Source organism: Bos javanicus, chromosome 7, assembly GCF_032452875.1.
Source record: "Bos javanicus breed banteng chromosome 7, ARS-OSU_banteng_1.0, whole genome shotgun sequence".
Lineage (NCBI taxonomy): Eukaryota > Metazoa > Chordata > Mammalia > Artiodactyla > Bovidae > Bos > Bos javanicus.
The window spans coordinates 19,683,637-19,930,183 of NC_083874.1; the positions used below are offsets into that span (position 1 = coordinate 19,683,637).

General features: G+C 52.1%; 11 protein-coding genes, 2 long non-coding RNA genes and 1 other non-coding gene across 30 annotated transcripts; 8 read left to right on the top strand and 6 right to left on the bottom strand.

Annotated features, from left to right (window-relative positions):
- Positions 1-2,979: 2,979 nt before the first annotated feature.
- On the bottom strand, positions 2,980-3,814 carry LOC133250877 (histone H3.3A-like). The gene has a single exon (XM_061422652.1). The coding sequence runs from the start codon at positions 3,692-3,694 to the stop codon at positions 3,284-3,286; it is 411 nt and encodes a 136-aa protein (XP_061278636.1). The 5' UTR covers positions 3,695-3,814; the 3' UTR covers positions 2,980-3,283.
- Positions 3,815-8,461: 4,647 nt separating this feature from the next.
- Positions 8,462-17,374, top strand: EEF2 (eukaryotic translation elongation factor 2). Its single transcript, XM_061422643.1, has 15 exons — positions 8,462-8,568; positions 9,595-9,809; positions 10,651-10,832; positions 10,924-11,135; positions 11,586-11,764; positions 11,878-11,983; positions 12,494-12,607; positions 12,713-12,851; positions 12,971-13,166; positions 13,782-14,040; positions 14,406-14,513; positions 15,262-15,615; positions 15,762-15,944; positions 16,032-16,164; positions 16,649-17,374. The coding sequence occupies exons 1-15, from the start codon at positions 8,566-8,568 to the stop codon at positions 16,840-16,842; spliced, it is 2,577 nt and encodes an 858-aa protein (XP_061278627.1). The 5' UTR covers positions 8,462-8,565; the 3' UTR covers positions 16,843-17,374.
- On the top strand, positions 11,445-11,509 carry LOC133252217 (small nucleolar RNA SNORD37). The gene has a single exon (XR_009737841.1). It is a non-coding gene; the product is annotated as a small nucleolar RNA SNORD37 (small nucleolar RNA).
- A 3,639-nt stretch (positions 17,375-21,013) lies between the features above and the next one.
- Positions 21,014-34,260, top strand: DAPK3 (death associated protein kinase 3). 2 transcript variants are annotated; one of them, XM_061422645.1, is made up of 9 exons: positions 21,014-21,118; positions 22,140-22,294; positions 28,105-28,465; positions 28,730-28,859; positions 29,113-29,161; positions 29,801-29,827; positions 30,922-31,074; positions 31,792-31,837; positions 32,299-34,260. In XM_061422645.1, the coding sequence occupies exons 2-9, from the start codon at positions 22,233-22,235 to the stop codon at positions 32,833-32,835; spliced, it is 1,365 nt and encodes a 454-aa protein (XP_061278629.1). In that variant the 5' UTR covers positions 21,014-21,118; positions 22,140-22,232; the 3' UTR covers positions 32,836-34,260. The 2 variants fall into 2 exon arrangements, with proteins under 2 accessions (XP_061278629.1, XP_061278628.1); XM_061422644.1 differs by having other exon boundaries at positions 21,040-21,171.
- A 2,284-nt stretch (positions 34,261-36,544) lies between these two features.
- On the top strand, positions 36,545-52,746 carry LOC133250878 (uncharacterized). The gene is made up of 2 exons (XR_009737443.1): positions 36,545-39,503; positions 52,431-52,746. It is a non-coding gene; the product is annotated as an uncharacterized LOC133250878 (long non-coding RNA).
- Positions 45,483-49,891, bottom strand: NMRK2 (nicotinamide riboside kinase 2). Of its 3 annotated transcripts, none has more exons than XM_061422648.1 (7): positions 49,762-49,891; positions 47,924-48,014; positions 47,367-47,415; positions 47,123-47,279; positions 46,537-46,680; positions 46,069-46,175; positions 45,483-45,801 (listed from the first exon to the last, which is right to left on the bottom strand). In XM_061422648.1, exons 1-7 carry the CDS (start codon positions 49,785-49,787, stop codon positions 45,716-45,718), a joined length of 660 nt encoding a protein of 219 aa, XP_061278632.1. In that variant the 5' UTR covers positions 49,788-49,891; the 3' UTR covers positions 45,483-45,715. The 3 variants fall into 3 exon arrangements, with proteins under 3 accessions (XP_061278632.1, XP_061278633.1, XP_061278635.1); XM_061422649.1 differs by having other exon boundaries at positions 46,537-46,608; positions 49,762-49,889; XM_061422651.1 differs by lacking the exons at positions 47,367-47,415; positions 49,762-49,891 and having other exon boundaries at positions 47,924-48,013.
- A 5,571-nt stretch (positions 52,747-58,317) lies between the features above and the next one.
- Positions 58,318-100,405, bottom strand: ATCAY (ATCAY kinesin light chain interacting caytaxin). 2 transcript variants are annotated; one of them, XM_061422646.1, is made up of 13 exons: positions 99,697-100,405; positions 97,251-97,379; positions 82,945-83,003; positions 76,290-76,511; positions 74,589-74,774; positions 74,086-74,188; positions 72,044-72,175; positions 71,018-71,104; positions 69,080-69,178; positions 68,339-68,374; positions 64,710-64,781; positions 63,400-63,432; positions 58,318-61,277 (listed from the first exon to the last, which is right to left on the bottom strand). In XM_061422646.1, exons 2-13 carry the CDS (start codon positions 97,325-97,327, stop codon positions 61,268-61,270), a joined length of 1,116 nt encoding a protein of 371 aa, XP_061278630.1. In that variant the 5' UTR covers positions 97,328-97,379; positions 99,697-100,405; the 3' UTR covers positions 58,318-61,267. The 2 variants fall into 2 exon arrangements, with proteins under 2 accessions (XP_061278630.1, XP_061278631.1); XM_061422647.1 differs by lacking the exons at positions 82,945-83,003; positions 99,697-100,405 and having other exon boundaries at positions 97,251-97,365.
- Positions 100,406-118,315: 17,910 nt separating this feature from the next.
- ZFR2 (zinc finger RNA binding protein 2) lies at positions 118,316-164,167 on the top strand. Of its 6 annotated transcripts, none has more exons than XM_061422655.1 (19): positions 118,325-118,559; positions 140,513-140,732; positions 141,683-141,794; positions 142,214-142,417; positions 142,513-142,799; positions 145,399-145,581; positions 147,284-147,524; positions 148,938-149,098; positions 149,834-149,953; positions 151,127-151,266; positions 151,384-151,516; positions 152,341-152,531; positions 155,855-156,029; positions 158,717-158,855; positions 160,253-160,350; positions 160,752-160,847; positions 162,229-162,340; positions 163,078-163,175; positions 163,881-164,167. In XM_061422655.1, exons 1-19 carry the CDS (start codon positions 118,507-118,509, stop codon positions 164,058-164,060), a joined length of 2,943 nt encoding a protein of 980 aa, XP_061278639.1. In that variant the 5' UTR covers positions 118,325-118,506; the 3' UTR covers positions 164,061-164,167. The 6 variants fall into 6 exon arrangements, with proteins under 6 accessions (XP_061278641.1, XP_061278637.1, XP_061278639.1 ...); XM_061422656.1 differs by having other exon boundaries at positions 118,327-118,559; positions 155,858-156,029; XM_061422653.1 differs by having other exon boundaries at positions 118,324-118,559; positions 151,127-151,516.
- A 4,453-nt stretch (positions 164,168-168,620) lies between these two features.
- Positions 168,621-180,362, bottom strand: LOC133250885 (uncharacterized). The gene is made up of 3 exons (XR_009737444.1): positions 180,254-180,362; positions 178,216-178,389; positions 168,621-177,174 (listed from the first exon to the last, which is right to left on the bottom strand). It is a non-coding gene; the product is annotated as an uncharacterized LOC133250885 (long non-coding RNA).
- A 230-nt stretch (positions 180,363-180,592) lies between these two features.
- Positions 180,593-188,542, top strand: MATK (megakaryocyte-associated tyrosine kinase). 2 transcript variants are annotated; one of them, XM_061422669.1, is made up of 13 exons: positions 180,593-180,680; positions 181,944-182,003; positions 182,381-182,494; positions 182,581-182,696; positions 182,785-183,004; positions 183,393-183,486; positions 185,368-185,433; positions 186,676-186,775; positions 186,857-186,941; positions 187,131-187,204; positions 187,319-187,514; positions 187,890-187,976; positions 188,082-188,542. In XM_061422669.1, exons 2-13 carry the CDS (start codon positions 181,995-181,997, stop codon positions 188,319-188,321), a joined length of 1,401 nt encoding a protein of 466 aa, XP_061278653.1. In that variant the 5' UTR covers positions 180,593-180,680; positions 181,944-181,994; the 3' UTR covers positions 188,322-188,542. The 2 variants fall into 2 exon arrangements, with proteins under 2 accessions (XP_061278653.1, XP_061278651.1); XM_061422667.1 differs by lacking the exon at positions 180,593-180,680 and adding an exon at positions 181,150-181,233.
- Positions 188,543-188,620: 78 nt separating this feature from the next.
- Positions 188,621-194,666, top strand: RAX2 (retina and anterior neural fold homeobox 2). Its single transcript, XM_061422670.1, has 2 exons — positions 188,621-192,490; positions 193,104-194,666. The coding sequence occupies exons 1-2, from the start codon at positions 192,101-192,103 to the stop codon at positions 193,440-193,442; spliced, it is 729 nt and encodes a 242-aa protein (XP_061278654.1). The 5' UTR covers positions 188,621-192,100; the 3' UTR covers positions 193,443-194,666.
- A 1,150-nt stretch (positions 194,667-195,816) lies between these two features.
- MRPL54 (mitochondrial ribosomal protein L54) lies at positions 195,817-197,867 on the bottom strand. 2 transcript variants are annotated; one of them, XM_061422671.1, is made up of 3 exons: positions 197,710-197,867; positions 196,841-197,006; positions 195,817-196,204 (listed from the first exon to the last, which is right to left on the bottom strand). In XM_061422671.1, exons 1-3 carry the CDS (start codon positions 197,825-197,827, stop codon positions 196,072-196,074), a joined length of 417 nt encoding a protein of 138 aa, XP_061278655.1. In that variant the 5' UTR covers positions 197,828-197,867; the 3' UTR covers positions 195,817-196,071. The 2 variants fall into 2 exon arrangements, with proteins under 2 accessions (XP_061278655.1, XP_061278656.1); XM_061422672.1 differs by having other exon boundaries at positions 197,676-197,764.
- Positions 197,868-199,660: 1,793 nt separating this feature from the next.
- On the top strand, positions 199,661-207,141 carry APBA3 (amyloid beta precursor protein binding family A member 3). Of its 3 annotated transcripts, none has more exons than XM_061422664.1 (11): positions 199,661-199,807; positions 200,774-201,376; positions 201,462-201,501; positions 204,435-204,580; positions 204,701-204,787; positions 204,892-205,053; positions 205,410-205,589; positions 205,711-205,923; positions 206,479-206,598; positions 206,687-206,827; positions 206,917-207,141. In XM_061422664.1, exons 2-11 carry the CDS (start codon positions 200,801-200,803, stop codon positions 206,986-206,988), a joined length of 1,737 nt encoding a protein of 578 aa, XP_061278648.1. In that variant the 5' UTR covers positions 199,661-199,807; positions 200,774-200,800; the 3' UTR covers positions 206,989-207,141. The 3 variants fall into 3 exon arrangements, with proteins under 3 accessions (XP_061278648.1, XP_061278649.1, XP_061278650.1); XM_061422665.1 differs by having other exon boundaries at positions 200,835-201,376; XM_061422666.1 differs by lacking the exon at positions 206,687-206,827.
- A 79-nt stretch (positions 207,142-207,220) lies between these two features.
- TJP3 (tight junction protein 3) lies at positions 207,221-237,749 on the bottom strand. Of its 4 annotated transcripts, XM_061422662.1 has the most exons (22): positions 237,531-237,749; positions 236,102-236,170; positions 221,961-222,017; positions 221,736-221,845; positions 220,961-221,063; positions 220,367-220,715; positions 218,953-219,056; positions 217,711-217,870; positions 217,328-217,436; positions 216,750-216,808; positions 216,259-216,325; positions 215,883-216,039; positions 214,841-214,949; positions 214,464-214,701; positions 213,342-213,553; positions 212,050-212,145; positions 210,336-210,406; positions 209,697-209,907; positions 209,514-209,614; positions 208,842-209,129; positions 207,817-207,863; positions 207,221-207,449 (listed from the first exon to the last, which is right to left on the bottom strand). In XM_061422662.1, exons 3-22 carry the CDS (start codon positions 222,006-222,008, stop codon positions 207,347-207,349), a joined length of 2,742 nt encoding a protein of 913 aa, XP_061278646.1. In that variant the 5' UTR covers positions 222,009-222,017; positions 236,102-236,170; positions 237,531-237,749; the 3' UTR covers positions 207,221-207,346. The 4 variants fall into 4 exon arrangements, with proteins under 4 accessions (XP_061278646.1, XP_061278645.1, XP_061278644.1 ...); XM_061422661.1 differs by lacking the exon at positions 236,102-236,170; XM_061422660.1 differs by lacking the exons at positions 236,102-236,170; positions 237,531-237,749 and adding an exon at positions 226,870-227,074.
- Between the last annotated feature and the right edge of the window lie 8,798 nt (positions 237,750-246,547).

Sequence of the window (246,547 nt, forward strand, 5' to 3'; positions counted from 1 at the left end):
CATCCAATTAGTTGAAGGCTAGACTTTGGCCACCTGTTGGGAAGAACTGACTCATTGGCAAAGACCTGATTCTGGGAAAGGTTGAGGGCAGGAGGAGAAGGGGGTGACAGAGGATAAGATGGTTGGATGGCATCATCGACACAATGAACATGAGTTTGAGCAAACTCTGGGAGATAGTGAAGGACAGGGAAGCCTGATGTGCTATAGTCCATGGCATCACAAAGAGAAGGACACAACTTAGCAACTCAACAACAATCCCAGATCTGTGTGACTGGAAGACATGATGGTGGGAATCTTTGGACAGCAGTGACCGGAAGAGACACAAGGGAATTTCTGGGGTTTCTGAGGGCTGGTCATTGTGTTCTTGATTTTCATATTGGGCTACTAGTGTGTGTTTTACTTTGTGAAAGGCATCAGATTTCATATATTTGACTTATGCTATTTCTGTATATTGGTTAAACTTCAATCATAACTTCAGACAGAAAACAAATTTATGGGGACTTCTCTGGTGGTCCACTGGCTAAGGCTCCGTGCTCCCGATGCAGAGGGCCCGGTTTCCATCCCTGGTCAGGGAACTGGATCCCACATGAAGCAACTAAGGATCCCTCGTGCCAGTGCAGCCAAATAAATAAATAAAAAGAAAGCAAACTTACGGTTATGAAAGGGGGGGGGAGGGATAAATTGGGAGTTTGGCATTAACAGATCCACACTAGTATGTACAAAATAGATGAACAACAAGGACCTACTGTAGAGCACAGGGAACTATATTCAGTATTTTTAATAACCTGTAGTGGAAAACAATCTTTAAAAGAACACATATATACAACATACATACATACATATATAAAACATATGTATACTATGTATAGGGCTTCCCTAGGAGCTCAGCGGTCAAGCATTCACCTGCCAATTCAGGAGACAAGAGTTCGATCCCTGGGTCTGGAAGATCCTCTGGAGAAGGAAATGGCAACCCACTCCAGTATTCTTGCCTGGGAATTCCAATGGACAGAGGAGCCTGGTGGGCTACAGTCCATGGGGTCACAAAGAGTCAGACACAACTAAGTGACTAACCCGCCTCTATACTATTTTTCTTTTCTTTTTTTTTTTTTTAAGTCTTATTTTTGTTCACTCTATTTTTTAAGGTTTTTTTTTTTTTTTTTTTTTAGCCACTCTGGGAAGCATGCAGATCTTAGTCCCCACCCCCATCAAACCTTGCCACCCTTCCCGGTCCTTCCCCCTCCTCTCCCTCTGAGTCTTAACCCCTAGACCACCAGAGCCCTGCCCTCTCCACTTTAGTTCAGTAGTTTTCTCATCTTTCAGGAATCACCTCCTCCAGGCAGCCCTCTGAGATTCCTCCAGGCTAGATCACCAACCTCTCTGTTCGATCCCCATTTCTCATTCTCCCTCCTTCCTGGCACAATTTGAAAGTTCCATTTGTGCAAATATCTAATTGACTATTTCCTTCTCCAGTGGGTCAGCTCCCCAGAGGGCAGGGACTTTTTTTCCCCCCAACCACAGGCTCCCAGGGCTTCCCTGGTGGCTCAGTTGGTAAGGAATCCACCCACAATGTGTGAGGCCTGGGTTCAGATCCCTGGGTTGGGAAGATCCCCTGGAGAAGGTAAAGGTCACCCACTCCAGTATTCTGGCCTGGAGAATTTCATGGACTGTATAGTCCATGGGGTCGCAAAGAGTGGGACACCACTGAGCGACTTTCACTTTACTTCACTTCTTTGCAGGCTCCCAGGAAAACATTTGCTTAGACCCAACAGCGGTGAGCCCGGAGGGATGTCAGGGATTCCCTGCAAAAAGGTTGAGCCTGGCTTCGGAGCTGATGGGTGTGTTTGCAGGCGGGGAAGGGCGGGGCGGGTGGAAAGTCCCACAGCCCGGAGGTCCCAGGGGGCAGTTTAGGAACAAAGAAATGCAAAACAGTTTGAGCAGGTCTCTAATAGAGTCCCTAAGGGGCCACTGGAGCCCTCAGAAAAGCAGAGTCCAGAACAGACCCACCTTCGTTTACCCTCTAGGAGTCTCAGTTTTAACCTCTGTAAACTGGATCTGAACAGAACCTCCGGAAGGGGCCAAGCTCCTCCCTGAGACCTAGACACAGTTCTGTGATCTTAGGCACCAGCGCTGGCCCGCCCATTCCCACCATGCAACCTGCCAGACCTCCCTATACTCAGCTGTCCAATCATTCAGAGAAGCGATACCCCTTCCTAAAGCTGTTCCAGAAAATTCCATGCAACAATATCCCTGCTGCGTGTAGCTGGACTACCTAACCCTGAGCTGTTTGCAGTAATCCTGGATCCTGAGACAAAAGGAGAAATCGACAATAACTGGTCCTATCTTTAAAAAATCGGATGCTGGGACTTCTCTGGTGGTGCAATGGCTAAGACTGCTGCTACTGCTAAGTCGCTTCAGTCGTGTCCGACTCTGTGCGACCCCATAGACGGCAGCCCACCAGGCTTCCCCGTCCCTGGGATTCTCCAGGCAAGAACACTGGAGTGGGTTGCCATTTCCTTTTCCAATGCATGAAAGTGAAAAGTGAAAGTGAAGTCGCTCAGTCGTGTCCGACTCTTCACGACCCCATGGACTGCAGCCTACCAGGCTCCTCTGTCCATGGATTTTCCAGGCAAGAGTACTGGAGTGGGGTGCCATTGCCTTCTCCGATGGCTAAGACTACATACTCCCAATGCAGGGTGGTCAGGGAATTAGATCCCACATGCCCCAACTAAGAGTTTGTGTGTGCAACTAAAGAACCTTCATACCACAACTAAAAAGATCCTACATACTGCACAAAGATTAAAGATCCTATGTGTGGCAACTCAGACCTGGTGCAGTCAAATAAATAAATATTAAAAAAAAAAAAAAAAGTCGGGTGCTTTCCTCATCGTCATGGACTGTTTTTGCATTTATTTGAATTTTTTTTTTTTTTTTGCAGTCAATAAGAAATTTACTTGTTTTAAAAAAATCCAAATGCTGGCATTGTCCAGAAAAATTTAACAGGTTTATTTATAATTGTTATAAAGTTGAACTGCTGAAACTTGTTCACTGAAACATGTTGACTTTCACTAATGCTTTATGTCCCCGCATTTATATTAAAAATTCACACACAAATGAAAATGGAAAAACTGCCAATACCTGATTTCTGTCCCCTATTTTCCACTTGCAATCATATACTTAGGTACCTTTTGACCCCATGGGAAAAAAATATCTAACGTTCAGAACTACCAATAACAGGAAGAAGAGAATTTTTTTTTTTTAAAGAATGAAATGTTTCCCATCATTCTTAAGCACGTTCTCCACGTATGCGGCGTGCTAGCTGGATGTCTTTTGGTATAATTGTTACACGTTTGGCATGGACAGCACACAGGTTGGTGTCTTCAAAAAGGCCAACCAGATAGGCCTCCCTTGCCTCCTGCAAAGCACCAATAGCTGCACTCTGGAAGCGCAGATCTGTTTTGAAGTCCTGAGCAATTTCCCGCACCAGACGCTGGAAGGGAAGTTTGCGAATCAGAAGTTCAGTGGACTTCTGATAACGTCTAATTTCACGGAGTGCCACAGTACCAGGCCTGTAACGATGAGGTTTCTTCACCCCTCCAGTAGAGGGCGCACTCTTGCGAGCGGCTTTTGTAGCGAGTTGCTTCATCGGTGCTTTACCACCGGTCGATTTGCTGGCAGTCTGCTTTGTACGAGCCATGGTATAGAGACCTCCTTACTTACCCACCTTCTCCTTCGGCTGGAGCTCGGCGAGCTAGAGGCGGCGCTGGCGTTGGAGAGCGACGGCGGCGCGGCGGCGGCTACCTATTTGAATTTTAAAAAGTGATATTAAAATATAATCATCAGAGGGCTTCCCTGATGGTCCTGTGATTAAGACTCCATGCTTCTAATGCAGGGGACATGGGTTCGATCCTTGGTTGGGGAAATGAGATCCCACATGCTGCACAGTATGGCCAAAAAAATTTTTTTTAATGTAATCATCAGGGGCATTTCCTGGTGGCCCAGTAGTAAAGAATCCACCTGCCAATGCAGGAGACGTCCATTCGATCCCTGGGTCAGGAAGATCCCCTGGAGGAGGAAATGGTTACCCACTCCAGTATTCTTATCTGGAGAATCTCACGGATAGGGGAGCCTGGTGGGCTACAGTCCATGGTGTCGTAATGAGTTGGACACGACTTAGAGACTAAACAACAATAACATCATCAGGGAGATTGCGTGGCAGGCCAGTTGGTTAAGACTCTGTACTTCTAATGCGAGGGAGCATGGGTTCAATTCCTGGTTGGGGAACAATAAGACCCTCACATGCAACATGGTGCAGTCAAAAATAATAATGACCATTGGGACTGAGTTTTTTGGAGCACCCAACACCCGGTTTAAATTTTGTGCCTCAAAATATAAGAGAGTTCCTCCCTCTCTTCAGTACAGCATGTAGTAAGTGTTAATAAATGCTCCTAGAAGGAATGGTTGCAATATATAAAATCTAGTGTTTATTCCACAATGACAGCTGTTTCAGTTTGCTGGGGCAGTCACAACAAAACGCCACAGACTGGGTGGCTCACACAGCAGAACTTTATCGTCTCACAGTTGTGGAGGTCAGAAGTCGCACATGGAGGTATGTTGGCAAGGCTGGTTTCTGCCGAGGCCTCTGTCCGTAGCTAGCAGACGGCTGCCTTCTCTCTGTGTCTTCACAGTTTCCCTCTGGGCCTGTCTTTCCACAATCTCACCAGTATGACTGGTGTCACATTAAGTTAGGACCTAAAGACCTCATTTTAACTTAATTGGCTCTTTCAAACCCTGTCTCCAAATAAACTCACATTCTGAGGTCCTGGGGTGTTAAGTCTTTAATATGTGAGTTGAGGAGCAGGCATAGTTTAGCCCATAAGAGGAGCAAACTCTTCAATGGGGCTTAATGTGCTAGGTGCTTTTTTAAAAAATTTATTTATTTGGCTGTGTCCCGTCTTAGCTGTAGCATGTGGGATCTTTAGTTGTGGCACGTGAAATCTAGTTCCCTGACCAGCGGTGGAACCCATGTCCCTGCATTGGAAGCACAGAGTCTTAGCCATTGGACCACCAGGGAAGTCCCTAGGTGCTTTATTTATATTAACTTATTTAAGTTTCACAAGATCCCCATAATTTAACAGATTCTGTTATTATTCAACATTTTACATGAAGAATTTGAGGCTCAGAGAAGTTATGTAACTTGCCCAAGTTCACACAGACAGTGAGGGCTGAATCTACATTCACAATATCTGTCTTAATGTCAGCCAAATCTGAAATCCATCTAGGAAGTAGTAGTGGGGCAGGGTTGCTTCCTGACTAAACCATTCCTTTTTTATTGTGGCAAAATAGACATGACGTAAAATTGACCTTTTTAATCATTTTTGAGCGTGCAGTTTAGTGTGTTCCGTACATTCACATTGTTGTGCAGCCACCCGCATCATCCATCTCCATGACTTTTCAATTTTTCCAAACTGAAACTCTGTCCCCTTCAAACACTGACTCCCATTCCCCTTCCCTCAGCTCCTGGCACCCACTACTTTGCTTGTCTTTTTCATTTGACTCCTTTAAGGAGTACAGGTACAATTAAGATTTCACAGGTAGCACAGTGGTTAAGAATCCGCCTGGCAAGCAGGCAGATACGGGTTTGAACCCTGGGTGGGGAAGATCCCTGGAGAAGGAAATGGCAACACACTCCAGTATTCTTGCCTGGAAAATGGCATAGCCAGAGGAGCCTGGTGGGCTACAGCTCATGGGGTCGTGGACATGACTTAGTGACTAAACAATGACAATAGGTAGAATTATGCAATATTTGCTTCCAGCTTATTTCACTGAACATAATGTCGTCTTATCCATGTTGTAGCCCGGGTCAGAATTTCCTTCCTTTTTAAGGTTGAGTAATATTCCAACCGTACAATTTAAAGTCACTTGGTTCCACCCTTATTAGCTGTGTGACCTTGGGGAAATTAATTCTCTGAGCCTCACTTTGCTCCTGCGTAAAATAGGCCACACAAAACCCGGGGTGTGGGGAAGATTACATGAACGAATAAATTTAAAAGGTGGTGATAAGCCTTCAACAGCATCAAAGGCAGATGCAAGGGGCATGCAGTGGCGGCCTTTGGTCAGCAGGGGCCGCTGCCAGAGCCTCCGGGGTCCTTCCTGTCCTCCCTGCGCCGCAGCATGCGCATGCGCAGCAGAGCCTCCCTGCAGAGGTTACTTTTTTCTCTTGGTTCCTCCCCGCCCTTTACCCCCGCAGGTATTTATTACTGCAGACCCAGAGCCTGGCTGTGGCTGCTTTTTCTCTGTGCTGAAGCTCTGCTTCTCCCCCAGGTTTCTGGGTCTGGTGGGCAGTTGTCCTCTGCCAACATCTGGCCCGACCCCTACAGCTTCAGGGTGGAACTCCTCCCCATGGGGGTTAGAGTGTAGAAAGAGAGGTCGCTCAGTCGTGTCCGACTCTTTGCAACCCCGTGGATTGTAGCCTACCAGGCTGCTCTGTCCATGGGATTCTCCAGACAAGAATACTGGAGTGGGTTGCCATTTCCTTTGCTAGGGAATCTTCCTGATCCAGGGATTGAACCCAGATCTCCCACACTGCAGGCAGGCTCTTTACCATCTGAGCCACCAGGGAAGCCCTGTATGGGGAAGGATGTCTTAAATTTCGCCATCCTCCTCTCCCCAGCTTCTTTAACTTAGACTAAGTTAGAATTTCCCAATAAACAATCTATTCACTTGCGAGCAAATTCAACCCTATTAATGAAAACCTTTGCTTTTCTTCTCTGAAATGTTCTATTTTGCAAGGAGGTGCTGTCGAGTGCCTCAGACGGAGCCTAGCACACGTTGTATGCTGAGTGCACTTTAAACATTAAAAAAGGTTAAGATAAAACATTTATTAAGAATGAGAAGCTGGATACCCATCTGCTGAAAAGGCGTCCCCCGAAGGGTGCATGCGCTTGCCTGGTAAAACTAATATAAAACGTTCCTGACACGAACACAGGCGCACGTGTTTGAATACCCGGAATTGAGCTAGGGCATTGACTTTGGCTGCCTGCAGCTCTGCGTCTCGGTCGTTCAATAGATATTTAGGGAGCAGCGCTTTACTGCCTCAGTTTCCCCCTGGGTTAAACGTGGGATCGTGATAGTAATCTTTGATTAAATGAAATCAGGGCTGTGACCGCGCTTTACAAAACAAAATGCGTAAAGCCCTTTGTAGGGATAAGAGAAGACAGTCTTATTTTAGAGTCTATTCGAACTTGCATAGCTTTGTACAGAGGCACAACTGTTTCTTCTTCCAGCGCAGGGATATCACTGCAGGCTCCCTTCTTTTGACAGAGTGAATTTAGGGGAAGATTTATTGAAGGGGATTTATTTACACTAATGAGAATATGATTACCTGATGCAAGATATACTTACTTGCGCCTACTGTGTTCCAGGCATTGGGCTGGGCTCTTTATAAAGAATAAAGATCCTAAATTAAATGCCAATTCTTTTCCTGGAGTCGAAGATCTGATATACAACGGTTTCTTAGGGTCATATCAGGACAGGAATACAAAATAGTGTTCCTGCGCCTCCCCCTGGAGAGAAAATGAAATAGAAAATGAGATTGCGCATGTGGAAAAGCGCCTAGCTCCCACGCTTGTGATGCAGCAAACCAGTCCCTGAAATGTGTTCTATAATTGTAACGATAACTAATTAGAAATAACTGAGGTGTATTGAGAACTGTGTCAGACTCGGTGCTAATCCCTCTACATCTATTTAGTGAATTTTACTCTCCCTCAAACAAAGAAGTAGTATTGATCATCCCATTGCGCAGATAAAGAAACTGAAGCATAGAAAAACCTGCATATCTAGTGTAAGAACACTTAGAGTGATGGAGCTGATAAGGTGTTTTATTTACTGTTTTATCCACAAAGCCTATAGCAATGCCTAGCGTAGTAGACGCTGAATTTGTCTTTATGGGAAAAGTGGGTGATTAATATCTGCTTTCGAAAGGTTTTTTGTTTTAAGAAATAATTAAAGACAGCTGACTGCAGAACTAGTCCAGAGGTCCCAAGTACGCTTCTCCCTGTCCCGGACCTAGTACTGTCAGTCATCATATCAAACTTTAATCTTAGTACAATCCACAGACTCTATTCACATCGTAATATCTTTTTCATAGAAGTGGTTGGCCCTTTGCAAAATGACATAGTTGTTAAGATATGGATAATAGTCTCAGCTAAAATGCCACTCATCGCTTTTTGCACCTAAGTATTGCATCGCGCGCACCCAGCTCGAGGCAACCACGCCCCCGGGAAAATCCAAGCATGGAATGCAGATCCTTGGTATTAGAGCAGCCGCGCCGCCGCCTAAGGGGTTACCCGGGTTGGGTGGTGGAGGTGGGGAGGGTGTTCCTGCGCTTGCGCGCGGCGTCGCTTCGCTCCGCCCTCGAAGCGAGGTCAGATGACCCGCCCAACCGGCGTCGGCCTATAAAGTCTCGGGTGTTGACGTCAGCGTTCTCTTCCGCCGTCGTCGCCGCCATCCTCGGCGCGACCTAGCTTGCTCGGATTTGCCTGGGAGAATCCACCGCCATCCGCCACCATGGTGAGCAACGCTGTTCAACCAGGGGCCTGAAACGGCAGCGGGGCCTCGGCAGGGCTAGCGCTGCCAAGCCTGGAGACCTGTGGCCTCCCTGACTGGGAGGAGACATGGCGGCGGCCGGGGCCGGTGGAGCCGGGACAGGTGAAGCGGCTACCGCCATGTCTGCACGCCGCACTGCTCGCCGACCTCCGCTTCCGGGGGCGCCGCCGCCTCGCGGGGTCTCGGGCCTGGCTGAAGCTGGGGCGGAGGCGGGGCGGGGGGGGTATGATGATGTGGCAGACGCTGTAATGGCGGGCGCCGCAGCGCGAGCCGGGAGAGGGGAGCCGCCTTATGTAACTCGGCGGGCCGGGAGTTTCAGTCTGATTTTCTGCTGGGAGCCGTGGGCGTCTTGGAAATGGCTAAAGGAGAGAAGAGTAAGACCTTTAGAAGCGCCCGATCTTCTCCCGCTGTGTAATCTTGGCCTGGTGTCTTGTCTTTCGTGAACCTCCCAGTTGTGAACACCTGATCTAAAGCCACGAGGTGGAGGTTCGCGCCTGGTAGGGCTGCGCAACCCCCCTCCCCAAACCGGGGGTGGCATATTTATGAATCAAAGGTGGGGTGGGTGGCTCTAACTGACCCCCACAACCCCAGAGAGGGGTGACCTTGGAGTTCGGAGAGCTCCTTTGGTTGGGAAGCCTCGGGGTATACCAGTGCCCACACAGTGGGACACCTGAGGTTCAGCTGGACCCCACGAGACCCCAGTATCTACCTAGTATAAAGGGAATCTGTTGTCACTCTTTGGGACTTAGTCCCCAGTTTCCGTTCTGAGTTTTCACTTTGTGTGTGACAGCCAAGATCAGGCTTTTCAGGGACAGGGTGAATTGGACATCTTTAAAGGGGTGTTAACAAAGAAAGGTCGGAGTTGGCAGCACGGGGGACCAGCCTCTTTTGGCTAGGGCCCAGCAGCCTCTATTGATCAAAGTCTCTGTGCCAAGGATCCTTCTTGGAGTGCTGGCCTGTCATGACCCTCCCCTCCTCCACCCTGCCCAGGTGAACTTCACAGTAGACCAGATCCGGGCCATCATGGACAAGAAGGCCAACATCCGGAACATGTCTGTCATTGCCCACGTGGACCATGGCAAATCCACTCTGACGGACTCCCTTGTGTGCAAGGCGGGTATCATCGCCTCTGCCCGGGCTGGGGAGACCCGCTTCACTGACACCCGGAAGGATGAGCAGGAGCGTTGCATCACCATCAAGTCAACGTGAGCAAGTCCCTTGGTGTCGACTCCACAGGGACAGGGGGCTGCTGCTTGCTCTGAGTCCTTGGTAGTGGGCAGGAAGGATAGACATAGGCCTTTTCCCACAGGCTTCTGGGGAGAGGAGCACTTTGGAACTGGGCTTCTGAACTGGGAGGGATGATGGAGCTTCATCTGCTGGGATGGGCACTTTTGCCTCCAGGGGAAGAGGCACAGTGATGGGTGGTAGAGTTAAGGAGGTTGGAGGGGAAGGGAGCTGGGGGCTCTTGGCAACGTCTGGAGGATGCTGTTGGCATCTGGGGTCAATGCCAAAGTCCTGCTGTGTTGCACGGCAGCCCCCTGTGAGTTTTCTGACCCCAGATGTCAGGGTGAGAACCTCCCCCACCCCAAAGAAAAAGCAGTGATGGCAGGTGTCTTCATTTAGTCATTTGTCCTTGGTCATTGCTCTGAGGCTCACTTCCCTGCAGGGCAGGGAAGGGTGAAAAGTCACCTTTGGGATTTCTAGCTCCTATGTAGTAGCTGCCTTTTGACAACAGGTGTGTTGAGCCTGGGAGCACCCAGGTGGATTCTGGTGCCAGGGAAGTGGCTGTCCCTGGCAGAGGGTGCTGCGAAGATAAATGTCCCCAGATGCGGTGGCTCTTGTGTTGGGAGTCTCAAGTTCATCTTTAAGGATGAGTAATGCAGGGGGAGGGGACAGGTTGCGGCATCTGCCTGGCTTTTTATTGGATCCCAGCCTCACTTAAGAATGAAGAGTGTCCACCTGACTCCCCCTCGGTGGGAACCTGATTGACCACAGGCCAGGCTAAGGTGTGGCTTTCGCCTGGCTCACCTGTCCCCATCTTTTCAGGGCCATCTCCCTTTTCTACGAGCTTTCAGAGAACGACTTGAATTTCATCAAGCAGAGCAAGGATGGCTCTGGCTTCCTCATCAACCTCATCGACTCCCCTGGGCACGTCGACTTTTCCTCAGAGGTGACAGCTGCACTCCGTGTCACTGACGGTGCCTTGGTGGTGGTGGACTGCGTGTCGGGTAAGTAGTGGGCACCCCCTAGGACGGCTTGGAACCTGGGGCTGTCCCCTCTCTGGCTGCAAGAGCCGCCTCATCCCCTGCTGGTCTGCAGGTGTGTGTGTGCAGACAGAGACGGTGCTGCGCCAGGCCATCGCTGAGCGCATCAAGCCAGTGCTGATGATGAACAAGATGGACCGGGCCCTGCTTGAGCTGCAGCTGGAGCCTGAGGAGCTCTACCAAACCTTCCAGCGCATCGTGGAGAACGTCAACGTCATCATCTCCACTTACGGCGAGGGCGAGAGCGGCCCCATGGGCAACATCATGGTAGGACAGCCTGACTGCTGGGTTTAGGGTACCTCTCTCTGCTGTGTTCCTAGTAGCCCCTTCCACTGCTCCCGTGGGGCAGACTGGAAGGGCTGTGGTCTTGGGCTGCCCCTGGGGAACTGCTTCTCAATCAGTGACTTCCTGGGGATTCTTTGGAGGTGGAAACTGGGGTTCAAGGAACCTTAGAGTGACAGGAAAGCTGGACTTCTGGGGGGATGAGGTAGTGGCTCCCGCTGCTTGCTGACAGGTGCATGGGGCAGTCCCTGTGGGATCTTTGCACACATTCCCCACCCAGGGGTTGGGCACCTTGTACATGATGACTAAAATTTCTTCACTTTGACCTGATGGCTATTGAAGAAATCTAAGGTCTGAGGTGTGGAGTGCCTAGGGATTTTGTAGCTGTGGTTTTCGTCCAACTGTTCCAGCTAAACTTGTCTCCTGTTCTCGCAGATCGACCCCGTCCTTGGTACTGTTGGCTTCGGGTCTGGTCTCCATGGTTGGGCCTTTACCCTGAAGCAGTTTGCCGAGATGTATGTGGCCAAGTTTGCTGCCAAGGGCGAGGGACAGCTAGGGCCTGCTGAGCGGGCCAAGAAGGTGGAGGACATGATGAAAAAGCTGTGGGGAGACCGGTAAGTGTTCAAGACACTGCTCGAGTGTCCGTAGGGTTTTTTTTTTCCACCCAGATTACCACCCCCCTCGCCGCTGATTTCTCTAACTCTTGGGTTGGGTGTTCTCTGAACAGGTACTTTGATCCAGCCACCGGCAAGTTCAGCAAGTCAGCCAACAGCCCTGATGGCAAGAAGCTGCCACGGACGTTCTGCCAGCTCATCCTGGACCCAATCTTCAAGGTGAGCCAGTGTAAGCTTGGTAGATACCCATTCCCAGGGCTGTCCTTGGGCTCCCCAGACAGTCTGGTACCCAACCTGCTGCAACCGATGGCAAGATGCCACAAGGCAAGGCAGGGCCAGGCTGCATGTCAGCTCGTGGAACAAGGATGAGACAGCAGGAGGTCAGAAGGCCCTCAGTTCAACCCTGGCTAACAGCTCTCCCACATTCTTGGGCTGCATCTTGGGGTCAGTCAGCCTTCTTGACTGGGCAGCAGGCGAGATGTGGCAGAAGGGGCTGACTATTGTAAGCCAGTGAGTTTTCAGTGAGAATGCCCATTTACTTAGGTTGAGTTTTTTTAAGTCTGTTGAGAGATTGCACTATTATTTGCTAGATTAAGTCAGGCGTTTGATGGTAAGTGAGGATTTTTGCAGCTTTGGCCCTGCTCCATCCATGCCCTTCAGGCTCTAGCACGTAACTGCAGACTTCAAGTATGTTCTCAAGCCCACTTTGCCATCTTTCCTGCATGTTAGGTGTTTGATGCAATCATGAACTTCAAGAAAGAGGAGACTGCAAAACTAATTGAAAAACTGGACATCAAGTTGGACAGTGAAGATAAGGACAAGGAGGGCAAACCGCTTCTGAAGGTAAGTGGAGAGGCTCTGCCTGGAGTCCCACCTTCTTGGAGCTGCTTTTGTTGATTTTCTTTCTGGTCTCTTGCTGACGTTTCCCCCTCACATCCTCTACTCTAGGCTGTGATGCGCCGCTGGCTGCCTGCTGGGGATGCCCTGCTGCAGATGATCACCATCCACCTGCCTTCCCCTGTGACGGCCCAGAAGTACCGCTGTGAGCTCCTGTACGAGGGGCCCCCAGACGATGAGGCAGCCATGGGTATGTGGGGCCTGCCTGCACCCCGGGGGCCTGATGCTGGACAGAGCCTCAGGAGTTTGGAAAGCTGAGCTGCCATGGAATTACGTTTTCCCCTTTGGGGGTTTCATTTGTCTTCTCAGGCATTAAAAGCTGTGATCCCAAAGGCCCTCTCATGATGTACATTTCCAAAATGGTGCCGACCTCTGACAAAGGTCGGTTCTATGCTTTCGGCCGGGTCTTCTCAGGGCTGGTGTCTACTGGCCTGAAGGTCCGCATCATGGGACCCAACTATACTCCTGGGAAGAAGGAGGACCTGTACCTGAAGCCAATCCAGAGGTGAGGTACTCAGGGAGTTAGAGGGGGCCGAACAGCCTCCTGCTCCTCCTCCTCCATCCAGTGAGGGGGGAACGGTGGGGTCATCTGAATGAAAGAGACCTGCCCGGGGGAGGGGAGCACCAGGAAATAGTACCCTTCCTCCAGCTAAGGGTTCTCAGTGTGATGCAGTCCTGAGCTGGGAAGCAGGTAGGAAATTAGAGTGATCCCAAAGATCGCAGTTGAGATTGGCGCCCCACCCCCCCCAACGTCATTGCTGCAGGTGTGGGACTCTCTGAGGCCTTGACTGCACTAGGGTGCAGAGACTTGCATAGGCACAGCAGCACGTTGCCTGGTCTTGGGGTGATAAGAGCCAGAACCAGCACTGAGATGTCACTGGGTTACTGGCCCCTAGTGAGCTGGCTCTGCCCCTCTAGACATGAAGACAGCCACAGGTTCAAAGGAGGGGAACTTTGTGCTTCCACTGCAGGAGGCTTGGGTTCATTCGCTGGTCTAGAAATTAATACGTGTGCAGTGTGGTACTACCAAAAAAACAAGGGAGGCTTGTCTGGTGACTTGGGGATCTGCCCCACAAGTGCTTGTGTGTTGACATCTTTTGTGTCGTTCCCCCCTCCCCAGGACAATCCTGATGATGGGCCGTTACGTGGAGCCCATCGAGGATGTGCCTTGTGGCAACATTGTGGGCCTGGTGGGCGTGGACCAGTTCCTGGTGAAGACTGGCACCATCACCACCTTTGAGCATGCCCACAACATGCGGGTGATGAAGTTCAGTGTGAGCCCTGTTGTCAGGGTTGCTGTGGAGGCCAAGAACCCGGCCGACCTGCCCAAGCTGGTGGAAGGTCTGAAGCGGCTGGCCAAGTCGGACCCCATGGTGCAGGTGGGTGGCCCTTGGCCAGAGGTGACACCTGCCGTGGTGGGTTGTTGACTTGTTGATGTGATGTGGCTGGGCTGACCTGGCAGAACTCCTGCCCATTTAAATGGTGGTTTTCCACCCAGGAATCCAACTTTGATACACTACTTTGATACAGTTTTTTCAGACTGGTTGGACCCTGAGGCTCTTTTTAGAAGGTTAATGTTGAAAACTAGTAAAACGGGCCCTGATACCTTCCCCCTAAACCCTGTGTTGGGAGTCCACCTTGTCCAGCTGGAGCTGGCTTTCCACTTGCCCCCTGGAATCCCTTGGGTTACCGCATGGTCCTGGGTCCTGGGGTCGGTGTTGGGCTGACGCTTGGCCTTCTGCAGTGCATCATCGAGGAGTCCGGGGAGCACATTATCGCGGGGGCTGGGGAGCTGCACTTGGAGATCTGCCTCAAGGACCTGGAGGAGGATCACGCTTGCATCCCCATCAAGGTGAGGCTGGTGCTGCCACGCAGTGACAGCTGGAGGCCTGCATCCCCTATACCAAGAGGGCTGATGGAGAGCACGACCTGGGTGGGCTCTGAGAGGCCCGCTGGTGGGGGTCACTTGATTCTCATTCCTTTTGCCCCTTTTTGCCAGATAATATGTGGTGTTGTGACATCAGCTGTTTAGATGCGCAGGCAGGGTTGGAGTGTGAGGGGTCTGCTAACTTCTGCTAACAAGTTTACCAAAAAAAAAAAAGAAAAACTTGTGAAAAGGGCAGACACTGAGGTTCTGTAGGCGGCCCCACCACCGCCAGCTGGTGCACTCTGTTTTCCATTTTCTGCTTTTTCATAAAAATGAGCTCAGATCTGTGTCTGCTTGGCCAAGGTTTTGGGTTTCTTTACATGCTGTTTTTCCTTGTTAAGCCTTTTTAGTTACGGGAATGAAAGTTTCTGCTCTTGAGGGAATTGACAGGTTTTTCATGTTTTTTTCTAAATAAGGAAACTATTCTGAAATGGGATCTTGCACTTGTATGTTTGCAATCACTTTTCAATTAATACTGCACATACAGTTTTACCATAAGTGTATTTAGCCAGCCCTGTTAGCAGTGGGCATTTAGCGAGCAGCTAGCTGCACACTTGTTTACACGAAGTCAGGTGGAGCCTGCCCTGCTCTCTATCCTCTGCCAGTGTGAAGTGGGTATCATTAGGAAGATGCTTTTCTGGGGCAGACCTGACCCTGCACGTTCCTCTTCCAGAAATCTGACCCAGTTGTCTCGTACCGGGAGACTGTCAGCGAGGAGTCAAACGTGCTCTGCCTATCCAAGTCCCCCAACAAGCACAATAGGCTTTATATGAAGGCGCGGCCCTTCCCTGACGGCCTGGCTGAGGACATCGACAAGGGCGAGGTGTCCGCCCGCCAGGAGCTCAAGCAGCGGGCCCGCTACCTGGCTGAGAAGTACGAGTGGGATGTGGCCGAGGCCCGTAAGATCTGGTGCTTCGGCCCTGATGGCACGGGCCCCAACATCCTCACGGACATCACCAAGGGTGTGCAATACCTCAATGAAATCAAGGACAGTGTGGTAGCTGGCTTCCAGTGGGCCACCAAAGAGGTGAGGGGGTGCTCAGGCACAGCACTGCAGGGCCAGTCAGCGGCCGAGGTGGGATTGTGTGTGGTCTTGAGGACAGCTGTGGCCAGCCTCTCCCTCAGAGTTGCTGTGAAGGTGGGTTCTTGATGGTGGTCCTCCTTCCTCCATAGGGGGCACTGTGCGAGGAGAACATGCGGGGCGTGCGCTTTGACGTCCATGATGTGACGCTGCACGCTGATGCCATCCACCGTGGGGGTGGCCAGATCATCCCCACGGCTCGGCGCTGCCTGTATGCCAGTGTGCTGACTGCCCAGCCCCGGCTCATGGAGCCCATCTATCTTGTGGAGATCCAGGTAAGGGGGCTGGGCTGGGAACCCCCAGCTGCTGTTTTGGGTTCCGTCCTGCCCAGCAGCTGCTCAGAGCCCTTTTTTGCCCGACAGTGTCCAGAACAAGTGGTTGGTGGCATCTACGGTGTCCTGAACAGGAAGCGGGGCCACGTCTTTGAGGAGACCCAGGTGGCCGGCACCCCCATGTTTGTTGTGAAGGCCTACCTTCCTGTCAATGAGTCCTTTGGTGAGTACCAGTCTGGTGTAGTCCTCAGATGCCCACTGCCTTTAGGGTGGAGCCCAGCAGACATAGAGCCCTGGCCCATCCTTTCTCATCATGAGGGGAGTTGCCTACTGCAGTTTTCTGCAGCACACTTGTGAAGGAGGGGATGACCTATTTCTCTCTCACGTGGGTCTCAGGACTGTTGATTTAGTGTAGAGGCCTCGGCCTGTGGATCTAAGCACGGCCACAGAGCAGCTGTGCTGGAGATCTGGCTCATCCTCAGAAGGTGCAGATGGAGGCCTGGGGCCCAGGAAGGGCCAGCCCTGCCTCAATCTTTAATCAGTAGCCCTTGTCGGGGGGAACCTTTGGGTGAAGTGTAGGGTAACGGGGTTAACCTCTAACATGACTTCCGGGATCCTCTGGTGTGAGTCTGTGTTTCTGGTCTTGGCCAGGGGACCGTGAGGCACATACTGGGTTTCCCATTGAGCACTGTTTGCCCCTTCTGCAGGCTTCACTGCTGACCTGAGGTCCAACACGGGCGGCCAGGCCTTCCCCCAGTGTGTGTTCGACCACTGGCAGATCCTGCCCGGTGACCCCTTTGACAACACCAGCCGCCCCAGTCAGGTAGTGGCGGAGACACGCAAGCGCAAAGGCCTGAAGGAAGGCATCCCAGCCCTGGACAACTTCCTGGACAAGTTGTAGGCGGCCTCCGCTTAGCCCGCCACCGGGTGGGACTCGGCGCGGCCCCCGCGCCCAGGGACAAGTGACCACAGCAACAAGCCCCCACATTCTCCACAACACCTCGAGGCTGTCCAGACCCAGTAATGCTCTGCCTGACAGGTTTCTGGGGCCCACTTCGTGCCATCGCTCAACATGAACACTTGATGCCGTTTCTTTCGATATTTATTTCCAGATTTCAGGGGCAACAAGTGCCCTCGCAGCAGGGACTTATCTGGCCGGTGGGGATGGGGGAGGGGATGGGACAACCAATACTTTTTTGTTGAGAGGGAAACTTAATGTCCAAAAAAAAGTTTAAAATAAACGCATTAAGAGGTTTATTTGGGTAAATGGACCCTAGTGGATTTTCCTCCAGAAGGGGGCAAGAAACAAGCGGGTAGATGTTCTCTTTGGACAGAAGCTAGAAGGCAGGAAACCCCGCCCGCACAGTGTCACTGAGCACCTCCAGCTGTATTAGTGCCATTGGAATAATAAACTTGACATGGTGGAGACTGTGTGTGTGTATGTGGTCTTTCTCCGTCTGCTCAGGCTCAAATGGGCTCCCTGGGCCAGTGAGTAAGGCCATCGGTGGTATTGCAGTACAGTGTTGAGTATCCAAATGACAGTCCAGGAGTCCATCTGTCACAAGGCCAGCCAGACATCTGTGCTGTCCACAGGGCAGCCACTTTGCCCACGTGACCCCTCAGCGTTAGAAATGGGAGCAGTGTGCCCCAGGGACTGAGTGTTGGGTTCGTAAAATAGCTTGTTTGCATTTTTCTGTAACATGTCAGGGAAATAAACTGAAGGGACCTTTTGGCAAACCCAGTATTTACATAATTGACACTGGTGGTGCTGTAGCAGTCAGTGCAGGCTTGGAAGATTGCCTCTGTCCTCACTGTGGACCCATCCTCCCTGGGGTGGCTCAGAGGTGAAAGCGTCTGCCTCCAATGCGGGAGACCCAGGTTCGATCGTTGAGTCTGGAAGATCCCCTGGAGAAGGAAATGGTAACCCACTCCAGTATTTTTGCCTGGAGGATCCCATGGACAAGAGAAGCCCGGTAGGGTACAGTCCACAGGGTTGCAAAGAGTCGGACACGACTGAGCGACTTTAAACTTCCCTTGTGGCTACTTCTATGCTGTTTGTTGCTAAGTTGTGTCTGACTCTTGCAACCCCATGGACTGAAGCCCCCCAGGCTCTTCTGTCTGTGGGATTACCCAGGCAAGAATACTAGAGTGGGCAGCCATTTCCTTCTCCAGGGAATCTTTTCGACACAGGGATGGAACTTCAGTCTCCTGTGTAGCAGGCAGATTCCTTACCATTGAGCCACCTAGTGTTGTGTGAAGAGGGAGGCAGAGTAGAAACCTGGTGAATATTGCCTAGGGCCAGGTGACCAAGGTCGACATCAGTGTTAAGTCCCCATGATGGTATGGCACCACATGGTCTTCCCAAAACTCATCTCTTCAGTTTTAACTGTGAGAAAAACATCAAGACAAACCCACATTGAGGAAACAGACCAGTATTCAAGTCATCAAAACCCCTGTAAATGAGACTCAAAAAGCACAGAGGAACCTAAGAAGACATGTGACATGATCCTGGGATAAGAAAAGACAGGAGAAAGTCGAGTAAGGACTGGTTAATAATGTATCACTGTTGGTTCTTTAGTGGGGACAAATGTACCAGATTAATGAGGAAACAATAGGGAAAAGCGAATGTGAGAGAGTGCTGCTTTAGCTGTGAAGTGTGCTTTGGGTTTAGTGGAGGAAGGTGGTCCCCAGGCTGGAAGAAGAGCTTTTGTGTCAACGCTTAAGTGAGGATGAGGTGTGAGGCGAAGAAGGCAAGTCATGGTGAAGTGAAGTGGAATTGCATGAGGTTGGGACTATCATAACCAGATGGCCTGTGTCAGATGGTATCTGAAGTGGTTCAGTGTGGGCTTTGGGTTCAGGCCTCTGGGGACGAATCTCAGTTAATGCATTTACTGGCTGTGTGACTCTGGGTGGGTTACTTAAAACCTCTCTGGGTCTGTTTCCCCAAGTATAGAACGAGTAAAATTTTTTACTTCACGTTGTTGACTGGTATGCAGTAAGGCTCAGTCAATGCTGCTGCTGCTGCTGCTAAGTCGCTTCAGTTGTGTCCGACTCTATGCGACTCCATAGACGGCAGCCCACCAGGCTCCCCCGTCCCTGGGATTCTCCAGGCAGGAACACTGGAGTGGGTTGCCATTTCCTTCTCCAATGCATGAAAGTGAGAATGAAGTCGCTCAGTCGTGTCCGACTCCTAGCGACCCCATGGACTGCAGCCCACCAGGCTCCTCTGTCCATGGGATTTTCCAGGCAAGAGTACTGGAGTGGGGTGCCATTGCCTTCTCGTCAATGCTAGTTCTTATGTATCTTGAGCCTAAAAGGAGTCATAAATCCTCAAGCATTTAATGGCAATACCTATCCTAGTTTGCATCTTTATGTATTTGCAGTATGGCTAACAGCTTCCCAGGTAGTGCTAGTGGTAACCCACCTGTGAATGCAAAGTGACTTGAGAAGTAGGTTTGATCCTTGGGTCAGGAAGGTCCCCTGGAGAAGAAAATGGCAACCCACTCCAGTATTCTTGCCTGGAGTATCATGGACAGTGGGGACTGGCTAGCTATGCAGAATTGAACACAACTGAAATGACTTAGCAACCCTGCTTATTTAACTTATATGCAGAGTAAAGAACTGAAGTGAAGTGAAGTCACTCAGTCGTGTCTGATTCTTTGCGATTCCATGGACTGGAGCCTGGAGCCTAATAGGCTACAGTCCATGGAATTCTTCAGGCAAGAATACTGGAGTGGGTTGCCATTTCCTGCTCCAGGGGATCTTCCCGACCCAGGGATCGAACCCAGGTCTCCTGCATTGCAGGCAGACACTTTACCGTCTAATGCTGGGCTGGAAGAAGCACAAGCTGGAATCAAGGTTGCCGGGAGAAATATCAATAACCTCAGACATGCAGATGACACCACCCTAATGGCAGAAAGTGAAGAGGAACTAAAGAGCCCCTTGATGAAAGTGAAAGAGGAGAGTGAAAAAGTTGGCTTAAAGCTCAACATTCAGAAAACGAAGATCATAGCATCTGGTCCCATCACTTAATGGGAAATAGATGGGGAAACGGCGGAAAGAGTGTCAGACTTTATTTTTGGGGGGCTCCAAAATCACTGCAGACGGTGATTGCAGCCATGAAATTAAAAGACGCTTACTCCTTAGAAGGAAAGTTATGACCAACCTAGATAGCATATTAAATAGCAGAGACATTACTTTGCCAACAAAGATTCGTCTAGTCAGGGCTATGGTTTTTCCTGTGGTCATGTATGGATGTGAGAGTTGGACTGTGAAGAAAGCTGAGCACTGAAGAATTGATGCTTTTGAACTGTGGTGTTGGAGAAGACTCTTGAGAGTCCCTTGGACTGCAAGGAGATCCAACCAGTCCATTCTAAAGGAGACCAGTCCTGGGTGTTCATTGGAAGGACTGATGCTGAAGCTGAAACTCCAATACTTTGGCCACCTCATATGGGAAGAGTTGACTCATTGGAAAAGACTTTGAGGCTGGGAGGGATTGGGGACAGGAAGAGAAGGGGACGACAGAGGATGAGATGGCTGGATGGCATCACCGACTCGATGGACATGAGTTTGAGTAAACTCCGGGAGTTGGTGATGGACAGGGAGGCCTGGCGTGCTGCGATTCATGGGGTTGCAAAGAGTCGGACACGACTGAGCAACTGAACTGAACATTTTACAGAGGAGAAAACTGCCTGGGACTGAAGCAGCCCCAGGGTCCGCCTCAGGAGCTGTCATGAGAGAGCTGGGCATAGGATTCGCGTATTTCACGCCCAAGAAAGGCAGGAATAGGGGTGCAGGACTTCAGCATCCTACTGCCCAGCTTCAGGACCCCGGTCAGAGGAGAAGGGGCGGGGCGGTCCAGGGACCGGAAGTCAGGAGGCCGACTTCCGTAAATTTGACCGACGTTCTTTACAGCCAATCAGCTGTGGGAGGCAAGCCTGTACCAAAGGTGAGGCCTCATTTTGGTGAGGAGGGCCGGACGCCCGTGGGCCGGGGCCTGAAAGGGGGCAGTGGGCGGGGATTCACGAGCGGTGTCTGTGCTGACCAATGGGCGGTGGGATCAACCTCTTGTGGGCGGGCTCTGGCGGGCGCGGAGACGACGCAAGGGTTGGCGCGTCGCGGCGGCCGAGGCGGCGGGGCCTGAGGACGCGTCGCCCGCCAGCGCGGCTGAGGGACAGGTCCGCGGCGTGGGGTCGAGGGTGCGGAGCGGACTTGGTCCGAGGCTGCCGGGGTAGGGGCTCCTGGGCGACTTAGTAGGGGGTACTTTTGGGGATCCGTGAGATGACTGGACGGGAGAAGGATCTGGGCCGGGGCCTGTGAGGGGCGTGGCGGCCTCTGGGACGCTGGAGCCGGGACGTTAAGGGTTGGGGGAATCTTGGCGGCGTCTCTGAAGGAAGCCGTAGGGGTCTGCCTTGGAGCTTGTGAGAAGGTTGGAAGAGAAGGATCATGGAGGAGACTCAGATGTCGCCCTTTGCGGGGTTCTGTTGTGGGTGTGGAGCTTGGGGCGGGGACCTTTGAAACTTGAAAGAGATGTCTTCGAGGAAGGGGGAGGAGGAAGTTAACTTTGCTAGCACGGCGGAGGTCAGAGGGAGCATGAATGGGTTAGGGCCTTGGAGGAGCTTAGAAGCCGTTGTCCAGTTCCTGGTAAATTCAGGAAGGCGGGGGCAAGAGATGGGGTAAGCCCAGCGCCGCAGAGGATCTTAGTGACCACCCGAGAAGGGGAGGGCATGTGGGGGCAGTGGGTAAGGAAGAGGAGGGGTTAAGCTTGCTGAGGGACAGGGAGATGGGAGTGTGTCGTAAATCTGGCAGAGAATCAGGGTGTCCCAGGGTTTGGGGGTGTGAAGAGTGTGGGAGAACTTATAGGAATTTGGGGGCTATGGATGAGATTGGGAGAAGCCTAGAAGGAAGAGGCAGAAAAAGACTGGGGTGTTGTGTGCAGAACCACAGATCTATGGCTCCTGGGAGTTACGGAGGTGTAAGTGGCACAAGCCGGGCTAACACTGACCCCTGGGGCAGTGTGGTATGGAAATGAGATGACACATGAAAGCGCCTCGCCCACCAAATGCAAGTGCCTTCTACAGGGAAGGTGGAATTTCAGCATGGTGGATCTGAAACCTATTTGGGGGATGCTGATCGAGCCTTTGACCCAGAAGTAATGACTGGCATCTCAGTCCTTTTCTGTTTCTCTGTCTCCTCCAGGGTCACAGCGAGAGGACTCCGTGAGGTACTGTTCCCGGACCACTGACCAGGTTTGTACTGGGGTGGAAGACGCTGGAAGGCAGACCGGCCACCATGTCAACATTCAGGCAGGAGGATGTGGAAGACCACTATGAGATGGGAGAGGAGCTGGGAAGGTGAGCAGTCCCCTCTGATGGGGCCCCGAGGAGGGGGGAGACCCGACCTACTGTGGGGTCTTCTGGGGTATATCCTCTCCTCCTGTCCTTTCTCCCGCTCTCCCCAAGCAGGGATGAGTCAGTATCATGTGCTGTGGGATGAATTTGGGCTTTGGAGGGAGCCAGTCTGGGCCTGGAATTCTTGTTCCGACATCCCCTGTGCACTTCCTTTGGGAATAAACATGATCCAGTCCAAACAGCACCTAAGACAGTGCCTGGCCTATGGCATGAGAGCAGTAGATGTTGGTAAAGGTCTGTCTGTGTCTTTAAACCTCTCTTGTGGGAGGCAGTGGAGCCTCCCGGGCCTCCTGTCCGGGCCCACACCCTGGCCCATTGTTAGCATTCTTGTGGGAAAGAGCAGAGGTTTCCCAATCCAGCCGGGCAGCTGATTTCCTGCCAGGCCGGGCCTGGGAGCGTCCCCTGGGAGCTCTCCCGCCTCAGACCTGCCAGCTACCATCCTTTTTTCTGCTGAGCCTCAACCCTTATTTGGTGAGTTTGTTGCTGGCTGGCCTTCCCGGAGCTGCCTTGGCCGGCCCCATGATGTCACCAGAAGGGAATGTAAATAACTGAGCCATTCATCAGGCTTTTGCTGAGAGAGCCTCTGGGGCTCATTTGGGATTCTGAAGTCCCTCCTTTAGGAATTTCCTCTGGTAGAGCGGCAGGAAATGCAGGCCATCTCCCTCACCCCCACGGAAATCTCAGACTCTATTATTGAAAATGTTAGGGCCTTCTGCTGAGAGTAGCAGGCCAATAGTCAGTAAAACTATCATGTATGTTCCCTTTAACCCACCAATTTCACTCCTAGGAGTTAATTCTGTGGGTATAGCATATACGTAGACCTAAGATCTAGGGATGGGGAGAATCACTGTAAGGACTTTATGTGAGCAGAAGATGGGGCCTTTTCGGTGACCATCACAGCATCACTGCTTTGTCAACAGAATATTATGCAGCCATTAAAAAGAGCATGGCAACTTGTATAAAGCAAGCCATGTAGGAATTTTATTGAAATTCTCTAGTAGTTGTCAACTTTAATAATTTTATTATAATGTATTTTATTTAACCTGTTACGTCAAACTGTTACCATTTTGGTTGTCATTCATTATAAAAATTATTATTATTATTTAAAAAATATTTATTTATTTGGCTGCTCCAGGTCTTAGTTGCAGCACTCGGGATTTTTTTAGTTGTGGCATGCAAGATCTAGTTCCCTGAGTAGAGATGGAACCCACGCCCCCCTGGATTGTGAGCGTGGAGTCTTGGCCACCGGACCACCAGGGAAGTTCCTATAAAATTTTTCAATGAAATAGTTTACTACGTGTTTTTGATGTGAAGCCTTTGAATTCTGGTGTGTCTTGTATGCTCACAGCACACCTCAGTTTGAATGGGTTGGACAGCTTCCGTGTGGCCAGTGGCTGTCATTATGGACAGCATTGCCCTATGTAATGATCCAGAACATTCTTAGAGACACACAGGTGAAGGATTAATGCCATGGAACACTGTGCATACTGTGCTGCAACTGTAGAACTTGTAGATATTGTTTGGCCATCTGACTCCTGGGCTGTTTTTTGTTACACTCCTATTCGTCTGTGAAAGGCTCTACCAGGCAGGACCATTATCATCCCCATTTTGTGGATGAAGAAACTGAGGCTCAGAACAGGAAATCAGCTTGCCCAAGGCCATGTAGACTGAAGGTGGCCAGGCAGGACTCAGGCCTTGAGACTAAGCCCTGCTGATTGCAAAGCGCAGGTGTGCTGGAGCCAGAAGTGGGCGTCTGGCTTCTGCTTTGAGTTAAGCCCAGCCGAGTTTTCTTGTCCTGGGAGTCATGGGCTGAATAAAATGGGAGTGAGTATTTTTGTGTGGATGTGTATGGAGGGTTCTCCCAAGTCAAGTCACCTGGGCAATCTTGGGAGATAAATTAGTCTGTGGTTGGTCAGTGTGGACGCCAGCCTGGTTTCTGTGTCACGGAGTGTGTCTGCATTCGTCACCTCAGGCTGCTGGAGGCTAGATGTCAAGGATCAAGGTGCTGCAGGCTTGGCTCGTCTGAGGCTTTCTCATTGGTGTGCGATGCCCCCTTCTCCCCGCGGCTTCATGTGGTCTCCCTCTGCGCGTGTCTGTGTCCTGACCTCCTCCTCTTACAAGGACACTTAACCCTGTTGGGTTAAGATCCACCCCAGTGACCTCGGGCTCCCTGGTGGCTCTGTGGTAAAGAATGCGCCTGCCAATGCTGGAGATGCAGGTTTGATCTGTGGGTTGGGAAGATTCCCTGGAGGAGGAAATGGCAACCCACTCCAGTATTGCCTGGAAAATCTCATGGACAAGAGGAGCCTGGTGGGCTACAGTCCATGGGGTCGCATCGAGTCAGACACAACTGTGCACCAGTGACCTCATTTTTACTAAATTACCTCTTCAAAGGCCCTAAATCACAGTAGTCAGATTTAGGGGTCCTAGGGGTTAGGATTTTGGGGGACACAATTTAGCACTAATAGTGTCTTGGTTTCCCTTCCCATGAACTCTTTTTTTGTGTGTTTTAAAGAAAATATTTATTTGGCTCTGCCAGGTCTTAGTTACAGTTGCAGCACATGGGATCCTTGATCCTCATTGTAGCATGTGGGATCTAGTTCTTAGACCAGGGCTTCCTGCATTGGGAGTGCAGAGTCTTAGCCACTAGACGACCAGGAAAGTTTCACCTCCCCCCTGCCATGAACTCTTTGTTAGTTTTTTGATTCATCTTGGAATAAAACTAGAGGGGAAGAAATCCTTGTATTTGAGAATTAGGCCACACATTCAGGCCTAGAGCGTTCCCAATAGGCAGCAAACACTCGGCATTCAATGAGATTACTGTCGGAGTGTCATTGTGAGGTGGGAGGTGGACCTGGAAGAATTTGCTTGGTTGATGTAGGCAGAGAGGAGAAGGAAAGACATTTCAGGAGTGAGGAGTGTTAGCTAAGATGTTGACAGGGGCAGGAGCACAACGTACCCAGGGGACCATTGTGGTGGATTTAAGGGACTGGGGGGAGGCCTGATCAGGGACACGACATTTCTCATCTGACTGTGCTCTTGGCTTTTAGACTAGTGTATGAGTTTCCTGTTGCTGCTGTAACAAATTACCACAATTTAGTGGCTGAGAAGAATATCCATGTTTTACGTCAAGGTCTGGGAGTCTGGAGTCTAAAACGAATCTGCTAGGTTGGTCCCTCCGGAGGCTCCTGCCTCTTCCAGCTTCTAGAGGCACCGCATCCCTGGCTCGTGGCCCCTCCCTCCATCCTCACAGGCAACAGCACACATCTTCCGTCTCTCTCTGCCTCTGACCCTCCTGCCTCCCTCTTATGAGGACCCTGTGATGACACTGGGACCACTGGGGAGTCCAGGGTCGTCCCCATCTCAGAGGCCTTAATTCTGTCTTCAGAGCCCCTCTGTCCAGTGAGGTGACACGCCCATAGGTCCCGGGGATTCAGACGTGGACCATTATTTAGCTCACCTTGATTGGAGATCATTGCACTTCCCACCTGCCTATGTTGACCTTGCCTGCCCGAGTGGGCATAGAGCATGTCTGCAGCAGCCGCTGTGGCGCCTTTGTGCCTTGATGCTCACGCGCACAGCGGCTTTAGATGCTTGCCAGCTGCAGCTGGTACACAGTGTCCTAGTAAGGTCCGCTTACTGGGTCCCTTGGCTTTTCTGAAGACCCCGCTGGCTGGGCAAAGACACCCTCACTCATCTGTCTCTTGTTCTGCCTGTCCTGTCTGTGCTATCACCAACTGAAGAGATCCCCCTGTCCCCAGGGCCCATCTCTGCCACTCCTTCCTCTACACACTGGGTCCCATTTCTCTGAGTTGTCACATAGTCACCTTGTCCCCTTTCTCTTGACCCCTGGTGGGACCTGGTTGAGGTCTCTTGTGTGCCTTCTGTCTTAGACTTAGTCTCTACTTTCGCATGACCCATAGCCAGTGGGCCACATCCAGCCCTCGCCTAGTGCAGTATGGTCCACTCACGAACGTAGAATGATTTTTTACTTTTTTAAAGGGTTGTAAAAACACATACAAATTGTGACAGAGACCATATGGCCTGTAAAGCTTAAAATAATTATCCTCTGGCCTTTTTCACTCAATTCCTGAGTGAAAGCAAGTTAATGTAGCTAAGTTCCTAGACAGCAAAAGAATTTGGACATTGGACAGCTCCCTGAAGGACAGTAAATAGTTTCTCTCTTTCTCTTCAAATAACAGCTGTCTTGAGATATAATTGGCACACCATACTGTTTATTAAACTGTACAACTTAATGATCTTCCATATATTCACAGTTTTACAGCCATCACTATTAAATAATCTCAGAACATTTTCATCATCCCAAAAGGAGCTCCACCCCCCTAGTCAGTCACCCTCATCACCTCCTCAGCCCCTGACAACCAGAAACCCACTCTCTGGCCTGTTCTAGGTGTTTCCCATCAGTGGATTATACACTGAGTGTCCTTCTGCATCTGTTTCTCTCACTGGGCATCATATTCTCGGGGTCCATCCACATTGTAGCAAGTGTCAGGGCTTCACCCCTTTTCAGGACTGAGTAATGCTCCCGTGTGTGGAGGGACCACATTTTGTGTATGCTGTATCCCTGATCGCCATTTGTCTCTACCTTATGACTGCTGTGAATGATGGTGCTCTGAACATTTGTGTACAAGTTTTTGTAGAGTGGAATTCCTAGGTCTGAAGGTAACTCCATTTTTAAGGTTTTAAGGAACCTCCAGACAGTTTTCGCCACAGCTTCCCCGTCTGGCTTTCCCACTAGCCGTGCACCAGGGTTCTAGTTTCTCCACATCCTCCCTCCTCTCTTGTGGAAACTTGTGTGCTTCTTTCACTCTGAAGCTCTTTTGAACTCAGTGGCTTTTTATATTTTCTTGGATTTTAAACTGTGATAAAATGTGCTCTGAAAAGTTGAATCATATAGAATCATAGCAAATATTAATAAAAAGAAAAAACCCCTCTTCACTGCCCTCAGTCCTGCTCTTCAGAGATATCTGCTGCTCACAGCCAGGCATGTGTCCTTCAGACCTCTTACCTGTGGCAACCTCTTACATGGCAACATACCTTATATGTGGTAAAACATGTACCTTTCTTTTTTTTGATTAACTGGTTTTTGTCTGAGCTGGGTCTTTGTTGCTGTTCAGGGTTTCTTTAGTTGTGGTGAGTTGGGGCTACTCTCTAATTGTGGTGCATAGGCTTCTCATTGCAGTGGCTTCTTTTGTTAAGGAGCACTGGCTCTAGGCCGCCTGGGCTCAGTAGTTGTGGCACTTGGGCTTAGTTGCCCCATGGCATGTGGGATCTTCCTGTACCAGTAATTGAACCTGTGACCCCTGTATTGACAGGCGGATTCTCAACCATTGGACCATCAGGGAAATCCTGTATCTTTCTGTTGTACCCAAAATAACCTCATTCTTTGTGTTCCTCTGCTGCTGTCTTCACTGAGCAGGTCTTCATGGGGGTCTGTCCTCTCAGTGCCTAAAGAATCAGCTTTCAAGACTGCAAAAAATTCCACCTGACTTGCCGTGATAGGGTCCAGCTTCATTTTGGTAAACATGGAACCATGTTGGTTCTTTCACTGCTGCAGACACTCTGGGCAGCCACTGTGTTCAGTGCCAGTTTGCACTCACGTGGAGCACCGCTGCCAGGGGTGCATTCTTGAGGTGGTTGGAACGCACTGTCCTGGGAAGTGGCCCAGGTCCCCAGAGTCCTGCGTCTCTCTCAGCACCTGCTTCCTCCTCCCCTCCCCTCTGTCCCTGCAGCGGACAGTTTGCAATTGTGCGGAAGTGCCGGCAGAAGGGTACTGGGAAGGAGTATGCAGCCAAGTTCATCAAGAAGCGCCGCCTCTCGTCCAGCCGCCGGGGAGTGAGCCGAGAGGAGATCGAGCGGGAGGTGAACATCCTGCGGGAGATCCGGCACCCCAACATCATCACACTGCATGACATCTTTGAGAACAGGACGGACGTGGTGCTTATCCTCGAGCTGGTCTCAGGTGGTGAGCTCTTCGACTTCCTGGCCGAGAAGGAGTCACTGACCGAGGACGAGGCCACCCAGTTCCTCAAGCAGATCCTGGATGGTGTCCACTATCTGCACTCCAAGCGCATCGCCCACTTCGACCTCAAGGTAGTCCACTGGGCCCACAACACAGAGTTGGGGAGGAGCCTGGCCAGCGTGGGTGAGGACAGGGCTGAGAGGGTCCACCTCCCTTCTCCCATGGTGTCCTTGCTGGGGGCATTGAGGAGATGGATGGCTCTGGGCTGGACCTGTGGAGGGGAGTCAGCCCATACATACCCCACACACTGGGCCAGGCCAGTACTGTTCCCTGAGACATGGGGCCAGCAGCCTCAGAGGCCCCTGTCCATCCCCCTGCCTTTCTCCCCAAACCAGCCAGAAAACATCATGCTCCTGGACAAGAATGTGCCCAACCCACGGATCAAGCTCATTGACTTTGGCATCGCCCACAAGATCGAGGCAGGGAACGAGTTCAAGAACATCTTTGGGACCCCGGAGTTCGTGGGTGAGGAACGGGTGGGCCTGGGGGCACTGGAGCATTTCCAGCTGGCTTAGGGGGAGGCAGGCCCCCCAGGCCTCAGGTTTCCCATCGTGCCCTAGTGCTGGGCACCGAGGACTCAAGGCCTGGGGCAATCACCACCTTGGCTTTCCCTGCCAAGAGCCAGCCATGTCTGTGGGCTCTGCTACTCCCCTGGGCCATGTCCAGGGTGCCCCCTTGGGCACATCCGGCACCTGACCCTGTCTCCCTGTCTCTGCAGCTCCTGAAATTGTCAACTATGAGCCCCTGGGTCTGGAGGCAGACATGTGGTGAGTGAGGGTGGTGGGCCCAGGGCTGCCCTTGTTGCTTTTCCTCAGGGGACCCTCCTTTTGTGCCCGGGAGCTGCCGAGTCACAGCCACGGGCTGGGATGCAGCCCCTCCTCCTGGTCTTGGAGCCATGGGGCAGGGGCAACACAGTCTATTGCCTTAGGACAGGGGTTGCTGACCTATCCAGGCCTGTGAGCTAGGAAGAGTTCTCAGGTCTTCGAAGGGTTGTCAAAAACAGATGAGTATGTGACAGAGACTGTTTGTAGCCCGAGCCTGAAACACCCACTGTCTCACCCTTTACATTAATAGAAAGAGTTTGCCAGGTCTGCACTCAGCCACAGAGGCCTCAAGAGGCTCCACATCTGCGTGGCCTGTGGTGCCTTTGTGCTCTGTCTACCCTGCCCGCACCCCGGCCACTTTGAATCTGGACAGGCAGCCATGGCCAGAGGTGCCTCAGTGTTCAGTCCTGACACCCTTGGAGCAGAAGGTGGGACTTGGTGGGGGCTCTTTAGACCCTGGAGGGAGAGGGTCCCTGGGGCTAACAGGCCTGCCCCCCACCTGGCTGGACAGTCTTGGACTCTGGGGGTTGGGGTGCTAAGCCTGCAGCTGAGCTGACCCCATCTCTTCTGTGTGTTCTCCAGGAGCATTGGCGTTATCACCTACATCCTGTGAGTACCTGCCCTCCCGGGGCTTTGCTGGGTCATGAGGAGGGTCGGGAGGCTTCTGTGCAGGGGTCACAAGTGGAATGCAGGACCCTCAGTGAGCTGACCTGTTGCAGTGCTCACGGCCTCTGGATGGATGGACAACTGCGTGAGTGTGTGCAGGATAGAGTATGTTCAGGAGAGTTCCAAAGGCAGGGCCTCACCATGTGAAGTAACCACGCGAGGCTCTGGTCTGGGACTGTTGTCCCCTAGTCCTTGGGCTGTCAACTCCTCAGTGTGGTGGATTCAATCACAGGCCTTTGGAGATGGACTCAGCCTCCGACCCCTCCCCTTCCTGGAGGTTGGAGGCAGAACGAAAGTTCCATCCCTGTGACCCCACTGCTCTCCTCAACTGGCACCCCTCTCCTTAGGGCCTTTCCACAGACACCTCATTGGTACCAATTCAGGTGTGGCTGGAAGGGGCTTGTCATGAGCAAGAAAAGACACTTCTTTTATCTCTATTCTCTGGAGTTGTTTTAGGAAATGAAACAAAGACCAAATTTTATAGCAGTAGATGCTCCTGCCTTGGGTTTTAGGAAGTTTTAGGGTTTTGTGTGCCTGCAGTTGGGAGTGAAAACCAGCTATACATATCTCTCACCTAAAAAGTCATAGCATCACACACCCAGATCCATGCAGCGTGGTGGTGTGGCCTCAGCATAGCACACTGGAAAGACACCTGATGTCTGCGGTGTTGGCCAGGAACCCCCAGCACTGCACCCCCAGCCCCAGTTAACCATTTTGCCTCTAACTACTAAGGGCTTCAGGGAAGGGACTTTGAGACCAAGCCTCTAAGACTAAGTCTATGGGGATACTTTGAGGTTCTGCAGAGATTTTGCTGACTCATTTCAGCACCCCTTACTGGCTGGGCAGTGGATTTTCCCTGCCTCTGGTTGGCGGCTGGGCGTATTTATGCAGGGTGACTGGGGGCCTGGCATCTGCCTCCCTCCCCATCTGCCCCCTCCATGGGCACAGTGGAGCTGGGTGGTGGCCTGGGCAGCAGCCTGGTCGTGGAGTGACCGCACACCTGTCTGGCCCCCCTGAGCCTGGTGTCTGTCTCCTAGGCTGAGTGGCGCGTCCCCGTTCCTGGGTGAAACCAAGCAGGAGACCCTGACCAACATCTCGGCTGTGAATTACGACTTTGACGAGGAGTACTTCAGCAACACCAGCGAGCTGGCGAAGGACTTCATCCGCCGTCTGCTTGTCAAAGACCCCAAGTAGGAGCACTGGGCCAGGCAGGGTGGGCCAGGCAAGTCCCCCAGAATGGGCGCTGTGGCCGAGGACAAGTAACGTGTCCATCTGAGATGCCACTCCCGTACCTGGGAGTTGGCCGTGGCTCCTGTTCTGGGCGGAGATAGCACAGGGAGGCTTAGGCTGGCCCTCTTAAAAAGCTGCTTCTTACAAAGCTTTTCATTTGTTGCCAGTGTTTAGGATAGGAGGTTTCATATAAAATTCTAAATTACTGTTTGGTTTTTTCCCTAGAAAAAGCTAAATATGCTGGCAACACAGAGCTTTCATTCACCCAGAGGTGCTCCCATGGGCTAGTCCTCCCCAGGCTCCTCCTCTGGGTGTCTGAGTTATGAGACCCCAACATTAGGTGTCAATGCTGTTAGCAGACAACATGGAAACCCTGGAGTCCATGTCATCCCCAAGCCCCTTGATGGGCTCCTTGTGGCCAGCCAGGCAGAGTGAGAGACCTTAATTGTGCCTGTACTGGCATGGTTGTTTCAGAAACTTGCTGCTGGGCTGCACAGTGACTTCAGGGACCAGGTTTTAGGGTGGTGACCCAGGGGAGGTGCCCTGAGTCAGCCATAGGTCAGCTCTGAGAACCAGAGCTGCAGCCGGAAGAGCGTGGACCACCCCTTCCTGCTCTGTGTGGGGAGGACGGTGAAGGCGGCACTCACGCAACTAACCAGTTCTGGGGGCTCTTCCAGGAGGAGAATGACCATCGCCCAGAGCCTGGAGCACTCCTGGATCAAGGTGAGGTGGTGGGGCTGCCCCCACATGGGCATGGTAGTTGGGACCAGCCCTCAGCATGGGCGAGGGTCCCCACAGGAGTCGGCCTAGATGCTGTGGGCACAGGGTGTATGTCAGTGTTGTGTCGGAGTTGTCTCATTGAACTGTTGGCTGGAGTCCACGGCCCCTCTGCACACAGCAGGGTGCCCTCCCCAGAACTTCTCATAAAGGGATCACCTCCAGGCCGAGGTCAGGCTTGGCAGCCTCAGTCAAGGGTCAGTGAATACTTCTGGCTCTCTGGTCTCTGGTGTGACCATGTGGTCTGCCATCAAGTCTCAGCTCAACCATCAGAGCGGGAAAGCGCCAGGACCACGTGTACTTAGATGGGCAGGGCCGTGGGCCAATATAACGTGGGCGGAGGGCCCGGGGACTGCCCTGCGGCCCTAGTCCAAGGCGCCCTTTCCTCCCCTCCTCTCCCCATGCAGGCCATCCGGCGGAGGAATGTGCGGCGGGAGGACAGCGGCCGGAAGCCAGAGCGGCGGCGCCTGAAGACGGCACGCCTCAAGGAGTACACCATCAAGTCGCACTCAAGCATGCCCCCCAACAATACCTACATCAACTTCGAGCGCTTCTCCAAAGTGCTGGAGGAGGTGGCAGCGGCCGAGGAGGGCCTGCGCGGGCTGGAGCACAGCCGACGCCTGTTCCATGAGGACCTTGAGGCGCTGACGGCCATCTACGAGGAGAAGGAGGCCTGGTACCGTGAGGAGAACGAGAGCCTAGGCCAGGACCTGCGGCGGCTGCGCCAGGAGCTGCACAAGACGGAGGCGCTGCAGCGGCAGGCACAGGAGGAGGCCAAGGGGGCCCTGCTCGGGGCCAGTGGGCTCAAGCGCCGCTTTAGCCGCCTGGAGAACCGCTACGAGGCGCTGGCCAAGCAGGTGGCCTCCGAGATGCGGTTCGTGCAGGATCTGGTACGCGCCATGGAGCAGGAGAAGCTGCAAGAGGGGGAGTGCAGCCTCCGCTAGGGCCGCCCAGGGTGCGGCATCCTCGGCCGTGGCAGGCCCCATCGCCCTGATGTGGCCCCACAGTGCCCAGGAGCTGGAGGCCGGATGCGGTCCGTAGGGCCCAGGAATCCACGGCCCAGGGAGGGCTTGGCCCGGCTCTGCCCCAGAGGCCTTCTCTGCACCGCCCTAGTGCCCCTAGCCCAGCCCCTCCCTCCCTCCTGCGGCTCCATTCCGGGAGCATCCAGGGCAGCATCACCTCAGGACCTGTGCGAGGGGGTGGCACATCCACGACAGAACTGGCCACAGTGGACACACACGCCTCACACCTGCCCAGGGTTGGGCTGGCAGCCTTGACGTTCAGAGCCTGGCCAGTAGCCTCAGGCTCTCCATTTGGGCCAAGTGTGTGGAATCTTGGTGCAGGGGCATGGGGGCTGTCTGTGAATGTCCTGGGGCTCAGAACTGAGGGGGAGCCTCTGTTCGACACCCTGGCTCCTCCACTCTGGAGAAGAGAAACTGCTCCTCCAGAGTCAGTGGTGGAAGGGCCTCTGATCCACATCCCCCAGCCCCTCTCAGTGCCCCTAGCCCTCGAGGAGGTGTCAGTCTGGGGGTTATATTGCGGGGGGGTGGTGGTGGCAGGGCACAGGGTCCGGGTGCGGTAAAGGAAGTATCTGCAAGGCTGAATCTGTTTTTGCCAAGGCAGGCCTCCTGTGGGGAAGGGGATGAAGAGCCTTGGAACCTCTCCTTCTTTCCAGCTCCCTGAAAATGCTTAGAGCCTTCAGCAGGGTCCCAACCCCGCCTCATCCCCAGCCCGATCCCATTGTACTCCCTTCTCCAGTACTACCCTTGGACCAGCATCTCTCTAGTGGACGCCCTGGAGTAACTGCTAGGGGCCCTTGTTACCAGCGTCCCCTACCTGGAGAGCCCCAGGGTCCCTTACAGCCTGCCCACTTGCTGCGCTCCGTGCAGCTGCTGGAGAAGGCGCCCTAAGTGGTCTCTGTGGCAGTGCTGCTTTGTGCCACTAGGTGCTGCCCTGCAGCGCGGTCCAGAGAATGTGCCCTAAGAACCAGGCTTCAGCAAAACCTGGGTCCCAGCTGTGGCCATGCTGAGCTCCAGCGGCGTTCCCTGCTGCCATTGTGTTAATCCAGGGGCCCTTATGCAGCCCCCCGCCCTTAGTCCGAGAGGAGTCGTCGTAACAGAGGCCAGCCAAGGCCATATGCGGGGAGGAATGGGTGGGCAGGTGGGTGGCGCTCTAGCCGTGGCCCCGGCAGGGCTCAGGCTACAACACCCTGCGGGGCTGAGGAGGGCACTGGAGCCTGGCTGTGGGGCTGGCAAAAAGGGGCAGGGCGGGCCCACTCTATGCCCCTCACAAGCACCATTGTGTGACACACACAGCTCTGAGCATGTGCCTGCTGCCAGCCTTAAGGAAATAAAATACACTTCCCTGGCTCCTGCTCTTCTCTGCTTGGCTGGGATGGGGGTGGCCTGCCTGGCAGTTAGCTGGCACCACAGCCTCTGTGGCCTCTTGTGTCTTCTTTCCTCTGTCGCTGCGGGCCCTCATGGCCCAGGGGGGTCTTGGAGGCTGCCCCTATCTTGGGGCTCAGCTGGGGACGTATCTGAAGAGCTGGAGGCATCCAGGCGACTGGAGTTGGCTTGGAGGGGTTTTCTGTCCCTCTGCTCCTGAGACGCTGTCAGGTCACGTGGGCCCCCTGCCTGCTCTGGGCGTGCCTGGAGGAGGTGTCTTTGCCACTCCTGCCCCCAGTCACCCAGCCTCTGGGTCTGGAATGTGGTTCCGAAGAGGGTCCCTCTGACCCGCTTCCTCCTCCCCAGTGGCCTGGTCAGCATTCTGTTCCCTCGTTCCCTGCATCTCCCTATTCCCCCTGTTTTAAACCAATTTTAGAAAAATTGAGAAGACTGTAAAATTCATTTTTCTTTTTTTATTTGGGGGTGTTCCTTTTTTTGTGGCCGTGAAGCACAGCATGGGAGATCTTAGTTCCCCAGCCAGGGATCGGACCCATGTGCCCTGCAGTGGAAGCATGGGACCCTAACCACTGGACCACCAGGGAATTACCTGTCCTTTTGGTCAACAACTTCCACTTTCAGAGTCTCAGTAGATTTCAGCCTGTGGCGTGGTCAAACCCACTCAGGTTTCTCCAGTCGGTCCGTGATTGTCCTCCACGGCTGGCGCCTGGTGGTGGCCCTTTGAGACAGGACTCTGAACAGCACATCCCCCTGTGATCCATTGCAAAATGCAGTTGGCCTGTGGCAGGAAAGGGGCGCCCAGTGTGGGTGACTGTGAGATCACCAAACCATTGTCCAGGTGCCACCTGGAAAAGAAATGGGCTTCCTTGCAGTGCTGGAGGGCCTCCAGACTCCAAGAGGGGTGAGCCAGAGGCCCCCTGAAGGCTCTGGGGCACCAGTGAATAGCATTCAGCTAGCCAACCTTTATGCAGTTAGGCTGTGTCAGGGAGATAACAGGAGGCAAAGGAGGGGCCTCACTCTCCCAGTCTTTCTGATTAAGGCTTCCGGGTAGAAACCACAGCCCCCTTTGGACTCACACCTGCCCTTTCAGAATCCAGAGCACTTCTGTGCTGAGGGCAAATTCCCCAGTGTCATCAGGGTCCTTGCTCTGAGATGACCTCTGCCCCCGACCCAGGTCATCTCGAGTTGCTTTCTCAATCTGTCTGCTAAGGGCACAGGGAACCACTGTGTGTTCACAAAGCACCTGCCAGTCTCTGTCCCCCACAATCATTTACTAATAGTGTTGACCCTTGGCAGAACCTGCAGGCTAACATGCCGTGATTCACCTTGTCTGGCAGGCAGGCCCCCAAGGAGCCCCTGCTCCTGCTCCCTACTCCCTTAAGAGCAGGCTGGCCTCATGGCAGTTCCTGATGACAGAATGCTGTGGAGGTGCTGGAGGTCACATCGGTGGGTAGTCTGCACAGACTGACTTCCAGCTGACTTCATTGCTGGCTTTGACGTGGTGAGATTTGTCCACATGTTGGACAGGCCTATGTGGCAAGTAACAGCCAGCGGGCAGCCAAGCCCACCAACCATGTGAGGGGTTCTAGCCATGGGTCCATCCCCAGTCCAGCCTTTGAATAAAGCCCAGCTTGGGCTTGCGCCTGAATTGCAACCTCCTGAGGGACCTTCAGCAGAGGACCCAGGTAGGCCAATCAAGACTCCAGGCCCACAACTGTGAGATGACAACACATGTTTTAAGGTGCTGGGTGTGTGGTAGCAGACTTGCACTGATGAAGGTGCACAGCAACGCGCACCCCCCCAGCCCCCGCAACTGGTTCACTGAGCGGCTCAACTCTCACTTCCCCTTTTTCAGAACCCCTTCCCTCTGCCATGCCCTCAGCCCCTTCTCTTTCAGGAGTGTGATTGGAGGGGCGGTGCAAGTTAGTGCTGAGTGCTACAAGGAGCATGGACCTCCCAGTAGGTCTGCAGAACCAGGGCTTCCTGTGCCTGGGTTTGTCTTCTTGCCTGCTTTTTGAGGGGCTTCCCTCGTGGCTCAGTGGTAAAGAATCTGCCTGCAATGCAGGAGAAGAGACATGGGTTCGATCCCTGGGTTGGGAAGATCCCCTGGAGGAGGAATGACAACCCACTCCAGTTTCCTTGCCTGGAGAATCCCATGGATAGAGGAGCATGGTGGACTAGTCCATAGTATTGAACTGAAGAGGCTTAGCACACACCCATGCTGCTTCTTGAGCGGGGTGGGGTGGGGGGGTGGGTAGGGGATGGGGAGTATGAACCATGGGAGCCATGAGTCCCGTCCCTCCAGCTGGTGGTGTCAGGATGGACCTGCCCAGCGGTTGGTTCATATGTGTGAAGCTTGTTGCAAGGAAGCCATTAAAAGCCCATGTTTATCTCAGAGCTAAGCTTGTGCAGAGGATGGTGAATGTGGGAGGCTGGAGTTCTGCTGCTGGCTGCACCCTGAAACTGCAGAGATCCTCCTCACTACCTACCGCACCATGATGGCGACAGCTGCTCCCATCAGAGACACTAGGAGGTGGGGGCGGGAACTCCTAGACCCTGCGGAAATGAATTAAATCAGAGCAACTCAGAGTCCACGAGAACTCAGGCCAGCCAAGTGGTCCCCGGGCAGGTCAAATTCTCCAAGTAGATGTCATGACACCAGCTGCAGAGAGAGATGGTGGCGGGCACAGGGGTCATGATCATGCCTCTAGAGCCACGCCAGGAGAGGGTCTGGGAGGGCTCCAATTTGGGACGTTAGAGACCAAGCTTTATTTGATTGAAGTCACGAAAGTCAGAGAAGGTCAATATCATTGCCCCTTAGGTTCTAGTTGATCTGATGGTTCAGCTCTCAAGAGGGGTTTAAATTTCGCCAAACAGCTCAAGAGGGTGCTTCAGGGGATTTCCCTGGTGGTCCAGTGGTTAGGGTCCTGCACTTCCACTGCAAAGGGCACAGATTCAATCACTGGTCAGAGAACTAAGATCTTGTATGCTGTAAGGTGCTCCCCCCCCCCAAAAAAAAAAGTAAAAATGTGAATAAAAAAGTGCTTCAGGCTAATCTTTACCATTACTATCAGAACTGAGGTGTCTTTACAACTGATCTTTGCCGCTGTTGCTTCTCTTGCCTGATAAACAGTCTTTCATCTCCGCATTCTTTTGTTTGCTAAGTGAAATGTTAGTCACTCAGTCATGTTCGGCTCTTTGCTACCCCATGGACTGTAACCCACTATATTCCTCTGTCCATGAGATTCTCCAGTCAAGAATACTGGAGTGGGTAGCCTTTCCCTTCTTTAGGGGATCTTCTGGACCCAGGGATCAAACCCAGGTCTCTCCCTTTTTGGGTGGATTCTTTACTGTCTGAGCCACCAGGGAAGTCCTTTGTTTCTTTAAGCTCGTTAATTATAGAGACCTGTTCTGGGATGCACACCATGGCCAGGCTTAGATCCCGAAATGACTAAGACCAGAAATGGCTTCTCTCTTGTCAAGAAAGCAGTGCCTGGTTCTGTTTCTTCAGCCCCCCTACCCTATCTGCTTCTGTCAGCTCCCTCAGGCTGGGGCCATGCATCACTGGGGCTATTTCCAGCCCTGGGCTGAGCTTTCTCACTGTTCCCTGAATCTGGGCCATGGCTTCCATCTTTCGGGGGAGGGTTGACAGCTGGCCCTGTAGAGAAGTTCTCCAAAGGTCAGGAAGCCTCCTGGCACTACCAAAGGCCAGCAGAGAAGGGTCAGGAGGGGCTGGAGCTAGGGGAAGACTGGGTAGGGGTAGGGGTCTTGGGGTCCCCTTGAGGGGAGATGATTTCAAGGCCACCCCAGGACAAGGACTTGGCACAGGGGGATCCAGCGACATCCTGTCGTTGCCCACCCCATCCATGTACCTTCCTGCCTACCTGTTGGGCAGGGAGCTGAGGCAATGTGGACTCTTCAGGGTGGTGGGGTGGGCAGGGTTCAGACCCTGGTGTGGACCAGGTGGGGCGTGGACAGAACTGTGGGTTGTGGCTGGGCTGCTCACCTGGGGGCTCCTGGGTGAGTGACTTCTTTTTCTCCTTTCTTTGTTTTGCCATGTGGCTTGTGGGATCTTAGCTCACCAGCCAGGGATTGAAGTTGGGGCCACAGCAATGAGAGTGTGGAGTCCTAACCACTGGACCGCCAGGGAATTCCCAGTGACTTGTGTTTTAATCCCCTCCTTGTAGCCCGCTGGAGAGAGCAAGGGCCCCCCTGAGGGGTCAAGAGTGGCTAGACGCAGGACGTCTGACACAGGCAGAGGAGTGGATGGTTCCTTATTAGTCATGTGGACTCACAGCTCCTGGAAGAAGGATGCCGCAGGCCCCTGGGGTACTTGGGGCGCACTCAGGCAGGGTGAACCCAGGGCTGTGCGGGGCAGGCTTTAGTGATGAGAGGACTAGGTGGGAGGGTGTTGCTGACTTGCTTGAATAATTCTGAGGGCTGGCGGGGCAGTGACAGCAGGAGCCCATCCGGTCTCTTGGTCCCTTGAGAAGGCGGGCGTTGGGCCAGTGGACCTCATCCGGGGTGGCTGGGGCCCTCCTGGTTTTCCTAGTGCATGAGATTGGGCCTTTTTTTTGGCCACATAGCATGTGGGGTCTTAGTTTCCTGACCAGGGATGGAACCCTCGCTCTCTCTGCGTAGAAGCGTGGAGTCTTAACCCCTGGAGCACCAGGGAAGTCCCAGATTGGGCCTTAACTGAGGCCGTCCACCAGCATCTCCATTAACCACGCACCATTTGCAAAATGAGTCAGCTGGACCTGGGTTCACGTGGCCCCTGATCTGGCTCTTGGCAGGCAGGGCTCCTCTGTGTGCGCCAGCTTTGTCCTTGGAGACAGTGGTGCCCAGAGTCGGGGCAAGGTATGGAGGAAGGGGTACGTCGGGGCCCAGCACACCCTGGGCACCCCCTCACTAAGCGGGTGGTGTTAGATTGGGAGGCTTGGCCCAGGTGTCACCAGCCCATGCTGGGTGCTGCCCGCCTCTCGGGGGGCAGAGGGCTGTCCTTCCATGCCATCTGCCCTGGCCCAGTGGCTGCACGCCCACAGCTGCTGTGCTCCTGACCATACTTGGGCAAGAGGCGGCAGCCACTATTAATAACCGACGTGCCTGCCCAGGGCACAGGGTGGCCTATAAAGCCAGCCCCGCCAGCATCAGGAGGCTCCTTCAGCCCCCGAGACCTTTAGCCCCCCCGTTGTACAGAGAGAAAAAGAAAAGTAAGTACTGAAACCATCCCCCTGTCCCTCTGCCCAGCCCCACTCGGTGGCCCAAAAAGTAAGACACAGAACCATGGTGAAAGACATACCCCATGCAAAGGACGTGTGAACACAGCCTCGTCTCGGGGCACTTCACCGCCGGGCTGGAAGAGGGGGCAAGGGAGAGGGAGGGGAGGAGCAGGGGGCTGGGCCTTCTCCTGGACTCTCCTTGTCCTGAGGGGGCAGAGCCGGGGGCCCCTCCCTGGCCAGTTGACCCCAGGATGCCTGCGTCCTGCAGTTATGGCTGAGGTGCTGTCTCCCCTCAGGGAGCCCAGGGCTTCCCCCCACCCACCCCACCCACCCCACCCCTAACTCCCCAGTGTCCTCCACCTCACCCCTGCGCGCGTGTGTTAGTCGTTCAGTCGTGTCTGACTCTTCGCAACCCCATGGACTGTGGCCCACCAGGCCCCCCTGTCCATGGGATTTTCCAGGCAAGAATACTGGAATAGATAGCCATACCCTTCTCCAGGGGATCTTCCCGACCCAGGAATCGAACCTGGGTCTCCTGTGTTGCAGGCACTAGGGAAGCCAGTGGCTGAACCCTACCCCTTGGGGTTTTGTATTTTTGAGGGTCCCCAAACAGGAGGACTTACAGGTGGGCCGTTTATATGATGGCAAGTTGCTTCTGCACCCTCCGCCGCTCCCTCCCCTCCCTGGTTTTTCGAAGGCTGAGAGAAGCTTAAACTGGACGAGATGGCCATGAGGGCATGTCTTGGAGGGAGCACCAGGCTCCCTCCAGAGTGTGCTGGGTGGACTTGGGGGGTGTTCCTGGGCGACCGCGGAGGGCCTGTGACTGCCTGTCTCTCCCAGTCAGCCTGCTCCTCCCTTCGGCACTGGCTGTCCCCCCACCCCACGGTGTGCCCCAAGGACGCCCCTCAGCGTCCTGGCAGACAGGATGCCTGAGGTGGGGGCCACCACCTTCAGAGGCAGCTCTGACCCTGCGGGGACTCAGGTGGGGCGGGCAGAGTTACTGCTGATTAAGAGGGCCGGCTGAGTGCTACTTGATGTGGGTGGCAAGTGCTTGGGGTAGGGGCGTCCTGAAATAGAACGAGGAAGGTGGGGGCCAGGGAGCGGGCTCTGCAGCCTCGCCTCCCCCACCTCCTGGGCCTCTGCTGCTGTCTTCCCCCTCCCAGGGCTGTTAGGATATTCAGGAAGGGTCCCCCCAGGCAGAGCTCTGGTGGGGTGACCGGCCAGAAGCTTGCCTGGGGACGCTCTGCATGGAAGGTCACCCGCCCATCTGTATGTCTGTGGTGGGCTGGGGTGGGACAGGGTATCCCCAGAGGGACTTCCTAATCAGGGTGGCCTCAGAGGAGCCAGATTCCAGTGAGGGGCCCCTGGAATCTCTCCCATCCCCCTCAACCCCCAGCAATCCTGAGGACGCACCTTGTCCCCCCTTGGAGGTGAGCTGCCTGGTGCCTGGGGCCCTGTAGGGATCCAAGAAGTGGGGTGGCGGGCAGGCCAGGCCAAGTTCCTGGGGATGGGGCTGACTTGGCCCAGGAGGGTGTCAGCCACCAGATGAAGGGCTCGTGGGTGTGAGAGTGTCACATGGGTGTGCGTCAGGGTCTGTCCCATCCTGGGTACTTAGCCTGGTCTACACAGTGAGTCCCACTCGGGGCGCCCCAAGTCGGGAGTAGAGTTTTGAGCCAGTTCTCTGCCTTTAGTCCAGCTTGGCTCCCCTTGGCTCTGCTGACATTCAGGCCAGATGGGTCTTGGTTGTGGGGCGTCCTGGGCACTGGGGGGCTTGGAGTAGCCTCCCTGGCCCCACAACCGTGATGCCAGGAGCCTCCAGTGTAACAACCACACAGCCCTAATGTCCAGTGTCACATTGCCCAGTGTCCCCTGGGCAGGGGGCAGCATCGCCCCCAGTTAAGAAACCCCAACCTGAGGTTGTTCTTGGCCTTGGGCATTCCAGGAAGGTGGGGTGCTTATCACTGGGTGCCCCAGGGGTAATTTTAGGGGACACGGGGGCAGGCTTTTTTAGTGTTTTTAGTGATGTGTTTCATTCTAACGCATGTCAGGACATGCAGGCTTTCCCATCCACAGCAAGGTCATAAGGTTTCCTCTTTAAGTGAATTTAGTTAAAACCAATAAAATAAGCGAGATTCGTAAAGAGAACTAATTACATACCGTACTGGTAGGGGAGTCTGCTCCAGCCCCATGATGGGGGCAGGAGGAGAATGAATGGCCACAGAAGGGACCTCAGAGGGAGGCAGTGGGGGCACCAGGAACTGGGAGGGGCTCCTCCGGGCCTGGGGCTGGGGGGCCTGGTGGTGATGGGTCCTGCAGGACTGTGGGTACAGCCATGTCCCAGGCCCATCTGCCTGTCCTGGAACCCTGTCTCCTGGGGCCAAGGGACTCCACCCCTGGGAGCCTCAGTTTCCTCATCTGGAAATCAAGAATAGGTTATTCTGATTGCCAGAGCACAGGAGAGCTCTCTCAGACTCCCCAAGCACCAGACAGGTGTCCCACAGGTGGGTATACCTACTCTATGGCTGGCCAGGCTAGGGGCGGGCCTCGGGCTCCTTGTCATGGAGGGTGGCAAGACCTGCCACAGACCCAGCAGCAGTGGGCTTCCCAAGCCCAGGACAGGAGGTGAGGCCCAGGGGGCACATTACCTGCCCAGGGGCTCTCTCCAGGATGGGCTGAGGCAGCTGGGTTCCAGGGCTGCCCACTCACGTTCCAGGCTGCCTGGTCTTGGGGCCTCCCATCCTAGGGCCTGGCCCTGCCTGGCACTGCCTGGCCTTGCCTGGCACTGCCTAGAGACTGCCTGGCACTGACACAGGGGGTACTTGGTGGACACGGGAGGGGCGTGTTGGGTTATTCTTGGCGTTCTGTCTGGGGAAGGCACAAGTTAGCCTGGCCTGGAGCCTTCCTGTGGTGGGGCTGATCCGCTGGGCCCGTCAGACGGTTGTAGAAGGACTGAGAGATTCTTCCAGGGGTTCTAGTGGGAGGGCCATCTGGGGCAAGTGTGAGCAGCCTGGCATGCTTCCCTGGCTGGAGAAGGCCCTGGGTGGGCATTTCCAGACTGGAGTTCAAATCTGAACTCTGCTGATCGACCATGGGGAGGTCCCTTCCCTCTATGTGCCCTAGGGAAGTGGGTCATAGGATAACCCACCCTCTCCAGGTGGCTGGCCCCCATTAGGGAGCAAACTCTCAGTTTGCCTGGACCTGGGCTTTCCCAGTGTGGGGAACCCTCAGTGCTGAAACATGGAAAGTTCTGTGCATGCTGGGTCAAGATGGTCCCCCGCCCCGCCTCTACTGTTTTCATAATGACCAAGGTGTCTAGTGACCCGGCAGGGCTCAGGCTGCCCCGGAGCCACCTCTCCCGTATCCTGGTCCCATCCTGGGCTATTTTGGGCCTGGTGACCGGTGGATCAGCGTCGCTGTGCTCCGTGCCTGTGGCAAAGGGCAGGACTTGGCAGCCCTACTGAAACTTGCTCCTGGCCCTGCCCCAGCTCCCTCCTGCCCTCCAGGACAAGGTGACCGCTCCCTGGGGCCCTCTACCCCAGCCCTCGCATACACTGTGTGTGTGCAGCCACTGCAGGAGGTAACTGATTCCAGCTGTGCAGACTTGAGGGTCTGCTACAGCCACTCAGCTGGGCCACGTGGCGTGGAAGAAGCCGTAGCTGACGCACACGTGAATAGGCATGACTGAAGGCCAGTGAAGCCTTATTTATAGATGCTGAAATTTGAATACATGTAATATATGTGTGTCACGAAATTTAATTCTTCTCTTAAATTTTTTTTCCCACAACCATTTAAAAATGTGAAGCCATTCTCAGCTTGAAGGATGTGCAAAAACCTACAGTGGGATGGCTTGGACCCAGGGGCCATCCTTTGCTGACCCAAGTACTACATACCCAGTAACTCTAACCCATTACACTGAGCACCTGATTTATTAGCAGGACAGTTATGTGCTGTTAGCGAGTTATGAGTATTAATGCATTTTAAAAAATCTTGTTCAATCACTAAGTCGTGTCCGACTCTCTGCAACTCCATGGACTACAGCATGCCAGGCTTCCCTTCTCCCAGAAGGGAATCCTTCACCATCTCCAAGAGTTTGCTCAAACTCATGTCCATTGGGTCAATGATGCCATTTTTTAAAACAATATTTTTATTTTACTCTTCTTTTTGGTCATGCCAAGCCCTGTGGCATGTGGGTTCCCCAACTAGGGATTAAACCCGCTTCACCTGCACTGGAAGTGTGGAGTCCCAACAACGGGACCATCAGGGAAGTCCGGCATTAATGTATTTTTTTATTAAAGTCACAAATGTCGAAAATTCCACTGAATAAAAGTCACATTGGGAAATTCCCTGATAGTCCATTTGGTAGGACTTGGTACTCTAACTGCAAGGAACCCAAGTTCAATCCTTAGTTGGGAAACTAAGATCTCATACGCAGTGTTGATGTAGCCAAAAAAAAAAGTTACTTTGGGTGATTTTTTTTTCTTATCAAAACCTGATGAATTAAAAAAAAATTATTTATGACATGCAGGATCTTAGTTTCCCGACCAGGAATTGAACCCACACCCCCTGCAGTGGAAGCACAGAGTCTTCACCGCTGGACCACCAGGGAAGTCCCTAGAAGACTTTGTATTTTAATTTGTATTTATGTATATATTTGGCTGTGTTGGGTCTTAGTTGCAGCACTTGGGTTTTATTTCCCTGACCAGGGATCAAACCCAGGCCCCCTGCATTGGGTGCTCAGAGTCTCAGTCACTGGCCCACCAGGGAAGTCCCCCAACTTCTCCTTGTATGGACACCAGTCATACTGGATTAAGACCCACCTTCATCATGACCCAGTCACATTCTGCGGTCCTAAGGGTCAGGGCTTCAACATATGAATGCGAGAGTACACAATTCAGCCCATAACAGTGTCATTTGCTCTTTGGTTTTGTTGATTTGAAGCAAGCAGACACTTAACAGGTTCAACAAATGTCCCAAGACTTGGTGTTCTGAGCCACGAGGTACACGGTTGGACGATGGCCAGGCAGGAAGGGACACCCAGGCCCTCCTGACCTTCAACCTGTAGGTTCCTTCACCTTTGCTCCACGGCCCCTAGACAGACTAAAAATATGGTGACCAATCATCTCGATTCTGAGAGATTTCTGGGGAAACAGGGCTTTCTGTGCTAAAACTAGGAAAGTCCCCAGTACGTGGGGATGGCTGGTCACCTTCCTAGTGGCTGCACTGGGCCTGAGCTGAAGCCCCTGCCCCTGCTGTGCTGCCTTCCATCTGCTCAGCCCTCTCTTCTTTGTGCCTTCCTCTGTGCTGAGTTATGAGGCTGCAGGGGCAAAAGGCAGTGGTGAGCGCTATGCCGGGTGAGTTCTGTTTGCAGGAAGACTGTTGAGAAGGGGCAGCATCCGAGCAGGAGGCTTCCACCTGGGATACAGAAAGCGAGCAATTTCCCAGGAGCCTGGAACCCCAAATGTGGGGCGGGGCAGGACTTACAAGACGGACCCGCTGTGAGCCAGCCCTTTCTGTGGATCTCCACAGGCCCGTCTGTGAAATGGGTGTACACGATAAACTGAACCACTAGCCTTCTAGGGATGGCTCAGGGACACGGAGAGTGTCCTTACGAGCCTCCTGAATCACGAGAAGTAGTATCAGCTCCGATCAAGGGGGAGGTGCCGGGGTGCAGTTAGGGTGGGGCTCAGCCAAGACCTAGGGGCACCCTCAGGCTGGGCTGACTTCCCAGACCCTGCTCTGGGCCGCGCTGCGCCATGTGCTGAAAGCTGGCAGGAAATTTCCCTTTTGAGGAAAATAGGCCCAAAGACCTCAAGCAGCCACCCAGGGCCACGCTGCCGTGGGTCCACCAGGTGGAGACTGCCACTGCCTGGAGCTCTCAGCGTCACCCGCGGAGGTTACCAGTACACCGAGGAGAAGGGCCGGGCGGGGCCCTCTTGGCACCTCAAACACAACAGGCTGGACCCCAACGACTATAAAACAGGATTAGGTTTAATAAGTAAGCCACCGTCGAGGTTATGGATGGATGCCTCGTGGGCCCCAAGCTGCTGGGCTATGAGTGGGGCGTCCACTCTCATATGTACAAGACTTCCCCGACAGGAATGGTCACGCAGTGTCTGGCTGCAGTGCCACCCGCTGGCTGCGCTGTGGCCAGAGCTGTGCGTGGGTCCCTGCGGTGGTGGCTGGGACCTTCCTCTTGGGCCTCGCTAGGAGCGGTTCAGGAGTGAGTTCTGAATGTCTTCCAGGACCTGGTGGAAAAGCTCCTCGCGGGACTTCATGCCGTCCAGGTACACTGCAGTCGGAAAGGCCGTAGTCAGGGGCCCAGGGGGCTCAGCCAAGGGAGGGCCGGGTCCCTGGGGCTGCTGCCAACCAGCTCACAGCAGGGCTGGTGGACTGCTGGGTCAGGAGGAAGCGGACCCGCAGAGTTAGGCAGCTGGGACGGGCTAGCCTCTGGGCCCCAAAGCAAGAGAGACTGCTGGTGAGACACGAGGAAGGCCTTCCAGGTTTCCCACCAAGTCCCAGCGGGGAGGGGCCTGCTTCATCTCACTCAGGGACTTACCCACTTCCACACCGTTGGCCTCCATCTCCCGCTTATACTTCTGGTACATAGGCCACACGTGGCCGTCGAAGAGGCCAGGGGGATCAGGGACCGCGTAGCTTCGCTTACTGGGGAGGGAGATGGGCAAGAATGAGCAACACCCAGGTCACCTGGGGGTGCTGCCAGTGCAGATCCTGGGGTGCGGGAACTAGGTCAGGAACGGGGACCCCACAGAGTCAGGGGCCCCGTGTTGGAGCCTGGGTGCCCCAACTTTCAGCATTTTTCCCAATGGGCCTGGGAGATGCCCATGGCAGGGCAGGGGTGGGTCATGCTATCCTGACCCCAGGCTGTGGGCCTTTGGAACCCAGCACCGGCCACCCAAGTGCCTGCTGCCGAGCAGTCTGCAGCTTCAGAGTGGCCGTGTGTCTGGCAGGCATTACCCATTTCCTGGTCCCCCCTGGGGACGCAGATAGGGCCCCCCAGGCTCACCTTCTCCTCCACTTGCACTCTTCGTAGGGGACGGTCAGGAAGTACCTTCGGCTGTACAAGTCCACCAGGGGCCTGGCAGGGGTGGAGGACACGGTCAGTACTCGTGGGCCAAAGCACACAACCCCAGAGCCTCCAGGCATGTTCCTGGGTGACAAGGATTGGGTGGGGAGAGGGGTCTGGGCTGATTAAGTTAGGGATGAGCGAGGGGACCAGCAGCGGCCAGTCTCCGGCTATGCCCACTGCACCCCCCTACTCTGAAGGTGGAGTGATCCCTCTCTCCCAATTCAGGGGCCCAGAGAGGTACAGTGTCTTTCCCAGGGTTACCCAGCAAGGTTGGGGATCCCACCAAGCCTGCTCTGTCTGAGGAAGCTGAGGTCCTACACGGAAGACTCAGTTCCCCCAAGAGGTGTGGGTTTTTGCCCCAGACCCTTGGGTCCGACTCCGAGGCCTGCCCCCGCCCCTACTCCTGTTGCCCCAGTCCCAAGCCTCCCACACCCCCAGGCCTTGGTGTCCTGTCTGTCGAAATAGAGACTCGGTGACCTAGGAGGGCCCGCATTGCCCAGGGCCCAGATCCGGAGATGCTCACTTGTAGCTGTAGAGCAGGAAGCCTTCCAGAATGAGGATGTGGGTGTCTGAGGCGTCCAGTCGGACACTGACCCCGTGGGCGCGGGCGAACTTCCGGGGGCTGCTCATCCAGGCCTGCACGGTGCTCAGCATGGCCTCCATGTCCAGGGACTCCAGCACTAGGGGGCGGGAGACAGGGCGTTGGTGGGGTGGGGACCAGGGGGTACTGTGGGCAGGGGCGCAGGGCTGCCGCCGTCCATTCTTACCGTCCCACTGTTTGAAGCCGTCCTCCCCAACTGCTATTTGGTCTTGGGGCTGAAACAGAGGAGCCCAAGCCGCGGGCTCAGTGCCCGCCTTCCCACCTCACCCCACCCTGGGGGAACAGCACCCGGAGAGCCCCCTGTGAGGGTCCGGGGGCACCTGCTTGCCCCGTTCCCCTGCAGCTGAGAGTCACAGGCTCTGAGGTCCCAGGCAAGGCACTCAGAACCCCCTCCCCAACTTCATGACTACTGGGACCAGGAGTTGGGACCAGTTACAACCATAGTAAAGTTGCCCCTCACCCTCCACAAAGCAACGAGGGTGGGCTCAGAGCCCATTTTGCAGATGGGACAGTGGAGGTGCAGAGGATAAAGGGCACCGCCCAGGTGACACATCCGCTCTGGGAACTGCACTTTCCCTGTCTGTGCCCTGAGAACGTGCCAGGCACATAGTAGGTGCTCAGTAATTGAGAACGCCGGCCCCAGGGCGCCCCCGAGGGGTCTGCCTGCCCTGAGGCTCCTTCTCAGGGCCACCTCCCTCCCCTGCCCCTGGCCAGGGCAGCCACCTTGAAGAAGTCATCCTGGTGGATCACGCAGCAGTTGGGCAGCACCTTGAGGAGGTTGTTGGTCAGGGTAGTCTTGCCGCCGTTGGTCATGCTGTAGGCAGAGCATACATGTGAGGCTGCCTGGGTCCCTTCTGTGGGCCTGTCTGGGTCTGAGGGGCCCCCAGGATCAGACTGAAACCTAAAACACAAGGCTATGTGCTAAGAGGGTATTTCTATTCATCTAAAGTCAGGGGATGAGATGGTTGGATGGCATCACTGACTCAATGAACATGGGTTTGAGCAAACTCCGGGAGATAGTGAAGGACAAGGAAGGCTGGCACGCTGCAGTCCATGGGGTCAAGAAGAATCGGACACGACTGAGTGCTGAACAACAGCAACAGCAACAGAAAGTCAGGGGAGGGGTTCTGAGTGGCCAACCTGGGCCGCCCGGCATCCTGCTGCCCACTGCCCGCTCAGGCCAGGCACAGGCCCGCACTCGCCGGTGGGGAGAAACAGAGAAAAGAGCAGAAGATGTGAAAACAAGCTGCCAAGTTAACATGCAGTCTCAGGTGGGGTCAGGGAAACACTGCTTTCCGTGTTCAGACTCATTCAGTGTGACCGCAAACCCAGGAGGTGGGGCCGGGAGCCGGTCTTACAGACCAGCAAACTGAGACCCAAATGTGACCGAGCCTCTGCAGGGCTTTTAAAAAAAGCCAGACTATTAAACACGTGCTAAGGAGAAAACTGCAAACCTGGGAAGAGGCAGTCACCTTAGGACAAAGGGTGGGAATTCCCTGCTGGTTAGGACTGAGCTTTCTCTGCTGAGGGTCTTAGTTCGATCCTTGGGTGGAGAACTAAGATCCCACAGTCCATGTGGTATGGCAAAAAATATATAAAATCCTCAAAAAACAATGGGCAAAGCAGGGTGACCTGCTCAATCTCATCTGCCCGGGATATCTCTGGTTTTAGTGCCCAAAGTCCCAAATCCTGGGGATCCTTCAGTCCCAGGAAAAGCAGGACAATGGTCACCCTAAGGACTCTAGACTGGGGCTGTCAAAGGACACAGAAGGGTGATTGTCAGGCCTTCCTGGACGTGAGTGTCCCTTTGACCTGGCTGTCCCTGTCCCAGGAATCAGGAGTGGAAAGCTGAATGTGGAAGGAGGGAGTTGCAGCTTTTAAAAGAGCTGGTGGGAAAGGAGACCTCCATACCTGAAGCGGAGCAGGTTAGAAGTTGTTGCTGACAGGCACACCGCGCCCTCAGGGCCGGCTACAGAAATGGGGGCCCTTGTCTCATTCTGTTAGGAATTTCAAGAGGGTGATGGAGCACTAAACCAAACGCAGGGTGGACCCAGGGTGACCTCCCAGGTTGGAGCTTCAGGCTAGCCCGGCTTCTGCTAAATGCTTCCCAGGCATAGTCCTAAAAGGCCACAACCCCCATGAAAGCAAGGTCCCTGCCTGAGGTCAGCAGAAGGAGCTTCTAAAGGCGGGTGCCACCCAGTGGAGTGCCACTCTGAGGACCCCACCCCACCTGCCCAGCAGCCTCCTGGGGTTGGTGTCTCCCCATCCCCACCCCCCAGCCCTTCAGAAGACCTGCCTAAGCTTTATAAAGTCTTCTGTCCCCAGGGGTCTAGTCTACTCTGGGTTCCGGGTGGGGAAGGGACTTCCAGTGGGGAATTTCCGAACAGACGGCAGAACCCCACTCCCAGCACTCCGACCTTGGGCATCGGGTCCCTGCGACACCAGGCGCCAGGCAGCCCTCCATTCATTCCCCTGGCCTCCTGCCCAGGCCGCCGCCTTGGCCCGCACAGGGGCGCGCCCGGCCGGCCTCTCCCTCCTCTGCGCGCTCCCGGGCCGCTCACCCTCCGATGCCCACGATGTACTTCATCTCGGCGCGGAGGGGCGGCGGGGACCGCGGTTGGCAAGCTGACTCCTGACTCCCGGGTGCCCGGCTGGGCCCGACCCCGCAGTGCGTCCCGGCTTCATTGAGAAAACCCCGCGCCTTTATAGGCTGGGGCAGCCCGGAGGCCGCCCGGAGGGAGGCGGCCCACCGCCTATGGGGAGCGCGGCTGCGTGCTGAAGTGGGCGGGCGGGGTTGGGGGGTGCGCGCTGCACCTGTTCCCACTGGATGGAAATAGCTCCACTCTGCCTTTTGCCTAAATTAGTCACGGGTCGACCAGGCAGAGGGGGTGCGGGTGGATGTCACCCCACTCCCTCTCCCCTCCTCCTACTCCTTCCCTCCTCCCCCTCCTGGCCAGGCTGCCCAGGGGACAGATAACCGGCCACACACCTTCCCTCCCTAAAAATATCCAGGCCGGTGTGTCCCCTCGCCTGACCCTGACATTAAGGCCGATTTTGGTGGCTGAAGAAAGGAACTCACACCTCCCCCCCTGGGCCCGGTCTCCAGCCACAGCAGCCAGCCAGCCCCAGGGGCTCCACACAGCCGGGGACTTCCTTTTCTAAGGGGGTTGCTGCCAAGATGGGCTTAAAGTCCAGAGTGGTGAATCCCAAGATAGCTTCGTTCAGGACCCTGGCCACTGGAAAATCTCAGCGTGGCACCAGGGGCCCCACGTGAGGCCTGGCGTCATTGGGTTTAACCTCTGGCCTCTCAGCAGCTGGGTGGGGTAGGGTGGGGGAGGCATGGGTGTGTGGATCCCCCCCCCACAACACACACACCTTACTGACCAGCTGGGACCATGTCCACCAGAGGAGACCTTTTGCTTTCAGGACCCCCTTTCTCACTCTTGAGAACGACCGAGAATCCCAGGGAGCTTTGGTTTAAATGGATTACTGTTGGGTCTTCCCTGTAGTCCACTGGTTAAAACTCTGTCCTTCCAGTGAAGGGGGCATGAGTTTGATCCCTAGTCGGGGAGCTAGGATCTCGCAAGCTGCTCAAAGTATGGCCTCAGTAAAGAAATAAATAAATGGATTATCGTTGTGGACAATATTTACCACATTATAACTTAAAACTGAGAAAGATTAAAGCCTTTTCAACTTTTAAAATGATAAAACTGCATGGTCACATGAATGTAATATACATATATATTTATAATTTTATTGAGTTTTGGCTGTGCTGGTTCTTTGTTGCTTTGCTTGGACTTTCTCTAGTTGGCGTGAGCAGCGGGGGCTGCTCTTGGTTATGCTGCACAGCCTTCTTACTGCGGTGGCTTCTCTTGTTTCAGAGCACAGGCTCCAGGCTCGCAGGCATCCGTAGTTGCAGCACGTGGGTTCAGTAGTCATGGCCTTTGGGCTCTGGGGTGCCTGGACTTCAGTAACTGTGGCGCACAGGCTCAGTTGCTCCAAGAAATGTGGAATCTTCCCAGACCAGGGATGAGCCTGTGTCCCTTGCACTGGCAGGTGGATTCTTATCCACTGCGTTACCAGGGAAGTCCACAAATATGATATTTTTAATGAAAAATAATAGTTTTTATAAAATTCAGGGAGGGGGCTAGATAAAATTTAAAACTTTTTTTGTATTGAATGACATTATTAAGAAAGTGAAAAGGCAAAGCAGGGGATGGAGGAAAATATTTACAAGTCATATATATGGTAAGGGGTTATTAGAATATATAGAGAACTCTTACAAGTCAGCAACAAAAAGACAAATGACCCAATTTAAAAATGCACAAAGACTCGATAGACCTTTCTTCAAAGAAGATATACTCGTGGCCAACAAGCACATGAAAAGATGCTTGGCATCACTGATTATCAGGGAGATGCAAATGGAAACCACAGTGAGGGAATTCCTGGGTAGTCCAGTGGTCTGGACTCTGTGTTTCACTGCCAAGGGTGCGGGTCAATCGCAGGTCAGGGGACTAAGATCCTGCAAGCTGCAACCCCCAAAATGAATAAATAACCCACAGTGAGATACCACTCACACCCACTAGGATGGCCATGGTCAAAGAGACGGACTGCGTGTATGTCAGTAAGGATGAGAGAGATGGCAGTCCTGTGTGTTGCTGGTGGGCATGGGAAGCGGGGCAGTCTCTGTGGAAAACGGCAGTTTTTTGGACCCAATTTCACTTCAAAGTGTCAACCCAAGAGAAATGAAAACACTTGTCTCCACAGATGATTGTCCATGAATGTTTATAGCAACACGACTCATAGGAGCGAAAAGGTGGAAATAACTAAGTGTCTATTAGCAGATGAATGGATATACACACTGATCCATTCTCCCACGGACTATTATTCTGCGATGAGAAGGGGAGAAGCCCGGACACTCTCTACCATGTGGACGGACCCTGAGGACACAGGGCTCAGTGACAGAAGCAGGCACAGAGGGACACACAGGGCGTGATTCCACTGATGGGAAACGAGCAGAGCAGGCCAATCCACAGAGACAGCGTTTGTGGTTACCAGGGCCTGGGAGAGGGCAAATGAGGGGTGATTACTTGTAGACTGTTCTTCTGAGGTGATGAGAATGTTCTGCAATTAGACAGAGGTGATATTTCAGAGCACTGTGAATGCACTATCGCCTAATGGTATACTTTACAATAATGGTTAGTTGCATATAATGTGACTTTCGCCTCAGTTGACAACAACAAAAAGGCTGAGGACCCTTCCAGCTACGGTCAGAGAGAGAGGACAGACACATTGCTACAGCAGGAGGGTCAGAGAGATAACCTGCTGCCGTTTGTGAAGATGGAGGAGGAACCATGAGCCAGGGATGTGGCGGCTCTAGAAGACGGAAAAGGCAGGAGTCTGTTCTTCCCTGGAGCCTCCGGAGGGACCAGTCCTGCCCCCATCTTGATCTTAGCTCTATGAGACCTGTGTCAGACTTCTCACCTCCAGAACTGTCAGAGAATAAATTTATATTGTTTAAATAAAAAAAATTTTTTTAGGTTAAAGAGTCATATTCTGTGCGTGTGTGTTCAGTTGACAAGTTGTGTCCGACTCTTTGCAACCCCATGAACTTCAGCATGCCAGGCCTCCCTGTCCTTCATTATTTCCTGGAGTTTGCCCAAGTTCATGTCCATTGAATCGGTGATGCCATCCAACCACCTCATCCTCTGTCGCCCCCTTCTCCCCCTGTCTTCAATCTTTCCCAATATCAGTGTCTTTTCCAATGAGTCAGCTCTTTACATCAGGTGGCCAAAGTATTGGAGCTTCAGCTTCAGCATCAGTCCTTCCAATGAGTATTCAGGGTTGCTTTCCTTTAGGATTGACTGGTTTGATCTCCTTGCAGTCCAAGGAACTCTCAAGAGTCTTCTCCAACACCAGAGTTCAAATGCATCAATTCTTCAGTGCTCTACCTTCTTTAAGGTCCAATTCTCACGTCTGTACATGACTACTGGAAAAACCATCACTTTGACTATATGGACCTTTGTCAGCAAAGTGATGTCTTTGCTTTTTGACACACTGCCTAGATTTGCCATAGTTTTCCTGCCAAGAAGCAATCGTCTTCTAGTTTCATGACTGCAGTCACCATCCACAGTGATTTTAGAGCCCAAATCACTTTAATGTCTGGTTTAAAAGGGTTCTCACATCTGCTTGTGGTTCAGCTGGTTTCCATAGTTGTTTTGGTGGATATACAGGAGAAAGGGCTTCCCAGGTGGCACTAGTGGTAAAGAATCTATCTGCCAATGCAGGAGCCATAAGAGACATGGGTTCCATCCCTGGGTTGAGAAGGTCCCCTGGAGGAGGGCATGGCAACCCACTCCAGTATTCTTGCCTGCAGAATCCCATGGACAGAGGAGCCTGGCGGGCTACATCCATCGGGTCACAAAGAGTCAGACATGACGGAAGTGACTTAGCATGTACTCACAGGAAGAAAAATCTAGCTTTACACACAGATAAAGGAGGATTTTTAGCCTGTTTTAGGTCATCATGGGTAGTTTTCTTTGTCCTACAGCTGAACAGGTCGGAAGGAGGTTTATGGAGGTGGATTGTTCTTTTTCACTCTCTGCTCCATTAAAGGCCATTGGTCCATCTTTGAACTTGGTTTCTTTGCTTGTTTTTGTTAAATGATTTTGAAAATAACTTTGTTTATTTATTTTTGGCTGTGCTGGGTTTTCGCTGCTCTGTGGGCTTTTCTCTAATTGTGGCGAGCAGGGGCTACCATCTGGCTGTGGTGCTGAGGCTTCTCATTGCGATGGTTTCTCTTGTTGGGGAGCACGGGCTCTAAGGCACATGGGCTTCAGTAGTTGTGGCTCGTGGGCTCTAGAGCACACGCTTAATAATTGTGGTGCCCCCTGCTGTGGAAATATTGAGTCCTAACCACTGGACCACCAAGGAAAGAAAACGAAAGGGTTAGATGCTCAGTCGTGACCGACTCTTTGTGACCCCATGCACTATAGCCCAGCCAGGCTCCTCTGTCCATGGGATTCTCCAGGCAAAAGTATTGGAGTGGGTAGCCATTTCCTTCTCCAGGGGATCTTTTCAACTGAGGGATGGAACCTAGGTCTTTTGCATTGGCAGGCAGATTCTTACTGTCTAAGCCACCAGGGAAGTCACTTTGAATGGATCTTTTTTCCATATATGATTCTGACCTTGAAGACCCCCTGAAGGGGTCTCAGTGACCGCCACCCTCAGCCACCCTGGCTTACTCTTTAAGAATCCTTGGTTAAGAATTCTGCGTTTGAATCCTGCATTTGATTCCTGGTTCTGCCACTTGTCACATGGGGGAGCTCAGGCGCCACCTTGGCCTCTCTGTGCCTCACTGTTCCCATCTGTATAAAGGGAGGCTGCTGGCCCCAAGCAAGGGAGGGAAGATGTCTATGGCTTTGGGCTCTGGCTCCCAGGAGTATGAAGGGAGGATGCCCTGCCCTGCCCACTCCTGACCCGCCCCTCAGCAGCCAAATTTGCCGCCAAAGGGCCTTTGCACATGCCATTGTCTTTTCTGGGATCCACCCCTCCCCTTACCCAATCCTCCTCCCTCAGGCTAGCTTTGACTAAGCCATCCTGCATCAGCTTGGACCTCCCCTCTTCCAGGAAGACTTTCTGGATCCCCACCGCTTCTCTCCACATCATGAGTTCCCCCCAGGGCAGGCAGGGCCATGCATGTCTTGTTTTCTGATGTATCCCCAGCGCCTACCAAGGTCAGGTCCGCTACTGGTAGCGTCGCGTCCTCCCTAAATAGTAGCAGAAGGAATGAATGAAACTGGAAGGGCCAGGAGATCTTTGAACCCAGCCAATGGCTTCCTAGGTCGTGCTCGTGATAAAGAACCCCCCTACCAATGCAGGAGACCTATGAGGCTCAGGTTTGATCCCTGGGTGAGGAAGATCCCCTGAAACAGGAAATGGAAAACCACTCCAGTATTCTTGCCTGGGAAATCCCATGGACAGAGGAGCCTGGTGGGCTAGATTTCACGGGGTCACAAAGAATTGGACAGGACTAAAACAACTTCGCATGCAAGTATGCACGCTGACTGAAACACAATGGGATTTCAGTAAGAATCCTACTAAGTCAGTGTAGCTAGACTACCCCCTTACCCTTCATGTCCCCTCCTGTGATATTCCGTTCACCTCACCTGCTTGCCTGTGCTATGTCAGGAGTGGAAACTGGCTCTATGCTCTCTCTGCCCTTCTGCAATGACTCCCGAGTACAATCCGCTTTTATGTCTTGAACTGTCAGGCACTGGTTTTTCTTTAAGCCCGCCTGCTCTGTGTGATGGCTAGAGCGAGCTTTGTAAAAACCCAGATGGGGGCTTTCCCGGTGGCTCAGGGGTTGAGAATCTGCCTGCTAATGCAGGGGACGTGGGTTCGATCCCTGATCCAGGAAGATCCCGCATGTCTCAGAGCAACTAAGCCTGTGCCCCGCCACTACTGAGCCTGTGCTCTAGAGCCTGGGAGCCGAAAGTACTGAGCCCACGTGCTGCAGCTTCTGAAGCCCGCATGTCCTAGAACCCATGCTCTGCAACAAGAGAGGCCACCACAGTGAGAAACCTGCACACCACAACTAGCGAGTGCCCCTGCTCTCTGCAGGTAGAGAAGCACCTGGACAGCAATCGACCCAGCACAGCCAAAACTAAATAAATAAAATAATACTGGGAAAAAAAAAACACCCAAAACCCAGATTGGGAGCTGTCTTTCCTGTTTTAACTCTCCTGTGCCAAACATTCCTCCCATTCTTATTTGCATTTAAAATAAGGTCCAGTGGTTAAGACTCAGGCTTCCAATGCAGGGGATGCAGGTTCAGTCCTTGGTCAGGGAACTAAGATCCCACATGCTGTTCGGTGAGACCAAAGAATAAAAGTAACGCGCTGTCCTCACCCCCAGGCCCTGCCCTCTCTGGCCCCCCATGACCTCCCTCCCCTCCTATTTCACTGGGAGGACCAGCAGTGGCTAAGACACCTGCTGGGAGGGTCAGCCAGTGGTGGGGACATAGCGACTGGTCTGGTTAAGAATTGTTTAACGGACTCATCTAGTGGCTTCAGGCAGGACTGACCTGCTTGAAGGTCAGAGGTCAGGAGAGGTCACTGGGGGCAGTGACCCTCCGTTCAAAGGTGGCCGCCAGGGACAGAGTGTCAAATGCCCAAGACAGGGGTCTTGTCCACTGCCCACCCCCCTTTCCTCACCACTCCAGCCCCGCTGGCTCTCGGTTCCCTCTCAGCAGCGTGGCCGGACCCATGACCCTGAGCTCCATCAGCTGTCCCACAGGCGGGGGGAAAGACAGCTCCGTGTGTGACCTCTGGCCCAGTTTCAGTGGCAAGAATTTCCCGGGAGCCTTGTTGTAGGGCATGCGGCCCAACCATGGGTGACACTGACATTCCCTGGCAGGGCCCTGCTGGGAGGCCTCTGGGTCACTCACCCTGGCACATGGGCTCCCAATACAGACCTGCCTGTCCCCAAAGAGCCCAAGGTCATTGAAAGTGACCATCCCATGCCATCCTGTGAGATTCCACTGATGGGAAACATCCAGAACAGGCCAATCCATAGATACAGAGAGTGGGTTCCTAGTTGTCAGGGGCTGGGGAGTGCCTGCTGATGGGGACAGGGTCTCCAGACCCAGACAGAATACTCTGGGTATTCTGTACAACATTGTGAACGTGCTAAATGCCATTAATGATAAATTTTAAAAATAACTCATTACTCCATTTAGCTCTGGCTTTGCAGTAACACCCAGCTGTAGCCAGTCTGGCCCCAGGCCCTCTCTGTCTGCACTCCTCCAGCCAGTCTTCACTTTCCTGCTCCTGTCTCACCCAACTCTGCCCAGCCTCCAAGCCTTAGCCCTTGCCGGATACCTCTTGGCCTGCCCAAAGGCTTGGCTAACTGTTTCTTCTCTCTGTGATCTCCAATCAGAGAAAACTCTTCCTCCAGGGAGCCTTCCTGGATTTTCCTTCTGATCCCTAGTGAGGCCCCGGTTCCCTGTGTCAAACTCCCTCACCGGGCTGGGAACGTGAGAGGTGCCTGGTCCCTGAGGATCCCCAGTACAATACGGTGAATGTGCTAAATGCCATTATTCAGTGAATGAATGAATAAATGAGGTTCATAGGAACCCCCTTAAGATACTCAAAGACTCAGTGGGGTGGTAGAAAGGGGTGGGACCGTCACCTCCAGACACGGCACCCCATGACCCCAGCACCAGTTCAGCATCTTCAGCTCCCCCTCCTCACCACTCCCATGCCAACCAGCCACATCTGCCCAAGGCTCCCTCCCAGTAATAGTGCCCTTCTCTGTGAAGGGTACCTCGCTGGATATCACAGGGGTGGGATGGCAGAGACAGGTGGGGTGGCATCTGTTGACTCCTGCCATCAACCTGATGGAGACTTTGTGTGAACACATGCATCCTGGTATCCCTGCCACCAGCAGGTCTCAAAATTCTGGGTGTGGACAACAGGACTCCTCTTGTGCCTGGCATGGGAGGGCCCACTCTCACCCTTTGAGGGGAAACAGTCTCCTAAGATCCTACAGCCAGCGGAGGATGTGGATCTCCAGTCATGCGATGAGATGGCTGGAGGGACAAAGCACAGGGTCACATCTCAGACCCATCCTTGAGTGTCTGTGTGACCCCAGGTGAGCCACACCCCTCTCTGTGCCTCAGTCTCCCCATCTGTGATGCCCAGAGGGGGCTTGCAAGCTCCACCCCCTTCCCCGTGCCTTGCTTGGGTTGGGAAGATCCCCTGGAGAAGGAATGGCTACCCACACCAGCATTCTTCCCTGGAGAATTCCATGGAGAGAGGAGCCTGGCGGGCTACAGTCTATGGGGTCATAAAGAGCTGGAGACGGCTGAAGTGACTAAACACGCACAAGACTGGGGGCAGAAGGAACTTGAATCACAGAGAGGCAGAGCCAGAAGGAGGCCTCAGGAGGAACCCAGGTGGGCTTCCCATTCTGGCGGCAGGAGCCAGAAGCAAGACAGGCCATGACTTAAGTCACCCAAGTCGCTGTGCCCCATCCTGGCACGTGAAATCTGCTCTCTCTGCACCCTGCCCAAGACCAGAGCCACATCCCATGCACGTGGACAGAAGTCACAAACCTCCCTTCTCACCGGTGCTTTATTTCCCATAAAAATCCCCCAAAGCCCGTGGAACTGATGTCTTTACATCACGACAGTAATCATAATGAATTGTTTGTTTTAAAAACCACAAAGCTGGCTGTCGGAAGCATGGGCGTGTGAACTACGACCTTGGGTCGGGGGTGGACTTAGGGCGCACCCCGTGTGTCACAGAGGAAAACCCGACGTCCCTTCACAAGGAGGGCTCAGTGTCCACTGTTTTAGTCAAACTGCCCTGTGAATAGAAATCTTCCACAAAGCCCATTTCAGAGGGTATGGCTAGGCTCCCGCCTGAATGTGGCGGCCCCATCTGGGTGGAGCTGCACCTCAGAACCTCATGCACCTACGAAGAGGTAGCCGGCCTGGAGACCGCCTCCCTGGGGGGCTCTCTCTCTACTCTGGAGGGGTCTGCGTGGCTGGGTTGGGGTCCTTGGTTCCACTTGCCTGTTGTTTGCGCTGCTGGTGGTCCTGAGGGGTGGCAGGTGGGCCACAGTGAACTGGGAGGCGGGGTGGGGGTCCGTGTTGAAATTTCTTGTTCGGCCGGAAGTTTTAGGCCACAGAATCCTTGAGGGCGGGATGGTCTGCCCCTCTCGTCCCTCTGTGGCCTCTGCACACGTGTTTTTGCACACATGGCCAGTTGTGTTCGACTCTGAGATCCCACAGACTGTAGCCTGCCAGGCTCCTCTGTCCATGGGATTCTCCAGGCAAGAATACTGGAGTGGGTTACCATTTCCTCCTCCAGGGGATCTTCCCAACCCAGGGATCGAACCTGTGTCTCCTGTGTTGGAAGGCAGATTCTTTACCACTTAACCACTTGGGAAGCCCCATTGGCTCTGCAGGCTCTCAGTAACTGTCACATTGGGTGGAATGCATCGGTTCCTATCCCTGGCTCCTTTCTCACTGTCACTGAAGCACTGTTGCTAGAAGTTACTGTGTATACTATACTGTGGATCTGTGGGCCTTGCAGGCCACATGTCCATCTCATCAGCAGAGCAGAACCAGTCACTTGAACCTGGAGTTCAACCGGGCCCTGCAGATGCCGAGGCACCTTTTATAAAAGAAGGCACTCAGGGGTGGGGCACGAGCAGACCCAGGATGGAGGGGGCTTTCAGTGGGGGGGTGGGAGTGGAGGGGAGCAGCCTGCCTTGGGCTCCAGGTAACTCATTGGAGCCGGGAACACGGATCCTGTCCTTTATTTGACATTCAGGAAACAAAGCAGAAATACAAATTAAAAAATCCCACCAGACACCCAAAGGCCCCAGCCTTGCAGGAGCAGTGCTGGGTTCCAGAAGACAGAGGCCCAAGGCCCTGCATTTTCCAAGATGGGAGCCACTGGTGGGACAATTCCTGCCATGCAGAAAGCCTTGTTGTCCCTTTGCCTCAGTGCTGAGTGCCACTGGCTCCCTCCTGTCATCAGGGTAACCCTAGAGGCACCCCCTTGATGCCAAGAATCTCCTACTGGGAGATGATTGGGGTAGGGGGTCAATCAAACCTGGATGACGCCTGCCACAGAGGCCAGACACCACCCGTTTGACTTCTGCACAAATTTGTGGAAACAGAGGGCTTCCCTGGTGACTCAGATGGTAAAGAATCTGCCTGCCATGCAGGAGACCCGGGTTTGATACCAGAGTCGGGAAAATCCCCTGGAGAAGGAAATGGCAACCCACTCCAGTATTCTTGCCTGGAGAATCCCATGGACAGAGAAACCTGGTGGATTATAGTCCATGGGCCAATGGGGTTGCAAAGAATCGGACACAACTGAACTACTCACAATTTTCATGGAAACAGAAACTCTCAGGGTTGTAGGGGACTGCAGGGGACCACTCTGTGCAAGCACTGCTCATCCTTTTCTTGAATGCCTCAAGAGATGGGGAAGTCACTCCCTCTAGAGCCCACCTGACTGGTCTTTGGAGCACATTAGAAAAGTCTTTTTTTCCTTTCCTCCCTAAGGAAATCTGTCTCCTGTTAATGCAGGTGGCCATAGCATCCAGACCACTGCGATTTATTTTTCCCAGTGACATTTGTAACACTCAAAAGTCCAGTACCCTGTATATGCTTTCTTGTCCGTCAGTATTTCTGTGATGAGCTTATCTTGAAAGCTGGTTTCTCAGCTTCTGCTCCTGGTGGGAACCCAAGGGGGCACATCCCAACTCCATGCTAGGGGGAGGGATTGGGGAAGTAAGGAGGCTCAGCTCGGTAGGAGGTATTGGTTTGGATTGCCCTGTGGCATGGCCTCTGCCTTCAAGGGGCTGGAGAATGTTCTAGACTGAGGGAGAGGGTGGTTGCAACTGTAGGGTAAGGATGATTATCAGTGGCCCTCACTGGTGCCATGGCCTCTGATGTTCCTCAAGGAGGTGGGAGTTATGGGAGGCGAGGGGGCTGGTTTAAAGGAAAAGCTGTGAGTTCAAAGGTCAGGCAGTTCCCCCAGGACATGGTGCTGCTGGGGGTGGTGCTGAACTTCCAGGCCCGATGCCCAGGACTACAGGGACTGTTCTGGGAGGAAAGGCACGAGGAAGAATCCAGACCCAGCCAGGGAGTCGGTGGGCATCTGTGGCTCCAACCTGGACCAGGTGACACACAAGAGAAGGATCCTGACCAGGAGTCTGTGCAGTGGGATGGGGTCTCTGAGGCCACCAAGACGCATGGGCCATGCTCGATGTTTCTTGCTCTTCTTAGCCATGAGCTCATAAGTGTGGAAGGGTGGAGAATTGGGTTCTTTTCCAGATGCATTAATACTGCATCATTTTTTTTAAAAAGTGTTTTCAAGCAGCTAGAAAGGATGTTGGGTTTCAGAGATGGATGGGGGAGATGGGCACCCCACTGGAGACTGGGACTTGGGATGAGGTGAGGATGAGATCCAGGGCCGCAGGGCATCCGACAGAGGTTTCTTGGCATCTGAGATCTTTCGTGTTCTCCTCTGTGCTCACGTTACTTCAGGACATGCTGAAGAGGGAGAGACATGGTCAAGTTACCATGATTGGATTTAGAGAAAGTGGAAAATGTTCCATGTGTGTGGAATTGAAAAGAATGATCTAATCTGGCTTTGGCATGTTCTCAACAAGAAGAGTGGCACCTACCTTGCAAAGTCTGCCACCTGCCACCCACCTTCCAGGTGTGGTTCTGAAGGGCACCTCTCTTTGGTGCCCCAGCCAATGAGTAGGCCCCAGGGCGGGTGCCCTCAATCAGACTGGGTCAGTTTTCAATTCACCCATCTATTCACCATCCTTCCATCCACTCATCCAACCAACCATCCATCCATCCACACACTCATCCATTCATCCATCTAACCAACCACCCATCCATCATCTATCCACCCATCCATCCATCCACTTATCCAACTCACCATTCACCTCTCCATCCACTTAGCCAACCAACCATCTATCTATCCACACACCCATCCATCCAACCATCCATTTATCCATCCATCCATCCACCCACACACTCATCCATTTATCCATCCATCCAACCAACCATCCATCCATCCACTTGTCCAACCAACCATCCATCTATCTACACACCCATCCATCCATCCAACCATCCATTTATACATCCAACCATCCATCCACATCCATCCAAGCAACCATCCATCCATCCATCCATCCACACACCCATTCAACCATCCATCCATTGACTTATCCATCACCCATCCACCCATCTGTCCATCTATCCACAGGACCCATCTATCTGTTTATCCACCCACCCATATACCTGTCCAACTACCTATCCATCCATCTATCCACCCATCTGTCCATCTATCCATTGCTCCCAATCATTCTTTCTATTATGTATTTAATCATTTTAAAAGTGCTTGTTTTTTTATTATCTCTGTCTGAGGTTCCCCGGGGGCATCTAATTCTGCTGTTTATCTGACTTTTTTCATGGTGAATGATTTCCTTGTGTGTTGTGTGTTTGTGGACGGGGACTTATTTTCAGAATGCATAGATTGAGATGGTCTTGTCAGAAATATATTGAGAACTTGCCTCTATTCAGTGTCTCCAGGGCAGTACTGGTTTAAGTCCATTTTTGATGTTTATTTCTCAGCTTGAGGCTTCTTGGGTCACATGGATAGTATTAAGACATGTAGCTGGCCCATGTTACAGATTTGTAGCAGAGAATGTGGTCAAGGATTAACCCTGCACATTCCAAAGAAAAGTCTGGCCCTTTCCCAGTCTCTTGGAGGCCACCTCCATGACCTTGGAATGTCCTTCTTGATAAGAGTATCTTTGCCTGGGACCTTGGGTCATGTTGGATAGTCTATGCTGACAGTGTGACTTAAGACAGGAGCTGTGGACCATGTGGTATCAGCTCAACCTCTGGAAGGGTTAGAGACGAAGGTCAGCCATGTGTACAGCCCACCATGCATATGACTGACCCCCAGTAAACACCCTGGATGCCAGGGCTCCTGGCGAGCAGCACAGGTTGGTGACACTTGGTGTGTGCCACCACCCTTGGCTGCTGGGAGAATAAAGAGCTGTCCCCACGAGTGCCCTGGGAGACAACAGCTGGGAACTTGCACCTGTCTCTCTTTGCCCAGCCCCATACAGCTCTTCCTATTGCTGATTTTGATCTGTATCCACCCGTCCACTGTGATAAACCATAACCGTGAGCAGATCTGCTTTGCTGAGTCCTGTGAGTGCTTCTAGCAAACCATGGACCCTGAGGGTGGTCCCCAGGACCCGAGACACACAGGGAGGCTTTTTCTGGCATCTAGAGCCAGGCAGACACACTGAGATCGATAGTGGGCAGGTAGTGCACCCTTCAGCTGAGTTAAATCCCAGGTTTCAGGGGTCCTGGCTATGGGTGAATGTCTCAGCCAGGGTCCTCAGCCTGGGACCTCCCATCATTGCACCCCCTGGAGTTGGGCAGGGACCAGCTTCTCACTCAATCCCAGAGGAGGCCCTGTTGTCACGGTAACCATGATCTCTCTGCCTCCCTGGTGCCTCCTCCCTCCACCACCAAGTCACGGGGACTCATCCAGGCTAGGTTCCACTTAGAATGTTTCCAAAAAAACATGCCAAGAACCACCCCTCCCCCCTCCCCCCTTCCCCCCCGGCTTCCCACACACCTCGTTTCCTGATCTTCTGTGGCCAAAGCAGACCTGTGGGAAAAGGAAGGAATCCCAGCATGAGTTGCCTGTTTGGGAGCCTTGGCATTTGGCTGTGAGCCCTATCAGGCCCAACATGGCTGCATCCTGATCTGGCACAAAGCAAGCGTCAGCATGTGTCTCCTGTGTAACAAATGAGCCGAGGACGGCCAAGCCCCTTGGCTGCCACACAGTGAAGTCACCAGTGTTGCCCCAGGCCCACCCGCCTGGAAGGTGGGACCCACCCACCAGGGCCTGCACAAAGGCCAGCCAGAACCTCCATCTGAGAGCAGATCCTGGTCTCTCAGGCACATCAGTTGCCCCTGGCCCCCGTGCTTGGCCTGTGATAGATGCAAGGTGGGAGGAGGAGGAGGGGACAGTCCCGGGCTATAGCCACTTCCCTCAAAGAGCCCAAGGACAGGAGAAGAAGGGTACAACAAGCAGCAACTGCAGGAGGCAGATGGCACAGAAAGAGACAGGGAAGGACGGGGCCATGCTATCTGTCTGCACATCCCAGGGGGAGGCACTAAAGGACTTTTATAATAATAGAGTCACTGGATTAAAAACAAATTAGGAGGGGATGGGAATGGAAGGGATTGCTTAGTTGGGTACAGGGTCTCCCTCTGGGCGGAAAGAATGTTTGGGAGAGAGGTGCTGTTTGCCCAAAATTGTTGTTCAACTGCTCAGTCATGTCTGACTCTTTGCAGCCCCATGGATTGCAGCACACTAGGCCTCCCTGTCCTTCACTATCTCCAGGAGTTTGGTCAAACTCATGTCCATTGAGTCGGTGATGCCCTCCAACCATTTCCTCCTCTGTTGCCCTCTTTAGCCTTCAATCTTTCCAAGCATCCAGGTCTTTTACAATGAGTCGGCTCTTTCAATCAGGTGGCCAAAATATTGTAGCTTTGGCTTCAGTGTCAGTCCTTTCAATGAATATTCAGGGTTGCTTGCCTTTAGGATGGACTGGTTTGATCTTCTTGCAGTCCAAGGGACTCTAAAGAGATGTACTAAATTCACATTAAAATGGTTTGATGGAGTAGGTCTTGTGGTGGGGCTTTTTTTTTTTTTTGCTTCACTATGAAGCATACAGGATCTTAGTTTCCAGACCAGGGATGGAACCTGCACCCCATGTAGTGGAAGTGTGGAGTCTTAACCACTGGATCACCAGGGAAGTCCCAAGGTGGTCTTATTTCAGCACCATAGTGACCTTAGATCACCTTCATCTGATGTTCTTTGGGCTCGGCAGCCCCTGGCAGGTGTGAGCTCTTGCCCACGGCCACCTGGACACTTACCTGTCTTCTGCCAGTCCCGCCTCTGCCTTCTCTTCAGACCTGGGCAGGACGTACTCCGGCTGCGGCCTCGCGCTGGGAACAGAAAGAGGTGAGCAGGGGTAACCAGCTGGCTGAGTGGGCTGAGGGGCTCTTGGCTCCCACTCCCCTCCATCTGGGCTGCCGTGACCTGACAGCAGTCTGGAAAGGGTTTGCCTGCCCTGGGAAGTGCCGGGGCCCAGAGGGTGGAGCAAGTGATGGGATGGTCAGGAATTCATCAAGATGAAGGCCATGGGGAGAAAGAAAAAAAAAATGAGAAAAAAATAGAGAGAGAGATTAAAAAAAAGCAGAACAATAATGAAGACTAAAAGATAACAACCCCTGAGGGGTAAAACCAGACTCCAACAGCAGAGAGAGAGAAGAAAAAGAAAAAAAAAAAAATATATATATATATATATAATAAGAAAAATATAAATAAGAGGGATCAGAATAATAACAAAGATTAGAAAATAACAGAATAAGAAACCACAATCACAGAAAACTGATCAAACTGATTACATAAACTACAGCCTTGTCTAACTCAATGAAATTATGAGCCATGCCGTGCAGGGCCAAGTAAGATGGACAGGTCATGGTGGAGAGTTCTGACAAAACGTGGTGCACTGGAGAAGGAAACGGCAAACCACTTCAGTATTCTTGCCTTCCCCATGAACAGTATGAAAAGGCAAAAAGATATGGCACTGAAAGATGAACTCCCCAGGTCGGTAGGTGCCCAATATGCTACTGGAGAAGAGTGGAGAAATAACTCCAGAAAGAATGAAGAGACAGAGCCAAAGCGAAGAAAAACCCCAGCTGTGGCTGTGACTGGTGATGGAAATAAAGTCTAATGCTGTAAAGAGCAGTATTGCATAGGAACCTGGACTGTTAGGTCCATGAATCAAGATAAATTGGAAGTGGTCAAATAGGAGATGACCAGAGTGAACATAGACATTTTAGCAATCGGCAAACTAAAATGGACTGGAATGGGTGAATTTAACTCAGATGACCACTATATCTACTACTGTGGGCTAAGAATCCCTTAGAAGAAATGAAGTAGCCCTCATAGTCAGCAAAAGAGGTCCAAATGCAGTTTTTGGGTGCAGTCTCAAAAATGACAGAATGATCTCTGTTCATTTCCAAGGCAAAACTTTCAGTATCACAGTAATCCAAGTCCATGCCCCAACCAGTAATGCTGAAGAAGCTGAAGTTGAACAGGTCTATGAAGACCTACAAGACCTTCTAGAACTAACACCCAAAAGAGATGTCCTTTTCATTACAGGGGACAGGAATGCAAAAGTAGGAAGTTAAGAGATACGTGGAGTGACAGGCAAGTTTGGCCTTGGAGTACAAAATGAAGCAGGGCAAAGGCTAACAGAGTTTTTCCAAGAGAACGCACTGATCATAGTAAACAACCTCTTCCAACAACACAAGAGATGATGCTACATGTGAACATTACCAGATGGTCAATACCGGAATCAGATTGATTATATTCTTTGCAGCCAAAGATGGAGAAGCTCTATACAGTCAGCAAAAACAAGACCTGGAGCGGACTGTGGCTCAGATCATGAACTCCTTGTTGCCAAATTCAGACTTAAATTGAAGAAAGTAGGGGAAACCACTAGACCATTCAGGTATGACCTAAATCAAATCCCTTACAATTATACAGTGGAAGTGACAAATAGACTCAAGGGATTAGATCTGATAGAGTGCCTGAAGAACTATGGATGGAGCTTCGTGACATTGTGTAGGAGGCAGTGATCAAGACCATCCTCAAGAAAAAGAAATGCAAAAAGGCAAAACGGTTGTCTGAGGAGGCCTTACAAATAGCTGAGAAAAGAGAAGCTAAAGGCAAAGGAGAAAAGGAAAGATATACCCATCTGAATGCAGAGTTCCAAAGAATAGCAAGGAGAGGTAAGAAAGCCTTCCTCAGTGATCAATGCAAAGAAATAGAGGAAAACAACAGAATGGGAAAGACTAGAGATCTCTTCAAGAAAATTAGAGATATCAAGGGAATATTTCATGCAAAGATGGGTGCAATAAAGGACAGAAATGGTATGGACCTAACAGAAGCAAAAGATATTAAGAAAAGGTGGCAAGAATACATAGAAGAACAATACAAAAAGGATCTTCATGACCCATGGCTTAACTGTGCAGAGGATAAGGCCCAGGTCCCCAGGAGGATCCCCAGGGCCCTGGGCAGGGGAACAGCAGATGGATTCCCCTCTCTTCCACACCCAGGGGGACTCCTGCTCTGTCTCCTCTCTCACCTGCACCCACAGGACCTACATGGGCAGAGGGTGCCCTTGGAAGTATCCCTGGAGGACAGAAGGGGTCCCAGAGAGTGGAGGGGGCCCGGAGGGAGGTGGGCCCTGGAGGATGGAGGGGGCCCTGGGAAGGAGGAGGGAACTGGAGGATAGCGTGGTTCCCAGATGGTGGAGGGCCCTTGGAAGGGAGAAGGAGGGGGCATGCAGAGTATGGGGACCCTGGATGGTGGAGGGTTTCCTGAATGGTGGAGGGCTTGGCCTGGAGGGAGCAGAGACCCTTGAGGGCAAGAGGGGAACCCTGCAGAGCAGAGGGCCCAGTCCAGAGGACAGATTGGGGTCCCCAGAGGGATGAGGGGTCTCCAGAGGTGTAACAGGAGGGAAAGGGGCAGGGCACAACTTTTGAAAGAATGACATAGCCCAAGGACACAACATAAACCAATAAGAATCAAATAGGTCCAGGAAGGGAGACAAGGGGACTTTGATTAGACCTTGATCCTCGATCTGCAAGCTAAATGACACACCCAGAGGCACCACCACAGTTCCAAGGCACTGTCAAAAGACCAAGGAGTGGGCAGTTGCCCAATTCCTGGAAATCTCCACTCTTTCCCCAAAACAGTTGGAATAATCCTCCCACTCGTTAGCCTATGAAATTACCCACCCTATAAAACTAACCACACCACATTTCATGGCCGCGCTTGCCCTCTGCAATGGCCCACACTCTGTCTGGGGAGTGTACTTCTCTCTGCAACTGTGTAAATCCACCTCTTACCTGTCACTTTGTCTCTCACTAAATTCTGTGGTGAGACATCAAGAACCCGAGTTTCATCAGGTCCTGAAACAAGGCACTGTGGGTTTTGGCTGGGTTCGAGTCCCAATCTGACATAAATGGTCTCAGAGGGAGGAGGAAACTGGAAAGCAGGGAGTGGAGGGGGACCTGGGGGTGAGCCCCAGAGGGTGGACGAGACCAGGAGAGTGGCCTCCTGAAGGGTGGAGGGCTCAACCTGGGGGCCTTAGGAGGCTCCCCAGGGCTGAGCCCTCACTGTCACCAGCATCATTAGAAGGTCTCTACCGAGCCCACTATTTTTGCCCAGTGGGCTACGCTGATCCTAATTCCTCATGATAACCCGCAGGATGAACTTTTCACTTGTCTAATATTATGCTGAGACTGAGCAGGGGAGCCTGGATTCCAGCCTGGGTCTGACTCCAACACCTCTAGAGAAGGCAGGGCTTGGAAACACATGCGTGCGTGACATGGGTCCCAGCTGAGTTGAAGCCGCCGGCTTCCCCCAGCCTTGACCCAGCTCAGCGGCAGCCCCAACCCGGCCAGAATACGGGCTGCTCCGCACATACCTTTCTCTCCTGGCCTTCAGCCGTTCCTCCTCGTACCTGGAAGAGAGAAAAAGGAGAAGGCTTAAGAGGTGGCTTGGGAATCCCCTCAACTCTGGGAACAGGAAAGCAGTCTCACTGTCACATCTGAACACATGCCAGGCTTCAGAGCAAACAGGATAGCCTGCAGCTACCTTACAAAGCCCCACCTCACCCCACCTCAGGGCAGGGATAGCTGTTTTACTGGCATATTCCAGTGTCTGGTGTTGCTGCAACTCAGCAGATATTTCTAGCATCTGCCCTAAACAAAGCCAGGATAAAGCAATTAATTATTAACGTGGCTTTGTCTACAGACACCGCCCCCCCCACCCCCCGCCACAAAGGGCCAGAGAGTCAATATTTTCAGCTTTTCATACCAGTCTCTGTGGCAACCCCTTGATTCTGTTGTAGCTTGAAAGCAGCCATGGATGGTTTGTAAATGGACAAGTATAGCTGTGTGCCAATAAAACTTTATTTATAAAGACAAGCCAGGGGCCAGGACTCACTGGCCCCTCTGCCTACACTAGAGGAGCCAGGTCTGCTGTGTTCTGTCATTTCACAGGTGCCTGTTTCACTCTATTTTCCTCTGTCTTGCTCTCCCACTCAGGTCTGGTTCTCTGGCAGCCTGACTGGGCAGAGCATGGGAGGTTGGGAGATATGCAGCTCTGGGGATGGATGATGTGGATGGAGGTGGGGCGGCGCTCCCACGGCGCAAAAGACACTCACTGTAGCACACAGTCTGGGATCTGCACGTGCTCCATGGGGATGAGCTGCTCCAGATCTTCCAAGCTGTGCACATACTGGATCTTGTTGATGAACTTGACGCTGGTGGGAGGAGAAGGAGGGACACGTCTGAAAGCCAGCCCTTGGGGTGGTGACTCAGGGTCAGAGGGAGCGATGGCAGCCAGGGATGTACATGCAGCCCTATTCCAGGATGCCCCAGCACACTCACCCAAACCTCCCTCTCAGCCCATGCCAGACCTCATCCCCTGCCCCTGGTGCGGGTACAGAGCAGAACCTGGGGTCTCTGCCTGCAAGAAGGGAAGGCTCCTGAGCCATGTGTCTGACACCAGTCTCCGCTGAGCAGAGAGTTGTTCAGTCGCTCAGTTGTGTCTGACGCTTTCAGATCCCATGAACTGCAGCACACAGGCCTCTCTGTCCTTCACTATCTCCCTGAGTTTGCTCAAACTCACGTCCATTGAGTCGGTGACGCCATACAACCATCTCATCCTCTGTCACTCTCTTCTCCTCCTGCCATCAATCTTTCCTGGCATCAGGGTCTTTTCTAATGAGTTGGCTCTGCATCAGGTGGCCAAACTACTGGAGCTACAGCTTCAGCATCGGTTCTTCCAGTGAACATTCAGGGTTGATTTCCTTTAGGATTGACTGGTTTGATCTCCTTGCAGTCCAAGGGATTCTCCAGAGTCTTCTCCAGCACCACAATTTGAAGGCATCAATTCTTCGGTGCTCAGCCTTCTTTTTGGTCCCACTCACATCCGTACATGACTACTGGAAAAACCATAGCTTTGACTATATGGACTTTTGAGCAGAGAGGAAAGGAAGGAAGAAAGCAGAGAGGGATGAGATGCTATTAATATCAGACTCCAGGCTCCATCTTCCCCAGGAGGTGCTCCTCTGTGTCAGTCTTCCCAAGAACACTTTCATGGCACCATCGTCACTGTCTGGTGGCAACAGTAGTCACTTGGGCATGAGACAGGTGCACGTGGGCACTGCTGATTCATCTTCCATTCTTCCAGGGTGAATGGCTTCTTCCTGTCCAAATCCAGCTCTGGCCACTGGCTACTACTGACGTGACTGATCACCAGCTTGGGGCTTTGAACTCGTGATTTTTTTAAAAAAAACATTACCTTAAATCTAATTTTGGTACAATGTCAAATAAACTCCTTTTCAAGGTCAAATCAGTTTTTCTAACAATGAGTTACGTTCTCTAAGGCTAAGAGAATGTAACTGTACAATAAGTCATAAAATAATCAAATAGGGACTTCTCTGGTGGTCCAGTGGATAGGACTCCGAGTTTCCACGGCAGGGGGCCTGGGTTCGATCCCTGGCTGGGGAACTAAGATCCCACATGCTGAGAAGCATGGCCAAAAAGTAAAATAATAAACAATAAAAAAAGGAACTAAAGAGCCTCTTGGTGAAGGTGAAGGAGGAGACTGAAAAAGCTGGCTTGAAGCTCAACATTAAAAAAAAACTAAGATCGTGGCATCTGGTCCCATCGCTTCATGGCAAATAGAAGGCAAAAAAGTGGAAGCAGTGACAGACTTTATTTTCTTGGGCACCAAAATCACTGTGGATGATAACTGCAGCCATGAAATTAAAAGATGCTTGCTCCTCGTAAGGAAAGCTATGACAAAAATCTAGACAGTGTGTTAGAAAACAGAGACGTCACTTGGCCGACAAAGGTCCAGATAGTGGCCGTGTCACACGGTATGAGGGATCTTAGTTCCCCCACCATGGATGGAACCCAAATCCCCCTGCACTGGAAGCACAGAATCTTAACCACCGGACTGCCGGGGAAGTCCACTTTTAAACTGTGTAAAACAACCATATAGACTCCCAAGAGAGGAGCTGGAAAATGCTGATTAAAAAAGAAAAGACACATGACAACCCAGGTGGGTATCGAGACTCAGATCACGATCTCACCTGATGAAAGGGCGGGAGATGGCCAGAACGGTGCGGATGAACCAGGATGGGTGGACGATGATTAAGGACTTCAGGTTTTTCCGAAGTCTGTGTGGGGAGGCAGAGAGAGCAATATGGGCTCCCTGGGGGGAAAGCCCCGGGGAGGGAGCAGCTAAAGGGTGTCACCCACTCTGTGAGCCCAGGCAGTGCTCTGATGATCTCCATTGATGGGGAGGAGACTGAGTCTTGGTTAAGCTAAGCCCACCCCCTCTACCCCTGGAAGAGTCTGCAGGTGGCAGAGCTGATGTCTGGCCCTGGCTCCCTCTTAATTTAGATTCTGAGCATCTGACTGTGTGGCCATGTGTGTATGTGTGTAAGTCACTTCAGTCGTGTCCAACTCTTTGTGACTCCATGGACTGTAGTCCACTAGGCTCCTCTGTGCATGAAATTCTCCAGGCAAGAATACTGGATGGGGCTGCCATGGCCTCCTCTGGGGGATCTTCCCGACCCAGGGATTGAACCCACATCTTTTATGTCTCCTGCACTGGCAGGTAGGTTCTTTACCACTAGCGCCACCTGGGAAGCCCTTGCATGGCCACATCACCTCTCCTTCCTGAAAGATTTTCTAGGGCCCCCAGTTCTAAGCACCTGCTACGGGCGAGTTGAACTGCAGGGGTCTTTGTCTGGTCTCCCTCTTTGTCTGGGAGCAGGATCACTGCAGGGGTCATTAGCTAAGGTGAGATCATATCCCAGCAGGGTCTGCCCCCTAACCCACAGTCACTGGGGTCCTTATAAAAGGGGGCATTTGCACACAGGCGTGCACAGGGCCGGTTCTCCCTCACAGTTCCAGAAGGAACTGACCTTGCAGACAACTTGACCAAAGACTTCTAGCTTCCAGAACTAGGAGACAACACATGTCTGCTGTTTAAGCCGCCCAGTCTGGCGCTTTGTTATGCCCGCCCCAGCTGCGCCCTTTCAGAGTTGGGGGGACTTCAGTGCGCGGGTCCCACCGCACGCTGAGGCCGTCCCCCAGCCGCATGCACTCACCTCCGGTCGATCATCTGGTAGCACTTTTTCAGCCAGCCAATGCCCGGCATCCTCCGCCGGGGCGTGGCGCCATTCAGGTACACGATCATGTAATCTTCTGCCACGAGGAGCTCCAGGCTGCTGATGACGTACCTAGTCACGAGGCACAGAGGACCGGGGACCCGGAAGGACTGGCTCAGAGTCAGGAAGCCCAGTTCCCCGGGACTAGGTCCTGTGGCCCCCGTCCTTTCTGTTTCTACCTGCCCTGGCTGTGTCACACCTGTTCAGGTGTTGTTGGCTGTCCTGGCATGCTCAGCAGGATAGCGGGGGAGGGGAGCAGAGGACTCCCAAACACCCCCAAATCGGGGTCAGTGGGCACAATGATAGTAGTAGTTACTATCTTACTGAGGAGTTTTGTTTGTTTGTTTTTTTTAAACTGAGTCCCTTGGACTGCAAGGAGAGGAAACCAGTCGATCCTAAAAGGAAATCAACCCGGAACATTTCGTTGGAAGGACTGAAGCTGAAGCTCCAGTACTTTGGCCACCTGATGGGAAGAGCCCACTCATTGGAGAAGACCCTGATGCTGGGAAAGATAGAATGCATGAGGAGAAGGGGACCACAGAGGATGAGACGGCTGGAGGGCATACCAACTTGATGGACATGAATTTGAGCAAATTCCAGGAGACAGTGGCGCCCTGCAGTCCACGGGTTGGAAAGAGTCGGATACAACTTAGCAACTAGACAACAATTTTTTTGAGTGTTTACTAGGTGCCAAGTGATTTATACTCTTGAACTCATCTAATGGCTCCATTAATTCTGGAATGTAAGTTTCAACAGCTCCAGATGCCCTTGGGGGACTAAACAACAATTTTTTTGAGTGTTTACTAGGTGCCAACTGATTTATACTCTTGAACTCATCTAATGGCTCCATTAATTCTGGAATGTAAGTTTCAACAGCCCCAGATGCCCTTGGGGGACAAACACCCACAGCCAGTGGTCCACTGCACCTGACTTCAGGGACCTGGGGTCCATCCCAGCCCTGTCTCCCCTTAAGTGATTTCAGAAGAATCTTCTCCTCTTTCAGCCTCCACTTCGCCATCTGTAAATCAGGGAGACTGGGCTCCTTGGTAAGTCAGGCCACTTTCTGATCTGACCTTCCATGGGTACTTCCTCTTCCTCTGACCCACCTGGCACCCTCAACTGCCCCCCCACCCTGCTGCCCCCCGAGGAAGAAGGAAATCTTCATAATAATGAAAATTGGAGTGATAACGATTTGCTGAGCTCTTACTGTCATCTGCCAGGTATTTTTTTTTTTTTTTTTCCCCACACCAGGAGGTATATGGGATCTTAGTTCTCCAACCAGGAATCAGACCCACGGCCCTGCATTAAGAACCCAAGGATGGTGTGGTCTTAACCACTGGACACCAATGAAGTCCCACCAGGTGCTTTATCCTTAATTATCTGTCTCCATCCTAGCAAAACTACCTGTGTGTCCTTGGGCAAGTGACTTAACCTCTCTGTGCCTCAAGCACTGCAGCCACAGAATGGGAGGCAACTGTAACTACCCCACAGAGTCTTGTTGGGGATGGAACATGCTCTCACATACAAAGCCCTTAGCATTGTGGCTACCGCATAGTGTGCATGCGTGCTCAGTCACTTCAGTCGAGTCTGATTCTGTGTGACCCTAAGGACTGTAGCCCGCCAGGCTGCTCTATCCATGGGATTCTCCAGGCAAGAATACTGGAGTGGGTTGCTGTGTCCTCCTCCAGGAGACTTTGCCAACCCAAGGATCGAACCCATGTCTCTTGTGTCTCCTGCATTGGCGGGTGGATTCTTTACCGCTGAGCACCCCGGGTGGGCTTCCGTAAATGCCAGTGATGATGACAACAGCACCAGTGAGGCCCAGCGGGCAAGCAGAGGACTCAGATGCAGGTCTGCCTGTGGTTCAGCCCTTCCCTGGTGCCAGGTAGAACCACCCAGTGTGATCCTTGCTGCCTGTCCTGCCCACCGGCTGGGAACCTCAGAACTGTGGGCAGCTGGGATGGAGTGGCCAGGTCACTTACAGGAAGAGGTTCTCCATGATGTAGTGGTAGTCAGGGGAGCTGCTGTCTGGGAGGAAGCAGGCAGCAAAGACGATAATGGCATTGAGACCTTCTCCGTAGTACCCTGTGGAGAGGCAGCTGGTGAGCAGCGCTGGACAGGGCTGGGCAGAGCCCTCTCCCAGCTCTGAGTTGCCCTGTGCTCTGCCACATGCATGCGTCTCATAGCTGGCCAGCCCCCTCCCACTCACTGCCCATACTCAGAGGACACAGCTCTGGGCCCCAGCACCCTGGCTAAAGAAGCCAGAAAACACCTTCCATGGGGGGTGCCAGCCACCCTCATGGGCACCTCTGGTGTGCCCCCACATGTCTAAGCCTTGCCCCCATGTGAGTTTCATCCCTGCACACCTAGACACTACAGTTTAACATCCCCCTGGCTCAGAAGAAGAGACCGAGGTTCAGAGAGGACCACTGCTGGGCCCTCTAGTTGTTGGAGCCAGGAGGGGGCCCTCAGGGCATGGTCTCACCTCCATGGGTCACCACCCTCATGTAGGGCCGGATCATGTGTAGATCGATCCGGTGTTCCTGTTCCCCAATGATCACCGTCCTCCACAGACGCCCGTTGGCTGCGCTGCCGTCCTCCGCTGAGCCGTCCCCAAACAGATCCGCGCTGTCCCCAGGCATGTTCTTGGCAGCGGCCACGGGGGTGTCATCTTGAGCAGGGCAGCAGGGAGGGTGAGAAAGAGGGACGCCTGAATCTGGACTTCTCGTCCCAGCCTCCCTCTCTGGGCTGCCTTGGCCGCCCGTGGCCACAGAGCCTCTTCCTCTCCTCCCCAGGCCAGAGGAAGACCACTCATCTCACCCTTTTGCTGGGTAGAGCGCATTTCTTGCTGGGTGACCTTGTACACATTTCTTCCCTCTCTGGGCTTCTCGGGGGTTCTTAACCACTCTTGAAATTATCTGTCTCTTGCCCATCTGTCATCCTGCAATCTTCCCACCTCAGAAAATACCCTGGCTGTTTTCCCAGCTGCTCAGGCCCCAAACCCAGCTACCACCTTCGACCTCTTTCCCCTTCATATTTCACATCCACCCAACAAATGCTGTGCTTCTGCTTCCGTCCCCATGGACACCACCATTGCTACCTTTTAAAAAAGTACTTATTTGGTTGCGCCCTCTTTGTTGCAGCATGCAGGATCTTTAGTTGCAGCATGCAGAATCTAGTTTCCTGACCAGGGATCGAACCTGGGCCCCCTGCATTGGGAGCATGGGGTCTTAGCCACTGGACCACCAGGGAAATTCCCTGTTGCCATCTTTCTGACCTGTGTTCTTGCCTTGGAATATCAGCCCCAGTAATACCCATCCAGTAAGGCCAGTCCCACAACCCTGCCGAAGAACCCTCCTCACCCTAGGAATCCTGGTTCAGGGTGTCTTGGGCTGGGCATTGTGGACATTCAGGGCCAGTCACTGCCTGTGGGGGGCGTCCTGGGCACTACAGGGTGTGGAGCAGCATCCCTGATCCCACCCCCTTGATGCCAGGATCCCCCCAGTTGTGACAACCACAGATGCCCCCAAATGTGGTCCAGTGTCCCTTGGGAGGGTTGAATTGCCCGAATGAGCCCCCCTACCCTTTCCCATCACCTATTTCTCCCACAGCACCAGCGACCAGGTGCAATTACCTTGTGTCCATTTGTTCTGTTACCCAGAGCCCTGCTTTCTGACTGCCCTGAGAGCAGGCAGGCACCGTGTTTTCCCGACGGATCCCTGCCCTCTCTACCCTACCTCCACATGGCAATCAAGACTCACTTCACGTACACTTGTGGAATCAGGGGGCGGCCCCTCCTTCTGGTCTTGATCACTTTTGATCAAGTGAATTGGGTGAAAGACAAGTCTCCCAGCAAAGTCCACAAGTCCACGAGAGAATGCACGTGGAGTCCCAGGGCCTGTTTTGGGAGTCTTGGGTTGGAAGCCCTGCCCCAGGCCTTCCCTGGTGAGCCAGTGGTTAAGATTCCATGCTTCCAATGCAGGGGAACAAGTTCCATCCCTGGTCTGGGAACTAAAATGCTACACAGCATGGCCAAAAAAAACCCCAAAAAACAACAAAAGAAGCCCTGCCCACCTTGAACCTCTGGGAAGGTGAGGGGGACTCTGGCAAGATGGCCCCAGAAGCTGAGAGGAGCACTGGGGTCTGATTTGGGGATTGGGTAGGGACGGTAAGCGACCGACCTCACCTTCCCACTCCAGCTCATTGCCGTTCCCCAGGAACTCCAGTGAGTCAGTCTCATCAGGGGTCTCAATGTCATCCACGTTGATGTCCAGGTCATCGGGGGTGTCCAGGAAGTCATCTGACAGCAGGGAGCCCTCACTCTGGTCCAGGGAAATGTTGATCTCAGGGGCCACCAGCGTCTTTCGCTTACGATGAGCCCCGTTGAAGTTCAGCGTGTTGGGAGGGGCTGTGGGGGAAAGGGAAAACGGAAAGTCAAAGCAAAACCAGTCGCTTGTTTTTTCTTCCCCTTCTCCTTTTCCAGACCTTACAGAGATCTGCTCTGCCCTTCCGTGGGGAGTGCTTAGAAATCAGACAACATCCTTTCACAGCAGCAGTTAATGGAACCATCCAGCTCGGAGGTCAAGGGCAGACACTTGGACATTGGACAGTCCTGGGTTCAGAGCCTGACCTTGCTACCCACCAGCTCTGTGACCCTGCAGTGCCACCTTGCTCTGAGCTTGACTCAGTTTTACCATCTGCAAAATGGGACTCACAGGTGAGTTGAGCCAAGGTCAAACAATGACATGGAGATTAGACCCCAGGCAGCCTGGTCTCCAGATTGAGCTCCAGATCTGCCAGTATCTGCGCCTTTTGTTCCTTCTCGCTAAGGCTGATGGAGAATGTCTGAGTTCTGCTTTTTGCCTTTCTGGGATGTATGACTCTAACAATTAACTTTTGGTGATCACATAACACAGGCCAGGCCCTAGCCCACATTTTCATGTTCTGACTTCTCTAGACAGATACATGTGTTCAGTCATGTCTGACTGTTTCCCACCCCATGGACTGTAGCCTGCCAGGCTCCTCTATCCATGGGATTCTCCAGGCAAGAATATTGAAGTGGGTTGCCATGCCCTCCTCCAGGGGATCTTCCCGACCCAGGGATCGAATCCGTGTCTCTTGTGTCTCCTGGATCTCCTGCATTGGCAGGTGGATTCTTTACTGCTGAGTCAGTTGCAACCTTGCTACTGACCCATTGGACAGATGAGTAAACTGAGGCACAGGGAGGCAGGATCTTGCTATGTCACTCTGAAGCCCATGGGGGTGGATATTCCCCATGGTTTGGACCACTTCCTCCTAAAGACTCTTATCCTGGACTCTGGTCTCCTTATAAAAGGTGGTTTCACCTCCTGGGCTGTCCCCAAGGGGTTAAAACCATCTAACAGCCCTTGGAGCAGAGCTAACCCCTCAGGCTTATGGGGTTTACAAGGGGAGGAAAGCCACCCCCTCCCACAAAGGCAGCTCTGGGAAAAGAGGCTGACCTTCCAGAGACCCCAGAAATTCTCCGTTTCATTACATAGCCTTTGAAGACAAAATCAATAAACGAGTCAGAGAGTCCCTCACCAACTCAATGGACATGAGTCTGAGCAAACCCCAGGAGACAGTGAAGGACAGGGAATTCTGGTGTGCTGCAGTCCATGGAGTCGCAGAGAGTTGGACACAACTGAGCGACTGAACAACATCAAGGAGAATCTCGCCCCTCTCTTATATTGGATGACATTCATAGATCCATAATTAAGTGGACCACATTTTTTAAAAGTATTTATTTTTATTTATGTATTTGATTGTGCTTTGATCGGTCTTACTTGCAGCATGTGGGATCTAGTTCCCTGACCAGGGATCAAACCCATGTCCCCTGCATTGGAAGCTTGGAGTCAGCCAATGAACCACCAGGGAAATCCTTGGACTACCTTTGGTTTCATTTTGAATCTCATATTTTTTTTTTTTTTCACTTTGAATCTTTTGATCCATAAGCAACAGGTCAGACTGCTTCGAGAGACACTGCGGTATAGAAATATGCATTTTGGCAAAAAATTATAAAGACGCAAGTTACAGACCTCCCTTGTGGTCTAGTGGTTAGGAATCTGCCTGCTAATTCAGAAGACACAGGCTCAATCCTTGACCTGGGAAGATCCCACATGCCTCAGATCAACTAAGCCGAAGCACCACAATTACTGAGCCTGCACTCTAGAGCCTGTGCTCTGCAATAAGAGAAGCCACCACAGTGAAAAGCCTGCATATTGCAAATAGAGAATAGCCCTCGCTTGCTGCAACTAGAGAAGGCCCTTGCACAGCAATGAAGGCCTCAGATCAGATCAGATCAGATCAGTCGCTCAGTCGTGTCCAACTCTTTGCGACCCCATGAATCGCAGCATGCCAGGCCTCCCTGTCCATCACCAACTCCCGGAGTTCACTCAGACTCACGTCCATTGAGTCAGCAATGCCATCCAGCCATCTCATCCTCTGTCGTCCCCTTCGCCTCCTGCCCCCAATCCCTCCCAGCATTAGAGTCTTTTCCAATGAGTCAACTCTTCATATGAGGTGGCCAAAGTACTGGAGTTTCAGCTTTAGCATCATTCCTTCCAAAGAAATCCCAGGGCTGATCTCCTTCAGAACGGACCGGTTGGATCTCCTTGCAGTCCAAGGGACTCTCAAGAGTCTTCTTCAACACCACAGTTCAAAAGCATCAATTCTTCGGTGCTCAGCCTTCTTCACAGTCCAACTCTCACATCCATATGTGACCACAGGAAAAACCATAGCCTTGACTAGATGAACCTTTGTTGGCAAAGTAATGTCTCTGCTTTTGAATATGCTATCTAGGTTGGTCATAACTTTCCTTCCAAGGAGTAAGCGTCTTTTAATTTCATGGCTGCAGTAACCGTCTGTAGTGATTTTGGAGCCCAGAAAAATAAAGTCTGATACTGTTTCCACTGTTTCCCCATCTATTTCCCATGAAGTGGTGGGACCGGATGCCATGATCTTCGTTTTCTGAATGTTGAGCTTTAAGCCAACTTTTTCACTCTCCACTTTCACTTTCATCAAGAGGCTTTTGAGTTCCTCTTCACTTTCTGCCATAAGGGTGGTGTCATCTGCATATCTGAGGTTATTGGTATTTCTCCCGGCAATCTTGATTCCAGTTTGTGTTTCTTCCAGTCCAGCGTTTCTCATGATGTACTCTGCATATAAGTTAAATAAGCAGGGTGACAATATACAGCCTTGACGAACTCCTTTTCCTATTTGGAACCAGTCTGTTGTTCCATGTCCAGTTCTAACTCTTGCTTCCTGACCTGCATACAGATTTCTCAAGAGGCAGATCAGGTGGTCTGGTATTCCCATCTCTTGAAGAATTTTCCACAGTTTATTGTGATTCACACAGTCAAAGGCCTTGGCATAGTCAATAAAGCAGAAATAGATGTTTTTCTGGAACTCTCTTGCTTTTTCTATGATCCAGTGGATGTTGGCAATTTGATCTCTGGTTCCTCTGCCTTTTCTAAAACCAGCTTGAACATCAGGAAGTTCATGGTCCACATATTGCTGAAGCCTGGCTTGGAGAATTTTGAGCATTACTTTACTAGCATGTGAGATGAGTGCAATTGTGCGGTAGTTTGAGCATTCTTTGGTATTGCCTTTCTTTGGGATTGGAATGAAAACTGACCTTTTCCAGTCCTGTGGCCACTGCTGAGTTTTCCAAATTTGCTGGCATATTGAGTGCAGCACTTTCACAGCATCAGCTTTCAGGATTTGGAATAGTTCAACTGCAATTCCATCACCTCCACTAGCTTTGTTCGTAGTGATGCTTTCTAAGGCCCACTTGACTTCACATTCCAAGATGTCTGGCTCTAGGTCAGTGATCACACCATCGTGATTATCTGGCTCGTGAAGATCTTTTTTGTGCAGTTCTTCTGTGTATTCTTGCCATCTCTTCTTAATATCTTCTGCTTCTGTTAGGTCCATACCATTTCTGTCCTTTATCAAGCTCATCTTTGCATGAAATGTTCCTTTGGTACCTCTGATTTTCTTGAAGAGATCCCTAGTCTTTCCCATTCTGTTGTTTTCCTCTATTTCTTTGCATTGATCGCTGAAGAAGGCTTTCTTATCTCTTCTTGCTATTCTTTGGAACTCTGCATTCAGATACTTATATCTTTCCTTTTCTCCTTTGCTTTTCACTTCTCCTCTTTTCACAGCTATTTGTAAGGCCTCCCCAGACAGCCATTTTGCTTTTTTGCATTTCTTTTCCATGGGGATGGTCTGGATCCCTGTCTCCTGTACAGTGTCACGAACCTCATTCCATAGTTCATCAGGCACTCTATCTACCTAGCACAACCAAAAATAAATAAATAAATAAAATGAAAAACAAACAAACAAACCCATAAGTCATGTTTACCGAGTGTCTGCTATATGTGAGGCACTGGCATAATTTCCTGCTCTCACCATGACTTTGTGTGATGGGAAATATTACCCATTTTACAGATGGGGACATTGAGGCAGGGACCTTCCCAGGGATATGACCCCAGTCCTCTCAACTTACCCTGCCTTTTTCAGGGGAAGTATGTTGGGAGCAGTGAATCAGGCGTGCTTGATTTAAAATACTGCTTAACCTGGTGGTCATTGCTTAAGAATCTGTCTTTCAATGCAGGGAATTTTGTTTGATTCTGGCTTCCCTGGTAGCTCAGATGGTAAAGAACCTACCCACAATGCAGGAGACCCGGGTTCAATCCCTGGGTCAGGAAGATCCCCTGGAGAAGGGCATGGCAACCCACCCCAGCATTCTTGCTTGGAGAATTCCATGGACAGAGGAGCCTGGTGGGCTGCAGTCCATGGGGTTGCAAAGAGTCGGACATGACTGAGTGACTATTTTCATTCATTCATTTTTCCAGGAACTAAGATCCCACGTGCCGTGGAACAAAGAAGCCTGTGCACCACAACTAAGACCCAACCCACCCAAAGAAATAAATATGTTAAAAGAATACTGCTGCTTTTGCTGGTGGGATCAGGTTGTGGATCACAGCATGGTGACTGCAAGATTGAAAGTGCAGGGAACCACAGAGGCAGGAATGTCACCATGTGGACCCGGAGGAAAGGGCATTGAACCAAAGAGGATGATTCTTCAGCCTTAAAACTAATGGAATTTGCCTTTAAAAAAATCTAGTGGAATTTGCCCTGCCAAATTTCAGACTCGCTGGGACTTGTGACCCCTTCATCCTTCCAATTTCTCCCATTTGCAGTGGGAATATCTATTCTGTGCCTGTCTCACCTTTGTATTTTAGAAGCAGAGAAATTGCTTGATTTCATAGGTTCACAGTTGGAGAGGAATTTTGCCCCAGGATGAATCACACCTGAGTTCCCTGCCCCGACGCCCCCACACCTTGAACCCTTCAACTGATTAAATGTGGCCCACCCACACAATGACAGGCAATCTGCTTTATTCAAAGTGCATGAATTTAAATATAAATCTCATTTAGAAAACTCCCTCAATGGAAATATCTAGAATCGTGTTTGACCACGTAGCTGGCTTCTATACAATTAACGTTCACATCCCCCGTCTCAAGTTTCTTAAAAAAAAAAAAATTTATTGCTTATTTATTTTTGCCTGCACTGGGTCTTGTTGCTGCATGCAGTCTTTCTCTAGTTGCAGCGAGCAGGGGCTACTCTAGTTGCGGTGCGCAGGCTTCTCACTGAGGTGGCTTCTCTTGTTGCTGAGCACAGGCTCTAGAGTGTGGGCTGGGTAGTTGTGGTGCATGGATTTAGTTGTTCCACATCATGTGGGATCTTCCCAGATCAGGGATTGAACCCATGTCTCCTGCATTGGCAAGTGGATTCTTTACCACTGAGCCACTAGGGAGGTCCCTCAAGTTCCTTAACTTAATCCTATCTGCAAAATTGCTTTTGCCACCTGAGGGAACATTTGTGGTTTCCTAGAATTAGAATCTGGATACCTTTGGGGGCCATCATTGAGGCAGTCACACCTAGGAAGTGAGGTACTGTTACCACACACCCCTCGTTTTACAGAAGTGGGAAGTGGAGGCCCAGAGGGGAGAAGGGAGTCACCCAAGGTCACCCTGTGGGGATGTGACAACACTGGGCAGAGAATATATGCTCAAGTGGGAAAAATGGCTGGTACTCTAGGGTGACGAACCATTCAGATCCATACAGATTGGCCCCAGAGAACTGGGACAACTTGATGTCCCTACCTGGCTCATGGGCATAGTATGGTACGGGGGTGGGCAGAGTTGGTACTCGCTGCTGTGTGACATCAGGGATGTGGCTGTCCGTCTCTGGGCAATCTTTCCTCTCTAGGGTGGGCTCTGTGATGGGCTGCATGGGGGAGATGCAGGCAGAATGGGAGCTCTCACCAGGACTCTGCCAGGAGATGCCATCGAGGAGAACATGTGTTTGAGGTAGCCCATCTGGCTGCCCTAGACCCCCTGTTTTCAAAGTCTTGGCCTTTGGGTCCTCAGACCCATGAGCCCTCTTGAGTGCTCAGGGCAGGAGAGCCCTCCTGATTTTATGCCTGGCATTCCCCTGGGCACTTTACATAAACCATCTCATTTAATCCTTGTATACCCCTTCTGTGGAAGGCTCACTACCTGCATTTAGTACATAAGGAATTGGAGGCACAGAGAGGCTGAGCCACCAGTTCAAGGACATACAGAAACACCACACACTGACTCCACACACATCTCTGTGTCACCACCACAGTTGCTTTTCCCTACAGGCCTTGGAGCTGAACAACCTCCTTTTGTGACATTCCACCCAGGAGGCATGGCCTCTGACATTTCTACAGTTACAGTCCTGGGCAGAGCCCAGATCATGTGCCCATTTCTGCACACATGGAAACTTACAGGACGTGTCTTCTGTGGGGCTGCCAAGCAAGTCCATCCCCGTCTCTTCTGGGAGTGGCCTGCAGACCCAGCCGGGAGTGGACACCAGCCACCAGGCACCACAAGTCCAGCCGCAGAAGCGTGGAGTTCAGACAGAATGATAGCAACAGAATTTGTTTAGTGTTGGGAAATCATTGGGAGAAAATACACCTGTTCATGAGCACAGAAAATCACAAACCATCAGCGCCAGAGGGCTCTCATCAGATCATCTAACAAATATTAAGCTTTTTTTTAATACTTTTTTTTTTTTGATGTGGACGATTTGTTGGGCTTTCTTGGTGACTCAAATAGTAAAGAATCAGCCTGCAATGCAAGAGACCTGGGTTCGATCCCTGAGTCAGGAAGATCCCATGGAGGAGGGTATGGAAACCCACTCCAGTATTCTTGCCTGGAGAATCTCATGGCTAGAGGAGCCTGGTAGGCTGCAGTCCATGGCAGGGCAAAGAGTCAGACATGACTGAAGCCTCTAACATACACACGTATTGAATGTGTTCCACTATTGCTCCTTTTTAAAAAATGTTTTGATTTTTTTTGCCGCATGTGGGATCTTAGCTCTCCCACTAGGGATGGAACACTTGCCCCCTGCATTGGAAGGCGAACCAGGGAAGTCCCATAAACCTTTTTTTTGGATAGTAAAAGCTGGGGCCCAGAGAAAAGGAAGGTCTCATCTATATTATATTTGGAATATAAGCAGCATTCTTCATGGGCTGACCCCACAGGATTTGGTCTCTGATGAGCCAGAAATTGTCCGACAGACATAGCAGACAACTGAGGGAGCTCTCCATGGCCCATGCTGGACAGGCCTGACCAACAAAATATATCATAAAGTATTGGATGGTGATTCAAAGTACAAAATAAAATGTCCACAAGTCCATATAGAAGTAAGCAAGTGACTGAATAAATAAACATGGGGAGAAGAGACAAATTTTTCTTGCACAGAAGAATTTCAAAAAATGTATGTAAATACTCTAGCCCCAAGAAGATGGAGAGTAACTTCTCTGTCAGCATGAGTTGGGCACGGTGACTTCCTTCCAAAGGGGCAGTATGGGAAAAGGGAGGCGTGACTCTACAGTCGAGACACCTGACCAGCACGACCTCAGCCCGGGGACCCAGGTCAACACCAAAGAAGAGTTATGCTGACGACAGGCACCCCAAGATGATGGATGAGACGGCCCCTCACCTGTGTCCTCCCCCCACACCCAGCGCTCCAGTGTCACCATGAGAAAAACACCAGACAAACTCCCACGGAGGGAAGTTCTACCAAATCTCTGACCCCAGTCCTCCTCAAAGCCGTCAAGGGCATCAACAACAAGGAAAGTCTGTGATGGACTTCCCTGGAGGTCCAATGGTCAAGACTTCGCCTACCAATGCAGGGGGCGAGGGTTCGATCCCTGGTCAGGGGAGCTAAGATCCCACATGCCTCCTGGCCCAGAACTTAAAACAGAAGCAATGTTGTAACAAATTCAATAAAGAATTTTAAAATGGTCTACATCAAAAAATCTTTTTCTTTTTTAAAGTCTGAGAAACTGTCACAGCCCAGAGAAACCTAAGGAGACATGATGACTAAATGTTACGTGGGGTCTTGGGTGGGATCCTAGGAAAGAAAAAGAATATTAGGAGAAAATTGCTATGGATATCTCAATAAATTGTGGACTTTGGTTAATAATTACGTGTCAATACCAGTCTATTAATTGTATCATAAGTATCAGCCTCATGTAAGATGTTAATTACAGGAGGTGTGTGTTTGGAAGTTTTCTGTAATATTCTTGCAACTTTTCTGTAAATCTAAAGCTACTAAAAAGTAAAATTTTAAAAAGAGAAAGGCAGCCAGCTATGCATCTGTGCCCCCTTTAATTGGTGGAGCACGAATTTGCAAAACAGGACCTGCTTTTCCTGGCAATGCTCAGACTGTTTTTTGGACCAGAGCTCACTCTGCCGGATTCTGACCCATGTGCTCCGGCTCCTTTGCTCCCCAGGGAAATACTCAGGCAGAAGGGTTTGCAGAGCACACAGGTCTGTCAGGGGCTCCAGCTGCAGGGCCTGCTGACTCAGGGAGGCACTGCAGCGGTAATTCATCTTTACAACTCAGCAGTGCCAGCTCAGCAAAACGGGGAACTGTTTTGATGGAGAAGGACAGTAGGGCGTTTTTTCTTTTCTTTTCGAATCTTGGTGCTGCAGAAGACTCTTGAGTCCCTTGTAAATCCTAAAGGAAATCAACCCTGGAATTCATTCATTGGAAGGACTGATGCTGAAGCTGAAGCTCCAATACTTCGGCCACCTGACGCAAAGAGCCAGCGCATTGGAAAAGATCCTGATGCTGGGAGAGATTGAGGGCAAGAGGAGGAGGAGGCGACAGAGGAGGAGATGGTTGGATGGCATCCTCAACTCAATGGACATAACCTTGAGCAAACTCTGGGAGATAGTGAAGGACAGCCTGGTGTGCTGCAGTCCATGGGGTTGCAAAGAGTCAGACACAACTTAGTGGCTGAACAACAACATGGACACATTTATTCTATCGCCTCTGTTCTTTGTAGGGCATGAGCTGGCACCCTCTGCAGGATGGAATCTAATCATGCTTCTTCCTCCACACCCTTCCCCCACCCCGCCCACCTTTCTCCCATTCACCATCCTTTGAATATTCTTTGAGTAACCACTATCTTCCAGGAGTATTGGTGGGTCTTGGAGGTAAAGGATGAACTGGGTGATGCCCTGTTCTCATGGAGGTCAAAAGTCAAAACTAAGCAGGGGTGCAAAGGAAATGAAGACACACATCTATACAAAAACTCATACCCAAATGCTTTACAGAAGTGTGATCACACTGGAGACATCCCAAATGCCTATCAAGTGATGAGTGGATAAACAAAACAGGGTCCATCCACAGACTGGAATATTACTCAGCTTCGAAAAGGAGAAAAGCACTATCACTGGCTACCATGTGGAGGGACCCTGAGAACAGGACGCTCGGTGACAGAAGCCAGATGCAGAAGGACACACAGGGTGTGATTCCATTTATATGAGACATAGAAAACAGGCAAATCCACAGACACAGAGAGTGGGTTTGTGGTTGCCAGGGAAATGGGGAGTGGCTGCTGATGGGGATGGTTTCATTTTGGGGTGACGGAATGTTTTAGAACTAAATAAAGTTGATGGTTGCACAACAGATGAGTTGTGCATTTAAGATGGCTATTTTTGTATTATGGAAATTTCACCTCCATTTAAAAAAGCAAAAAACAAGGTTCAGATTAAGTCAGAAGGTTTTAAAGAGGCATCTTCCTTTCAGATTGAGATAAGATAACTCCCATGCCCGTTTCATGTACACATTGCTCTGCACCTCTGGTCTGTAGCTGACACCCATGCTCTGAACATGGGGAGGGCAGCTGGTAATTCACGAGTACGTCCAGGGTTCCAGAGGACAGGTGGCACGCCACCTACTTGCAAGGTTACCCGAAATTGTGCTCCCAAATTGCAGACTGGCAGCTGATGAACCACCGCTAGCTCTGTCCTGCCCACACAGCATTTCACAACATTTTTAACTCGCTGTCAAATCAGAGATGAGACACAAAAAGCCTAGATTTCAGTCTGTTCTTGAATCAGATCTGCCCTCCTTGTATGGTAACCACCACCAGGAGCTGACTGTCCACCACCCCTGCTCACCTGGATGTTGAATTTCCTTCTAGTTCCTTTTTTTCATTGACTCTACCTTCCCTGCCCCCGTCAGTTTGAGGCTGAAGTCCTGTTGTGCTAGAATCAGCTAGAACCGTCATCTACCCCACGGCAGGACACTCCCTGTGTTGAAATGTTGACATCTTGTTGAAATGCATCATCTTATTTGCTCCTCACAGCATCCCTGAGGCAGGGAGAAGACCGTTTCACAGAGGAGGAAACCAAGGTTAAACCAGGGAGAGTAGGGAGGTCTGAACCATTCACACCGGCTGAGCTGAGTCCAGTCACTGCCCACTACTGCCCCCTTGTGCCCAGTCTGCACATGTGCACCAGCCCCTCTGATCCACAGTGCTGCAGCTTTCAAGGCCAAGTGTTGTTCAGTTGCTCAGTTCCATCTGACTCTTTGTGACCCTATGGGCTGCAGCATGCCAGGCTTCCCTATCCTTCACCAACTCCTGGAGCTTGCTCAAATTCATGTCTGTTGAGTCGGTGATGCCATCCAACCACCTCACTTTCTGTCGCCTTCTTCTCTTCCTGCCTTCAATTTTCCCAGCATCAAGGTCTTTTCCAGTAAGTCAGCTCTTCACATCACAAGGCCAAAGTACTGGGGTTTATTCCCCAAGCATCAGAAAGATCTCAGCTTCTGCAGACCTGAAACCTCTTCACAAACTCCAAGTGGATCCAGATGGCTCCATGTAGCATCTGCCTTCTGTGTTGGGAAACCCATGTGAAAAGTGGGGTCCCCCGACTCCACCAGGTGTACAGTGTGGCTTAATCCTTCTGGCGTGGGTTGGCTTGCATCCCCTCAAAACGTAACTCAGGTCTGATCTCCCAGTACCTAGGAATGTGACCTATTTGGAATAGTTGCAGACATCATTAAGTTACGATGAAGTCATACGAGACTCACTGATGGGCTCATAAGAAGAGGGAAGTTTGGACACACACACAGAGGAGAGGGCCATGGGAAGATGGAGGCAGATGCAAAATCAAAACTACAATGAGGTACCACCCCACACTGGTCTGAATGACCATCATCAAAAAGCCTGCAAACAATATATGCTGGAGAAGGTGTGGAGGAAAGGGAACCCTCCTACACTGTTGGTGGGAATGTAAGTTGGTGAGTCACTATGAGAACAGTATGGAAATTCCTTCAAAACCTAAAAATAGAGTCACCCTATGATCCAGCAATCCCACTCCTGGGCGTATATCCAGAGAAAACCAAAATTTGAAAAGATGTATACACCCTTATGTTCATTACGGCAGTATTTACAATGGCTAAGACATGGAAGCAACCTAAATGCCCACTGATGGATGAATGGATAAAGAAGATGTGGGACCTATAGACCATGGAATATTACAGCCATAAAAAAGAACAAAATAATGCCATTAGCAGCAACAAGGATATACCTTGAGATTGTCATACTGAGTAAAGTAAGTCGGACAGAGAAAGACAAATATCATGATATTGCTTATATGTGGAATCTAAAAAAATGGACTTATCTACAAAACAGAAAGAGTTACAGACGTAGGAAATAAACTTATTGTTACCAGAGGGTAAGTGGGGGGATAAATAGGAAGATTAAGATGGACATGTACATACTTTGCTGTTGTTCAGTCACTAAGGCAAGTCTGACTTTTGTGACTCCATAGCCTGCAGCACGCCAGGCCTCCTTGTCCCTCACTATCTCCTGGGGTTTGCCCAAGTTCATGTCCATTGAACCAGTGATGCTATGCCACCATACACACTACTATACATAAAATAGCTAACTAATAAGGACCTATTGTATAGCATAGGGAACTCTACTCAGTACTCTGTAATGACCTATATGGGAACAGAAGCTAAAAAAGAGTGGATACACATATATGCATATAACTGACTCACTTTGCGGTACACCTGAAACGAACACAACGTTGGAAACCAACTACATGCCAAAAAAATTTTTTTAAACTAAAAAATAAAACACAAGCTTAAAAAAAAAAGATGGAGGCAAGGAGTGATGCATCTAGAAGCCAAAGAACATCAAGGATGGCCAATCACCACCCGAAGCAGGAAGAGGCAGTGAGGATCCTTCCCCAGCACCTTCAGAGGGAGCTATGGCCCTGCTGACACCTTGATTTTGGATGTTTAGCCTCCAGAACTGTGAGAGAAAATGTCTCTTGTTTTAAGCCAGTTTGTGGTACTTTGTTAAAGCACTATCCAAATTTCCCTTGTGGGCGTTCCTTCTGGACATGACGTCTGTGAACCCTCCAACCTGACACCTGTGATCTAACCAGGCTCTCTTACATACTGCAGTCCCTACCATGCCAAGGTCCTGTCTGTCCCAATGCCTTTGCACATCCTGCCCGCGCTGACTAGAGGGGCCACTTCCTGCTTTCTTTGCCCAGTGAAATTTGCTTAGCCTTTGAGGCAGGGTCAGTGTCCTCCAGAAGACCCTGTCTGAACCTGACCTCCACCTCACCCCTACATTCTGCCTCTTCCTCTCTTGCTTTGGTGAGTCACAGGCCTGGCCTTGGAAGAAGCAGCCCTCAGCAAGGGTCTGTTGAAGGAAAGGTTGAGTCAGGGCACATTTTGCAAGTGGTGGGGAAAGGCCAAAATCAAGAAATACCTGTCACTCAGAATCAGCTGATATTGCAATAGTTCTGGCTTCAGAGGTGGCCCCTAGACCTAGTTCTACCCTCAGGTCCTAGACTCTATCTTAATGTTATTCATAGTGTGAAAGAAAGGAATTCGGAATAAACTGTGGGCCCCAGGACCTTTGAATATGCCTCCTGCTTCCCAAGTGGCTTCCCAAGTGGCTCAGTGGTGAAAGAACCTCCCTGCCAATGCAGGAGACACAGATTTGATCCCTGGGTTGGGAAGATTGCCGGAAAAGGGAATGGCAACCCACTCCAGTATCGTTGCCTGGGAAATCCCATGGACCGAGGAGCCTGGCAGATTACAGTCCATGGGGTCACAAAGAGTAAGACACGACTGAGCACTGCTTCCCAAACAGTGCTCCAGGGCTTCGATGGCCTTCAGATTGGCCACGCTGCCTCAGTCTCCCCTCCAGGGCTTCCCAGCCTCTACTTCTGCCTGATCCACAGCCACCTCTGGTGCAGGGTAACAGCAAAAATTCTTTCTGAGCATTAAGTAGGCTTTTACGAGGCTCAAAGCTGGACTAGTAGCTCCAGGGCTTATAATAGGACTCTTGCAAACCTATGTCGAGGGAACTGCAGAGAGGTCTTCAAAAATTATAGGCAACTTTGGTGGTTTCAGTCACTCAGATAAATCTACCCTTCTCTGCACTTTCTGACACCTTTTCCCATTCATCTGGTTCTGGTCTCCCCCAGCACCATCACCTCTTGGCTGGATCAGAAAGCCTTGTAGGGGAACTTCCCTGGTGGTCCAGTGGCTAATACTCCACACTCGCAATGCAGGAGGCCTGTGTTCGATCCCTGGTCAGGGAACTAGACCCCACATGCTGCAACTACAGATTTAGCCACAACTAAGACCTGGCAAGGTAAAGAAATATTTTTAAAAAAGAAAGCCTGGGGTTGTGAGCAGAATCACAGACCTCCCAGCCCTCGCTCCCTATCCCTCACTTCACCCCTGGCAGTAACGCTGGCTCAGCAGATGCAAACAGGATGTTCTGGACCTAACTGTGTTCTCCCAACGCCCAGTATGACTGTGTTTGGAGACAGGGTCTTTAGGAGGCAATTGAGATTGAAGGAGGTCAAAAGTGTGTAGCCCTGGGACCTCTCTGGTGGTCCAGTGGTTGGGACCCCACCCTTCCACTGCAGAAAGTGGGGGTTCGACCCCTGATTGGGGAACTAAAATCCCACATAAGCAGTCAAAAAAAAAAAATGTGTGGGGCCCTGATCCCTTAGGACTGTGGCCTTACAAGAGGGAGAGCCACGAGAAAGCTCTCTCTCCACCACTGAGAACAGAGGAAACACCATGTCACAAGAAGCCAAAAAGAGAGCCCTCACCAGAAGCCAGCCCTGCTGGTACCATGATCTCAGACACCCAGCCTCCAGAGCTGTGCGAGAATAAACACCTGCTGTTGAAGCTGCCCCATGTGCCGTATTCTATTGTGACAGCCCAGCGTCGCTAGAGTTCAGGAAAGAGAAATGCTGGAGTGGGTGGGGGACAGGGGATGCTCAGGGCGCCCCATCAATTCCTGCCCTAAACCCACGGCTCCTGCCTGACAGTTTTTAGGACTGCCGAGCTGGACAACATGCAATCACCGCTGTGTGTGCGTTGAACTCGGAGAGGGAGCATGCTTGGCCTACCCTGTGCAGGGATGGGTGCATATAGACAGAGACTGAGCAAAGGTAGATAGACAGATAACAGACAGACAGACACTGAGAGAGACAGAGAGAGGAGGGGAAGGGAGAGCAGTAAAGGAAGTATCAATAAAATCTCAAGAGTAAGCAAATCTGGGTAAAAGTTTACAGATATTCCTTACACCATTCTTATAATTTTTATTTTCTAAGCTTGGGACTATGTCAGAATAAAAAGTTACAAGGGAGAGGGATAAATACAAGGGAGAGGGATAAATCGGGAGATTGGGATTGACATATACATAATGGGTGGGCTTAGTCGCTTCAGTCGTGTCCGATTCTTTGCAACCCCATGGACTGTAGCCCACCAGGCTTCTCTGTCCATGGGATTCTTCAGACAAGAATACTGGATTGGGTTGCCATGCCCTCCTCTGAGGGATCTTCCCTACCCCAGGACTAAATCCGTGTCTCCTGCATTGCAGGCAGAATTTTTTTTTTTTTTTGGCACTGAGCCACTGGGAAAGCCCATATACACTACCATATATAAAATAAATAACTAATAAGGACCTACTGTATAGCACAGGGAACTCTCTTCAATGCTCTGTAATGACCTATATGGGAATAGAACTTATAAAAAGAGTGAATATATGTATACATATAACTGACTCACTTTGCTGCACAGCAGATACTAACACAACATTGTTAACCAACTATTTGTTGTTGTTTAGTTGCTAAGTCATGTTTGACTCTTTGCGATCCCATGAACTGCTGCATGCCAGGCTTCCCTGTCTTTCACTATCCTCCAGAGTTTGCTCAAACTCATGTCCATTGAGTCGATGATGCCATCCAACCATCTCATCCTCTGTTGGTTGGCATCATTGACTATACTCCAATAAAGGAAAGGAAAAAAAATTACAAACACAATGAAGAGCCCAGATGCGGCAAGACCTAGCAAAGCCCCCTGAAAAAGAAAAAAAATTTACAAACAAAACCCACAGGCTGAGACACCTAATCCTGCACCCACCTCCTTAGTTGTAAGATGCTAGCCAAACCCCTCCCCACCTAGGTCCTCAGTTTCCCCATCCAACTTTCCTTCAGTCCCTCAATCTGCTTCCACTGGCCCCAGGGCCTTTGCACATGCTGCTCTCTTTGCTTGGAATGCTTGATTGCTACCCTCAGCCTCTTTTCCCTGTTCCCCCCTCATCACTCAAGGTCAGCTCCTCCTCTAACCTCCCCAACCCAGTCAGACCCCACCCAGGCTTGCTCCAGGTGCCAAGAACCCAGCTTCAGTTTTCCATTGGCTGGTGAGGTTATAAGGGACCACCTGTCTCTGCCCTATTCTTCCAGCACCCCATGAGGGCAGCTCTCCTGTTTGCCAGGTGTCCCCAGAGTCTCACCCACGGCCTGGCACAGTTGGTGCACATCACTAGAATGAATGGATGGGCAAAGGAGGCAGTGAATGGGTCATCTCCAGGCAGCCCTCAGCTATAGTCCATGGGAATCTGCAGAAGTGCAGAAAGACACTGCAGAAAACAGGCACAGTTTGCATGCCCGGACATACCCGGGGGAAGCTGGGAGAGGCCCCAGGAAGGGATCAGTGTGCTGGAAGGAATAGAATCAGGGGTTGTCTTGACTCAGACAGAGGTGCTTATGTTGGGCTGCATCTGGACGCTATATAAAGAGCTTTACTTACTCCTCCCGGAATGAGGACAGTGCCTCAACGAAGGCATGTTCCCGACCCAACCCGGGGTTGCACAGCCAGCCACTTATCCTGTGAACACTGTACCACTGAATGGGGGAGAGGAGCCCTTTGCAGCTGGGGAATCTCACTTGAAATTCACACGTGCAGCTGCAGTCAGCCCCACTTTGTCTCAAGAAGCCTTGGGAGAGGAGGGTCTCTTTTATTGGGGGGTGGGGGATGGGTAAAAGGAACCAGAGTGAAGGAGATACAAGCTGATAACAATGATGCTGGGACTTCCCTGGGGGTCCAGTGATGAGGATCTCACCTCCCAATGCAGGGGCTGAGGGTTCAATCCCTGTGGTTGGGGAGCTAGACTCCCACCGGCCTTATAATCAAAAAACCAAAACATAAAACAGAAGTAATATTGTAACAAATTTAATAAAGACTTTAAAATGGCCCATACCAAAGAAAACTTAGAAAAAAAAAGAATAATGTTGAGACTCCCCTCATGGTCCAGTGGTTACTCTGAGCTTCCACTGCAGGGGGTGCGTGGTTGGGGATCTAAGATCCCGTCTACCTCTGAGGTGCAGCCAAAAGATAAATACGTAAAAAAGAAGGAAAAGAAAAATGATGCTGCAGGCAGCATCAGATTCTCAAACCACTTTGTGAGCCAGGAATGACTGTCCATATTCTACAGGTAGGAAAACTGAGGCACAGAGATGCTCAAAGAGCTGTCTGAGGTGGCCGCACAAGCCCATCAGAGAACTGGAATCGGAACCCACTGGCGTCTGGTTCCACAGCTTGTGCCATCTTGTTTCCGCTGTGTCGCTTGAAATAAAACTAGAGTGAGCAAGGTGAGTTTTGTGCTGTCATCAGAGAATTTTTTTTTTAATGTCCAGGAAGGCTTGGAGTTTGCCACCTGGGGAGGCGGGGTTAAATCAGGTTTTTGAAGTCTGGACCTGGGAACGCTTTGGTCTCAGTGGAGGTCAGAGTTCATGGGACCACAGGGCGAGCGATGCTGAGACTGGTTGGAGATGTTTCTAAACTCCCAGAGTGCTTGGTGCTGGAAGGAACCTGCTGAGGTCACCCCATCTAATTCCGCCTTTTCTGTGGGACAAAACAGACCTTCCACAGATGAGGGGCAGCTCCTTAAGGTGGCCGGCTCTTGCCCACTCTGGGGCATTTCTAGCCATGGGAGGAGCCCCTGCCAAAATTTTTGTATACACTGCTATATTTAAAATGGAAAACCAACAAGGACTTACTGTATAGCACAGGCAACTCTGCTCAATGTTATGTAGCAGCCTGCATGGGAGGGGAGTTGGGGGGAAAACGGATACATGACTATGTACGGCTGAGTCCCTCCACTGTTCACCTGAAACTGTCACAACATTGTTAATCACTATACCGCAATACAAAATAAAAAGTTAGAAAAATGATCTTTAGTTCACCCAAACTGCCAGGTATCATGAGATCCCTTTCCTTTTAAAAACTTTTTTATTTTATTTTTTTGGCCAAACCACACAGCATGTGGGATCTTAGTTCCCCGACCAGGGATCAAACCTGCATTCCCTTCATTGGAAGTGCAGAGTCTTAACCACTGGACCACCAGGAAGTCCCATGAAACCCCTTTCTACACATCCAGGCAACAGTGCTCCTTGTATTGAGTTGAAGAGAAAGACTTTCACAGGGGAATGTAGAACAAAGAACATTCTAACGGTGAATGAAGAGGAGCTTGACTCCAATGAAGTTGCCATCTCCTTCTCAGACTAAGTCTTCCTGAAGACAATGGCACTGGGCAGACAAGAGATTCTTGGTTATTCTGATGTGGGGCATCTATTGCTTTAAGAACCACAAGGGGGACTTCCCTAGTGGTCCAGTGGCTAAGACTCTGAGCTCCCAATGCAGGAGGCCTAGGTTCGCTCCCTGGTCAGGGAACTAGATGCCACGTGATGCAACTAAGAGATTGAATGCCACAACTAAAGATCCTGCATGCCTAAACTAAGACCCAGGGCAGCTAAATACATAAATAAAATAAATATTAAAAAAAAAAAAAGACAAACCACAAGGATTGGGGTGAAAAGGACTAGACTGCCAAGAAGCCCAAGATTCTCAAATGAGGGGGTAATGCCCTCAACATCACGGCTTCTCCTGGGACAGGTTGACAGGAAGCTCTAGACCTCCCCCATCAGCCTGTTCTGCTTTTGAAAGGATGGGCGTATAAACTATGCACATATGGGGCCATTTGAGTCCAAAGAGCCTAGATTAGACGCAAACCTTTCATGCCTGTCCCTCAGCCTAGTTCTGCCCTCAGCACCCTCACCCACTAAGACTTTCTGGAGCTGGAACTCCTACCCAAGTTCTCTTTTCCAGGGTGAATGTGCCCAGTCTCGTTGACCTTCCTTCCCAGATGGTTATGCAACTAACTCTTGGGCATCATTTCCCTGGGATAAACTCCTTGCATTAAAGTGGGAGGGAGGGACTTCTCTGGCAATCCAGCGGTTAAGAATCTGTCCTGCAATGCTGGGGACATGAGTTCGATCCTTGGTCGGGGAACTAAGATCCCACATGCCTTGGGGTAACCAAATCCACGTGCCACAACTAGAGAGTCTGTGTGCCGAAGCTAAGACTCCATGCAGCCAACTAAATAAATAAATATTTTTTAAAGAGTGGGAGGGAGGGACTTCCCTGGTGGTTCAGTGGTTAAGAATCCACATAGCAGCGCAAGGGACATGGGTTCGATCCATAGTTGGGGAACTAAGATCCTGCAAGCTGTGCAGCATGGCCAAGAAAAAAAAAAAAATGGGAAGGAGATGAGCAGTTGAATCAGGGGGAGCCTGTGCTGATGATATTTCCTCTTACTTAATGCCTTGTTGGAGGAGAAAATAGAGACAAGTACCTCAGCCACACACGGCTCCCTTCTTAAGATTTTTCATTCCTACTAATGACTGTCATCCATTCACCCGTATCTACTGAGCACCAACTGTATGCCTGTGATCACACCAAAGGCCCCTGCTCTCATGGGATCCATCATGGAGAACAGATTGTAAACAAGTGTATGGAATAGTCAGCGAATTAGATTGTATGAGTCTCCTGTGGCTGCTGTAACAAATTGTTCCAAATTTAGTGGCTTCAAACAGCACAGATATATTCTCTTATGAATCTAGACACCAGAAGTAAGTCTGAAATCAGTTTCATGAGGCTGGTTTTCCTGGAGAAACCAGCACTGCATCCCTGGCCGGGTGGCCTCTTCCTCCCATGACTCTAAGTTGTTACTGTCATCATCACATCTCCTACACCTGTCGACAAACCTTCTTTTTTTTTTTTTTTTTGACTGTGCCCTGAGGCATGTAGGATCTTATTTCCCCAACCAGGGATTGAACCTGCACTCCCTTCGCTGGAAGCTTGGGGTCTTAACCATTGGACAGCCAGGAAAGTCCCCTGCCATCCTCTTATACTAGGGGTCCTCAAACTCTGGGATCTAATGCCTAACGATCTGAGGTGGAGCTGATGTAATAATAATAGAAATAAAGTGCACAATAAATGTCACGCACTTGAATCATCCCGAAACCATTCCCTTGCCCCCACCCCAAGTCTGTGGAAAAACTGTCTTCCATGAAACTTGTCCCTGGTGCCAAACAGGTTTGGGACCACTATCTTATACAGAATCCTGTGATTACATTGAGGACCTCCCCCTCAACAATCCAGGATTGTCATCTCCCCATTTTGAGATCCTTAACTCAATCATATTTGCAAAGTGCCTTTTGCCACATTAACGAACATTCTCCAGGGAGGGATTAGGACATGGATATTTTGGAGGGCTGTTATATAGGAAGGAAACAATTTAAGAACTAGGGGAGGGGGTAATTAAAGGGCTAGGAGTTCCTCTCTAAGAAGGTGGCCAGTGGGTGGAGATCTGAAGGAGGCAGGGGAGGCAGGTGTCTGGGGAAGAGCACGCCTGGCAGAGGGAACAGCCAGTGCAAAGTCAGAACATCAGAGCCAGCCCAGCACAGAAGGAACAGGAAGGGAGCAGCAGGCGCTGGAGGGCGCGAAGGACAGAGAGTGGCAGGAGCATGTGGAGGCTGAAACCCGGAGTTTTCAAGGAATGAACATCTGACCCAGCAATTTTAAGCGGGGATATGCTGCTGCAGATAAAAACACACTATTACCTGGATTCTTGGGAACCCAGGTAAGAAGACTATCACAGCCCATGAAAGTGTCAGTTGCTCAGTCATGTCCACCTCTTTGCGACCCCATGGACTGTAGCCTACCAGGCTCCTCAGTCCATGGAATTCTCCAGACAAGAATACTGGAGTGGTTAGCCATTTCCTACTCCAGGGGATCTTCCTGATCCAAGAATGGAACCTGGGTCTCCTACACTGCAGGCAGATTCTTTACCATCTGAGCCACCAGGGAAGCCCAATAGTCCATAAGATGGTTTTCTTCATAGAAGAATGTTTCGAATTCTTACAAGAGTGTGGAAATGGGAGCTATTTTAGCATTTTGGCAGAGGTGGGCGGGGGGAAGTGGGAAATCCATCTTAAGTCAGCAAATACCAATTATGAACTTGGCTGGGTCAACTGGGGTATCTGTACCATGCTTGGGAGAAGTGTCAGCCAGGCCACGCCCTCCACAGCTGACACGCAGGCCAGGGGAGCCATACCTGGGCAGAGCTTCGTCATGCCATTCTTCCTTCACATCCATGTTCTCCATCCGGAGTGTGGCTTCGGTGGTTCCCATGAGAGCTGGGAAGAGGTGCCGACTTGAAGCAGGGGTGAATCCTGAAGGAGAGCTGTGGATGGAGGGTTTACTAGACAATCGTCCTAATGACAATTCCCCACCCATGCACAGAACTTCAGAGATCCATCTGCAAAGAGCACTTGTGTCTGTCATCTTACTGAATCACTGCCTGGACCCATGAGGCTTTTCCATGTCACAGGTGAGAAAACAGAGACATAGAGAGCTGAAAATCCATGTGGGTGGGTCAGGAATTGGAACCCAAAGGAGGGGCTGAGCCTCCAGTTATAAACTACCTCCCAGTGAAGCTCTGAAATCCACCTTCCCCATGGCTCACCTGCCCTCGCTTACCTTGGACTTCAACTAGGAAGCCACAAATGCAATTAAAGTCATTTATCCTCCAGTGCTAATGACTGATATAATTAAGTTTCCTTGCCAGGGTTGACATTCAGACAGGACCTAGTTAACCCCAACCACCTCTATCTGCTCTGGCCCACCTCCCCTGCCCCTCTGTCTGCTACTCCCATGCCCCTAAGAAGAATCAAGTCTTGATAACCTGACCCTAGAACTGAAAAAGACAGTGAGAAAGTGCCTGGGGTTGGAAATCAGGATAGTAATTTCTCACTAACCACAAAATGCCAGTTTTGTTTTTAATGTTGTGAGGAACCAGGTGGGGGCAGGCATGGGGTGGGGTTAGTGCTCTAGAGGGTGGCTTAAGTGCTGGGCTGTCTGGGAGTGTGGTCAGAACTGCTGAGTGAGACTGAACTTGGGGCATGAACATGAACATGCCCTGGGGCATGGCAGACCTCCCCTGCCTCAGTTTCCCTGTCTATCAATGAAAGACTGGATCCAGAAATAACCTCTAACATCCCTTTTGGAATTACACCCAAGATCTTATGACCCAATGAATAGCACAGGTTCTGTGCTTTTAAGCCAGTGGTTCTCAGTTGGGGGTGATGCTGCCTCCCGCCTCACCAGTCACTTGGTAATGTTTGGAGGTCTGTTTTTAGTTGTCACATGCAGGGGAGAGGGGCGCTACTGACATCAAGTGGGTGGAGAACAGTGATGCTGCTCAATGCTTTACAGTGTCCAGGATGGTCCTCCCTTAATCAAAAATGATCTGGCCCCAAACGTCCGCAGAGCTGAGATTAAGTTGTCATCTTCACTCTCCAGCACCTAAGGTCCCGCATCCAGCCCTACCCCCTCCCCAACGCCGCAGCTGCCTCTCTAAAGCTGGTGGGTGGCTCTCTATTTGGGTGTGTCTTCCAAAGCCCCGCGCTGGACGGAAATCCCTGTGCATGGTGGGTCTGCCTTTGGGATTGGGGCTCAGGGGGAGGACTCAGAGGGAGCAGGGTGGGGGCCAGGTAGGAGAGAGGGGGTGTCTAAAATGTGACCCTCCCCCATTCAGTGAGTTTCTCACTCGATTTTGTCACTGCCCTGGATGTCGTCACTCATTCATGGAGGAGGGACAGTAAGACGCAGTACGGAAGGGCGGGGGGCGGGGGAAGAAGAGAGATCTCTTCCTGATGCTATGGGCAACCGCCAGCCAGAACCTTACCGCAAGGGAAAGTTCGCGTCAGTAGAAGTTCATTTTCTTTATGAAGGGAGTGGTCTTTGCGTCTGTATCCTTCTCCTGAGCTGAGTGTGGCCTCAGTCCCCCGAAAAGGGCCACCCCCGCTACCCTACCCACAGCCGAGCCTGGAGCCTCACATGTCTGCCCCACGGTCCTCTAAATGCCGGGATGTGGGTGGGTCCCGCTGGGCCCTGGACACTCCCGCCCTCTGGTCCCCACTTCACATTCATGGACCATCGAATAAGGGGGCAGCGAGCGGAAGCTGAGAAGCGGTCCTTTCTGCCGTGGTGCTGAATTATCAGCCCCTCGCATACAAGTTGAGACACAGGAGGAGGCATCTCTTGTTTGTAACCATCTCCCTTCCTCCCCACCCCATAGGCAAGCCTTTACGTGCACTGCTGTCAAATCCTTTTTCCAAATCCGCTCACGGCGTTATAAATAGGAAACGCACAGAGTTGGGACTTGTACATTTTGGTCTCGCAGGAAGCGTCCCAGAGAGGGGCTGAGGGTTTGAGCCGCCTAATCTCCCAACATAGCCTGGAAATGGTGCAATCCTCTGCCTTCCAGGTGAACGGTGGGCACGCGAGGTGAACCTTGTGGGTGTGTATGTGTGTGTGTGCGCGCGCGCGGCGGATGGTTTTCTCCGCGTGGGGAAAAAAATGGAGGTGTTGCCATTCCAAGAATCGCTAAGTACCCTGGCTCTCCGCTCCCACCCGCCCATCTGCCAGAAGCCGGGTTTGCAGCCCCAGAAACATGAGGGACGATCTTCCTCAACAGGGCGGGGAGAAAGTGGACTCACCTCCGTGCGAGTACCGGCTACCTCCGCGGCCTCTCCCGGGTGAGCGCAAACAAAGACGAGCCCCGGGCGCCTGCAGACCTCGGTTCCCGGGCCTTCAGAGCATCCGAGGAAGATGCGCTCAGGGCGAACTCTGCATCCAAGGAAGGTCACCCAGAGCAACGCGGCGGGCGCAGACGGGAGCTTTTTGTCCAGGGATGGTGGGGCGGCGGGCAGGGAAGGCTTGCAGTTAGCGGTCGACTCCCCCTTGCTCGGCCGCGGCTTCGTCTTGGGTCATCGTTGTCTCAGCTTGTGCCTCCCGAGGTATTTTCTTCTCGCCAGCTCGTAGCTGGCAGAGGCTCGGCTTCCTTTAAGACAGTCAATTATGCTGCTTTTGTGTGCAGGGTGGGTGGGTGGGGGCAGGGCTGACCAAAAAGCACAGCCCCCTGGCAGAATCGGTGCTCTCCATTGGCTGAGAGGGGAGCAGTGCTAAGAGCCTCACTGGGGGCAGAAGCGGAAATGATTCCTGATGGCGCATCACAGATTTAAAAACAAAAACAAGGAACAAATAAATAAATAAATGGCAGCGATGGCCTCATTCCTTGGAATATGAGAGAAGGAATAATAACCTCCTGTTCCCACTTCGTGGGTCCCTCAGCTGGCCACTTCCTATGACCCATGTGCCGAGGACCAGGCTGGGTACTGCGGAGGCAGAAAGATTCTTAGACACACGCGCTCGGGGCCACCGAGGGAAAGGCGTCCCCTGCAGGTGTGCGTGCGGTAGCCCCGCCCTGAAAGACGGTAGAACAGAATTAAGAGCGCACTCTCTGAAATCAGACCGTAATCGGTTTGCACTCTGGCTCAGCCACGAGCTGGGGGACTCGATTGGGTAAGTGATTGTACCTGTTGGGCCTTAGTTTCCTCATCTGCGAAAAGGAAACGTTAGGCCTCTGGCGTTTCAGCATTTAATGAGGTGATCCGGGCTGGGTGCTTGGCACATACCACAGCATGAGAAGAGTTCCGTGCGTGTTTTCCTGCTGTTACTGATTTTATGTTTAGACTGGTAGCAGGTTGAGTGGTGCCTTCCGCCCCCCGGTAAAAGATACCTCCAAGTTTTAACCCATGGGACTTGTGAATGTAACCTTATTTGGGGAAAAAAGGGTCTTTGCAGGTAGAATTAAGTTAAAGATCTCCAGATGAGATCATCCTGGATTAAAGATGAGCCCTAAATCCCACGACAAGTAACTTCTTGAGAGAAGAGGAGGGGGGACGCCATGTGAGATGGAGGCAGAGATCAGGGTGAGGCATCTACAAGCCAGGGGACATGAAGGATGGCTGGCGGTCTCTAGAAGCTGGGGGGAGCACCCAGTGGATTCTCCTCCCAGCCCCCAGAAGGCTCCAACCTTGCCACTATATTCAGACTTCTGGCCTCCAAAATTGGGAGAGAAAAAAATTTCTGGGACTCCCCTGGCAGTCCGGTGGTTAAAACTACATGCTTCCATTGCAGGGGGCTCGGATTCAATCCCTGGTCAGGGAACTAAGATCACACATGCCATGCAACACGGTAAAAAAAAACAACAACTATTTTTCTATTGTTTTGGGCCTCCTAGTATGGTACTTTGTTATAGCAGCCACAAGAAAACTTAATACATAACCCCAAGCAGGGTTGGATACCTATTGTTCTCGCCTGTGCCTCTTAATCACTGTGGTGGTTTTTCACTTGTTCTGTGAACATATCATACTCATTCCCACCACAGGGACTTTGCACAAACTGTTCCCTCTGCCAGGAATGCCCTTCTCCCAGATGTTTGCATTATTCAGGTGTCAGCTCAGAGAGGCCTTCCCTGATCATCCCCCACCTTTACCTCTTACTCCATCATCCTTCCTCCCATTACCTAGTCTGTTTTTCAGTATAATTTTTTTTTAATCACTGTGGTAAAATACATGTCAGCTTCCCAGGTGGCTCAGCAGTAAAGAGTCTACCTGAAAATGCAGGAGATGTAAGAAACACTGGTTTGATCCCTGGCTTGGGAAGATCCCCTGGAAAAGGGCATGGCAACCCACTCCAGTATTCTTGTCTGGAAAGTTCCACAGACAGAGGAGACTGGCGGGCTGCAGTCCATCAGGTCACAAAGTTAGGACATGACTGAGCACATGCACGCAAGTACAAAGTATGCATCACATAAAATTTACCACTTTAGCCATTTGAAAGTGTATGGCTCAGTGACATTAAGTACACTCATGGTGTTGTGCCACCATAACCACTATCTAGTTCCAGAAATTTTCATTACCCTTAATCCTGTACACATTAAGCAGTCCTTTAATTCCCCCTTCCCAGCCCCTGGCAACCACTAATCCACTTTCTGTCTCTGTGGATTTGCCTGTTCAGGATATTTCATATCAATGGAATAATCTACTATGCCATCTTCTGTATCTGGCTTCTCTCACTGAGCATCATTTTTCCAGGATCATCTGCATGGTGGTGCGTGTCAGTGCTTCATTCATCTTTTTGGCTGAATCGTATATTTCATTGTATGTATGCATGTGCCATTTTTTTTGTTTATTCATCCACCAGTAGATAAAAAGTATTTCTACATTTTGGCTGTTGTGGGTGTACATGGATTTATTTGAATCCCTGTTTTCAGTGAACTTGGGTGTATACCTGAGAGTGGCATTGCTGAATGATATGCTAATTCTATGTTTAAGACTGATGCGTTTTGTTTTTAAATTTTTGAGTGTGTGGAATGTGGGATCTTAGTTTCCTGGCCAGGGATCAAACTCATATCCACTCATTGCAAGGCAGGTTCTTAACCACTGGACCACAAGGTAAGTCCCCAAAATACAGATGATTTTAAACAGTGGTTTTTTTTGGGGGGGGTGGGAGAACCATGTCACATGGCATGTGGGATCTTAGTTACCCCACCAGGGACTGAACCCATGCCCCCTGAATTGGAAGCACAGAGTCTTAATTAACCACTGGACTGCCAGGAAAGTCCTTTTTTTTTTTTTTTCCCATAACACAATTGTTTGAAATTATTTACTTGTTTCTTTGTTTATTCCCTCCACTTACTGGAATAGAAATTTCAAGAGAAAAGAGACTTGGTTTCTTTTGTACACTGTAATGTACCATGGCAGCTGCTCCGGGAACAAAGGAGATATTGGGAAATGCAGGTAGACACCACAGATGCAGGCTCCCCTTGTGGTCTCAGACAACACTCTATTCATGTGGCCACCCCTCTTACTGGTTCGGTGGCTGTGGCCTTCTGAGCCAAAGGTATAAAGACAACCACCCCACGGCAGCGGAGGAGAGCCCAGAGCCTCTGGAACAAAGTCTGGGTTCTGCACTTCCTGGCTGGAGGCAGTGGAGCTCTGGGGAGAGATACTGAGTCAGGAATCCAGATTAGCTCTAGTGCTGGGCACTGGGGTCCAAAAAATGAATAAGACTTTGCTTTCAGAGAACTCCTACTCGGAGAAGCAAATGGGCAGGGGAGTGTGGACTGACTTAGAGTCCCCAGTGGCACACTGGTAAAGAATCCACCTGCCAAAGAGATGTAGGAAATACAGGAGATGCAGGTTCGATCCCTGGGTCGGGAAGATCCCATGGAGAAGGAAATGGCAACCCATTCCAGAATTCATGCCTGTAAAATTCCATGGATAGAGGAGCCTGGCAGGCTACGGTCCATGGGGTCACGAAAGAGTCAGACACGACTTAGTGACTAAACAACAGCAAAAAGACATCTTTTGAGTAGAGTGGCTTTGTGGGGCATGGGGAGATTTCTCAGAGTTGGGCAGCGGAGGTGATTATGTGAGTTGGGCCCTGAGGAGTAAGTAGGAGTTGCATGGATGAAGGAGAAGAAATTTGTGACAGGACTTCTGTAAAGCAGCGGCCCCTCCTTCCTGAGAGCTTGCCGGGAGCTGTCCGTGGTGCTGCTGCCGCCGCTGCCGCCAAGCCGCTTGTGCGAAACAAATTTGGCTGTTGTCAGGTTTATTTTTAATTGTGGTTAAAATATAGCGAGAGAGCTTCCCTGGTGGCTCAGATGGCAAAGGATCTGCTTGCAATGCAGGAGATTCGGGTTTGATCCCTGGGTCAGGAAGATCCCCTGGAGAAGGGAATGGCAACCCACTTCAGTAGTCTTGCCTGGAGAATCTCATGGACATAAAATCTACCATCTAATAATGTTTAAAGCTAGTGGAGGTGATGGAATTGCAGTTGAGCTATGTCAAATCCTAAAAGATGATGCTGTGAAAGTGCTGCACTCAATATACCAGCAAATTTGGAAAACTCAGCAGTGGCCATAGGACTGGAAAAGGTCAGTTTTCATTCCAATCCCAAAGAAAGGCAATGCCAAAGAATGCTCAAACTACCGCACAATTGCACTCATCTCACATGCTAGTAAAGTAATGCTCAAAATTCTCCAAGCCAGGCTTCAGCAATACGTGAATCGTGAAATTCCAGATGTTCAAGCTGGTTTTAGAAAAGGCAGAGGAACCAGAGATCAAATTGCCAACATCCACTGGATTATCAAAAAAGCAATAGAGTTCCAGAATAACATCTATTTCTGTTTTATTGACTATGTCAAAGCCTTTGTGTGGATCACCACAAACTGGAAAATTCTTAAAGAGATGGCAACACCAGACCACCTTATCTGCCTCTTGAGAAATCTGTATGCAGGTCAGGAAGCAACAGTTAGAACTGGACGTGGACCAATGGACTAGTTCCAAGTTGGGAAAGGAGTACATCAAGCCTGAATGTTGTCACCTTGCTTATTTAACTTATATGCAGAGTACATCATGCGAAATGCTGGGCTGGATGAAGCACAAGCTGGAATCAAGATTGCCGGGAGAAATATCAATAACCTCAGATATGCAGATGACACCCCCTTATGGCAGAAAGCGAAGAACTAAAGAGCCTCTTGATGAAAGTGAAAGAGAAGAGTGAAAAGGCTGGCTTAAAACTCAACATTCAGAAAACTAAGATCATGGCATCCGGTCCCATCATTTCATGACAAATAGATGGGAAAACAATGGAAACAGGGACAGACTATTTTGGGGGGCTCCAAAATCACTGCAGATGGTGACTGCAGCCATGAAATTAAAAGACACTTACTCCTTGGAAGAAAAGCTATGATCAACCTAGACAGCATATTAGAAAGCAGAGACATTACTTTGCCAACAAAGGTCCATCTAGTCCAAAGTATGGTTTTTCCAGTAGTCATGTATGGATGTGAGAGTTGGACCATAAAGAAATCTGAGCACCGAAGAATTGATGCTTTTGAACTGTGGTGTTGGAGAAGACTCTTGAGAGTCCCTTGGACTGCAAGGAGATCAAACCAGTCTGTCCTAAAGGAAATCAGTCCTGAATATTCATTGGAAGGACTGATGCTAAAGCTGAAACTCCAATACTTTGGCCACCTGATGCGAAGAACTGACTCATCTGAAAAGACTCTAATGCTGGGAAAGATTGAAGGCAGGAGGAGAAAGGGACAACAGAGGATGAGATGGTTGGATGGTATCATCGACTCAATGGACATGAGTTTGAGAAATCTCCGGAAGTTAGTGATGGACAAGGAGGCCTGGCGTGCTGCAGTCCATGGGGTCTCAAAGAATTGGACACAACTGAGCAACTGAACTGAATGTTTAACGATTTCAAAAATAATTTAACCCTCTATAGTCACCACCATGTCTTCTTTTTTAAATTTTATTTATTTCTTGTTTACTTTTATTTTTCGGCTGTGCTCGGTCTTCTCTGCTGTGCAGGCTTTTCTCTAGCTGTGGTGAGTGCAGGCTACTCTCTAGTTGGGGTGCATGGGCTTCACACTGAAGTGGCTTTTCTTGCTGCAGTGTGGGCTCCAGGCATGTGGGCTTCAGCAGTTGCAGCAAGCAGGCTTCTGTAGTTGTGGTGCACGGGCCCAGTTGTTCTGTGGCATATAGGATCCTCCTGGACCAGGGATTGAACCTGTGTCCCCTGCATTGGCAGGGGGATTCCTACCCACTGCACCACCAGGGAAGTTCCTAAGGAGTTTTTTGGATGTGGACCTTTTAAAAAGTCTTTATTAGGAGGAGCCAAGATGGCGGAGGAGTAGGACGGGGAGAACACTTTCTCCCCCACAAATTCATCAAAAGAGCATTTAAACGTCGAGTAAATTCCACAAAACAACTTCTGAATGCCGGCAGAGGACATCAGGCACCCAGAAAAGCAATCCAACTCTTCAAAAGGAGGTAGGAAAAAATATAAAAGACAAAAAAAGAGACAAAAGAGGGAGGGACGGAGTTCCGTCCCGGGAAGGGAGTCTTAAAAAGAGAGAAGTTTCCAAACACCAGGAAACCTTCTCACTGCCGAATCTGTGCCAAGCTTTGGAAGCACAGAGGGCAACATAACGGGGAGAAAAAATAAACAAACAATTAAAACTCGAAGATTGCGAGTCCTACGGTAACTCCCCCAGCGGAGAAGCAGCGCAGACGCCTGCATCCGCCATTAGCAAGCGGGGGCTGGGCAGGGAGGCGCAGCGCGGGCTGCATCGCTTAGAGTAAGGACCTGGCCTGAATACCCTGAGCACTATCTGAGCGAAATAATTTGGGCTAGCAAACCAGACTGTGGGATATCTACCATGCGAAAAGCCAGCCCCAACCTAAGACACCGCCAGGCCCGCGCAGGGAACAAAGAACTGAACAGAGATAGCTGGCTGCAGACCTTCCCCCTCCGGTGACAGGCAGCCAGAGCCGGAAGGGGGCAATCGCAGCCCCAGAGAGACATTATCTATAAAACTGTAAGCCGGCTTCTTTGCTAACTAAAACTTCTTGGGGGTCTGGACGGTTAACATCTGCCTGAGAAGGTGCGCCGGTTTTATACCCAGATAACCGAGTGGCTGGGAGGCGATAAGTCGCAGCATTGGCGCTCGCCAAACACCTCATCACTTGAGCTGCTCGGACCTGGGAAGAGCACAAAACTCAGGCCCAACTGAGTCTGCGCCTCTGAGGACTGCCCGAGCGCCTGAACCTGAGCGGCTTGGACGTGGGAGGTACATGCAGCCCAGGGCCAGCCTCGGATTGTTCCCGGCGGAACAACCTAGAGCCCGAGCAGTGTGGGCAGGGAGGCTACACGCGCCATGAGCGGGGGCAGACCCAGTGTGGCTGAGGCACTGCGAGCGCACGCCAGTGTTATTTGTTTGCAGCATCCCTCCCTCCCTCCCCACAGCGCGACTGAACAAAGAGAAGAAATACAGCTCCACCCATCAGAACACCGACACAAGCTTCCCTAACCAGGAAACCTTGACAAGCCACCTGTACAAACCCACACACAGCGAGGAAAAGCCACAATAAAGAGAACTCCACAAACTGCCAGAATACAGAAAGGACACCCCAAACTCAGCAATTTAAACAAAATGAAGAGACAGAGGAATAGCCAGCAGATAAAGGAACAGGATAAATGCCCACCAAACCAAACAAAAGAGGAACAGATAGGGAATCTACCTGATAAATAATTCCGAATAATGATAGTGAAATTGATCCAAAATCTTGAAATTAAAATGGAATCACAGATAAATAGCGTGGAGACAAGGATTGAGAAGATGCAAGAAAGGTTTAACAAGGACCTAGAAGAAATAAAAAAGAGTCAATATATAATGAATAATGCAATAAATGAAATTAAAAACACTCTGGAGGCAACAAATAGTAGAATAACAGAGGCAGAAGATAGGATTAGTGAATTAGAAGATAGAATGGTAGAAATAAATGAATCAGAGAGAATAAAAGAAAAACGAATTAAAAGAAATGAGGACAATCTCAGAGACCTCCAGGACAATATTAAACGCTACAACATTCGAATCATAGGGGTTCCAGAAGAAGAAGACAAAAAGAAAGACAATGAGAAAATACTTGAGGAGATAATAGTTGAAAACTTCCCTAAACTGGGGAAGGAAATAATCACCCAAGTCCAAGAAACCCAGAGAATCCCAAACAGGATAAACCCAAGGTGAAACACCCCAAGACACATATTAATCAAATTAACAAAGATCAAACACAAAGAACAAATATTAAAAGCAGCAAGGGAAAAACAACAAATAACACACAAGGGAATTCCCATAAGGATAACAGCTGATCTTTCAATAGAAACTCTTCAAGCCAGGAGGGAATGGCAAGACATACTTAAAATGATGAAAGAAAATAACCTACAGCCCAGATTATTGTACCCAGCAAGGATTTCATTCAAGTATGAAGGAGAAATCAAAAGCTTCTCAGACAAGCAAAAGCTGAGAGAATTCTGCACCACCAAACCAGCTCTCCAACAAATACTAAAGGATATTCTCTAGACAGGAAACACAAAAATAGTGTATAAATTCGAACCCAAAACAATAAAGTAAATGGCAACGGGATCATACTTATCAGTAATTACCTTAAACATAAATGGGTTGAATGCCCCAACCAAAAGACAAAGACTGGCTGAATGGATACAAAAACAAGACCCCTACATATGTTGTCTACAAGAGACCCACCTCAAAACAGGGGACACATACAGACTGAAAGTGAAGGGCTGGAAAAAGATTTTCCATGCAAATAGGGACCAAAAGAAAGCAGGAGTAGCAATACTCATATCAGATAAAATAGACTTTAAAACAAAGGCTGTGAAAAGAGACAAAGAAGGTCACTACATAATGATCAAAGGATCAATCCAAGAAGAAGATATAACAATTATAAATATATATGCACCCAACACAGGAGCACCGCAGTATGTAAGACAAATGCTAACAAGTATGAAAGGAGAAATTAACAATAACACAATAATAGTGGGAGACTTTAATACCCCACTCACACCTATGGATAGATCAACTAAACAGAAAATTAACAAGGAAACACAAACTTTAAACGATACAATAGACCAGTTAGACCTAATTGATATCTATAGGACATTTCATCCCAAAACAATGAATTTCACCTTTTTCTCAAGCGCACATGGAACCTTCTCCAGGATAGATCACATCCTGGGCCATAAAGCTAGCCTTGGTAAATTCAAAAAAATAGAAATCATTCCAAGCATCTTTTCTGACCATAATGCAGTAAGATTAGATCTCAATTACAGGAGAAAAACTATTAAAAATTCCAACATATGGAGGCTGAACAACACGCTGCTGAATAACCAACAAATCACAGAAGAAATCAAAAAAGAAGTCAAAATTTGCATAGAAACGAATGAAAATGAAAACACAACAACCCAAAACCTGTGGGACACAGTAAAAGCAGTCCTAAGGGGAAAGTTCATAGCAATACAGGCACACCTCAAGAAACAAGAAAAAAGTCAAATAAATAACCTAACTCTACACTAAAGCAACTAGAAAAGGAAGAAATGAAGAACCCCAGGGTTAGTAGAAGGAAAGAAATCTTAAAAATTAGAGCAGAAATAAATGCAAAAGAAACAAAAGAGACCATAGCAAAAATCAACAAAGCCAAAAGCTGGTTCTTTGAAAGGATAAATAAAATTGACAAACCATTAGCCAGACTCATCAAGAAACAAAGGGAGAAAAATCAAATCAATAAAATTAGAAACGAAAATGGAGAGATCACAACAGACAACACAGAAATACAAAGGATCATAAGAGACTATTATCAACAATTATATGCCAATAAAATGGACAACGAGGAAGAAATGGACAAATTCTTAGAAAAGTACAACTTTCCAAAACTCGACCAGGAAGAAATAGAAAACCTTAACAGACCCATCACAAGCACGGAAATTGAAACTGTAATCAAAAATCTTCCAGCAAACAAAAGCCCAGGTCCAGACGGCTTCACAGCTGAATTCTACCAAAAATTTAGAGAAGAGCTAACACCTATCCTGCTCAAACTCTTCCATAAAATTGCAGAGGAAGGTAAACTTCCAAACTCATTCTATGAGGCCACCATCATCCTAATACCAAAACCTGACAAAGATCCCACAAAAAAAGAAAACTACAGGCCAATATCACTGGTGAACATAGATGCAAAAATCCTAAACAAAATTCTAGCAATCAGAGTCCAACAACACATTAAAAAGATCATACACCATGACCAAGTGGGCTTTATCCCAGGGATGCAAGGATTCTTCAATATCCGCAAATCAATCAATGTAATACACCACATTAACAAATTGAAAAATAAAAACCATATGATTATCTCAATAGATGCAGAGAAAGCCTTTGACAAAATTCAACACCCATTTATGATAAAAACTCTCCAGAAAGCAGGAATAGAAGGAACATACCTCAACATAATAAAAGCTATATATGACAAACCCACAGCGAACATTATCCTCAATGGTGAAAAATTGAAAGCATTTCCTCTAAAGTCAGGAACAGAAAAAAAAAAAAAAGAAATTTCCACAGTTTGTTGTGATCCACAGTCAATGGCTTTATTATAGTCAATGAAACAAAAGTAGAAGTTTTTTTTCTGGAATTCTCTTGCTTTTTCTATGATCCAACAGATGTTGGCAATTTGCTCTCCTGTTCATCTGCCTTTTCTAAATCCAGATTAAACTTCTGGAAGTTCTCAGTTCAAGCAGTATTGAAGACTCGCTCATAAAAATTTGAAAAACACTTTGCTAGCACATGAAATGAGTGCAATTGTATGGTAGTTTGAACATGGCAATGTCTTCCTTTGGGATTGATATGGAAACTGACCTTTTCCAGTCCTGTGCTGCTGCTTCAGTTTTTCAAATTTCCCGAAGTGGAAAAATAAGGAATGTGAGAAATAAAATTACCTAGAGACAAAAATAAATAAATAAATAAATAAATAAAAAGTCTTTATTGAATTTGTTTACAATATTGTTTCTATTTTATGTTTTGGTTCTTTGGCCATGTGGGATCTTAGTTCCCTGACCACACCCCTTGCATTGGAAGGCAAAGTCTTAACCACCGGAGAAGTCCCCATTCTAATAATTTTTAAATGTAAAGTTTAGTGTCTTCATATTATTGGACACTCCCCCTACCATCCATCTCTAGAACTTTCTCATCTTACCAAACTGAAACTCTGTCCCTATGGAACACTGATGTCCCATTCCCATTCCCCCAAGTTTCTTGAGGTCAGAGATGTTTCATTTTGTCATTGCTGTATTTTTAATCCTTAGATCAGTGGTTGAGAACCTGTGGGCAATTTTACCCATCATGGGACATTTGATGATGTCAGGGATATTTTTGATTATCATGACTGGAGGGGATGGAGTTGATACTGGCATGGAGCAGGTAAAGACCAACAACACTGCCCAACACTCTACAATGCCCAGGACAGCCCCCCTCCCAAGATAACTGTTGTTGTTGTTCAGTCGTGTCTGACTGCAAACCATGGACTGAAGCACACCAGGTTTCTCTGTCCTTCACCATCTCCTGGAGCTTGCTCAAACTCATGTTCACTGAGTTGGTGATGCCATCCAAACATCTCATCCTCTGTCAACCATCTCTTCCTCTGTTGCCCCCTTCTCCTCCTGCTTTCAATGTTTCCCAGCATCAGGGTCTTTTCCAGTGAGTCAGCCCTTCATATCAGGTGGCCAAAGTATTGGAGCTTCAGCTTCAGCATGAGTCCTTCCAATGAATATTCAGGATTGATTTCTTTTAGGATTGACTGGTTTGATCTCCTTGCAGTCCAAGGGACTCTCAAGAATCTTTTCCAACACCACAGTTCAAAAGCATCAATTCTTTGGCTTGAAACAAAGTTAGTTCTCAATAAAATTTATTGAGGCAATGAAATGGCTAAACCTCCTTGAATCGTCTTCTCTTCATTTGCAAAGGTGATTCATACAAATACATTTGATTCTCATTATTTGCAGTTTCTGTATTTGTAAATTTGCCTGTTGAACTTTATTTGTAACCCCCAAAATCAATACTCATGGTGCTTTCAGGATCATTTGTAGACAACACAGAGAAGTGAAAAAAAAATGAGTACTGGCTGTGCCTGTGTTCCCAGCTGAGGCTGAACCAGGTGATGCTCATTCAAGCCTTGACTGTAAACAACTGTGCTTTTTGGGGCCTATTTAGTGCCATACTTTTAACATTTGGGGGTTTGTTGGTGACTTTGCTATTTATAATGGCCTCCACGCATGGTGCTGAAGTGCTGTCTAGTTTTTGTTAGCACAAGAAGGCTGAGACTGAGAGAGTTAATTTAGGTAGGCTGATAAGGAATCTGGAGCCCTCAAGGAGGAAGGGGTCCAGTTCAGTTCAGTCACTCAGTCATGTCTGATTCTTTGTGACCCCATGGACTGCAGGGTGCCAGACTTCCCTGTCCAACACCAACTCCCGGAGATTGCTCAAACTCATGTCCATTGAGTCAGTGATGCCATCTGACCATTTCATCCTTTGTCGACCCCTTCTCCTCCTGCCTTCAATCCTTCCCAGCATCAAGGTCTTTTCAGATGAGTCAGTTCTTCACATCAGGTGGCCATGGAGCTTCAGCTACAGCATCTGTCCTTCTAAGAAATATTCAGGACTGGTTTCCTTTAGGATAGACTGGTTTGATCTCCTTGCAGTCCAAGGGACTCTCAAGAGTCTTCTCCAACACCACAGTTCAAAAGCATCAGTTCTTCGGTGCTCAGATTTCTTTATGGTCCAACTCTCACATCCATACATGACTACTGGAAAAACCATACCTTGGACTAGATGGACCTTTGTTGGCAAAGTAATGTCTCTGCTTTCTAATATGCTGTCTAGGTTGATCATAGCTTTTCTTCCAAGGAGTAAGTGTCTTTTAATTTCATGGCTGCAGTCACCATCTGCAGTGATTTTAGAGCCCCCCAAAATAGTCTGTCCCTGTTTCCATTGTTTTCCCATCTATTTGTCATGAAGTGATGTGACCAAATGCCATGATCTTAGTTTTCTGAATGCTTAAGCCAGCCTTTTCACTCTCCTCTTTCACTTTCATCAAGAGGCTCTTTAGTTCTTCTTCGCTTTCTGCCATAAGGGGGTGTCATCTGCATATCTGAGGTTATTGATATTTCTCCCGGCAATCTCGATTCCAGCTTGTGCTTCATCCAGCCCAGCATTTCACATGATGTACTCTGCATATAAGTTAAATCAGTAGGTGACAATATACAGCCTTGACATACTCCTTCCCCAATTTGGAACCAATCCGTTGTTCCCTGTCCAGTTCTAACTGTTGCTTCTTGACATGCATACAAATTTCTCAGGAGGCAGATAAGGTGGTCTGGTATTCCCAAATCTTTAAGAATTTTCCACAGTTTATTGTGATCCACACAGTCAAAGATTTTGGCATAGTCAATAAATCAAAAGTAGATATTTTTCTGGAACTCTCTTGCTTTTTCTATGATCCAATGGATGTTGGCCATTAGTTCTCTGGTTCCTCTGCCTTTTCTATCTTCAGTTTTAACATCTGGAAGTTCTCAGTTCATGTACTGTTGAAGAATTTTGAACATTTTGGAGAATTTGAACATTCTTGGAGAATTTTGAACATTACTTTGCTAGTGTGTGAGATGAGTGCAATTGTGCAGTAGTCTGAACATTCTTGGGTGTTGCCTCTCTTAGGGATTGGAATGAAAACTGACCTTTTCCAGTCCTGTGGCCACTGCTGGGTTTTCCATATTTTCTGGCATATTGAGTGCAGCTCTTTCACAGCATCATCTTTTAGGATTTGAAATAGCTCAACTGGAATTTCATCACCTTCACTAACTTTTTTCATAGTGATTCTTCCTAAGGCCCACTTGACTTCACACTCCAGGATGTCTGGCTCTAGGTGAGCAATCACACTATCATGGTTATCTGGGTCATTAAGATTTTTTTGGTATAGTTCTTCTGTATATTCTTGCCTTGTCACCTTTTCTTAATATCTTCTGCTTCTGTTAGGTCCATACTGTTTCTGTCCTTTATTGTGCCCATCTTTGCATGAAATGTTCCTTTGGTATCTCTAATTTTCTTGAAGAGATCTTTAGTCTTTCCCATTCTATTGTTTTCCTCTATTTCTTTGCATTGATCACTGAGGAAGGCTTTCTTATCTCTCCTTGCTATTCTTTGGAACCCTGCATTCAGATGGGTATATCTTTCCTTTTCTCCTTTGCCTTTAGCTTCTCTTCTTTTCTCAACTATTTGTAAGGCATCCTCAGACAACCATTTTGCCTTTTTGCATTTCTTTTTCTTGGGGATGGTCTTGATCACTGCCTCCTGTACAATGTCAGGAACCTCCGTCCATAGTTCTTCAGGCACTCTATCAGATCTAATCCCTTGAGTCTATTTGTAACTTCCACTGTATAATTGTAAGGGATTTGATTTAGGTCATACCTGAATGGTCTAGTGGTTTTCCCTACTTTCTTCAATTTAAGCTGGAATTTTTCAATAAGGAGTTCATGGTCTGAGCCACAGTCAGCTCCTAGTCTTGTTTTTGCTGACAATAGAGCTTCTCCATCTTTGACGGCAAAGAATATGATCAATCTGATTTTAGTACTGACCATCTGGTGATGTCCATGTGTAGAGTCAACTCTTGTGTTGTTGGGAGAGGGTGTTTTCTATGATCAGTGTGTTCTCTTAGCAAAACTCTGTTAGCCTTTGCCCTGCTTCATTTTGTACTTCAAGGCCAAACTTGCCTGTTACTCCAGGTATCTCTTGACTTCCTATTTTTGCATTCCAGTCCCCTATGATAAAAAGGACATCTTTTTTTGGTGTTCGTTCTAGAAGGTCTTGTAGGTCCTAAAAGAAATGTTCAGTTTCTTCAGCGTTACTGGTTGGGGCATAGACTTGGATTACTGTGATGTTGAAAGGTTTGCCCTGGAAATGAAGAGAGATCATTCTGTCATTTTTGAGATTACACTCAAGTACTGCATTTCAGACTCTTTTGTTGACTATGAGGGCTATTCCATTTCTTCTTGCCCACAGTAGTAGATATAATGGTCATTTGAGTTAAATTCACCCATTCCAGTCCATTTCATTTCACAGATTCCTAAAATGTCTATGTTCACTCTTGCCATCTCCTGATTGACCACTTCCAATTTACCTTGATTTGTGGACCCAACATTTCAGGTTCCTATGCAATATTGTTCTTTAGAGCATTGGACTTTACTTCCATCACCAATCACATCCACAACTGGGCGTAGTTTTCGCTTTGGCTCTGTCTCTTTATTATTTCTGGAGTTACTTCTCCACTCTTCTCCAGCAGCATATTGGCCACCTACCTACCTGGGGAGTTCATCTTTCAGTGTCATATCTTTTTGCCTTTTCATACTGTTCATGGGGTTCTCAAGGTAAGAATACTGAAGTGGTTGCCACTTCAATATTCTTGCTTTGGGAAGGGGTCAAGGGCCCTGGAGATGGAGAAAAGGGTCTGTGGTTCTCAAAGAGGAGAAAAGGACAAAACTTTTTTTTTCTACATTGCCTTGTCTTTAAACCCAGAGCTAATGATTACACAACACTCATCTTAAACTCTGTACTAAGGATTATAGAACAGCAATGTATCTTGCTCTAGGACTTGTTTCTCCTTCTTAACAAGAACCTTCTGACTAATCTTGCTATCTTATGTGGGAGTAGAATCTGGTAAGACCTTTCTATTGTTAGTTCTAATCTTGTTAATTTAAGATGTATGCTGTAGGAGTGAGTCTAGTAAAAGTATATAAGGCCTTGAAAAGAATAGCGACAGGGCACTCTCCTTCCCCCTTCTGATGTCTATGTCAGAAGCTTTCTCTGTCCATTTTAAACTTTAATAAAACTCTGCTACACAAAAACTCTTGAGTGATCAAGCCTGGTCCCAAAGCTAAATCTTCTTCGGAAATCACGAATCCGACATTGTTCACCGTAAGCTATCAAGATGTGCCTTATGGAGAAAAAAAGCATGTTAGATAAGCTTCATTCAAGTGTGAATTATAGTGTTGCAGACTGTGAGTTCAATGTAAAGCAATCTACAATATATATTAAACAAGATGCCCTTAAACAAAACAAAACACACACACACATTTAGGTATTGATCGACTAATGAAAATGTGATCTGAGGCTTGCAAGAACCTAAGTCTGTATTTCCCCTGGGAGCAATGGATCAGTATTTGCCATTTCAGTGTTTGCTGCAACATTATAGAGCAGAACTGCTGCCAATAACGAGAATCAACTGTATCTACTTCTGAGGGCTACTGTGTGGACTAGATAACGTTGTGCATGTAAAGCATTTTACACACTTCTCACAGCAAATAGGGGCTTTCCTGGTGGCTCAGATGGTAAAGAATCCACCTACAATGCGGAAGACCTGGGTTAAATCCCTGAGTAAGAAAGATTCCCCTGGAGAAAGGAGTAGCAACCCACTCCAGTATTCTTGCCTGGAGAATTCCACGGGCAGAAGAGCCTGGTGGGTTACAGTCCATTGGGTTGCAAAGAACCAGATACAACTGAGTGACTAACACTTACAGCAAATAATAGGAAAAAAAGATACTATGCATTCCAGAGAAAACAGACCTGCTTTTGTAAAAGGTATGCAGCATGGATTAGCTAGTTAGAGCCTCAGGGAATCAGAATGAGGTCCTGGGTAATTACCACACTGGCCTTCAGCCAGGGCATGGCGGGGGAGCTGCGTTTGCCAGACGCACTGGATTGTTCCTTAATGACCACACATGGCCATTAAGACACAAATGGAAGAATGCCATCCACTAAATCACCCATACGGCTTTCCTTGGCACCCTGGGCTTGCCATGGTTTCTGTCCAAGGGTTGACTAGCCCTGTGCCTGCTTAAAAGGAGGGCAAAAGAACACCACTCCAGCATGATCAATAAATGGACACTTTTGGGGGAGGGCTTAAAATTTTTTTAAAATTAAATATTTATCTTTGATGTCTTAGTTGCAAGACAGTTTAGTGTCTTTGGAATCTTTGACCTTCACTGCAGACTGAAGACTCTTAGCTGCAGCATGTGGGATCTAGTTCCCTGACCAGGGATAGAATCCTGGCCTCCTGCATTGAGAGTGTGGAGTCTTAGCCACTGGACCACCAGGGAAGTTCCAAAAAATTAATTAAAAAAATTTAAATAATTGTAGACTCACACACAGTTGTAAAAAGTAACACAGAAAGATCCCATGTACCCTTTTCCACCATGTTACCCAATGGTATTAATAACATCTTGGAAAATTATAATACAATAGCACTATTGCTAATGATACAGTCAAGATACACAACATTTCAATCACCTTAGGAGCTCTCATGTTGCCCTTTTATAGCTACTCCCACTCCCCGTTCCCCCACCCCCATGCCCTTAACTGGTGGAAATCACAAATACATTCTCCGTTTCTATAATTTTTGATCTTTCAAGAATTTTATGTAAATAGAATCATATGTGACCTCTTGACATCAGCTTTTCCTGCTCAGCATAATTCTCTAGAGCTTTATCCAAGTTGTTGTGTGTATCAAGAGTTTATTCCTCCTTACTGCAGAGTAACATTCCATTTATATGAAATGTCCAGAACTGGCAAATCCATAGAGACAGAATGCAAACTAGTGGTGGCCAGGGGCTGGGGGAGGTGTGGGCAAGTAACTGTGAAGGGGTACAAGGTTTCTTCTTGGAGTGATGAAAATGTTCTGGAATTAATGTTTGTAACTGCCATCCACAACTTTATGGATATGCTAAAAAAAATTGAATTGCACACCTTAGGTGGGTGAATTGTATGGTATGTGAAGTATACCTCAATAAATCTGTTCTTAACCAAAGAGTACAGTTTGGTTATGAACTGCTTCCCTGAATCCAAGTTCTTGAGGACTGGTGTTGGGCAGCTCACTGTTACCCCCCAAGAAGGCCCTGCCTGTAGCAAGTGGGTAAAGAAATATCTCTCAAAATGAATTACCCTTAGAACAGGGTTTCTCCACCTTGGCACTGCCGATATTGGAGACAGGTTCTTCTCTGTTATGGGGCACCTACCTGCACACTGCTGGGTCTTGTGCAGCATCCCTGGTCCCCACCTACTTGATGCCAGGAGCACTCCAGTCATGACAGCCACAGATGTCCCCAGACACTGTCCACTGTCCTCTGGGGGCAAAATACTCCAGTTGAGAACCGCAAATTTAGAGCCACTGAATTTTAGGTACTGGAGCCTTCTAAGGAAAGACTGGCACACAGGGTGCTGATCAGCAGGACTTGGTTGTATCAGCAGGGCCATATTCACCCAGCCAGAAACGGTCAGCGGGGCAACGAAACCCCGCTCAAAAAGGAAAAACCACTGCTGCTGCTGCTGCTAAGTCACTTCAGTCGTGTCCGATTCTCTGTGCGACCCCATAGATGGCAGCCCACCAGGCTCCCCCGTCCCTGGGATTCTCCAGGCAAGAACACTGGAATGGGTTGCCATTTCCTTCTCCAATGTATAAAAGTGAATAGTGAATAGTGAAAGTGAAGTCGCTCAGTCGTGTCCGACTCCTAGCGACCCCATGGACTGCAGCCTACCAGGCTCCTCCATCCATGGGATTTTCCAGGCAAAAGTACTGGAGTGTGTTGCTATTTCCTTCTCCAATGCAGCCTCGAAATCCCCAAGCTGAGAGGTTAAAGGGAAGTCCAATATGGGGCGGGGCTTGCGGCGAGGGGCGGAGCTTGAACCAAATCAAAGAGGGTCGGGTCTGGGACTCCACCGGAAGAGTGTCGAGCCAAAGACCCTGATGCTGAGCAGAGGGAAAGTGGGGACTCCGAATAGGGGGAGGGGCTTGCAGCGAGGGGAGGGGTTCGAGGCAAAGATACGCCCTCGGAAGCAGACTAATAAGCGAGAAGGCACGAGCTTCGCGAGTGGGGGCGGGGCCTGAGGCGCGTGGCGGGGCGCGAGAGGCACGCGGCCCAGGCGCCGGCCAGATGACGTCATGCGCTGACGGCCCCGCCCCTTCGCGCCTCCGGGTCGGCGGGCGCTTAGTGGAGACGCCAAGATGGCGGCGAGTAACTATTATGGCTTTGCGCAAGGCGTCGGCTCGCAGTACAGGTAACGACCCCCGCGCCGCCCGCGCCGCCCGCGCCGTTCGACCCTAACCCCGGCCCCGGGGAGGCCACAGCCCCGAGTTGTTTCTGTCGGGGAGAGCCGGAGGGGCTCCTGACGTGGGAGGGGGGCTCTCGGCCTGTCGCGGGGATGTGCCCGAGGGGGAATTGTACCTCAGCGGGCACCGAGGTCTGACCACGGAAGGGGCTGCCCTAGGAGGATGCAGCACCTGAGGTGGGGGAGAGAAGACCGGCGTGGGACGGTACCTGACTGAGTTAGGGGCGGGGCAAGGGCCAAGGACGGAGGGCGGGGGCAGGGCGAGTAGGGAGAAGACCGAGACCTGTGAGGGCACCTGGCGGGGCAGGGGGTGGAGCAGAGAGACCTTGGCGGGGAGCAGGGGAGTGGAGGTGGAAACTTGACCCCTGATTGGGAGGCCAGACAGCCTCGGAGGGGTTCCTGACCGGGCAGGGGGATTTTAAGTTTGGAGGGATGGACCCTAGCGGGGGCGGGGGTCAGGGGGTGCTACAGAACACAGAGACCCGGGAGGGAGAGACAGAGGCCTGGGGGAGGAGGATAGAGGCCTGACTGGAGGGGCGGGCCGAGACTCAAGGGAGTAGCAGTCTAGACCTGAGGGAAGTCCTGAGATCCAATAGGAGAGCAGGCACCTGGGGCTCCGGGGAACGGGAACCATAAGGAAGGGTAGAGGGACCTGGAATCCTGAAAGTCAGTGGAGGAGGCCATTGGGTATTTGAGTTTTAACAGACTCGGAGAAGGGAATTCTTGCCTGGAGGATCCCATGGACAGAGGAGCCTGGCGGCCACAGTTCATGGGATCGCAAAGAGTTGGACGCGACTGAGTGATTAACACTAACAGACTGGGAGGGCTTGCCTGTGGTAAAGAATCCGCCCGCCAATGCAGGAGACACAGGTTCGATCTCTGGGTCCGGAAAATCCCCTGGAGAAGGAAATGGCAACCTACCCCAGTTTTCTTGCCTGGCGGGCTACAGTCCCTGGGGAAGCTGAGTCAGACACGACTTAGTGAATACAATGCAATGCAGTGCAACAGACAGGGACCCAAGCATTGGGAGGGAAAGAAAGGAGCTGAGAGAAGAGCTGGTGGAAGGTGGGGGGGTGGGGGGCGTGGGGGTGGGCAGGGACAGGAAGCAGCCAGGGGAAGGAAATATCTAGGGGTAGAGACACATGGAGTGCGTATGGACTCCAGATGTACACACACACACCCCTTTCCACGGCTTCTCCTTGGAGCCTCTGTTAGGTCTCAGTTTTTCAGCTGGGCATGCAAGACCAGGTCCCCAGCAGGGATGCAGACAGAGCTGGTGTCCCTGGGGAAAAGTGTCCCCCTCCTTACATCATTTTCATGTGTCACCCTGGGGTCAGTTTCCAGCTGGTAGCCTGGCAGAACCTTCTGGGCCAGTTGCTTACAGACTGGATTCGAACTGCTGCCCCTTAGGTAACTGAGAGACTGGTGTCTGCTTGCAAGATGGGCCTGCACCTCATGTTTATTTCATGCTCTGTTTCAGCACGTTGAACACAGGTCAGGCTAGTGGGAAGTTAGTGCCCACCTGTCTACCCAGTTGTGATGCTGCCATGTTCGCTCCCATGGGGTCAGAAGTAATGAGGTCAGGGCTTGGATCCAAGGCTTGTGCAGCTTGCAGAGTTCTTCCTGTTTCCTGTACCCAGAGTGTTCTCTAGGTGTAGCATTGACTAGACATAGATTTTCTGTCAGGGAAAGGATGTCTAGCCTGCTGTTTCCTGAAACAAGAGTGTTGCATTTTTATGTCCTCTTTCCCTGTTTCCAGCATCCTTGGCGGTATTCTTACGGCCAATGCTTAGTTACAGCAGCAGGACTTGGCTAGGCTGTCAGAGACCAAGGCCTTTTTTGGAAATGCTGTGTCCTTCTGCCTGCTTGCTGCCGCTTCTTTCTTTTCTTTCTCTCTATTTTTCTGTTTCCCTTTCTTTTTCTTTCTCCAGTGCATTCTACACTCAGATGTGGAAAATCACTTGAGTGTTGTGCTTTCTATTAAGATTATCTTCCAAGAGAAATTTGAGAATTGGTAAAATAGGTAATCTGAGGACTTCAGATGGTCTTGTCATTTATTTGAATTAAGGTACTTAAACATTTTGATGCAGCTATTGTCTGGATTCTGATAACTTAAGTCATACAGTAAACATGCATGTAACTAAGGATGTGAAACTGTCATGAACTGAATGTCAGATTTGTCTGTGTCTTTAAAATTGTCCCCAAGAAGGTGTGTTATTCCTTAAGAAGTAGATTTAACTAAAACAGAAGCGTAGGAATTATAGCAAAGTAAATTTCAGTCTCAGAAAACCTTGAAATGAGATAATCTGCATTATCTGAACAGTTTTAAGTTAACAGACATTCCCTTTTGGGGGAAACGACTTTTGCTTGAAACCTTCAGCTGCTTTTAAAGTATATATTTCTTGTGTAATGTGCCATAGAAAAACTGATCAGATAACAGATTTTGTGAGTACCAGCTTTGTGGTAGCATTTGGATAGCAGTATTGACAAAGCCCATTTCATGAACTACCAAAGCAAAGACAGCAGTTTATTTCTTAGAGGAATTTTGTGTAGATTTTCTTGGCTTTTAAAACTGGTAACCACAGGGACTTCTCTGGCAGTCCAGTGATTAATACTACGTGCCTCCAGTGTAGGGGGTGCAGATTCAATCCCTGGTCGGGGAGCTAATAGCCCACATGCTGCGTGATGCAGCCAAAAAGTAAAAACTTAAAAAAAAAAGAAAAGGATCAAATGCACATTCACTTTTGAACTATAAGAAAAGTTTGTAATTCCTTGTTAATAATGGTGATTTTAATTTATTTCACCTTATGTGGTCTTTTAGATCTCTTAAGGCTTTTTTAGAGTTAGCGCCGTAAGTTTTCAGAAGGATTAATCCCACTTGGAAAATTGACAGTGCATTTAATTTGCACTGAATGCAGGTTTCAGTTGTGAGGCTGAGAGCTGCTCAAGAAATCCGACAGGGCCCTGTGTGAGTTAAGTCATGTTGGTAATGAAAACGAGAGCTCAGAGCTGTCCGGTGGATGTTCACACTGGTGGAACATGACAGGCAGGCCAGATCTACTGTGAACATTTCCCTCTTCTTGCAGATTTAAAAAAAAAAGTATTTCTTTGTTTGGCTGCGCCAGGTCTTAGCTGCAGCCCTCAGAATCTTTAGCTGTGGCATGTGGGATCCTCCTCCCTGACCAGGGCTTGAACCCAGGCAGTTTTGTCAAAACACCACCCATCTAGTGTAGTTGGTGGCCTCTACCTTTGCATTCTTGTTAAAGCTAAGATGGCTGCTGGATTTTGGTGTAATAGTTGATTTCCCATCAGGAGCTTGATAAGCTTTTGGCGTTTATGTTAATGGCTGGATTCCTTTACCTGGAGAGTGTCAGAAAGTTGGAAGCCTGAGTGAAACCCCATCAAACTCCATTAGTGGTACTAACACTGAGGAGTGCTGGTTACCGACGCTCTGTGTTGAATAAGTCCCAGGCACTTGACATCTCGTCCAGTCCTCCCAGTTATCCTGTGAGCAAGGTGTTCTGATGCCTGTTCTGATGCCTGTTTTGCTGATAAGGGAATGAGGCTTGGGGTACAGTAACTGGTGTAGGATCCCCAGGGTGACAAGCAGTGGGGTCTGGCTAGGCACGCGGGCTGCCATGCCTCTGCCCCTTGGTGGGGCTTACCTGAGTCTTTGAGGTGCTGGTGGTAGCAGACCAAGCCTGACACAGCCGCTTAGCAGTGGGGCCTGCTGGTGGAGACTGGGTTTCGTCATTCTGTAGGTGTTGCCTGGATCCTGCCCCTTAAGTTTGGGTCCTAGTCAGATTATGGTTTAGGGCCATGTTCTTCCGACCTTGAGCAATGACCTTCTCTGGAGCAGAAAAGCTGAGGAAGCATCTAGTCCAGGGTGGTGGGGATGGTAATGGTAAGCCAAGCCGTATCTCTGTAATCTCTCCCAGTCAAAACAGGTAGCTTGGGAAAGGCACTGGGGCCCATGCCAGCCATAGGGAGCCGCACAGGAAGACCACCCATTAACACACCCAGGTGGGAGCCTTGCCCTGTCAGGGCGGGCGCAGCATCCAAGTTGTACCCTTGCCAGCCTCTGTTGCCTGTACCCACCCCCCAGCATGCCCCCACTCTGGTCTCCAGGCCGTTCCAGAATAAATCTTCCCCTCCAAGGCCTGTCTGTCCCCTGAACTTAGGTCCCAGGAGCACAAGCTGCCAGGGAGAATCTAATGTCATTGCCCCGGGGACTGGGGTGGGGCTGGTGGGAACATGACCTGACTGCTCCTCAGCAGTACCTCCTTTCACTCCTGATGGGATTAGCTGAAGTGGACCCTGGGAACACAGGGCACAGGAGTTCTCCTGTTAGAGTGTGACTCCTGTCGTTTTTTTAAAGGCCCATCTCAATCAGGCTGAGATATGTGCTAGGGGTTGAGTGAGAGGGGCCTTTGGAAGGCAGTTTTGAGTGGCAGCTCTCAACTGCAGACAAAACCTGATTTCAGGATATTTTAAGGAAAACCTTTCAAACGATAGAACTGTGTTATCTGTGTTTCTATCACAAGTACGTGAGGTACATTGAAAGTTTTTGAAGTGTGGATTTTGAATTTTCATTTTCTACATTATAGAACCAAAAGTCAGCTCATCAACCTCAGAGTATAAGTTAATTCCTAATATAGATTTTTTTTTTTCTCAACATATTCTGTTTCTGAATGTTTTTTAGTTTTGTTTTGTCTTTTGTCTGGATCTACCAGTGTATATATGGAGGAGGAAATGGCAGCCCACTCCAGTGTTCTTGCTTGGAGAATCCCATGGACAGAGGAGCCTGGTGGGCTGCCATCCATGGGGTCACACAGAGTCGGACACGACTGAAGCGACTTAGCAGCAGCACCAGTGTATATATTTAGAATGACCAAAACAGCTACATCAAATTTAAAAGCATTTTCAAGTGATCCTTTAAAATTGTTTTTTCACATTGAGTGTAATTGGTGGTGTTCTATGTGGCTGTGGAGGTAAGGATCAAGACCATTGACCTGGATGAATAACCGAAGAGCCCTAAAAAGTAAGGCAGACAGGTAGAAAGATATTCGTAGACTTTGTATTTACTCTTTATTTTATATTAATAGAGTGAAAGTCTGAAACTTCAGATCAGGGATTGCAGACAGCGTTGTGAGGGGCGGACACGTACATGTATGAGTCATCTAAGAGGACAGAGGGTGTACCGGGGGAGGATCACAGCAGGGCCTGCGCACCCCACCCCCGCCAGTCATTGACTCGTGGGACTGAGCCTGGAGTCTTCCTGCTTTCCCAGAGAACCCACAATCCCCGTTCTGTGTGAAATCCCCCAAGTTTTAAATACCAGGACCAAATTCAGACTGTGAGACAGATGACATCTGCTTCCATTCTGTGACCTTCCTTTATGTTCTTGAGGATACAAGAATGTACAGGAAGATAATTAAACTTAATGTTTAATAAGACAGGAGAATAGGAAGACATTATAGTTTACAGTGAATAGTTGAAAGGAACAGTACCTATTTCAGCTAGAAGGAGGAGCCCTCCATTTCAACTGGTTTTAGTTATTTAAGAAAGTTCTGGGTTTATGTGTGTGTCTATGTATTAAAAATTAACATCAGTTTTTGTTTTCATCACGACTCTGAGCTCTTCAGATAGCTTATTCATCTAAGGTGAGGAACACTGTCTAATTCAAAACAGAATTAGGAAGCTTTGACAAAGCACAGAGATTTTTTCTTGTTTCTTTTGTTTTTTGCGTGTCTGTGACACCTTAAATTTGAAGGGTGCTCTTTGGTCAGAGCGTGTGGTAGAATCTTGGTAGGAAAAGCTTTGGTACCACCCAGGGTCTCACTGTTTGACTGGTTGTTTCTTGTTCTGTGCCTTGTACTGAGGCATCTGCCATCAGCCGGGAACTGATCTCTGCCTGTCCTTTCTTTGGATTTTTGTAAGGTTGCTAGACCTTTTTAAATTAGAAACTTCATTTGTAAGTATTTTGAGGAATGGGATTTCTTTTTTTTTTTGGTAGATATTTTGCTGCTTTGGGCAGTTTTATCCCCCCAGAGGTAAGTTGCATTTATGGCACATCACTGTTCACTTGCCTTTTACAATTAAGTGTTGATTAAGAATTGAGAAGGCTTCCATGGTGGCTCAGTGGTAAAGAATCTGCCTGCCAGTGCGGGAGGCGCAGGTTCAATCCCTGGGTTGGGAACATCCCCTGGAGAAGGAAATGGCAACCCACTCCAGTATTCTTGCCTAGGAAATCCCATGGACAGAGGAGCCTGGCAGGGTACAGTCCATGGGATTGCAGAAGAGTCAGACATGACTCAGAGACTAAACAAGATTTGAGAAATCCCTTGCTTTGGTTCTGCAGCACTTTGTAGTTTGGAAAATCAGTTCCATAGACTGAGATTATCTCCTTGATGGGGAGCAGAATGAACTATAACTTCTCAGACTCTTGGAATGAATGTTTTAAAAAGCCAGTGGTTCTTTTAAATTTGAATGTCCTTGGTTGGATCCGGGGTTGATGGTCCAACATATGTTGTATTTGCTCATGAGGAACTCAGATTGGCTGTCTAGTGGCTGCTCCCTGTGTTGACGCAAGAGGCACACGTGCTAGACCAGCACCAACATGGCTGTGGAGGTTCTTCTGCCCCTTGAAACAGCAGGAGAGGGCTGGACCACGAATGAGCCCTCGCTGTGCCCAGAGCAGCCTGTTAAGGGTTTGGTTCATCTCAGTAAAGAGGCGCAGCCACACTGATCCTGGTTGACCTGCACTGCTTTGGTGGGGGGACGGTGTGTGTGTGTACATAACGCTTTCTGTTTAGCTTAACCAGCATGTATCAACAAGACGGCGTTCTTAAGCATCTGACCCACAGCGCTAACCATGCAGCCACCCTCCACGTGAGAACTACATTCCTTTTCAGAAGAACAGAAGAGGATTCTTGGAGTTTCACTGCCAAACAACGTGGCTCACCCTTCAGGCTTAGGAAGCTCCCGTCAGCGGTCTCAAACCCCTGCCTCGGGAATGTCCAGCCATCATGTGACTCTGTGTGGAGGCTCAGGCTGGCCCTGACCGGGGAGCTGGGGTCTCCTGACTACATTCAAAGAAGGTTGCAGACGGGGGCAGAGGAATGAAATTCTCCATCCTCTTCCTAAGAGCCCAAGGATTTAGTGCATCAGATCTAAAGCTTTCCAGGGCATTTTCTGGACATCCCTGGATCTGAAATGGGCATTTCATATGGAGAATGCATATAGCTTTCATGGTAAAAAAAAAAAAAAAAATCCGTTAGAAAAAAAATAAGAATTGTTACGGGTATAAATGTACAGTATGTCATATGTTTGACATAAAACCCTTGTCAACCAAAGTGCCAAACGAGGTCATCTCTCTGGGTGTGTATGTATGCGTGTACACACAAAGTAACAGATGTGATCTCAATGCCAATAAAACATCTGAACACCTCCTCCCTGATGAATGTCTTGAGTGAGCATATTAGCCTTACCCTAACCCTAACCCCTGAATGTTCCTCAGCCATGTAGGAGTCACAGACACACCTGGGGAGCTGATCGAGGTCAGGATGCCAAAGCCAGGGTTTTCTCCCCATAGCCCTGCAGAGTTTGTGATCATCTAGTCTGAGATGTCAGACTGTCCCGCAGTCAGGTTTAACCCCTCCGTCTGGTTTAGTTTAAGCCACGGGGTGGGCAGGGGAAGTGTTAGGAGCAGGGCTAATAAGTGAGTGAGTGAAGAGCTCTGCCCTGGAGGGAAGAGTCCATGATTTTTTTTTTTTTTTGATGTGGACTGTTTTGTAAAGTCTTTATTGAATTTGTTACAATATTGTAACAAATACTGTTATAATAGTTAACTGTTAACTTCTGTTTTATGTTTTGATTTTTTGGGCGTGAGGTTTGCAGGATCTGAGCTCCCTGACCAGAGATCAGACCTGCAGCCCCTGCATTAGAAGGTGGACTCTTAACCATGGCACTGCCAGGGAAGCCCGTGATTTTATTTATTTATTTATTTATTTTAACACCTAAAACATTATGTACTGGAATATAGCTGATTAATGACGTTGTGGTGGTTTAAAGTGAATAGCGAAGGGACTCAGCCATACATATACATGTATATCCTTTCTCCCCCAGCTCCCCTTCCATCCAGGCTGGCACATAACATTGAGCAGAAGTTCAGTGTGCTATACAATAGGTGGGAAGTCCTTGATTTTAAAAGAAATCATTGTGTGAGGTTTCTCACCATTGTGATTCCAGGAAAATCTTTTTTCCACTTGATTTTTTTCTTCCCCAAACTCTGCATGTTTTTGATCCTGTGTGTGTTCTCAATGAGAATGATTCTGTGAAAGAAAGCAGTCTGCAGCGGAGATAGTCGTTATGGCAAACCTAGAATGACCTGTTGCTCCTCCTGACGGTCCCTGGCACATTTCACCACCTGCCTGTAGCTCCCTCAGGTGTGTGCCCTTCTGAAGTGAGGTCTGTGCTCAAGATCCGACATGTCCTTCATGTTTGGCCTTAGAGGAGCAACCAGAGTGTGTCCCATGGGGGAGACCCCCGGGTCGGGAAACATAGCCTCCCCAGATGTATCCCCTCCATGTCCCCATCAGCTCAGTGACTCACTGAACAAAATGACATCCATGGGTCTCTCCATTCTAAAATCTTATGACTCTGCGCTTCCAGTGCAGGGGGCTCCAGTTTGATCCCTGGTCCAGGAATTAAGATCCCCACATGCCGTGTGACACAGACAAAAATTACAAATAAATACAATAAGAATAATAAGTTTTAAAAATCTTATCTAGATGTTTAGTCACCCAAAAAAGCCTGACTCCCTGAAACAGAATTCAGACCAGAAAGCCGTCAGAGGATACTTACCTGGGACCCATAGACGAGGACGCCAGCTAGGACTTTGAGTCTGTGTCACTCAGACGTGCTTCAGCCTTGCTCTTCCTGAGCCCACAGATGCCGGTGCATTCCCCCAGCTTCCTGCCTCAGCTCCCCACTCCCAGGCAGGGCAGGGCAGATGGCAGCCTCTGGGTCCTCGTTACAAGGACTGTGTCCCAAGTGCTGTGTTGCAGTGGCACACCCTTCCTGTGAGCAGCAGATGAGCACACAGCAGCAGCAGCAGCAGCAGCAGCAGCAGCAGCCAGGGCCCCTGGCTTAGGGGAGGCTTCACCTGGGGTCAGTTCATGACTCTTCATTCCTCAACACTCAACTCCCAGCACCCTGCTCTTGCTCAGGAATCTCCTGCAGACCATGCTGGATTCTCACACTTGCTCTCTTAGGCCTGTGCAGTGGGGGTTTTTTGTTTGCTATATTTGAATTGGAATAGAAAATGGCAACCCACTCCAGTATTATTCTTGCCTGGAAAATTCTCTGGACAGAGGAGCCTGGCAGGCTACAGTCTGTGGAGTTGCAAAGAGTCAGACATGACTGAGCACAAACAAAATATTTAAATTTGGAGCCATTACTGTAAAGTTGGGAGACTTTTTCAGAAATTTCTAGGATTGCTTAAAATGGGAAGAGCTGGCCATGCTGGGAGGCCCTGTAGCAAATGAGTTTTTGTTTGTCACATCTCCCAAAAGATAGGCGTTCCATTCTACAGGTGAGTAAACTGATCGCTCAAGGTCCCACGGTGAGCAGAGACAGGGTTGGAAACCAGGCGGTGTGGCTCCTGTCCCAGCCCCTAGGTTGCAGCACTCCCAGTTCCTAAGCTTGAAACCCTGTCAGCTTTTCCCTGGTCCCCGGCCCTCAGTCCTCACGCAGAGCCCTTGGGTCCTCAGCCACTTCCTTCCACCTTATTCTCAGGGCACATCTCATTTGTTCCTGTGCAATTTTCATCTTGAGGTGACTGACAACAGGGGGCGGTCTTGCCCTTGAAAGAAGATTGATTACATTCCTCTCCCCAACCCAACTCCAAGAGAAGGGAATATGCCATGTCACGCAGGGCATGACATGCCTTTTACCCTCTCCCATATGGGAGAGCAATGTCCTGTGAAGCCCCAGGTAATTACAGGCAAAACTGCCATGTCCAGGGCATCTGAGAGGGCAGGAAGTCACAGCTTTCATCTCATTCTTAAAAGGATCCTGAAAAAGGCTATTAGAAACTGACCTCTCAGGACTTCCCTTGTCTGGCCAAGCAGTTAAGACTCCACACATCCACTGCAGGGGGTGTGGGTTTTATCCCTGGTTGGGGAACTCAGATCCTGCATGCCACGTATCATGGCCAAAAAAAATTAGAAATTGACCTCTCACCAAGGGGAGCTAGAGCAGAGGTATGGGGACTACCCCTTCAGACTTGGGGCAGGGAGCTTGGGCAGGAGTGACAGCCTCTGCTGCTGACTTACCTGCCGCTCCCCCACATATGTTAGGCTCTAGTCCCCCACTCCTGGGCACCCTGACCTTGCAGGCCTGAATCTCTTCAGCAGCAGCCCTGCTGATGTCCAGGCCAGATTGTTCCCTGTGGGGCCATCCTGGGCACTGTGGGGTGTTGAGCAGCATCCCTGGCCCCCACTTATCAATGCCAGGAGCCCCCCAAATAACCAGAAATGTCCCCATGATCACCCTGTGTCCCCTGGGGGCAGGATCACCCCAGATGAGAACCCCGATCTGGATTACCTAGGTTTTGACAACCATACGGGCCAAGCCTGTGGAGGCTTTCCTATGAGCTGTCTTTTGGCACTCCCAGCTCCTAAAACCTCCATGTGGTAGATCCGTGGCCAAAACACCCCTGTCATTTATGTCTTTCCTTCTTATGGTATTGGTTTAGTTGCTAAGTCGTGTCTGCCTCTGTGACCCCATGAATGGTAGCCTGCCAATCTCCTCTGTCCATGGGATTTCCCAGGCAAGAATACTGGAGTAGATTGCCATCTCCTTCTCCAGGGGATCTTCCTGACTCAGGGATAAAACTTGAGTCTCCTGCATTGGCAGGTAGATTCTTTACCACTGAGCCACCAGGAAGGAATTCCTTCTTACATCCTTTCAACTGGGACCTTGCACTCTTCCCATTGGGAAAGTACATCTATTTCCCTGGCCCTGGAGCCAGGCTTCCTCATGCCCCTCCTTGGCCCATAGATTGCAGTGGAAGTGATACCACCATATGTGTATATGTGGAAGGTTTATGTCCCCCCTCAAGTTTATATATTGAAACCTAACCCCTAAGTTGATGGTGTTAGGAAGTAGTGCCTTTTGAGGGGTGATAAGGTCATGAGGACAGTGCCTCATGAATGGGATTAGTGCCCTTTTAAAGGGACCCCAGAGAGCCCTCTCACCCCTTGTGAAGTGCCATGTGAAGACACTGCAAGAAGGTAGCCATCTCTGAACCAGGACTCGGGCTCTCAGCAGACACTGGATCTGCTGGTGCCTTGGTCTCAGACTCCCCAGTCTCCAGAACTGAGCAGTTTCTGTTTAGAAGTTCCCACTCTGTGGTGTCATGTTGAAGCATCTGTTTGAGCTGCTAATCTGATTCTAAGCCTAGACCTCCAGAGCCTTTGCCCACATAGCGTCCATTCTCGGGGGTACCCTGCTACCACATGGGGGACCCCAGACTAGCCCACTGGAGGAGGAGATGCCACAGGGAGGAGGGCCTTGGTGCAGGCCCTGCTCTCCAGGAGCAGCGCTGCCTGCCACTGACCTCAGTTGCAGCCCAGCCCAGCGCAGCCCACAGGGTGAAGAACAAAGTAATGGATAGCTGATTTGTTTGTTTGGTTTTGGCTGAGCCACATGGCACGTGAGATCTTAGTTCCCCAACCAGGGATTGAACCCGCACCCCATTCTTTGGAAGCTTGAAGTCTTTTAACCACTGGACCACCAGGGAGGTCCCAATGATGGCTATTTTAAGCCAGGGATCAGCAAACCTTGTCTGTAAAGGGTCAGAGAGTAAATATTTTCCACTCTGTGGGTGTCTTAGTTCAGCCTGCTCTGACCAAACACCACAGACTGGATGACTTGTAAGTAACAGTTTATTCCTCTGAGTTCCCATGGCTGGAGGTCTGCCATCAGGACACAGACAGGGCTGGGCTCTGCTGAGAACCCTCTCTGGGTTGCAGACACTGACTTCTGTTTGTCCTCACATAGAGGAGCGCAGAGGGTGGAGGAAGCCCTCCTGTGACTTTTTAACTTTTTATTTTGTATTGGGGTGTAGCTGATTAACATTGTTGTAATAGTTTCAGTTGAACAGATAAGGGACTCAGCCATACATATACATGCATTCATTCTCCCCCAAACTCCCCTCCCATCCAGGCTGCCATATAACATTGAGCAGAGTTCCCTGTGCTATACATAGGTCCTTGTTGGTTATCCATTTTAAACATAGCAGTGTGTACGTGCCCATCCCAAATTACCTAACTATCCTTTTTCCCCCTCCTTCCCCCCACCACCCATAAATTCCCATAAATTCATTCTCTCAGTCTGTGCGTCTTTTTCTATTTTGTAAGTAAGTTCATTTGTATTATTTCTTTTGAGATTCCACATATAAGGGACGTCATTTGATAGTTCTCCCCTGTCTGATTCACTTCTGTCCTATGACTTTTATAAGGGCACTAATCCCATCTCAGGGGCCCCACCCTCATGACCTCATCTAATGCTAAATTACCTCCCAAAGGCCCCACCTTCTAACATCATATTCAGGGGAAGGGGGTTCAGCATAACAATTTTGCACAGACACGGACATTCAGCCCATAGCAGCAGACTGTACTATACATGTCGCCACTACAGAGCTCTGCCGCCGTAAAGTGGAAGCAGCTGAAGAGATGTAAACAAGTGGATGAGGCTGTGGGCCATCAAAACTTATATATTGACACTGTGAATTTCGTATACTTTTCACATGTCATAAAATCGTACTCTCTTAACCCTCTCCAACCACTCAAAAATGCAAAATCCATTCTCTGTTAATGGGCTGTGCAAAAACAGGCAGTGGGCAGGTGTGGCCACACTGTCCAAGCCCTGCTTTAAATCCCTTCCGTTTCTCTGTTTAATGGTCTAGTTGGGGCTCTACCATGCCACTCCTGAGAAGGGTGTGAGATCATAGGACCTGCACATCCCTCACCACCCCCGCCCCACAGCTCCAGGGCATCGTGCTCTGCTTCCTCACAGAGCTTGCTCTGCTAAATAAATGCCAGGTCACCCATGATCCTCCCAGACCATGGACACCTTTGTGCCGTTGTGAGCAGTGACTCAGCATATGGTAGGCCCAGTGTTCCCTTTGGGGTCACAGCTACTGCTCTGATCATTGTCACCAAACATTTATTTACTTGACTGCTTGGCAAGCCCCCATTTGGGTGTTTGCAAAGCTCTCAACTACCAGCCACCAGCGTGGCCGGACTTTGTGCAGGAGGCCTGAAGTCTCGTGTGTCTTCTCCCCACTTCCACCAGGCTGGTTGAGGCCCATGTGTGTCATGCCCTCTAAGGACCCTCAGCTTCTCCCGTCCTCAGCCCTCACTGCCAGTCTAGTCCGCTCGGGCCATCATAATAGCACCACAGACTGGGCAGCCTAAACAGCGCATCTGTTTCTCACAGTCTGGAAGCTGCATGTTCAAGACCAAGGTGCCAGCAGGGTTGGTTTCTCCCAAGGCCCCTCGGCCCACAGATGGCTGCCTTCTTCCCACGTGCTCGTGTGGTCTTCCCTCTGTGCAGGCATCCCCAGTGTGTCTTCTCATAAGAACCCCAGCCTCGCAGGATGAGGACCCCACCCTTACAGCTTCATTTAATTCTGTAATTACTGTATCTCCAAACAAGTCACATTGGGGTTAGGGCTTCATGTGAACTTAGGGGAGGGCATGATTCAGAGCATAGCACCCCACTAGTGCCCTGAAACAGGACAGAGCTCGTCCTAAGAAACCTCTGACTCCCATATTCTGCCTGGCATCCCCGAACCCACCACCCAGCCTCCTGTCACCCACAGCTCCTCCATGCTGTTCTCCTGCCAACCTCCGTGCTCATCTCCCATCCCCACATGTGTGCCAGGCCCTGCTCTCAGCCTGGGGGCTGCATCTGAACCCCTCTCTGGAACCCCAGAAACCTCCATAATCAGGCCTTTCTGGTCCGAGGTTGGAGGGGGAGGCTCCTACCACCTGTCCGGCTGTCAGCACACCCATCCTTCTCCCAGACAGCATGTTTCCATCTCTCCTGCCCCTCCCCCAGCATCCCAGCTATTCCCTCCGCAGAGGTGCTTCCTCCTGTCATCTGAGCAGATGGGAGAGTGACCTCTGGTAAGGTCAAGGGTGTTTCACCATCCCAAATAAAACTCAGAGCTGGGACTCCGTGGTGGTCCAGTGGCTAAGACTCTTTGCTCCCAATGCAAGGGGCCCAGGTTCGATCCCTGGTTAGGGAACTAGATCCCACATGCTGCAATTGAAGATTCCAAGTGCTGCAACTAAGCCCCAGCACAGCCAAAAAAAAAAACCTCAAAGCTGATGTATACTCAGCCCTGTGCATCTCACAGCCAACTGGCCTTCTCACAGCTGTGACCTTTGCCTGCCTTCATAATAAACCTGATGGGGGCACCCTGCAGGCACAGGAACACCTGAGGTCTCCCAGCACTGAGTTACATCAAGGCCATCTGTGGGCAGACGCTCCTCTTGTCCTTGACTTTGGTTTAGCCTGTGCTAAGTCGTTTCAGTCATGTCCAACTGTTTTGCAAACCCGTGGACTGTAGCCCACCAGTCTTCTCTGTCCATGGGATTCTCCAGGCAACAATACTGCAGTGGGTTGCCATTTCCTTCTCCAAGGGTTCTTCCCGATCCAGGGATCAAACCCATGTCTTTTATGTCTCCTGCATTGGCATGTGAGTTCCTTACCATTAGCACCACCTGGGAAGCAGCCTTCAAACCTCAGGGTGTGTAATCGTCACTACTTGGTGTCATACACAACCAAAACGTGTCTTCAGTTCTCAGTTTATGCCCGCAGACGTGCTGTCTTGGGCCTGATCCCCAGTCAGACAGCAGCCCGCAGCGTCCCAGGGGTCCTTCTGGAGCAGGGTCTGGACCAGGCATAATTGAGCACATAACGCCGCCCATCGTGGCCTGGGTCTCAAAGCTGGTACCCTGGGATTGGGACCAGTAGCTCTCAATCAGTGTTTGGGAGTATCTCTGGTTGTCATGACTGTGGGTGCTCCAGGCACTGAGTGGGTAGAGGCCAGGGATGCTGGGCACTTCAGAGCCTGAAGTGCCCAGGACGGTCCCCTATGAAGAGAGATGGGGTTCACAGTGTCAACAGGACCAGGAGCGATAAACCTTGCCCTAAATGGAACAGGCCATTGAATCTCCTGGCATGAACAAGGTTAACAACCACCCACCTCAGTGGTTCCCTGCATGGGGCCCCCACTGGACAGAGACACAGCTTTTAACTGGGTCACTGCAGCAGCCGGTGAAGAGCACCCCAAAGTTGTCTCGGCTTCCTCACTGGGGCCCTCAGCTAAAGGATGAGACTCACCCTTCCACCCGGGAGACACTTGCCTCTGCCTCCTCAGCTGGCACCACTCTGTGTGCTGGGCTTCAGGGCTGGGAGGAGAGACCCCACTGGATGGAGGTGGGGGCCCTTGGCATGCTGGGAAGCTTGGGACTCCCCTGGCGGTCCAGGGATTGAGAATCAGCCTTTCCATGCAGGGGACATGAGCTCCATCCCTGGTCGGGGAACAAAGATCCCATCTGCCTCAGGGTGACTAAGTCCGCATGCTGTAACTACTGAGCCTGTGTGCTGCAACAAGAGAAAGCCCTTGCGCTACTGCTAAGACCTAGTGCAGCTAAAAAAAATCTTAAGAAGAAGGAAGCATAAGTGTGCAGTGCTGATGGTCTCTTCCCCAGCAGAGGCAGCAGAGCTCAGCCCAGAGAGCTCCAGTTCTGTCCTTGCAGCTTGGACAGCTCAGACCACCTTGGTGAGCCTTCTGGGTGGCTTCAACAGCATAGCCTTTTATCATCCTCCCAAAGTATGCCTTCCATTTTCCTTGCTGGTTTGGGCTGGGACCACCTCTGTCCCGTGGACTGTCCCATGTGACTGAGTCAGGAGAAGGTGGCCCCAGCTCCCCGACAAATCCTGGTGGAGCTGAAGCAGGCGCCCTTGCCCCATTGCCCTCAACCGTGCCCTGGTTGGAGCTGGTGGTATGGGACCCAGGCAGCACAACAAGTCCTAAGGGGAAGCTGGCACAAGAAGACATGCGTAGAACATGCACAGAACACAGGTGACGGTAGAAAATTGCAAATAGCATGTGGTGGTTTAAAAACATAACCATAGGGACTTCCCTGGGGGGTCCAGTGGTTAAACACTCCACTGCAGGGGGTGCAGGGGGAGCAGGATCAATCCCTGGTCGGGTAACTAAGATCCGGCATGTCTCACGATGTGGCCAAAAATTAAAAAATATAATACGGATCTTTAAAAAGATAATAAAAAATTTTCCATAAGTTTTCATATTCAACATATAAATAAGCTCACTCCTTCCTTCACAAGTTGGGGCCTAATCCTCTCCCCTTGAGGGTGGGGTGGATTTGGTGGTTCACTTCTTCTTTTTTTAATTTCTTGGCCATGCCAGCTGGCATGTGGGGTCTAGTTCATTGTGCATATGCATGCTACGTTGCTTCAGTCGTGTCCAGCTCTTTGTGTCCCTATGAACTGTGGCCTTCCGGCTCATCTGTCTGTGGGATTCTCCAGGCAAGAATGCTGGAGTGGGTTGCCATGCCCTCCTCCAGAGGATCTTCCCAACTCAGGGATGAAACCCACATCTTTTGTGTCTCTTGCATTGGCAGGCAGGTTCTTTACCATGAGCGCCACCTGGGAAGCCCCTCTAGTTCTCTGACCAGGGATCAAACCCACGCCTCCTGCATTGGAAGCCCAGAGTCTTAACCTCTGGACCACCAGGGAAGTCCCTCAGTGGTTCACTTCTAACACAGAATGTGGCAGAAGTCATGCCACGTGATGTCTAAAGCTGGGTCATAACAAGGATAGCTTCCACTGGTCCTTCCCCTCTCTCTCTCATTCTGGGGGAAGCAGGTAGCCATGTTGTAAGAACACCCAAGCAGCACTGGGAAATCAGCAACTTGCCCACCACGTAAAGGAGCCATCCTGGAAGCAGATCCCACTACCCCAGTCGAGCCTTCAGACGATGCTGCCCCCGCCGGCTTCTTATTGGCAACTTCATGAACACCCTGAGTCAGAGCCCACCCATGCAACCCCCAAATTCTGACCCACAGAAACTGTAAAGATGGATGATAACTATTGTTTGGAGCCACATCACTGGGGGTAGTTCTCTAAATTGAAGTACAATCACTTATAATAATCTGTTAATTTCAGGTATGTAACATAGAAATTTTATATATTTTTATATGTTACAAAATGGTCACCAGGATAAAGTCTAGTCATCATCTGCCACCATGCAAATTTATCAACTGTATTTATTTATAAATATATCTATATTAATAATTTTAAATATAGTATTGAATATTAATAAATAACATTAAATGTATCTTTATTGCAGTATTATTGACTATATTCCCTATGCTCTATATTACATTCCTGTGGCTTATTTAAGGACTGGTAGTTTCTTCCTCTTCATCTCCCTTGCCTATTTCACTCATTTTCCTGTCCCGCCTCCCTTCTGGCTACCACCAGTTTGTTCTCTGTATCTCTGAGTCTGCTTCTGTTTTGTCATGTTTATTCATCTGTTTTATAGATTCTTCATGTAGGTGGGATCACGTGTTGTTTGTCCTCCTCTAATTTCACTCAGCATAATACTCTGTTGTCAAAAATAGCAAGATTTCATTCTTTTTTATGGCTGAATAATATTCTGTTGTGCACACACATGCCTGTGTGTGTACTTAAGTGTCTGTTGTTAGTGGATAAAGATACATACATCTTCTTTATCTATCTGCTTTATCTATTCATCTATCCATGGACACTTAGGTCAATTCCATATCTTGGTTATTGTAAATAATGCTGCAGTGAACATTGAGGTGTATAACCTTTTCGCTTCAGAAGATTACCCAGGAATGGAATTGTTGGAACATGTCTTAGTTCTATTTTTAGTTTTTTGAGGAGCCTTCAAACTGTTTTCCATAGTGGCTGCACCAATTGACATTTATCAGGGGTAATTTTTAACTCTTCAGAAGCTAACTGATACATAATATAGATACCATCCAATAGTAAAATAGGTGAATGAACTGTGATAGACTCAAACAAATGAATAGCCTTTACGGTTTGAAAGGCCCAGGGCAAAAGTACAAATGGAAGCTGGCATGCCATGTCCCAACATTTCAACATTATAGACCAAGCTGGCAAAAATTAGATATCATATGTCCTGTCCCACCTACCTCAACAAATATACCTTTCTAATGAGCAAGAAAAAAAAAAGTGACATTGGTTTATAGTTGTCAAATCATCATAGGTTACTATTGAGTGTGTCTGGTGATGGGCTGGTGATGTTTGGGTGTCTGAAATAAAAACATACTAATTCGTAAATGATTATATATTCTGTAAACCTTATGTTAGGTGCTTTCTTTTCAGTATGAATGATGTTTGTGTAATCAACATTTTCATATCATTTGAGTTTTGCTACAATAATGACCTGAAGCAGCCGGTGTGGGCTGACTTGTGTCGCATGAAATTTATATTCGGCCGTTAGGTTTGGGGCGTCAGGGCTTCAGTCCTAACTCAAGAATGTGACTGTAGAAGGTAGGGTTTTTGAAGAGATAATTACAGTAAAATGAGGTATTGTGTGTGTGTGTGTGTGGTCGTGTCCAACTCTCTGACCTTATGGACTGTAACCCTGCAGGCTCCTCCGTCCATGGGATTTCCCAGGCAAGAATACTGGAGCGGGTTGCCATTTCCTTCTCCAGGGGATCTTCCCTGATCTTTCGACCCAGGGATCAAACACGTGTCTCCTGCATGAGTAGGTGTGTTCTTTACCACTGAACCACCAGTTCAGTTCAGTTCAGTCACTCAGAACCACCAGGGAAGCTATAAATGAGCTATTAGGATGGCCCTGATCCAATATGCCTGGTATCCTTATAAGGGGAGGAGATTAGGGGACCTCCCTGCTGGTCCAATGGCTAAGCCTCCATGCTCCCAACGCAGGGGGCCCGGATTTGATCCCTGGTCAGGGAACTAGATCCCACATGCTGAGACTAAAAGATAACCTGCATGCCACAGTGAAGGTCGAAGATCCCATGTGCTGCAACTAAGACCTAGCACAGCCAAATAAGTCAAAAGAGAGCGATTAGGACACAGACACATACACATAAAGGGAGACCATATCAGGACGTGGGGAGAAGGAGCCCAGCACCCTGGGAGCCGGGACACTGCCTATCCGGCCGCTTCCATCCACCATTCCCCGTGCTAATATTTGCTGAGTGCCTGCCACGTGCCAGGTGCCCCTGTAGTGCTGGGAAATGGCCTGAGACCCACTGCAGTTCCTGGGGCTTCCCGGAAGTAGAAGTGGTGGAAGGATTGCATCAGGCAATGCTGGGCGGGAAAATGAAGCTGGTGACGGGGGGCAGGGTGGTGAGTTCCAGGATACCGCTGCTCTCCTGCCAGGGCTCTAGGAGTGCTGGAGGAGGAGGCAAGTGAGGGAGTGTGGGCGGGGATGGGGCCGCGGGCCTTGGGAGGCTCTGAGCAGGCGGGTGACCCGATCAGGTCTGTGCTTGAAGAGGACCCCTTTGGCTGCCAGGAGGAATGAGGAGCTGCTGGCCAGGAGCTGGGCACGGTCCTGGCAGGGCAATGCAGTGGGCTCTGCTTGGCCCTCAGCGCCCCCAGCATGGCCGGGATAACACACCCCCAGTGTGGCCCCCACTTCCCCATGGGTCTCCCAGTGGGCAGGGATAGCACTGTGGGTGCCACGTGTGAGTCTGATGTCGGCCCAGAATGTGTGTGAAGGCACTCGTGGGCCGGTGCTGCCAGCCGTCGTCCCTCTGCGCCCTGGGTCTGCCTGGCCCTGGGCTGGGCACACACCTTGCCTCATCCCCTACGGGGTTTGCGGGAACTTCTTCTTTCAAAAACTGAAGCATAGTTGATCTGCAATATTGTGTTAGTTTCAGGTGTACAGCAAAGTGATTCAGTATTTTCAGATTCTCTATCATTATAGATTATAATATAATAAGATGTTGAACATAGTCCCCCATGCTATCTACTTTAATGCATAATAGTATATATCTGTTAACCCCATACTCCCAGTTTATCCCTCACTCCCCTCCCCTTTGGTAAATGTAAAGTTTTCTGTGTCTATGTGTCTGGTTCTGTTTTGTGAATAAATTCATTTATTATTTTTAGATTCCACGTATAAGTGATATCATATGATATTTGTCTTTCTCTGTCTGACTCACTTCACTTAGTATGATAATCTCTAGGTCCATCCATGTTGTTGCAAATGGCAATATTTCATTCTTTTTATGACTGAGTAATATTCCACTGTGTGTGTGTATATATACATATATATACATACCACATCTTTACGTATTAATCTGTGAATGGACGCTTAGGTTGCTCCCATGTCTTGGCAACTGTATCAGTGCTGCTGAGAACACTGAGGTGCATGTATCTTTTTGAATCAGAGTGTTTTGTCTTTTCTGGATATATATCCAGGAGTGGGGTTGCTGGATCATATGGTAGCTCTATTTTTTAAAATTTATTGTTTTTATGTTTGTATTTTGGGGCTGCATCGCACAGATTGTGGGATTTTAGTTCCAACTGAGGATTGAACCCAGGGCTTCCCTGGTGGCTCAGATGGTAAAGAATCTGCCTGCAATGTGCGAGACCTGGGTTCAATCCCTGGGTCAGGAAGATCCCCTGGAGAAGGGAATGGCAACACACTCTGGTATTCTTACCTGGAGAATTCCATGGACAGAGGAGCCTGCTGGGCTATGGCCCAATGAGTTGCAAAGAGTTGGACACGACTGAGTGACTAACACACACACACACAAGGATTGAACCCAGGCCCTTGGCAGTGAGAGTGTGGAGTTCTAGCCACTGAGCTGCCAGGAGATTCCTTCTGTTTTTATTTTTTAGGGAATGTCCACGCTGTTTTCCATAGTGACTGTACCAGTGTACATTCCCACCAACCATGTAGGAGGGTCACGGGAACTTTCTTATATGATTCTTATTGGAATTGGGCTAAAATCTTTGCTGATACCCTTCCCCGATATGTGGGCTTTTAAATTCGAGCGCTCTCTACGGGTTGGCTGATATTTAGCAGAGTAAGGGGTGCGGGGATCAGACCTATCTGGGTCCGAATAGAGTACCTCACTCATCACCTGTCCTCAGAGTTCCTCATCTAGACCGTGGCGACAGACCAACAGGTAGACTGACAGCCAGCCAGCCAGTGTCTTCTCTAAGGGCCAGAAGGTGGGATGAGGTGAGGTAGATAAGAGGCCTAGGTTCTGGGCTTCCGACGGGCTTCCCTGGTGGCTCAGATGGTAAAGAATCTGCCTGCAATGCAGGAGACGTGGGTTCGATCCTTGGGTTGGGAAGATCCCCTGGAGAAGGGAATGGCTATCCACTCCAGTATTATTGCCTGGGAAATCCCATGGACAGAGGAGCCTGGTGGGTTACAGTCCATGGGGTCACAAAGAGTCAGACACAACTAAACGGACACACACACACACACACACACACACACACACACACACGGCTTCCTGCAGAGCAAACCGTGAACAAGAGCTGGTTCTCGAAGGTAAAGAATTCTTAGTTTAGTGTTCATGGACCGTCCATGATTTTCCTGGAAACGGGGACCAGGCTGGCTCCAACTTAGCAGGCTTGCTGTGAGATTGTGTGAACTCGGGAAGAGAGCTTCCAATGGTGCCCGCGCTCCCAGGAAGGTCTTGGACTGGGAGCACCCGGAGAGCAGGTTCCTAGCGTCAATGGCATTTTTTGGCTCAGCGCAGGTCCTTACGGACTGGGCCGGGATCTAACGCTGTGTTCATCTGTGGTTCCAGCGTCCCGCCTCCATCGGCTTTCCCCCTCCCCACTGCTGGAGCCAGCTTGTCCACACAGCCTGCTCCTGGACTGGGTCCGGCCCTGATCCCATTTCCTGAGGCCGCCCCGCCCCCCGGGCCAGGATACAGTGGGTACCAGCCCCATTCCGGTCAGGACCTCGGTTATAGCACCCAGCCCCAGGAGCCTACGCCAGCTGCCACCACAGCACCCTCCTACCAGGTATCAGCCACTTGTCTCTGCCCAGCACGGCCCTTCCTTGAGAACACAGTCGGGGACAGGTCCCCACTCCTAATGCTCCTGTCCCTGCCCATAGAGGGCATGGAGAATGGGCTCCTCCTTGCTGGGCCCTCCGGGTGCTGACCCTGAGCCCCAGGCCTGCAGATCGGGCAGTTGTGCTCCCATGCTCCATGTGGCCCACCGCCCACCCCCCAGCCTCTGTCACCCACAGCTGGTTCCTGACTCGCTCAGCCAAGCTTGTACCCATCTGGCTCCATCTCCTTCCTCCTTATCTCCCCTTTGCTTCCCCCAGAGCCCTGGGACTTTTCCAAACCCACCATCCTGAGCTCCTGCCCTGTTCCTGGGACTTCTCCAAACCCACCATCCTGAGCTCCTGCCCTGTTCCTAGGGCCTCCTACGGCCTTTGTGCTTCTGTCCTCGCCTCCACATCATCCCTGGTCCACCCCGCAGCTGGAATCCCCCTGTGAACCAAAATCCAGCCCTGTTCCCTGCCACCCCAGATCCTTCCCACAGCCCCTGCCCACTTGCCCTGCCCACTTGGCCCTCTTGGGCCTCTGCTCTGACCACCTTCTGGGTCTCCTGCAAGCCTATACACTGACCCCCACCAAGGCCTCTGGACTCTACTGACCTGACTGGGAGCTCTGTCCTGGAGTCTCTGCATACCAGCCTCCTTGTCACCGCCCCTCTGAGGAGCCGTCCCCAGCAGCCCATGTCCTGTGGGACTTTTGCTCTCAGATATGAGGTTCTGAGGGAGCAGGCCACGGCCCTCTCCCTGGTCCCTCATTCCCAGGTCCCAAAACAGAGCTTTGGTACAGGGCTGGAGTTCAGGAATGCTATGGATGCGGGCCTGGGGCGGGGACTGAGGGAGGGTGCCTCACCCTGCCCTGAGCACCATTCTCCCTGCCCTGTGTTCCCTGTGGAAACCCGCTCAGGACAGTTACAGTTATGGACTGTCGACAGCCACCAGTGGCTACGAGAGCAAACAGTACCCTCCGCCTGCTGCTGGCCATCAGCTCCCAGCCACAGCCACACTCTGCCCGCCAGGTGGGTCAGGGTGGGGGCCAGTGTCCTTGTTTATACAGGAGGGACCCTGGGAAAGTCCCATTTCAAACTCCAGATTCATAATGCGGGAGTCGGGTGGGTTGTCTTGATACATCCCCAGGTCTCCACAGGTCAGTGGGCCAGAGGGTGTGAAGGGAGGGTGGGGAGGGGCGGCAGAGAGATGGGGAGAGACTGAAGTGGAGCTGGGAGTGGTTTCCTGGGAGGCTTTCCCAGGATGGAAGAAGGTGGGTTTCATGGAGGACTTGGAGATGGAAGAACCGGGGGCTCTGGCCTCCAGCACCTCTCAGACACCCGGGCTTCACAGCCAGCTAGCCACACTGTTGCCCATGTGGCTCTCACTGTCCACTCACGGGACCCAGGGCCGCAGGGCTGACTCTGCAGAGGCTATGCTTGCTCTCCAGGGACCCAAGGAGCCTACGGGGGCGGTGGGTATGGCCAGGCACAGCCCCTGCCACAGATGCCCACCGCCGAGGCAGGGCCACCAGCCAGCGTCGCCTGCTCCAGCTACACATATGCCCCAACGAGCAGCGCCCAGCCCATGGCTTCCTCCATCCCCACCCTGCCAGCCTCGTCATCCTTCAGCGCAGCCTCCGCCCCGTACACAGGTGAGCCGGCAATGGGCACAGGCCACTCCACTGCTTGCTGCTGCAATACATGTGGTCCTTCTCTCAAAACCAACCACTCTTCTCTTCCTTCTTAGGACCAAGCTACCCAAGCTATGACGCGTCCTCCTACTCCGTGGCGGGTCCTTACTACCCACCGCTGCTCACCCCACAGATGCAACCGCCGCCGCCGCCACCCCCACCCCCAAAGCCTGTGGACTCATCCCAGTGGGGTGGCCCAGTAGGCAATCCCAGTGCCAGCTGCACCAACAGCGTTGCCAAGAAGCTTCCGGTTCCCAGCAAGCTGCCCAGACCCCGTACCGGCCCCCAGCCGCTCCCGCTTCACTACTGTGACATCTGCAAGATCAGCTGTGCCGGCCCCCAGGTCAGGCCCCCACTCTGGCCCCTGTTGGGAGGCCCAGGGGAGCCCCCTGCCCCCATAGTAGGGGAGCCCTTCCTCGTCCTTGCAGCCGGCCAGAGGGCAGGGTTGTTACCTGCCCAGAAGAGGCTTGTTAGTAATTTGCATCATCAAGTGGGCATCAGCAGGGCCTTAAAACTGCCTGATGTTCTTGTGGAAGACATGAAAGCCAGCCCAGCTCTGGGTGTGGGCCGCAGCAGCGTAATCTTGCACTCTGAGGCTGTCTGCAGCAGGGAGGCACTCATGCCCCCTCCTGGACATGAGGCCCAGTGGATGTGGCTGGTCACAGTGGAACTTTGCTGCAGGGCCGGACAGGCAGCATTGTGTAGGAAGGGCCATGGAGACAGGCCTGCGGCCAGGTAGGAGCAGCACGTGTGTGTGCATGTGAGTGGGCCTGTACTTCTCTGTAAGCAAAGGCCCTCCCAAGCCACGATCGCAGGTAACCCAGCTTGCTCCCTGCAGAGGTCATCAGACACTAGGGCTCGTCAAGCTGCCCCTGGAGGCCTGTAGAGACTCCCCATTGTGGACTGCAGAGACTTGGGAGGCACCCATGCCTGTCTTCTCCAGCCCGAGTTCCTGGCTGAGGGTTAAGGGCCAGGTCCCCCACACTCAGGGCCTCGACGCCAAGACCCCCAGCTGTCCATGGTCCTTCCCTCCTCAGATTTCAGGGCATCCCCACTCCTTGTGCTTCTTTCCACTGCATGACTCTCCTTTAGACATTGGCTTTCCCTGTTCCCTTCTTTATTTCTCTGCGTGACTTTAAATTTGCATCGTAAGGATTCTTGGGTATTGTCACCAGTCAAACACAAGGTCTGCTCTGTGATTCTAGACCCTTCACGGCATCACACTGAGCAAGCGTGGGACGCTCCCCACAGATGTGGGATGGGATGGGGTGTGGGCATGTGAGCATCACCCGAGCGGTGTCAAGGTCTCTCTCAGCCTTGTCTCCCATGGGACTGGGTTTGCCCAAGTGCATCGTCACTCGGTATAGCATCTGGCACATAGAAATGTCAGCTCCTGTTATTCCCAGCTTTTTGCTAATGTTAGCAGCGCTTTTGCATTGGCATTTTTATTGAGATAGCGGTGGGTTCACATGTGGTTGTAAGAAAAACTGCAGGGAGGCCCACCAGCCTGCCTCCAGTGCTGACGTTTGTTGGCCTTGAACCTGCCGCCTTAGTCAGGTGGCAGCTTAGTCAGATGCCCCTGGTTTTACTAGTCTCAGTTGCACCCGTGTGTGCCTTTGCATGTGAGTATGTGTGTACATGTGGTTTGCTCTGTGCAAGCTCATCACTTGAGCAGGCTCACGCATCTGCCGCTGTCACCACCGCCACCACCAAGTCGGGCATTGGGATGGCATAAGCTGTGAACACATGCTCTTTCTACGAGGTGTGTTCTGAAGTGGTTTACCATTGGCACCTTGGTGTATCTCTTTCTAGGCTGCTCTCTCTCCATAGGCTCTTATGTCATGTATGTGTTTGTGTGTGCACATATACGCATCTGTGTATGTGTGCCTGTGTTATATGTGTGTGTGTGCATGTGTATGCCTGTGTGCATGTGTATATGTGTGCATGCATGTGTGTGTGTATGCGTGTCCTGTGGCTTAGGTAAAGACAGATGCCTGCGTTCCGAGAGCACTGCCCCAACTCCTGTCCCTGCCTCCTTACCCACCCCCAGAACCAGCCAAGATCACCACTGCCTTTCGTATTTCCCAGAGGCCTTTCTGCTCTGAGGGTTATTGGCTCTTGGTGTGGGTAGAGGACATCGGGTCAGCAGGCCCCCTTCCAGGAGACGAGTCAAGGCTGCCCTGTGAACACTCGGTCACATGTCTGGTATCTCAGGTGCCCTGGGGCAGGAGCCGTGGGTCTGTGACTCACGAAGTCCCCTCCTGCGTGGACTCACGGTTTGGAAGCAGCACCTTAATAAGAAGTGTGTTCCATGTCTTTCTGGTAACACGCGTCCTTGCTTGGCTTCTGAGGTCAGATTCTGAAAAGCTGGAATATTTTTTCAAGCAGCCTCTGAAACTAAATGTGTTGTCTTTTGAGGATGCTTGCTTCAGAAACTCAGTGATTTTTAGAAGAAGGAAACTTTATGTTTTTCAGTCTGAGCTTCTAGGTCTGTTGCCTGGACTTTATTATTTTTTTTTAAGATTTTATTTATTTTGTCTGTGCTGGGTCTTTGTTGCTACGCAGGCTTTTCTCTAGTTGTGGCAAGCGGGGGCTACCCTCTAGTTGCGGTGTGAGGGCTGCTCATTGCAGTGGCTTCTCTTGTTGCAGACCACAGGCTCTAGGACGCATGGACTTCAGTAGTTGTGGCGCACGGGCTTAGTTGCTCTGCCCCGTGTGGGGTCTTCCAGGATCAGCGATTGAACCTGCGACCCCTGCATTGGCAGGCACATTCTTAACCACTGGACCACCAGGGAAGTCCTGACTGGGCTTTAAAAGGTGGTACACAAACCTCTGGGAGGCCCATGAACAGAGGGGTGGGGACACCAGACCCCTGGGAACTGTGGGGAGATGATGCTGGGTGGGCACACCCCCATCAGGCCGCCCTCGCTCTCTGCCAGCAGACGTACCGCGAGCACCTGGAAGGGCAGAAGCACAAGAAGAAAGAGGCAGCCCAGAAGATGGGCGTCCAGCCCAACGGCAGCCCGCGGGGGGTGCAGGCGCAGCTGCGCTGCGACCTCTGTGCCGTGTCCTGCACCGGGGCAGAGGCCTACGCTGCCCACATCCGGGGGGCCAAGCACCAGAAGGTAGGACCCTGCATGGAACCAGGCCCACTCGGGACCCAGAGGGGCGTCTGCTGACATGGGGGGCACGGAGACAGCAATCCACGAAAGGCAGCTCTCCCCTCAGGCCCACGTGTCTTCCTTCCTCAGAAAGCAGCCCCTCCTCCCAGTTACAAGAGTCACACCTGCCCCTGGACAGAGGCATTGAGCCGGACCCCATGCCCGGCCCAAGAGGAGACTGTTCCGGGCCCTCGGGGTGTCTTGTGTGTTTATGCGGACCAGAGTCTGTATGTTGATGAGATCCAATGGTATAGTCCATTTGGGGGTCCTTATTTATTTAAAAATCAAATTAAAGTAGTAAGTTTTCATATTTGAACATCTGAGATTTAACTGACACTGTTTAGTATTAGCACTTGTCATATTTATTACTATTTTAGTAGCAGCGTTTTCTTATGGCCTTAGAAATGCTTGTAGTATGTCATCTTATGGGGAAGTGAACAGGGTCCCCCACCTGAGAAGAGGTAGGTTCCCCCTCCCTGGGCCCTCTTTTTTTGGCCCAGAGGTGGTTTTTGGAAATCAGCAAATCCCCCCAGACAGTGTCATGAACCTGGTAGGTGATGCTCGCCTTCTGGGTGTGCGTTGAGGGCAGGAGGGGGCGATTCCTGGCAGGAGGCCTGCTTGGTGCTGCCCTGTGTGGTTTAGAGTGAGAAGGTTGGGAAGGCCCCTGCCCTGTCCACAGAATCCCCTCCAGCCGCCCCAGCCCACCTATCGGGCTCCCTCCTGCCCCAGGGCCTTTCCTTGAACCACCACCCGCCCCCCCACACCGTGGCCTTGCCAGCCCTTCCCCAGCCCCCTCTGCAGGTCGGGCCACCCCGAGCGCCCGTCCTGTCCTCTGCCCCAGCTCACCACAGGCCTCGTCCCCCAGCCCAGCTGGGACAGGCTCTCAAATACCTGAGTGACCCCACAAACCCCACAGAGGAAGGAACAGGGGAGTGTGGAGAAGGGGCCCTGACCTGATAGTCACAGGTATGCAAGGGGAGAGCTGGAGCCCAGGTGGGGTGGGCTGTGGGTGTCACAGCTCGGTTTGCAGGCTGGGACTTGCTTCTGGGGACAGGAAGCCCTGCAGGAAGCCCTGGGGTATGGGGGTGGGGAGGCAGGTTTGAGCTGTGAGTGTCAGAGACTTCGAGCCCGTGAATGTGTCTGAGACGGTCGTCAGTGCAGATTGTCCTTGCCAAGTGGAGCTTCAGCACTTAAATGCCTTGGAGGAGGTCAGGCCAAGGAGGGGCTATGACTGTGTCCTCGGTGATCTGTATCTCTGGATGTGTGTATGAGTTCCCCCAGAGCGTGGACCTGTGCTGTGGGCGTGCACACGCGTACCTCGGAGCACCCGGCCCCCTCAGCGCATTCACCCACATGTGCTGTGGGGCTGGCCCTGGGCTGGTGCTGGGAGTGCAGAAACCAGCACAGGTGTGGAGTGTGGAGTTTGGGGTTGTGTTGAGGTCCCACCTGTGTATGACTGGTGGGTACCTCCTAGCAGGAGACAGCTTGGGAAGGCCCTCCCTGGGACATTTAAGGGGGGCTGGGGAGGAGGCGGTCTCCCAGGGAGACCAGGATAGACCCCCCTCACTTGCACAGGCTGCCAGCTCCCACCACCGTGAGCTGCTCTGCCCGCCCCTGAGGAGGTTGGTCGGGCGGGAGGGGCCCTGATGGGGCTGGTCTGTTCCAGGTCTTCAAGCTGCACACCAAACTGGGGAAGCCCATCCCCACCATAGACCCTGCGCCGGCCGACCCCGGCTTGGCCCAGGCCCCCAGCACCAGCCAGCCGGCCTCCATCCCCGTCACCGTCACCGCAGAGAGCGCCCCCGCAGCCTCATCCAAGCCCGCGGCCCCCGCCAGCCCCAGCGTGTGTGCCCCGAGCAGGCCACCACCGCCCAGGAGACCGGCCACCTCGAAGGCCTCGCGTGTGGGTACGGCTCTGCGCCTCACAGCCACCCCAGGCGAGCCTGAGCTTCAGAGACTGGCCACCCGGTTCACTGTGTGCCATAGCTTCTGGGGAGGCAGGATCTCTGATGGTTCTCTGCCAGATTCCGGCCGGGCGGTGCCTCCTGGTGCCTTTGGTCCACCTGGGGAAGTGTGGGCAGTGAGATGGCAGCTTCCATTTCCTCTCCTGGAGCTTGGGACCCAGCAAGTGCTGCTCACGCGAGCCCCGCCCTGGGCCTGGAGCAGCCCCTCAATGGCCCTGGTGCTGGATGCAGCCCCCTCCCCCAGGTGCTCTGATCACTTAGGTGGGCACCAGGAGGTTAAGGCGGGCTCCTCGCAACCCCGCCTCCCCTCGGGTGTGCATCCCCCGCATCTGTCGCTGTGACCGAGGCCCTGTGTGGCATGGGTACATAGGCTTCCGTGTCAGGAGCTCCACTGACGGCGTCATGTGCAGGGCCTGACTCTCCCCCTATGATGCTTTAGATTTGTCATCAGTCCCACTTTACAGATGGAAGAACTGAGGTGTGGCAAAGCATTTGGCCCCCGGGCTGCCTGGTGAGCAGTGGAGGTGGGGTTCTACCCCAGTGTGGGACAGTCTTTGCTCTCTACCACCACATTGAGGGATGGGGGGCTATTTTATTTTGAGCCTCAGCAGGACTGAGGTTTGAACAGTCATGTGATAGTGAAGATGTAAAGCAGTTTTGGTGACAAAGAAATGTCTCCCTGGACTTCCCTAGTAGCTCAGTGGTAAATAACCTGCCACTTTACAATGCTGGAGACATGGGTTCAATCCGTGGTCCAGGAAGATCCCACCTGCCACAGGACAGCTAAGCCTGTGAGCCACAACTACTGAGCCAGCGCTCCAGAGCCTGTACTCTGCACAAGAGAGGACACCGCAGTGAAAACCCACGCACCACAGCAGAGTAGCCCCGACTCTCCGCAACTAAAGAAAAGCACTGGCAGCCACAAAGACCCAGTGCAGCCATAAATAAATTAATTGTTTTTAAAAACACATTAAAAAAAAGTCTCTCTTCTGGGGCTCAATGAACCAAGGTCAGTGAACGTGACCCTGGTCCACCTGGTGTCCACTGTTGACTAAGGGCTGCAGACTCCGCAGTTGACGGAGGATGTCCTCAGTGAGAGGCTACAACCCGGGCCTCCCTGTGGACCCGTCCGCCTGGGCACAAAACACCATGAGGCTCCCGCTCTCCAGTTGTGACCCGAGCTGGTGGGTGAGGTTCTCACAGGACCACGGACCCCACAGGCTGACGTCACGAGGGGATGAGAGGGACGGCGGGGGACCCAGTGGCCTTGTGTTGTACGCTTCCAGCTGGTGGGCCAGGAGCTGGCCATGGTTTCTGGCTGGAGCAGGCTACAAGTCATGAAGTTCTTCCCTCCAGGGCCTCCTGCGCTGCCAGCAACTGACTGCAGAGCCCCCCACGGGAAACCAGCGACCCCCAGATCAGAGCGGCCCGGGGAGCCGTCCGCCCGAGGAGGCTCTACAGAAGCTTCTGGAAGCAGCTGTGAGGGGCAGCCAGTGGGCCCAGGCTACGTGGAGGAGGTAAGAGCTGGACGACCATCGCGTGCCTGGCTAGGCCTGGTGGTGCCATGCCTCGAGATTCGCACACATGCCTGGGCAAATAACCCTGCGAGCCAGCATCACTGGGACCTCACTGGGAGCCCTGGGTGTCAGGCTTCAGATCCTGGAAGGAGGTCTGAGACAGGCGGAGACGTCTCCTGCTCCCAGGCAGCCCCAGTTCCTACAGGAAGGAAGGTGGCAGGAGGGATCTGTGCCCTGGAAACCCACAGGCATGTGACCCTTGGGCACTGGAGCCCACGTGCCCCCCAGGCACCTGCCCGGACACCCGGTTCCTTGTGGAGCTTGGGTTCTGAGCCCTCTGCTCCCATGCCCACAGTCCCTGCCTCTAGGCACCTGCATGTTGGCACTTTTTCTGTGCTGGAGTTCAGGCTCTTGTTCAATCCACTCAGCGCTTCAGTTTTGTGCCCTGAAAAACAGCCACACCAGGCAGGCTTCCTGGTGGCAGCCCCAGGAAGGGGTGGGTGGGGGCAGGGAAGGAGGATGGGATGACGGTGGCAGAAGTGGTGGCAAGAAGGGCCAGGCTGGCAGGGTGCGCTGCTGAAGGTCACTCCTCTGAAAGCATTAACCACAGGGCAGACAGGAAGCCAGTGCCTGGCCTGGAAGGTCCTGGGGGAGGAGGCTCCTGTTAGAGCCCAGACCCACAGCGTGGGGGGTGTGGGGGCTGCAGGTGGTGCTCAGCCAAGCCTTGTGTCTCAGGTGTGCAACGAGGAGGGCCGGGTGATCCGCTTCCACTGCAAGCTGTGTGAGTGCAGCTTCAATGACCCCAACGCCAGGGACATGCACGTGCGGGGACGGCGGCACCGGCTGCAGTACAAGGTGCGCCCTGACGGGGGCCGGGGGGCATCTGTGCTCTGGACGCCCTGGCCCACGTCTCAGACCGCACCCTGTGCCTCTGTGAGTCTGAGTCCCTGGGCCCTTCAGCACCACGGGCTCAACCAGAGGGGCCCTCAGTTGCCATGACAAGGCCTCCCTGCCTCTGGTTTGCCGGGGCACGCGTGCACGCAAGTGTGTTTAGACACACGTGACCCTGAGTGCATGTGTGCACAGCACAGGCTATGACCCTCATGAGAGACAGTGGCTTCTGGGCATTTTTCTCTTTTAAGCAGCCTGTTGAGATATCACTCACACACCAAGCAGCTGGCGCATGTGAAGTGGCTTTAACTGCATTCACAAATGTGTACATTCAGCCAGCAGCTCCATCTGATTCCGGAACAGTCCATCAGGAGCCCCGGTCCCTATTGTCAGTCATACCCCCACCCCCTCCCCAGCCCTTGACAACAGGAACCCACTCTCTGTGTCTGTGGATCAGCCTGCTTTGCACGTTTCCCGTCAGTGGAATCACACCCTGTGTGTCTCTCTGTGTTTGCTTCTCTCACTAAGTGTCATGTTCTCAGGGTCTGTCCATGTGGTAGCGAGTGCCAGGGCTTCTCTCCTTTCTGTGGCTGAGCGATGCTCCATGTGTGGAGGGACCACATCGGGTGTGTTTTGCCACTGAAGCACACTTGTGTTGTTTCCACCGGTGATTAATCCTTAGACAACACCACGCTGTCTGAGTGAGGAAATTAAGTGCTAAAAGTGAAGCCCAGCGAGTGAGTTAACAATTCTATTTACAGTACACATTGGATCTCACACAAATGGTATTTTCTGAATTACTCTGTTTGGGACGAGCATGGTCAGTCCTCTGAGAACAGCGTGACCACTGGTGGCAGTTGCCTCAAGGTGTCTTAGCACCTTCCTCCTCTGGCTCCTCCATTAGACATCCGGATGGTTCGCTCAGTGTCACGTCTGCAGCTCTTTGAGTCAGCCATGGTTTTGTCCTCATGGTTTTCTGCCATGGCCTTTGGGGGACGAGGAGTGTTGAGACTTCGGGACTGAAGCTCACTGTTGTCTAAATCCAGTGGAAGGGTGTTGTCAGACGGGTGTCCCCTGGGCCCTGAGCTCCCCCCTTCCCAGCATTCTCATCTGAATGAAGGTCCCTGAACTTTGCAGAAAAAAGTGAACCCCGACCTCCCGATCGCAGACAAGCCCAGCACACGGGTGCGCAAGCTCGTGGAGGAGACACTGCGGAGGCAGCGGCAGCTGACCAAGAGGCGGCTGGGGGAGCTGCGGCGTTGGCACAATGAGACAAGGTGCAGCCTCGGGGCCCTGTGCGGTGGGAGGGCTCCCTACGGGCTCCCCAGGGCTCCAAGGGGACCACCTCACAGTCCAGCCGCCCCTCAGGGCCCCGAGTCCCTCTCGTCCCACAGGCGCTACGACTTGTGCAGGAGGCGGCTGGAAGAGGGGCCGCCCGTCCCGGATGCACACTCAGGACGCCCGCTGCCTGACCAGCACCTGCCTGCCCTCAGGAGTCGGCCAGGGGCGCCCACTGCCAAGCCTCTGGTGGGTGGTGGTCGAATGCCTCGGAGTGGGGGAAGCTGAAGGGACCTGAGGGCCTCACCGCCAACTACAGGGGTCCCTCAGAGCTTCCTGAGGCCCCAGTGGTCACATCCCTTGGAAGCACTGAGGCATCTGACTGTCCATCCATGGGGATTGGGCGGGTTGCGGGGAAACCGTGGAGGGCGCCCTGCCGAGGGAGCGGCCCCAGCTGCCTCCGGAGCCTCTGGCTCTGAAATTCAAGAGCGTTCTCCAGGGAGCCCAGTGGCCTCCCACTCGGCCCAAGTTCCCCACAGCTATGGGGCTGAGGTCCTCCCTGTTCCATATAAGTTAAATGCGTATAAGTTAAATGAGCAGGGTGATAATATACACACTTGTTTTACTCCTTTCCCAATTTTGAACCAGTCAATTGTTTTACATCTTGTAATAACTGTTGCTTGTTGACCTGCATACAGGTTCCTCAGGAGGCAGGTAGGGTAGCCTGGTATTTCCATTGTTTTAAGAATTTTCCAGTTTGTTGTGATCTACACAGTCAAAGGCTTTAGCATAGTCAATGAAGCAGAAATACATGATTTTCTGGAGTCCCCTCACTTTCTCTAGATCCGATGAATGTTGGTAGTTTTGGTTCCTCTGCCTTTTCTGAAGCCATCTCGTACATCTGGAAGTTCCATTTAACTTATTCCTCCCCCTGGGCCCTGTCGCTCCTTTGCCTGGCTCTCCAGCCACCACTTGCCTGTCACACCAGCCAGGCTCCAAGGGCCCCCATGGCTCCCGAGTGACCGGGACCTCTCAGCCTGCCTGTGACAAGACACACGCACCTCTCCCCACAGCCCACAAGGCGGCCGGAGTCCAGCGACGACCGGCATGTCATGTGTAAGCACGCGGCCATCTACCCGACGGAAGAGGAGCTCCTGGCCGTCCAGAAGGCCGTCTCCCATGCGGAGCGTGCTCTCAAGCTGGTGTCTGACACGCTGGCTGAGGAGGACTCTGCCAGCCCGGAGCCCGAGGGCGGGGACCACAGGTGATGGACGGCGCCCTCCTGTCCAGGGGTCCAGAGGCTGCTGATCCCTGGCTGGGTGGGCAGGGGTCAGGGTCCGGACAGGAAGTGGCAGCTCCAGTGCCAGGAGGCTTGGAGTCTTTGGGGCCTGCGCTTTCCAGGCTCCTTCAGACATCTCCCCAGGAGGCTAGGAGCTAGGAGCTAGCCAGGAGGCTGGGAGATCAAAGGGGGTTATAGTACCCCCAGCCAAGGAGAGTGAGTGTTCTCACACCGGAAGTCACTTTCCTGTAGAAGGTGTGTCTAGAAACGTGGTTTGCAGAGGATTAGCACCTCTGTGTCCTCACCTGTGACACAGAGACCGGTGCGAGAGGTGCCGCCAAGCACTAAGCATGTGTGTGAATCATCTTTCCAGCTGCCCGACTCTCAGAAGATGGAAAGTCCCGGCACCTCGTAGTGAATCATTGCACAGTTTAGAGAATCCCAGAGGACTTAGCTTTTCCAGGTCCCTCATCTCTGGGTGGCTTCCTTTTCATTTACCTTTTTTTTTTTTTTTTCTGGTTGTGCCACATGGCTTGCAAAATCTTAGTTTCCCGACCAGGGATTGAACCTGGACCTTCAGCAGTGAGCACACACAGTTCTAACCACTGGACCTCCCTCGTTTACTATTTTAAGGTGTTTTTTTGATGGTAAAATACTCGTAACAGGAAATTGGCCATTGTGGGCACATTCACAAAGTTGTACAGCCATCACCGCTGTCTGTTTCCAGAACTTTTTAATCATCTGAAACAGAATTCCATACCATAAAATTCCCCAGCCTCCGGCACCCACCTTTCCACGCCCCATGTCCATGGCGTGGCCTGTTCTGGATGTTTCCTGTCCATGGAATCGTGCAGCATTTGTGTCAGGCTGATTCCAGTCAGTAGCTTCTTTGTGCCCGAGTGTTTGCTGTCTGAGAAGAAGAACATGAGAGCCATGCATGAGTCACCAGGCGTCATAACCGAATGCACTTGTCCCTCAATGTGAACATGGGCGCCGCCCGCTCCCCCCTCCAACTCCGGTGAGGAAGCTCACTGCCTGGAAGTGGAAGCAGGTGCGGCCCCAGACAGAGCAGCCTTCCCTCAACCTCCACCCCCATGTCTCCTGAAGGAGAAGGGCCCTCACTTAGTGCTTCGTGGCTTCCCTCCCCGTTTTCTCCCCATTCTCAGGTTTTGTTTTTGTTAGTTTAACTTTTCATTTTGAAATGATTATGGACTCAACACAAACATAGTAAGGAGAGGACCCTCCCCCCTCCCCCAGCTTCCACAGCGTGGACCCACAGGTGTCAAGGCTGGGCGTCCACACAGGCACCTCAGGGAGGCCCAGGCCCCGCTCAGGCCTCCCCAGTGCTGGACCACTCGCCCCCTGAGTAGATGCCCCACCGCAGTGAGGACACGGGGCCTCCACCAGCACAGGAGCCCCACTGCCCCCACACTCCCACAACCCCCTCAAACCCAGCTTGAAAGCAAAACCGATTGCACTTTTTTAAAGCCTTCACATAACATTGATGTCATGTTACATGTTCTGTCCTTACATTATTTTTCTTTCTTTGTTGTTGTTTGTTTATTTTTATTTTTTGTCTTTTTCATTTTTTTTTACATTATTTTTCAAAAACATAGAAGTGTTGGTGGCTTTTTGTCCTCACAATTTTTTTTTCCCTTCGTTGCACTGAGCTTTGTGGGATGTTAGTTCCCTGACCAGGGATTGAACCCAGAGCCCTTGGTAGTGAGAGCGTGGAGTCCTAACCACTGGACTGCCAGGGAATTCCCTTTCTCACTCTTGTTTGTGGCCTTTTTCTCTGTGGAAATGTGTGTGTGTGTGTGTGTGTGTGTGTGTGTTTAATAGGAACATGGTAAACTGTCCTGTGGATGTTGCATTATTTACTTAACTGTCGCAAAGAGCTCATTAGTGTTGGTTTTTCTTTTTCACTTTTATTATGGAAATTCTCTAACACACACAAAAGATGACCATACCTAAACCGAGGGTGGCTCACTTGCTTTCTCCCCATCTCCCGCCTTGCCCACAGTGGTTAAAGGAAATCCTGTCTGACACCTTACTGAGCGCCAGCCCACAGCTGGAGTATGTCAGTGCATCAGAGCCCATCTCTAAACAATACTTTTTCATTTAACAAAACCAGAATGCCATGATCATCCTCAAAGAAAAATGAACAATAATTCTTTAGCAACACCAAATATCCAGTCAGTGCTGCAGCGTCCAGTTGTCCCATAGATAACAATAATTCAGTCTTTTAGGAGGTTTTTTTGTTTTGCAGTTCGTGTTGAATCAGGGTCCCAATTAATTGACAAGTTGTAAATCTCTTGATCCACGGGTTCCCACCTTTGTGCTCTGCCTTCCCCCAAAGGGTCTGCTCCTTGTCCTGTAGACATTCCAGGCATGGCTGGGTCCCCCTGGACCATCCCAGGCTCCAGCACTGGTGGTCTGGAGACAGATCACAACGACACCCACATGTATCGTAGAATAAAGTTATCGCATGTCCTGAGACACGACGCAAAGCAAAGTGGTAGTCAGGAAGTGGTCGGAGCGGGTGGCAGCTTCTGAGGAGGTGACCGTGTGTGTGTGTGTGTGTGAGAGAGAGACAGCGTGGAGAGGTCCACCATGGCGTGGGGGCACCCCAGGCAACGGTCCGGGTGGGCGAGCCTCGTGGGGAGGGAGTGGAAGGACAGGGTGGTGGTGCAGCAGCCAGGGGTCAGGGTGGGTGCCCCAGGAAGAAGCTGGGGTGTCCCCAGCCTACAGCGGGGCAGCAGTAGGAGGGTGACTGCCAGGCCAGTGCTGCCATGGGGGTCACCTGCAGAAAGTGGCCAGGACAGTGGTGGGCGGGCGAGGGCAGACTTGGGGGCAGGGGAGGTGGGACTAGATGCGCAGGCTGGAGGGGAGGACAGGCAGGGAGCCGCCGGCCAGGCCTCCTCAAAGGAGTCCAGGTGGGGGTGACGTGGCCACAGAGACAGCTCAGAAGCTGGGGGCCGACGAGGCTGCCTGGGGTCAAGCAACCGTCCCCTCCCCCCGCTCCCCCTGCCCCCCCCCCTCCGGCATGCAGTTTACCAGCAGAGGGTGCCAGCTGCCAGCCCCGCCGAGCAGCATAGATTCTCATCCTCAGGTCCGAGAACTCTCCCTGTTCTCCCAGTTCTCCCGGTGTCTCTCGGATCAGGTGCCCTCTGGGAAGGGCCATGCTCCCACTTCACAGATGAAGACATGGAGGCGCAGGCGCCTGGCAAGGAAACCCATGCCTCTGGGTCGGGAGTGGGGGTCCTTCCTCCGTGCCCCCTGCTCACTGGTCCGTGGGTTTGTCTCAGCAGCCGCCCCAGCCCCTCAGCCCGGATCCTGAAAGGCGTGATGCGGGTCGGCCTCCTGGCGAAGGGGCTACTCCTGCGTGGAGACCGGGCAGTACAGCTGATCCTGCTCTGCTCCCAGAAGCCCACCCGCGCCCTGCAGCGCAGAGTCGCCGAGCAGCTGCCTCTCCAGCTCCCGGTGAGGTGCCTGGCCGCGCTGCGTGGGGTCTGCCTGGGTGAGACACGGTCCGGTCTGCTTTTAGAAACAGGCATAGGGATCCACTGGTGGAACCTGAGGGTTCCCTTATCAGGGGGGTTCACAGTAGGGCTTGAAACAGTCTAAGATCTGGTTCATGAGGACAGTCACTTCTGTCACACCCACACAGAGCCCAGCCAGCTGGCATGAGGACGATCTGCAGGGAAAGCACTAGGGAGGCACAGGACTGGAGGCTTGGCCGGACTTTCTCTTCCAGCACAGTTCCCATTGTTGTCATAGAGCTTTTCTCACCCGAGATAATAACTGGGAGAAGAGGGAGAGCACGTCATGATGTTAATTGATCATCTTGAGTTAAAATGATCACTTGCCAGAGTGCTTTCTCCTTCCTGTCTGCCACCCTCCCCGAGGGGACTCAGCTTCGTCCCTCCTAGGTCCTTCTCTGAGGCTCCCAGTCTGGTACAGAGAAGGCTGAGTTCTGATGTATCTTCTGTAGAGCAATTCAAGCCTGGTGCCAGGTAGGGAGCACTCAGGGAGAGTGGGGTCCACTGCAGACAGGACCATGGGAGGTGTGAGTCTCAACAGAAGACAGAGTAGGTGAGCTGAGAGATGAGGAGAAGCCTTGACAGATGGGGGCGGGCAAAGTTCCCCATAGAGGAACGGGAACCTGCAGAGGCCAAGAGGCAGGAGGCCCACGGAGAGGTGAGCCTGAGTGGATGAGGGCCTAGATCGAGCCAGGCCTGAAGGCCATGTGAGTGCTAAGTCACTAGTTGTCTCTGACTGTGTGCAACCCTATCGACTGTATAGCCCACCAGGCTCCTCTGTCCATGGAATTCTCCAAGCAAGAATACTGGAGTTGGTTGCCACGCCCTCCTCCAGAAGATCTTCCTGACCCAGGGATCAAATCCGTGTCTCCTGTGTCTCCTGCACTGGCAGGCAGATTCTTCACCACTAGTGCTACCTGGGCAGGCCGTGTGGGGAAGTATGACTGCCTCCTCAGGGAAATGTGGAGACTGGAGAACTTTAAGCAGGGGAGTGACATATTCCAACTTCACCAGTTTAATCACTCATTTTTCCTAAACACCCCACGACATAGCAGTTTTTTGCTAAATACAAAGATGGCTCAGATGCAGGCCCTGTCCTCCAGAATCTGGCAACCCAGGGCCATGAAAATGGATGAGGCCGGAGGGAAGACAGCAGAGGCCATGGGAGAGCTGGTGGTGCTCGGCCCCCAGAGATGTAGACAGACCTCTTGGCTGTCACCTGGCCAAGTGACTCGGGAACTCCAGAGCAACATGAGGGACACAGTAAACTGTCTCCAGGCACTGGGTCACTGCACCAAACCCACCTTCGTTGTGCCGTCTACCTGGGGGCAGCAGTCGGAGTTCTAACGGCCATGAACGAGGGTCCCTGCTCCCGAAGCTCCCCCTGTGAGAGACTGACTGGAACGAGGTCTGGAAAGGAGGGGGCCCGCTGAGAGGGCGGGGCTGCCTGGAGCCTCTGCTTGCAGAGGACTGACACTCTGGGCAGCCCCGGGTGAGGGGGCCGGGGCTGGCGGGGCCATAAGGGTGCCTGTGTTGGGGCGAGACTAAACCCTGGGCCCCACGGCAGGTGTAGGGTGGGGACCAGAGCCAAGGGGCCTCAGACCTTGCCTGGAGGCACCCCCTGTCCTGCATTCCGAGAGACCATCGTCTGCCCTCATCCTCCCAAGGGCGGCCTGGTAGGCCAGCTGAAGGACTGTGTGGTTCTCACGGAATAATTGTGGACCTGTCAGGCCGCACCCCACACTCCTGTGTAGGGAGCCTCGCTCTTTCTTGTGGCTGGAGGGCGTGCTGTTGCCACATGTCCGTAGCTGGCTGGGTCCTCCCGTGTAGTTGGACATTTAGGTCTTGTCCAGTGTTCCGGGTCACCAGCGAAGCTGCAGAGAGTGAATAAGCTTGTACACACGCTGCTCCACACGCGTGGGAGCACTTCCTATGGCAGAGTCTCTGGGTCCAAGGCATGAGCCTGGATGCTCCTGGTGAGTGTCGCCAGGTCAGCCTCCACCAGCAGTTTAGAGATGCACGGATCTGCCGGCCGGGGGCTTCCCTGGTGGCTCAGATGGTAAAGAATCTGCCTGCAATGCAGGAGACTCAGGTTTGATCCCTGGGTCCAGAAGATCCCCTGGAGAAGGACATGGCAACCCACTCCAGTATTCTTGCCTGGGGAATCCCATGGACGGTGGAGCCTGGTGAGCTACAGTCCATGGGGTTACAAAGAGTCGGACACGACTGAAGTGACTAAGCATGCACACGCCAGCCCAGCTGCTCCTCAGACTCCTCAAATTTTGCCCTTCTTACAGGGGGCCATGGCATGCCATTCTAGTTTTAATGTGAGTCTTCCTTACGGTGGAGCTCTTTTTTTTCGTCATTGTGTGAAAAGGGTCACTTTGGTCTCTTTCTCTGCAAACATCACCTGCCGGTTTTGTTGTTGGGTTGCTGATCTGGTTGTTATTGAGCTCCAGGTGTTTTTTACATATGAAAGCACCTTGGTATTTCTACATCTGCATTTCTGGAGGGCAAGGCTGTGTCTCGGTCCCTAGGAGGTTCCAGAAGGTGTGGGGCTGGGCACCCAGCCGTGTCCCACCTCTCAGGTGGAGTCCTGAGGCCTCATGTTGTATGTGCACCTTGCAGGTGGTAACAGACGACAAGTACGAGGTCTCTTCTGACCCAGACGCCAGCATTGTCATCTCCTCCTGCGAGGAGCCCCGGATACAGGTCGCTGTGTCCATCACCTCGCCCCTAATGCGGGAGGACCCCTCTGCAGACCGAGGTGCGGCCGGGCCCTTCTGTTCAGCCCCATCTTCCCACATACCTGGCAGCCTAGGGCGGCACCCACTTCTGCTCTGGTTTAGGGGGAGGGGTGCCACCACCACCTTCCCGTGCTTCTGTGAAGCCTGGATGCCCTGGTCAGATAAGGGCCAGGCCTTGGGGTAGCGGAGGAAGGCAGGAGGAGAGCTGGGACAAGTGTCAAGTGGCTCAGAACTGGCTGTGGCAGGTGTGCTCGGGGCCCTTCCCCCTGAGCCTTCAGGCTATTTGGGCACCTGCTCCCCACCCCAAGGAGACCCAGTGCGCCGGGTCCCCCAGCCAAGCAGGGGCCCTGGGGACCTGAGACACACGGGCACTGCTGCCTGGGCAAGTGGGAGGAGTGCAGGCCAAAGCCAGAGGGCAGCCAACACAGAGGGCGTGGGCCAGGCCGTAGGGCACCCCAAGTCTCATGCCCAGGAGTGAGGAACCCCTGGGACAGCCCCTGGGACCCTTTCCCAAACTCCAGCCTTTCTCAGACCCCCTTCCTGATCATTGCCTTGAGTAAGGGCCACGAACCACTGCTGCTTTCTCTGATTCAACTCCTTTTTGGCTCTTCCATTTTTAAGGAAGAGAGCCTTTGAACTGTGAGTGGAAAGCCATTATCAGTTGTCATAAGGGGAGTGCCACATGTCATCTGAAAGTAGATGCAGTGGGAAGAAACAGTGACGCCCGCCCTCCGACCCCAGCTTCAGGCCTGCTCCAGCTCACTCCCCTGCCAACAAGTGGGGACTGGGAATGTTGGGGAGGGGGCGGGCTGGAGGGGTCCAGAGAGCAGGAAGCCCCTCTACAGGCACCCTGGACCCCCAGAGCTGCTCCTCACTGGGGTCCGCACCCTGCCGGCTGCTGCTGGGTGGGAGGGGGTGTTGTTCAGCTGTTTCTGTGCTGGCTCTCAGCCCCCAGAAACTGATCCAGGCCTGGGGGCCGGGGGGAGAGCAGTGCTCCCTCCTGCGACCTGAACACCAGGGCCTCACGGGATGAGGGGAGGAGAATCTCCCTAAAGCAAGCAGAAGGAAGAAATGCACATTTCCCCCGACATGGGGCCCTGGTCATCTGTGATGGCATGTGCTCAAACCTGACCCTAATCACACACGCACATGGAAGTTTCTGGAAATCCAGCTTCATTCCTAGTTTTCCACCTGAACGTGGACTTCTTGGGGGCAGGGGACCACAGAGCCTCGGAGAGGGATGGGATTTCAAGAGGGGAGCTCTGTGTCCCAGTGGCAGTGTCTGGAGGCAGGGCCAGCGAGCTGAGCTGCATGTCTTCCTGATGAACGGATGAATGCAGGGAGGCCCAGGGACCTGAGGGCCCAGGAGGTGGGAGCAGGGGGAGGGGTGGCCGGCCTACCTGCCCTTCTCTTCCAGAAGGAACCGAGGTGCCTCCGCCGGACCCAGGAGACGTGCTGAGCCCAGAGAAGTGCCTGCAGGCACTGGCTGCTCTCCGCCACGCCAAGTGGTTCCAGGTTAGCGGCAGGCGGGCTCCCAGGAGAGGCCAGGAGCTGACATGGGTGGGGTGGCTCTGTGTCCTCACCCCGCGCTCACCATCATGATGGAGGTCATTTCTTGGCCGATTGGGTTGGGAGCTTGAAAGGGGTGACCACCGCTCTGGCCCTGTTGGCTGGCACTAGGGCTTAGACTGGGCCATTTGGGAGTGGAATCTGCTTCTGGTTGCCTCCCACAGCCCAGGAGGCTGGCCTGATCCCACTGGAGTCCCTCAATGCCTCCACTGCCAGCATGGGACCGCCAACCAGGCTCACTGCCCTGACTCAGTCTCGCTCCCTTGGCTCCATGCATAGCTCCCTGTCCCACCCCAGCCATGTGCTCAGAGCTTCCTGGGGCTTCCCATGTGCTTCTTCCCCCAAAGGCAAGAGCCAGCGGCCTGCAGCCCTGTGTGATCGTCATCAGGGTCTTCCGGGACCTCTGCCAGCGCGTGCCCACCTGGGGGGCCCTGCCGGACTGGGTAAGACAGTGCCAAGGGGCCAGCCTTGCTTTAAGAAGCCCCCAAACCCTGCCAGGCTACAGCCCTGTTAGGCTGAGCCTTGTATCCTTGTCCAGTGTCCAGCTTTCTGAGAAAAGGCTGGTGTTGGTCTGAGTCCCAGGGGGAGGCTTGCCACAGGACACGGCCTCATTTGACTGTATTATCTTAAACCCACAACCTTGCAGGCAGAACCAGGAAGCATGTAAATTCAAGGGCACCCCAGCAAAAGCTGGAGTGTTTGCCTAGACCTGCAGGCACTGGTGCAGAGGCCCTGGTGAGGGCAAGAAGCCGGTTCCTGTCTTGGCTCCACTTTGACCTCTAGGCCTGGGGCAGACCTACCTCCTCTGAAGGAGAGAATCCAGTGGCCCTGACACGGCTCTTCAGCCGGCCCTGGACCCCTTCCAGGGGGAGAGGAGAGAGGATGCAAGGGACCCTGGGTACCTCAAACCCCCAAAGTTGCCTCGTGAGACCCCACAGCCCCACCCACTGCAGCCCCCTGCCTCGACTTTCAGGGTCTCATCTCCGAGTGTCCCTCTTCCATCACACGCCCACTGACCTCCCCAGTAACCAACAACTTGTAGGTTTTTAAGGTTTTCACCTTTGACCTTATCCCTGGGAATTTGGCCCTGAACTTGGAGGAACACGTGCCTCTTCTCTGCAGCCATCTATAGCCAGTCCATCAGTTCCCATGCCTGTAGGCGGGCTCCTGGACGTTCCCCACACCCCAACCCAGGCTGCCCTTGGCCTTACTTGTCTCCAAAACCAGGGGCTCTGGTGCCCCCCGGACCTCGGCTTCCTGCCTGTGGTCTGAGGAGACGTCCACTCTCAGCTCCACCCCAGGGGGTGGCACAGTGGCTGCCCCGTGCTGAGTGACCAGAGAGGTTCACTCAGATGTTTGCGGCCGGGGGCGGGGCAGTGCGAGGCGGTCGCGCATTTCTTGGAGCCCATTTCCCTTTAAGTGTAGACACGCCCCCACGACAGCTCACACCCCCAACCCTGTCCCCGGGCCCTCCAGGCAGGTGGCTCTTGGAGGAAGAAAGGTTCCTGAACTAGGCCCTAGGATCCTGTGACCCTCAGGGGCCCTCAGGTCACAAAGAACGAATCTCTGAACCCACGTGACACTACTTTGCCATGTTACCATTGATGAGATTTTGCTAATGAGGAAGCTGAAAAGGGAAGGTGCTGAAACCCGCCCATGGCCACGCCAGGGCAGTAAGGTCCGGTGACCCCCTGGGTGGGTGGCTGGGTGGGCCTGAGGGGGCACTGGGCCGGAGCGTCCGGTCCCGTGTCCCCTGGAGACCCGGCTGCCCGCACAACCACTGTCCCCTCAAAGGCCCGGGTCTCCTTCTCTGTCCCGGCGCAGGCCATGGAGCTGCTGGTGGAGAAGGCCCTGAGCAGCACCAAGGGGCCCCTGAGCCCCGGGGATGCTGTGCGCCGAGTCTTGGAGTGCGTGGCCTCGGGGACGCTCCTCACAGGTCAGTCCCTGTTGGCGAGCAGCTCAGACCCTGGAGCACTTGGCAGACACCAAGGGCCATGGGGGAGCGGGGCAGGTGGACAGAGGAGCCTCTTAGGAACACTCGAGCACCCCATCCAGCCTAGGCAGGACAGCGGACACAGACACACGCATGCGTGTCACTCACCCAAGGGAGCCGTGAGGAGGCGTGGACGGGTGGAAGGAGAGGCGGGTGCAGGCTGGAGGGGGTTCCAGTGGATCCTCTGATGCCACATCCATCCTTCCTGGGGAACCAGGGATAGCCCGGGAGCTGCTTCTGAAGGAAACGACAGGAGGTCCATGGTGGGCCGGGCACGGAGGTGTTCCCGGCGTCCTGAGCGGTAGCGGCAGGAAGAGACCGGGTGGGCAGCCCACGTGACGTGGTAGATGCAGTCGGTGTTCTCCGGTTGTTTCGGTGACTTGGATGATAGCGTGTTTCATGGAAGGAAGAGCGTGATACATGGGTCTGTGGTGTGAGCCTTTTATGTAACCGCACACTCACCCATGCGTGTGCACACGTGCCACACACACACACAGGCTGCGAGGAGCTCTGCTGAATGCTTGTGGGGCCGGAGGGGGACTGGCGGGGAGAGGCCCAGTTGTGGTCCGTGGGCCCCTGGGGGTCCGGGCACAGACTTCCAACATCACAGAGCCGTGGTGGCAGCCTTCACAAGGGTGCATCTGCTTGTCTGCCGCTCCCACCGACCCCGCCTCGTTCAGATGGGCCCGGGCTCCAGGATCCCTGTGAGAGAGACCAGATGGATGCCCTCGGCTCCATGACCCTCCAGGAACGAGAAGACATCACGGCCAGCGCCCAGGTAGGAGGCCAGCCCAACTTGGGCCCACGTGAGCTGGCTGCAGGCAGCCCGGCTCCCAGCCCCTGTGCACATCTCTGCTGCATCCCAGGAAGCGGTCTGGGCCCGCTTCCCGTCCTCTTCCCTGCAGAATCAGGTGGCCTGTGGGTGACAGGACTGCTTCCAGGGGCAGGGCCAGCCCAGCCCAGAACTGAGGCCGTGATGAGGTGCAGACTTGGGGCCTCATCATCCTGGGAGTACCCCAAGGCCCCAGGTCTGCACACACCCAGCCAGGCCTCCTGCTGCGTCTCAACAGCTTCAAGAATCAAAACATTGCCCACCCCCACCCCCACCGCCCCATCTCTGGCTTCCGTTTCATTTGCAAATTCTATTAATGAGCAAGTCTCTTCAGCAGACTTCACATTGGGCATGACATCATGAAGGGTCTTAAGTGGAAAGAGTCAAATTGCTGTTAATCAGAGCCCAACTGGGAGAAGCAGGATCCAGGGTCCCCTTAGCAGATGAGGAGGAGCTGAGGTTCCCGGGCTTCCGGGCAGCGTCCTCGGCACCAGCGGGTGTGAACAGCTCCCAGCACAGTTCCTCATGCCCAGAGGTGCTTTGAGCTCGGCCACTGCTGGGAGGGTGTGAGAATGCCTGAGTTCACACAGGCTGTGTGAGGCGGGCCAGCGGGTGCGGGCAGGCCGGTCCTGACAGCTGGTCTGCCCCCAGCACGCCCTGCGCATGTTGGCGTTCCGGCAGATCCACAAGATCCTGGGCATCGACCCGCTGCCTCCCCCCAGAATCAGGCTGGGGGCACGCTTCCGGAAGAGGCCACGGGAGGCAAGCGAGCTGGAGGCCAAGGGGGGCAACGACCAGAGGAAGCGGCCTCGCCTCCCCAATGGGACCTGACACACTGCCGCTGAGCGGCCACTTCACCCCTGACACCGACAGTCCACGTTTCCCTTTGCAGTAACGTTCTGTAGATTTCTTTAAACACACCTGTGCTTAAACCATTAGTGAACTCTCTTCATCTGGCAATTTGAGCTGTGGGGTTTAGGGGCAGGACCCAAGGCCTGCCTTCACCCTGGGGCGAGAAGGGGCAGCACAACCATAAACCCTGGCATTTTTTGCTAGCTTTAAAGTCACCCTGTGGCCTGCAAAAGGTGTGGGTTTTTAATGACTGTGTGTGGATGCGCCCAGCACACATGGATTTGACATAACATGGGCAAGCCCACTGAGGGCCCCACACCAGGAAGCCTGCCCTGGAAGCAGGTTGGAAGGGGGTGTTGGCCAAGCCTGGGAGTGTGCCCAGGCTGGGGTCCCCTGTCCCCAAGCCCAGCTGGTTCCAAACACACCACCTGTGACAGCTCCCCAGCCTGGAGGCTTGGCCAGAGGTTTGCAGGGTCTGAGCTGGGCTCGCCCTGGCGTGCCATGGAGGGGGCCACAGAGCCCCTGAGTGGTGAGGGTGCAGGCTGGGTGGGCCCCTGACCCTGGGAACATGAGTGACCCCCCTGGTCCGCATGCTGTGCCGCTGCGTGCCTTCTGCACTGTGGGGAGCCGCTCTGTGCGCCTCATTCGGGGCTGGTTTGTCTCTGTCTTTCTCCCGTCCTCCTCGCATAGGTGCAGCCAACATGGGTCCGGGGCCTGCCCCTCGGAGGCAGGGTCTGGGGGCTCTTCCCCGGGGTGGGGCATAGGATCAGGCGCCCCCCGACCCGGGCAGGTGGGCCTGGAAGCACCCCCACCCAGTCCCTGCCCCCATCTGTCCACACTTCCCTCTTTGCTACTTCTCCTCTCTCCTGGCTGCCCAGTGGTGCTGAAGGGGACATGTCCATCTTTGGGCGGACACCATCTCTCCTGCTCACCTGACTGTTTCCGGTTCACCTCTGTGTTTGAGGGACAGCCTGTGTGCAGCTTCACATCTAGTGTCTTCGTAGAACCGCCTGGAAGCTTGGTGGGTGGGGAGTAAACGAGGTGCACTTGTGTCTTGGTGTGGCCCACACAGTCCTTCCTCGGGATGCAGTGACCCTGCTGGGTTCCAGGCAGGACCCTGAGCTGCCAGGACATCTCCCCAAGGCTCTGCAGACCCCCACCCCAACACCAGGGATCCAACACCCACAGCACTCATCTCACACACATCCACAGCCACTCCAGGAAGCCAGCCTGGCCTGGTCCAGGAGATACTCTTATCGGCAGGCTGTCAGCGGGAGGTGGGACCCAGAAGGCTTCCTGCAAGAGGGGGCAACCAAGCTGAGTTGGGGGGGTGGCTCTCCGCCTACAGGCCCCCTACCAAGAGCTCCCCTGCTGTTTCCCCAAGTCCTCATTGCAAACCTCAGGGGGCAGTGGGAGGGGGTCCAGATAAGGAGACCTGTTACAGCTGAGCCCTTGACAGCTTCAAGTCCCCAGGGGCATCCCCAGGCAGTGGTTGGGAGGCCAGAGGGGTAGGAAGTGGGCAAGGTTGCGTGGCCCCTGGTGGCAGTAGCACATGCCCGTCGGCACAGACCCGGGCAGGGAGACGGCCAGTACTTCCTGCTCAGAGCTGGGCCAAGAGAGCATCAGCCCTCTGGTGTGAACAGAGCTGAGTCTGGTTCTAGCTGGAGCGATATCTACTAGAAACAGGAAGTGGCCAGCTGGTGCCTGACCATTTGACCTCCCCAGGAGGGTAGGCTGCTCGCCTCCGCTTCCAGGCCCTTCCTGGGGGAGTGGCATCCCAACAAGGCCAGGAGACAGAGCAGCCCCTCAGCAGGTCTTGGCCATGGTCCCAGATCAGGCACAGAGGACACCATGCATTCACGTAGGGCAGCCTTGCCCACACACCCCTCCCCCTCTGCATCTCCATCCACAGCCCTGCTGTTCACCCAGCTGCCCAGGCTACCACCACCACCACTACCGGGGGACCTCCTGGGTTCCTCTGGGCCAAGCCAATAAGAAGTCCTGTTGGTCCCCTGCCTGCTGCTCCACTCACAGCTTTAGTCCTCCAGCAGCTGGGGCTCTGGGTAAAACTCAGGACTGCACCCAAGATAAAACCCCCGATCCTGACAATGCCCCCAGAGGAACCCCAGGGGCCACCCTCCACCTCAGTGTCTCCACTCCAGACCGACTAGTCTCTGCTGGTCCTCAGTGAACCAGCCCCATGTCCGGCTGCCCCAGGGCCTTTGCACATGCTATTCCCACTGCCTGGTAAGCCCTTCCCCGACCTGTATGTACAGCCACTGCTCTTCTCTTCTGGGTCTCAGAGAGGCCTCCTGGACCCCCTCAGTTGAAAGTGTTAGTCACTCAGTCATATCTGACTCTGCGACCCCATGACTGTAGCCCACCAGGCTCCTCTGTCCATGGAATTCTCCAGGTAGGAATACTGGAGTGGGTTGCCATTCCCTTCTCCAGGGAATATTCCCAAACCAGGGATCAAACCCACGTCTCCTGCATTGCAGGCAGATTCTATACCATCTGAGCCACCAGGGAAGCCCTTGACCCCTTCGGCCTGTCACATAACTCTGTCTACTTCCTTCAGACCCACACAGAGCAGATTAAAATAGTTTGTTATCTGCCTTCCCCGCTGCCCGCTGCCACCCCCAGGACAATGAATTGTCTGTGGACAGAAACTGTGCATCTGTCTTACTCACCACGGTATCCCAGGTCTAGAAGACACCAAGTGTAGCAAGTTTGTTAATACTCGAAGCCATGCCCCTGCCCACAAATATGGGTCTCTGTATTGGAGGAATTCCTTTCCCAGCAGATGAAATGACACCGCCTGTTCTGGTCTCATCCCAGGAGATTACCGTGCCAGTCGGGGTGAGGGCCTTTGGCTAAGGCAGTGAGAGGATGGAGGGAAGGGAGAATGGGTTGGCATTTTGGGGGGTAGTGAACAGTCACAGCTGCAACCCTGTCCCACTACCACGGGCCTCTCTCATCCTGGCCACGGCAGCTCCCAGAATCTCACCAGCCATGGCTCACCGTCCCATCCCTGCCTCCTGGGGAAGACGGGTGGGACCTCCTCCATCAGGTGGTTTAAAACCAGCCCAGCTGACAGAGAGTTAAATCTGCCCCCCTAGCAACTGCGAGACACCGAGTTTAGGCAACACAGCCACAGACTCAGACAGCTGGTGAACGATGTACTCAGTCCAGATGGACGGAACGCCCAGGCGGTGGTGCCTGCTGCAGGCCTGAAGAGCAGTGGCTTCTCAGCTTTGCTTCCCAGTCCTCTTCCCGCAGGGTAGAGGACCCCAGAGCAGGCAGACGGCTGGTAGGGAGACTCAGGACCAGGCACTTGAGAACTGAGACTGCTGTGGGGGGACAGTGGGGAGAGAAGCAGCCAGAGACAGCAGCGAAGCGGGACCTCAGGCTGTGGGATGCTGGAGGCCAGCCCGGTTGCTAGGAGATGGTGTTGCGTGTGGGAGGGATGACGCGGGTGGTGTGGGCAGGGCCAGAGCCAGACCCAGCAGGCAGTCCAGGAGAGACAAACATGAGAGGGCAGACCTGCCAGTAAGCCCACCTGCTAAGTCACCAATAACACGGAATGAAAACCACAAAAATGCGCTGCAGCCCCTGATCTAGATAAGTCACGCTCAGTGGTACAGGAAGCATCTCTGGGCTCGGCCGGTCCAAACTTCTTTGGAGAGATGTTGGCTCCATCCTCTCCCTGGTCACCTGTTAGTTCAGCTCCCAGGGCTGAGAAGATGTTTCAGGTAAGCAGATCAAGGCTCTTTGGAGTGAACAGGCCAGAGGACTCATGGAGAAGGCAGCCCAAAGTAAGCAGCTGGGCCTGGGGAGTGTCACCCTGTATATATCTGCCCAAGTTCTGAAAACTAAAGATACTAGAAAACAGATATATGCTGTTCATGGAACACCCATTTTCACAGCAGCAGGAATCACAGCAGCCAAATGGTGAGAAAAAGCCAAAAGCCAAGTGTCCATTACAGATGATGAATAAACAAGTATGGTCATTCACATGGTGGAATATTACTCAGCCTTAAAAAGGAAAGAGGTTCTGACACCTGCTACAATGTGGATGAACCTTGGGGACATGAAGCTCAGTGAGATAACCCAGACACAGAAGGACACACACTGTCTTATTCCACTCCCAGGAGGTCCTAGAGGAGTCAGATCTGTAGAGACAGGAAGTAGATGGCGGGGGCCAGGGGCTGGGGGAGGGGATGGGGAAGTCAGTGTTTCATGGGGGCAGAGTTTCAGTTTGGGAAGATGAGAACGTTCTGGAGATGATGGAAGGGAATCGCATGAATGACTGCATCATACGATGGTGGGGATTGCGCAACCATATGAATACGCTTAATGCCACTGAGCTGTGCATCTAAAAACGGTTACAATAGTATTTTGTCTATTTTATTTGTCCATGGTACCATGTCTATTTTAACACAATAAAATTTTCTTTTCATGCACTGGGTTTTTCCAATTACAAGAATCTTGGAACTCTCAGAAAAAAATGGAAGAAGGGAAATAAAGTCAACCATCGTTAATACTGTTTCCTTCCAATTTTCTCATTTTGACACTTGGTTACAGGTGCGCTGTTTATACTACTTACATTCCTCCTTCACTTGACATTATAACAACTTTGATTTCTCAGCTGTGTTTTCAAGGTGCTTAGATATAGTTTTTGTAATTGAATTCTTCTGGAGACCTTTGGAGACAAATCTTTTTCATTATTATCAAGATGCTAAAATATGGTCCAACTCTCACATCCATAAATGACTACAGGAAAGAACCACAGCTTTGACTACATGCGTGTGGATGGACCACATTTGATCCATTCACCAGTTGACGGACATTTGGGTCACTTCCACTTTGTGGCTACTATGAAGAGATGTAGCTTTTTGTCTGTTTTTTCCTTTAACTTATTGTGTACTTGGGTAGAGCCAATTAACCGGAGAAGGCAATGGCACCCCACTCCAGTACTTTGCCTGGAAAATCCCATGGATGGAGGAGCCTGGTAGGCTGCAGTCCATGGGGTTGCTAAGAGTCGGACACGACTGAGCGACTTCACTTTCACTTTTCACTTTCATGCATTGGAGAAGGAAATGGCAACCCACTTCAGTGTTCTTGCCTGGAGAATCCCAGGGACGGGGGATCCTGGTGGGCTGCCGTCTAGGGGGTCACACAGAGTCGGACACGACTGAATCGACTTAGCAGCAGCAGCAGCATTCCACTGCATGAACGTACCCTAATTTGCTTAATTGTTCTCTTACTGTTGGATGTTTAGACTATTTGCAGATTACAAATTACACCTCGGCAAACACCTTCCTGAATGTTGAAAGGAATGAGATTTTAAGGCATTTGAAACTTCCATGCGCAAGACCACATTCCATCAGAGCTGTGTGAGTTCCTCCCCCACCCCACCCTCACTTTAAACTAAAGAGACCCACTCCAGTCCCCAAGTCAGGACCACACCCTCTCATTTTCCAAGATACTTTCCTGCACATACGTTTAACAGTTAGGTCTCCCTCTGCCATGTCTTAGATACTCAGCAGCTGTTCTATCATCATCTCATTCACGCAACATGCACACCTTATTATGTGCCATGGGCCATTGCTCATGGGACCTCTCTCTGTCCCCGACTGAGAATGCTGAGGTTGATTCAATGTTCACTCAGCAAATCGACTCAATGAACATGAGTTTGAGCAAACTACAGGAGACAGTGAAGGACAGGGAAGCCTGGCATGCTGCGGTCCACGGGGTCACAGAGAGTCGGACCCGGCTTAGTAACCGAACAACAACAATCTGCAAACATCGCCTTCCTTGGGAGAACCCAAAGCACAGCCAGAGTCACTTCGCTCAAAAAGGGTGACTCCGTGGCCCTTTGACATATTAGCCATGGGGTGTCAGGAGCTCACTTCACTTCCCAGAGCCTCTTATGAAATTGGATTAAAACTCATCAGCACCAACCTTGCAGGGCGGCGGAGAGAACTCAGTAATAAAATCCACTGGGTTTCTGTTGCTTTATGCGTGCGTCTCATTGCAGTGACCTCTCTCGTTTCAGAGCACGGGCTCTGGGGCACGCTGGCTTCAGTATTTGCAGCATGTGGGCTCGGGAGTTTCGGCTCACGGATCCTGGAGCACAGGCTCAGTAGTGGCGGTGTGCCAGCTTTAGCTGCATCACAGCTTTTAAAAAATTTTTATTTATGTTTAATTGAAGGATAATTGCTTTACAATATTGGCTTCATTTCTGCCATACATCAACATGAATTAACCATAGGTGTACATATGTCTCCTCCCTCTTGAACCTCCCTATTATACGGAGTGAAGTAAGTTAGAGAAAAATATCGTATATTAACACATATATATGGAATCTAGAAAGATGGTACTGATGAACCTATATTCAGGGCAGCAAAAATGTCCCTGATGCTGGGAAAGATCAAGGGCAGAAGGAGAAGAGGGTGTCAGAGGATGAGATGGCTGGATGGCATCACCGATGCAATGAACATGAACTTGGGCAAACTCCGGGAGATGGTGAGGGACAGGGAGGCTTGGCGTGCTGCAGTCCACGGGGTGGCAAAGAGTCAGACATGACTGAGCAACTGAAGAACAGCAATAATGGAGACACAGACATAAAATGCATTTTTAAAAAAATGCTGCCCAGAAAGGTTTAGTCCCAGGGATATGGGTACAGTGGAGGGCAGGGCTGAGGGCAAACACTGGTGATTAAAATGGAAGTCATACACAGAGCATGCATGTGAGAAAAACCCTACAGGTCCTGCTGATGTTCGAGGACTCCCCAGTAGTGGCCAGTCCCCCCATAATCACCCCAGAGTGAAGCCACTCCCACAGTGAGGAGCTTTCTGTCAGCTCTGTAGCCCTCTCCTCTTGAATGTTAACCATCAAAGAAGCCGGAAAAAACTGGGAGGGCTTCGCAGGTGGCTCAGTGGTAAAGAACCCGTCTGCCAATGCAGGAGACATAAGAGGCGCGGGTTTGATCCCTGGATCAAGAAGATCACCTGGAGGAAGCAATGGCAGCCCACTCTAGTATTCTTGTCTGGAGAATCGCCATGGACAGAGGAGCCTGGCAAGCTACACCGCATAGGGGTGCAAAGAGTTGGACATGACTGAAGCAAGTGAGCATGTGTGAGCACACAACTTGGAGGAAAGAATAAGAACAAAAGAAAGCAGTTCTAGAAAAAACAAAAAAAAAACCTTATGTATATATACTATCCTCAGAGAGCAAGTAGAAAGTACAAGAGCCAGGAAACAAGCTTAAATTTGCCCTTTGAAGAGGAATGTTCAAAGAACCAGAAAAAAGCCGTTGGAAATAAAAAACCTGATGATCGAAATTCAAATGGCAACAGAAGGGTTGGAAGAGAAAAAAAAACAAGACAAAAAGAAAAAATAATGTAGATAAGAAAATTAGATCAATTCAGGAAGCCCGATATGTGACTAAGAAGAGTTCCAAAGAGAGAGACCAGGGACATCAACAGTGGAAAAAATCACCAGTGACGTCATCCAAAGAGTTGGCCAGGAATGGAAAACATGACAGAGCCCACCAAGTGTACAGCATCACAGGTGAAAATAGATCCACAGCAAACCCACACTGTCAAAGGGCAGGATGTGGAGAGTAAAGAGAAGACAGAGGGACTTCCCTGGTGGTCCAGTGACTAAGCCTCTGCACTCCCAATGCAGGAGGCCCGGGTTTGATCCCCTGGTCAGGGAACTAGATTCCACATGTCACAGTGAAGCTTCTATGTGCTGCAACTAAAACCTGATGCAGCCACGTAAATACGAATTTGGGTGGGGAGGGCAGAGACGTCACTTTGCCAACAAAGGTCTGTATCGTCAAGGCTATGGTTTTTCCAGTAGTCATGTATGGGTGTGAGGGTTGGACCATCAAAAAGGCTGAGGGCCAAAGAACTGATATTTTTGAACCATGATGCTGGAGAAGACTCTTGAGTCCCCGTGGACAGCAAGGAGATCAAACCAGTCAATCCTAAAGGAAATCAACCCTGAATATTCATTGGAAGGACTGATGCTGAAGCTGAAGTTCCAATCCTTTGGCCACATGATGTGAAGAGCCAACTCATTGGAAAAGACCCTGATGCTGAGAAAGATTGAGGGCAGGAGGAGAAGAGGCGATAGAGGACGAGATGGTTGGATGGCATCACCAACTCAGTGGACGGGAGTCTGGGCAAACTCCAGAAACTGCTGAAGGACAGGGAAGCCTGGCATGCTGTAGTCCATGGGGTCACAAAGAGTCAGACACAATTGATTGACTGAACAACAAAAAGAAAAGAAGACAGAGAAGATTCTACAAGCTTCCAGAGAGAAACGAGGAGGGGAAAAAAAAGTGACAAGCAGAAAATGAGGAAGCAGAACAGTTCAGATTGTTTAGCTGTCCGAGACTGGAAGCCGGAAGACCTGAGGCAAGCGACTGTGTACCCAGAGCACTTGTCCTCAGTCAGACCACCGATCACACAGAAGAGTGAAGGAAAACACTTTCTCTGGGAATGCCCGGGGCGTATGAATTCCTAAAACAAAGGCACAAACCAATAAACAGGAGACTTGGACCCAAGAAACTGGAGCTACATCGCAGGAATCCTGGGTGCTAAAGAACGAGGGGTCAGAAGCACAACCAGGCAACAGCTGCTCCTGTTTGGGGTAGTTAGTTCCACTTGAGGAGCTCGGGGAGAGAGAGTCACAGACATACAAAACAAAGGCAATCACTAACTCCAGGAAGAGCAAAGAGCAAGTCCTAGAAAATAAGTGTTCCTTAGTGGACACTGTTCACTGTGAACAAAAGTTTCATATAATATAAGCACTGAATATTCATTTAAACAAAAGTCGTGATACCTTTGTTTGAGAACTTTGGAGAAAGAAATATGCCTCATAGAATTAAGTCTGTTCCTGAAATCAATGGACAACAAATGTTCCAATGATAAATCCAGAGATGTGTAAACCACTGAGGAGAGAGACACACGGTGCTTTGTTTAAAACAGTTTTTCCTAAGCTTTGTACAGTCTTCAGCACAGAGCCAAAGGTTCTACAAATATTGCTACTATTAATTTTGACAAGAAGAAAACACACATACACTTGAGGGGCCCATTGCTGAGTCGAGGAGCTTTATGTGGTTTGGAAAGCACTTGAGAACTTCCTGTGTGCCATGAACAGCAACATATTTCATTTTTTTTCTTTTAAATATTTATTTACTTGGCTGCACTGGGGTATTACGTTACTGGCATATGGGGTCTAGTTCCCCGACCAGGGATGGAACCTGGGCCCCCTGCATTGTGAGCCCCAAGTCTTAGCCAGGAAAGTCTCCACATTCAATTTAATTGATGAGGAGTGCACTTATAAGATCAAATAGAAAAAAAAATAGAAAAAAAAAAAAGATCAAATAGATTAGAAAATGTGCCTACATTATAAGAAAATAAAGACACAGAGAGACCACAGGTCAGCAAACCACAGCCCACTTACCCACCATCTAGCATGCATCGTTTGATTTTGTGCATTCCGGGAGCTAAAAATGGTTCTTTACATTTTTAAATGGCTGGGGAGAAAGCCATATTGCATGATGCGTGAATAGTACATGAAGCTGAAATTTCAGCGTCCATAAGTAACATTTCATTGGAAGGCAGCCATACCTGTTCTCTTTCCCTTGTGTTCTCTCTCTAAGGCGGCTTCCGTGCCACCGCGGCAGAAATGAGTAGTTTAGACTTGCAGCTCTTGGGATTTCCCTGGTGGTCCAGTGGCTAAGACTCAGGGCTCCCAATGCAAAGGGCCCAGGTTTGAACCCTGGTCAGGGAACTAGAGCCCACAGGCTGTAACTAAGACCCAGTGCAACCAAAAAATATACATAGTGAAAAAGAAGAAAAGACACGTGGCTGTTGATGGAGAGTTTGCTGACTCCTGCGTTAGAGCACGAGGGCGTGGGACAGGATGGGGAGGATCAAGGTGGGATCCTGGAGCAGGGGCAAGTCTCCCGGTACCTTGTGGGTCACCTGCTCATCCTCTAAGTTTACCCTCTCGCATGATTCTGTGTTCTTTTGTGCTGGGAGAGCCTACCCCATGCCAGGCTCCAGAGGTAAATGATTGCCCAGGCCACAGCCAGCCTCTGCCCTTGCTCACGGAGCCTACGCTCCATCAAGGAGAGCAAGGCAGATCCCAGGTAACTGACAAGAGCAAGTGAGACAGGGTGACAGGCAGTAATCAGGCTTGGATGGTGGGCGGCCCCTCTGGGTGGTCGGGAAGGGTCTCGGAGGCGTTGCTGGAAGTGCTAAGAAGGAGCCTGCCTTTCGAAGAGCTTGGGGGAGCACATGCTAGGAGGAGAAAGTGGCATGTGCAAAGGCCCTGGGGCTGGACAATGCCGGATCATCTGAGGAACAGGAGAGAGATGCGAGCAGAGGTGACAGCGGCCCCACCAAGCCGTAGCCAGGAGCTGGGTTTTATGAGCACAGCTGGCACCCGGGGAGGTTTTTGGTTTGTTTGGCTGCATTGGTCTTAGCTGTGACACGTGGGATCTTCACTGCGTCATGCAGATATCTTTGTTGTGGTGCATGGACTCTCTAGTTGTGGCGAGCAAGCTCAGTAGTTGCAGTACAAGGGAGGGCTTAGTTGTTCCACGGCATGTGGGCTCTTAGTTCCCCAACCAGGGGTCAAACCTGCATCTCCTCCACTGCAAGGCAGGTTCTTAACCACTGGGCACCAGGGACATCCCCAGGGGAGATGTTAAGCCAGGAAGTGATATGGACCCAGGCTACACATATTGAACCCATAAGCATGGCTGGGAAATGAGGCGCCTGGCTCCACTTCTGGTACCAGGAAGACGGGACACGGGACTGGGGAAGAGCAGGGAGCCTCTCCCATTAAAGGCAGATCTGCCTAAAGCTCACCCTGGCATCCAGAGTACACTGCCTGAGAGGCCCTTCCTTGGACCAGGCAGGAGTGGCCCAGTGGCCTGCACTCCAGTTGCAAAGCATTTTTCCTCGAAAGAAGGGAGCGTTCCCGTGCTGAATCCCCATGTCCCCTGGCAGGGAGAAAAAGCTAAATTTAAAGGTGTGCTAACTGGGGCAGTTTGAGCCGGTGTGTGCTCCAGCTGCAGATCAGTTGGGGATACAGCAACTCAGCCGTCCCGACATCTGGCAGCAGCTGGCCCTCCACATTCAGGGAGCTCTTATAGGTTCATTCTATTTGGGGGATCTACCATGTGCCCCACACCTTGCTGGGCAGTCAGTGTGTGGGTCCTGGAGCTGGATTGGCCTGCGTTCAAAGCTCCTATGTCCCAGGGTGGGCTTCCCAGGTGGCTCAGTGGGTAAAGAATCCACCTGCAATGCAGAATACATAGGAGATGTGGGTGGAGATCTCTTGGAGAAGAGCATGGCAACCCACTCCAGTAGTCTTGCCTAGAGAATCCCATGGACAGAGGAGTCTAGCAGGCTACAGTCCATGGGGTCACAAAAGAGTCTGACATGACTGAGCACCCTCTGAGCCTCAGCTTTCTTGTCTGCAAAATGGGTACGATAAGAGCGCTCACCTCACAAGTAACAGGCACTGCTCACTAGCTCATCTCTCCGCAGTATTTACTGGCTTTAAAAGTACATTTTGGGACTTCCCTGGTGGTCTAGTCATTAAGAATCTGCCTGCCAATGCAGGGGACACAGGTCTGATCCCTGATCTGGGAAGTTCCCACATGGTGTGGAGCAACTAAGCCCGTGCGCCACAACTACTGAAGCCCGGGCACCCTAGAGCCTGTGCTCCACAACAAGAGAAGGCACCTCAGTGAGAAGGCCTCGCACCACCACAAAGAGTAGCCCCACTCGCTGCAACCAGAGAAAGCTCACACACAGCATTAAAGACCCAGCACAGCCAAAAATAATTAAATATTTTTTTAAGTGAGTTCTGAGCACCTCCTCTGAATCAGGTACCGAGGCCACAGCAGTGAAGGACATCATCTAAAAGCTCTGCCCTCAGGGGGCTGATGTTCTAGAGAAGACGCAGCCAGCAAACAAGATGCGGTAGGGTCTATGTTCCTTCTGCCCGTACAGGGCTTCAGGGGAAGCCGGTGTGAAGTGTCAGTGGGCTGAAATATTCCGTGGGGTTCTGGAAGGCGGGGTACACCTGGGGAAGTGTCCCAGGCAGGAGGCCCAGGAATGCAAAGGCCCTGAGGTGGCAGCAAGCCTGGGAGCTTTGAGGAAGAGGAGACCAGTGCCTCACCTTGGTGGAGCTGACCGTAATCCCAACTGGTGTGTAACATGAAGTGCCTGTAAATGACCCACGGTGTTCATTATTGTTGTTGTTCAGTCACTCAGTCATGTCTGACTCTTTGCAACCCCATGGACTGCCTCATGCCAGGCTTTCCTGTCCTTCACCATCTCCTGGAGTTTTTTCAAAGTCATGTCCTTTGAGTCTGTGATATCCAACCATCTCATCCTCTGTCTCCCCTTCTCCTCCTGCCCTCGATCTTTCCCAGCATCAGGGTCTTTCCCAATGAGTCGGCTCTTATCAGGTGGCCAAAGTATTGGAGCTCCAGCATCAGTCCTTCCAATGAATATTCAGGATTGATTTCCTTTAGGATTGACTGGTTTGCTTTCCTTGCAGTCCAAGGGCCTCTCAAGGGTCTTCTCCAGAACCACAATTTGAAAGCATCAAATTTTCAGCGCTCAGCCTTCTTTATGGTCCAACTCTCACATCTATACATGACTACTGGAACAACCATAGTTTTGACCAGATAGACCTTTGTCAGCAAAGTGATGTCTCTGCTTTTTAATACAGGTCTAGGTTTGTCATAGTTTTTCTTCCAAGGAGCAAGCGTCTTTTAGTTTCATGGCTGCAGTCACCATCTGCAGTGATTTTGGAGCCCAAGAAAATAGAGTCTATCACTGTTTCCATTGTTTCCCCATCTATTTGCCATGAAGTGATGGGACCAGATGCCATCATCTTAGTTTTTTGAATGTTGCGTTTTAAGCCAGCTTCTTCACTTTCCTCTTTCACCCTCATCAAGAGGCTCTTTAGTTCCTCCCCACTTTCTGCCATTAGAGTGGTATAATCTGCATATCTGAGGTTGTTGATGGGAGGGGTAGCCAAACTCCAACTGTGAAAATAGAAAGAAGAGAAAGGTGAAGAACAGTTAGATTTGGATGAGGAAAAGAAAAGCCTTCGGAGGGGGACAGGGTGGGTCCATCAGGGCTTCTCTGTGGTGAGCAAGCAAAGTCAGCGCCACCTGACCCGGTGGGTGGAAGGTATATTTAGCAGTTCATGGAAGGGAACACCCAAGAGTTCCTTCTTCTCTAGCTGGGTTTAAGGCAACCCAATCTGACTCACCAGTTCCACATCATAGAATCCATTCATCTCAACACCCAACTTCTGGTTCCATTTTCCATATTTGTTGTTGTTCAGTCGCTCATGCCCGACTCTTTGCAACCCCATGGACTGCAGCCCGTCAGGCTTCCCTGTCCTTCACCATCTCCCAAAGTTTGCTCAAACCATTGAGTCAGTCAGTCTGAAGCCTCCAAAAAGCAAAGACCAGCTTCCAATACGAGGCATAGCATAAACTCCAGGCATGGCTGGATCCAAGCATTTTAATTCTTCCTGAGGGAGTCAGTCTCTCTCTCTGCTTCCCCTGGACTGGTTCCTTTTCAGGCAGGCTGATGGGCTCAGTCACCATGGCCAGGTCCACGCCCATCACAGCGAGAAGAGAGGGCTAGTGCTATGTGCTTTCAGGGCATGGAAGTGGGTTGGGGTCTTGCTCTGAAACAAGTGGGGACATAAGGGGGCATTGTAAAGATGGAGAGAACTGGGGGTGCCAGCCAGACAAAGGCAAGGACATTCCAGGCAGAGAGGACAGTGGAGACAGATGCTTGCAAACTCCTGCGGTTCAGTGCTGCCAAACTGCTAGGTACTTGGTGGGAGAAGGTCAGACCTGGGAGGCCAGCTGGAGGTTGAACACAAGAGCCCTGAATGCAGATTGAGCGCTTTAGGCTCTGCCTTCAGGCAATGGGGAGTTCCAGAAGGGTATGGCGCAAAGGAGGGCCACAGTCACATGTCCATCCCTTGGCTGTGCAGTAGAAGGTGGAGGACTACAAGGAAGAAACCTGGAGGAGCCAAAGGAGCAGAGAGGGGGCTTCTGTGTCACCTGGACCACAGGGCTTGCCTGGGTCGGGGAGGGGGGCCAGAGAATTTCTGGAATCAAGTCGACAGGACTGGAACCTGGAGGGTGAGGACCCCGCGATCCGTGATGTGGCTACCCACTGGCTTCAGGCAGGTAGAAGGCAGGAGGCAGGAGACACTGGTATGGCTACCCTGGGGACTGGAAGAACATCTTTGTGATTCAAAGTGGTCAATTCTTGAATGCCTCCAGGGATAGGGAACTCACCCCTTATGTAGCTCTGACCCACATAAACCATGGACTCATATCTGTCCCCCTAGAGTCAGGCACTGCCCCCTGCCCCATGCCCATGCCATGGGGGCCTCCCCTTCCCAGGCCAGCCTTTGTTGATAAGGGCACTTGATGCTGTTTGCTCAAGACTCTCCTTCTCCAGTCTCAGCAACTCTGGTTTCTCTGGTAGGGCCATCTCACAGAGCATGGGACAAGGACCCTGTCCAGGGGAGGATGGAGATGTTTCTTAGACACAAAGTGTCACGGTTTTGCAGAGGGAGATAGCAAACCCATTCAACCTCCTCCCATCTCTCTGGTGGCATCAAGGAGAAAGGCTCCATGGGGTGCCAGGGCACCGGGGAAGTCGTAAGCACAGGCCGTGCTGAGGAGAGCAGGCAGCCCTCCCTCGTGCTCCTGGGCCTGCCACAGTGGCTGGTGTAACTCTAACAGTGCTGCTGGATTTCCGCTGTGGCCACTTTGACGCTGCGCTATTTTGGGCAAGTGATGATGGTTTGCCATATACGGTTGGCCCCCAGTGACCCTGCTGAATGCTAGCTGTAGGGTTCCCAGCCCCTTGGTCCAGAGCAGTGCCCGTGGCTGGGAAGTTGGGGCTGGGGGGCACCTGGGACAATCCCACAGTCGGATCCACGGAGCCCAGATGAGCCCAGAGAGCCGGATGAGCAGGAAACCTCCTGGCAAACACTGCCAGTATTAGTACATTACACCACCACAGAGAAAGACCCCCCTCTCTCGCTCCCCTCCTGCCTGCTTCCTTCACTGGGAATAACCTTTTGCAGGTTCGGGGGGCCCCTGCTGGACTGTTCCCCTTGGACATGATGCTTCCTGTATGACCTGTATGGGATCACACAGTTTATTTTCTATCACATTCTGGTAAGTGGTGGTTGTTTCTGACAACTGGAGATTTTAGCATTTTCTTATACACAGTTTCCTAGTTTTTGGTGCATAATATTGCATGATATTGAATATCTCCAATTCTTGTCTTGTGCTTAGCTGCTCATCGTATCCAACTCTTTGCCACCCCATGAGCCAGCCCCAGGAGCCCATCAGGCTCCTCTGTCCATGGGATTTTTCAGGCAAGAATACTGGAGGGGGTTGCTATTTCCTCCTCCAGGGAATCTTCCTGACCCAGGTATTGAACCCACTTCTCCTGTGTCTCCTGCTTTGCAGGCAGATTATTTATCCTCTGAGCCACTGGGGAAGCCCCTAATTCTTCTCATTGGGTCTCTATTCCCAGAAATCACATGACATCTTGGTGCACAGACACTTAGACTTTGGGGGTACCAGAAAATTGAATTCTGGGCATCTTGGGGCATCACCCTCCTAAGGTCAGCTTCATCCTTGTCCTCACAGACCCATCCACTCATCCATTAGAAAGTATTCGAAGTGAGCTCACAGAGGAAAGGCGAGGGCTGGGCCCCCAGGCCTTCAGATGCTCAGAGAACTCCCTTCTGAGCCGGAAGCTGGTGCTGCCTGACCCTACAGAGGAGGAAACCGAGGCACGAGCTGGGCTGGCCTTGGGGAGGCCCTGTGTTGCTCTGCCAGGAGGCCTCCAGTTCCAGGTGATGTTTTTCCCTTTACTCTCAATTCTCCCTTAATTTCAAGGATGATGATAAGAATATTCATGGTGGTTGACATTTTGAGGGCTTTCTTTGTGCCGGGCACCAACAGCTCTTTCCTAGGGCCAGGTACTGAAATGAGACTCTTGTTAGAGCTGGCTGAGGGCGTTGGAGTCAGAAGGGTCCACTGTGTTGTCTGGACTCTGAGACTTGCTTACCTGCCCGGACGGGAAGCTCTCTCCTTCCCCTCCCTGTGCCGGCTGTCCTCTCTCCGGGAGGCGTGGATTACCGGAACGCGCGGGTTGCGCGCCCCGCGGCGCCAGGCCGGGAAGTGGCGTGGATCTCGAGAGCGCCGCGCGGGAGGTGCCAGGGGCCCCGGAGGCGGGGCGAGGAGGGGCCGCCGGTGGCGGCGGCGCGCCGAGCAGACCGCAGTGCGGCCGGCGCTAGGACCCGCGGGGGCAGCTCAAACTGCCGCGCCTCCCGCTCCCCCCACCCCGGTTCCAGCCCTCCCCCAACCCAAAATGAGGAAACGCAGCAACTTGCTCCAAGTTGTGCAGCCGGGGCCGCCTCGGGGTGCGCAGCCGGCGCGCGGGGGCCCTCCTGGGGGCAGGCACGGAGTGCAGCCCAGGGGCGACCCCTGAACAGGTGAGGGCGCTGGAGGGGATAGTGGGAAAAGACCGTAGGACAGTGGAGGGGCCCCAAGGGCTAGCGGGTGGGGGGGATGCTGGGCGAGCGCAGGAGGGGCCAGTGTGCGAGCGCGAGCGCGCGCTTCCGGGGCGTGCGGCCGGTACGCGGCTGGGGCGGGTATGGTTGGATGCGCCCAGGAGTCGGGTGGGGTGGTATTTTTGTGGGTGCGGGTATGCGCGTCTGCAACCCCTGGGCGTGTGTATCCGCGCGTCCACGTGGAGGGATGTGCGCGCGTGTCTTGCGCTGCGTGTGCGCGGCCCTGCGTGTAGCCCTGCGTGCCCGGGTGGCCCAGCGTGTGGCGCCCAGGTGTTCAAGTGTGGGTTGGGGGGGGCGGCACACACGTTTCCGAATGTCTGTGCGTGTGTTCACACGTGAGACGTGTGTGCACAACTGTCTCTAGGAGAAACTGCTTTTGCTTGCATACCCGCGTGCCTGTGGGTACCTGTGTCCACCTGTGTCCAAGCCCTGTGTGTTTCTGTGTGTTCTCGTGTGTACATGGATCAGTATGCGTGTGAGTACACAGAGGGCTGGGGATTTCTGGGGTGGAGACTCACTCCTCCCCACCTGTCCCACTGCTCCCGCCACCTGGTGGGATCCATGGGGAAAGCAGGGGACAGAAATGCCCCCGCCCCAGCAGCAGTGCGGGACTTTGTTTCTGTCCTTGGTTGGGAAGTGAGGGCGGGGGCGGTGGGGGGGTGGGGGGCGCGGATCAGAGACCCAGCCGGCAGCCAGAGGAGCCCAGCACGGCGGCACTGCCCCGCCTCACCCCCGCCAGGGTCAGAGATTCTTGGGAATGACCTTGAATCATCCTCTGTTTCCTCATGTACCCCTGCCTACTTTACCAGAAAAGAGGAAGAACCAGGCTCTGTTTAGTGGCTCCAAGCGCCCCACGTTTAGTGGCTCCAAGCACCCCAGTGTGGGCTGCTGGGGCCTGAGCCAGCCCCTGGCCACTTACTCTGAGCCTGCCCTGTGCCTCTGTTTCCCTTTGGGGATGACGGCGCAGCCAGGCTCCATGCTAAGGAGCTCTCCCAGGGAAAGACCACCTCCCCTAAGGGGCTTGGGGAGCCAGCGCCTTGGGCCCCCCACAACCCCTGGGGGTGGGGGGGAGGCCGCCAGACTGTCGCCTCCACCTGGTCCAGGCTGGAAGCAGTAGTCATGGCCCCTGGGCCCCCAGCTTGGCTTGAATCTTGAGCTCTCCAGCTGGTCTCTGCCCCTCCCCAGGGAAGCCCTCGCTTCCTCCACGCCTGGCACCCCTCACCCATCTCAGCCAGGATGCCGACGGTAAGTACTCCCAACTGGATGCCTGGGCCTAGGCCCCTCCTCTCCTCCGTCCACAGGACCTCAGCTCCACGGGGCTGGAGGGGGGGTGGGGGCCATCTGACCCGTGTCCCCTTAGGCAGTGTCCACAGGTCTTTTTCTGTCACTTGGTGTTTTTTCCCACTCTTTCCTCCCATCTTCTGCCCCGGGGGGTCCCTCTGTTTGTGACTCTGTTTCCTCTACTGGGTGCTCTGCGCACCCCCCACCCGCATCTCCTCTCTCCTGTGTTCTGTTCTGGGTCTCTGCCTCAATAGTCTTTCTCTCTCCTTTGGGCCCCACTCCCCACCCCCACCATCTCTCCATCTCATGACCCCTTTCCTCCTCTCGCCACTACCTACCAGAGGCGCTGGGCCCCCGGTACCCAGTGCATCACCAAGTGTGAGCACACGCGCCCCAAACCCGGGGAGCTGGCCTTCTGCAAGGGCGACGTGGTCACCATCCTTGAGGCCTGTGAAGTGAGTAGGGGGGAATGTGCTTGGAGAGAGGGGGTGCTCCTCCAGGAAACATCTCCTCCCACCGACCCCTGGCTCCCTCCCGGCAGAACAAGAGCTGGTACCGTGCCAAGCACCACGCCAGCGGGCAGGAGGGGCTGCTGGCGGCTGGGGCGCTGCGGGAGCGCGAGGCCCTCTCGGCAGACCCCAAGCTCAGCCTCATGCCGTAAGTCGTGGGGAAGCGCCCTCGGGACGCGGGTGGAGTCAGTAGGGCCCGGCCAGTCCCGCCCAGCCCGCCCTTCCACCGGCGGCAGGTGGTTCCACGGGAAGATTTCGGGCCAGGAGGCGGTGCAGCAGCTGCAGCCGCCTGAGGACGGGCTGTTCTTGGTGCGGGAGTCCGCACGGCACCCGGGTGACTACGTGCTGTGCGTGAGCTTCGGCCGCGACGTCATCCACTACCGCGTGCTGCACCGCGACGGCCACCTGACCATCGACGAGGAGGTCTGCTTCTGCAACCTCATGGATATGGTGGAGGTGCGGCTGCCCAGCCCCCCTAGTGCAAAGATGTAGGGAGACCAGGCATGGGACCCCCCACCAGAGGCTCATGCTCCCCAGTGTGGACAAGGAGGCGCTGCTCCCTGGACCACGGACCCTACAGACAGTCTGAGTCCTCCACGTCCCCCCATCTCCAGGGACACCCAGGAACCTCCAATTTGACGCCAGTCCCAAGACACACACCCTCATCCTCCTGTTTCCATGGAAACCAGCCTAGAGAGTCCTGTGGGAACCCACCCCCTCTCCTCCTCCTCAGCGCCGCCCACCCCTCCGGAGAACCCCCTGGGAAGGGGATGGGAGGCAGGGCCTCACCGGATGTGGGGGAGTCACACTCACGGCTGCGTCTGCCCTGCCCTACCCGCTGCAGTATTACAGCAAGGACCAGGGGGCCATCTGCACGAAACTCGTGAGACCGAAGAGAAAGCAAGGCACCAAGTCGGCGGAGGAGGAGCTGGCCAAGGGTAAGGGGCCCCGCCCTTCCCTCCTGAGTCGGCCTGGCCTGGGGACGCAGGGCACACGGCCAAGGCTGCCTCACCTGGGTAGGTCACAGTGCCAGGCTCTGCAGGTGGAAGACCTGGGTGCCCTTGGGCTGGGTGGGGCACGCCTGCACACACCCATCAGCACACTATCCATTTATTTCCCACACCAGCTGCTCCCCTTGTTTCATCATCCTTCACCTGAGTCAGAAACCCTGGGCAGATCCTCGATGCCAGCCCGTCCCCTGGCCCCCCGGCCTCCCACAACCCCTCCATGGCCAAGTTCTATTAACGCTAGTTTAAATCTGGCCCCTCCATGGCCCAGCCTTGGACCTTCCCATCAGACTACCTCCTTCCTGAGGGGGGAGTCCCCCCTCCTCCCAAACCCTGTGGCCTCAGAGGCAACTTTCTACGTGAAAATCCACCCACATCACTCCCGTGTCTAAAGTGGGGAGGCCAGGCAGCTCCACTGCCTTCTAGAACCTTCCCTTGTGGCTGAGCTATCTTTCCTGCTTCATCTACGAGGCCCTTCTTTTCCACATGCCCCTGGGGTTGTGTGACTCTGCACTTACCCTCATGCCTCCGGACTGTTGTGCATTCTGTTCCCCTCACCTGAAATGCTTTTGCCACCCTTGAGTAGTGAGATCTCCCACATTTAGAGCAAGCGCACCCTGCCCTGGCCACCCCTCTTTGAACCTGGTGATCATGGCTGTCTTCTTGGAAATGTCTTGGGGATGACACCCAGGTGGAGGCTGGTGTCACTGTGCCTGATAGTATCCAAGGGCTGGTGATTTTAAGAGGGGATTTGTTGGGGAAGAGGAGGAGACCTACAGAGCCTGTCAGAGGACAATGCAGGGGGCAGGAGAACACAGGTGTGCTTAGCAGAAAGATCAGGGAGGCTAGCACAAAGATGATGACTTAAAATATTTATTTTTATTTATTTGACTGCACTGGGTCTTACCACCTTATAGTGTTATTCACTCACTCGTGTTCAACTCTTTGCAACCACATGGACTACCAGGTAGCCGCCAGGCTCCTCTGTTCACGGGATTCTCCAGGCAAGAATACTGCAGTGGGTTGCCATTCCCTTCTCCAGGAGATCTTCTCGACCCAGGGATCAAACATGGATCTCCCACATTGCGGGCAGATTCTTTACCATCTGAGTGACAGGGAAGCTCTTCACTTACCACTTTTCCTGATGGTAAAGAATCTGCCCACAATGTGGGAGACCCAGGTTCGATCCCTGGGTCGGGAAGATCCCCTGGAGAAGGGAATGGCATCCCACTTCAGTGTTCTTGCCTGGAGAATCCCATGGACAGAGGAACCTGGAAGACTACCATCCATGGGATCGCAGAGAGTCGGATACAGCTGAGTGACTAACACTTTCAGGTCTTACTGTGGCATGTGGGATCTAGTTCCCTGCCCAGGGATCTAACCCAGGCCCCCTGCATTAGGAGCATGGAGTCTTAGCCACTGGACCACCAGGGAAGTCCCAAGATGATGACTTAGAGTGCTGGAATATTCTAAGAATCTTCCAGAACCTTAACCAGAAGTTCTGGAAACTTTCCCAGTATCTGTTGTATATTTTGGTCTGTGTATCCCTGGTGGAGAGAGGAAGGCAGAGGGAAAGCACCGTAAAGGAAGATTCTGCAGGGCCCTTGGAAGGACACAGTCTCCAGGTAGAAGAGAGAAGGGCCCTGACAGGTGGGCCTCATTGCTTTCACCACCACTCCCAGCCCCGTAACTGGTGCCAGGAGTGTGGTGCCTCAGACGCGGCCACGGCCACTGCTATGGGAGACCAGACGGAGCCTGGCCTCCTGTCGAGTGGAGCTGCTGGCCGCCCTCTCACTGGGTCCCCCTCTACAGCCGGCTGGTTACTGAACCTGCAGCATTTGACATTGGGAGCGCAGATCGGAGAGGGAGAGTTTGGAGGTGAGCAGGGGATTTCGTAGGGGCTGAGGGAGGGGGGGCTCCCAGAGATGAATTGACACCCACGTTTGATACCTACTTACCATGCGAGTGAGGCCACAAGGGCTCCTCTCTATGGAAGGAGGTTCATGACAGCCAGGATGAGGAGAGAGGTGGTGAGGTAGCCAGTGGGCGTGAGTGAGTACTTCACACCCCCTGGACCCTTGCACACTTCTGTTTTATTATTATTTGTATTTTGGCCGTGCAGCCGGTAGGATCTTATCTTCCTGATCAGGGATCGAACCTGCATTGGTAGCACGGAGTCTTAACCACTGGACCACCAAGGAAGTCCCAAATGTTTAAAATTTATGTGTTGTTATTATTATTATTTGGCCATTCTGCACAGCTTGTGGGATCTTAGTTCCCCATCCAGGGATTGGACCCTTGCCTTCAGCAGCGAAATCTCAGAGTCCTAACCACTGGACCACCAGGGAAGTCCCAGGACCCTCTATGTCGAGGCCACAGCCTGAGGTTATTATCCTGGGAGGTCCCAGGGCTTGCATCGGGACCTTCTCTGGAAAGGGCTGGCGTGCGCTTGTTCTCTGTCATGTCTGCTCAGCTCTGCCCTTGTTACAGGAAACCAGCCACAGGCCACAGGGAGACAAACAGCCAAGGCCACGTGCCAATAAAACTGTATTTATGGACACTGAAATTGAATTTTGTATCATTTTCATGTCATGAAATAGTCTTCTTCTTTTGATTTTTTTTTTTCCCAACCATTTAAAAATGTAAAAACCCATTCTGAGCTTGCAGGCCTTGCAAAAACCCTTGAGGGGACTAGATTGGGTTCAAGGGCTGCAGTTTGCAGACCCCTGGCTTAGGTGATTATCTTTGCTCTGGGGTCTGGAGCCTGTTGGCTTCCCAGGTGGCTCAGTGGTAAAGAACCCACCTGCCAATGTAAGAGACACGTGTTCGATCCCTGCGTCCAGAAGAACCCCTGGAGGAGGAAATGGCAACCCACTCCAGTATTCTTGCCTGGAGACTCCCATGGACAGAGGAGCATGGTGAGCTACAGTCCATGGGGTCGCACAGAGTCAGACACGACTGAGCAACTGAACGACAACTGGAGCCTACGGGGAGGGGTTTCCAGGCCTGGGGACCTGCCACTGCATTGGCCTCTTCCACGGTTCATGTGAGTGGATATGTGCATGTCTGTCTTGTCTCTGTGGGGTCCTGAGCCCCTTCCCATCCCTGCCTGCCCCCCAGCTGTCCTGCAGGGCGAGTACCTGGGGCAGAAGGTGGCCGTGAAGAATATCAAATGTGACGTAACAGCCCAGGCCTTCCTGGACGAGACAGCGGTCATGACGTGAGCCCTGGGTGTGGCAGGGGAGGGCGCCCTAGGGCCACAGTCCCATCCCACCTTCACCCCACACCCACCTGCCCCCAGGAAGGTGCAGCATAAGAACCTGGTGCGTCTACTGGGTGTGATCCTACATCAGGGCCTCTACATCGTCATGGAGCACGTGAGCAAGGTGGGGCAGGACCCAAGGGTGGTGGGGGGAGGTGGTGGGAGTAGGGCTTGGGGGTTGGGGTGGGGTGGGAGTGGGGCGGGACCTGAGGGTGGGGGTTAGGAGGGGGGCAGGACCGGAGGGTCAGGTAGGGTGCTGGTGGGTGGCTGAGCAGCCTGCAGCGCTCCTAGACCCTGCCCGCGCCCCCCACAGGGTAACTTGGTGAATTTTCTACGGACGCGGGGCCGGGCGCTTGTCAACACCCCGCAGCTCCTGCAGTTTTCCCTGTGAGTGGGGCTCCAGGGGGTGGCAGGGAAGTCGAGGCATGGAGCAGGGAGGAGCCTGGCCTCGGGAGTCTGGCCCAGGCGTCCCAGCCCCTCGCCCGGCGCCCCCTCCCCCAGGCATGTGGCCGAGGGCATGGAATACCTGGAGAGCAAGAAGCTGGTGCACCGCGATCTGGCCGCCCGCAACATCCTCGTCTCGGAGGACCTGGTGGCCAAGGTCAGTGACTTCGGCCTGGCCAAAGCCGAGCGGAAGGGGCTGGACTCCAGCCGGCTGCCCGTCAAGTGGACAGCACCCGAGGCTCTCAAGCATGGGGTGAGCCCCCCTTAGCCCCAGGGCCCTGGGAACCCTAGTTCCACTACGAGCCTTTGGCCATGTCTCTGGCCCCTGAACCTCCAAAAGAATGGCTCCACCTCCCCTGTAAGCCCTTGGCCACTAATTGTTCGTCTTAGCCCTTCTCTGAGCCTTTGTCTCCTCGTTTCTGCAACAGTCTTGGGCTCAGAGAGGGAGAGCAAGAAACACCTTGTTTTTGCACTGAATCTGGGTTGAGGGGTAGGAGGATTCAGGGGCAGGAGTCTATTGGGAGGAGACTACAGAGTGAAGGTCAACCCAGGGGGACTTTCTGGAGGAAGCAGGGGCTGGAGCAGAAGCCCTGAGAGGTCCCTCTCACCCTGATCTCGGGCCCCACAGAAGTTCTCCAGCAAGTCGGATGTCTGGAGCTTTGGGGTGCTGCTATGGGAGGTCTTCTCATACGGCCGGGCTCCATACCCCAAGATGGTGAGCAGGGTCCGGGGGCCGGGCGGGGAGGTGCTGGGTCCCCTGCCAGTCTAGGGGGTCGTGATCCTGAACCCCAGCCCACACTGGAGTGGCCTCTGCCCACAGTCGCTGAAGGAGGTGTCAGAGGCCGTGGAGAAGGGGTACCGCATGGAGCCCCCTGAAGGCTGCCCTGGGTCCATCCATGCCCTCATGGGCAGCTGCTGGGAAGCTGAACCCACTCGCCGGCCACCCTTCCGCAAACTGGCTGAGAAGCTGGCCCGGGAGCTACGCAGCGCGGGTGCTTCAGCCCCCAATGGGGGGCAGGACACGGACGGTCCCGCCCCGCCCCGCAGCCAGGAGCCCTGACCCTGCCTGCGGGGCTTCGGGCCCCAGAGGACTGAGAGAGTGGGGAGCTCAGGGTGGGGATGCGGACCAGGCCTGAAGAGGGGCAGGGCCGGTGAGCTGCCTCCCGGGCTCACACCACAGGGGCGGGCCCATGGGGGGCGGGGGCGGTTCCAGGAAGCCCATGGGCACTTCGACCCCAGGAAGCGAAGGATTAGCGCCTGGATAAAGACTGGTTCCAAGAACTGGGTGTCTGAGTGTCTCTCTGCTGCCCCTTGTGTCCGCCCTGGGGCCCATCACTCAGCCTGGGGGCCATCTGCCTGCCCACTGAGGGGGCCACCTGGCTGGGAGCTTGCTGCCCCTGAGCGCACATGTTTTCCTGGGCATGCCAGCCAGGAGACCCTCCAGGCCAGGGTCACAGCCACCTGAGGGCCACTTGCCATCACCTCCAGGTCCCCCGACTCCTGCTGTAGCCCTTGGGGTCCCGGGTGCAAAGGACCGTGGGAGAGTTCCAGGGGCCGTGGAGGTCTGAGTCCCCTGTCCCGGCACCCTCTCCTATCCCCGCCTTTCCCCTTGAGAGCAAATGGAAGCCCTGAGCAGGGAGGGGGGCTGCGAGGGCAGCAGCGTCCCCTCCTGGGGCGCTCCAGGGTGGTTATGTCCTCCACCTGTCACCCCCCCAACAGCCTCACCCAGTGACTCCGAGGAACACTTGCTGGGAAAAGCCAGCCGCACGACCTGTCCCAGGGCCCTGTCCATTCTCCAGCGGGGGCTGGGGCTCCCGGCTTGCACCCCCAGGTTCGAATCCTGACTCCACCACTCTGTGGCCCGGGCTCGCCGTGAGCCAGCACCTCAAACTGAGGGTGTGTCTGGGATGGGGGTGTTGGTGCTAAACCCGGGGTGTCCCAGGGAAACTGGGGGGTGGTCTCCCTCCCTGCCCCATTCCTGCAGCCTCCTCTGTGATCAGGCGTCTTCTGGGGGAGCCATGAGGACCCCGAGGGCTGAGTGCACACAGCTGGCGCTCAGCTGTTACTGTGACTGGCAACTACCCCCTCTCTGATGAAATTCCCAGATGCTTCAAGGTTGCCTGGAGAGGAGTGTCTGGCCTGTGGGGTGTGCCCCCCACCCCAGGAACCCCTGAGCTGGTGCAGGGATCACAGGCCACGGCACAGCCTCCCACCTCCACTGGCCCACCCCTGCCCGAGTTGAGCTGTTCATACGTCTCAAGGTCACACTGGCCTCCTGCAATTACCGACCCCCCAGAACCCCGCCCACCCTCTGGCCTCAGTTTCCCCACCAGCACCTGAAGTGAGTTAGTGATTCTTCCTGGGGGAGAAATGCAGGGTGGGAGTCCAGAGAGGCTGAGAGTGGCCTGCCCACCCCACCCCCCGACCCAATCCAGCTGGAGAAGGCCGCCTGTCACCGCAGCCCCACGCCACCCTGCCCACCCCTAATCCAGCCCTCTAAGCTGACACAGCGTCTGGGCCTGCAGCTGCTGGCTAAGTCACCAAAGCGCCCCCCCTCGCCCCTGCGCCTAACACCCCGATCCCTCCTGTACCTCTTAACCCACTGGGGCCAATTAGCTAATTGGGGGCTGAGAACAGAGCAGCTCATTAGCGTTTTAAAGTGATGAAGCAATTAGGGGGATTACCTCCCCCCACCCCCACTCACCCTCTCCTGAGGCCCTGCTCCCCCTGCCGCAATGCACCAGCCCATCTCAAAGACGGGGCCACTGAGGCCTGGAGGGGCCTTACTCACCGCCCCTCCAGCCTGGACTCAGAGTTCCTGGAACCTCCCTGTCCGGCTGACCCCTTGGGTGCTAAGCCTCCAGCCCACCCAGACCCCCTCTTCCTCTGAGGTCATTCGCCCCTGCCAGCATTCCAGGGCCTGCACCTCGGTGCTGTGAGTGTCCAACTGGGCACACGTGCACGTGTGAGCACCTGCCTCCCTATCTCTGTGTGTGTCTTCCCCCTACAAAGCCATCCTTCTGGAAGGACTTAGCTCTGCTTCCTCTTGCGCTCACTCTGGTCCATCCACAGGCCTGGGTCTCCAGCCTCATTCCACTGAGACAACCTCCCTCCCTCCATCCCTCCCGTCCTCCTTCTGGGCCTCATTTTGCCCCCTGTCACCCCCAGGGCCCCTCCTGTTTTCAGGGCACCCCCTGCCAAAGCACCCCCAAGCTCCTTGGATTGGGCAGGGGGGTGACCATCCAGTCTCAGGGTATCACCAAGGTCCTACTTGGCTCTCAGGCCACTACTGGAGGGACAGTCCCATCACCCACTTGTCCCCAGACAGGGGCTGGGCTCACCAGTCTTCTTCCCTCCTCAGACTTTCTCTCCCCAGAACTTTTAAAAATATTTTTATTTATTTGGGTGCACCGGGTCTTAGTTGAGACATATGGGATCTAGTTCCCTGACCAGGGAGCCAACCCAGGCCCTCTGCATTGGGAGTGCAGAGTCTTAGCCACTAGACACCAGGGAAGTCCTCCTTCCCCCCAGAATTGCTCTCCTGTCCCCCTCCCCCCAAATCTAGCCCTGACCAGGCCTCTAGCCTCCTCCTGGCCTCCCATCTTGCCCACAATACTCATCCAAAATGCCACCTGTGCCCCTCTCACACTCCACAACCTTCCATGGCTCCTACTGAGGAGTAGGAGGAGTAGGCTCCTACCCCCTTCACACCCAATCGTGTCCAGAATTTACACCCTGCACTCCATCTCCCATTCTGCTTACCTTCCTTAAAAGAACCACCTTTCCTCCCCTGCTTGAGTTTTCCCACCAGGTTTCTGACCACCTGACATGCTGTATTTTACTTACATAGTTATGGATTATCAGTCTCCCCGACCAGGATGCCAGCTCCAAGAAGTGTGTCTGTGTTTTTTTGTTCCCTGCTGTGAACAGTACCTGGTGTACAGTAAGCGCAAATGTTTATTGTGCTTAAACGTTTATTGAGTGACTGAAAAGTGAGCTTCTATTCATACCTCAAAACACAGCTAAAATGCCCCATACTCCTTTGCCCTGGATAGTGCCCAGGGGAACCAACTGGAATTACCTTCACCTCTGGGGACCTCAGCTTCCCCAATTCCCCTTGACATCTGTGAATCTGAGAGGTTCTTTTTCTCACTCCAGATGATAACAAAAGGGGTTAACAGTGGCTAATTTAGTGAGTGCTCACTAAGCACTCACTGTTGGCCAGTCACTGTATATCTCTCCATCAACGTACTCTTTCATCAGCTCATTGAGTCCCTGTGAGAGACCCACGGGGTAGGAAGTCCTGTTGCTGCCATTTTACAGCTGGGGAAACTGAGGCCCCGGGAAGGGGAGGCTCTTGCTTATGTTCTAGAGCAAGGCGTGGCAGACCCAGGCTAACGGTGTCCTGCTGCGCGGCACTCCCTCTGTGGCTCAGAGCAACCAGCGCATGGGCGGGCGGGGCCCCCTCAATTAATCACCTCGCTAATCCTCCTCCCCGCCCGACCCCAACCCCCTTGGGTCTGGCAAGGCCAGGCCAGCAGCAGACAGCGCTGGGCCCACAGGGGCTGTTGGAGGGGCTGCCGGGAGCAGTGAGCACTGGGCAGGTGGGCAGAGGTGGGCCTGGGTGGGAGGTAGGAGCACAGACAGCCCCCCAGGGTGGAGAGCTGAGGGGTGAGGAAACGTTCCTTAGGGCAGTGTCCCAGATCCTGCCTTCCTGGGGGTCACAGACACAGAGACAAAGGAAGAGACAGGGAGCTGCAGAAGGAAAGAGAAATAGAGGCAGAGACAGAAAAAAATAATCAGAGAGAAGGAAGTGGAGACAGAGGGAGGTCGTCTGAGATGCAGAGAGGCAGAGGGAATGCAGGACCCAGTGGAGGGAGAAGCCCCTCCATATCTGACCCCAGATCCAGCAAGGGGTGGGGGACTCCCCCGCCCTCCCCAGCCACCATCCCTCCCCTGTCTCACCGCCATCTGTCCTGCTGCCTTCCGGCCAGGTGGGGGCAAGGAGGAGCCATGTTCCTGAGCCCAGGTGAGGGGCCGGCGGCTGAGGGTGGGGGGCCAGGGCCCGGAGAGGAGGCCCCCAAGAAGAAGCACCGGAGGAACCGCACAACCTTTACCACGTACCAGCTGCACCAGCTGGAGCGGGCGTTCGAGGCCTCCCACTACCCGGACGTTTACAGCCGTGAGGAGCTGGCAGCCAAGGTGCACCTGCCCGAGGTGCGCGTGCAGGTGAGGGTACCCCCTAACCACCCTCTGAGGCAGCCGGTGCCAGAGATGGACCCTCCCAGGGCAAGGCAAGGCTTCCCAGAGGAGGGGATGTGGCACTGGGGCCTAGACATTTGAGTAGGAGTGTGCCAGCTAGAAAGGAGAAAGGGCATTTTTCTAGGCATCCAGAACTATGAGTGCAAAGATGTGCAGGAGTTAAATTGGAGGCATTTCTACTGAGCTAGGTGTTGAGGCGGGTGGAAGGAGAGGCAGAGAAAGCTGGTGAAGCCCCTCAAATGCCAAACTCAGTGGCTGGAACTTCATGCTGAGGGCCAAGGTAGACCAGGGAGGAGGCTGAGGAGCCTGAGGGGGCCTGGGCAAAGGGAAAGGCAAGGAGAACCTGGACTCAGAAGACTTTGGGACTGATCTAATGGGGTACAAGAGGCAAGGATCTTGCTCTCAGAACAGCCATCTCCTCGGGGTAGGTAACAATGCATATTGGCATCGCAAGGGGTAGGAATCAGGTCAGACAGCAGGCAGAACCCTGAGGGGCTGGGAGGCCCAGGGAGGGAGAGCAGCCTTGCCTGGCGCCCACCAGCCGCCTCTGACATGGGAGCACCTCTCTTGCTGCCTCTAGGTGTGGTTCCAGAACCGCCGGGCCAAGTGGCGCCGCCAGGAGCGTCTGGAGTCCGGCTCTGGGGCCGTGGCAGCCCCAAGACTCCCTGAGGTCCCAGCACTGCCCTTTGCCCGCCCTCCCACCATGCCACTGTCCCTGGAGCCCTGGCTGGGCCCAGGGCCCCCAGCTGTGCCAGCCCTCCCACGCCTCCTGGGCTCGGGCCCAGGGTTGCAGGGCTCCTTTGGGCCCCACGCCTTCAGTCCAGCCTTCATGGATGGCTTCACCCTGGAGGAGGGTTCCCTGCGGCTTCTGGCCAAGGAGCACGTGCAGGCTCTGGACAGGGCCTGGCCGTCGGCCTGAGCCTGGTGCCTGCCCAGCCCCTCCTGCTCAGCCTGTCCATGGCCACCCACACCAAGTCCCCCACCCACCACCACCTACCCCTGCCTTGCAGGGTTAACTGGCACTGACTTCAAGATGGCAGCCAGAGGCGCCCAGCCAGGGTGGGGGTCCCTGGCCTGGTCTCCCCAGCTGTCAAATGGGTGTGTGTGGGGTGGGTTCTGAGATTCTTAAGGCTCTACGGCTGTAACCAGGAGCCACAGGGATGTTAATTCTGAGTTGATCATTCTAAATCCTCCTGCCTGCTCCTAATTGTTCAACGGCAGGGCCGCCCTAAGAGATAACAATAGCTGCAGCAGTTCACATTAACTGCCCCCTTTCACTGTGTGCTCCCAGCATGCCTATCAGTGTACCCCAAGGTGGCATGGCCATCAGCCCCACGTTACAGGGGAAGAAACTGAGGCCCAGAGAGGGATAGTCAGTTTACTCAGGCCACAGAGCCAGTAGAGGGTGGAGCTCTTTTTAGGCTCATTGCCTGACTCCATCACCCCTGGCACCTAGGACCCAGGCCGGGCGCTAACAGGGCGCTCCCAGGTAGAACTGACACTGGCTGAACAGTCGATCTTTGCTCCCCCCATTTATCAGAGCGTGGCTTGTCTCATCAACCACAGCCCCCATCACATCTCCCAGCCCACTGAGGCGGGGCTGGGGCCCTGGTAGCAAGACAAGCGTTGGTTCTGTCCAACCACGTGCCCCCAGGGCTCACAAAGGCATGATGGCCGCCCCTGCCGGGGTTCAACTGGGCTCTAGGACAATGAGGCTGGCTGGGCTGGGGGGTGTGGCCCAAGTGCCCACATGTCAAGGCACCTCCCTGTGGGATGGGATGAGTCAGGACCGGAGAGTGTATGGTGGGGTGGGGGGGACATGGCAGCACCCCAGTTACTCCAGGCTCTGGCCAGGAAGTGACCACAGGTGCTAGGAAATTCCAGGAATGTCGCTTCCAGGCCACTCTCAGCTGGCCTGCTCACCTCCCATCTCAGAGGGCACCTCACGTGAACCCCAGCGGCCCCTGTGTGGTTTATGCTGCGGCAGCGAGGCCAACCATCCCCCCAATTATTCATCCACCGGTTCCAACTTACGAGGACACAACAGTGAACAAAGCAGAGAAAATCCCCTGCCCTCCTGGAGCTGCCACTCCAGTGGGAGAGACCAGTGCCCTAACTTTAAAAATAAATAAGTAAAACGTGAGACACCTGCTGGTGGTGAAGTGCTTGGGAGAAAAATAAAGCCAGGAAGGGCAGTCGGGAGCGTGTGGCAGGGCTGCAGTTTAATAGGGTGGTCGGCACCATCAGAGCCAAGGTCTGGAGGTAAAGAGGGAGCCCTGAGGACACGGTGGGGCCAGGGAGAGACCCAGGCAGAGGGCCCAGGGGGCACCATGACTGCAGTGTTGGAGGAGCAGCCAGGAAGCCTGTGGCCATTACAACTTCGGTTTTCACTCTGAGAGCTGTGGGGACCCACGCAGGAGGGTTGGGATGATGCGCCCACCCAGCGCGGGCTGCAGGGAGGGCAGGTGAGCAGTAATCCGCTTGGCTGAGTCCTCCTAAGAGGATGAGGGCTCTCGTTTCCCTGGGACCAGACAGAATTAGCCTCAGGGACCCTGTCCCGCCCCACCTGCCAGCTCTGGAGGAGTCTGGAAGGTGAGAGAGCCCTGGTCCATCCCCCTAAGCAGCATATGCCACCCCAAACCCAGGTACCTACCCAGGAGAGGGCATGGCTGTACCACTGGGAGTGGGCCCTGGCACCGTGTGTGTGTCCTTCAGCCTCCTCTAAGCTGGTGGGCACCAGTGGGGGTGGACAGGATGGTGGGTAGGCTGGCCAACAAAGATAACCCCTGTGACCCTGGCAGAAAGGAAAGAGAAGTCCCTTCCCTCTGGCTGGGTTTGCTGAACTGGGTATGGGGTGCCAGTCAGAAGTCCTGGAGCCACCCCTACCCAAGGGGTAAAAGGACCTACCCACTGGAGTTTAAAGGACCCAGAGATGGAAAGCACCTCATAGCTGAATACTGAAGCACCTGGATCCAGCCATGCCTAGCCTTGGACGTTTCCATTCCTGAACCTCACAAAGACTCTCTTCTGCTCTGGATGATGTGGCTCGGGTATGAGTCCAAGTCCACTGCAATCCAGGGAAGCCTGGCTCAAAAAATCTCCCCCTCGAGGACAGAGGTTGGGCAATGCAAGAATTCCAGGAATCAGGGTGAGAAGCTCAAGCCTGGGAGGTGAACATGGACCTGCAGATGCCCAGCAATCACTGAGGGTGGAAGCTGGGCTATGGAACCACTGGGCCTGAAGTGCCCACCTCCCCAAGTCCCTCCTGACCCCAATATCACAGGACACTCAGCGGCATCCGGGGCCTGCCAACAATTGCCCCCAGAAGGCTTTATTGGCCCCCAGGCCCCTGATTCAGTCTCACTGTGGGGGCAACCCCAGTGAGGGGGGATTCTCCTCGTTCTCAGAAATGTCTGTTTCTCCAGAAAATAAAAAGTCCTGGGGGCAGGCTAGGGGAGGTACCAACTCCCCCCCACCCCAAGTCTGTCCTGTCTCCTCCAGGTCCTTGGAGGGTCAGGGTCCTTTTAGAGAGCTCTGGCCCTCCCCTACTAGAACTTCTGGTTCTTGCTCAGCCGGTTGTGGCGCCAGATGTTGTGTTTCCGGAGCAGCCGCCAGTACTCCCGGGTCTCCGGGTCCAGCTCCTCCAGCTTCTTGGGGGGGCCCACATTCATCTGGAACAGCCTGATGGAAAGTGGGCAGAAGACGGGGTTACAGAGCAGCCCCCATCCCCACGGCTCCCCCACCCCATCCCAGACAGCTTGGGCACAGGCTGCAGCAGTACCGGGTCCCTTGGTGGCCAACTGACCTCAGGGCAGTCCCTCCCCACCAGAAGCCAGCTCCCGGGCTGTGGAACAGGGGGCGCCCCCGTCCCAGTGGCCCTGGGATCTGAAGTAGGCACACGCCAAGCCTTCTGCCTCCTGGCCATCGTCTGGGCTGCGCTGCCCGCCTGTAAGGCTTCCCCACCCCCTCACTGAACCTTTCTAAACCTTACCCAGCTTGAAGGATGGTTATGGTGATGGCTTCCACATCCTCCCCCTGCTCACAGAGCCAAGAGCAAAACTCCCCCTGCAGCCCCCGACAGGCAGGCTTCACCAGGTTCCTGCCTGTCTCCCCCTACCCTCCACCTTGCTCCTTGCTATCCATGTACAAACCAGGTGCAGTTCTGCGCAGGGCCTTTGCACTGGCTGTTCCCACCTGCCTCTGAAGCTCTGGCCATCCACTCAGGTCTTAACTTACCCACCAACTCCCCAGGGAAGCCCTCCTGAAATCTCAGATGAGATCCGCAGGGCCCTGCTCACCCAGTCCTGACCCACTTACCACTCGGGGTACTCAGAATCCGGCTTCAGGACCACATCCTGGCCCTCCTTGTAGATGTTGACACCCATGGCGTGCGTGGTGAGCTGGACTGGGTCTGTACACACCTCGGGGTCCTTCAGGGTCTCTCCTACAGCAGCGCCTTTGGCGCCTTTGCCCCCCTTAAAAACTGCGGTGGGGGAGTCATGTCAGCCCAGCTACACCCTCGAGAGGCCAGCCTTCCCTTTCTGCCCCAGCTGTACCCTGAGTACTGTCCTCAAAATGATTTTAACTGGGACACGGGCACTGCATTAAATGACACTGATATTCACGGGCACTACATTAAATGACACTGCTATTCACGGTAACTAAGTTCATTCCTTTTCAAATCCATTTTCATTCCTTCTATTTATGTCACGAAGAAAATCTCCGCCGGCTGCCGTGTGTCTTTAAAACCTCATGTTTCGTTTGCCAAGTCCCTCCTTTCAACAAGGGGGATCAGGCAAGGCTGCATCGAGAAAAAAATTAAATCTTGTTTTGGCTTTAATACTTAGATGCCCGTATGGTCCGAATTTCTGGTGGTAATTTGCTAAAGAGGTGACTTTTTCGGACGCAGAAACGCGCTAGGAACCCAAGTTCAAGTTCTCCTCCTAACCACTCCCCATCCACCCGCAAACACACACACACACACACACACAAAACCACCTTGTGCCTGAGCACAGAGCCCAACCGCACTCTAGATACCTCACACTGCGCCTGCGCAAATAGCCGAGCTTAGCTGCCTCTACGCTTGCGCGCTCATACTAGGAAGCGCCTCCCGACTAGCACTTGCGCACTACGAACTCCCCAATGTCCCTACCGTTCCCATTTTGGTTTCTCTTAAGCCACCTCACCCGGTCTCTTGGCATAATCGCGTACATGTAGTCTTACAGAACCCGCGGGGTCCGGAAGCTCCCAGGCCCGCCAGCGGGCCCAGCTCCGGGTAGCACCGAAGAGGCGTCTAGCCGCCATGACGTATGCTGGCAACGTGCACGTGCACGTTTCCGGAAGACGTCAGCGGTCGAGGGGTTGGGAGTTGTAGGCCCTTAGAGATTTATGGGAAATGTAGTATTCCAGCTCTAGGCATATCTTTATTGTGATCTCTTTAAATAGCTATCCCTAGTTATGGGAAGAAGAGACTTTCAAAGGATGTTTCATTGACCTCTTGCCGTTCAGTTATATCACTTACTTTGAGTATCACACTTTTATACATTCCTGATTGTATTCAACAAGCAACTGTGTGTGCTCAATCTGGTCCAACTCTGCGGCCCCAGGGACTGTAGTCCACCAGGCTCCTCTGTCTGGGAGGGGGAAAAACTGGGATTTTTCCAAGCACGAATACTGGAGTATTTCCTTCTCTAGGGCACCTTCTTGAACCCAAGGATCAAACCTGGGTCTCTTGAATCTCTTGCATTGGCAAGCAGATTCTCTACTACTAGCGCCACCTGGGAAGCATTGGATAGGGGATTATGTATCCTTTAAATTTATAGCAGGTCTGTTTCAAGTCCCTCGCTCCCAATTTTGTGGACCACAGATTACATATGGCATTTAAAAATTAAAATGAAGGCTTCAGGGATCAAGGAGGAGAAAACTTGTTAGCGTTACATTAAAAGGTCCTACCACCCTATAAGTTACACCCGTGTAGCCAATGGCCCTCAAATTTTCAAAAGTCATCACATGCAACAGGTGATAAATAAGGGTTTGGTTATCCTAAGCCAATTAATTTTCCACAAAGCAGGTCCACACAAGAGAAAAAGAAGTGCGTTTAAATCAACTTTTCAAAGTGAAATATTTCTCTAGGTTCTGACACTGGGTTCTTCTCAGTAGTTAAATTACTGAAAACCTAGAAGTAATGAAAGCTAACACTTATTAGACTCGATATTTTCCAGCCCTACTGCTAAATCTGCAACCAGCTCGATTTCGTTTAATTAGGAGGTAGGTGTGGGCTTGGAGAAGGCAATGGCAACCCACTCCAGCACTCTTGCCTGGAGAATCCCAGGGACCAGGGAGCCTGGTAGGCTGCAGTCCATGGGGTCGCTAGGAGTCGGACACGACTGAGCGACTTCACTCTCACTTTTCACTTTCATGCATTGGAGAAGGAAATGGCAATCCACTCCAGTGGCTGCCATCTATGGGGTCGCATGGAGTCGAACACGACCGAAGCGACTTAGCAGCAGCAGCAGCAGCAGCAGGTGTGGGCTTCCTTGGTGGCTCAGCGGTAAAGAACCGGCCTGCCAACCCAGTAGACGCAGGTTCATCAGGAAGATCCCTAGAGAAGGAAATGGCAACCCATTCCAGTATTCTCGCCTGGGAAATCCCATGGACAGAGGAGCCTGGCCAGCTACAGTCCATAGGGTCGCAGTCAAACACAAGTCAGCAATTGAGCACGCACGCATGCACTATTATCCCCAGTTTACAACTGAGGAGGCCAGAAGCTCAGCGAAATAAAGTTAAGCATAACCGAGCCATTCCGCCGAGCCGAAAGCCTGTGTATAATATGTTCCCCGTGCCGCTTTTGGCACCCCTGCAGTCGGAAAGTCCATCTCTCATGCGCCTTTAGTATTTTTCCAGTCCCATTTCTTCCCATCTGCTATCCCTTAGAATAATGACCAAAGAGGTAGCAGTCAAGCAGTGATTTTTAACCGCACTTTGCAGTTGAGGAAATAGACTCAGAACCCCGTCGGAGCGTTCACGCCGAGTAAACGAAGGCTTGGGATTCGAACTTGTGGTCCACATATCTGGCGCTCCTGCGCGGGCGAGGTTGTCTTCGAGAACTACATTTCCCAGCAAGCCCAGCGGGAATGCGCATGCCCAGTGATCCAGGATCGCTGCGCGGATCTGGCAGGCGGCGGCGGAATTGGCAGGAATTGGCAGGCGGTGGTCACTGGAAACACGGTACCAGCTCACGTTAGGGGTCTCGGCGCCCCCGTGGGTTGAGACTACTTCGGTTTGGTAAGTGATTGTCCCGGAGGGGCATAGAGAGGTCTGGAGCCAGCATCTGAAGTCACGGGTCTGAAGTCTTGAGTCTGGGGTCTGCGAGAGGACTAGGGTCTTAACTCTCAGCTTCAGGCTCCAGTTTGTGTCTTCAGGCTGGGTCTGAGGTCCAGGTCTGAGTCTGGGGTTGATTTTGAATGTGGCATTGGAGGTTTTGAGGTGACTCTGCTTTCTGGCATTTTGGAACTCTAGTATTTAGTCTGAAGTTCTGGATCTGAAGGCTTGGACTGAGATCTTGAGTCTCTGGGTATCGGGTACCTACACCTGTCGGGTCTGTATAGTCAGAGTGTGTCTCTGGGTCCCACATCCCGGGGAAGGAACACTTGGAAGAATCAGGGTTGGGTTGTACACGGTCCACGGGTGGGAGGGGAAGGTCTGGGGAGACGGGCACAGGTGAATCCCCTCGGGTTTGGAGCCCAGGAAGCCACTGCCTTACAACTGCTGATTCTACACCTCGATTTCCTCCCCTGTAAAATGAGGATCATGGCAGAATCTTCCTTGCGGGGTATAGTGGGGATTAAATTATGTGTTCTCTATGAACATTTACCAGGCTAGATCCTAGTATCAAGTTGGCAGCTGGAAAATCTCATCTTTTTTTTTTTTTTTGGTTGTGCTGTGGGTCTTCATTACTGCGTGGGCCTTTCTCTAGTTGTGGAGAGTAGGGGCTACTCTTGAGCTGAGGTGCATGGGCTTCTCATTGTGGTGGCTTGGGCTCTACAGCTCAGGGGCTCCAGTAGTTGCGGCTCCCGGGCTCTAGAGCACGGACTCAATAGTTGTGGTTCACTGGGCTCAATTACTCCATGGCATGTGGGATCTTCCCAGACTGGGGATCGAAACCCATGTCTCCTGAATTGACAGGCTGATTCTTTACCACTGAGCCATCAGGGAAGCCCAGAAAATCTCATTTTTGATTCTCCCTTTCAGATGCTGGCTTGAGCCCAGGGTCCAGGCATGGAATTCCTGACAGCCTCCCAACCCCCTCCAGGACCTCCAGCCATGGACTTGGAAGAGCCCAGGGACACACTTTTGCCCTCTCAGGACCTCACCCGTGATTGCCAGTGGGACCCCACACCAGGAGGCTCAAGCAGCCTGAGTCAGATGGAACTTGATGGGCTAAATATTCAGGACCTGGTGCAACAGTTTGAAGCTCTTCCGGGTGACCTGGTGGGCCTGTCCCCAGATGGACCTCCATGCCCCCTGCACATTGCCACTGGCCACGGCCTGGCCCCGCGGGACATGGCTGATGCCCATGGGCTCTTGTCTGCTGAGGCTGATCGGGAAGACTTGCTAAATCTGCTGCAGCAAGATGAGGGCCCTCCTTCCCTGCCGGGTTCCCAGAAACCTCCGGACCCTGCTCCTCGCCTGCTGCAGCCCCCCGAGGACCCAGAGGAGGACACTGGCCCCCAGGAGTGGACGGAGGGTGCCTCCGCCGAGCAGGATGAGGACAGAAGCTCCAACAGCTCCCCAGAACCCTGGCTGGAGACCTCACCTCTGGTCACTCCTGAGGAGCCACCTGCCAGTGTCCAGGTAGAGCCCACCCCACCCCCCAGGCCTCCACTGTTGGGAGCCAAGCAGGAGGACTCAGGCCTGCCCCTCTTCTGTCTTCTTCCAGAGACCCAAGACCCTGGCTTCCTACCCTGCCCTCCAGGAGGGTGAGTGTCCCGCCCCAGGGGCTCAGGGGTTTCAGAACAGCCCGACCCGAGTTCCCAAAATCTGGCACAAAGTTAGCCCATGAGGAGTGGCTTCTCGAGAGGCCCTGAGGTTGGTTTTGAGTAGATTCTGTACACCCGGGAGAAGAGAGACAGTCTTGAGAATGTTCTGGAATGAATAGGGCAACCTTGGCAAATTGTAGGACTTGATTCTAGAGCAAGAGTTGGCACATTACCGTCCATGGGCCTTCTGTTATGTCTGGTGAGCTAAAATGGCTTCTGCATTTTTTAATGGTTGAAAAAAATTGAAAGTATTTCTTGATGGATGAAAATGATAGGCAATTCAAGTTTCAGTATCCACAAATAAAGTTTTATCAGGACAAACTCAAGCCCATTCATTCAAGTGTTGTCTGTGGCAGCCTTCATGTTACCACAGGCCAGGTTGAGTAGTTGCATCAGAGACCGTAGAAAAATTAATTACTGTTTGGCCTTTTGCAGAAGAGTTTGCCAGTCTGCCTTCAAGGCATGAGAAGTACTGTTCTGGCCACCTGGAATGTTCAAGAATATTCTCCCCCCATGCTGCCTGAGGCTCTAGGTCAAAGGACAAGTTCTGTAATCATGGGAAAGGGCGCTGGTTTGGACTTGTGGTTCCAAGAAGGTTCTAAAGTCATGGAGCTGTGATTGACCTAGCAAGTTCCAGAACCTGGCATTTTGCCTGTGGTTAAATGTGACCTAGGCTGCTTAGGGCATTTTGGAATGATGAGCAGAGCTGTCGAGTTCTCCCCCGACTGAGCAGTCTAGAACCATGGAGTGAATAGAATTTATGTCTGGTTTCTAGACCATTAGGAGCTGTGCTAGAACTGGGCAGGGCTGTCCAGTTCTAGAGTCGTCAGAAAGTTCTAGACCTCTACAGCAGAAATACAATTCCAGCCACATATCACTTGAAATTTCTTAGTAATCCGCATTAAAAAACCACTCAAAATTAACTTTGTTGTTCAGTCGCTAAGTCACATCTAACTGTTTGTGACCCCATGGACTGCAGCATGCCAGGCTTCCCTGTCCTTCATTATTTCCCAGAGTTCACTCAAACTCATGTCCATTGAGTCAGTGATGCCATCCAACCATCTCATCCTCTGTCACCCCCTTTTCCTGTTGCCTTCCATCTTTCCCAGCATCGGGGTCTTTTCACATATGTCGGCTCTTCACATCAGGTGGCCAAAGTACTGGCACTTCAACTTCAGCATCAGTCCTTCCAGTGAATATTCAGGGTTGATTTCCTTTAGGATTGACTGGTTTGGTCTCCTTGCTGTCTAAGAGACTCTCAAAAGTCCTCCCACACCACAGTTCGAAGGCATCAATTCTTCAGCACTCAGCCTTTTTTATGGCCCAATTCTCACATCCATATATGACTACTGGAAAAAATTAATTTTAAAGTTAACCCAATATATTTAAAATGTTATTTCAATGTACAATTAACATTTTATAATTATTGTTATTTTGTAATATGAGAGTTTCAAAATCCTGTGTCACATTTTACACTTACAGCATGTTTCAGTCCAAACCAGCTGCATTTCAAGTGCACAATGCCTACCTGTGCCCGGTAGCTACCATATTGGATGGTGCATCTCTGAAACCCCAGAGCAGAGTTCTCTGTTGTCTTGGAATGCTGAGCTCATGAAGGACAAAAGGACAGAACTGGCTAACCTTTAACCACACAGGTGTGTGGTTTCATTCCCTAGGCCTACATCTGTGGTTCTCCAAAAAAGCAATAGCTATTGGTTAGAATATTCTAGAATCACTGGCACTCCTGTCTGGCTCTAGGTTACTCAGGGAATTCTAGGGCCGTGCAGGCAAAGCTTTTTGAGGTTCTGGGCTGAGTTGGAGGGTTCTAGAACTATGAGCAAAGTTGTTTGTTTCTGGACTGTTCAGATCATTCTTAGAATTTCCAGGTACACAGTTGTGAATCATTGTGGAGATTGTAGAACCAATGGAAGAGCTTCTGGATGCTATCTGTTTTTAAAACTGTTTATTTATTTGGCTGCACCAGGTCTTAGTTGCAGCATGTGGAATCTTTAGTTTCAGCATGTGAGATCTAGTTGCCTGACCAGGGATCAAACCAAGGCCCCCTGCATTGGGAGGATGGAGTCTTAGCCACTGGACCACCAGGGAAAGTCCCCCTAGTGCTCTCTTGATTAAGAAGTTCTGGAATCATAGAGTGGAGAAATTCTGATTCTAGGTTTCTAGAATCCCTGGCAGAATTCTGTGGTTTGAGACCCATCAGGGAGTTCTATACTCGTGGATCAGGAGCCCCTGGTGTTCTCGATAGAATGAGAGTTTGAGCTATGTGGACAGTTGCCTGTTTGTATTCTGCGCAGTTCTATGACCATGGAGTTGAGCTGTCTATGGTCCTAGGCTGATTGGAGAGAATTCTAGAACAGTGGGTATACCTAATTGTTTCTAGATTGATCGGGATTCCTGAACTACCTAGCAGAGTTGACCATGGTTCTAGAATGTCACATGTCTTAGAAATAAGAGTGAGGCTGTCTGGTTCTAGCCTGATTCCTGGAATTCCAGAAACACAGGGTGGAGGCGTCTGTGGGCACTAGAGCTGTTTTTGGGTCTGGCCATGGTTCTAGACCCACAGCCTGCTCCTGAAACTGCGTGCTCTGCCTGGGAGTCCTTGCGCCCTGGGCAGACCAGGCTCTAGATGGACGGAGGGCTTTCCATCTATGAGGGTCAAGCCTCTGGTCCATGGCTCTGGCTGACGGAATGGCTCTGGGACCCGAGAGTGGATGGACCTGTGTGGCTCCAGGTGCTGAGCCGCAGAGCAGAATTTTGTGTTTCCAGACCATCCAGGACTCTGGGAAGAGCCCATAGGGGTGGATGAGGCTGGCGGGGGTCCTAGGGGGCTGACCCACCTCTGCTGTCACCCTTAGTATCTGGCCCCTGCGACCACGAAGACCTCCTAGACGGTGTCATATTTGGGGCCAAGTACCTGGGCTCCACCCAGCTGGTGTCCGAGCGGAACCCACCCCCCAGCACGCGCATGGCACAGGCCCAGGAGGCTATGGACCGTGTCAAGGTGAAGCCCTGGGCTGGTGGGTGGATGGGCGGGCAGGCAGGCTCCTCCGAGAACCCCTGAGCCTGGTGGGTCAGAGTCTGGGTCTTTGGGGGTCTCCATGCCCCACCCTGCTCCCCACAGGCCCCTGATGGGGAGTCTCAGCCCATGACAGAGGTGGACCTGTTCGTCTCCACCAAGAGGGTCAAGGTCCTGATGACTGACTCCCAGGTACTGGGTCGGGCCTGGTCTCTGGGGCGTGGGGGGCTCCACCAAGGGCAGGGCCGAGCAAGGCTCCTGTAGCCCACCCAGCTCAGTCTCCCCACTCCCGCCAGGAGGCCATGATGGACCACGCCCTGCAGACCATCTCGTACATCGCTGACATCGGCAGCACACTGGTTCTCATGGCCCGGCGGCGCCTGGCCCAGAGGCCAGCAGCCCAGCCCCACAGCCGCCGCCTCTATAAAATGATCTGCCATGTTTTCCAGTCAGAGGACGTGAGCAGGGGGCTCTGGGTGTCCTGGGGGCGAGGGGGCGCTGCTTGGGCCCCTGCCCTCCACCAGAGCCCCACCCAGCCACCCTGTCACCCTTGTGTTCTTCCATCCCCACCCTGTCCTGGGCCCCAAGCCATGTATCCCCGGCCTTCCTGTAAGACACTGAGACCGGCAGCCACTTCCACAAGCCCTCCCCGCCCCAGGCCTGTCTCCCTTCCCCTCCCCTAGATTCTCAGGCAGAGGCTTGGGGGGCAGTCCCACTTGGGGGTACAAAGGCCAGCTCTGGGAATATCAGTGTGTTGGTGGGGGACCTGAAGGAGGTAGGCGGGACCCCCAGAAAGGTGCCGCCCACCCCACAGGCCCAGCTCATCGCTCAGGCCATCGGCCAGGCCTTTGCCGTGGCCTACAGTCAGTTCCTCCGGGAAAGCGGGATCGACCCCAGCCAGGTGGGCACCCAGCAGAGCCAGGGGGCCATGGGTCCCGGCCACCTCCACAATGGGGACCTCGACCACTTCTCCAACAGCGAAAACTGCAGGGAGGTGAGCAACCAGGGCCCCTCATCCCAGCCCACTAAGTGGACCTGAAGAACCGCCCCCCCCCCCAACCCCGTTCCTCTCACCTCTTCTAAGCTTCCTTCAATTGCTACCCGTGACCCCACAGGTGTTCATCGAGAAACGCCGGGGTGAGGGTCTGGGTGTGGCCCTGGTGGAGTCGGGCTGGGGCTCCCTGCTGCCCACCGCCGTCATTGCCAACCTGCTGCACGGGGGCCCCGCTGAGCGCTCGGGGGCCCTCAGCATCGGCGACCGCATCACTGCCATCAACGGGACCAGCCTGGTAGGGCTGCCCCTGGCTGCCTGTCAGGCCGCCGTCCGGGTGAGTGCTCCAGGGTGGAGGGCCTGCGAGGCCCACTCTGCCCCGCACCGTGGCTCCCAGGCACTTAAGGAAACCGAGGCTCAGAGAGGAGAAGCCCAGGAACACCCTGCTGGTGCCAGAGCAGGATGGAATGCAGAGAGCCTTGACTCTGCCACGAGGCAGCAAGGGTGTTCTTGAGTCTTGACCCTTGTTGCCCAAACGGGGCAACCTAGGCCCAGAGATGGGGAGGGACCTGGCCAGGCCAGAAGGGCAGGACTGACACGGTCCATGCCATGTTACTGTCTGTAACCCTGTGGGCACTGCTAGAACCTCACTTCTGACCATAACTGAAGCCCAGGGCGATGAGAGGTGATGGAGCTCTGACTATTAGGCCGCCCAGCTCTGGTCTGGGTTCTTAACCACTTCTCAAGAGGTCTTGTAGACTCTACAGCTTCCATTTTATCAGTGGATAAACTGAGGCCCAAGAGGTTGCAGTTTGACTAGAAGTCTGGCAGCACCCCACCCACACCCCCTCCGCGGAGGTCCAGCCAGGCCAACAGCCCCCGTCCTGCACAGGAAGTGAAGTCGCAGACGCTGGTGACCCTCAGCATTGTCCACTGCCCTCCGGTCACCACGGCCATCATCCGCCGGCCGCACGTCCGTGAGCAGCTGGGCTTTTGCGTGGAGGACGGCATCGTGAGCTCCCAGCCCAGGGACCGGGGAAGGGGGTGGGGCGGCCCCAATCCTGGCCCCCTGAGCAGCATGGCCCTTCCTCTCCCCCCAGATCTGCAGCCTCCTTCGGGGTGGCATCGCTGAGCGTGGGGGCGTCCGCGTCGGGCACCGCATCATTGAAATCAACGGGCACAGTGTGGTGGCCACACCCCACTCTCGCATCATCGAGCTGCTCACAGAGGCCCACATTGAGGTGGGCGGGGTCTTGTGGGAGGAGCCAGTTGTGGGCATGGTCTAGTGGGAGGAGCCCAACCCCAGCCTCGGCCTCCTCTCCACCCCCAGGTCCACATCAAGACGATGCCCGCCGCCACTTACCGCCTGCTCACAGGCCAGGAGCAGCCGGTGTACCTGTGATCGACTACCTTCACCCCCACCACTGTGCCTTAGCCCCTGCTGGCCCTGGAACTCCGTCCGCGGAACCTCCTCGGCTGGCCAAGGTCCCAAAGGTTTCTAGGCTCTATATTCTGATGTAAAAAATTAAAAGCTTATTGAATGGGCAAAACCTCAGATCTGGGTCTGTTGAGGTTGACAGAGTAAAGACAACACTGACTGTGGCCCCTTGTCCCAGGAAATCACTAGAAGCCAGTGCTGTGAAAATACTCTATTAAATACCAGGTAGAGGGAGGCAGGCTTCTAGGTTCTGTATGGGAGACTGAGTCTCAGCTCCAGGGAGGAAATAGGAGGACAGGCCAGCTGGCCACCTGGAAGGGGGTCACAGGTCAGTGGCTGGTCCCCAGTCGTAGCCGTCTTCATCAGAGGACTCCACATCTCTGGCTCGTGTAAACTTTTTCTTCAGAGCTTCCCTCTCATATGTCCTGGGTGAGAAAATAGAAGAGGCTGTGAGTGGGGAGGGTGTGGACTTACCTACTGTTAACTGAGTTGACTCTGGACTAGGCACAGTGGGTGTAGTCAGAGATGAGCAAGACTCTCAAACTCCTACACATCCTTCAAAGCCCCAATCCCAATGTCCCCTCCTTCGGGAAGCCTTCTCATCCTCCCAGGAAGAGGATTCCTACTCTCATGGCCCTGACTGCATGAGGCTTGGAGTGGCTCTCTCTGGTTCTGTCTCACCACGAGGCTCTAGCACCACAAAGGTGCTAGCACCACAGCTTGATTCTAAGCACCCCAAAATCCCGGGGTGGGGGGTTGAGCAGCCCCAATGTGGAGTATAGGGACTCTTACCGCATGCTTTCTTGTCGCCGTTGACCCTGTGGGTGGCGGCTATCCATCTTGGAGAGGGAGAAAGGCAGTTAACACTTATCCCCACTAAGGAATGAGAAATAGGGATGAGTAATCACCCCTATCCTACCTCCCTCCCTTTGGCCAGGCAGTTCTACCCACAAACTTTCTCCTCGTCCCCACAGAAGTCTTGAAATCATCCCCAATTTTAAATGAGAAAATGGATTTGGACAGGGCAAGGCCTTGGCTGAGATCTCCCAGCCTGTCAACAAAGAGAGAGTTGGATTTCCCATCTGTGACATTCCTCAGAGTCATGTTGTCAGCAGTACATAAATGAGTTCATGTATGTCCACTGCTTAGCGTAGAGCTGCCTCATAAACAGGATGCCATAGACAGTTGAACAGGTTGGGCACTGCACAACCCCACAGCACCATTCTACCAGCAACATCATAGATTTGTACGTTTTTACATTTCCCTAGAGAGGGTCTGGAGAACTTTCTTGAATTCACAGAAAAGCACCTAGGGGGCTGAGGAAGCCCCACAGAGAATAAGTGCTGAGTCAATATTTGTTACTGTCAAATACCTGACTACGATGGGGAAGGACTTGGACTAAGTGTATTCAGTTTAAACAACAAGCTTGTGGGAATTCCCTGGCGGTCCAGTGGTTAGGACTCTGAGCTTCCCACTGCAGGGGGCCTGGCTTCAATCCCTGGTCCAGGAACTAAGATCCCTCAAACCTCGTGGCCAAAAAATACAAAACAAAGCAGCAGCAGCAACCAAATAAACAATGAGCTTGTGATGTCAAGACTTTACCATCAGTCTCTGAATCTAAGATAAGGAAACTCATGCAGAGATTAAATATTTGTTCTAAGTGACTCTGGTTTAAACACCCTAGAAGATATGATCAGGGAAGTTTCTGCTCCTTCACATCCAGGGGGACGGGGTGCGGGGTTGGTAAGTTAACAGGCCCCCTACGTCTCAGCCCCATCCCCAAACCCTTGCTGGTGCCACCCCTGTGCTCTGTTCACCTGGGCTTCCCGGGGACCGGAGGGTCTCCCATGATGCTGCGGGATCCGGGCCTCATCCCCCAGCACAGGCTCTGAGGACCGGGCCAGGGCTGGCACCCGGGGCCCCTCATCCACGTCTGTGTGGGGCCCACCCTCGCCATCCGTGTAGCCTTCACCGTCCGTGTAGACGCTGCCCTCGCCATCTGTCTCGTAGTCGCTGTTGACCCGGCTGTCGCAGCTCAGGTCCGCGGAGCTGTCTGCCAGGCCATGGTGGGGGAGGTCCAGGTTGTCTTCCGAGGAGTTGTCCAGCTGTGGGTGCACATGGCCGGGCTGAGCCAAGACCCTCCCCCCTCCCCCCTCCCGCCTCCAGCCCCAAACTTCCTTGATCTGAGACCAAACCCCAGACCCATGACACCACCCTTCAAATTCCAGTCCTCAACCTCAAGTTGAGGCTTAACTCTTGACCCCAAGGTGAGTTCTCACCATTGACCTTATTCGAGACAGAGCCTCCAAATCTGAACTGAGCCCCAAGCCTTGACTCCAGCCTCCAAAGAAGTCCCAATTCCCAAACCCAACCCCCCAGTCCCATCTCACCCCAGGAACCAGGTCCAGAAACCCTAACCTCAGGGTCAAATCTTGGCCACGCCCCTCAGTCCCTAACTCCAGGCGGGTCCCACCCCCTGGCCCAGATACCTGGTCCTCAGCCGTCCAGATGGGCCGCATCTGCTGCTCCTGGATGACGGCCTTGAGCTCTTGGTACCAGGAGTCACTTGTACCTTGCAGGGGGATGGTGGCTACAGGGAGGGGGCATCAGCATGGCCGGGAGGCTCGGGCCAGGGCCCACCACCCACCCCAGACCCTCAGCTCCCATCCCACCTGTGAAGAGGTGGTCGCTGTACTTCCTCAGCTTCTGGGCCTGGGCGTAGAGCCGGCGGGAGCTGCGGCGGGAGGCGGGGGCCAGCCACTGGCGCAGGGCTTTGAGGGCTGTGCGGCTCTCAGGAACACAGAAGACCACGATGGGGTAGTACTGCACGTAGTTGAGGCGCTCAATGGCTGAGGGTGTCACGTCCAGGAGCGCGTGCTTGTCCTGGGCCGGGCCAGCGCCGGGGGCAGTGGTGCGGGGCCAGGAGACAGAGAGAGAGAGAGACAGTGGAGAGAAAAACCACACCCAGAGACAGAGCATTGGAGACAGGTGAAGAATCAAACAGATGGAGATGAAGAGTCTGAGGTCAGAGTGGACCCCCAAGCCACTCACATCTGCAGGCCAGCATGTTGGCCTGAGTCACTGTGTCTTGAGCACAGAGCCTCCAGTTTGATTCTCTGCCTTTTCCCAGGGCTTGCCACTGCATGACACAGGGCAGGCTCTGTCCCCCTCAAGCCCTCCACATGAAAAAGCCTCCAAAATGGGCCTCCATGGAAAATCACATCTGTTGGGCATGGGACCAGAGCAAGTTGGAGGCCTGGGCCTCAGTTTCCCCATCCATGAAATGGGACCCACAGCACAGCCTTGCTTACTTTCTCTGCAATCACCCGCACGGTGTCCAGTCTGATGATCTTGGAAGGGCTCTCAGTCCTTGACACGCTCTCTGTGGAGGGGAGAGGTGACTGGCAGCTTCAGGAGGGCAGTCACTGGCCCTTCAAATTCATGTCTACCTGCCCCTCCCTTTCTCAAGAACCCACCATGGCTCCCCATGGCCCTTGAAAATCCTAACACCAGCAATAGTAGCTCCTGTTGGCCTCATGCCTGATACCACACTGGGTCCCCTCTTGAACATGACCCTTACCTCCTCCTCCTGAACAGGAGTGGCTGTTACTGGCCCATCTGGCAGATGGGAAAACTGAGCCTCAGGGACATAAGGTCACCAGCTCAGAGTCACTGAGCCAAACGGCATGAGGAGCTGGGTGCAGAGTCTGAGCTCCAGATACTCACTCTCCAAGGCTCAGTCCCAGCTCTAGGCCTTTGCTTGGGCTGTGACCCAAAAGAAGCTATTCTCCCACCCCCATGTGTCTTCTATGACCCTAGATGGAGCACTGCTTCCTCCAGGAAGCCCTCCTAGATATCCTGGCAGCTGAGGGAGAAGGCACGCCTTGCTCTGGGGTGCCTAGAAGGGACGGGGACACAACCTTGCTTTTTTCTCTTTGTTGTGGTAATCTGTGTAACATAAAATGTACCATATCTTAACTGTTTTTAAGTCCATAGCTCAGTGGCATTAAATACATTCACAGTATCATGCAACCATCCCTACCATCATCTCCAGAACTTTTTCATTTTCCCAAACTGAAACTCTGTCCTCATGAAACAGACTCCCCATCCCCTCCCCCAGCTCCTGCCCCACCATCTACTTCCTGTCTCTGTGGATCTGACTCATCTAGGATCTCCTGTGAGTGAAATCAGACAGTATTTTTCCTTTTTGTGTCTGGCTTTTCTCACTGAGCATCAAGTCCTCAAGGTCCATCCATGTAGCAAGTGTCTGAATCTCCTTCCTTTTTTTAAGGCTGAGTGATATTCCATGGATAGATGGAGCACATTTTATTTATTCATCACCTGTTGACGGATACTTGGGCTGTGTCCACCTTCCGGCTGGTGTGAATCATGCTGAAATTTCATGTACAAGTATCTGTTCAAGTCATAGCTTTCAGTTCTTTCCACATATCACCAAAAAAAAATTATTTTACCTTCTTTTCAACCATTTTAAATTTATAAATACCATTCTCCATTAGCAGGCTGAATAAGAACAACCAGACTTAGCCCAGGAGCTACAATTTGCTGATTCTCTACCCTATCCTAATTATTTCTGTAGTTGTTCACTTTTGGTCTCTTCCAGAAATTCTGTGTATTTGTTCAACACTGTGTCTAGAGCTCAATAAACAAATGTCTTGAACTAATGAATGGACAGTTGGCAACTGTCTAATTGGCTCCATTGTCAATGACTGCCTGGTAAACGTGTTAAGAAGGATTCTGAGGCTCTCTGGGCAAAGAGTGCCAAGGTCAATTGAGGCTGCATCATTAGCAGCTCCCTTACCACACTGCCTCAACCCTAGAGGCTGAGAAAGGGTTCCTTTTTAAAAAAATTTTTGCCACACTCCGTGGCATCTTGGTACCAGGGATTAAACCCACACGTCCTACATTGAAAGGTGGAATCTTAACCACTGAACCACCAGGGAAGTTCCTAGGAAAGGGCTATGAAACGATTCACCAGTGAGGTTGCTAAAGGACCCGGTTTCTTACCTGCAATTTCAAACTTGTCAGGCATCTCAGCTGTCAACTTCTGCATAGCAATGTCGGCCACGGGTCCCAGTATCACCACCGGGCGCTTGAAACTCGCTGAAGGGCAGAGAATCAATGACAAGAATCAGGATCCCATGTGGGGCAAGGACTGCTAGCCTCTTGCACAACTGCTTCTTCATTTTCTCCACAGTAGATCTAGCGAGGCCCATGGCTGCCCAGCTAAAGACTACAACTCCCTGCCTCCCTTGCAGTAAAGGTGGCCATGTGACTGTGTCCTGGCCAATGGGATGCAAGCAGAATGATAAGCAAAGTCTGGGTTGTATCCTTCATGGAAAGGTAGGAGCTCTCTTTGACTTCTTACACTAGGAGTGTTACTTGAAAGAAAAGGAAACTTCTTGTTTATACAGCTGTCCCTTGAGGTCTGTTAGAGCAGCTGAATCCAGCTAACTCAGTGGTTGGTAACTGCCATTACAACCCTCAGGCCACATCCGGTCCAGTGCCTATTTTTGTAAATAAAGTTTTATTGGCACAGAATCACATCCGGTTATGTCCCATTTCTCCTGTTGGTGTGTGTGAGTCGCTCAGTTGTGTCCAACTCTTTGCAACCCCGTGGACATGTAGCTCACCAGGCTCCTCTGTCCATGGAATTCTCCAGGCAAGAATACTAGAGTGGGTTGCCATTCCCTTCTCCAGTGAAATCTTCCCAACCCAGGGATCTCCTTTATTGTAGACAGATTCTTTATCATCTGAGCCAACTTATTCTGGGTCACCTGCTATTCCCATCCTCCCACTGTTCTAAAAGCCTCTGCACCTGGTCTTAATCCTCTGCCCTGAGGCTGTATGTAAGAGCTTAATCTTTTCCCTTCCAGAATCTGGATAAGGTGTATTTTTACAACTGGTTCTCAGGTAGGGAAAGAATCTCCTGGTTTTGTGCGTATGTATTTTTGTCCTGGGCTTCCCTGGTGGCTCAGTGGTAAAGAATCTTTCTACAATGTGGGAGCCGCAGGAAATGTGGGTTCAATCCCTGGGGTGGGAAGATCCCCTGGAAGAGAGCATGGCAACATACTCCAATATTCTTGCCTAAAGAATCTCATGGACAGAAGAGCCTGGTGGGCTACAGTGCATGGGGTCACGAAGAGTCAGACACGACTAAAGCGACTTAGCATGGCATGGCATGGCATTTTGGTCCTAAGGTAACTAAAAGTGGGTGTTTGGGGTGGAAGGAGGGAGGTAAGGATTGTGGCTTTTGAACACTTATTTGAGGCCCTTCGCCTCCTCCCACCCTGGCCCACCTTCTCTCAGCACCACGCGCTCGTATGGTGGGTAGTGACCCTGTTTGGTCAGAGCTGACAGATCCTCGCGGCTCCGATGGGTGGTCTTCTTGGCTCCCCGACGAAGACCCCGCAGCCGCCAGAACTCGGCCCGTGAGTTGGAGCCCGCTGAGGCTCCAGGTATGACCCCCACAGCCCGCTGAGCAGCCTCCAGACTGGCCAGCTGCTCAGCCCTGGAGAGAAGGGAGGAGGTAAGTGAGCACCAGAGTCCAGCATGACAGCCCCAAAGATGTCCATGGCCTGAACAGGGGGCGGTGTGGACGGGTCACCTCAGTGGGCAAAGGAGACTTTACAGGAGGGATTAATTTAAGGCCCCTGAAATGGGGACGACCCTGGCTCCCTGGGGGGACCCAGTGTCATCATAGGGTCCTTATAAAAGCGGGGGGGGAGATACTTCCCTGGTGGTCCAGTTGTTAAGAATCCACCTGCCAATGCAGGGGACACAGGTTCAATCCCTGGTCCAGGAAGATCCTAATACCTCACAGCAACTAAGCCCCTGCACCACAACTACAGAAGCCTGTGTGCCCTAAGAGTCTGCACTCCAAAACAAGAGAAGCCACTGAAATAAGAAGTCCGAGCACCGCGGCCAAGAGTAGGCCCCGCTCACTGCAACTAGAGAAAGCCCGTGTGCAGCAAGGAAGACCCAGTGCAGCCAAAAATAAATTAAAAAAAAAAAAAAAAGGGAGGGGTGGGAGGGTCAGAGGCAGAGAGAGACAGGAGATGCCGCCCTGCTGGCTGTGAGGATGGAGGGAGGGGCCGCGAGCCAGGGAGGTGGTGCCTCTAGCAGCTGGAAAAGGCAGGAGCTTATGCTCCCCTAGAGCCTCGGGAGGACCCAGCCCTGCCCACATCTCGACTGAGCCCCATCAGATGCGTTTCAGACTTTGGATCTCCAGAACATGAGATGATAAATAAATGCATGTTGCTCAAAGCCCACAGGTTTATGGTAATTTGTTACAGCAGCTGCGGGAAACTGATACTAGTGCTGCTGGTTGGCTGGAGCCTTCTGCAGGGCTCTCCAGAGTGCACCACCAGGGATGCTAAGTAGTGATGCTAAATCTATTCCAGTGCGTGGTTGGTCCCCACCTGCTCTGGTTGGGGATGATGCCCCGCTCCTTCTCCCGGAGGTCACGCCCCATGCGCACTGCCAGCCACTGGCCTCCCCGGGTGGGACTCTGCCCGGGGCCAGGGTACAGTGTGTCCAGCACGTGGAAGACGTCTCCGCGGGTGAAGCCCAGGCCGGATGGCGGGCTGGGCTCCATCTCAAAGTGCGTGCGGATGTAGAAGGAGTCGCCCAAGCCAGACCGCACCATCTTCTGGAAGACTGGATGGGGAGACTCCGTGAACTGGTGGGACCCAGACCCCACCCCTCCCCAGGGCCTGAATGTGGATCGCACTCAGCCCTGGGCCACGCACACCTTTCTCTCTCTCTCTCTCACACACACACATACACACACACTCACTGTCCTGCTTGCGCTGTGTCACCAGCTCCACCTCCTCGCCAACTGGCAGCCCCAACAGGAAGTTCACAGCCTCCTCCCGGGTCAGGTTCTGGAACGGGGTATCATTCACCTGCCAGGAATGGGGTGCAGATGGGACGATGCCCCGGGTGAGAGATCCCAGCTCTTCCTCTCAACAAAGCTCTCAATCCTCCCCTTCCAGGGTTGCTGTCAAGAGTCCTGGAGATTAGGGGATGGCTTTCCAATGGAGGCATTGCCTTGTAGCACCCAGGCTTCACACACACTTGTGAAGGTTTGACCCAGAAACCAGGAAACGGGAAATATAATCAATTCAGGCACAACCAAGTCTCAGTGAGTGTTCAACATCAAGACATAGGAACGGGGGGGTCTCAGCTGTGACAGGACCAGGACACTGGTGGGAATTTGGTGAAACACGAACGAGGACTTCTCATGGTCCAGTGGTTAAGAATCCACCTGCCAATGCAGGGGACAAGAGTTCGATCCCTGGTCCGGGAAGATTGCACATGCTGCAAAGAAGCTCTATACAGTCAGCAAAAACAAGACCAGGAGCTGACTGTGGCTCACATCATGAGCTCCTTACTGCAAAGTTCAGACCTTAGTTGAAGAAAGTAGAGAAAATCACTAAGCCACTCAGGTATGACCTAAATCAAATCCTTTATGATTATTCAGTGGAAGAGACGAATAGATTCACGGAATTAGATATGACAGATGCAGTGACTGAAGCACTATGGACAGAGGTTTCTAACATTGTATAGGAGGTGGTGACCAAAACTATCCCCCCCCCCCAAAAAAAACACAAAACTATCCCCATGAAAAAGGAAGACGCAGAGCAGCCAAAAATAAAATATATATATATATATATATATATATATATATATATATATACACACACATAAATTTGAATGTCTCTGAGGGTCTTGCCAGTCCCCAAGGAGGCCCAAGAGGAGGGCTCACAGGCAGCAACAGACTCGGGGACCACCCAGAACGCCCACCGCCAGCCACCCCAGCTAAAACTCCCGCTCACCTGCAGAATCTCATCTCCCTCCAGGATGCCCTGGCCGTCAGCTGGGCTGCCCGCCTGAACCCCGGATACAAAGATGCCCACGTCATTGCCTCCGGCCAGCCGCAGCCCAATGTTCGTGCCCTTGAAGAAGCGGACCACACGCGAGTCTGGGCTGTACCTGCGCAGGCAGGCGGAGGCGGAGTCAGGTGGGAGGCGGAGTCAGGGCAGGCAGAGGCGGAGTCATGCGGGAGGCGGAGTCAGGTGGACTGTGAGCTTCCCAGCTTCGGAGCTGAACCTCCCAAACAGCCCCACGTGGGTGTCCCGGGAAGGCAGGTGGTGGGGACCGGGGAGGCACCCCGGCGTGTGCAGGTCCTCAGTTTTCTTTTGGGGCACATACCCGTGGTCCTCCACACTCTGACCGCTGGGCACCCTGTAGATGTCATAGTTTCTTGGCCTCGGGGAGTCTGAAAGGGAACAGCCAGTTTTCCCCAAGTGCACTGACCGGTCCAGCCGCCAAACTTTTGCTGTAGGGCATCCCTGCCCCTTGGAATGTGGCTGCCCAACCCCCGCTCCTTCCGGGGCAATTGTCCCTGACCTCTGAGGCCCATGCCAGCCTTCCACACTCTGCATGGCACAGCCTCATTGGCTGATATCAGAAAAACCAGAGGAGAGGTGCTCAGACTGACCACAGAGGTGCTCACCTGTTTGGTTTTAAAAAAATATATTTGTTGATGCCAAATGAGAAGTCAGCATTGTTGAAATGTCTTTTTTTTTTTTCCTGCTATGCCATGTGGGATCTTGGTTCTCCAACCAGGGATTGAACCCAAGTCCCCTGCATTGGAAGCACAGAGTCTCAACCACTGGATCACCAAAGAAGTCCCTGCTCACCTGGTTCTGACGCGGTCCTAGAATCCACTGAACTTTCCCGCGGAAGCCGGTGGCTCTCCCTGGTGGGGAACAGATTTGGGGTGGGGTTTGGGGGGTGGATGTTGAGCAGCAAATTTTAGAAGAATTTGAATTTATCAGCACTTGGGTTTTAATTCTAGTCCTGCCCCTCTGCAGCTGTGTGATCTCAGGCCCTCTGCTCCTTATGACATGTCAATGACCTAAAGAGCCAATAATGAAGTAAGAGTTGGAACCTTGGCATGGGCTGTCCTCTGGCCTCTAAGATGGACTGAGGTGACCTCTACCCCTGGTTGTTACTCCTGTGTGGTCCCCTCCTCTAGACAGACCCCCCTGCTGAGGGTCTGAGTCCTCCCACCAACAGCCATAGGAGGGAGCTTAGAAGGGGATTATCTACCCCCAAAAGCCCATAGCCCTAGACCACGTCTTGGAACCTCCTATGGACAGGAGAGACCTCTTCCAGGCAGGCCACCATGGCTGCACCCTCAAGGTTACCCAATGTGGGAAAAGACATGCCCGTGTTCCCCTCTCATTTGGCCATCCTAGCCAATGGGGTTACATACACGGGGGAGTTGGTTCGGCTGGTGTCTGGACTCTGCTGCCCATGCTGGGGTGGCGGTGGGATGTGAGATGGTGGTGCCTGGGACAGTTCTGAGCCGAGGTCTGAGATGTCTGTGGGGGAAAACATGTCTCAGCCATGGGCATGGCCTTCCAGGCTGGACCCATTTCATGGAGGGGCACATCAGGCCTCTCTAAGCAAAGGGGCCCAGACCAGAGTCAGGCTCAGCTGGGAACCTCCAGCTCTGATTTGCTGTGTGGCCTTGGGCAAGTTTCTGTCCCTCTCTGAGCCTCTCAGGGCCAGGCTTACCAACCCCTGCTTGGCCCTGCCAGACACAGCCTGCTTCCCTGGCCCTCCGTTCGAACCTCCCTGCCCAGGGCCCCTCACCCTCCAGGAGGGAGCTGTCGCTGTCACTGACGGCCGGAGGGATATTCACCAGGAACTGGCCTCGGTCCCTGAGCACCAGCAGAGTCAGTTTCCCTTCCGATTTCTCAATCAGTTGGCGTGTGTCACTCAGCGACAGGTTCTCACTGGACACCCCGTTGATCTAAAAGGAATCAGGAGAGGAGAGAGGAAGCAAGTTCACGAGAGATAGGGGACACTAGAAACAGATATTTTGGTGGGGGGACTACAAACACACAACTCTCAGGGGTTACTAAAAACAGACATTCTCAAGAGAAAATGATAGAATTGCATTCCTTCTGTGAGAGGATACGATGCCGAGAACTGACCTCTGGAAGAATTCTAGAAACAGTTTTCTAAGAGGGGTGGGGGATGCTAGGGAAAAATTAAAAATGGACTGACTCTCTCATCTCCCCAGAGAGGGAAATTTCTCAGGAGACACGGGGAACAGATATTAGATATTACAGATATTACAGGAGTAATAATAGAGACAACCCTAATTGGGGGTGAGGGAGTAAATACTTAAATACTAGAAACAGATGATCTCTAGGAGGTGCTAGAAACAGACATCCGGAAGTAGACTGGAAATGCACAATTCCTAGGGAGGGTTTAACGTCATCTCAACTCACCAGGAATCCATTTCTAACATTTCCTCTTGGGAATGTCCGTTTTCAGTAACCCTTGCGATTGTGAGTTTCTAGCCACCCCCCACCTCCAAGCTCTAAGCGTCAGCCCTAAGCCACTAGAAACAGACACTCAGGGTCACTAGAAACAGACAACTCTGAGAAGAGTTTAGAAACAATCAACCAGAAATGATTTGGAAATCAAACATCAGGAATCACTAGAAACAGATTTTCAGGGGAGGAGTCTAGAAGGAAATGAACTCTTAAGGCAGAGCTGCCCCTTGCAGCCTGGTTTCTGGATCACTAGTATCCAGGCACCTAAGGCAGGTCCACGAATCAGTGCTGTAGCCAGCTGGCCATGTGATTCTGAGGATACTAGAAACAGACAACCCAAAGGGAGTACTAGAAACCAACATTTGGCAATGGATTAGCAGCAGATAGAGGAAAGGGCGAAAAATCCTGCATAGCCATCTCCAATCTTTGGAAAATAGGTAACAATGCAGCTGGCAAGTGGTTCAGCTCTGCTGACCTTACTGGGTGTCTTGGTAGCACTGTTACTCTCTGGCCCTGGTCTCCCTGCCTCTAATGGGAAGCCTGGGCTTACCTGGAGGATGAGGTCTCCTTCCTGAAGCCCACTGTTCTGGGCAGCCAGGCCCGAATCTGTGATGTGCTTGATGAAGATCTGACTGCCCAGTTTGACCCCAAAATCTGTGGGAGGGGCGGAAAACTGAGGCAGGGCCTGGGGTCTAGGCTGCCAGGGGCTCTCAGATCCCAGCCTTTTCACCTGCTCTCTACCACCCTGCCTTCCCGGCTGCTGTCCTAAGGGGACGGGGCAAGCTTCAGCATTTCCAGCGGGCATTCTCCACCTCAGGTATCTGTCAGCAGGTGACAGCAGACCTGGTGCCCCATAGCTGGAGATGCAACACACGAGCACCAGGTGGTGCCAAGAGCTGGGAAGATGGAGAAATCAGGGAGGTGGGGAAGTGGCCTTGGTGGGAAGGGGGGAAGCCATTTGGGACGAGGTGGTCGGGGGACAGCCTCTCTACAGGGGTGATGTCTGAGCCAGGTCTCAGATGAAGCAAGGGAGCAAACCCTGCAAGGGTCTTGGGAAGGTTGTTTCAGGTGGGAAATGGTCTGTGCAAATGCCCTGCGGCAGGGATTCTGATGTCATTGCATGGTGGTTGGCAGTAGGCACCTGAGAAAGGGCAGAGCCCGGGCTGTCCCTTCCAGACACCCTGATGACAACACCAAAAGGGCTTCGGGGTCACAATCCCCAATATTCAATGAGATCACAACGAACATTTCAGGAGTATTAAAATTATGATGTGGGGTAGAGGTCCCAGTGCCATTTGTCACATCGTAACCATAATTCCGAGATCATGATTCTGTCCTTGAATCAAGAGGGAGTGAGAGGTCATGTCTCTCTACCTCTGTAGAGGTAAAGGTCTACTGTTCTCTACCTATGAACACCTTGACAATCTACTGATGTCATGTGTGAGCTTCCTGTTTCTCTAAGAACATGCCACAAATTTAGTGCGTATAATACACACAGATTTATCTCACAGTTTGAAATGGGCCTCATGGGACTTAATTCAGGTGTGGGCAGGGCTGATCCCTCCAGAGGCTCCCAGGGAGCACTGGCTCCTGCCTTTCCCAGCTTCGAGGCACCACCTGGCTTGCGGCCCCTCCCTCCACCCTCACAGCCAGCAGCTCAGCATCTCCCGTCTCTCTCTGCCTCTGATTCTCCCCCTCCCTCTTATAAGGACCCTGTGAAGACACTGGGGCCCCAGGGAATGTAGGGTTGTCCCCATCTCAGGGGCCTAGCTTAATTGCACCTGCAGAGTCCCCTCTGCCCCGTGAGATGACACGTCCACAGGTCCTGGGATAGGGCGTGGACATCTTTGGGGGCTGTTATTCTGCTGAGCACACACCACGCGCGACCAAATGTCAGGGCAGCAACGAGGCCCTTTCCCAGGGATTCCAAGACCCCCTGCCGACAACATAGCCCTAAGGCTCACCATCACTCTCTCTCTTCCGCACCAGCACGGACTTCATGGGCCGCATTTGCACATCCTGCCGTGGCAGCCGCTTGAAGCCGGACACCAGGGCCAGCCCGTTGGCCTCGGAGCCGCCACCTGGGCTCCTGCGCCCGCGGCTGCTGGCCCGGCTCCGGCGACCTGCTCTTGGCCGACGGGAGCGCTCGCCCCAGGAGCGGCCAGAACCGCTAGACGTGTCCCCCTCGTAGCCCCGGCCGTGGTCAGCCTCCTCCAAACGCCGCAGCCTGTCTTCCTCATCTGAGTCCTGGTGTCCCGGGGCAGAAGTGACCTTGGTGGCAGGCACCTGGACTTTCCGGGGACGCTTCACCGTCTGTTAAGGGAGGCAAAGATGGGTGGGGGGCCAGTTCAAGGCTCTGGCCCATCCCCTGGGCAGCCCTGGGGGACTCTGGTCCCTCTGAGCCTCAACATCCAAGCTATGAAATGGGGACACAATTCCATTGGCTTGGGGGAAGCTTATTCATTTGCCCATGGGCAGCATGATCGGGGATTGGGGATGGGGTGGGGGACTCAGCCAGGACAGAGGTGCTGCTGGCAGGAGCTGCCCCTCCCACTCACAATGTTGGCCATCTTTGTGCAGGTCTTGAGTATCTGAATGGCGAAGGTGGAGGTAACACTCTCCATGGAGACCCCATTCACCATGACAATCTGGTCCCCTGTCCTGAGGGAGAAGGCCAGGTCTCAGGGAGGAGGCCTTGCTGGGAGCCCCTCTCCCCAGGCCTTCCCTGAGGGCCCCTGGCAGGTACCCCCAGCTCTACAAGGCCTGGTTCCAAACCATCAGTGTCCCCAGGCTCACAAAGACATCCTTCTGGGCCTCAGTTTCCTCATCTGTAAAGTGGGGCTGATCAAAGAACCCACATAATAATGAAATGCAATTGTAGAACAGAAACGGCAATTGCAGCTGGCATCTCCATACCGCCTTACTTTTTTCTCTAGGCCCCCCTCTTCATGCTTTTCTTCCCTTCTCTCTCTGTTTCACACTCTATTTCTCTCTGAAGCTGGCCCCCGATTCTGAGTATCACATCACCTGTCAACCACTCGGGCCCAAGAACCATTTTTCCCAAAATAACTCCCAGGAGCCTCCTGCCCCCAAGACCTCAGGATACTGGGTCACTCTCCCTCCAGCCAAAAAGAGGTTTCTAGGATATTTGTTCCAGGAGCGTTCCAGGGCCACCATAACCCCGAGAACACAGTCAGTCATGCTGCCAGCTTCCAGTCCTGTGTTGTCAGAGCTGGGAGGTGCCAGGCACATTTTAGCCTCCAGACTCTGGACCATATAGGTCCCTCTTCTTGACACACCTGTCCCCTGTAACCCAGCTGCCTTGACACTCACTGTAGCCAGCCCTCAGCCGGCCCTCCAGGCACCACATCGGACACAACCACAGATCCACCGGACCGGTCTCGGCCACCAGAGATTGCGATGCCAAAGCCTCGGCGGGGGTCCTGAGAGGGGATGAGAAACAGAATGCGATTCTGCTTTTCACTGGGACAAAGGCCATCCTACGGGGACCGGCCCACTGTTTTTGTTGGCGCCCATGCAGGGAGAGGGAGGCCCCACCTTGCTGATTGTAGCAGTGTACTGTTCCCAGATGGTCAGCTCCTCCATGTCCAGCACCTGGAGTGGGGTGGCAGGGAAGGTGGCTGTGAGGATTCAGGGGTCTCCATACCTGGGTGGGGAGCCTGGCTCTGACACTCTCCTGGCCCAAGCCTGTGGGATGGTTGCAATCTCTCCTGAGACCTCAGTTTTTTCATCTGCAAAGTGGACTTAAGTCAGTGGTTCTCAACCCAGAACTGTTCTGCCTCCTCCAGGGGACACTGTGTGGTATCTGGGATCATCTGTGGTTGTCACAACTGGGTGTGCTCCTGGCATCGAGTGGGTGGGGGCTAGGGATGCTTCTCAAATTCCTTCAGTGCACAGGACAGACCCCACCATAAAGAATCATCCATGGGCTTCCCTGGTGGTACAGTGGATAAGAATTCGCCTGCCAATGCAGGGGACATGGGTTTGATCCCTGGTCCAGGAAGATTCCATATGCCATGGGGAGCAACTAAGCTCGTGCACTACAACTACTGAGCCCGCGCATCTAGAGCCTGTGCTCTGCAACAAGAGAAGACACCTCAGTGGGAAGCCCGTGCAGCACAATGAACAGCCCCTGATTGCCGCAACTAGAGAAAACCCGCGCCTAGCAACAAAGAAAAAAAAAGAAAAATGATCCTTTCCCAGATGTTAATGGTGCTGAACTGTAATGGAAATAGAGAAGGGGCAAGTCCTTGTTGCTTTCCCTCTGGGAGATCTGACTCGATGCCTAGTGGGCATCAAGCAAAGCCCACAGGCACAAGGGACTCACTCTGCTCCAGACCTGCAGGCCTCCTCGCCATTCCTCCAACACGCCAGGCCCGGTCCTGCCCCAGGACCTTTGCACACACTTTCTCCTCTGCCTGAAACTCTCGTCCACCAGATCTCTACCTGGCTTCCTCCCTCACTTCCTTCTCCCAGCCACACGGTCTGCAACCGGCCCCTCCCCACCCCACAACAGACCAGTTTATCCACCTCATCCTGATTCCCAGTTCACAGAACCTGTGATCCCTTGACATTCTCTGAATTTTAAAAATCTGGTCACTGTACTTCTCCCTCTAGAATGTCTGCTTCGGAGGGCAGAGATTTTTATCTGCCTCGGATTCTATCTATGGAATGATTAAATGAAGTGCTTCCTTTGCGCCAGGCTCTTTGCAGTAAGATCTCATTTAATCTGCTCACTAACAGGTGTTCTGTTAACAGATAGTCTATTATTCATCTGTTATATGATTTTTTTCCAGTAGTCATGTATGGATGTGAGAGTTGGATCATAAAGAAGGCTGAATGCCGAAGAATTGATGCTTTTGAACTGTTTGGAGAAGACTCTTGAGAATCCCTTGGACTGCAAGGAGATCAAACCAGTCAATCCTAAAGGAAATCAACCCTGAATATTCATTGGAAGGATTGATGCTGAAGTTGAAGCTCCAATACTTTGGCCACCTGATGCGAAGGGCTGACTCATTGGAAAAGACCCTGATGCTGGGGAAGATCGAAGGCAGGAGGAGAAGGGGACGACAGAGGATGAGATGGTGGGATGACATCACCAATTCAATGGACATGAGTTTGAGCAAGTTCTGGGAGATGGTGAAGGACAGGGAAGCCTGGCATACTTGCAGTCCATGGGGCTGCAAAGAATCAGACACGACTGAGCGACTGAACAACAATCACAGATGAGGAAAGCTGGGTCCAGAGAGGGAAAGTCACTTGCCAAGACAACAGAGCAATTGGAGCGTAGGGGTGGAGAGGCGTGGCTTCTGTTATTTTCAAGTCCAGGGTACAGAGGAGATCAGAGGCTTTGGGAATAGAAGTCACGCAGCCAACAGAAGGGGGTATGTGGCCCACACCTATCCCTTACTTCTATCTGGATGTGCTGCTGCCCCTGGGGGGCCTTGTAGAAATGATGCCCCCTCCCCACACAGCATAGCAGGTGTGGGGGGATTCCCTGTGCAGTGTGTGGTGTTTCCCTGCCTTTTCTTAGAGGTTCCTGGGAGAGCAGCATTCCAGGCTCCAGGGAGGTAGGAGGCCCTAGGAGAAGAGGGAAACAAAGCCAAGGGCGGGGCCTCATGAGCCCTCCTGGGAGCCGGGTCTGCTTTGCACCACCAAGATTCAAATCCTTCAGTGTGCACTTGACTGGCTGTGGTGGTACTTCTCCAGCCTCATCTTCCCCATCTGTACAATGGGTACCTCCCTCACCCCCGCTGCCCCATCTTTCAGCGCTGAGGTGTGAGAAGGGGGCCTGGAGTAGGAGTAGCAGTAGGAGCCTCTGGAGGGACGGCAGTGGTTGTAGTGAGAAGTAATAATAATGATCTTTCTCCTCTGTGTAACATTAATAAGCAACACTATTTCATGAGCTGCCAGCGAGCACTATGCAGTACCCATTCTTTTACTCCTGAGTGACCTCAGGAAGCGGCTCTGCTTCTATTCCTGCCTTCCTGCTTCACAGGGGAGGAAAAGGAGGCCCAGAGAGGTTCAGTAACGTACTAGAGGTCACACAGCACTACGTGAACCCTGGCAGTCTGTCCCACGCCTTTGCTCTCAACCACCTGGTCCCAGCACCCTTCTGTTCTTTTTTTTTTTTCCCCTTCTAAACATTTTTCGGAACTAAATCTTTTCACTTGCTCTGATTTTATGTTTGGTGTCATTAAATGATCCCCTTGCATTTTGAGTTCCTGGCTGTATTTTAAGAATCAGCCCCCAGGGAATCACAGCCCTCAGGGGGCAGGCGCAGGTGGCCATGGCTTGTTCTGGCTCGTGCAGGTTCGCCTCCACGGATACTGGCAGGCTCTCTGACACCCGTAGGGTCACACCGAACCCCGCAGCCCACCTCAGCTTAGTTCACCCCCAACCTTTCCCCGGCTGACTCCTGTGCCTGGACACCCTCCCAACATGCATACAGCTGTCCCCTGACACTTGGGTCTCAGCTCAAATGCCACCTCCCCAGGAAGACCTCCCAGACTAGCCAATCTTCTCTGGCTGGCATGCTACCACTCCTCTGCTCTATTGATTAGGTTTTACTCATGGCTTCCAAAACCATCTTCAATTACCCTGTTTAATCATCAATTTGTGATTTTCTGATCTTTCTTCTTGGGTGTGAAGGCTAGGCGGGGCTGTCTCTCTGGGTACTTTGCTGATTGGTCCACCAATCAGCCTCCCTTCCAGGCTTTTACACATGCTGTACTCCCTGGCAAACTCCTATTCATCCTTCACAGCCCCAGGGGCAGTGTCTCTTCCTTCAGGAAATAAGTCCTCAACACCCCCCAAGACACATACATTTCTTGCCTCTGATTATTGAGGCCTGGGAGGTCCCAGTCCACCTGTCTCCCTTAAACCCCTGAGTCTGGGGATTCCTGGTAGTCAGGGTTGGGGGTCCTGGGACCCCATCATTGTCCCCACAGGACAGCGTGTGTGGGGAGTTTGCGGAATGCACTAATGGTAGACTAAAAGGCTGCTTTTCCCAGGAACTCCACCAGGTTCTCTGGGAGATAGTGGAGGACAGAGGAGCCTGATGTGCTGCAGTCCACAGGGTCGCAAAGAGTAAGACACGACTTAGCGCCTGAACAACAACCACCACCTGCAGGTACGTCCAGAGTTCCTAGCCTCCTCAGCCCCGCCCCCCTCCAGGTGAGCTCCGAGGGGGCGGAGCCCGCGCCTACATCCCCGCCCCTTGCCACGCGCGGGACAAAAACACCGGAGACTAGAGGCCTCCGAAGGGGACTGGGCTTACCGAGTCACACCGGCCCAGGCACGTGGTTGCCAGGCTGCTGATCACTCTCCCCCTCCCCGCCCCCACCTCTGGGAACCACAGCGGGGGTCGGAGTGGGGGAGGGGAGGGGACCACAAATACGCGAGTTGAGGACGGGATTCTGGGAGCTACTGCTTGCTGCCTGGAAGGAGAAAGAACTTCCCGGCCCTAGAGCCTCGGGTGGTCTGGCCTGGGGCCAGCCACAGATCTCCCGAGCCTGTTCACCTGTTTACCCCTCTGGGGCCCGACCTGAGACGCAGAAGGGTGGGTGTGACAAAGTCGGTTCAAGCTCCAACACTGGAGAACGAAGCACACCCCACTCGCCACAGGGCCACGGGGATTCCCTGCCCCAGCCCCGATCGGCCTGCCCGATGCAGCAAAACTGGACTCTCAAGCCAGATCCCCCAAGTTAACAACTCTGTATACAGTAGACACTCAATAAATGGTGATCCCCTCTTCCACAGCCTCACTGCCTTCGCCAAAGCCGTTCCAGCCCACATAGTCCCTGCCTACGTCCCACCCTTAGTGCTCAAGCTCAACTCGGCCCATCCCCCTGGGAAACTGCACACCTACTATGTACGAGGAGCATTTTCCCCCCCTCCTAGGATCCTCCCCACGCCCTTCTATAAAGTGACCATCACCCACTTTATAGACGAGGTTCTCAAAGGCGTGGACTCACTGGCTGGCTCAAAGTTACACAGAAAAATCGGAATTTGAACACCGGTCTGCCTGCTAAGGGACTTCCCAGGTGGCGCTGGTGGTAAACATCCCGACTGCCTATACAAGAGACAGAAGAGACGCGGGTTCCATCCCTGGGTCGGAAAGATCCCCTGGAGGAGCATAGGACAGAGGAGCCTGGCGGGCTACCGTCCACTGGGTTGCAAACAGTCACACATGACTGAAGTGACTTAGTACACACACGAACGCTATCTGTTAAGGGAAGCAGACCCGGGGCAGAGGGAGCCCCCGGAGGCACGCTGGAGGCCAGTGGGCGCAGACACTCTCCCCGTGCTAGCCTCCACATTCTCCTGGGCCTCAATTTCCCCATCTGTTACCTAAGAAGGGGGTAATCTGGGGTCCCGGGTCCCAGTCCCAGCCCCGACCCCACCTCGGTCCCCTTCCCCCTCCAGCCCTCCGCGGGCTACTCGCCTGGAATCTCACCGCCATAGTCCACCCTGGGGGCTGTCCAGCGCCTCTGGCCCAGGGCGGGGGGCCTAGAAACAGTCAAAACTGGACCCCACCCTGGCGCCTGGGGAGGGTCGCGGCGAAGCAGGTGTCCAGCACTTGCCCTCCTCCCGCCCGCTCCGCCGCCAGGGCTGCACCTGCACCTCTTCCTCCTCTGAGTCCCCTCCCGGCCCCGCCTCTGTCCCGACACGCCTCCGGGACGCCGCCAAGGCCGCCTTCGCTCACACCCTGCCACCCCTCCTAATACAGGATCCAGGCCCTGTGGTGGGAATTCCAGGCCGTGTTTTCCGCCCAGCTGCGCACTAGCCGGCGGCCGGGTTGGAGACCTGCCCGGAGAGGCTGCAAGGAAGACCAGGCAGGGATTAAAGCCGCGTTTGGAACGGAGCCTGCGCTTTGGAAGGTTTTCCATCCAGGAAAACCAATGCGTGTTGAGATTCTGTAGAGAGACGTGTTATGATTAGGAGCTAGCCAAGGTTCAGAGACCTCCCAAGAGTAGGGCTGATCTTTCTCGGTCACCTCATCTTCAGCAAGTTCACCCGATTTTATTTGATTTTTTGATTTTTGGGAGTTTATTTTAGAGAGGAAACTGAGGCCCAGAGAAACCTGGGGTGGGGTGAGGGGTATGGACTTTCTGAAGGTGTAGGCTGATATGAGACTTCCCTTTTGATGTCCCCTACAGTGGAGGATCCAGAAGGTGCACAGCGGTCACCTCTGGGCCTGGCCAGAATCCAGTGTTTTCAGCCTGTCTTCACACCTAGCCCTGGGTTGGGTCCCCAGCTGGGAAGGGCGCTCAGCGGGGACAAGGAAATTCTTTAAGATTCTTGGAGTAAAGGTCATGCTTCTTTCTCCACCCCTTGACTCACCCTCAAGGGACCTGTCTAGGAATAATTGGACCAGAGCCGGAAACCCTCTACCTGGGGGTGTGGAAGGGAGAAAGTCACCTGGGTAGGTGGAGCCACCATGCTCTGCCCTCACATTCCTTCTTGCTTAAAAAAAAAATAGAGCCTGAGGCTCAACTGTTTCCTTGTCCCACCCAGGTCAAGGTTGAAGGGGCAAATCTGGGCATAGACACCCCTTCCCAGCCTCACCCAATCAAGACTGGGCGGAAAGAAGCTCCAGATTGTGGGAAGAGGGGAGGCAGAGGGGAAAATTAGGGATCAGGGAAGTCTTCCTGGAGGAGGGGGCATTGCCACTGGGGTTTAGAAGGTCGAATATTGCTGTTGTTGGTCAGTCACTAAGTTGTGTCCGACTTTTTGCCACCCCATGGAGTGCAGCATGCCAGGCTTCCCTGTCCTTCACCATCTCCCTGAGTTTGCTCAAACTCATGTCCATTGAGTCGATGATGCTGTCCATCAATCTCGTCCTCTGTCATCCCCTTCTCTTGCCCTCAGTCTTTCCCAGCACCTTTTCCAATCAGTCAGTTCTTCTCATCATGTGGCCAATGTATTGGAGCTTCAGCTTCAGCAACAGTCCTTTCACTGAATATTCAGGGTTGATTTCCGTCAGCACTGACAGGTTTGATCTCCCTGCAATCCAAGGGACTCCCCAGAGTCTTCTCTGGCACCACAGTTTGAAAGCATCAGTTTGTGATCAGCTTTTCTTTATGGTCCAACTCTCACTTCCATACATGTCTACTGGAAAAATCAGCTTTGACTATACAGACCTTTGTTGGCAAAGTGATATCTCTGCTTTTTGATACACTGTCTAGGCTTATCACAGCTTTTCTTCCAAGGAGCGAGTGTCTTTTAATTTCATGGCTGCAGTTACTGTCTGCAGTAATTTTGGAATCCAAGAAAATAAAGTCTCACTGTTTCCATTGTTTCTCCATCTATTTGTCATGAAGTGATGGGACCAGATGCCATCATCTTAGTTTTTTGAATGTTGAGTTTTAAGCCAGCTTTTTCATTCTTCTTTTTCACTTTCATCAAGAGGCTCTTTAGTTCCTCTTCACTTTCTGCCATAAGGGTGGAGTCATCTGCCTATCGGAGGTTGTTGCTATTTCTCTTGGCAATCTCAGTTTCAGCTTGTGATTCATCCAGCCCAACAAGAAGGTTGGATAAGAATTTGCCAAATGTGGAAGAATACAGTCAAATCCTTTGAGGCCCCCAAGGTTGATATCTCACCTCTCCCCAAAACACTAAAGATCCCAGTTAGCCAAAATTTACCCCTCAAGGGTGCCCAAAGTCTTCCAAGGCAATAACCCTTTTTAAGAGCCCCCTTCTAAGGACGTATTTGGACCCTCATAAGTAAATCAGTGTTAGTTGCTCAGTCATGTCCGACTGTTTGCAACCGCATGGACTGTAGCCCACCAGGCTACTCTGTCCATGGAATTCTCCAGGCAACAATGGAGTGGGTAGCCATTCCCTTCTCCAGGAGATCTCAACCCAGGGATCAAATCCAGGTGTCCTGCATTGCAGGCAGATTCTTTACCATCTGAGCCAACCTCAGCCTTTTCCGATGTGACCTTGGGCCACCAGCGGGTGACCTTGGGCCAAACACAAAATGATTTTAGGTAAAAGAAGGTCAAACTTTTTAAAAAAATAGATGTATATTTGCTTTAATGAGTTACAGGAAAAAACATAAATAAATTCTCTACTCCCACATGTATAAGGAATTCGTGGCTGCGATTACTGGGGAGGAGTTACTGATTAGGATGTAGGTCTGGCAAAATCAGACAAGCGGGCTGCTTAAGGAGTGTTAGCTTTGCTGCAACCACTGTTACACAGGTATCCACGTGCCCATTTGCAGCTGAGAAAACTGAGACCAGACGTGTCAAGTAGTGGGCCCAACTAGAAGAGCTGGGTTTGGCTCTGTTTGATGCCACACCCCTCACTCTATATGTAGGGTGATTTACCCCTCACTCCCCCTCGAAACCCCACTTTAATATCTGAAGACATGTTTAGTAGACACTGTTGGCATTGAGTGGGCTTCCCAGGTGATTTAGTGGTAAAAAATCCACCTGGCAATGCAGGAGATGTAGGTTCCATCCCTGGGTCAGGAAGATCCCTTGGAGGGGGAAATGGCAACCCATTCCAGTATTCTTGCCTGTAGAATCCCATGGACAGAGGGAGCCCAACAGGCTACAGTCCATGGGGTCGCAAAGAGTTGGACACAACTGAGCATGCACACACTCCTATTGGCACAGAGTGGACAGAGGCCGGGGATGCTGTTCACCACCGCCAAGTGCCCAGGACAGCCCCACCCCAGAGAACCATCCAGTCCCAAAAGTCAATAGTGCTGAGGTACAGAAACCCCACTTTAAAGCCCTCTAAGAAGGGGGATAAGCACCCCAAGATACATGGTCTTCCTTCAGCCACCTCACATACTTCATTCCCTGTTCAAGAACACTCAGCGGCTCCCCAGTATCCATGAGATAACCTGTACTCAAATTCGGGGCTTTGGAGAAAGGTGCCTCCAGTGCTGCCTCACAGAGGGAGGGTCATTCATGCATTCATGTTCTCACCTATTCAGTCGTTCATGCAAAAAAATATTTCAAGCCCTTGTTAAGCACCAGGTGAAGGAGGAAGTGAGGGGGTAAGGAATTCCCGCCTGAAGTTGCAGTGCTGATTACCACCAGGAGGAGGCAGCGTGCACATGGCCTGAAGTGATGTTGTGGGAGGGGAGGATACTAGGAACCTGGGGGATGACCCTTCTCTGCCCCTTCTGAGCCCCAGAGGGGGAAACTGAGGCTCAAAAAGGGTGGGGACAGGGTTGAAGTCTCCCTGATTGGTGGCCATCAGGAAGGGTGGGAACCTGCAGGGAGGGAGTGGTGGTCATTCACGCCTGAGGCTTAAAGCCTCCCTGGTGGAGGCTGCTTTGCTGGGCTGCTGGAGGCGGAGGTGTTATTTGTGGTCAAACAGGTCTGACCAGAACCCAAGAATGAAGCTGCTCAGCCACCTGGCTGGGCGCTGGCTCATTCAATTACTGAGTGCCCACTGTGTACACCCAGTTCCTACGCAAGCCCTGCCCTAAAGAAGGCTGAGCACTGAAGAATTGATGCTTTCGAACTGTGGTGTTGGAAAAGACTCTTGGGAGTCTCTTGGACAGCATGGCAATCAAATCAATCAATCCTAAAGGAAATCAACCCTGAATATTCATTGGGAGGACTAATGTTGAAGCTCCAATACTTTGGCCATCTGATACAAAGAGCCGACTCATTGGAAAAGACCCTGATGCTGGGAAAGATTGAGAGCAGGAGGAGGAGAATATGAGACAGTTGGATGGCATCATCGACTCAGTGGACATGAGTTTGAGCAAATTCTAGGAGATAGTAAAGGACAGGGAAGCCTGGCGTGCTGCAGTCCAGGGGGTTGCAAAGAGTCAGATATGTCACTGAATGACAACAACAAAAGGAAGCCCAGGGCCCTCAGGGAAGATAGACGATGGTCTAATCTTCAGGTAGCAGAAATAAAATGTCCAATCTAGATTTCTGAGAGCACCTGCACAGAGACACACCTGGTCTGGGGACTCCTGGAGGGCTTCTCTGAGGAGGTGTTACTGAGATTAATAGGAGTGACCTAAGTGAGAGGGATCTGGGAGGAGGTAACAGCTAGACCTGAAGGGGGTAAGGGAGGCATCATGGGAGAGCTGGGTGGACAGCCAGTGCAAAGGCTCTGGGGCATGACTGGGCCTAGAATGTTGGAGGAACAGTGAGGAAGACTTTGTGACTGGAACAGAGTGAGTGAGGGAGAGAGAAGGAGGAGGGGAGGGCAGGGAGGAGACAGGGGCTTCTGGCCCCAGGGAAGTTGGGACCGAGGAGGGCTATGGCAGAGGAAGGGGCCAGGGCCTGATTCGGGGGCCCACTGGCGCCCTCTGGTGGCCCACTGCTAGGCCGACAGACTGAGTGGCGGGGCCAAACCTAGGGGAGCTGCGAGCCCAAACCCAGAGGCCCTGCAAAAAAAAAAACCAAAAACGTTTTAAATCAAGTTTTATTTTGGGAGAATTCCCTGGTGGTCAAGTGACTAGGACTCTGCGCTTTCACTGCCCAAGGGCCCAGGTTCAATCCCTGGTCAGGGAAATAAGATTCCACAAGCCGCGATGCCAAAAAAACCAAGACATTTTATTTTGGACCTTTTAATTTATTTTATTTTATTTATTTAATTTTGGCCGTGCCTCTAGTGGGATCTTAGTTCCCCGACCAGGGATTGAACCCAGGTCCTCAGACAATGAAAGAGGGGAGGCCTAACCACTGGACCAACAGGGAACTTCCTGGACCAGTTTTAAATTGACAGAAAAGCTGATGTAATTCAGAGAGTCCCCCTACGCTTCTCACCCAGTTTCTCCCAACATCATTTTACATGACCACGATGTACCTGCCAAAACTAAGAAACCACAGTCTCATCACCACGAACTACACTCCAGGCTGCGTTCAGCTTTTACTGCCCCAGGACCCCGTTTAGCATCGTACAGCATGTCCGGTCCACACATCTCCTCGGGCTCCACTCCCCCTTGCTCCATGGGCCTTTCCAGTCTGGAGACCAGGCAGGGGTTTTGCACACTACTCCTCATTTGGGGTTTGTCCAGTGCTTTCCTTGTGCCTGGACTGGGGTTATGGGTTCAGGCAGAGGGCATGGGAGGAAGGGCAGATTCTGGGGTGCGGCCGGCTTGTGGATGCTCACAGCACTGAGGTATGTCCCAGCAGTTGGCACCGTGAGGGCGCTGGAGCACCTTGGGGAGAGCACTTTGATGTTGGAAGGAGGGGGGTGAAGACCCTTCTGGGGGCAGCTGCAGGGGGGCTCACAGAGTGTGTTCCCCGATCGCCTGCCTCCTGGGTGCGAGGAGGCCCACCGCAGGGGGCAGAGCAGTGCCTGTTGTGAATCCCAGCCTCTCTGCCTCCAGCCTCAGTTTTCTCATCTGTATAGTGGGACCTGCTTCTGCCTGTGAGCGCTGTGATTGGGAAGGTTCACAAACTAAAGCAGCTGGCACACAGCAGGTGCACAGAAAGGTTCACCTGGGCTCTCTGTGGCTCCATCCCAACTTGGGTCAGGAGGAGGGAAATAAGCTCCTAGTAGGAAAAAATGAAGTGAATTATGGTGTCCCCCAGGGCTGGACAGGGATCACCCACAGAAATGTCAACTTCGAGGTTTCATCCTTTGGTGCAATGGCTGAGGGAAGCACCCACACCCCTGATACCTGCATCCCTGTCTCCTGTCTGGCTTTTGCACCTGTGCCCCCGCCAGCTGCCCCCACCACGTCCCATGAAAGGTCCCTCGTGACCCCCAGTTCGCTAGGGGTCTTATCTGCTTTGTGACTGAGCCAGCCACAGCTGGAATCCGTCCTTCTGAAGTGCAGAGTACTGGTCTTTCTACTCTGCTCAGAATCTTAGGTGGTTCCCCATGAGCTATTCATTCCTTTATGGAGCACCCACTGCACACCAGGCCCTATACTAGGAACTCAGGACACTGCAGAGGTAGAGCTCACAGACTTTCAGAACAGATATGCAGTAATTGTCTGAGGGACTTCCCTGGCTGCCCAGTGGTTAAGGCTCTGAACTTCCACTGTAGGGGATGTGGGTTTGAGCCCTGGTCAGGGAACAAATATCCCACATGTTGTGTGTCTCGACCAAAAGAAATAAATAAACAGAACAGTGTCAGCAATTAGTGTGTGGCTAAAAAGCTGTGGCTTTAGCTCAAGAACATTCCACAGTTCCCTAGCCTTTGGTCAAGGATATTTATTGAGCATCTGATCAATGCCAGGCTCTTGGCACTCTTCTTAGTTATCTGTGCTTCTTATGGTCTTCAAATTATTTTACATCCCTGTAAACTATAGGAATGGCTTCCCTGGAGGCTCAATGGTAAAGAGTCCACCTGCCAATGCAGGAGACTTAGATTCAATCCCTGGGTTGGAAAGATCCCCTGGAAGAGGAAATGACAACCCCCTCCAGTATCTCCCCTGGGAAATCCCATGGACAGCGGAGCCTGGAGGGCTACAGTCCATGGGGTTGCAAAAGCATCAAACACGATTTAAGGACTTCACAACAGCAAAGTTACAGGAAACTGGTAACATTGCAAACGATTCTTGTCCATAGACATATAAATGAATTTTGTCCTGTGGAGACTGTTGATTATTGTCCTGTGGTTATTGACCAGTTTTATAACTATTTTTTATTTCATTTCAGCCTTGATTGCCTGTGTGTGTTCTTTCTTAATAGTCTCTCCTTTAAACAAGCTGTAAGATCTTATTAGTTCACATATTAATTAATGAGTTAAGTAAACTCATAAAGCATTGTTTATTTTTAAATATATATTTTTGTTTATTTGGCTGCACCAGGTCTTAGTTGCAGCATGTGGGATCTAGTTTACTGACCAGGGGTCGAACCCAGGCCCTCCGCACCAGGAGCATGGAGTCTTAGCCACTGGACCACCAGGGAAGGCCTTGTTTGTTTTACATTAGAGTATAGTCATGCTTTTATATTTTTTTGAAAAAAAAAAAAAAATCCCTTACTCCATTACACTGAAAGCCTTCACTCTAGCATCCAAGGCTCCTCCCTCAAGAAATTTCCACCTACTCCCTCTTACCTGTTAACATCTTCAAGTCCCAGAACATTCTTCCCACTTTTCTTCCTAATCACCCTGAACCCTGTCTTTCATATGTCAGCAAATGCTCTTAGTTCTCCCTAAAATGTGTCCAGAATCCTCCCACTTCTTTCTCCTTCTGAGCCTCCACCTGGTTCACCCCATCCTCGCCCACCTGGACCAGCAGAGTCCACTCCTCCAGGTCCCTGGTTCCACCCTCACCCTCCACAGTCTGTCCTCCCTGCAGCAGCCACCAGATGGCAACAGTGAGCGCCAGAGTCAGGCCCCACCCCTCCTCTGCTCACAGCTCTCCAGGTCTCCCACCTCTCAAAGCATAAAAGCCAAAGTCCTTCCGGAGGCTCACAATGTCCTGCAGGACCTGCCCCGTCCCCTCCAGGCCTTCCCCCGTGTCTCTTTCTCTCCCCTCTGTCCATCCACAGAGGCCTCCCAGCTGTTCTACCAGGCACAATCCTGCCCCAGGGCCTTTGCACAGGCTGTGTTTTGCGCTTGGAATGCCCCTCCCCCAACTACTCCATTCAAGTCTCTGCTCAAATGTTCCCTTCTCAATGAGTTCACAAAATTACAAGACATCTGTTCCTTGGAAGAAAAGCTATGACAAACCTAGACAATGTATTAAAAAGCAGAGATATTACTTTGTCACCCTGAGCCGACAAAGCTATGGTTTTTCCAATAGTCATGTATGGATGTGAGAGTTGAACCATAAAGAAGCCTGAGCACTGAAGAACTGATGCTTTCAAATTGTGATGGAGACGACTCTTGAGTCCCTTGGACTGCAAAGAGATCCAACCAGTCAATCCTAAAGGAAATCAACCCTGAATATTCATTGGAAGGACTGATGCTGAAGCTGAACTTCCAATACTCTGGCCACCTGATTCGAGGAACTGACTCATTGGAAAAGACCTTGATGCTGGGAAAGATTGAAGGCAGGAGGAGAATGGGGCAACAGAAGACAAGATGGTTGGATGGCATCACTGACTCAATGGACATAAGTTTGAGCAAGCTCCAGGAGATAGTGAAGGACAAGGAAGCCTGGCATCCTGCCAGGAGTCCATGGGGTCACAAAGAGTCGGACATAATGGAGCAACTGAAAAGCAACGAGTTCTCCCCTGATCTTTCTACTTAAGATTGTGGAATACCTCCCTGCCTGTTTTACTCCTATCCCTGCAACCCAATCCAGTACTCTTGCCTAGAGAATTCTGTGGACAGAGGAGCCTGGTGGGCTGCTGTCCATGGGGTTGCACAGAGTAGGACACGACTGAAGTGCATTGGAGAAGGAAATGGCAACCCACTCCAGTGTTCTTGCCTGGAGAATCCCAGGGATAGAGGAGCCTGGTGGGCTGCCGTCTATGGGGTCGCACAGAGTCGGACACGACTGAAGTGACTTAGCAGCAGCAGCAGCTGTACCTCTTTCATTTTTTTTTTTTTTTTCTGTAATACTGACCCTCTTCTAACCCAGGATATAGTTTACTTCCTCATTGTCTCTTGTTTCTTGTCTGTCTTCCTCCACCGAAACACAAGCCCCACAAGAGCAGGGCTCTTTGTTTCTCTTGATTGCCCCCTGAATCCCCAAGGCCGGGGACACAGCACACAGTAGTGGGTGCTCCTTAAATGCAGGTTCATTCCCTGGGCAGCCCCTCCTCCCAGTCCTGATCCCGGCTAACCTCAGCCCATTCCAAAGGGTGTCAGGCTCCGCCTTGAGCAAACACAGCTTCCCTGGCACCAGGCCAGACCTGAGGAGGAAGAACAGGAACCCAGACTCCCGCAGTGGACTTTCCTCAGAACCGGGGCCACAAGGAAGCCCTGAGCCAGGGAGGGAGGACTCTAACAAGATGCTGAAACTGGGGTGTTGGCTGGTAGGGGGGCTTAGGCAGCCCCCACCCCTCCCCCGCTCTCCGCATTTTCACTCCTATCAGGCTGACAACCGTACTTTCCTGTGCAGCCCAGGGCAGGTGGCTGCCCCTCTCTGAGCCTGGATTTGACCTCTGCAAAACAGGAAGGCAATGAGATGCTGCCGCTGGTCTGGCATTCTGATTTTGGGGGGGCAGTTTACCCTGCCCCTTGCGTGATTGGGAATTTATTACGTGCTCTACCATATGCTATTTTCAGCAGCCCTGTGACATGGTGTCTCTATACCCATTTCACAGAGTGGAAAACTGAAGTCAGAGCTCTCTGATGCCATGGGGTTTTCTCTCTCCAAACCCCAGCAGAGGTATATTCCCTCCTAACTCCTCAGACCCTGAATCTTAGCATCTCTGTTTCCCAGGAGTGACTCCAAATGCCAGCCGCCCCCACCCCGTACCCTGCAACTGGGACGCTCATGCATTCTGAGCCCCAGAGGGCCCTCTTCATCTCGGACAAAGAGCTTTGAGGTGCAATCAGACACTTGGCTGGCTAGGACGCACTCTTTGTCCTGCACTTTTTTGGGAGAAAATGACCCAGAAAAGCTCCTGCCACGGGACTTCTGTCTTCTTGGGGGTCTAATCTTCCTTTGCCTGGAAACCATCCTGGCTTCTTGCCCACAGTCTGCTCTGCAGACTCTTGTGGCCATCATCCACCCACTCATTGCTTCATTTCTCCATAGGAAGATTTCAGCCAGAGAAGAAATCGAGATAAGGAGATAAGCCCTCCTCCCCCAGGACCCTTGTCGCCCCCGGCTCCAGCAGCAGGGGTGGGGGGAGACGAGATGCAACTGTCTGAAAACTTGGGGGCCTCTTAAGAAGTTCCAGGAGGTCCAGATACCAACCAGGTGCCAGTTTGTCTCACCTGCCACTTCCCTGCCAGCCTCCGCTCCTCAATTTGGGGAATCAGCGGCCAACTGGTACCCCCTCAGCCTCCCTGAAAGAGCCTGGGCCCACAATGACCCTCTGAAGTCTGTGGCTGTGGCGTCCTGGGCAGGCTGCCAGGGGCAGTAACTGCCGGCCAGATAATCCCTTAGAAACTATGTCAAATGCCCACACAGGAGTGTCGGTTTCCTGCCTTCCCAGGAGCCTGGTGGTGGGGGGAGGTGGCAGGGGGCCCAGGACCTTGTGGGGGGAGCCCCATTTGGACAGTACCTTTGGGGTGGTAGGCCGATCGGGCTGGGGGACTCACCTGTCTAGGAGGCTGGGTGGCCTCTGGGCGGGCAGAAGCAGTCAGGGCCTGGATGTCTGCCTGGCATCGGGGGCAGGGAGGGGACCTGAGGCTTGGGCTCTGGCTTGCCCACTTGTTTGCCCAACTTCTCCTCTCTGTGGTGGCCACAGACTGGCCGGTCCCGTGCCAGGTGGAACCAGCAGGGCGACAACCACAAGCCGACTGGCAAGAGTGAGAGAGACCTGGTTGGGTGTGTGGTTCTGTCGCAAGGTGCGCTCACGTGGGAGCTGCTGGCCTTAACCCCTGACTGCCCGGAGGCCAGGGATGCCCAGTCCCACCCAACTTGCGCTGGCTACCGCCAAGCCCTTGGCATCAGCAAGAGATGGGCCCATGTGGCAGGTGGAAGACACTGGTAGAATAAATTCAGAACTGAGTGAATGAATGGTGCACCCCCGCCTGTACCCCCCCGTCCCCCCCGCCCACACCCCCTGCACCCCCGCGTCCGCATCCCCCACCCCCCATCGCTCCCCCTGCCTTTCTCCAGGCACTGTCTCGCATCTGGTGGAGGGACCGCTCCTTCTCTTCCTGAGGATCTGAGCACAAAATCTGCTTCTCTACCCCAACATGAGTGGCAGGATCCCTACTCTGAGAATTTTCTATCACTTTCCAGCTGGGCAGCTTTGGGCAAGTCACCGGGGCCCCCTCAGTTTCTTCTCCTCAAAAAATGGGAACAGAGACTTCCCTGGCAGTCCGGTGGTTAAGACTGTGCTCCCAATACAGGGGGTGATGGGTTGGATCTCTGGTCAGGGAACTAGAATCCCAGGTGCCACACCTTGCGGCCAAAACAAAAAAATCACCCCCCCCAAAAAAAAAAGAAACAACATGAAACACTGGATAGCAGCTATCCTACAATAAAAACCAGCAAGCACAAAATGTTCAAAAATGGAAACAACACTGGCCTCTGCTCCTAGGGCTGTTTCCTTGAGTAACTGAACGAATGTTGGTCCATAAAGTGCCCAGAGCTTTGCTGGGCACACAGTAGGGCAGCACTTTCTAATCTCCACCCACAGGTGGCTGGTCTGAATGAATGAGAGCTGGGTGAGATACACACAGGATTTGGAAGAGCTGCTCTGCAGAAAAGAACCTAAAATAGTTCATTAGTTTTACACATCGATTCCTTGTAGAGATGACAATGGTTTTGAATGTACTGGGTTAAATGAAATATATTGTTAAAAGTAATGTCACCTGCTTGTTTTATTTTTATTTATTTTTGGACATGCGCCATGGTATGTTGGATCTTAGTTCCCTGACCATGGGATGAAACCCACACCCCCTACATTGGAAGTGTAGAGTCTTAACCACTGGACCACCAGGGAAGTCCCAGGTTTTTAAAATTTCTTAAGAATGTGGTCGCTCAGTTCAGTTTAGTCGCTCAGTCGTGTCCGACTCTTTGCGACCCCATGAATCGCAGCACGCCAGGCCTCCCTGTCCATCACCAACTCCCGGAGTTCACTCAGACTCACGTCCATCGAGTCAGTGATGCCATCCAGCCATCTCATCCTCTGTCGTCCCCTTCTCCTCCTGCCCCCACTCCCTCCCAGCATCAGAGTCTTCTTCACTGAGTCAACTCTTCGCATGAGGTGGCCAAAGTACTGGAGTTTCAGCTTTAGCATCATTCCTTCCAAAGAAATCCCAGGGCTGATCTCCTTCAGAATGGACCGGTTGGATCTCCTTGCAGTCCAAGGGACTCTCAAGAGTCTTCTCCAACACCACAGTTCAAAAGCATCAATTCTTCGGCACTCAGCCTTCTTCACAGTCCAACTCTCACATCCATACATGACCACAGGAAAAACCATAGCCTTGACTAGACGAACCTTTGTTGGCAAAGTAATGTCTCTGCTTTTGAATATGCTATCTAGGTTGGTCATCACTTTCCTTCCAAGGAGTAAGCGTCTTTTAATTTCATGGCTGGAGTCACCATCTGTAGTGATTTTGGAGCCCAGAAAAATAAAGTCTGACACTGTTTCCACTGTTTCCCCATCTATTTCCCATGAAGTGGTGGGACCGGATGCCATGATCTTCGTTTTCTGAATGTTGAGCTTTACGCCAACTTTTTCACTCTCCACTTTCACTTTCATCAAGAGGCTTTTGAGTTCCTCTTCACTTTCTGCCATAAGGGTGGTGTCATCTGCATATCTGAGGTTATTGATATTTTTCCTGGCAATCTTGATTCCAGCTTGTACTTCCTCCAGCCCAGCGTTTCTCATGATGTACTCTGCATATAAGTTAAATAAGCAGGGTGACAATATACAGCCTTGACGTACTCCTTTTCCTATTTGGAACCAGTCTGTTGTTCCATGTCCAGTTCTAACTCTTGCTTCCTGACCTGCATACAGATTTCTCAAGAGGCAGATCAGGTGGTCTGGTATTCCCACCTCTTTCAGAATTTTCCACAGTTTATTGTGATCCACACAGTCAAAGGCTTTGGCATAGTCAATAAAGCAGAAATAGATGTTTTTCTGGAACTCTCTTGCTTTTTCCATGATCCAGCGGATGTTGGCAATTTGATCTCTGGTTCCTCTGCCTTTTCTAAAACCAGCTTGAACATCTGGAAGTTCACGGTTCACATATGGCTGAAGCCTGGCTTGGAGAATTTTGAGCATTACTTTACTAGCGTGTGAGATGAGTGCAATTGTGCGGGAGTTTGAGCATTCTTAGAAAACTTTAAATGCCATTTAAAATTTTACACCGCCCTGTAGTTCTACTGGAAAACACTGGGATAGGTGCTCAGTGACTAAAGAACAACTGAAAGCACATATCAACTGTGGAGCCTTTTTTGATCACATTCTCTTGCTGCTGTACAATATCTCTATTATTTTCAAAGCATTTATTAGCAGCTGAAATGCCTTGTGTATTGTCTGCTTGTTTATCTGTTTCTCCTAGATGTCTCTCTCTCTCTCTTTTTTCCTTTGTGGCCACACACGTAGCTTGTGAGATTTTAGTTCCCAGACCAGGAATCAAACCATGGCCCTTGGCAGTGAGAGCACTGTGTCCTAACCACTGGACCACCAGGGAGTTCCCTTAGATTGCTCCTCTCTGAAGTAGGAATTTGCTCTTGCTTATTCGTGTGTCCCCGTGGCATAGAACAGTGCTTGGTACATAGCAGGTGTTCAATAAATATTTGTGAAGTGAATGAATGAATGAATGGAAGGAATATGGGGAAATTTGGGGAGGGAGTGAAAGACTCTTAAGTCCCTTTTACCTGCAGGTAAAACAGGAGATGGCAAGAGTGAATGTCGACATTCTAGGAATCAGCGAACTGAAATGGACTGGAATGGGTGAATTTAACTCAGATGACCATTATATCTACTACTGTGGGCAGGAATCCCTCAGAAGAAATGGAGTGGCCATCATGGTCAATAAAAGAGTCCGAAATGCAGTACTTGGATGCAATCTCAAAAACGACAGAATGATCTCTGTTCGTTTCCAAGGCAAACCATTCAATATCACAGTAATCCAAGTCTATGCCCCAACCAGTAACGCTGAAGAAGCTGAAGTTGAATGGTTCTATGAAGACCTACAAAACCTTTTAGAACCACCACCCAAAAAAGATGTCCTTTTCATTATAGGGGACTGGAATGCAAAAGTAGGAAGTCAAGAAACACCTGGAGTAACAGGCAAATTTGGCCTTGGAATATGGAATGAAGCAGGGCAAAGACTAATAGAGTTTTGCCAAGAAAATGCACTGGTCATAGCAAACACCCTCTTCCAACAACACAAGAGAAGACTCTACACATGGACATCACCAGGTGGTCAACACCGAAATCAGACTGATTATATTCTTTGCAGCCAAAGATGGACAAGCTCTATACAGTCAGCAAAAACAAGACCAGGAGCTGACTGTGGCTCAGACCATGAACTCCTTATTGCCAAATTCAGACTTAAATTGAAGAAAGTAGGGAAAACCACTAGACCATTCAGGTATGACCTAAATCAAATCCCTTATGATTATACAGTGGAAGTGAGAAATAGATTTAAGGGCCTAGATCTGATAGACAGAGTGCCTGATGAACTATGGAATGAGGTTTGTGACATTGTACAGGAGACAGGGATCAAGACCATTCCCATGGAAAAGAAATGCAAGAAAGCAAAATGGCTGTCTGGGGAGGCCTTACAAATTGCTGTGAAAAGAAGAGAAGCAAAAAGCAAAGGAGAAAAGGAAAGATATAAACATCTGAATGCAGAGTTCCAAAGAACAGCAAGAAAGATAAGAAAGCCTTCTTCAGCGATCAATGCAAAGAAACAGAGGAAAACAACAGAATGGGAAAGATTAGAGATCTCTTCAAGAAAATCAGAAATACCAAAGGAACATTTCATGCAAAGATGAGCTCAATAAAGGACAGAAATGGTATGGACCTAACAGAAGCAGAAGATATTAAGAAGAGATGGCAAGAATACACAGAAGAACTGTACAAAAACGATCTTCACGACCAAGATAACCTCGATGGTGTGATCACTGACCTAGAGCCAGACATCCTGGAATGTGAAGTCAAGTGGGCCTTAGAAAGTATCACTACAAACAAAGCTAGTGGAGGTGATGGAATTCCAGTTGAGCTATTTCAAATCCTAAAAGATGATGCTGTGAAAGTGCTGCACTCAATATGCCAGCAAATTTGGAAAACGCAGCAGTGGCCACAGGACTGGAAAAGGTCAGTTTTCATTCCAATCCCAAAGAAAGGCAATGCCAAAGAATGCTCAAACTCCCGCACAATTGCACTCATCTCACACGCTAGTAAAGTAATGTTCAAAATTCTCCAAGCCAGGCTTCAGCAATATGTGAACCGTGAACTTCCAGATGTTCAAGCTGGTTTTAGAAAAGGCAGAGGAACCAGAGATCAAATTGCCAACATCCGCTGGATCATGGAAAAAGCAAGAGAGTTCCAGAAAAACATCTATTTCTGCTTTATTGACTATGCCAGAGCCTTTGACTGTGTGGATCACAATAAACTGTGGAAAATTCTGAAAGAGGTGGGAATACCAGACCACCTGATCTGCCTCTTGAGAAATCTGTATGCAGGTCAGGAAGCAAGAGTTAGAACTGGACATGGAACAACAGACTGGTTCCAAATAGGAAAAGGAGTACGTCAAGGCTGTATATTGTCACCCTGCTTATTTAACTTATATGCAGAGTACATCATGAGAAACGCTGGGCTGGAGGAAGTACAAGCTGGAATCAAGATTGCCAGGAAAAATATCAATAACCTCAGATATGCAGATGACACCACCCTTATGGCAGAAAGTGAAGAGGAACTCAAAAGCCTCTTGATGAAAGTGAAAGTGGAGAGTGAAAAAGTTGGCGTAAAGCTCAACATTCAGAAAACGAAGATCATGGCATCCGGTCCCACCACTTCATGGGAAATAGATGGGGAAACAGTGGAAACAGTGTCAGACTTTATTTTTCTGGGCTCCAAAATCACTACAGATGGTGACTCCAGCCATGAAATTAAAAGACGCTTACTCCTTGGAAGGAAAGTGATGACCAACCTAGATAGCATATTCAAAAGCAGAGACATTACTTTGCCAACAAAGGTTCGTCTAGTCAAGGCTATGGTTTTTCCTGTGGTCATGTATGGATGTGAGAGTTGGACTGTGAAGAAGGCTGAGTGCCGAAGAATTGATGCTTTTGAACTGTGGTGTTGGAGAAGACTCTTGAGAGTCCCTTGGACTGCAAGGAGATCCAACCGGTCCATTCTGAAGGAGATCAGCCCTGGGATTTCTTTGGAAGGAATGATGCTAAAGCTGAAACTCCAGTACTTTGGCCACCTCATGCGAAGAGTTGACTCAGTGAAGAAGACTCTGATGCTGGGAGGGAGTGGGGGCAGGAGGAGAAGGGGACGACAGAGGATGAGATGGCTGGATGGCATCACTGACTCGATGGACGTGAGTCTGAGTGAACTCCGGGAGTTGGTGATGGACAGGGAGGCCTGGCATGCTGCGATTCATGGGGTCGCAAAGAGTCGGACACGACGGAGCGACTGATCTGATCTGAAAATGATGCTGAAGCTGAAGCTCCAATACTTTGGGCATCTGATGCGAAAAGCTGACTCATTGGAAAAGACTCATTGGAAAGACTGAAGACAGGAGAAGGGGACGACAGGATGAGATGGTTGGATGGCATCACCGATTCAACAGACATGAGTTTGAGCAAACTCTGGGAGTTGGTGATGGGCAGTCTGCATGCAGTCCATGGGGTTGCAAAGAGTCCGATGCCATTGAGCATTGAGCGACTGAACAACCTGCAGGACTCAGTACTGAAGGTAATAGCCTCTATGGCCACAAGGGGGCGCCCGAAACCAGGCTACCAATCCCAGTCGCGGCAGCTTTAGTTTCCATCCTGCAAAATGGGAATTTTGAGCAGGGACACGGGAGGATGAAGCCCGAGGAGCAAGAGCCGCTGCCCTATCCCGACCCTGGCCCCTCCTCTGCACTTCCAGTTGTCTGAGTCAGTGGTTCTCAAACTCTATCAGGCATCCGAAACGCCTAGAGCCTCAGCGAAAGATTATGAGTCCCCACACCCCGAGGTTTTGATCCAGGAGCCCTAGGTGGGGCGGGCCGGGCCGGAGAACCTGCATTTCTAACGAGCTCCTGGTGGATGCTGATGGGGGCAGGTCCGGGCACCTTGCTTTGAGAACCATGGATATAAATCTTTTCTCAAGGCAGATTCAAAATGAATCAGGACCAAAGAACTCCTCTTGGAGCCTTTTAGAAAAATGGTGGCAAAATACACAAAGCATATATTCACAAAGTATTCACTGGCATAGCTTGGCTGCATTCAGGACCTTCACACTGTTGTGCGACCATCCCCACCATCACCTCCAGGACTTTCTCAGCTTCCCAAACGGAAGCTCTGTGTCGATGAAACACTGACTCCTCACCGCTCCCCCACCATCTACTTCCTGTCTCTATGGATCTGACTCCTCCAGGGACCTCAGGTGAGTGGAATCAGACACTATTTGTCCTGTTTTCTGGCTTCTCTCACTGAGCATCGTGTCCTCAAGGTTCATCCATGTTGCAGTGTGTGTCAGAATCTCCTTTTTAAGGGGGAATCATATTCCATCGTATGGGTAGACCATATACGTGTATCCATCATCTGTTGATCCCCTCCCCTCTGAGTTGGCTCATTTCTAACAGCTAAGCTGGGGGATCCCTCCACCTGATCCTGGGTCCTGTTCTCTACATCTTCCCTTTTCTTCATTTGTCTCCTTATTTTGATAGAGAGGACTTCTAGGCTCAGAGGGTAAAGCATCTGCCTACAATGTGGGAGACTCGGGCTTGATCCCTGGGTTGGGAAGATCCCCTGGAGGAGGAAATGACAACCTACTCCAGTACTCTTGCCTGGAAAATCCCATGGACTGAGAAGCCTGTTAGGCTACAGTCCATGGGGTCACAAAGAGTCGGACATGACTGAGCAACTTCACTTCCACTTTTGATAGAGAATATTTTAGAAGCATCTTTCTGAGCCCTGGGTCTGACTGAAGGCTGCTCTGTCTCGCTGTTTCCCCTTCATCCCATCACCCAGCACCCCAAAGCCCAGTCTCAGCCTCCCGCTGACCTCGCCAGCAACCTGACAGTGAAGAGAGGGGTCACGTGTCTGGAGTTGGACAGGCCTGGGTGAAAACATCCCAGCTCCGACCTACACCAACTGGGTGCTCAGATCCCCCACCTGCCTCTGAGCAGAAATCATTAATAATGAATAAAACTACTAGTAGCAACACTTATTATTCCCCAAACCATGACTTCAGAATGAATAACTGCCTGACTGTGGCACTGGTGAGCTCACCACTGCCCTTTAATAATATTATCATTCTTAACACAATAAGAAAAGAGGCTGCTTCACGACGAGGTATATTGTGTGATTCCACACATGTGGCTTCAGCCCTCTGGGCTCCTGTTTCCTCAGGTGTGAAATGGGGATGATAATAGTTTCCATCTGGTTGATCAATATTATCAAGTATTTATCATCTTCTAGGTGTAATGTTTTGTGTTAGGTAATGGGGATAAAACTCAACCTTCAGAAAACTAAGATCATGGCATCTGCTCCCATTGCTTCATGGCAAATAGATGAGGAAACAATGCAAAAAGTGAGAGACTATTTTTGGGGAGGGCTCCAAAATCACTGCAGATGGTGACTGCAGCCATGCAATTAAAAGATGCTTACTCTTTGGAAGGAAAGCTATGACTAACCTAGACAGCATATTAAAAAGCAGAGACATTACTTTGCCAACAAAAGTCCATCTAGTCAAAGCTATGGTTTTTCCAGTAGTCATGTATGGACATGAGAGTTGGGCTATAAAGAAAGCTGAGCACTGAAGAATCCATGCTTTTGAACTGTGGTGTTGGAGAAGACTGTTGAGAGTCCCTTGGACAACAAGGAGATCCAACTAGTCAATCCCAAAGGAAATCAACCCTGAATATTCACTGGAAGGACTGATGCTGAAGCTGAAGCTCCAATTGGGCCACCTGATGCAAAGAAATGACTCGTTGGAGAAGACCCTGATGCTGGGAAAGATTGAAGGAGGGAGAAGAAGGGGACGACAGAGGATGAGATGGTTGGATGGCATCACCGACTCGATGGACATGAGTTTGAGTAAGCTCCAGGAGTTGATGATGGACAGGGAAGCCTGGAGTGCTGCAGTCCATGGGGTTGCAAAGAGTTGGACACAACTGAGCAACTGAACTAAATTGAATGGGGATATAATAGTAGTTTTAAAAAAAGGAAACAGGGACTTCTCTGGTGGTCCAGTGGCTAAGACCCCATGGTCCCAATGCAGGGGGCCCGGGTTTGATCCGTGGTCAGGGAACTAGATCCCACACGCCTCAACTAAGACCCAATACAGCCAAATACATAAATAAATAAATTTTTTTTAATTAAAAAAAAAATCAGGTCTCTGACTTTGGGGGATATTGCATAGCACTGAGCTCGACACTTAAGAATGTTATTATTATGTATAACTAATTTTTACCACATTACAAATACA

Coding starts and splice junctions, on each gene's coding strand:
- APBA3 (XM_061422664.1), top strand. CDS start 200,801: ATGGAATTCCTGACAGCCTCCCAACCCCCTCCAGGACCTCCAGCCATG. Junction 204,788..204,891: donor TCCTGATGACTGACTCCCAG/GTACTGGGTCGG, acceptor CACTCCCGCCAG/GAGGCCATGATGGACCACGC. Junction 205,924..206,478: donor CCTGTCAGGCCGCCGTCCGG/GTGAGTGCTCCA, acceptor CGTCCTGCACAG/GAAGTGAAGTCGCAGACGCT.
- LOC133250877 (XM_061422652.1), bottom strand. CDS start 3,694: ATGGCTCGTACAAAGCAGACTGCCAGCAAATCGACCGGTGGTAAAGCA.
- NMRK2 (XM_061422648.1), bottom strand. CDS start 49,787: ATGAAGTACATCGTGGGCATCGGAGG. Junction 48,015..49,761: donor TACATCGTGGGCATCGGAGG/GTGAGCGGCCCG, acceptor CTCTGCCTACAG/CATGACCAACGGCGGCAAGA. Junction 47,416..47,923: donor ACCAGGATGACTTCTTCAAG/GTGGCTGCCCTG, acceptor CCTCTGTTTCAG/CCCCAAGACCAAATAGCAGT.
- RAX2 (XM_061422670.1), top strand. CDS start 192,101: ATGCAGAGAGGCAGAGGGAATGCAGGACCCAGTGGAGGGAGAAGCCCC. Junction 192,491..193,103: donor TGCCCGAGGTGCGCGTGCAG/GTGAGGGTACCC, acceptor TGCTGCCTCTAG/GTGTGGTTCCAGAACCGCCG.
- MRPL54 (XM_061422671.1), bottom strand. CDS start 197,827: ATGGCGGCTAGACGCCTCTTCGGTGCTACCCGGAGCTGGGCCCGCTGG. Junction 197,007..197,709: donor CGATTATGCCAAGAGACCGG/GTGAGGTGGCTT, acceptor CCCCCACCGCAG/TTTTTAAGGGGGGCAAAGGC. Junction 196,205..196,840: donor GATTCTGAGTACCCCGAGTG/GTAAGTGGGTCA, acceptor ACTTTCCATCAG/GCTGTTCCAGATGAATGTGG.
- DAPK3 (XM_061422645.1), top strand. CDS start 22,233: ATGTCAACATTCAGGCAGGAGGATGTGGAAGACCACTATGAGATGGGA. Junction 22,295..28,104: donor ATGGGAGAGGAGCTGGGAAG/GTGAGCAGTCCC, acceptor CTGTCCCTGCAG/CGGACAGTTTGCAATTGTGC. Junction 29,828..30,921: donor GGCGTTATCACCTACATCCT/GTGAGTACCTGC, acceptor TCTGTCTCCTAG/GCTGAGTGGCGCGTCCCCGT.
- EEF2 (XM_061422643.1), top strand. Junction 15,616..15,761: donor TCCAGTGGGCCACCAAAGAG/GTGAGGGGGTGC, acceptor CTTCCTCCATAG/GGGGCACTGTGCGAGGAGAA. Junction 15,945..16,031: donor TCTATCTTGTGGAGATCCAG/GTAAGGGGGCTG, acceptor TTTGCCCGACAG/TGTCCAGAACAAGTGGTTGG.
- TJP3 (XM_061422660.1), bottom strand. Junction 209,130..209,513: donor TCTGGACGGCTGAGGACCAG/GTATCTGGGCCA, acceptor GTGCACCCACAG/CTGGACAACTCCTCGGAAGA. Junction 207,450..207,816: donor CGGCGACAAGAAAGCATGCG/GTAAGAGTCCCT, acceptor TTTCTCACCCAG/GACATATGAGAGGGAAGCTC.
- ATCAY (XM_061422646.1), bottom strand. CDS start 97,327: ATGGGAACCACCGAAGCCACACTCCGGATGGAGAACATGGATGTGAAG. Junction 71,105..72,043: donor TACCAGATGATCGACCGGAG/GTGAGTGCATGC, acceptor CTCCCCACACAG/ACTTCGGAAAAACCTGAAGT. Junction 64,782..68,338: donor CTGAAGGCCAGGAGAGAAAG/GTATGTGCGGAG, acceptor TTCTGTTCCCAG/CGCGAGGCCGCAGCCGGAGT.
- MATK (XM_061422667.1), top strand. Junction 186,776..186,856: donor GACGAGACAGCGGTCATGAC/GTGAGCCCTGGG, acceptor ACCTGCCCCCAG/GAAGGTGCAGCATAAGAACC. Junction 186,942..187,130: donor TCATGGAGCACGTGAGCAAG/GTGGGGCAGGAC, acceptor CGCCCCCCACAG/GGTAACTTGGTGAATTTTCT.
- ZFR2 (XM_061422653.1), top strand. CDS start 118,507: ATGGCGGCGAGTAACTATTATGGCTTTGCGCAAGGCGTCGGCTCGCAG. Junction 152,532..155,854: donor CCCGAGGGCGGGGACCACAG/GTGATGGACGGC, acceptor GGTTTGTCTCAG/CAGCCGCCCCAGCCCCTCAG. Junction 156,030..158,716: donor AGCTGCCTCTCCAGCTCCCG/GTGAGGTGCCTG, acceptor TGCACCTTGCAG/GTGGTAACAGACGACAAGTA.